This window comes from Miniopterus natalensis, chromosome 10, assembly GCF_054644295.1.
Source record: "Miniopterus natalensis isolate mMinNat1 chromosome 10, mMinNat1.hap1, whole genome shotgun sequence".
NCBI classification, from domain to species: Eukaryota; Metazoa; Chordata; class Mammalia; order Chiroptera; family Miniopteridae; genus Miniopterus; species Miniopterus natalensis.
The window spans coordinates 41948521-42236878 of record NC_142090.1 but is presented as its reverse complement, the minus strand read 5'-3'; the positions used below and the strand labels follow the sequence as shown (position 1 = coordinate 42236878).

Below are 288358 nucleotides of genomic sequence, written 5' to 3'. Positions count from 1 at the left end.
AATTTTCCTAATTTTTTATCACTAACAATTATGCAAGAAAAAGTTATTTTTAAAAAACTACCATATATGTCACCTCCTATTACAATTTCATTATCAGATCTAATACTGGTTCTTTACCTATCCAAAAGACTAAGACATGAAATAAAGGCTGATGTATTTCAAGGCACTTTACTACAGAAGCAGGATCCAGGATAATTGCCTGGAGAGAGTGAGGGGAAGGGAGACTGATGGAATAACATATATGTAATGACCTTCAGCTTCAGCAGTGATAATGGAAAAGAGAGATAGTCCATGCTGTAGCATCACCACCATCTTTGAACGGCCCTAAAGCTGGCTGAAAAGAGCATCTTCCATCTAAGAGGAAAATCCCAACTTGTAGCAATAAAAATTAAAAGCACTAAGAAGAGAGGGTACCTGAGGCTCTAGCTACAAACATTTTTTTTCCTGAATGAAACACACACACACACCAGAGCCACACAGCCATATTCATGCACCCACAACATGCATACACACAACACATACAAACATAAACATAAAATCAAATATACGTTTACAAACATTTATAAGTCAAAGGCAACCAGGTATTAAACATGTTTAATACTGCTTTTATGAGTAACTATAGTCTGAAGTACTTAAAATAATAAAAGTCAATGACAAATAAGAATTTCCCTCTGGAAAGTAGATTTGGGAAACTTTTTTTTTTTTTCTTCTTTATCCTCACCTGAGGATATTTTTTCCATTGCTTTTCAGAGAGAGTGGGAGAGAAAGAGAGAGAGAAACATCAATGTGAGAGAAACAGATCAATTGGTTGCCTCCGCATGCACCCCAACCAGGGCAGGGGATCGAGCCTGCAACCGAAGTATGTGCCCTTGGCCAGAATCAAACCTGGGACCCTTCAGTCTAAGGGCCAACATTTTAACCACTGAGCCAAACTGGCTAGGGTGGGCCATTATCTTTTAATTACTATATTTTATTTATTTTCTGAATAGGTAATATAAACACATGATTCAAAATTCAAAAGATAAAAAAGATAAAGTCACCCTCATAGCTCTATGTCCCAATTATGAACTTCCCCAAACAACCACCATTAACAGTTTCTTGCTTGTCTGACTGAATTTTTAGATGGACCATTTGGAAAGTAGAGTCCCTAGCAATCACTCCTCTGGGATTATAAATACATTATGAGGAGAAATACAGATCTTATTTTAGTCTATTCAGTTAGAATTGTCCACCAGAATTCCCCAGTACCTACCCAATAAAGGATATAGCCTCAAACATGAAATCTTTGAGCTTATTTCTAATGCTTTTACTTTTAACCATACTTAATCTATCACCAAGTCTTACTGACTACATTTCTGCTGCATAACACAAGTTATTTTATCTCTAATTCTACAAGCATCACCCTAATCCAAACGCTTATCACCTTCACCTTAATACTGTGGTCTCCTGGATAGTTTTCTGAAATCCATTCTGCCAGATTTATTGTCTTATAAACAGTTTTCAGCACTCCAGCCCCATTTTTAATAAACTTCACTGGCCTATTAAGTTGAATATTCTCAAAATAGCATTCAATAAAACCCTCAGTCAACAAGCCTTAGATAATCTATAGGGCATCACCTCTCACCATTTCCTAATATAGTTGCCTCCACTCCAATCAATTACTTTTCCTTCCTTATTTTTTATTTTAAAATTTATTATAAAATATAATACAGATATATTATTCAGCACTAAAAATAAATGAGCTGTCAAGCTATGAAAAGACACAGAGGAACTTTACATGCATATTACTAAGTGAAAGAAACCAATCTGAAAAGGCTACATACTATATGATTCTGACTACGTGACATTCTAGAAAAGCCAAAACTATGGAAACAGTAAAAAGGTCAGTGGTTGAGGGATGAATAAGCAGAAAACAGAGATTTTTAGAGCACTGAAAATACTCTGTATGATACTATGGATACATGTCATCATACATTTGTTCAAACCCATAGAATGTATACCAAAAGTGAACCCTAACGTAAACTATGGACTTTAAGTGATTCATCAATTGTAACAAAGGTACCACTCTAGTGGAGGATGGTGATTAAGGAGGAGGCTATGCATGTGTGGGTGCAGGGAGAATATGGGAATTCTCTGTATTTTCCTCTCAAGTTTGCTGTGAAACTAAAATTGGTTTAAAAAAAATAAAGTCTTTAAAAATATACAGATAGATAGATGTAAATACAATATAGAAAATCACATACAGAAATTATAGCTAAATGAACTTGGAACCACCACACAGATCAGGAGAAAGAACTATGTCAGCCACTATGATCAGGAGAAAGAAGCCCTCCATGTAACCCCGTGCCAATCACAAAACTCTCCATCCATCTCCTTCTACTTATCCCAACCAAAAGAAACCACTATTCTGGCTTGTGTGGTAATCACTTCCTTACTTGTATTTATGATTATATTACTGAAATGTATATACATAAATGCTATAAGTTAATTTTGCCCTTTTAAATGTATATAGATTCCCTAGCCATATTTCTCTCTCTTTTTTGTGTGTGCAATCCAATGAATATATTGGATCATCTGTCCTATACGATTCCCCCAGAATGGACATTCTTGATAGCATACCACAGTGTAGTTTAACATGTTCCACTGTCTTCTATACTTCCTATATGTTAGTAGTTGGATACAGGCAGTTTCATCAGACTCAGGTTTAATATTTTGGGCAAGATCATTCATTAGGTGGTAGAATACTTATAACACATACATGATTTCTCTCTTTTAGTGCTGTTAGCAACCACTGACACTGAATGTAAAAATCCAATAAAACGGTGATTGCAAAATGGTGATACTTCAATCTATCACTTTGTCTTTATTTGCTAGCATATAAATTTTCTCAATTAAAAAAACCTTTACTCCATCTACTATTCATTTAGGCAGTGGTACTGATCACACAGAAAAGTAAGAATAAATACTTGACCCTTTCGCATGGTTTATCAGTTTCCAAAATTAAAAACTGCTTTCCTAATATCCACCAAAGATAAACAATTAGTTGGTTTTGCTTTGGCTATCATTATGAACTCACAGATTTAAGCATGATAAAGGATGCCAATCCACTGTAGCTTTTATCCTTACAGATGTTCACATTGTCCCAACTTTTGGTGAATGGGAGCCTCTGAAAGTGATCAAATGTACACGTCTGTGGGAGACTGAGAGGTTCCCTGGGACACAGAACTTTCATTTCTAAAACTGGGAGAGTTGGTCACTCAACAGTCTCTTCAAATTGGGTTCTTTTATTTTTTAAATAGTTTACTGATTCTTAGAGAGAGAGAGAAAGAGGGAGAGAGAGACATCAATGTGAGAGCACAACATCAATGGGCTGCCTCCTGCATGTCCCCTACCAGGGATTGAGCCTGAAACCTGGGCATGTACCCTTGACCAGGAATCCAACTGACAGCCTACTGGTACACAGGAAGATGCCCAACCAATTGAGCCACACCAGCAGGGCGGCTGCTGAATCTTTTTATCATGGCCTCTAGTTAGTAGGTGTTGATGGTATAAAAATATTCCAGGATCACTGTATGTATTTCATGCCCCAGACCTGGAATGAAGGATTTATTTATCAGTGGAGCCCTGGATTCTTTTAGAAGTCAACAGCATGTCAAGACCACATTCTGCAAATAGGTTTGCTCACTCCTGGGACTTTTCAGTAGATAGATAGGAAATGTTAAAATTAAAATATCACATAAATATTCATTGGCTTTATTCCATAAAAAAGATAGAAATTCTCAGATTGACATTATACATATACATTTGTACAAAAATACATATTTAATGTACATACCATTTTAAGATAAAATTAAAATGAGTTCATACTGATACTTTTGATTAAAAATCAAGAACAGGGAAGAATCAAGATGCCAGCAGATTGAGTGGAAGCTACACTGACACTCTCCTAGGACCAAACTGGAATCAGAACTAAAATATAGAAAAACCATCCTGAATAATCAACTGACTACTATCTGAAGAGAACTCTTATAACCAATGATGTAAGGTGGAGACTGCATAGAGACTGGTAGGAAGCGTGGAGGTGCGAGAGCTGGTTGGGCTCCCACAGGCAGCAGCTGAGGTTCCAGAGGGATATCTCAACTGTGGAGGGTTCCCACTGAGAACTCTGGGTCTAAACCCAAAGCTGGGCTCCTCAGCCCAAAGTACCAGAACTGAGAAAGGTGCCCACATAATATCAGGATATGAAAAGCAGCCAGGTTTCTATCTGCCAGGGAGAGACAGCTGGAAACGCAGACACCCTGTTAAAGGGCCAACACAAAAAGTTTTGTGTGCAGCAACTCACATTGGGCTCTGGCAAAGAGAGAGGGCAGAGTGGACTAGAGCTGTGTGAGGAGAATCCAGGATTGCAGGCTCTGGAGATAGAGCTCAGAGGGTACCTGTCTGGACTCCTATGCTGAGTCAGCCCCCAGAAGGCAGAGGACATCATTCTCAGGCAGATATTTACCATCCAAGCAGCTTTTGCCTAGGGGAGAAGCAATTGCCCCACCTGTTGGAAAACCTCTTGCCCCACCTTGTGGAGTTTCTACAGCCTGAGACTCATTAAAAGACTGTGAAAAACAATCAGCCTCTGGGTGCTTTGAGTTATTTCCTGATCTGCTTCTGGATCCAGGACTTGGAAAGGCAGACCTTGGTGTGTATCCTGTTCCTTTCCAAACTCACCCAGCCACAGCAGAGGGAACTATAACCTGTGGTGGCAAAAAGCTTCAAACAGGGTATTTAAGTCCAGTAACAAACAGCATCTGACAGTGGCCTGCACCAGAGACCATCCAAATGACTGGGAGTCCTAGCAGATCTACATACACATAGAAATAAACCCAAACAGGCAGCCAAAATGGAGAGACAAAAAAAAACAAGCCCCAAATGAAAGAACAAGAGAAGTTTCCAGAAAAAGAGCTAAATGAAATAGAGATAAGCAATTTATCAGATACAGAGTTCAGAATACTAATCATAAGGATGCTCAACAGCATGAGAAAAAGATATAGAAACTATGAAGGAAATTAAGAATGACATAGTAGAAATAAAATTTAAAAAAACTACTGGAAGGAATAAACAGCATATTAGCAGAAGCACCCAGACATAACCCATGGACACAGACACTGGTCTGGAGAAGTCCTGGGGGTGGGGTGGATGCGGGATGGAGGGGATCAATGGGGGTAAAAAGGGGACATCTGTAATGTTTTCAACAATAAAGATAAAGAAACTTAAAAAAATAAAAAGATGGTGAAATAAAGAGCTTCCCAGATCAAAAAAAAAAAAAGGCTAAAGGAGTTTATTACCACCAAATGTTAAAGGGACTGCTACAATAATTAGTAAAGAGAGAGAGAGAAGCGTAGGCATAAAGAATTAAAATGGCAATAGATAAGTACCTATCGTTAATAACCTTAAATGTAAATGGATTAAATGTTCCAATCAAAAGACATAGGGTAGCTGAATGGATAAGAAAACATGACCCCAATATATGCTGTCTACAAGAAACCCACCTCAGAACAAAAGAATCACACAGGCCTAAAAAAAAACCTTCTGGAGGACTTTAAGGGAGAGATTGACAGCAATACAGTCATCGTAGGGGACTTTAACATACCACTGACTTTACTGGATATATCTTACAGACAAAAAATCAAAACGAAAACAGTGACTCTAGATGCCACACTAGATCAGATAAATTTAATTGACATTTACAGAACATTTCACCCCAAAGACGTAGAATGTATATTCTCCTCAAGTGTACATGGGACATTCTCAAAGATAGACCACATGTTAGGACACAAAACAAGTCTGTACAAGTTCAAGAAGATTGAAATTATAGCAAGCATCTTCTCGGACATTTATACTATGGAATACTATGCAGCTGTGAAAAAGAAGGATCCCTCACCGTTTAACACAGGACAGTGGGACCTGGAGAGTATTATCCTAAGCGAAATAAGCCAGTCAGATCAAGACAAGTATGACATGATCTTACTCATATGTGGAATCTAATGAACAAAATAAACTGATGAACAAAATAGATCCAGAGACACAGAAGCATGGAACAACTGATGAATCTCAGAGGAAAGGCAGGGTTGGGTGGTTGGGTTGGTGGGGAGAGATTAATCAAAGAACTTATATACATATATGCATAACCCATGGACACAGACAATAGTGTGATGAAGGTCTGACGGGGGTGCAAAGTGGACAGGATCAATGGGGAGTAAAAGGGGACATTTGCAATACTATGAACAATAAAGATAAATTAAAACATAAAAAATAAAAAATAACATGAAGGAAAGGATGTGTATTTAATCTTCTAACTTATTTCTTCCACACAGAAACTCCTGACTCTCAAGATAATAGGAAATAAGAGAATTAGAATAATTTAAAATTATTACTTAGCTTTGCTATACAATACACAGAAGACACTATCTTAATACAAAACCAACACTACAAAAATATAATTGCTGATGATAGTTTTAAAAAATTGTTTTGTGCCTGGCCCTGTAGCTCAGTTAGTTAGAGCGTCACCCCTGATATGCCAAGGTTTCCAGTTCAATCACTGGCCAAGGCACATACAATCAACCAAGGAATGCATAAATAAGTGGTACAACAAATTAATGTTTCTTTTTCTCTCTTTTCCTTTTTATCTTTCTCTCTCTCTCTAATCCTCTCTTTCTCTATTCCTCTCTTTCCCTTCCTTCCCTTTCTCTTCTCTCTCTAAAAGCAATAAATAAAAATTGTTTTCCACATTCTGTCCCATTCTTCTACAGTTAAATTTTATTTCTTTGCCAAAATATACAGCTAATCAAATGAAATAAGTCAGAGAAAGAAAAATACTATATGATTTCACTTATATGTGTAATCTAAAGAATATAAATGAACAAACAAAACAGAAACAGACACATAGATACAGAGAACAGACTGATAGTTGACAGAGGGGAGGTGGATTAGGGGACTGAGTGTAAAAGGCAAACAGAAATACAAATTGGTAGTTACAAAATAAAGTACAGCATAGAGAATATAGTCAATAATACTGTAATAACTACATATGGTGCCAGGTGGGTAGAGGGGAACACTTTATAAAGTAGATGTTTGTCTAACTACTATGCTGTACACCTGAAACTAATACAAAATAATACTGAATGTAAATTATAACTGAAAAATAAAATTTTAAAAAATACAGCTATTATACTATACTCTCCTATATATCAGTCATGTAATCCTAGTTCTAATGCACATCACTAGTGTTGCTCTGACATTTCTCTAGTCATTTTGGTTATCTCAAGTGCACTAACAGATTCTTAGGAAAGGTTCATGGGAACCACCCATATATAGGAACCTGCATTCATATATATGGATAGCAACTTCTATATTTGAAAATCAGTTTGGTTGGTGTATCAATTTCCATTGCTGCACAAGAAACCAGCCCAAAACTTAGTGGCTTAAAACTTAGTGGCTGTTATTTCTCACAATTCTGTGGGCCAGGAATTTAGGCAGGATTCAAATGCTCCATGTAGTATAACCTGAGTTTACTCACTCTGCTGCACTCAGCTAATAAGGCTCATCTGGATGGTACAAGAAGGCTTCACTCATATGTAAGGTACCTCAGTGCTTCTCTACCTGTCATCTCCATGTGGCTAGGTTGGGCTTCCTCACATCATGTTGGTGTCAAGATATTTACACTTCTTATACAGAAAGTGGCTTTTCCAAAGCATAAACAAAAGTTGCTGTGCTCCTTGAAGGGTAGGCCAAAAACTAGCACAGCATCACTTTCACCAGCTTCAGTTCCTTGTATTTGCAATCCTAGTTGCTATATAAGTTTTTATACTGTTGGGGGACAGTGGCATTTTATGCTGCTTTTGTCATGCTTCCTCTTCTTTCCTTCCTTCCTGGTACATTTATTCATTTGGTGGATAGTTATAAAGCCAGTATAATAAGTCATCATTCGATATAATAATATAGATAATTTTTTAAAATTTATCTTTATTGTTGAAAGTATTACTGGTATCCCATTTTTTCCCAATTGATCCCCTCCACTTTGCTCCCACCCCCTCCCCAGGCCTACACCCTGTTATTGACTGTGTCCATGGGTTATGCTTATATGCAAATAACTTCTTTGGTTAATCTCTTCCCACCCTCTACCCCCCTTCCCTCTTTCCTCTGAAATATAATTGTCTGTTGCATGCGTCAATGTCTCTGGATCTACTTAGTTCGTCAGATTGTTCTGTTCATTAGATTCTTCTTAAGAAAACCCTTCAACATTTCCTGTAGTGCTGGTCTGGTGGTGATGAACTCCTTTAGCTTCTTCTTATCTGTGAAGCTCTTTATCTGACCTTCAGTTCTAAATGATAGCTTTGCTCTGTAGAGCAATCTTGGTTGTAGATCCATGTTTTTCATCACTTTGAATATTTCTTGCCACTCCCTTCTGGCCTGCAAAGTTTCTGTTGAGAAATCAGCTGACAGTCATATGGGTGCTCCCTTGTAGGTAACCAATTGCTTTTCTCTTGCTGCTTTTAAGATTCTTTGTCTTTAACCTTCGGCATTTTAATTATGATGTGTCTTGCTGTGGGCCTCTTTGGGTTCCTCTTATTTGGGACTCTCTGTGCTTCCTGGACTTTCTTTCCCCAGGTAGGGGAAGTTTTCTGTAATTATTTTTTCAAATAGGTTTTCAATTTCTTGCTCTCTTCTCCTTCTGGAACCCTAATAATACGAATGTTGGGCCTCTTGAAGTTGTCCCAGAGGCTCCTTATACTATTATCATATTTCTGGATTATTTTTTTTTTGCTCTTCTGGTTGGGTGTTTTGTGTTTCCTCATGTTCCAAATTGCTGATTTGATTCTCAGCGTCCTTTACTCTATTGTTGATTCCCTGTAAGTTATTCTTCATTTCAGTTCGTGTAGCCTTCATTTGAAATTGGTACTTTATTATGTCATTGGTTTTCTCAGTTGTTTTTGTTAATACTCTTACTAATATGCTTGAGCATCCTTATAAACAAAATTCTGAACTATGTATCTGTTAGCTTGCTTGGATCTATTTCATTTAGTTCCTTTTCTAGAGATTTCTTCCGTTCTTTCCTTTGTGACATGTTTCTTTGTCTCCACATTTTGGCTGCTTCCAGGTGTTTGTTTCTATGTACTAGGTAGAGCTGCTATGTCTCCTGGAATCTGTAGAGTGGCTTTGTGTAGTAGGTGTCCTGTAGGGTCCAGTGGCTCAGCCTTCCCAGTCACCTGAGCCGAGCCTTCTAGGTGCTCCCCTGTGTGGGCTGTGTCCAGTGTCCTGTTGTAGTTGAGCCTTGGTTGCTGTTGGCGTCACTGTGAGGAATTGACCCCCAGGCCAATTGACTGTGAGGATCAGCTGCAACTACAGCCAAAGAGCTGCTGTGTTGCAGACACCCCTATGGAGCATGATTTACTTCAGTGGGGCTTTGTTGTTCACAGAGTGCACCCCTTGAGTGTGTCAGTCGTGGATGTGGTAGGGTTGCAATCCAGCATGGTGGAGTCTGACCACCAGGTGCACTGTCTCGGGGGCTTCCCGGGAAGTGCAAAGTCAACCTCTGCCAGTGCCTTGCCCAGGGCCACCCAGCATGAGCTACACAGCAAACCATAGTTGGCTGCTACTTGTGCTGGGCTTGGCGTTGTCCAGGAGAGGCCAAGCTATGAACCAATGCAGGCTGCCACTAGTGCCAGGCCTGGGGCAACTTATCAAGCCCTATGGGACACGCTGCTGCTTGTTTGAGAGATTTTAGGAAAGTCCCAAGCATGAGGCTCAAGAGGCCACTTGCACAGAAAAGCCACTGGAAATGGCCTGGATGACCTTGCAGGTAGGGAGGGGAAGGGCCTCTGGGAATCACTGGGGTGGGGCCAAAGGTGTGAGTCAGGTCCTGGAGATTCAAATATGGCGCCTGCCTGCCGGCTGTGTGGGGGGAGGGCTCCCCAAAGGAGCAATGTCCTCTTCCAGTTCTTCTGCCTGGGAGAAAGCTGCCCCTCGACTTCTCACCCCAATTTCAGGCAGGTTAGTTCCTCCCCAAGTGTCCCAGTTTCCTTTCAAGCTGCCGCCCGGCACTGAAGCTCAGAGGGAGTATGTCTGAGTGAGTCTGTGCGGGGCCCTTTAAGAGGAAACCCTGGGACTCCCACAGCCTCCGAGGCCCTCAGCCACAGTCCCTGCTGGTTTTCACAGCCCGAAGTTGTAAGGCTTTCTCTTCCCGGCCCTGGAGCCCTGGGGTGGGAGGCCCAATGTGGGGCTGGGGAACCTCACTTCTCCAGGAAACCCCTACCACCAAGATTCCCTCCCGGGTTTAAACCATAGCACCGGGTGTGGCCCTGTGGCGAGTCTCCACGATCCAGCTCAGATCCGCCTGAGTCTCCGCCCCTCCTACTGGTCTTGGTGCTGCTTCAGTTCCCCGGTTGTAAGGCTTCTGGTTCAGCCAGATTTCAGGAGGTTCTGAGTGATGGTGGTTCTGTATTTTAGTTGTAGTTTTGATGTGGTTGTGGAAGGCGGCGGGTACAGCTGTTACCTATGCCGTCATCTTGTTTCTCTGATAAAATTATATAATATCAACTGAAAACTAAAAAGGCTCCTACAAAAATATATAATGAAAACCATGTACATATAAAACGTAAACATATAAAAAAGTAAAAAGATTTTATGGATGATTTCCTCCTTCTTCATTCCAACATTTTCTCAAACGTTCTTACTTATATAATTTGAAAGTTAAAAAAGGAAATAAAAAACTTTTAATTGAAGAGCTAATGTATACTTATAACTTAAAATATTAAAAAGTGAAAAGATAAAAAGTTTTAAAAAATAAAATTATAAAAAACTTATATAATAGGTATGTGAATTGTATCTCAAAGCTGTTACATTTTTAAAAACATGATTAAAAGTATTTCAAAACTTACAAGATTTGAAAGTTAAATACTCATTTCCTTATATAATTTTAAGTTAAAAATTTTTAAATATCCTATGTAACGGATAATAGGCTATTCAAATTTTCTTTCTGAAAAACTCTGTGGCAGTTCAGAAGCAAATAATGTTACTAAAATGAGCTAAGACAGAGCTAAGATAGACATGACTCTTGGGGTGATAATTAAATTCACCTCATATATTATGTATGCAGATGAACTCAAAAGCTTCTGCTTGAAGAAAGAGTGAAATGGTAATAAAAAGCAAAAAGAATTAAGTGTAAATGTATTTTCTTCCAATTGAGGGTACAATCCTAGGCATTTTAAGTTCAAGGCAAAAACAACTTCATGGCTATTTCTTTTTTGCTTTCAAATACCACATGTATTTAAATGAAACAGAAGCTCATAGAATAAAAAGATTAAACAGGTACATTAAAGTTTCCCCAACATTTAAAATGAAAATGGTTAGACAAAGTGGACAGAATAAAAATGGTTAAAACATAAGCTTTCAAAGAGCCCGCAGACTTCAAAACTATTTGAAAGGAAACAAATTTCTAAGATAAACATCCTTTCTAGGGTAAGAGTGCACATGAGTCAATCCAGGAAAAATTAAATACTGGGTATAAAGATTCCAAAATATGCCTAGGCATATTTCTTTTTCTTTTTCCTCCTTTTTCTCTTTCTTCCTTTATAATAATTTGACCAAATTCAACTTGGTTGTCCACATACTGCAATATTTTTTACAGGAAGAGCACAGAAAATTAGGGCTAATAGATAATAAAAATAATAAAAAATAATAAGTGTTTATCTTAGTCACAAACATTCCTGACTTCTCATGCTTGCATCACCATAAAAAATAAAAACATCCATAAAAGAAACCATCACAGCCTCACAGAATCATAGCATTTTAGAGCTGGAAGAGAATTCACAAATCCAGTCCACACTTTCATTGTAAAAACATACTATACCACCACAACAAAAATGATAATTATGTGAGGTGAAGGATGTGTTAACTAACCTTATTGGGGTAATCATTTCAAAATATATACACATATCAAATCATCAAGTTATACAGCTTAAACTTATACAATGTTACATGTCAATTATATTTCAATAAAGCTGGGGGAAAAAGACACTAAAGTTTCTTCATCATCATGCAGCTATGATAAAGAATAGCAGTCAGGGAGCTTAACTCCTAGTCTGTACTTTTCATCAGTACTTTATGAACCTAGATTTGCTTTTTTTTTTTTTTTTATATTGATTTCAGAGAGAGGAAGGGACAGGGAGAGAGAGATAGAAACATCAATGATGAGAGAGAATCACTGATCCACTACCTCCTGCACACCCCCTGCGGGGGATCAAGCCCGTAACCTGGGCATGTGCCCTGATGGGGAATCAAACCTGGATCTCCTGGAGGATAGGTTGATGCTCAAGCACTGAGCCATGCCTACTGGGCTGTTTTTTATTTTTTTTTTTTACCTACAGAAAGCTTCTGAAAACCAGAAACTATATTTTCTACTTTTTTACATTTTCCACAGAATCAAAAGCAAAGGACACTAAATTTAGAGAAAGAAATCCTGTTTTACAGTCTTAATGCTGCTGCATACTCGTTATATGAACTTCAGAACCTTTGTTTATTCACCCATAAAATGATGAGATATGTAACCTCTAAACATAATTATTATAAAAACTGAATAATTTAGAATACTTGAAATTTTTCTTACATTATAAAGTCCTGAAAAAACATAATTTTTTTTATCACTAATATCTAGGTAGGTGGCAAAAATAAATAAGATTCTTAAAACTTACTGTCAAAAGATTGCACTGAATAAGGGAGAAAAAATGAAATGCATGATTCCAACATGTTTAAAGTCTGGCATTAAAAGCAGAGAAGTGAACTGAAATTAAAATTTTAATTTAACAAATTAAATTTTAATTCCTTGCCAAAAATTAAACAATAATCTATAATCAAAACAAAACTCTATGATGCACATAAGGACTAACAGTGCTGGATATTTCTGCCAATAAAAAGTACTCCTACACTCTTTATATGTAAAAATATCTTAAAGTTTACTAAATTAAAAGTTAATTTCCATCTATGCCCAAAATACCAGAACAGCATTTTACAAAATTTCATTTTATTAGGGGCAGGTTTCTAAACATACAAGCATAATTACTTTTTTTTAGTTAACAATACCATCCTTACATTAGTGTGTTTTTTCAGGAGAAAGAATTCCAATAAACTCAATCCTATGATTTTGAGTACAAAATGATAAAGTTATCTTAAAAAGCAATATGTAAATACCAATTTAACAATAGGGAGTATGGTTTTAATGTATACTTTAATATTAAAGTAAAACTTAGCTTCCTGGAGAGAACCCTTACAATGCTCAGAGCACTTTTGTTGACCACACCCCTTCTTCAGGAAAGTAGCTTAGGTAAGTCCTTAGTTATGGTTCACCGCATTTCAGGTCACATGACCTTGAGACCTTAGCCACACTGGTTAAATCAAGGAAAGGAGGATAGGTCAAAGGAAGCCATACAGTTTGGCTTAGCGGTTGAACATCGCACTATGATCCAGGAGATCGTTGTTCTATTCCTGGTCAGGGCACATGCCCCAGTTTGGGGCTTGGTCCCCAGCGGGTTGGGGCGTGCAGGAGGCCGCCGATCAATGACTTTCTCTCATCATTGATGTTTCTATCTCCTTCTCCCTCTCCCTTCCTCTCTCTGAAATCAATATAAATATATTTTTTTTAAAAAAAGGGAACCCATACAAAGTCTGTCACCTGTGGCCATCATTTTGCACAAGAACTGCCCAAAACTGTTACTGACAGTCACTGTTCTCTTTAGGGAAATGATGTACAGGAAAGGGCAGAAGCAGAGGTGGCAATATGCAGAAGCCTTGAGACAAAAGAAGCAAGTGAGGAGAAACAATGAGCAAGTAAAATGGAGAATGAGGGTTAATTCATAGTGGCAATAAGAAAAAGCAGCTGATAAAGAGAGGTGCAAAGATACAGTACTGAGCTATAGGAAAGGGTGATTATTAGGGTGCTGTTGTAGGCTGGGTGATGTTCCACTGTTCCATGATACCTTTTTGGATTGTTAAGATAGTTTCCGGTGCATCTTCACTGCCCCATGTACTCTTAAGTGACTATCCCTGAAATAATCTGAAAGTATCTCTTCTCTATCCGAAAAGACTGAGACATCCAAACTCCTCTAACATGCTATATTTCTCAAATTATTCCAGGAGACAAGAACAAGTACATTAAAAAGATTTTTTAATACCATGCATGTTTTCTTCAGTTACATGTTACATTTTAGAAAAAAATATTACAACTGGGGCACAGACAAGGAGCAAATCATTTTACTCATTTCTTAACCACTTAATAAGTTTAAATGCCTGGTACATAACACTATGCTAAGGCTAGAGATTCAAATATTAACACTATATTATCATATTGCTCAAGGAACTTGGTATTAAAGGAGCATATGAGCAAGGGGGAAGATTTGTAGAAAGTATTATACAGTAAAACCTCAATATAACAGACTAATTTTGGCGAGGGGGTGTCTGTTCAAGCTGAAAGTCCATTATATAGTAAAGTAGGTTTTCTAAATGCGTATATTAAAAAACTGACAATTCAGTTTACCTGTTTTTACTTAAATAGACATGTTTGTGTAATTAAAATTATGTATGAAAAGTTTAATTTCACAGAAAAGTTTTCTATATGTATTACTGTAATTTTAAATTTATACTGAATAGGTCTAATAAATGTGTGCATTCACCAGTCACTGAGAGTAAACAAATGCACAAGGCTGGGGCATGGCTTAGCACACTATCGGAAAATCAGCCAGCAAGTGTTACTGCTACAGAAAGTCACACCACACAACAGAACCAATTAAGTTGCTCCAGGCGGTGTGATCATGTGCTAATCATTCCCTGAACACTGTTTACCAGCAGTGGCTCCTGGATTTAAATATGTAGACTATAGTTGTAGATATGTGATATGTATTTATGTCAGTAAAATTACTAGTGTTTTTTCCAACATATGGCCTATTCACTAATATTTGTTAAAAATGACAGTGAATTAATAACAAAAAAAAAATAACCTATTGATTTAATTATAAGTAAACCTTGGTTAAAAGCATTTTAAAATTAACAGGGTACTAATTTTCACAATTGACATACAGACTGGAAATTTGTTCATTAAATCCGAAGTCTGTTAAATCAAATGTCTGTAAAGTCAAAGGTTTACTGTAATGTAAGTATCTACAGGAAATTAAAGAAACCAAAAAATGAAAAAGAAATATTCTGCTTTGCCAGAAGAAGGGCAGGAAAGGACTTCACAAAAGAGACGACACATCAATTAGAATATGTTGAGTGACATGAACATTTGGAGTAAGAGAAAAAAGAAAACGTGCAAGAAACAAATATGAGAATTTCTAGCACATTCAGGAATAGTAAGTGGTTCAGTGTGATTGGTACTCAGGGTAAATTTTTTTTTAATGACCAAAGGTGAAGTTGATAAAGGCAAGGAGAGTCCATATAATGAAGAGTCATATATGCCATATTAAGAACTTGAGACTTTGTTCTTTCTTGTTAAGGAAGTAATGAATAATTATAGCAGGAGAATAAAATACCTGATGTTTGTTTTATAAAGAACATGAAACATATAAGTTTCCTATTTTCAATTAACAGTAGACTAGATTATTACCTTACAACTAAAAATATTGTGTAAAATGTAAAAATGTCTCAAAAGCATCAAAGAAATGATAGTACAAGTAGGAATACCAAGCCAAAAATGAAGCCAAAGAGAACCTAGAGAAAAAGAAGCAAATCCACTTGTAAACTAAGAACACTTACTAATCCTAGAAAACTAGAACCTATATTTTGATAGCTTCTGAAGCAAAGTGAAGAGTTAAAGTTGACTAAATTACATTTAATGTTGTCCTTGGACTAGTAGTGATTTCTGATTCCATAAAGAAACATATCAAATCCCCTCAGAAGGATTCAAATACTCTAAAAAATAACTTTTCAAATAAAATGTCTAGGACCCAGGAAAAGATAACCAGACACCCAAGAAAACTGGACTCCTTTAGATAAAACCAGCACACACTACAAAATAAACATACCCACAAAGACTACAAATACTGTCCCTACCAGAGTAGGGAAACAGAACACCTCATCAGAACATATTCAAACAAATAAAAGTCAGGGAACAAGAAATAGGACAACCCTGGTCGGTGTGGCTGTTGGTTGAGCAATGTCCCATACACAGAGAGGCTGCAGGTTTGATTCCTAGTCAGGGCACATGCCCAGGTTGCGGGCTTGAACCCCAGAGTAAGGGACATGCAGGAGGCAGACTGAAGAATTTTTTTTTTTTTTTTTTATCCTCACCAGAGGATATTTTTTCCATTGCTTTTCAAGAGAGTAGAAGGGAGAGACGGGGGAGAGAGAGAAACATCGACGTGAGAGAGGCACATCAATTGGTTGCCTCAGGACTGCGCCCCAACCAGGGATCAAGCCTGCAACTGAGGTACGTGACCTTGGCCAGACTGAATGCAGGACCCTTTGGTTGGTGGGCTGATGCTCTGACCACTCTGATTTGGAAACCAATCAGATAAAAACTCCACAGAGAACAGCATAAGAACACAAAAATATGTAAAATAAGGAAGAGAGTAAATGATTTATATGATAAAGAAAGTTGAGCACACATTTAATCAAAATCTAACGACAAAGAGAGAATGATGCATATTCGAAGAAATCCTGGCTTAGAAATGATGAAAGAGATAAACTCACAGATGGAAGAAGAAAAATTAATTCCACGTGAAATGAATAAAAAGAAACCACATTCTGAAACTGAAGAGAATCAAAAGAAGATAAAATCCTAAAAGCCAGAGGATAATCGGGTATAAAAAACTCACATTTAATTAACTAACCAAGAATTAAAAATAAGAATATACTAACAATATTTATTGTCTAAAATATTTATAGTTTCATATATAAGCATGTTACTTTTCACCAGCCTTCACCACAGAAGTGTAGCAAATGCCAATGGCTGGCCAGGCCTGCAACATCCTGTCCCCAGACAACAAAACCCAGAGAGAGAAAAAATCAGATGCCGACAGAGAATATCAAAATCACCTGAGAGCTAGAATATGAAAGTGCACATTGCCAGAATTCCTTAGTTCCACTCTTCCCACAATGCCCCTAAAATAGTCCTTCACCTACCCTGAGATATTAGACGGTTATTAAGGAATGAGCCTGCCACCTTCTCAAGTTGTAAGCCCCGGAATAAATCACTTTCCCTCCATCAGTACCTGTGTCATGTGTTTGGCTTCATGGTGGCAGGCCAAAGAACCTGAGGGTATTGTGAGCTGGTTTCAAGAGTAAAACTATGGATTACCTTCAAAAGATCACCTCAGAATGACAGCTTCTCAACAACTAAATTGGAGGCCAGAACACAATGCAATGATATCTTCCAAGTGTAGAAAGTAACGGGGGGGGGGGGGGGGAGGGAGGGGGGGAGGGAGGATAACCCACCTTAAAAATGAACAAAAGATTTGAAGACATTTCTCCAGAGAAAATATACAAATGGCCAACAGTCACAATAAAAGATACTTAATATCTTTAGTCAACAGGAAAATTGAAATCAAAATGTCAAAATACTACTTCATACCCCAAAGGATCGCTATATATTTTTTAAAAGTATTGGCAAGAAATAAAGAAATTGAAACTTTTATATACACTGCTGTTGGGAAGACTGTCATTCCTCAAAATGTTTTTTTCCAGCTTTCTTGAGATATAATTGACATATAATAACACTGTGTAAGTTTAGGGCGTATGTGTACTGATTTGATACATCAATATGTTAAATACAGAGTTAGCATATATTGTCTCAGGTATATACTGTGAGGGTTCAGAACGAGCCACCCCAAGATGTGCCTCAGTGGTATGCAGATTACTTTTAGCTAAAGGCAATTTTAGCTTCAGCTCAAGAGAAACTTCTGCCCTCCTTTTTAACTACCTAGAAGAACTTGAATCAGGGGCTTTGCCTCTAATAAGAGACTACAAGAATAACCTCTTTTGACCTATCTGTAGGGCAGGGCAAACTTCTATTTACTAAACATCAACCTGCAATGACATTTTGAAGCCCCCAAAGTGCTTTACCTCATTCCTAGCTCAGGGTGTCTTGTACACCTCAATCCCCGTTTCTATCTCTGAATCTCTTATACATGTGAAGAAAGTAAGCAAGGGGTAGAGAATCTGTCTGAAAGAAATAATGGCAGAAAACTTCCTTAACCCGGTGAAGGAAAGAGTCACACAAGTTCAGGAGGCACAGAGAGTCCCAAGCAAGAAGAATCCAAAGAGGCCCATGCCTAGACACATCATAATTAAAATGTCAAAAATTCAAGGCAAAGAGAGAGAATCTTAAGGACAGCAAGAGAAAAGCAATTTGTTACCTACAAAGGAACTCCCATAAGGCTGTCAGGTGATTTCTCATCAGAAACTCTACAGGCCAGAAGGAAATGGCATGAAGTATTCAAGATCATGAAAAGCAAGGATTTGAAACCAAGACTACTTTATCCAGCAAGGCTATTATTCAAAACAGATGGTGAAATAAAGAGCTTCCCAGACAAAAAAAAAAAAAAAGGCTAAAGGAGTTTATTACCACCAAACCAGCATTGCAAGAAATGTTAAAGTGACTGCTGTATGCTTGGTAGAGCTCCCCTGTGAAGCCATCCAGACCAGGGCTTTTGTTTGCTGGGAGTTTTCTGATTGCTGCTTTGATTTCACTGGTGATTGTTGGCCTATTCAGGTTTTCTGATTCTTCCTGATTTAGTTTTACATGATCTTACTCATATGTGGAATCTAATGAACAAAATAGATCCAGAGACATAGAAGCATGGAACAGACTGACGAATCTCAGAGGGGGGTTGGGGGTGGGGGTGGGGAGAGATTAATCAAAGAACTTATATACATATATGCATAACCCATGAACACAGACAATAGTGTGGTGAAGGCCTGGGGGGTGTAGATGAGGGATGGAGGGGATCAATGGGGGGGGAAAGGGGGACATCTGTAATACTTTCAACAATAAAGAGAAATTAAAAAAAAAAAATTGCCTGGCATGCAAAGAAGTAAAAAAATGAAACCCATAACAAGAAGAAAGGTCAATCAACAGAAAATGGACCAAGAAATAATGAAGACTAAAATACTGAAATATCTATTATACATATGGTCTATATGTTCAAGAAGGTATATGAAAACATAAACTTCATAACAAAGGAAAGATATAAAAATTTAAAAATATCAGAAAATAAAAAACATTATGTAAAATAAAAAACACGAAGGCATAACAGGAGACTAGACACTTCAAAAAAACAGACCAGCAACCTTGGACAGTGTAGCTCAGTTGGTTGGAGCATCGTTCTACGTACCAAAGGGTTGCAGGTTCAATTTGGGGTCAGGTCACATGTTTGGGTTGCAGGTTGGATCCCTGGTCAAGTTGTGTGCAGGAGGCAACGGATTAATGTTTCAGTAGGCAACAGATGGATGTTTCTCTCTCCCCCTCACCTTTCCTCTCTCTGAAATCAATAAAGATATATTTAAAATAATAATAATAAACAAATAAATAAAACCAAATTTAGAAACAATTTTGGGTATATTATAGACCAAAACATATGACACAAAACAATACAGCTTTGGAAGACAATATAGAATATCTGCATGATCTCATGGTAAAGAAAGTTCTCTAAAACAAGACAGAAAAATACTAACCCTAAAAGAAAAATGGCAAATTTCACTCTATCCATCTAAATAAGAGAGAGAGAAAAAGAGAAGGAAGAACAAAGGGACACCTGAAACACACATAATAGAAAACTTCTCAGGTACTCAACCTCTTTAGTAATTAGTTCCCTAAAAAACAAAACCAGAAGATGCCACCACACACTGATAATGTGGGCAAAAATTAAGAAGTCTGACAACATTAAATCGTGGCAAAGATACAAACTAACAGAACTCTCATATAACGCTGGTATACTTGGCATAACTATCTGGGAAAACAATTTGGCATTATATAATAAAGTTAAAGATCAGAAATCCTGTAACTAGCAATTTCATTCCTAGAATGCACCTTATAGGAAGGAGTGTCTACGTGAGCCAGTACACCTACACAAAACTATTCACAGCAGTATTAACAATAGCCCTAAATAGCAAACAATTTAAAAGTTCATCAGCAGTAGAATATTCATATAATGGCAAATTCTACAGCAATGAAAATAAACCAACTAAACTGTAAGCAATATGGATTAATCTTAAAAAGCATAATACTCATTTCAAAAAGTAGAATATCATAACATAATTTAAATTACAAAAATCCTTTTGAATTAACAACCAAAACAATCTCGAAAAAGAACAACAAAGTTGGAGGCCTTGTACTTCTTGATTTTAAAATATATTACAAAGCAGTCCTGATATGCCAAGGTTATCAGTTCAACACCGTGGCAGGACACATATAAGAATCAACTAATGAATGCGTAAATAAATAAAAAAGCAAATCAGCCCGGCCAGGCGTGGCTTAGTGGTTGAGTGTCGACCTAGGATCCAGGCAATCAGGGTGCGATTCCCAGTGAGGGCACATGCCTGGGTTGCGGGCTGCAGCCGATCAATGACTCTCTCATCAAGATGTTTCTCTCTCTCTCTCTCCCTCTCCCTTCCTCTCTCTGAAATCAATAAAGATATATTAAAAAAAAAAAGCAAATCAGTGTTTCTCCCCTGCTCTCTCTCTATATGAAATCAATAAATAAAATATATAGAATCAATAAATAAAATTAAATAATAATTAAATAAAATATACTACAAATCAACTGTAATCAAAACAGTATGGTACTGGAATAAAGACAGATACACAGACCAATGGAATAGACCAGAGAGCCCAGAAAGAAATAAACCCTTGCATACAGGACCAAATGATTTTTCACAAGGGTGCCAAGACTACACAGTGGGGAAAAAAGTCTCTTCAACAAATGGTTGATGGAAAACTGGATACCCACAAGCAAAGTTATAAAACTGGACCCGTACCTTACACCATATACAAAAACTCAGAATGGCTTTAAGACCTAAATGTAAGACCGAAACTATAAAACTTCTAGAAAAAAAACATAGGGGAAAAGCTTCAATACATTAAATTTGGCAATAATTTTGTAAATATGACACCAAAAGCACAAGGCAAATATAACTACATCAAACTTAAAAACTTCTGTGCATCAAAGGAAATAATCAACAGAGTAAAAAGGCAACCTACACAATGGAAAAAAATACTTGCAAATCATATACCTGATAAGGGGTTAATATCCAGAATGTATAAGGAACTTCTACAACTCAACAAAAAACCAAATAAACCAATAAAAATGGAAAATATTTTGAATAGACAAGTCTCCAAAGAAGATATAAAAATGGTCCACAAAAGAATACAGATTGGTTCAACCACTATGGAAAACAGTGTGAAGTTTCCTCAAAAAATTTAAAATGAAAAGTGCCTTATGACTCAGCAATTCCACTTCTGGGAATATATTTGAAGAAACCCAAAACACTAATGCAAAAGAATATATGCACCCCTATGTTCATTGCAACGTTACTTACAATATTCAAGATCTGGAAGTAACCCAAGTGCCCATCAGCAGATGAGTGAATAAAAAAGCTGTGGCACATTAACACAATGGAATACAACTTGGTCGTAAAAAGAAGGAAATCTAACCCTTTGCGACAGCATAGATGAACCTGGAGAGTATTATGCTAAGTGATAAGCCAGTCAGAGAAAGACAAATACCATATAACTTCAATTATATGTGGAACCTAATGAACAAAATAAGCAAACAAAATAGAAACAGACTCATAGACAGCAAGAACAGACTGACAGCTGTCAGAGGGAAGGGGGTGTTGGGGACTGGGTGAAAAACGTGAAGGAATTGGTTGCTGCAGAATAGCCACAGAGATGCAAACTGCGGCATGTGGAATATAGTCAATAATGTCAAAATAACTGCGGATGGGGCAAGGTGGGTGCTTGGGGCAGCAGGGAAACCACTCTGAAGAGTGTGGGGTTTTCTGGCCACTTTGCTGTACATCTGAAACTGGTATGAAATGGTATTAAATGCAAATTGTGGTGGAAAATTAAAATAAATAAATAAACCACTAAAAATCAAAACAAAAAAGTGACCAGAAAACTAAAGGATCTGACAGAAACATTAATAAGAGACATGAAGAGGAAATTTGGCACAGCATTTTGAAGGAAGTGAAGGATAGAAAAACAAATTTGTATTTTTCCTACAACTAGCTCAAACTTAGTTAAAATTAGAGTAATAATAAAGATGATAGTTGTTTAAAAAAGACCCACAAGAATATGAAAAGATGCTTAACATCACTAATCATAACAGAAATGCAAATCCACTATGAGGTATCACCTCACACCTTTTAGGATTGCCAGCATAAAAAGAACAAAAATAGCCCAGCAGGGCGTGGCTAAGTGGTTGAGCATCAACCTAGGATCCAGGAGATCGAGGTTTGATTCCTGGTCAGGGCACATGCCCAGGTTTTGGGCTCGATCCCCAGCAGGGGGTGTGCAGGAGGCAGCCGACCAATGATAACTCTCTCATCATTGATGTTTCAACTCTCTCTCCTTCTCCCTTCCTCTCTCTGAGGTGAATACAGATATATTTAAAAAAAAACAAGGAACAGAAATAACAAGTGTGGGTGAGGATGCAGAGAAGCTGGAAGTCTTATGCACTGTTGGTTGGAATGTAAAATGGTACAGTCACTATTAAAAATTGTATGGAGGTTCCACAAAAATCAATAGAATTATCATACAATTTGGGTATATATCCAAAAGAATTCAAAGCAGGATCCACTGCAATATTACTCAAAATAGCCAAGAGGTACTCATCAATGTATTAATAGATGAAGAATATGTGGTACATACACAGAATGAAATAATCATACAGTCTTAAAGAAGGAGGAAATCCTGTCACATGCTAAAACATGGATGAAACCCAAGGACATTATGCTAAGTAAAATAAGTCAGTCACAAAAGGACAAATACTGTATGATTCCACTTATATGAAGCATAGAAAGTAGTCAGAATCATACAAGCAGAAAGTAGAAAGGTAGTTGCCCCAAAACAGGAAGGAGAATCAGTGTTTAGAGGGTAAGAGTTTCAGTTTTGCAAGGTGAAAAGTTATAGAAATTTCTTGCACAACAAAGTACATATAGTTAACAACACACTTTCAAATGATTAAGATGGTAAACTTAATGTTGTATTTTTACCACAATAAAAAAAAATCGATGTGAACTAAGAAGCAAAAAAATAAATTATTTCTGGTACATATGTCACAAAAAAGTTGCTAACAACAGCATCATATCTGCACATCATTAATTCTCATAAATTCCCCTATGCCCAAATTTTGGTTTATAACATTACTACTCACTAAGGAACCAGGATGCTTTACAGGTTACTTGATCCCATTTTTTCCAGCAGGAAGCATCAGTATGGGTCTAGAACACTCCACAGCACCCAGAAAACAAAGATACTTTCAAGATAGCAGAAGGTCATGGAAAAAAACAAAGAAGCCCAATTGAAAGGATTCCAATGATCAAACTCTGATAATCTGAGCATCAATAGATGTATAGCAATTAAAATTAAGTGAAAAAGGTTGAATCTATGAAACACCATAGCAATCAAAATGAACTGAAAGAGGTTGATTCTGTGATACTAAAAAATGATTTTTGTTGTTGTTTTGTTTATTAACCCTCACATGAAGATATTTTTTCCATTGCTCTTCAGAGAGAGTAGGAGGGAGGGAGGGGAGGAGGGAGAGAGAGAGAGAGATCCATGTGAGAGAGATACATTGACTGGTTGCCTCAAACTGCAACCCAGGTACATGAGCTTGACTTGGAATTGAACCCAAGACCCTTTGGTGCTAGGCTGACGCTCTAACCACTGAGCACACCAGCCAGGGCAGAAATGATTAATCTGAAGTAAACAAAAGATGATTATAAAAGATGAGTAACATAGTATAATTTTTCATTGATTTAATAAGTGTTAATACAGACATATCAATATTTCATTTCTTCTTCTGAATGCATATTGGTTTATAAAAATAAAGAAAAAAAATAAGCATAGAAAAATGAACAAAACTTATGTTCAACAAAATGATTCCAGAAAAGCAGTATTACTCAAAACAGAAATACCTGATTGGTATTGGTGGTTGTACATAACAACCAGAAAAATTGGCAGTCCAGTATCAATCAGCACCAGGAGGAATAAGAACACACTGGTAGTCACACACAATATACAATTAAGAAGGAAGTTCAACATTGCTTCAAAATTAATTAGCTGAATGTTCCAAAGAAATCAGATCTGCTCCCCTGTACAGAACAGGAGTTAACAACCAGCAGGCAAAACCAACCTGTCACCCAATTTTGTAAACAAAATTTTATTAAAATACTGGCAAGTACAACATAGTTGAATAGCTACAACAGCAATATGGTATATCATAGCACCTAAAATATTTCTACATGGCCCCTCACCAAAAAAATTTGCTAATTCCTATATAGATAATAACTCCTTTAGATGTCTCTACTAATAATAATGTCATAATGTTAAGACATATATTAAGTATTTGTTTTATCAACAAAGTTAATCTGTATAATAAGAAGACAAACAATGAGATACAACTAGGCATGCAAAATTTTAAAAATATTTCTAAGTATACCAAATTTCAAAAATGTACAATCTAAACAAAAGACAGAGAATAAAAGTCAAATGATGTAACAAGTGATAATTATAAAAAGGGCCATGGTCAAACAAGTAGTGACTCAGGCATAACTAATCACTATGAAACAAGATGCCATGTCATAACCATGAATAAATTAACTAAGAACTTTGCTGGTCTGAGATAAGATTCTTTTTGTTTGGATAATGTAAGACTGTTAAAACCCTAAAGGGAAAAATAATAATTAAAAAATTAAAATAAGAACTGGAATAAGATTAAAAAATAAATATTCTAAAAAAAAAATTAATTGATGGTATCTGCACTTTTGTTGTTACCAGATTTAGTCTAAATGTAATCATTACAGTATATTGTATGTTTTATAATCTGTTCTTGAATATGTTTAAAGTGCTTAGCAAAATACATTAAATTTATGATTTTATTTAAACATTCAAAAGAATTTTATTAAGTTTGTAATCAGTGTTTAAATGACTGAGGAAATTCAATTTCTTAAATTAATAAGTTTTTAATTATTATTTGCATAAATGATGTATAAGCATTTAGGAAATGAATACTTAATATTAAAGATACATTAATAAAAAAATCTAAAAGACAAACCAGAAAATTTTAAAATGTAGGTGGTAATGAGCATTCTCCATCCAAGAAAGCTCCTCAGATATTAGAAATTCTATCAAAAATATTCATACTAAAGTCAAAATATAAGTGAAATGTAAAACATAAACTGTCGTTACAGACCAAATTAACAACACCCTTCAACTCGGAGTGGCCTAACTTATATGTAGTAAGTTAAATATTTCTTTACTGTTAGATTATTAATGAGTTTTGTACTTATTTAATATTTAATATCTAAATATTAAATGTTCTTTTAACAGCTGAAAAGTCACACTACAAGAAAATACACATAAAGAATCAGAGAATGGTACAGTTAACTTTAGCTAAAGGTGATGAATATGATATAGATGTACATAAAAACATTTTCCTGTACAGTAGCTCTAACCCACAAAAATTAATGTTACAATTTCAGACCTAAATAAATAAATAACAAAACTACACTTTATATATAGCTAAATAAAAAGCTTGAAAAATGTTTAGATAGAAATAAGAATACCATTTTTTATGTAATATTAGGAAAGAAGACAAAGAAACGTAGTTATGGACTAAATTTGGAGAGCAGAGGGGGTTAGAAAGTTAAAGAAATTTAATCGTACACTTTAAATAGGTAAATTTTATGATTTGTGAATTATATCTCAATAAAGCTGTTTAAAAAAATAATAGGTATGGGGTAAGAATTTTATTGAGAGAGTAGAAAATGGAACATGAGAGGTTCACTGAAAAGATGACTTAACTCAGATCTGCCTTTAGTGAACAAGGCTTCCAGATATAATAAATAAGAAGGACAGGGAAAGAGCTTGAGTGGATCCTTTTAAGGCAGGCTTTCAGTGCCATTTTCTAGATATGGTCTGCAAGCTTCTACCTCATGCCTTTGTTAGTTTCTTCTTTCTAGCTATAATTCCCTATTCTCATCTCAGCCTATGCAAATCCTACCTATACTTTAAAACCTGTATCAAACCTCATTCATTCTTAAAGATTTACTTCCAATCTCTCAAAAGCCTCTTTATTTCTCTTAAGCCCACCTCAAATGCCATTTCCTAATTAAGCATTAAACATTTCATAAAACAATCCAACTGTATATAATTTCCTTCCCTTCTGAATACTTGTTGTTACTTTATTTATTTTGGCATTTATGTAATCGACAGTGTTTTATTTGGGCACTGTGTATAGTTATCATATTTCCTTTAACCATAACATAAACTTTCTGAAGACAAGGACTATCTCACCCATCTTTTTGCCTTTTGCCACAACTAACACTGTCTCTCACATGAGATGTTCCACTGGCTTACTAGAAGATCTAGAGCCCCTCAGCTATCATTTCCTCATTACCTTATCTACATTCTCTACATCAAACAATCCTAGGATTAAGTTAGACTATGTCTTCAAACAATATAAACAGACAAACTGACTTTTAAAAAACTCTTATAGGATCCTAGAAGATGGCGGCACTGTGGCAAGCAGCAGAGAACCCCTGCTCCTAGCCACGGACTCGATTTACCGCTAAAATACTGCGTAACCAGCTTGGAAAAACCAGAGAAACAGACCTGAGGGGACATATCTCAAATAGGGAGCACTAAAGAAACATCATAGACTCTGGTAAGAGAGGGGAGCTTAGAAAGGAGGAGTGTCCCCTGAACCCTGTGCTGGGCTCTGAGCCCCGAGGCTTGGAAGCTGCAAAGCTCCGTCCCCTCGGAAGTGCAGACTGGCTTCTAAAAGCGGGGATCTCACACCCGGAGCGGAGGAGAGAGGAAGGAGCACCCCGCGCAGAGGGCAGAGGGACCCTGGGGAGTGGTGTGCCTGCAAGGAGGGGACAGCGCCTTCCTAGAGAAACAAAGCTTCTAATGGTGGGCAGCACCTTCCTAGAGAAACAAAGATTCTAATGGCGGCAATGACAGGCATCTTTCACACCCGGTGCTGACCATAGGAAAAGTTGTCCCAAAGTGTGCGGTACCCCAGTAGAAAGGGACCAGAGGCCTGCACTGAGCAACCATATACAGGGACCGTCTCTCTTCCTATAAGGCATTGTATAGAACTCCAGAAAATATTTAATGTGTGGTGCAAAGAAGAGGAAGAGAGCCCTCCTGCCCCTAGAGAGGGACTGGAGCTGCCTGTGGGGTGGATGGGGGTCTCCAGGCACCTGAGCTCCCAGTGCGGCGAATCTAGGATTTTTGACCCACTCTGAGGGGAGCCGGGATAGCACGCAAAGAGCTACCCCAGCTTTACTGATATCAGCGGTGCAGGGAAGCTGTGGGGAGCTGACTTTGGGTCCCCTCCTGCTTGGTACGGAGGCACGAAGGTGGCAGAACATTGCAGGGCAAATTCTCTGCCTGTGTGTTGCTTTGTATGTTTTTCAGTTTTTTATAGCTAAAGGGGCGTCCACCTTCCTGGCTTGCATTGGGGAGACTGACGAGCAGAAGCTGGGATGTGTGTCTGCATTATGGAGAGTTTGAAACAAGCGCCCTGTGTGATCAGCCAACCAGATATGGGAAGGGAGGGGTGGAGCACACCTACCTCTCCTGCAGGCTGGGAGCACCACCCCAAAAAGGGGCTGGTTCAGCTCACTAAAGCCCCAGATATCCCCCAAAGTGTACAGGCCTGAGGGGAAAGGGAAAACAGCTCACAGGAGGACATTATAAGAATAAGACTCTCAGGGACTAATGTTTGGGAACTGGAGGAAAAGCTGGAAACTTCTGCTGGGGGCTGGGCAGGCAAAATATTCACAGAATTGTTCTTAATCAAATTCACTGAGCCTAGACTGCTGAATAGGCCCATACAAAAAAGGCAACAGATTGAAGTCAATCTGAAACTGCAACAGGCCATTGTATGGGGAACTAGAATTGGAAGATAGGGTAGAGACTGAGGAGCTTCCTTTGAAACAGAGACTAACTTACCCACAGTGAGTGCCTGACAGCGAAAACTCTAAGTAAGGGGAGCAATATCCCAAGCTACACTAGCTGGCCTGCACCCTAAAGACTCTTCAGAAGATGCTACCGTTAAGACCAGGGAACCACGAGGGAGAGGCAAAATAGGTGACAAGTGGAGGTGGTCCACAGAGAGCCTCAGATCAACCAACTACCCGAGGACACTAGAGCCAAACCTAGAAAACTCCTGACACTGGCTGATACACAAGTACCTCCCAGGAGACCTGAAATCAGCATACAAAACAGTGAGCCTCAGACAAATAAGCTGCACAGATAAAACTGACCAGATTTTCTTTTTCCTTAGAAAAAAGAGAGAAAAGGGAAAAAATTTTTTTTAAATTTTTAAAAAAATTTGTTTTGCTTTGTTGTTGTTCTTTGCATTGTTTTGTTTTGTCCTTTGTTCTATTATCAAGATTTTTTAATATATTTTTACTGATTTCAGAGAGAGGAAAGGAGAGGGAGAGAGAAAGATAGAAACATCAATGACAAGAGAGTCACTGATCGAGCCCACAAACTGGGCATGTGCCCTGACCAGGAATCGAACCCCGATCGTCTGGATCCTAGCTCGATGCTCAACCGCTGAGCCACGCCCAGCCAGGCTCAAGATTTTTTTGATGTTCTCTGCTTAATTGCGGGGACATTATCATTATAACCAATAAGTTTACTAGTTTCTCTATTGTTTCCCCCGTACCTCTTATTGGAGGCCCTCCCTACCCTTGCTTTCTCTCTCTCTCTTCTCATTCCACTTGAATAACTTTTTTTCTCTCTTTTCTTATTCTCCATTCTGTCTTCCTGTCTTTTTGTTTGCTTCTGTATCCTTATTGTATTTTTGTTTTTTATTTTTCAACTATTTTCCTATTCCTACACTCTACCCTTAACTTTTTGCTTGCCCTTCTTTCAGAATCTTTTCTCTGCCCCTTTTATCTCCAAGTAGCTTCTCTATTTTTCACTTTCTATTTAATTTACTATTATTTTTTATTTTTCATTACTATTGCCGGAAAAAGACCTTGATGAGATGGAATTAAACAAGTTATCAGAGACAGAGTTCAGAGTAATGGTTATAAAGATGCTCAAGGAAATTAATGAGAAGAAGACACTTAATGGAAAGGTCCAAGAATTTAGTGAAAACATGAAAAAAGGAGCTAGGTATCATAAATAAGAACCAGGCAGAAACAAAGAATACTATATCTGATATCAAGAATAAGCTGGAAGAATTAAAAGCAGGCTCAATGAAGCAGAGGATAGAATAAGTGACTTAGAAGGTAAGGTAGAAAAAAACAATCAGAGCAGCAAAAAGAAAAAACATTTAAAAAGCAAGAGGACAGTCTAAGGGAGCTTTGGGACAACATGAAGCAAAACAATATTTGCATCACAGGGGTGCCAGAGGAGGAGGAAAGAAAGGGATAGAAAACTTGGTGGAGAAAATAATGACAGAAAACTTCCCTACACTGGTGAGGGAGAAAGCCACAGAAGTTCAGGAAGCACAGAGTGTTCCAAACAAGAGGGACCCTTAGAGACCCACTCCAAGACACATCATAATAAAAATCGCAAATGTTAAGGACAAAGGGAGAATATTAAGAGCTGCAAGAGAGAGACAAGCAGTTACCTACAAAGGAACCCCCATAAGGCTGACAGCAGATTTCTCAACAGAAACACTTCAGGCCAGAAGGGAGTGGCATGAAGTTCTCAAAGTAACGGAAAGCAAGAACATGCACCCAAGACTGCTTTATCCAGCAAGGCTGTCATTTAAAATTGAAGGTGAAATAAAGAGCTTCCCAGACAATAAAAGGCTGAAGGAGTTCAGTTCCACCAAACCAGCATTGCAGGAAATGCTAAAAGGACCATTTTAAGAAGAAGGAATATTGAGAGAATATTCCTTCTCTCAATAAAGGGGGAAAATGGCATTAAATAAGTATATATCAATAGTAACCTTAAATGTAAATGGAATAAATTCTCCAATCAAAAGACATAAGGTAGCTGAATGGATAAGAAAACAGGATCCAAATATATGCTGGTAACAAGAGACCCACCTGAGAGCAAAAGATTCACACAAGCTAAAAGTGAAGGAATGGAAAAAAATATTCCATGGTAATAGAAATGAAAAACCAGCTGGACTAGCAATACTCATTTCTGACAAAACAGACTTCAAAATAAAGACCTTAACAAGAGACAAAGGTGGTAACTACATAATACTAAAGGGATCAATCCAACAGGAGGAAATAACCCTTATAAATGCATATGCACCCAATATAGGAACGCCTAAATATATAAAAAATTTCTTGGGGGACTTTAAGGGGGAGATCAACAGCAACACAATCATAGTGGGAAACTTTAGCATCCCACTGTCAGCACTGGACACATCAAGACAAAAAATCAACAGGGAAACACAGACATTAAATTACACACTAGATCTAATGGATTTAATTGACATTTACAGAACATTTCATCCCAAAGCAGCAGAATACACATTCTTCTCAAGTGCACATGGAACATTCTCAAGAATAGACCACATGTTAAGGCACAAGGCAAGTCTCTACCAATTCAAGAAGACTGAAATTATATCAAGCATCTTCTTGTATCCTGAAACACTAACCAGAAAGAATATATGCACCCCTATGTTCATACCAGCATTATTTACAGTAGCTAAGATCTAGAAACAGCCCAAATGCCCATCAGTGGATGAGTGGATAAAAAAGCTGTGGGACATTTACACCATGGAATACTATGCAGCTATAAAAAAGAAGGATCTTTTAGCCCTTGGCACAGAATGGAAGGAACTAGACAATATTATGCTAAGTGAAATAAGCCAGTCAAAGAAAGACAAGAACCACATGATCTCACTTATATGTGGAATATACTAAACAAACTGATGAACAAAGTAGATCCAGAGACATAGCAGCATAGAACAGACTGAGAGATATCAGAGGGAAGGAAGGGAGTGGGTGGGGAGAGATTAATCAAAGAACCTACGTGTTCATAAGCATAACCCATGGACACAGACATTGGTATGGCAAAAGCCTAGCGGTGGAATGGATGCAGGGTGGAGGGGATCAATGGGGATAAAAAGGACATCTGTAATATTCTCAACAATAAAAACAAAGAAACTTAAAAAAGAAATAAAATATAAAATAAAATAAAATAATAAAATAAAATAAAATAAAATAATAAAATAAAATAATAAAATAAAATAAAATATAAAATAAATAAAACAAAATAAAATAAAATAAAATAAAATAAAATAAAATAAAATAAAATAAATAAAATAAATAAAGGTCTGGGATGGATTAATCCATTTTGCATTACTTTCTTTGGGAAATCAAACCTCGGTTTTCAAATGTTTCAGAACTTGAACAGAATTCCGAAACAGATTACATTAGAAAACCGAGGTACCACTGTATCTAACTACAGGCAAATAGTTTTTTAATAATCTATGGAAAGTATGTGGAAAATAAAATGTTTTGAATATCTCTCTCTTGTAAACCTAGAAAACTACTAAATTTCGGTCAAAAACTGAATTTCCTGAATAAGCACTGCTATTAGAACTATAGGTTTGGGTTGCTTACACTTGATCACAGCAAACAGCAAGAATTGAATAAATGCTAGTTTTTTTTCTGTTCTCCATTAAAAGAAATAATTTTGAATTCTAAAAAAGTTAGTAAATTATTATACACTGCAATAAGAAGAGAATAATTCACTTGAACAGTAATTTAGATTTGTATTTTTTAATTGGCTATCTTATTTTAAAGCCCTTTAGTATTTTTCCCCTGTTCTCTCATATTCTCTTATTTTCTCAGAATTCATCCCCTTGAAATCTGTCCATTTATAAAAATAAAAGGAACAACAAAGTATAAAGAAATGAAAAGTGAGAACCTACCTGAAGTCTTGCTAGTTGTGCAGTACGGGCTACTATTTTATTATATGGCTCAAAAATTTTTGCTTTCATCCTAAAGGAAAAATAAAGAGAGGAGTGGTAATAAAATCATCTTCAAAATATCAACAGATAATAATCCTTCTATTCTATTTATTTACAAAATGAATAACAGTACCTATCAACAGCTCCCTGTAATGCCCCAATTCTTGTCTGCATCATCTGAAGAACACCTAGGAAAACATAACAGCTTATATTACTTTACAAAGTTATAAGGGCTCAAATTGGGTAGAAAATTAAGTTAAAAAGAAATACGTATACACATACATAAGCAATTGTAATCTAAGCAACCAATATATTTTACCTGCACTATTATAAAAGCCTCTATCTCGCCCTCTAATCCTTGTTCCACTGAAGAACTCTGACAAGAAATGGGAAGTGACTACTTAATGGGGATAGGGTTTCCACATTTGGAGTGATGAAAAACTTCTCCAACTCGACAGTGATGGTTGCCCAACACTGTAAATGTAATTAATGCCACTGAATTATATACTTTAAAATGGAGAGAATGGTAAATCTCATGTTAATGTGTTTTGCACTATAATTACAAAAAAGAAGCCTCAGTGTTCTTAAAAGTGCAAACTTGTACCATGACATTCCTCTGCTAAACCCCTTCCACAGTCTCCCCTTCACTCCTATGTTAGAACTAAAGTCCACAGCCTGGTCTTGTACAAGGCCCTGTATGATTTGAATATGGCATACTTTCCACCTGGTATAGTCTTTCCAACCCATTTGTTCAAGTCTTGTCTTAACATAAAAAATTACTAGCAGATCCCTCAACTAATTTAGATTCTCTTGTTATTTTCTTCTACAACATACATTTCCTTTATGGCACTAATTACATTAGGTAATTACATATCAACTTGTATATCTGTTTAATGTTTTATTCTCTTACTAGGTTATATATTCCTGGCATTTAGGAAAAGTCTCTTTTTCATTCGCTATTGTATGACAAGAACCTAACTCAAACTACTTCCCATGGCAAGTAGTCAATAAGTTTAAATTAATGAATTATATGCTAGATAAATAAACATAAACAGCAAGAATATTATTGCCTTTACTCTCTACACATACAACATGATAAAAAACTTTTTACAAAACTGTAAAAATATTTCCAGAAAGATATATTCAGAAAGATAGATCTTAAATTTTACTATTTATATATGCGTAAAAATAGGTTTTCCAATGTTACAGATGTAATTGTTTTGAACTCCAGTCTTTAAAACTCACTTTCTCTATTTAACTTGCATAGTTGTAGTTTTGGAACATAGCATTCTAAATAAATTTAAGCATAGAATGTTGTCACATATTAGATGAAGTAATATTAGAACTAATAAACACTCCTATCAGCATACAAATACAGGGTGAGGCAAATGTAGGCTTACAGTTGTGAGTACTTGAAGCACAGAGTTAATAAAGCTATTGTAATAATCATGACCTCCATGTCTTTTCCCATAGAACGACTGTAAACCTACTTTTGCCCCACTCCATATGCTTTCATTTGGCTCAGTCCAATAGAATCCTCTCTGGCCCCAAGGATTCCTGTTTTTCTGCTGGTTTTATGATTCATTGACCTTAAGCCTCCAAGAACGAACTGCCCTTACTTGCACATCGTTTTCTCTCCACAAGGCAATCTCAATTGGCTTTTCATACTCACTTGATCTTTATTAAGGTCATCAGAAATCTCTAAGATAACAAATTCCATTGTCAGTTCCATCTTTTTCTTGTTAGAACTCTCAGAAATTCATCACACAGTTAAACCACTCCCTGTCTAAAACATTTTTACCTCTGGGCTTCACACACCCTGGATTTCCCCTTATCTCATTATTTGATCCTAATCATCCTGTTAGATCTCTACATGCTGGAGTACTCAGATTTGACCCTCAGCCTCTTCTGTTCTCCATCTACAATCTCTCAGGGATTTCAGTCTATCCCAATGGTTAAAATGTTATCTGTTCAATAAAATACTGATTTTATACATATATACATCTGCTTATATACACATGTACATATATCTATATAGACTTTCTTTATATCTGCCTATGTACACATACACAGACGTGCACACAAGCACACACACATGTGCACACAAATCTTTAACCATGAACTCTTTTATTTCAAATTTAAGATGCCCAAGACAACTTCTGCTCCACCCTGGGCCCATCAAAATCTTAATTTTCTGCAGCCTAACCCACCTGTTACTCATACCATCATCCTTCCGATTTTCCAGACTAAAATCTTAGGAGTCATTCCTGATGACTTTTCCCCTCAACCTTCCTATCTTCCATCAACAAATCTTACCAGCTCTGGCCCCACTTTTATCCCATCCATTTTTCTCTCTCTGTCTCTCTTTCCATCCACTATTCTAATCAAGTTTTACTACTCTAATAACTTCTAAATTTGCACCAATGATTCTACTCTTGCCTTCCTATAGAACCGACAGATAAAACTTTAAAGAGTATTAATCCTATCACATAATCCTCCAATGGTTTACCATTACATTTAGAATGAAAATCAAAATTTCTTTCCAAGAACATTACCTACAATTTTTTCCTTCATTCACTAAACTCCATTCATACTGAACTTCTTTCTGCCCCTTGACTTGACAAGCTAATACTTACCTGCCTTCCCACTTATTGGTCCCTCATTTTCTCCCCAGATCTTCATGTGGTAGCTCTTTCTCATCATTCAGATCTCAACTCAATGTCATCTTCTCAAAATGGCCCTCCCTGACCATCCTAGCTAGTAAAGGAATACCCTTCCTCCACCCCATCATCCGTTTTATTTTTTTTGTAGGATTTACAAACATCTGAAGTTTCCTATTTGTACATATTTTTTGTCTACTTCCCCACCTAGAACATAAGTTCCATAGGAACAGTGACTTTTCTATTGCTCACAGGTGCCTGATACCTACTAAGTGCCCAATTACTATTTGACTGAATGAACAAATGAATGAATGAGGATATCTCTTTTTATAAAACAGGCTTAATTAAATAGCCCATAAAGACAAGGACTCCATATATTATCACAGCTGCCTGGAATCTAGCAAATTTTCAATTAATATTTAAACGAATAAATGAACAAAAATAAGTAGGGAGCAGATTTAATAAAATAGGCTTGATAAATATATCTCCAAACTACTTAGATGGCGAAATTTTAAGTATATAGGGATCAGAATATACGTCATGCTAAAATGAATACTAACCAATTCATACTTTGACTTTTTATGTTCAAATAATCTGGAGAATATTCTTAGGTTATCGTAGGAACTCTGAGAAGCCAGCCTTTGTACTCTATACAATCACCAAACAAACAGCTATTCTAACTCAGTCCAACAGTATATTTTAAATACTGTAATCAGTGAAAAGCATTCTGGGAAAAACAAGCACATTATAGAACTAAACACATACGAAAACCACAATGGGAAGTATTTCTGTTGTGATGATTCACATATACATATATACATTCTTATACACACTCAGAATCAACATACTACCATGCCATTCTCACAGGTTTTACAAATGAAAAAAATCACTTAACGTTTTAAAAAAATTACCATTAAAAAAGGATATTATTTACTTGCTTCCAGAAACACATAAAAAATATTTAGAGATTAAAAAAACATAATTAATTTCCAGTAGTAAGTCAGTACTTAGAGCCTCTTAATTTTGTCATGAACATGGTCTGATATACACATCCTAAATATTAAAATAGCAGTTGAACTATTATTTCTGAAAATACTAAGTTCTTTATCAAGATGTCTTAGAAACAGTGTACATACTGAGACCTTTGAATTCATAAGAAACACTGGGGGAAGCATTAAAGAATATTGCATCACAAAAATCAATATTCTTCTTCCTTAAGAATTTCATCAAAACAGAAAAAGATCACTTAGCTTTAATAATAGTAATCACAACACAAATAATATAAAACATGATATTAAAATTTCATATTTATAAGATATAGTTTAATCAAGGGGGAACAAAAAAATTCATAAATATTAGTCAAACAAAAATGAAAGGATTCATAAAAATTAAAATCCAATGTATTGCTATTCTATTAGACTTTCATCGAAAAGCCAAAAATAAGAAAAAATTCAAGCTTACTTCCTCTACTACCTACTTTGGTGTTGCTGATTTTAGTTGTTTGAATTAACTAACAGTTAGAGAAATACTAAATATGTGCCAGAAATTGTTCTAAGTATTTTGCTAACTCATTTAATCCTCAGAATAACACCATGTTAGTACATATTAATACTCCTTTCCTTTATAGATAAAACTGAGGCACAGAAACATTAAGTAACTTTAAAGTCACACATCTAGGAAGTAGCAAAGCAAAAATTTGAACCCAAATAATCTGGCTCAGGGTTCAGCAGTGTTATTAAAGATTTGTGGAGCACAGCCACACAAATTTATTTACATATTTTCTGACTTCTTTCACTCTGCAATGGCAGTTAAGTAGTTGCAAAAGAGATAGTATGGTCTGGAAAGTCTAAAATATTGACTATATGACCCTTAACAGAAAAAGGTTGCCAATCCCTGGTCTAGCTCTATATAATCTGTAATAGTTAATGGAAATATACCTTCCAAAGATTCAATTCCAGTTGCTTGTGCCAGTAAATCTTCATGTCTTGCAACAACCTGAGAATAAAACATAAACAATCAACATATGCTCTAAGTATAAGATATTTTTCTTTGCGACGACAATGTAACCATATAGGAAGAAGGAAATACTAACATGAAAAAGAAGACATACAGGTTACAAAGGAGTGTTTGAGATGAGTTATTACCAGGAACACAAAAACACTTGTAATTCGACATAGAGCCAAAAAAAATACAGCCTTTTCACCAGCTCCTTACTTTCCTAATGGGATGTGCAGGTGAAGTTGTGCCAAAAATAAAAAACAGCTAATTCTTGCCATGCTATTATATGGTTTCCCTTTAAAGAATGTTTTCAAACATCAGATTCTCTTAGTTCTTGAACTTAATTCAGCAGCATCAGGACCACATTCCTATCTGGAACAAGATAGCAGAGTTACTGCCCACCTCCCTCTCTGCTTCTAATTTCCCAAAGTCACAGCAAATTCTCTTCCCTGCAGGCTGATATTTTTGTGAAAATCAGGGCTACGTGAATGGCCATATTACAAAACTAAAAAGGTTAAGGGTTAAAGGCCACATGTAAGAAATTCCTAGAAACATCAAGAATTCATGCAAATCTTCAGAATGCAAAATCCCATATAATTTTGTACCCTTTATTCCAAGTTTCATGTCTAATCTGTAAACTGAAACTCCTAATCAACAAGGGTTTATTCACTGGAACCCCTGCATTCTCCACCTAGTCCTATTTCAGATATCCTGTCATTCTGTCAAGTCCCTTTCTATCATATCCATCTAAAATAAGCGTTACTTTTGGTCTCCTATCAATCTTTTGATATCCTTAAGAATTCCAGAAGATGTCTGAATTTTCCCCAGTCCATTGATATAGTCACCAATGTGTGCATTTTAACAAGACTAATTTTCTTTTAATTCTCTATTCCTCTTTGTTCCTTATGATAAATACTTTGGAAAAGTTGAAAAGTCTAACTGGATGAATTTCCAAGAGATCTGGAAGACAGAAGAGAGGGGAAAACTATTTTCCTGTTACTGTTTCAGCTAGTAAACAAGGTCCTAAGACCTGAGGATTTAGAAACAGTTGAGATAGCTGGTCATTCCAGAGTTTAGTTACCAGGTACCTAGAAACAGAATTTTAGCAGTGCCATGGGAGATAACATCAGAGAAGCAGAATTTTAGCAGTACCACGGGGTAATACCAGAGAAACAGAATTTTAGCAGTGCCATGGGAGGTAACATCAGAAGCTTTTGGGTCTCTGTGTTACATTTATTACAGATCCTTCGACTCAGTCCACTCACTGTCATCCAGCGATTACATAAGTATCCAATACTCTGTATTAAACATCTTCCTGTTTTAAATACCTAGAGTGGATCCTAATTCCTATACTAAACCACAAGTAATACATGCCTTGGTACATATTTTGTAATTTTAATCATCTACTATATTTTAAATCATGTTTATTATATCTTATTTATGGGTGTAGTTAACATTATCCCAATTTTTTTTCCTGCAGAAAACAATTATAGCAAGTACAGATTTCAAATAGGACTAAGAAACTTTTTCTACCTCATATCCGAAACTACTATAACTTGTTCCCTCTAAGAGATGTTAAATAAATTTTATTTGTAGCTCTGTTTTTACTTTTTATTTTTCAATTACAGTTTACATTCAGTATGATTCTGTATTAATTTTAGGTGTACAGCATAGTGGTTAGACAACCATATACTTGACAAAGGTGCCCCAATATTTCAAGACCCACAAGATATTAAATAAATTTTAAGTTTTTACTGATTCCTGCACAAAAGGTATTATTGCATGCAAGGAAAAAGGAAAATACCACCCATAAAAATGCAGAAAGAATTTCAGGTCGTTCTTGCAAAAAGCCACCCCCTGAGATCCCTAGGCAGAGTTAAGTGCATTCTCCCCTGCTTCCATAAACACTTGGTACCATTCTATTTAAAATAGGCATCACTTGGCTGTCATTATTTCTGTATGTATCTACCACTGGTCTGTAAGTCCCTGAGGAGCCAGAAAAATGTGTTCATTTTTCTATACCCACAGTCTGACAATTCAAAATATTTCATAAATGTTTGTCAATAAATATTGAACTCTGATACTATAATCAGAATTTTAGAGTAAAAGTGAACTTAGAAGTCATTCTAGTCCTAAACTGCTCTATTAATTGATAAAGAAAGTAAGACACAAAAACTTAAGCAAATACATCTCACAACAGATCTAGGTTTCCTGGTAAACCTAGAAATTTATTCATAAATTTCTTCATTTAAATATTTATTAAGTGCCTACTCAGACAAAAGGTAACACTAGGAAATATAGATAAAACCATGTGATAGGTCCTAGCAGGGGTTAGAGCATCCACCTGCAGACTGAAGGGTCCTGGGTTCAATTCCAGCCAAGGGCACATACCTCGGTTGCAGGCTCAATCCCCAGCCTCAGTCAGGGCATTTGCAGTAAGCAACCAATTGATATGTCTCTCTCACGTCAATATTTCTCCCCCCTACCCGCCTTCCACTCTCTCTGAAAAGCAATGAAAAAAATATCCTCAGTGGAAGATTAAAAATTAATTAATAATTTTTTTTTTTTTAAAAAAAAACACCTGATAGCCTGGCCAGCATGGCTCAGTGTTTGAGCATCGACCTATGAACCAGGAGGTTACGGTTAGATTCCTGGTCAGGGCACATGCCTGGGTTTCGGGTTTGATCCTCAGTGAGGGGGGTGCAGGAGGCAACCGATCAATGACTCTCATCTTTGATGTTTCTCTCTCTCTCCCGTTTCTTCCCCTCTCTGAAATCAATTTTTAAAAATTTTTAAAAAAACATGATAAAAATTATAGAATTGTATTACGAACAATTAATTATATGCCAACAAATTGGACAATCTGGAAGAAATAGATAAATTCCTAAAAACATACAATATTCCAAAACTGAATCAAGAAACAGAAAATCTGAACAAAGTGATTACAACTAACGAAATCAAAACAGTAATCAAAAGAATCCCAGCAAACAAAAGTCCTGGACCAGATGGCTTCCCAGGTGAATTTCACCAAACAGTCAAAGAATTAACACCTATCTTTCTCAACCTCTTCCAAAAAATTCAAGAGAAGGAAAGATTCCCAAGCTCTTTTTACAAGGTCAGCATTACTCTAATTCCAAAACCACATAAGGACATGACAAAGAAAGAAAATTATAGGCCAATATCCTTGATAAACATAGAAGCAAAAATCCTCAACAAAATATTCGCAAACAATCCAGCGATATATTAAAAAGATTATATACACCATGATCAAGTGGGACTTATTCTGGGGATGCAAGGTTGGTGTAATATCAGCAAATCAATTAACATGACTTACCACTTAAACAAAATGAACAATAAAAATTATATGCTCGTATCAAGAGATGCACAAAGAGACTTTGATAAAATCCAGCACCCATTTATGAGAAAAACTCTGAGCAAAGTTGGAATAGAGAGATCATACTTCAACATAATAAAGGCGATATTTGACAAACCCACAGCCAACTTCACACTTAAAAGGCAAAAACTAAAAATCTTTCCCTTAAGATTAGGAACAAGACAGGGATGTCCACTTTCATCACTCTTATTCAACATAGTACTGGAAGTCTAGGCCATCAGACAAGAGCAAGAAATGAAAGGCATCCAAACCGGAAAGGAAGAAGTAAAATTGTCATTAATTGAAGATGACATAGTCCTGTATATAGAGAACCCTAAAGATTCCACTAAAAAATTACTAGAATTGATAAATGAATTCAGTAAAGTAACAGGATACAAAATTAATATTCAGAAATCAGGACTTCCAGTCAAGATGGCCATAGGTAAATATACTGTTCTCGAATACTCCCACAGCCACATCAGAATTACAACTAAACTACAGAACAACCATCACTTAGAACCCTCTGAAATCTAGCTGAATGGAAGTCCTACAACTACAGATTTACAGGAAGAAGCCATATTCTCACTGGTAGGGAGGGCAGAGACATGAAATGGGCTGGTGTGCCAGATAAAAATCAGGACAGATATCTGGGCTGCAGAGGTTCCCCCTGAGGAGTGATGAGTCCCAGCTCCACGTCAGGCACCCCCAGACCAGGGTTCCAATGCCAGGAAGAAAAGTACCCATAATTTCGGGCTGTAAAAACAAGTAGGGATTGAGGCTAAGGGAGACGGAGGATGCTGGAATTCCAGGAAGTTTCTTTTAAAGGGTCTGTGCACGGACTTACTCAGACTCACTACCTCTGAGCTCCAGCACTGGGACAGCAGCTAGAAAGGCACCAGGGACATATGTGGAGGAACTGAATTGGCCAGCATTGGGTGAAAGCTGGAGGGGAAGCTTTCTGCCAGACAAAAGTGTAAGCAAAGGTCACAGTTCCTCTTCTGAGACTCCCAACCACCACAGAGCCAGCAGGTGGTTGCTATATCTACGTCTCCATTAACCTGGCTCACATTGTTCGCCAAACCCTGGTGAATCCCTGGGGCCCCATCCCACTCAACTTGCAGGCCCACCCAAGCCATTTCCAATGGTTTTTCCATACAAACTGCCTGTCTTGGCTACTGCTGTGGAATTTCCTAAAATCTCTGAAACGTTCAGAAATATCAAACAAGCAGCATCTGGCCTTGGCATGCTCCACACCTCTTGCTAAGCATTGGTGAGGATGTGGAGAAAAGGGAACCTTAGTGCACTGTTGGTGGGAATGCAGATTCGTGCAACGACTATGGAAAACAGTGTGAAGTTTCCTCAAAAAATTAAAAATGGAACTGCCTTATGACCCTGCAATTCCACTTCTGGGAATATATCCAAAGAAACCCAAAACACAAATTAAAGAGAATGTATGCACCCTTATGCTCACTGCAGTGTTACTATTTTTTTTTTTAATCCTCGCTCGAGGATATGTTTTTATTGATTTTAGAGAGAGAAAGGGAAAGAGAGAGAAAGAGAAAAACATTGATCAGTTGCCTCCCGTACACGCCACAAACGGGAATTGAACTCACAACCTACGTATGTGTCCTGACTGGGAATTCAACCCAAAACCACTGGTATGCAGTATGATGCTTCAACCAACTGAGCCACCTAGCAAAGGCACATTGTAGCATTATATACAATAGCCAAGACAGGGAAGCAACCCAAGGGCCCATCAGTAGATGAGTGGATAAAAAGACTATAGTACATTGACACAATGAAATACTACTGGCAAGAGTGACATCAGAGCAATGATGGCATGAGAGATACCCTTAGCCTCTCGCCCTGAAATTTCAACAAATTAACCAACCATAATTCAACAAAAAATTCCCTACTCAACACAGAGGCATGCCTGAGAGGCCTGTGAATAGAAACATCTAATGGTGGGGAACCAAGAATAAGCAGGGAGATGAGAAGGAAGGAGAACTCAAGGGCCCTCAGACAAAGCCCTGCAGCCAGGAGCTCGCAGCATGGCCAGAAGAGTGGAGGAAGCCTTCAGTAGTGGGGCCCTTCCTTCAGCCAGCCAGGAGGAACAGAGAGCTGGGGGGGGGGGGGGGGGGAGGATCCAGTAGGGAAAGCAGAGTGAGCAGTGACTGAGCCAGCAGACACCTGACAGAGTGCAGGGTTCTGCCCGGGAGCTCTCCACTGTCAGGCAGGGGTGTTTCTGACAAAGAAATGGAACCACAGAGCCCTGCTGCTCCTCGTTCCTTGGACTCCCAAAACTCACCTCCCATAGTCCTCGGTGTCTCTGTAAACCAAGGGATATTGCAGTGGAACCACTATTACCCTATGACTGGTCCCTGGGTTTAGGGCTTGGGGTAGGACCCCATGTAGGTCCAGCCCACTATTGAGGTGAGGGGAAAACAAACCCCACTGCCAATCAGTACAGCTGTACTGCCTTAAGGAACCCGCAGAGAACAAGTATGGGGAAAAACACACATAAAAATATCTTGCGATTCAGTGCCATCTACTGGAAAATAGTAGAAAGACCTCTTCAGAGAACACTGCTATAGAAAGGATATTTATGTATGGACAAAGGAGAGGAACAAATACTATGAAAAATCATAGTAACAAAGATGAACATAAAGAAAATTTAAAATCCCCAGAAAGCAAGCTGGAACACATGGAAATATGGGATATAAATCAAAGACATTTCAAGAATGAAGTTCTGAAAATACTCAACAAGAAGTGAGAAAATACAGACAATTCAGTGCTCTCAGAAAACAAATCAATAAACAAAACAAGTACTTTACCAAAGAGATTTAAACTTTAAACAGAACTAATGAGAAATCCTGGAAATGAGGCATGCATTTCAGATTAGAAATGAGATACTGAGCATAGAAAACCGACCTAACCAGATGGAGGAAAAAATTTGTGATATCGGAGATAAGAATCTAGAAATGACGCAGAGGGAAGAAGAAAGAGACCTGAGCATAAAGAAATATAAAAGAACTCTATGGGAACTATCTGACTCCATCAGAAAAAACAAATTAGAATAATAGGAATTCCAGAAGAAGATAAGAGGGAGAAGAGAACAGAGAGTCTATTTAAACAAATAGTGAATGAGAACTTCTCAAACCTATGGAAAGAACTAGATCCTAGAATCCAAAAAGCAAACCAAACACCTAGTTACCTCAATCCAAAGGGACCTCTCCTAGCCACATTGTATTAAAACTGTCAAAAATTAATGACAAAGAAAAAATTCTCAAAGCAGCCAGGGAAAAGAAAGAAGTGACCTACAAAGGAAAACACATCAGAATTTCATCAGACTTCTCAGCAGAAACTCCACAAGCCAGAAGACAATGGAACCAAATATTCAAACATCTGAAAGAGAGAAAATACCAGCCACAAATAGTTTATCCAGCAAAATTATCCTTTAAGTATGAAGGAGGAATAAAGACCTTCCCAGACATACAGAAAATGAGAGATTTTATCACCAGAAAACTTCCACTGCAGGAAATACTCAAGGAAGTTATTCTACCTGAAACAAAGAACATAAGGTCACAACACTACGAGTAACATCACCAAAAAAATTACAGCATAAACAGGGACAACAAAAACTTAAACGGGGAGGGGGTAAAGGTCTGAACTGGCAAAGGAGGATGAACATCAGGTGCACTCAAAAGAAAAAAGCTATTGTATATATGTAACTTTATTTTTTATAAACCTAATGGTAACTACACACAAAAATCTCCAAACCAGGACACACAGCTTAAAAAAAGAGAACAGAGAGGAAAGAAGTATGAAACATTACCAAATAAAAACAACATACAGAAGTACAAAGGAAAAGAACCAATAGAGGCACAGAGCTACCAGAAAACAAAAGATAAAATAGCTATAGGAAATCCTCATACATCAATAACTACCTCGAAGGTAAATGGTCTGAATTCACCGATAAAGAGGTACAGAGTAGCAGAGTGGGGGGAAAAACACAACCCAACCAACCATATGCTGCCTACGAGGGACACATCTAAGCTGCAAAGACAAACGTAGATTCAAAGTAAAAGGGTGGAAAATGATTCTCCAAGCAAATAATATCCACCGAAAAGCTGGTGCAGCCATACTTATATCTGACAAAATAGACTTCAAGGCAACAAAGATAACAAAAGACAAAGATGGACACTTGATAATGATAAAGGGGACACTACATCAAGAAAACATAACACTTCTTAATATATATGCACCCAACCAGGGAGCACCAAAAGATATAAAGCAACTACACATAGAACTAAAGGGAGAAACAGGTCAAAACACAATCAAACTTGGGGATCTTAATACTCCACAGACAGCTCTAGACAGATCAACCAAACAGCAAATCAATAAAGAAATATTGGCCTTAAATGAAACACTACACCAAATGGACATAATTGACATTTACAGAGCCTTTCATCCTAGAACATCAGATTACACATTCTTCTCCAGTGCACATGGAACATTCTCAAGGATAGACCATATACTGGGTCACAGAACTAGCATCAACAAATTCAAGATGAATGAAACTACATCAAGTATATTCTCTGACCACGATGCCTTGAAATTAGAAATCAACTGCAAGAAGGAAGTAAAGAAACCCACAAATACAAGGAGATTAAACAACATACTACTAATAAATGACTAGGTCAAAGAAGAAGTAAAAGATAAGATTAAAAGATATAGAGAGGCAAATGAGAATGACAATACAACATATCAAAACTTCTGGAATGCAGCAAATGCAGTAAAAAGAGGGAAGTTTATATCATTACAGGCCTCAAGAAACAAGAGAAATCCCACGTAAACAACCAAACATCACATCTTTTTTTTTTTTTAAATATTATTTTTGTTTAAAATATTACAGATGTCCCTTTTTCTCCCCAATGAACCGCTCCACCCCGTCCCTTCCCCTTCCCCCTCCACAGTCCCTCTCCCCACCATTGTCCGTGTCCTTGGGTTGTGCATATATGCATATAAATTCTTTGGTTATTCTCCTCCCCTCCACCCACCCACCCTCCTCCATCCCTCTGACATCTTAAAGAACTAGAAAAAGAATAATAAAAGGAACCCAAAGTCAGCAGAAGAAAGGAAATCATAAAAATTAGAGCAGAACTGAATGAAATAGAGAACAAAAAGACTATACAAAAAAGTAATAAAACAAAGAGCTAGTTCTTTGAAAGTATTAATAAAATTGACAAACCCCTGGCTAGAGGCTAGACTCATAAGGAAAAAAGGGAAAAGACACATATAAACAAAATCAGAAATGAGAGAGAAGTCACCGCAGACATCACAGATATACAAAGGTTCATATTAGAATATTATAAAACACTATATGCCACCAAATTCAATAACCTAGAAGAAATAAATAATTTCCTAGAAATATATAAACTTTCTAGACTAAATCATGAAGAACTGGAAAACCTAAATAGATTGATCAGCAGGGAAGAAATTGAAACCACCATCAAAAACTTTCTAAAAAATAAAAGTCTAGGACCAGATGGCTTTACCAGTGAATTCTACCAAATGTGCAAGGAAGATTTAAAACCTATCCTTCTGATACTCTTCCAAAACACTGAAGAAGAGGCAATACTTCCTAACACATTTTATTAGGCCAATATAACCCTGATACCAAAACCAGGCAAGGATAACACAAAAAAGAAAACTAAAGGCCAATATCTCTGATGAATACAGATGCAAAAATCCTAAATGAAATACTAGCAAATCGAATACAGCAGCAGTACATCAGAAAAATAATACATCATGATCAAGTGGGGTTCATTCCAGGGCCACATAGATGGTTCAACATATGTAAATCTATCAATGAAATATACCACGTTAACAAAAGAAAGGCTAAAAATCATATGATATTATCAATAGATGTGTTAGATAAGATACAATATCCACTTATGATTAAAACACTCAATAAAATAGAAATAGAAGAAAAGTACCTCAATATAACAAAGGCTATATATGATAAACCCTCAGCTAATATCATACTCAATGGTAAAAACCTGAAAACTTATCCTCTAGGACAGGAACAAGACAAGGATGTCCACACTCATCACTCTTATTCAACATATTTCTGGAAGTTCTAGCCAGAGAAGTAAGGCAAGAAAAAGAAATAAAAGGCATCCAAATAGGGAAGGAATAAGTAAAACTCACTTTTTGCAAATGACATGATTCTGTTTATTGTAAACCCTAAAGACTACACCAAAAAACTATTACAAAACAATAAACAAATACAGTAAAATTGCAGGATACAAAAATCAATGTACAAAAATCCATTGCCTTCCTGTATACTAACAACAAAACTTCAGGGAAAAAAATGAAAAAAATAATTCCTTTTGCAATTGCAACCAAAAGAATAAAATATCTAGGAATAAACTTAATAAAGAACATGAAAGATCTATATACTGAAAACTACAAAGCATTATTAAAAGAGATTGCAAAAAGACACAAAATGGAAAAATATCCCAACTTCATGGATTGGAAGAATCAAAATAGTTAAAATGGCCATATTATCCAAAGCAACATACAAATTTATGCAATCTCCATAAAAATACAATGTCATTTTTTAAAGAAATAGAAGAAGAATCATCAGATTTGTGTGGAACCACAAGAGACCCAGAATACCCAAAGCAACCCTGAGAAAAAAGAATGAAGCTGTAGGTATCACGCTACGTAACTTCAAATTATACTAAAGAGCTACAATAATCAAAACAGCATGGTATTCATCAACAAGTCAACAAATGACATGTGCTGGTGAGGATGTGGAGAAAGGGGAACCCTGGTACACTGCTGGTGGGAATGCAGGCTATTGCAGTCACTATGGAAAACATAGAATTTCCTCAAAAAATTAAAAATGGAACTGCCTTTTGACGCAGTGATCCCACTTCTAGGAATATATCCTAAGAATCCTGAAACACTAATCAGAAACAATATATGCACCCCTATGCTCATAGCAGCACAATTCACAATACCTAAGATCTGGAAACAGCCCAAGTGCCCATCAGTAGATGAGTGGATAAAAAAGCTGTGGGACATTTACACCATGGAATACTATGCAGCTGTAAACAAGGAGGATCTCGTACACTTTGGGACAGTAGGGATGGACCTGGATAATATTATGCTAAGTGAAATAAGCCAGGCAGAGAAAGACAAACATCATATGCTCTCACTTATATATGGAATCTAAAGAACTTAATAAACTGAAGAACAGAATAGATTCAATGACATGGAAACATGGATCAGATTGACAAATCTCAGAGGGAAGAAGGGGGGGTTGGGGAGTAGGGGAGGAGAGATTAACCTAAGAATGTGTATGCATATATGCATAACCCAAGGACATAGAAAATGGTGTAGTGAGGGCCTGGGGATGGGGATGGGGATGGGGGTGGGGGGTGAGGGTGGGGGTGGTAATAGTGGTGGGGGTAGGGGTGGGGGTGGGGGTGGGGGTGGGGCTGGGGAGGGGGGTGGGGTGGAAGGGGTGAATAGGGAGAAAAAGGGACATCTGTAATATTTTGAATAAAAAATTATATTCAAAAAACCACACAAAAAAACCACAGCATGGTATTGGCACAGAAACAGACACACAGAAACAGACACACAGATCAACAGAACAGAACAGAGAGGCCAGATATAAAACCACATGTATATGGGCAGATAATTTTTGACAAAGGAGCCAGAAACACACAATGGAGTAAAGATAGTCTGTTCAATAAATGATGCTGGGAAAACTGGAAAGCCACATGCAACAGAATGAAACTGGATTACAGTTTGTCCCCATGTACAAAAATGAACTCAAAATGGAGTAAATGCCTAAATGTGAGACCCGAAACAAGAAGTTACATAGAAGAAAACATAGGTACCAGACTTACGGAGCTTGGTCATAGAGAACATTTTATGAACTTGACCCCAAACGCAAGGGAAATAAAGGCAAAAATAAATGAATAGGATTATATCAAACTAAAAAGCTTCGGCACAGCAAAAGAAACTGACAACAAAACAGTGAGGCAGCCAACCAGACGGGAGATGATATTTGCAAACAGTAGCTCCAACAAAGGTTTACTTTCCAAATATATAAGAAACTCATAAAACTCAACACCAAACAAACAACCCAATCAAAAAGTGGGCAGAGGACCTGAACAGGCAGCTCTCCCAAGAAGACATATGAACGGCCAATAGACATATGAAAACATGTTCACCCTCATTAGCAGTTAGAGAAATGCAAATCAAAACTACAACAAGATACCACCACACACCTGTTAGAGTGGCAATTATCAAGAAGATAAGCAATAAAAAGTGTTGGAGAGGTTGTGGAGAAAAGGGAACCCTCATTCACTGCTGGTGGGAATGTAGACTGGTTCAACCACTATGGAAAGCAGTCTGGTGATTCCTCAAAAAATTAAGAATAGAGCTACCATACAACCCAGCAATCCCTCTCCTGGGTATATACCCTAAAAACTCAAAAACATGTATTCACAAAGATACGTGCACCGCTTTGTTCACTGCAGCATTATTCACAGTGACCAAGACATAGAAACAACCAAAGTGTCCTGCAGTAGAGACTTGACTGGATAAAGAAGAGGTACATGTGCCCAATGGAATACTACTGAGCCATAAGAAAGGGTGAAATACTACCATTTGCAACATGGATAGACCTTGAGAATATTATGCTAAGTGAAATAAGTCAGTCAGAAAAAGCTAAGAACCATATGATTTCACTCACATGTGGGATATAAAACTTAAACCTGTGGACACAAACAGCAGTGTGGTATTTGCCAGAGACAGGGGGTCTTAATGTATGGTGACGGGAGAAGATATGACTTTTGGTGGTGGGCACAAGGAGCAATATACAGATTTTGTAAAATAGAAACTCTCATATGAAACCTACATGTTCATATTCACCATTGTCACCCTAATAAACTTACTTTAAAGAAAAAAGAGGATCTACAAAAAAAGGAAAGAAATACTACTGGCCATAAAGAGAAGGAAATCTTCCCTTTGCCACAGCATGGACCTAGAAGGTATTATGCTAAGTGAAATAAGGCAGTCACAGAAAGACAGATTCCATATGATTTCACTTATATGTGGAATCTAATGAACAAAATTAACAAAATAGTAACACTCACAGATACAGAGAACAGACTGACAGCTGTCCAAGGGGAGGGGGTAATGGGGCTGAGTGAAAAAGGTGAAGGGATTAGCAGCAAAAATTGGTAGTTACAGAATACTCACAGTTAGGTAGATTATTGCATAGGAAATATAGTCAATATCAAGATAAATATATATGGGCCCTGGTGGGTACTTGAAGCAACAGATGGGGACCACTCTGTAAAGTACATGATTTTCTAACCATTTTGCTGTACATGTGAAACTAATACAGAATAATATTGAATGTAGACTGTAATTGAAAAATTAAAAAGTTAATTAAAGAGAGATACAAGATGGCGGCAGACTGAGTGGAAGCTACACTGACACTCTCCCGGGACTAATCTGGATTTACAACTAAAACATAGAAAATACATCCTGAATACTATCCTGAAAACCAACTGAAGAGCTGGAGAGCACCCTCATAACCAAAGAGGAAAAGTGGAGACTGCAAGGAGACTGGTAGGAAGTGCGGACTCGAGAGGGCTGGCTGGGCTCCCACAGGCGGCAACTGAAGATCCGGAGGCGATTTCAGCTGTGGGGGGTTCCCACTGAGGACTCTGGGGCCTAAACCCCAGGCTGGGCTTCCCAGCCAGGAGCACCAGAACTGAGAAAGGTGCCCACATAACATCTGGCTGTGAAAAGCAGCCCGGTTTCTGTCTGCCAGGGAGAGGCAGATGGAACTGCAGGCACGGTCTTAAAGGGCCATTGAGCAATGTTTCGTGTGCAGCCACTCATCTCGGGCTCCAGCGGAGGGGGAGTGGAGTGGACTGGAGCTGTGTGGGGAGAGTCTGGGGAGAGTCATTCCCCCAGACTGTGGGGTACATCTTTCTTGGAAGGCAAACTTTAGGCTTTTGCCTGAGGGGGGAAGCAATTTCCCCACCCTGCTGGGGAGCCTCTCCCCAAGCCCAGAGGAGTTCCTATAGCCTGAGGCTTGTTAGGAGACTGATAACTAGCCGCCCCACCCTGTGGAGCTTCTACAGCCTGAGGCGCATTAAGAGGATCACATTAACAAATCTGCAGGTTGAGGCAAACCTCAGGGTGCTTTGAGTTTTTGCCTGATGTTTTGGGACCCAGGCCTTAGAAAAGCAGACTTTGGTGTGCATCTCGGTCCTGTCCAAATGCATCCAGCCCCAGCAGTGGAGACCTCAAGCCTGGGGTTGTTGATAGCCCCAAACAGGGTACTCAGGGCCAGTCACAAACTACGTCTGACATTGGCGTGTAGCAGAGACCCTCCAAAAAGACTGAGAATCCTAGCAGATCTACCTAACATTTAGCCAAAATGGGAAGACCAAAAAACAAGCCCCAAATGAAAGCACAAGAGAAGTCTCCAGAATAAGAGCCAAATGAACCAGAGATAAGCAACTTCTCAGATATAGTTTAGAATACTGATTGTAAGGATGCTCAACAGCATGAAAAAAGATTTGGAAAATATGAAAAATGACCAGTCAGAAATGAAGAATGACATAGCAGAAATAAACACTACATTAGAAGGAATAAACAGGAGATTAGAAGAAGCTGAGGATCAGATCAGTGAATTAGAAGACAGGGTAGAAAAAATAACTCAATCAGAGACCCAAAAACAAAAAACAATTAAAAAACAGGAGGACAGTCTAAGAGAGCTGTGGGACAGCATAAAACGTAACAATATTTGTATTATAGGAGTGCCAGAGGAGGTTGAAAGCAAGCAGGGTTTAGAGAACCTGTTTGATGAAATAATGGCAGAAAACTTCCCTAATTTGGTCAAGGAAAAAGGCACACAGGTTCTGGAGGACCAGAGATTCCCAAGCAAGAAGAATCCAAAGAATCCCACGCCGAGACACCCCATAATTAAAATGTCAAAAATCCAAGACAAAGAGAGAATCTTAAAGGAAGCTAGAGAAAAGCAAACTGTTACCGACAAAGGAGCTCCCATAAGGCTGTAAGCTGACTTCTCATCAGAAACTCTACAGGCCAGAAGGGAATGGCATGAAGTATTTAAGGTAATGCAAAAGAAGGATCTGAAACCAAGACTACTCTATCCAGCAAGATTATCAATCAAGCTGGATGGTAAAATAAAGAGCTTCCGAGACAAAAAAGGTTAAAAGACTTTATCACTACAAAAGCTACAAAAGCAGCATTAGAGGAAATGTTAAAGGTACTGCTATAATTAGACGTAGCAATAAAGAGAATGAGAAACAGCCATGAAGAAACAAAATGTCAGTAGATAAGTATCTTTCAATAATAACCTTAAATGTAAATGGATTAAATGCCCCAATAAAGAGATCTAGGATGGCTGAATGGATAAGAAAACATGACCCGACTATATGCTGTTTACGAGAGACCCACCTCAGAACAAAAGACTCATACAGGATGAGAGTGAAGGGATGGAAAAAAATTTTCCATGCAAATGGAAATGAAAAAAAAGATGGGGTAGCAATACTCGTATCAGACAAAATAGACTTCAGAATGAAGACCATAACAAGAGATAAGAAAGGTCATTACATAATACTAAAGGGATCAATCCAGGAAGAGGATATAACCCTGATAAATATATATGCACCCAATATAGAAGCACCTAAATTTATAAAGAAACTTCTAGAGGATTTAAGGGAGAAATCAACAGGAACACAGTTATACTCGGGGACTTTAACAGCCCATTGACTGCACTGGATAGATCTTCCAGACAAAAAAATCAACAAGGAAACAGTGACCCTAAATCAGATGGATTTAATCAACATTTACAGAACATGCTACCCCAAAGCTGCAAAATATACATTATTTTCAAGTGCACACGGGACATTCTCAAAGATAGACCACATGTTAGGACACAAAACAAGTCTCTATAAGTTCAAGAAGATTGAAATCGTATCAAGCATCTTCTCGGATCACGATGGCATGAAACTAGAAATCAACTACAATAAAAACACTAAAAGACTTTTAAACACATGGAGACTGAAAAGCATGTTTTTAAACAATGAATGGGTTACCAAAGAGATCAAGAAAGAAATAAAAAACTTCCTGGAAGCAAATGAAAATAAACACACAACAACTCCAAATCCATGGGACACAATGAAAGCAGTCCCGAGAGGGAAGTTTATAGCACTACAAGCCTACCTCAAAAACACAAGAAAAACTTCGAATAGACTCTTTAATCCTACAACTCAAAAACTTAGAAAGGAAACAACAAGAAAAGCCCAGAGTAAGTAGAAGGAAAGAAATAATAAAGATTAGAGGAGAAATAAATGACATAAAGACTAAAAAAAATTACAAAAGATCAATGAAACCAAGAGCTGGTTCTTTGAAAAGATAAAAGATGATTGATGAACCTTTAGCCAGACTCATCAAGAAACAAAGAGAGAGGACCCAAATTAACAAAATCAGAAATGAAAAAGGTGAAATAACTGACCCAACAAAAATACAAAGGATTGTAAGAAAAAACTATAAACAACTATATGCGACCAAGCTAGACAACCTGGATGAAATGGATGAATTCCTAGAAAAATACAACCTTTCAAAACTCAATCACGAAGAGTCAGAAAGTCTAAATAGGCTGATAACTGCTGGTGAAGTTGAAGCAGTAATCCAAGGGCTCCCAGCACAAAAAAGCCCTGGCCCAGATGGCTTCACAGGGGAGTTTTACCAAACATTCAAAGAAGAATTAACACCTATCCTCCTCAAACTATTTCAAAAAATCCAAGAGGAAGGTATATTTCCAAACTCCTTTTACGAGGCCAGCATTAGCCTAATTCCAAAACCAGATAAAGATACTGCAAAGAAAGAAAATTACAGGCCAATATCCCTGATAGATGCAAAAATCCTCAACAAAATATTAGCAAATCAGATCCAGCAATATATTAAAAAGATCATACACCGTGACCAAGTGGGATTTATTCCAGGGACGCAAGGCTGGTACAATATTCGCAAATCAATTTGCCAATCAATTTAGATCACATAAACAAATGAAAGATGAAAATCACATGACCTTATCAATAGATGCAGAAAAAGCATTCGATAAAATCCAACACCCATTTTTGATAAAAACTCTCAGCAAAGTGGTAATAGAGGGATCATACCTCAACATAATAAAGGCCATATATGACAAACCTACAGCCAACATCATACTCAATGGGCAAAAACTAAAACCATTTCCCCTAAGAACAGGAACAAGACAGGGGTGTCTACTTTCACCACTCTTATTCAACATAGTACTGGAAGTCCTAGCCACAACAATTAGACAAGAAGAAAACATAAAATGCATAAAACATAAGAAACATAAAATTGGAAAGGAGGAAACAAAATTGTCATTATTTGCAGAGGACATGATATTGTACATAGAGAATCCTAAAGACTCCACCAGAAAACTACTAGATTTAATAAATAAATTCAGCAAGGTAGCAGGATATAAAATTAACACCCAGAAATCGATAGCATTTTTATACACCAATAATGAACTCTCAGAAACAGAAACTAAAAAAAAAAGAATCCCATTAACCATTGCAACTAAAAAAATAATATACTTAGGAAAAAACTTAACCAAAGATGTAAAAGACCTTTACTCAGAAAACTATAGGACACTGAAAAGAGAAATAGAGGAAGATATAAACAAATGAAAAAATATACCATGTTCATGGATTGGAAGACTTAACATCATTAAAATGTCCATATTACCCATAGCAATCTATAAATTCAGTGCAATACCTATTAAAATACCAACAGCATATTTCACAGATCTAGAAAAAACACTTCGAAAATTTATCTGGAACCAAAAAACACCCTGAATAGCCATGGCAATCCTGAGAAAGAAGGACAAAGTTTGAGGGCTCACAATACCAGATATCAAGTTATACTACAAAGCCACTGAAATCAAAACAGTCTGGTACTGGCACAAGAACAGACATATTGATCAGTGGAACAGAACAGAGAACCCAGAAATTCACCCATACCACTATGGTAAATTAATATTTGACAAAGGAGGCAAGAACATACAATGGAGAAAAGACAGTCTTTTCAATAAATGGTGTTGGAAAAATTGGACAGATCCATGCAAAAAAATGAAACTGGACCACCAACTTACACCATACACAAAAGTAAATTCAAAATGGATAAAAGACTTAAATGTAAGGATGAAACCATAAAAATCCTAGAGGAAAACATAGGCAGTAAAATCTCAGACATCTCTCATAGCAATATGTTTGCTGATACATCTCCTAGGGCAAGAGAAACTAAGAAGAAAATAAACAAATAGGACTGCGTCAAAATAAAAACCTTCTGCATAGCAAAGGAAACCATCAACAAAACGAAAAAGGAGCCCACTGTATGGGAGAACATACGTGCCAATGACACATTGGATAAAGGGTTAATATCCAAAATACATAAGGAACTTATACCACTTAATAAAAGGAAGACAAACAATTCAATTAAAAAATGGGCAATGGACCTAAATAGACACTTCTCCAAAGAGGACATACAGATGGCTAAGAGACATATGAAAAAATGCTCAATGTCGCTAATCATCAGAGAGATGCAGATTAAAACCACAATGAAGTATCACTTCACACCTGTCAGAATGGCTACCATCAACAAGTCAACGAACTACAAGTGCTGGCAAGGTTGTGGAGAAAAGGGCACCCTAGTACACTGCTGGTGGGAATGCAGACTGGTGCAGCCACTATGGAAAACAGTATGGAGTTTCCTCAAAAGATTAAAAATTGGCCTGCAATTTGACCAGTGATCCCACTTCTAGGAATATATCCTAAAGAACCCCAAACACCAATTGCAAAGAACTTATGCACCCGTATGTTCATAGCAGCACAATTCACAATAGCTAAGATTTGGAAACAGCCCAAGTGCCCATCAGTAGATGATGAGTGGATAAAAGTGCTGTGGCAGATTTACACCCTGGGGTACTATGCAGCTGTGAAAAGGAAGGACCTTTTGGCCTTTGGCATAGCAGGGAGGGAACTAGAGAGTATTATGCTAAGTGAAATGAGCCAGTAGGAAAAGGACAAGTACCAAATGACCTCACTTATATGTGGAATATAATAAACAAAATAAACTGATGAACAAAGTGGATCCAGTAACATACTGAACAAACTGAGGGATCTCAGAGGGAAGGCGGGGAGGGGTGTGTGGATGGGGAGAGATTAATCAGGGAACTTGTATGTTTATGGGCATGGACCATGGACGTGGACATTGGTGTGGGGAGGGCCTGGGGGTGGCATGGATGTGGGGTGGAGGGGATTAGTAGGGTTAAAAGGGGGACATCTGTAATGGTCTCAACAATAAAGATAAAGAAACATTAAAACACACACACACACAAAAAAAAAAAACTACCAGTAATAAAAAAAAAATTTAATTTAAAAAAATTATAGAATTGTAGTAGAGGAAGAAATCCTTCAAGATTTTCTACTATAATCTCATCTTCCTTATTCACTCTAACACACTTAATAAATTCTTTTTAAGGAAGATTCAAAGGCATTAAATGATATCAATGGCAACAGCACAGCTGCTATTAGAACCCAACTCCTAACACCCTATACTGTATTCTGTCTACCACAAATTTATCAGCTTTCACCAACTGTTACACTTTGTGCTCATAATGTATGAACTGCCAATGTGAGCATCCCAATTTTTTTTTATTCACAATGTTCTACTTTCTAAATTCCATTTTCTATTATCTTTATCAAAGTCATCTTATTCTTTGTTCACCTATATTCATTGTACATGAGTTAAGGTGGTGAAAGAAAGTATGAATAATATGTATTGAACATAACAGTATATTAGTTTTTCAACTAACAAAAAGTACTTTACAGAAAACTTTTCAAAAGTATACTTTGAAAAATAAGCCACACTAGTAAGTTATACATTTGTTTATATAAACATGCATTTAGATTAAATAATAAAAGGATTATAAAATGATAACATCACTTTAGGCTGAACAATCTGTATGATCCAGAAGATTGCAATTACCTGTAGGTGTAGTTCTTTATCCAACTGACTGATTCCTTGGGCGAGTTTTGCTAGTTGTTCAGCAATTACAGCTTGATGAATAGATTGGGACGTATAAGTCTTTACATCAAAGTCTTCATTTAAAAAATCACTGTAACACTCTGAGGAAAAAAGAAGGAAAAGTCTTTATTTATTAAGTATACTGTACTAAACCACAGATATTAAACAACAAAACAATTACAGTCATAGTTAACATATTTTGAGGTCTTTCATATTCTATAAACCAGAATCTGTTGTAAGTACTTTCAGTTGTAAATGAGGAGGCAACAGCAACTGAGAGCTTTGTGCCAGGCACTGACCTAAGCACTTTACAAGTATTAACTCATTCAATCCTCACACAATCCTGTTCAAACTATCATTTTTCCCCATTTCACAGATGAAGAGTCAGGTACAGGCATGACATGCAACTTGTCCAACCTGTCTGAGATTTGAACCCAGGCAGTCTAACTTCAGAGTCCACATTCTGAGCCACTATGCTACACTGCTACAAGCTAACTTTTATCAGTGAGTCAAAAAGAAAATTGAGTTAAAAGATTAAAAATTACTCACCATAGACTTTAATGCAATAAAACAAGGTCACTGATAATGACAACAGAAAAATGGACTACATTTGATATTTATGGTCTCTGATATCTCTAGATCAATGTACAAATACTGTTATAATACAGTGAATCTGGAATTTTAATAGAACTAGGCAAATACAAACTTATAGGTATTACTAAAATTTAGGATTTATGGGTGAAATAGTAAATGGAAAGAGAAACTGTTCAATATAGACTCTCAATAGACAGGGAAAAAATGATGTTAGATGTTAACATATTTTTCTGAACTGAAATCCCCAAACCTGTAAATGAAAGAAAAAATGGAGAGAATTACAAATTAAAACAGTTCTATAGCTCAAAAGAGAGGTAAGGACCATACATGCACGTATTTGTGTGCATAGATATTAATTTTGAAACCATGAAAAAATAGCAGATGACTTAGGAAGAAATTTTAGAAAGTACAAAAAGAGAAAAATGGGAAAGACAGAGTTCAGAAGCCAAGGAAACACCAAAAAATTGAACATAGAAGAAATGAAAGTAATCGAGACTACAGAGTGTTCCAAAAGAAAGAAAAACAGGAGATAACGGCAAAAACAAAAGGGATAGCTTAAATAAAGGAAGTGGTCAGTAATATAAAAAATCTTACAAAAATCAAACACAGGCTGGTCAGAGTGGCTGAGTTACTTGAGCGTCATCCTGTGCACCAAAAGGCTGCCAGTTCAATTCCTGGCCAGGGCACATACTTGGGTTGCAGGTTCAACCCCTGGTTCAATCCCCAGTCGGGACATGTATGGAAGGCAACTGACTGATGTTTCTCTCTCACATCAGTCTTCCTCTCTGTCTCTCTCTCCCCCTTCTTCTCTCTAAGCATGTACTCAGGTGAGTAGTAAAAAAGTCCAACACAATGAAGGATGAATACTGGTCATTAGATTTGGCATTTGAGGACTGACTGTCTTTAGAGAAAAGTCTTCTTTAAATATTTATAATGCTTCTTTTGTTGTTTTCTCATTCCTATAGGAGGCAAATCAGACACACCTCACAAAGTTTCAAACTATGCACCTGCACAACCACCCTATTAATCCTATCCTCTACCTTCATTAGCAGATCCCTGACACTGCATCACTGTTACTCATGGAAATGTTTAACTCTTTAGGAATACTGCAGGGGATGAGTGAGTGAACTAAACTGGGGCAAACAGAGGAACATAAGCATCTAAAAGAAAACGGAGAAGAGCACCTAAGAGAATTAGAGCACAGACGGACGTGGCCCAGCGGCTGAGCATCAATCTATGATCCAGGAAATCAAGGTTCAAATCCCAGTCAGGGCACATGCCCGGGTTGCGGGCTCAATTCCCAGCAGGGGGCGTGCAGGAGGCAGCCGATCAATGACTCGAGTCTCATCATTGATGTTTCTATCTCCCTCTCCCACTCTCCCTTCCTCTCTCTGAAATCAATAAAGATATATTTTTTTAAAAAAAGAGAATTAGAAATATTTTCTTTAAAGCATGGAACTCAATTAATTAGAAGAAAATATTTCAAACAAGAAGTCAAACCCTTTTAAAAGTTCAAGTAAGATAAGGACCAAAAAGTATCTAGCCTGGCCAGACTGGTTCAGTTGACTGAGCATTATCCTGTATACTGAAAAGCTGCCAGTTTGATTCACAGTCAGGGCATATACCTGGGTTGTGAGTTTGATCTCCAGTCAGGGCAGGTATGGGAAGGCCACCAATTGATATTCTCTCTCACATCAATGTTTCTCTCTTTCTCTCTCTCTTCCTCTAAGTATGTCCTCGGGTGAGGATTAAAAAAAAAAGTCCATTTCTTAAAAATTTTTTATTGAATCTATTGGGGTAACACTGGTCAATAAAACTATACAAGTTTCATATGTACAACTCTGTAACATATCACCTGCATACTGTGTTGTGCGTTCACCACCTAAAGTCAAGTCTCTTACTGCCACCATTTATCCCCTTTATTCTCTTCCACCTTCCCCTTCCCCCCATCCCCTTGTCCCTCTGGCAATCACCATACTGTTGCTAGTGTCTATGTGTTTGTTTTTTTCCTTCTTAATCTCTTCACCTTTTTCACCGAGCCCCCAAATCCCCCTCCCCTCTGACAGCTGCCAGTCTGTTCTATGTATCTATGATTCTGTTTCTATTTTGTTAGTTTATTTTGCCCATTAGATTCCACATGTAGGTGAAATCATATGGTGTTTGTCTTTCTCTGACTGGCTTATTTCACTTAGCATAATATTTTCTAAGTCCAACCATGCTGTTGCAAAAGGTAAGATTTCCCTATTTTTTTTTATAGCCGAGTAGTATTCCATTGCGTAAGTGAACCACAGCTTTTTTTTTAATTTTTAAAAAATACAATTTTATTGATTTTTAGAGAGAGAGGGAGAAGGAGGGAAAGAGAGAGAGAACAAAACATCGATGTGAGAGAGAAACATCGATGTGAGAAAGAAACATCGATCCATTGCCTCCCAAAACATCGATTGGTTGCTTCCCACATGAGCCCCAACCAGGGATTGATCCCACAACCTGGGCATGTCCCCTGACTGGGAATCAAACTGACAACCTTTGGTTGCATGGGACGATGCCCAACAAACAGAGCTATACCAGCCAGGGCTACCACAGCTTTTTTATCCACTCATCTACTGACGGACACTTTGGCTATTTCCACATCTTGGCTATTGTAAATAATGCTGTGTCCATTTGATTTATCCACAAAGAAACCATTGGAGACCTGGGCAAAGAGATTTCAAAGGCAGAGAATGAGGGTGACTAGGTCCTTGAGAAGACAAGAAAATCCAAAGCACAAGAGGAGGGACTATACTTAGGAAGGAGCAGAGGCTTCATTTCTGTTGTAATTGAAAATATGAAAGGAAAAGGGAAGAAAAGATGGTTGCAGGTTCAGGTTTAGTTTATATGTTTGATGGCAAGAAAGCTCACATCTAATAGATTCTCTCCCTTTTTTTAATCCTCACCTGAGGACATGTTTAGAGAGAGAGAGAAACATCAACATGACAGAGAAACACTGATCAGTTACTTCCTGTACTTGCCCCAGCCTAGATATGTGCCCTGACCAGGAATCAAACTCATACCTTTTGGTGTACGGGATGATGCTCCAGACAACCGAGCCAACCAGCCAGGGCTCTTTTTTTTTTTTTTTTTTTAAGGGAAGTTGAAAGTTATTTGTTCAGTTTGAGGGGAGAGGTTTGAAAAGAGTAGATTTAAATAACCACTGTGGAAGATTGGTAAGAGAACTAAACAGGAAAATACAGAAGACATTATTGAGGAATATTTACCCTCTAAAAACTGATTACAGTTCCTGGAATGCATCCTGAAATATATACCTATGTCTGACATGTGTTGTTTCTTCTACTTCTTCTGGGGAGTTCAAAACTAACTCCATCTAGACTTTCCTGACACTCCCCTAACCACTCCCAGTTATCATCCTCCTCTGTATATATTAATGTTTTACTTCGTACACAATTTTACTGCTACCCTTACAACCCTATATTACAGCGCCTGTCTTTATAGCTCTACAAGACTATTTCGCCTACTAAAATGGTGAGCTACTTGAGGGTGGGAATTGCACATATATCAGGAACTCAAAACTTGGTTCAACTTAATTTAAATTAAAATATAGAGATACACTAGACAAAATCTAACCTACAGAATCTAACAAAATCTAGTTCGGAAAACACCACCTTTAGCCCTGGCCAGTGTGGCTCAGTTGGTTGAGCACTGTCCTGTGCACCAAAGGGTCACCAGTTCGATTCCCGGTCAGGGCACATGCCCAGGTTGTGGGTTCAATCCCATTGGGGTGTGGGGCAGAGGCAACCGATCCATGGTTTTTCTCTTACATCAATGTTTCGCTCTCTTTCCCTTACTCTTCCTCTTTCTAAAATCAATAAAAACTTTTTTAAAAAAAAAAAAAAAAGGAAAACACCATTAGTTAAATTTTGACAAAAGTATATAAATTATAAGAAGACAAGTAATTAAGGGCAATAATAACATATACAACAGTCAGAGAAAACAATTTAAAACTGTCAGATATAAGAAACACCCAAACCTTTAAGAATTTTTATGAGTTTGAGCCAAACTGACAACTGCCAGGAAGCAAAATCTCAAAGGACTGAGAAAATGCTCCAGAGACGACATAAGGGGTTACATGAAATCCACTGGTGGTAGATTAGGGAGGCAGAAGAAAGCAAAGCCAGGAAATCTCTAAGATTGGATTAAGAGTAAAATGAAAATACAAATACTTCTTTTACATTGGTGGGTACAGGAAAGTTAACAACACTTACAGCACATAGAGATGGTATGTGGGAGAACAAGATAACAATGAGGGGTGGTCTGGTGCGCTGGTGGGAAATTGTGTCCTGAGGGGTATGGCAAAAGGGAATTACTCTGACACCCCAAAAGTATGTTATTGTAGATGCAAAAAGACAACAGACAGGCTAAGTTAAGATAAAGATCGACCTTTGTAAAGGAACACACCAGCCTAGGACATGACTACCCATCACAATTCTCTTTTAGTTAGGAAGTTTTAATTTCAGACCATCCTATGTGGTAACTTTAGATATGAGTTTACAAGGCTTACCACTCAGGCCTCCCCTAGATTGTCAGGCTTAGTATATGACCCCTTTTTCATCCACAGAACTTTATTTCATTCATTTATAACCTACTTTGGTATACAAATGTGTACATATGATTCTTACTGTGATGTTCAATTAAAAAACCCTTACTCTGCACATCTACTACATGCAAGGTGATGTTATTAACACTATGAAACATAAAAAGGGGTTTTACAGTGCAGTAGAAAAGATTAAATTATCAAATTATTTTAATACAAGGTAGAATGCGACAATTCGGGAAGAAAATTAAGAGCAGATAAGGGTCTTAGAAATTCGAACTTTATTCTGAAGAGTAAGAGATTTGGGGCATGTTAACTGGAGTAATACAATTTAACGTGCTTCTCAAATGTACTATACTTATCTTCTAATATCTAGCAATTTCTGTCCAAAATTGTCAATAAATTTCACAATTCATATGGTTAATATTCAATTCAATATGGTTAATCCCAGCCTGAACGAATACTCCAAATCCTATCCCATGTATGCTTGTGGATAAACGCCTTTAAAGAAACAAACGAACGGTGCCATCTGTACAGTCCAAGAATTTAACTGAGGGGATGTTCCTAACTGTATTTAAAAATAAGGCCCTCTTTCATTAAGCGTCTGTCATCTGCCCTCGGTCTCACACTTTTCATGGGATGGAACGTTTCAGCCTTTGGTCAAGAACTGCGGCGGCAGCCAGTGGCTGTCAACGTGAGTCACCCGTTGCGGGATCCCAGGACTTCAGGGAAGCCCCAGGCGCACGGAGGGTACAGTGGAAATGCGAGCAACCAGAAATCAGGTGTCCCAGGAAACAGATTGGCAAGGCGGGCGCTCAGACTCCCGGGGCCCGGCGGAGGGGAGTGGTCACGTCGAGACCGGAAAACTTTCCGCAAAGCGGCCAGTTGAATCCGCCACCGAGGCCCGGGTGCGGAGCAGGACAGCCCCTAGTCCCACGACTCGACCCTTCCCGACTTCTTACCGTCCTGCAGAAGCTCCCGGACTGTAGCTGCAGCCGCCCGAGAGCCCAGAGCCCCATGGCCAGCCACAGCGGCGACGCCGTCGTCAGCTTCCATGTTGTCAGGTACCTGGGTGATGACGTCAGAGGCGGGCCTGCCCCCTCAAGTGGTGACGCAAAATTCCGGCGCCACCCGCTCCGCCTGTCCCAAGGCTACCGGCTTGCGGGTGAGTGGGCTTAATAGACCGCAGCTGGACGTATCTTGGCCGGGAGCCGGGTGGTAGCTAGAGCAGGCGGGTGCCGTGGGCCCAGCGCAGCCGGGAAGCCGAAGCCCTCGGGCGGGCCGAAAGCGCCTTCTCTCCCCGGGCCGCTGGGACTGGTGTCGTTCCCGCGCTGCTGAGGAGGTGGGCGCAGGAGCGTGGCCGCAGCGCTTATCGCTAAAGCAAGTATTTAACCTAAGAACCGGGGCCTCTTGGAGGCAGAGCGGTGGTTTGTGGGAACTTTGCTTGCGTTCCATAGGCACAGCTGGCGGGAGTTAGTAGTTACCCAGCTTTCTCTGTCCCACGCCTTGATTCTCAGTCCAGGGGTAAAGGCAGGCGGGCAAAGCTTGGGAAGGAAAGCGGCCAGGGGTGAATAGTGAGAATTAGGGAACCGAGAGCCGGTGAGGAAGGAAGACTGAACCAGGAATGAACGAGTAGACTCAGTCTCTGTCCTCTGTCCCCTGCTTTTCTACTTCCTCTCAGTTTCAGCCATGTGCTATGAGTGATGCCAGACTTTTCCATATTACAAACTGATGGGCTTTCCATATCTCAACTAACAGCATTGAAGCTGTAAAATCTGGTTCTCGTCATCCTCTCCGCTGCTTCATCTGCATTCATTCACCTAGATTTCTTCCAAGAATAATGCTGATAAATTAACAGATCAATCATGTATGTAAGAAAGTTAATTTAAGCATTTCTTCATAAAAAGAAACTAATACAACTTTTCCTTTACGTACACACAGGGACACACCCCACCCCCACCCCACCCCATTCAGAGCTAGGTGGATCTCTTGATTCTGCCAGGAGTATTTCAAGAAGATGCAATAATAGTAGTTACCCTGTGCTAAACTCTTTTATACGTACTTTGTAAATCTCAATGCATTTAATACTTATAACGGCTCAGGTGCTCTTTTTAAAAATATATATATATATATGCTTTTATTGATTTTAGAGGGGAAGGGAGGCGTAAAAAGAAACAGTGATTGGCTGCCTCCTGCTCGCCCCCTACTGGGGGAACCCGAAACCCAGGCACCTGCCCAGACCTGAATCCAACCTGGGACATCTGGGTGCATGGGACTAGCGCAACCAACTGAGCTGCGCCGCCAGAGCATGCTTTCTCTGTCTCAGGTTTTTCCTAATATAATTTGTTTGATCTCAATCAGGGTGTGAATAGGCTTGATGGTTCTGAATGGAAGTCACAGGAATTGTCAAGGGCAGTGTGCTCAGACTCAGGTGTCATCTGTAATTCACAAAATTTTAAGTAATTCTTCAATAAGAATTATCTTTGAAATATGAAATTTGTTTTTCTTTGCTTGGTTTTTACAATGGAAGATTTTAGAAAAGTTGCATAATATTTATTCATTCAATAAAGAGTTTTGAGCCCCTACTATACATACTAGCATGAATTTACAAACATAAGATTCAATCCATATCTTATCCCAAAGGAGCTAATAGGTAAGGTAAAGACCCATCTAAATATGCAATTGTACCACCATACTTTGGAGTGTATGAATTTTTTAAAATATATTTTCATTTATTTCAGAGAGGAAGGAAGAGGGAGAAAGACATAGAAACATCAATGATGAGAGACATTGATCAGCTGCCTCCTGCACGCCCACCCTCAGCTGGGGATTGAGCCCACATCCCAGGTATGTGCCCTGACTGGAAATCAAACCTCTATCTCCTGGATCATAGGTCGATGCTCAACTGCTGAGCCTCACCAGCCGGGCTGGAGTTTATGAATTTATTTTCTCCCACACTTCGTTGCACATTGAAATCACCTGGAGAGCTTTAAAAATCACTGGTGCCAGCATCCTATGCCCAAAGACTCACATTTAATTGGTCTGAGATATGGTTCGGGTATCCTAGTTCTTTTTTTTTTTCTTTAATCCTTACCCAAGGATAGGGTTATTGATATTTTGTTCTGTTTTGTTTTGTTTTGTTTTGTTTTTAAGAGAGAGAAAGGGAGAGAGAGAGAGAGAGAGAGAAACACCTGTGTGAGAGAGAAACATCAATCTCAGAATCCAACCACAGCCTTTCAGTATAGGGGACAGTCTTCCAACCAACTGAGCTACACTGGCCAGGGCTGTGCTGCAAGAATTTTAAAAACATGCACTACCTGACTATTTAGTCTGGGGCAGTGACCTCTTTTCCCTTAGACTGTCAAATGAAAAAATGACAGCCGTCAACACAATAGCCGTCTGGTATGAATGAATCAAAATTATACCTGGTCTGGCCCGGTAGCTAAGTTGGTTACAGCGTTATTCCAATATGTCAAGGTTATGAATTCTATCTCTGGTCAAGGCACATACAAGAATTAACCTATGAATTCATAAATAAGTGGAACATCAAATCAATGTTTCTTTCTCTCTAAAGTCAATAAATAATTTTTTTTAAAAGTCAGCCTAGGCATGGCTCAGCAGTTGAGCGTCAACCTAGGATCCAGGAGATCACGGTTCGATTCCCCATCAGGGCACATGCCCGGATTGTGGATTCGATCCCCAGTTGAGGGCTTGCAGGAGGCAGCCAATCAGTGATTGCTCTCTCATCATTGATGTTTCAACTCTCTCTCCCCCTCTCCCTTCCTCTTTCTGAAATCATAAAGATATATTTAAAAAATAATAAGTCACAAAAGTCAACTTAAAAAAATTATACCTATTTTTTGTCTGATCGGCAAAAAATATATATTTTTTGGTGTGCCACAGAATTTTAGTAATTAGTTTATGTGTGCCATGAGATGAAAAAGGTTGAAAATCACTGCCCTACATTATAAAATCTAAAAAATCTTAACCTGGTATGTAAAGCCCATTACTATTTAGACCCTCTAACCCTCTAGTTCAGTTAGAACTCAAGCAACACTAAATTACTAATGGTTCACTGAAAACATCAAGCACTTTTAAGCATCTAGTTTTATATGTGTTGTCTGTAGCTAGACACTCCCCCCATCTCCCATGTAATGTCAGCTGAAGCTTTCCTTCCTCCATTGTTGATTCCTCCCACTTCTCTAGACAGTTATTTCCACAACAGTTAAATTGTATGTGTGTGTGTGTATCTGTGTGTGTGTGTTGGAGCTATTGTTTTGTGTACGTCTAATATGTTTTTAAGGACATAGGAAATGTATTTTCATGTGTATTTCCAACATGCAGGAGGAACTTAATATTTGTTGAATGAATAATACACGTCCATTCCTTCAAAAACTCATGAAGAGATAGATATGTTATTATACTATAGAAAAGTAATTGCGAATGCACATAACAGAGGAATGGGTATAGTGGGTAAATAAGATCAACTCTATCTGGGATTCAGAAAAGGCTGTCAGGATGGAGGATTATGAGTATGTACAAAGACTGGGGGCAATGAAGATGTGCTCAAGATTTAATTAAAGCTACCACTTGGTTGACACTCTTGTGGGAGATAGAGAAGTAGAGGGAACCCTAGGTTTCCAACTAGAGTGAGCAGGGGTGGGAGGTGATGGCATAACCAGGATATGAAATGCAAGACAGAAGTAATAGGTTTGACTCATGAAAAGAACTACTGTTTTTTTGCTTATACTTGTATATGTGGCTTTCATCATTCTAACGATTTTTTATTATAAAAAAGATAAGATGCTAATAACTTTGTCCAAATTTTCATTAAGTCAGGCTAATTTAACAGTGGTTAGTAAAACTCGTTTTTCATATTCCTACTGTACATTCTACTTAAGGAAGTTGAAGTAATTGGTTTATATTTAGGCTATATTAGTACTTTCAGGATTAGCCAAATAAAAAATTGCATGTTGAGCAAATCAGCCTTTCTAAAGTTGGCCGATATCTGTTTCTAAGTTACCAAGGCCAAAAATTAAAATATGGAAAGCAGCTAACAGTATGAAATTATAGGATTTTAAGTATAGCAACTATAAAATACTATGAACTACCTAATTTAATCACTTGTACCTCTTTGGGTATAAAAGTGATTTACTATGCAATTATATATTTATAATTGAAATTTTCACTAGATAATACCACATTAAAAGTTTTTAAAAAATAATAAAGGTTGGTGAGGGTTTTTTTTTGCCTTTTAATTCAGGTACAAAGAATAGGATTTGAGAATAAGAATAAATATTAACATACCAGTCTATCTTTTGAAATGCTAACTACTACTTAAAGTTGTTCAATTAATGCCATTTAACTTTCCTAGATAAAACTTTCAAAGTGCCAGTCATATGCTGATGATAAATGAAATGATTCCAATCAAATTTCCTGGTTTGTCATTGCCAAAAATTAAAATGAAAAAATAACATGAAAAATTATAACATGGTATACTATGAAAAAAAATCTTGTAGTTTTCAACATCTTGATCATTTATTAATTTGAGCAGAAAATGTTACTATAATGAGTTAAATATAGAATTTGAAACTGTTAGTGTTTTACATGAACAAGCATAATCTGTACAGAACATAAACATCATAATTTCCCAATGTGCTAAAACTATGACTTATAAATAGAGGCAGAATTTTGTAATATCCTATTTGATACTGTGAAAAGAATCTAAAAAGATTTCTGAGCCCACAAGCCTCATGAAAAATGTACGTTCTTGCCAATTGAAATTGTCAGAATGATAGGAATTCATCTAATGAAAGTAAGTTTTCTCTATGTAAACTGGTGTTTTTTTTCAGTTTTGAAACAAATCTGTGTTCATGAAGAATGACTGCATACAAACCGCAATATGTCAAGAAAGAAAAAAAGATCCAATAGAAATGTTTCATTCTGGGCAGCTGGTAAAAGTCTCTGCCCCAATGGTTCGATATTCAAAGTAAGTATTGTTAAATGGTGATTTCCTTTTTATGCTCTGACTTTTTAAAAGCAAGACCACCTCACCACATAGTATCTTCAAACACTTAGCTTTTGGATCATGATCAAGGCTTGAGTCCTGGCGTTACCACTTGCCTATTGTGTGTGGCCCTGAGTAAACAATTAACCTTTTCAAGCTCTAACTGGCCAGTGTGGTCCAGTTGGTTGAGCATCCTCCTATGCACCAAGAGGTTGATGATTCGGTTACCGGTCAGGCCACAAGCCTGGGTTTTGGGCTCAATCCCAGTAGGGGGTGGCGTGCAGGAGTCAGCCTATTGCTGTTTCTCTCTCATCCATGTTTCTCTCTTTGTCCCTTCCTTTCTCTCTAAAAATCAATAAAAACGTATTTTTAAACAATGGTAGTGTTTATAATTCCCACCTATAAAGATATAATGGATATTAAATAAATATAAACATTTATGCACAGGTATTTGTGTGAACACAAGTATTTATCTAAGACAGATCCTTGGGACTGCAGTTGCTGGGTCATATGGTAGTTATATGTTTAGATTTTTAAGAAACTGCCAAGCTTTTCTAGAGTGGCTGTACTGTTTGATGATCTTACCAGCAATGTATGAGGGATCTGTTTTCTCCTCCTCCTCCTCACCAACTTTTCATTATGTCCTGTTTTATATTTTAGCCATTCTCATAGGTTTACAGTGATATCTCATTCTGATTTTGATTAAACTGAAACTCTATACCCATTAAACAATAAATCCCATATTCCCTGTTCCCCCTAGCTTCTGGCAACCACCGTTCTTTCTCCCTTTATGAATTTGACTCGTCTATATACTTCATTTAAGTAGAATCGTACCAAATTTGTCTTCTTGAGACTAGCTTATTTCCACAATATCCTCAAGGTTTATCCATTTTGTAGCATGTATCAGAATTTCCTTTTTAAGGCTGAATGATGTTTCATTGTACAGTAGTACCTTGGTTTTCTAATGTAATCCATTCCAGAAGACCATTCGAGTTCTGAAACGTTCGAAAACCGAGGGATCAACAGCCGACAGGTAGGCCTCAGGATCTTGCACTCAGAGGCAGCCATGTGGCATGTTTGACTTCCCAGGTGTGTTCGAAAACCGAAGCATTTACTTCTGGGTTTACAGTGTTCATAAACCAAAATGTTCGACAATGGAAACATTTGAAAACCGAGGTACTGCTCGGTTATAAATGTATATACCACATTTTGCTCATTCATTTATTAACTGATGAACACTTGAGTTGCTGCCATCTTTTGGCTAATGCTCTTATCAACATGGATGTGTAAATATCTCTTTGAGACCCTGCATTCAGTTCTTTTGGGTATATGCCCAGAAGTAGAATTACTGGATTATATGACAATTCTAGTTTTAGTCTTTTGAGGAAACTCCATACTGTTTTCCATAGTGGCTATACCATTTGCAGTGCACAAGAATTCTGATTTCTCAACATCCTCACCAACACTTGTTTTTGTTCTGTTTTTTAGAATAGTTTGTTGAGTTTTAGAGGGAGAGAGAGAAACATCGATGTGAGAGTGCAACATCTATCACTGCCTCCTGCACACCCACTACTGGGGATAGAGCCAAAAATCCTGGCATGTGCCCTTCACCGGGAATCAAACTAGCAACCTCCTGGTGCAGGGGAGGACACCCAACAACTGAGCCACACTGGCCAGGCTTTTGTTTTTTATTATAGCCATCATAATGGATATGAAGTGGTATCTCACTGTGGTTTTGATTTGTATTTTGCTAGCAATGTTGAGCATCTTTTCATGTGCTTTTCACCGTTTGTATATCTTCTCTGGAGAAATGTCTATTCAAGTTCTTTCCTGTTTTTTGAATCAGGTTGTTTGTTCTTCTGTTGCTGAGTTTTTGTTTACTATTGAGTTTTGAGAGTTCTCTATATATTTTCAATACTAGTCTTGTCATATTAGTGGTTTGCAAATATTTTCTCCCAGTATGTAGCTTATCTTTTCATCCTCTTAATGAACTGTCCTTTGCAGAGCAAAAGATTTTTCTTTAGTGATTAAGTCTAATTTATCAATGTTTTCTTTTGTAAATTGTGCTTTTGGTGTGAAGTGTAAGAAATTTATGTGTAGCTGTAGATTCTAAAGATTTTCTCCTATTTTTTCTCTAAAAGTCTTACAGTTTTATGTTTTACATTTAAGTCCACAATCAATTTTGAGTTATTTTTTGTAAGTGTGAGGCTTAGGGGTTTTTTTGTTTTGTTTTGTTTTGTTTTTTTGCCTATGGATATCTAATTACTTCAGCTCCATTTATTAAAAAGGCTGTTTTCCACTATTGAATTGCTTTGGCATTTTTGTCAAAAATTAGTTGGGAGTGTTTGTAAGGCTCTTTATCTGGATTCTTTATTCTGTTCCATTAATCTATGTGTCTATTCCTCCATCAATACCACAGTCTTGATTACTACAGCTAGCTATATAATAAATCTTGAAATCAGGTAGACTGTCTTCCTCCTATTTTATTTTTATTTTCCAAAATTGTTTTAGCTATTCTAGTTCATTTGCTGTTCTAAATAAATTTGATAATGATCTTGTCTGTTTATACAAAATAACTTGCTGAATTTTCTTAAGAATTGTATTAAATATTCATATCAACTTGGAGAGAATTGAGTTCCTTACTATGTTGAGTCACCTAACTCCTGAACACAGTATGTCAAGATTTATACCTTATTTGATTTCTTTCATCACTGTTGTATAGTTTTCAGCATGTAAGTTCTGTATGTCTTCTTAGATTTACACCCAATTATTTCTCTCTTTTTTGAGTGATTGTAAGAAGTAGTATACTTTTAATTTCAGTGTCCATGTGTTAATTTCCTGTATATAGATATAAAATTGATTTTCGTATGCTAATCTTGTATCCTGCAACTTGAACTCACTTTTTGGTTCTAGGAGGGATTTTTGGTAAATTCCTTGGGATTATCTATGACAGTCATGTCATCTGCAAATAGGGACAGTTTTCTTTCTTCCTATCATATGCCTTTTTGTTCATGCCTTATTATACTGACTAGAAGTTCCAGCACTGTGTTGAAGAAGAATGATGAAAGCAGACATCTTTGCCTTGTTCTTAATCTAGGGGGAAACTGGTCTGTCTTTTACCTGTTAGTATAATGTCAGCTGTAGGACTTTTTGTGGGTGCTCTTTGTCAAGTTGAGAAAGATCCCCTCTATTCCTGTTTTTCTGAGTGTTTTTATCATGAATATTATTTTGTCAAATGCTTTCTCTTCATTGATTGATATAATCATGATTTTTTTCTTTAGTCTATTAATATGGTGGATTACATTGATTCTGAGTATTCAACCTTCTGTTTTAACTGTTGTTTTCCTAACACCACTACAGCAGGGGAAAGATGAGGTACCACCTCATTATGATCAGGTGGAAGTAGGGGTCCAGGTTCCCCACTTGGTCTCCTTTGACACTCTGAGGGCAGGGGGCTCCTCCTTACTGCTGAGCAAGGATGAGAGTTCCAGCTCCACATGGAGCGAGTGGCCTGGTAACTACTGGACAATGATGACAGTCCTGGTTCTTTTCTAAGCATGCTCTGATACTACTCCCAGTGGGGAGGGAGGAGGGTGCCTCACTACTCCTGAGTAGGTGTGGAAGTCCAGACTCTCCATGAGGGCTCCACTGATACCACTGAGGGGTGCCTTGTTACTTGCCAGCAAGGATTAAGTCCCAGCTACCTACCTGGCTTTTTCTGATACTACCTTGGAGGGGTAGTGGAGAACCTTGATATAGCCTTGGAAAAGTAGAAATCTAGGCTCCCCATTCAACCTTTGTGGCACTGGAACCACAGGGTTTTTTCTGTGTTTGGCTGGAGTGGGGTGCTGTTATTTAGTTTTCTGTCTTGCTAGGCTGTCCCTTTCCTGGCTGTTTGGTTAGGGAGAGCAGACTTTTGTTGAGGCTGTTTTGTTTGTACCCGTTGGTATTTCCAGTTTGCCAGCTTCACCAGCTCCAAGTCTGGGATATTTAAGGCAAAAAGAAAACCCAGAGAACTCACCATTGTCATTCCTCAGGTCCTGAGGTCAGAAGCATGTCTGCTCTCCTCTCTCCACCTTTCAGAGTTTTCTTATGTTTTCTTTACATATAACATCCAGGATTTTTAGTTATACTAAGCAGACGTACAGAGGAAAGAACATGTCCTCCATCTTCCCATAGACAGAACTTTCCTCTAATAAATATTTAATAATTAACTAAATTAAACTTGGAAGTACATATGATTTGGTGATTTCTAAATGCCTAATTAAAGTTTTATCCCTTTACAGGTTGGCTTTTAGAACACTAGTAAGAAAATACAGTTGTGATCTGTGCTATACACCAATGATAGTTGCTGCTGATTTTGTCAGATCTGTAAAAGCCAGAGACAGCGAATTTACCACAAACCAAGGTATGTGGAATTCAGAGTTTGTTGACTTGGTAAAACTTAAAAAGAAAAAACAAACTCAACTCTCTTGCCTAATCAGAGACAACACAACTCAGAGATTTTATTTTAAAATCTTTTAGTTTTTTATGTTTTTTATTTAAAAAAAAAAATCTTTATTGATTGCAGAGAGAGGAAAGGAGGGGGAGAGAGAGAGAGACAGAAACATCAATGATGAGAGAGTCATTGATCGGCCACCTAGCCCGCAACCTGGGCATGTGCCCTGACCGGGAATCGAACTCCAATCTCCTGGATCCTAGGTCAATGCTCAACTGCTGAGCCACGCCTGGCCGGGCTTAATTTGTCTTTTTAAAACATGTTTTTACTGAGTGTCTTCAAACTGGATTGTATACAAAGTATAAGGTTAGCCTTCCTTAGGGCCCCCTATTCTCTCACCTGGACTATTAGATTAGATTCCTATTTTACTGCCCCCAGTCTTGTCCCATTCCAGGCTATCCTCCAAACAGCCCAAAGTGACTTTTCTAAAATGTAAATTTGATCACATCTCTTAGACTTCTCATTGCCTAAAGCAGTGATTCTCAAAGTGTGATTCCCTAGACCAGCAGGATCAGTAGCATCTGGAAACTTGTTAGAACTGAAAATTCGCAACCTCCATTCCAGGCCTACTGAATCAGAAACTCTGGGTATGTGGTCCAGCCTTCTATTTTTAAAAGCCCTTCAGATGATTCTAAGCTTGCTAAAGATTGAGAACCACTGGCCTAAAGAGTAAAATTCAAGCACCTGTGAATAATACGTAACATTCTTTATGATCTAGCCTCTAAATACATCTGCAGCTTTATCTTCCATTAGTTTCTCTCCATAGCACACTGACTTTATTACTCACAAATACTAAGTTATTTTAAGGCCTGAATATGCTTTATTCTCTCACACTTCTCTACCTAGAATATCCTTCTCAGCCATGCCTAACCCCTATATCCCTATTTCTCTGGCAAACAACAGATTATGCTTCTTTTGTGGACAAGGTACTTTCCTAATCACCCTCCACTCATGTTGTCCTTAATCCTGTTATAATTTCCTCTTTGAATACCTGTCTCCTACTAGATTATGTGCACCCTGAGACCTGGAACTATTTACCAATTTTCATCCTCAGCTTCTAGTACTGTTGAAAATATATTACACCCATATGTAAATTTTAAACTGAAATTCTATAACTCTTTTGAGTTACAAATGGGAAAGCACCCTACATCCTCAGGAAAAGGCAAATTTTCCGATCCCAGGATAATACTGTAAATCAATGGAACTAGGGTAATACCCAGAAATCTGCATTTTTGGAAACATCCAGTAAATCTCACACTTTTTGAGATAGTCCTCAAAAAGTCTTTAGAAAAATTAAAATACATGTATGTATAACACTAACCCAAAGATGAAAAAAATTGTCCTTTAAAACCTAGGAAAGTTCTGATACATTTGGCTGTATATGTAAGAAAAGGGCACAAATATACTCAAAAACAAACTAAAACTGGGAAAATATAATGGTTTTGATATTTATGATAGAGCTAATTTCATTGTTTTGTAAAAAATTAATAATATTAACCAAAGAACTTATATGCATATATGCATAACCCATGGACACAGACAATAGTGTGGTGAAGGCCTGGGGGATGGCAGGTGTGGGATGGAGGAGTCAAAAAGAGAAGGATATCTGTAATACTTTCAACAAGAAAGATATATTTTAAAAATTAAGTAATAATAAAAAAGGAATAACTAAAAAAAAAAATTAGGCATTAAAAAAATGTACAAAGAATATGGAGAGCCCAGAAAGAAAAACATACGCTATTGGATATACAACATGGTAAGTTGCGAGAAAACAAGAACTTTAATCCATATTGGTATATATCTATGTTGGTAAATTATTTTGAAAGAAATTTTTGTAATATCTGTCAAATGTTAGATGCTTATCCAACAGTTACACACCTAGGAATTTACCCTGTGTATATACTCACAAAAGCATGTGAGAGTATCCTCATCACATGTTTGCAGGAGCCACAACTGAAAAACAATCTAGAAGTACACTGTGTGGTCCATCTATATATAGTGGAATATGCCACTGAAAAGAAGAAAAAAAGTCTTGAGTACAGCTCCCAAATACATCAGGTTAAAAAAAAAAAAGCAGTACACATAGCAATGTACACAGAATGTTCACATTTGTTTAAAATTTACAGGTACATGTAAAATTGTTCTGGAATACAATAACTCTCACCTTTGGAAAGGGGTCTGTTTGTAAACAGTGTTGTACTTTTCATTTTACTAAGTCTTATACTGTTGAATTTGTAGTAAATGTAAGTTGCTTTTTATTTAAAATGTTTAAAATTATTTTAATGATAACTTGTTTAAACAGATGCATCTTGGGCTAAAAATAGTTATTTCATATTGTATGAACATTAGAGTTTGGTATCTCCTGTGTGTGTGTGTTTCTGTGAATTTTAATGAGCTATTCATTTTATCAGGTGATTGCCCATTGATTGTTCAGTTTGCTGCTAATGATGCAAGACTTTTATCTGATGCTGCTCGTATAGTCTGTCCTTATGCGAATGGAATAGACATTAACTGTGGTTGCCCTCAGAGGTAAAGCTCAAAGAAGTTGGAAGAATTTTCAAAAAGATTAGAAAAAAACTATGTGAACATGGTAAACTATCTTCCTAGTTTTCCAAGAATTAAAAAGTAAGGAAAATACAGTTAAAACACTTGGGCTCTAAATAAGAACAACAAATAAGCAAAGGTTATTTAGAAACGTACATGCAAAGGTATTTTCTGATGGCTAAAATAATGCATAGACCTTTGACAGGTGTTTTGTCTTACCTCACCACTAGTATTTTTTATGTGTGGATCTGCCTTGAACCTCATCCATAAATAGTTATGTGAGATACTAATGTTTATAGCAATTTCTAAAATGTATTTTCACTGCCATGTCAGGCATACTTGCTCTAGAAACTATAATTCCGTGATTTGGGAGCTCACCACTTATTTTCTCCTAATTAATTTTCTTTGTAAGAATACCTTCTTATAATTACCTTTTTTTCCCCTATACCACAGTTATTTGGTTCATTCTAAATAACTGTGTATTGATAGGATGTACTTAATTTGACAATGGTATCCCTATGTTTCTGACATTATACTAAATTATCTGACAATAATTCAAAATGTGTCCAAATAATAAAATCAAGGTTTTAAATACAGTGTAATCCAAATCCGATTAGACATATTTGTATACTCATTAGGAGAGTTAAATAAGCTGTTTAGTGGTGTTGGAATGCTATAAGCCAAACTTACCTCTCTACTATTAAGACTAATAAAACCTCTTGTTATGTATAATAAACATCAAATTTGGAATTTAAAAAATCTGAAATAATTGCAAGTAATTACAAGTACTTAAATCCATTTTGGTTCAATGAATGTTAATTCAATTTCCTCACTTCCCAATGAAAACCATTTTCCCCTAAGTACTTCTTGATCTGGGAACCTATTTTCCTAATCTTAAATTGATCCACTGAGAAATGTTGGGTCTATGGATTGTAAAAATCTGATTCCAGTCCAGATTGCTAGATAGATAAATTGTTGATGCACTTATAGTGCCTTCAGAAATGTATCTTCTTTTTCAACTATTTATAGTTTATTTGTTGTTGTGTTTGCTTTATAAAGGTGGGCAATGGCTGACGGTTATGGAGCTTGCTTAATAAACAAGCCAGAGATTGTTCAAGATATGGTGAAACAAGTAAGAAATCAAGTGGAAAATCCCAGATTTTCAGTGTCTATTAAAATAAGGTAAAGACAGTATTTTAATCTATTGACAGATAGTTCTTTACTTAGGAAATAAAAGAATATTCCTTCTGTCTAGGGCTGCAAGGGCATCCTTATTTTATAGCTGGCGTATGGAAATATTGAAATGATATTTAGTAAAAGTATATATACCATAATTTTTATTTATAATCCAGAAAAACTTCCTCTTTATATTGTTTAACAGAAATTAAAACATCCCTTTATTATTAAAAACTCTCCCCGAAGCTGGGCCGGAATGGAATGGCTCAGTGGTTGAGTGGGGGACCCATGAACCAGGAGATCTTAGTTCCATTCCTGGTCAAGGGTCACATGCCGGGGGTTTCGGGCTCAATCCCCAATAGGGGGGATGTGCAGGAAGCAGCCAATCAATGACTCTCATCATTGATGTTTCTTTCTCTCCCTCTCCCTTATCTCTGAAATGGAAAAAATATATATATATTTAAAAACTTTCCCCAGCCCTGGCCGATGTTGCTCGGTGGTTAGAGCATCAGCCTGCACACCAAAGGGTTGTGGGTTTGATTTCCAGTCAAAGGCACGTACCTGGGTTGCGAGTTCAATCCCCAGCCCCATTGGGGCTCATGCAGGAGGCAACCAATCATTGTTTGTCTCACATCGATGTTTCTATCTCTCTTTCTTTCCCTCCCTCCCTTCCACACACACTCTAAAAAACAATGGAAAAAAAATATCCTTGGGTGAGGATTTAAATACATAAATAAATAAAATAATAATACTTTCCCCAAAAAGAAACCCTTAACTTTCTCTATGTACTACTTAATTAATGCTAAGATACATTCCTGGTACCAAGAATAGAAAATAGGAGTGGTATTTGCACTAAAATTGCACAATGAAAAGAAAATAAACCAGGAATCAGTTTTTTGATGACAGGTTAAAAACATTTCAAGATAAGGTATATTCTCCCAGTTGGGGAATGGGCATACACAGCAAATATTGGGATTGCATCTCTCAATTCATGTGTGACAGTATTTGGATAACTTTTTCAGTTACAAAAGCCAAAGGGAAGGAGCACTAGATAAGATAAAACTTGTCATCCTATTGTTGCCAATAGTGAAATAGCTACATTTGAAATCTTAAATTGGAACTGATCCCTGAGCAAAAAAACACCTTACTGATAGTGGCATGTAGTGATGATATAGCAAAACTAACTAATGTTTTATATGAAATATTATTTTGTTTAGTTTATTAATTTTAGCTTTGAAATGTGTGCTTTAAAAAGATGAATATAATTTTGAAATTATAGGATCCATGATGACCTTACAAGAACTGTAGATCTTTGTCGAAAGGCTGAAGCAACAGGAGTTTCTTGGATTACAGTCCATGGAAGAACTGTTGACGAAAGACATCAGCCAGTTCACTATGAAGCCATTAAAATAATTAAGGAAAATATGTCTATCCCTGTTATTGCGAATGGAGACATCAGAAGCTTAAAAGAGGCAGAAAATGTGTGGCATATTACAGGGACAGATGGTAAGAAATAAGTACTTGCACTGTTGTCTTTTAACTAGCAAAAAAAGTGGGGGTAGGAGAATAATGTTAATGTTTTCATTAGTTTCTTTAAATTGGAACTATATTTTTCTTTTGTGTTGGTTTAAGCTAAGCAATTTATAAAAATGATATTAGCTGTTCTACTTAGAAACAATAAATTAGTTGAGGTAAACTCATTTATTTTACTGCCACCATCATCCGGTGAAAGACTAGTTAAGAATCTTTCAGATAGCCTATTAGTAAAATAGAACACCTAGACTAGAATAGAGAGTGAGTGAACACAAGAGTAGTCATAGGAACCAAAAGAACCCCAGACTGCTGTGCAGTTCCATCATCCCCTTAAATTACTGGCATACCAAGCCCTGCGATACCTATTGCTCAGTGGGAGAATGCAGATAAAACTTAACTTAAAGCAAGCTCAATTTATGACAATTTGGATTTACCCTTAACAGAAGGCCTAAAGATTGTTTAATGTAGAAGTCTTAATAAAATGAAGAATACCTGTAACTACCTTTAAGCTTTCTGGGTTTATAAAAAGATCTATAGCCTGGCTGGCGTGGCTCAGTAGTTGAGTATTGACCTATGAGCCAGGAGGTCAAGGTTCAATTCCCGGGCAGCCACATGCCCAGGTTTCAGGCTTGATCCCCAGTAGGGGGCCTGCAGGAGGCAGCTGATCAATGATTCTCTTTCATCATTGATGTTTCTTTCTCTCCCTCTCCCTTCCTCTCTCTGAAATAAAAACATTTTAAAAATAAAATAAAAAGAACTATAAAAAATAAATTGTATTATAATTGAATTAAACAGACTAATATAAAAGCATTGTGAAACCTTATAATAATACTTTATTTTTTAATATTCTCAGTTTGAGTGTGACCTTGTAACTATGAGTTCTTAATGTGTGGATAAATGTGGTATGCTTTAATTTGTAGGTGTGATGGTTGCAAGAGGACTCTTAACAAACCCAGCGATGTTTGCTGGATATGAGGAAACCCCCCTGAAATGTATCTGGGATTGGGTTGACCTTGCTCTTGAACTTGGAACTCCTTATATGTGTTTCCATCAACATTTAATGTACATGATGGAAAAGATAACATCAAGGCAAGAAAAAAGAGTATTTAATGCTTTGTCAAGCACATCAGCAGTCTTAGATTACCTTAAAGACCACTATGGGATTTGACTGGACTTCGTAAGTTGTTTTAATATGTACTTTAAAGGAACTGTTTTTAGCATTTTTAAATAAATAAAACTTTTTAATAATAAAAGTATGACTCATAGTATCGGTTAGTTAGCATGAAGTATGTTTTTAATGAAAAAAGTGCAGAGAAGTGACAGAACAAATGCCAACTTCTGTAAAATGAAAACAAGTAAGACATTCTGTATAGAATCACATTCTGGGCTTAGATTAAAAGTTCAAATTGGAAAATCAAACTGGTACTTCCTAATTCATGAATTACACATCTCAAGGTATTTGTTTTAAATAGTATATAGCTGAATTTAATTAGATGGGTTTTCTATAATTTAAAACTAAGTTTTCATGAAACTTTTAAAATGACATTTGCCAAAAGAATTTAGATTATCAAATTAAAAACTGACAACAGCCAACAACAATAGTCGTTTGGTGTAAATGAGTCAAAATTATACCTTTTTTTTTTGGTCAGGTCGGCAAAAAGTGTATTTTTTCGTGTGCCGCAGAATTGTGCCATGAGATGAAAAAGGCTGAAAATCACTATTCTAGATCTTTAGAAGATTGAGAATTGGTAAATATACCTAAAATAATAAAATTAATTTCACTCCCCCACATTTTAAGTATAAAAAATTTGGTAGCTAATATGAGGATGATTATATATTTGAAATATTATTTCCTGAAGAACAGTAACCAGGTTTTATTTTTATTTTAAGAACCTAATTTTCGTACCCTGTTTTTAGTGATGTAATTTTTATGCCTCCCAGCAGTTGATAATAATTTTAACTTTAAATTTCCATGTTTTGGGAATGTTGCCAATAGAATTTTGTTACTGGTGGAGGTGCCACTGCAAGAATATCTCAAGTTAAAATAAAACATAATCAAGGTATTAGTCTATGTTACCAACATGAAAACTTATAAAAGGAGACAGTTCTCTAAAACTGCTTAATTTGAGACTTCTGGTCAAGATGGCAGGCAGCGTACATAAATGCAGTATTTGCTTCCTCCCACAACCACATCAAAATTACAACTAAACTACCAAACTACCATCATTCAGAACTGCCTGAAATCTAGCTGAACGGAAGTCCTACAACTATGAAATTAAAGGAGAAGCCACATCGAGACTGGTAGGAGAGGTGGAGATGCAGAATGGGCTGGTCCACATGCATGTGTTGTGGATGAAAAATCAGATCTTGGCCGCAGAGGTCTCCCCTGAGGAGCAGAGGGTCCCAGCCCCACACTCGGCCTCCCAACCCCCCATCAGGCTCCCCAGCCCAGGGTTCCAGTGCCAGGAAGAGAAGTCCCCAAAACTTCTGGCTGTAAAAACCAGTGAGGATTAAATCTGAGGGACACAGAGACTGCTGGAGTCCCAGTTTCTCTTTAAGGGCCTGCGCATGGACTTACCTGGACTCCCTTCCTCTGAGCTCCAGCACTGGGACAGCAGCTTAAAAGGCACCAGAGACATATGGGGAGAAACTGAATTGTCCAGCATCAGGGCAAGAACTGGGGGGACAGCTTTCTCCCAGGTAAAAATGCTGGCAGAGTCCATTGTTCCTTTGATGAGCCCCCTACCCCAGCCAACAGGTGGGTGCCATATCTGAGTCTCCATCAACCTGGTTCACACTGTTTGCCCCCACGCTGGTGATTCCCTGAGGCCCACCCCACCCAACTTTCTAGCCACCCAAGCTGTTTCCAGTGGCTTTTCCATATGAATGGCCAGTCTTGGCTCATGCTTCAGATTTTCCTAAAATCTCTCAAACACGCATCATCTGGCCTCAGTGAGCCCCTTATCTCTCATTAAGTGGCCCCAGGGCTGGCACTAGCAGCATTCGGCCTCAATTCTCAGCTTGGCCTCACCTGGTCACCTCCAAGAAGATTGCTTTGTATCTCATGATGGATGACCCCAGGCAAAACACAGGCAGTGGCTGACCTTGGCCTGCACCTCCCATGGATGCCCCAGAGCCAGAGCACCTAGTAGACAGCTTCAGACCATGTCAAAGCACCACCACCCAATTACCTCACAAGCAACACATTCAAGGGGCCAACTCAGCAGGCACCAGAGCCCTGCTGAAGTAAGCCCTGTTCTGTGGGGTGGGCCCCTGCACAGCTGATCCTCCATGGTGGGCAAAGGTCAGTGATCAGTGGTTGCAGCCAGTCCTTGCAGCTGATCAACCTGGGGGTAAATCCCTCCCATTGACATGCCAACAGCAATCAATGCTCAACTACAAGAAAAGGGTATATACACAGCACATATGGGGGGGGCACACCTTGAGTGATAGCAGAGGCTGTGTGCCACTACACACTACAGGACACCTACTACATTATGCCACTCTACCAAGCCTGGGAGATGTAGCAGCTCTACCTAATACATAGAAACAAACAGGGACAAAATGAGACAAGAAAACATCCCAAATGAAAGAACAGAAAAATACTCCAGAAAAAGAACTAGAAATGGAGACAATCTACTAGATGCAGAATTCAAAACACTGGTTATAAGGATGCTCAATGAACTTAGTGAGAACCTCAACAGCATAAAAAAGAACCAGTTAGAAAGGAAGGATAGACTAACTTAAAGAATAATTTACAAGGAATCAACAATAGAGCAGATGAAGCCAAGAATCAAATCAGCGATTTGGAATATAAGGAAGCAAAAAACACCCAACCAGAACAGCAAAAAGAAAAAAAGAATCCAAAAAAATGAAGATAGTGTAAGGAGCCTCTGTGACAACTTCAGGCATACTAACATTCACATCATGGGGATGCTGGAAGGAGAAGAGCAAGAAATTGAAAACCTAGTAGAAAAAATGACAGAAAACTTCCCTTACCTTGTGAAGGAAATAAACATACAAGTCCATGAAGCAGAGTCCCAATAAGGTGAATCCAAAGAGGCCCACACCAAGACACATCATAATTAAAATGCAAAAGGTTATAAGACAGAATCTTAAAAGCAGCAAGAGAAAAGCAGTTACGTTACCTACAAGGGAGCTCCCATAAGGTTGTCAACAGAAACTTTGCAGGCCAAAGTAATGAAAAGTAATGAAAAGCAAGGCTCACAACCAAGATTACACAGCAAAGGTATCATTTAGAATTGAAGATCAGATAAAGAGCTTCACAGACAAGAAAAAGCTAAAGGAGTTTACCACCACCAAACGAGTATTACATGAAATTTTAAAGGGTCTTCTTTAAGAAGAAGAAAAAATACAGGGTATCCCAAAAAACTGTATACACACTTTAACAGCTGATAGCTCTATTTTGAAAATGAAATGTATTTTAATAAACACTGCCTTTATAATTAGTCAAAGCATGTGTATACATTTTTGGGACACTATATATTATTCATATATATGAGTAATAAAATGGCAATAAATACATATCAACAATTGAATCTAAAAAGCAGAACAGAAACCGATTCAAAGTTACAGAGAACATTTTGGCGGTTGCTAGATGGGAGGGGGTGGGGGCATTGGTTACAAAGATAAAGGGATCCACAAGTACAAATTGGTTGTTACAGCAGTCATGGGGATGTAAAGTACAGCATAGGGAGTATAGTCAATAATAGTCTAATAACTATGTATAGTGTCAGATGAGTGTGAGATGTATCTGCATGACGACTTAGTAAGTTATGTAATGTCTCATTGCTGGGGTGTTCCCTGGAAACATGTCAACTGTAACTGAAAATTTTAAAATGATAAAAATAAATATATAAAATTTAAAATAGAAGTATAATGTAAAAGAACTGCTTAATTCAGGAGTTTTGGAATATTAAATGAATCAATTTCAACATAAGCAACTGCGTTGCCATATTTTTTTCATAGGCACATTCTTCTTTCTTTTTTTCAGTTACTGTATTTTTAAAGATAACTGGCTTTTTCATTTGATAGGAGTAGTGTACAGGCCAGCAGGGAGCCATCAGCAAAACTTAGACATCTTTATTTTTGTAAGTGAACTCTGAGGTGAATTATACTAGTGTTGTGACAACAGAATAACAATTAGGTGCACAGCCTTTCAAAGGGACCAGTGTGGAAGGGTGGAGTTCTAAACCCACTTGATTAAAAAACAAACAAAATCTTCCTTATGGTTAATTCATGTTGTCTTTTTCTTTTATATATGATCAAGTATATTTGTGTCAAGAAAAAGCACCGACTTAAGTGTTTTTATATTGTAATTATTCCATTTTTATCATTTAATGTTTCCAAAATAATTGTTTCCAGGAAGACACATTCATTTCCATTCCTGATATTGTCAATGTTGAAAATATATGTACTTAATAATTTGAGTGTATTCACACAATTTGAAAACCTGGGAAATGGTAACAGGAAGAAAATACACATACCTACATTGTTTCCCTTTCCCATCAGTCGCCAAACATCAACCTAAAGTCGATTGCCTCATCCCAGCCCACTGACAAGAGCTGAAAAACACAGTATGTTTTGACTCTACTATTCTACAGTCTCAGAACAAAATGCTGCACTACTACCGAATCCTTACCCTTCTAGTTATAGCTTATTTCTGGACAGTGAAACCAGTTCTATCATAAAACAGAACCGGAATAGAAAAGGAGTGGGTTTCTAACACGTTCAGGACATTTGCACCACCCAATCTAATCCTCAAGCCCCGGGGCCCTCCCTTCTCCGAGGCCCCACGAAGCTCATCAGAAAACGTGGATTAAGGGCCCCTCCCGGCCAAACCACACAGTATTACAAATTTCAAGTCGGTTTTCCTGAAGAAGTTGCATTTGGGAGCCCGAAGCATCGCGAAAAGTCTGCGTCATCCTCTAATTCCATCAACAATTAGAAAACAATTACAGCTAACCGTCGCATTCCCGCCGCCTGCGACGGCCGGTGGGACCCGCACGGGGACGCGAGCGCGGCCGGGCTGCGGGCGGGGCTGGGGCACGCTTCCCCCTCCCCCGCGCGGCGTCTGACGTCTCGGCGGCGTCGGCGGCGGGCGAGCAGCGCGCGGAGCAGGCGAGACGCAGGCTGGGTAAGGCCGGGCGAGAAGCTGGGGGCTGCGTCCTCCAGGCGCGGGCGGTGGTGGGGCTGGCGCAGGGCGGTTGTCGCCGCGGAGGTGGCGGGAAAGCCCGCCCTCGGCGCCGGGCGGCCGCGTCGCGCGCGGCTCGCTGGGGAGGTGGAGAGGCCGGCTTCCGGGCGCAGTCTTAACCCCTTCCCTGCCGCCCGGCTGTAACGCCGGCCGCCCTGGTTAGGGGAGGGTCGCACCCTCTACTCCTGAACAAAAACCTTGCGCCTCGCGTGCCATTAACACAATTTTCTTTGTAAGGCCGCAAAGTAAAGCAGGTGATTCTCTATTTAGGTGTCAAGAGGAAAAAATGACACTCCAGTGGACGGCAGTTGCAACCTTTCTTTATGCTGAAATAGGACTCATTTTAATCTTCTGTCTACCTTTTATTCCTCCTCAGAGGTAGGAAACCTCCAAATTATAATAAATATGAGTAGTTCCTTTAGGCTCTTTAGTATGATGCGGAAAAGTTTTAAGATTTAAGTTTTCAGTGCTGATTATATAAAAGGTGCACTTCAAAATAAGCTCGCTTACAAATTAGGTAATATATAATGACTATTAAAATATCACTATATGAAACTTTTTGTTAAATGTACAAATGAGTTAACTTTCCCACCTCCTAAAAGGAAAAGGGCAAGTCCTTTTGTTTCTGTTGATTACAGATATAATAAAGGGTACGCTCTTAGTACCTGTCATGTCGTCAGGTTTTACCTTTGTTTTGTTGCCCTGAATTGGAACAGTGAACGCAAATGCAGGTAGACACAGCACAGCGTGGGTGCAGAAATGTTTCACTGGGGCAATGAAATGACAATTTAGAAACCTAAGCCTGTAAATGATTCTTAGTTTTGACCTATGTAACTAAGAAATAGTTTCATTAATGTTTAATGGTAATTTACTACCTCTCCCCACCCCCCAATTGATGAATATATGTTAAAAGTGCTGATTATGAAAAGTATCAGAGTCATACATTAGCATTAGTTCCTTAGGAAAAGACCTTAGAAGGTCTTTAAGTACTGAGTATTTTAATTGAAGCATTGGCTCACTTTACCCCTGTGATAATCCACTTTTTGGGAGTTCAGTTTTAGATCCAGAAACTTGCTAGTATGAATGGTGTTCACCCTTGTAATAATGTTACAACACATTTGTTCATACTCATGTCATGAAAGAAAATCTTGCATAAATGAAACCCTAGAGATTACCCACTGAAGTTTAGTAAGATCCCATGACTGGAAGAGACTTACGAAAGTTTTGCCTTGGCTCAGGGTTAAGGTAGTCTTTCACAGTTCTTAACTTGCTTCTTACCAACCTGGATTTCTACTCACTTCTATGTCTGTCAGTGATACCATCACTTATTTCTTCCTTACTAAAGAAAAAGTTGAATCATACTGTTGGAAGAAGGCTTAGAGATAATTGTATCTAATTCATTCTATAGGGAAAGTGGTCTCACTAAGGTCACCGAGCTGATCCATGGAAGATTCCAGACAAGAATCTAGTTTTCAGTCTAGTGCCCTTCTACTCCATCATCCTACCTACCTGTCATCACCTTGATTTAGTTTCTAATCCTCAATAATAGCCTGTTTAGCTTTTTTGCTAATACTAGCTGCAAAAAAATTTTTTTGTCAGTTTCTTTTCTCATCAAAATGATCCAAAAATTATGGATCTTTTTCTTCCTGCTAAATATAATTTTTTTCCTGCCCTAATCAAGTAGCTATTTGATAGATGTGTGTATATATACGCACATTATATAAATATACCTTTTATATACAAGAAAATATGGTATATTTGTGCACATATCATTTATAATATATCCTTACTATATCCCCATCTTTTTATCTTTTATATGTGTATCACCATAATCTTTTTTTAAAAGATTTTTATTGATTTTTAGAGAGAGAGAGAGAAACATCAATGTGAGAGCAACACATCATTAGCTGCCTCCTGCATGTGCCCTGATGGGAAATCAAACCCACAACCACTCCGTGCCCTGGACGACGCCCAACCACCTGAGCCACACCGGCCAGGGCTCACCATAATCTTCAAAAAAAAGGCTTTAGTCTTTATTCCATTTGGCTCTCTATCCTTTTCTCAATAACCCGCTGGTTAGACACACACTCAAAGGTCAGACTGTGTATCCCAACTCTACAAGTTACTGTGTGACCTTGTGCAAGTTATTTACCCTCTCTGGTCAGTTTCCCATTTGTAAAATGGAGGTAATACTGGTATCCACCTCATATAGTGGTTGTGATGATAAAATTAGCTAAAACATGTAAAAATGCTTAGTACCATAGTATAGTAAGGACTCAATATATGGTAACTATTATTAACTCTTGAATTCAGTGTTAATATAAACTGCTAGTTGTTCTCTGTAGGGGTTTTTGTGTGTGTTTTGTTTTACATTGACCCTTGAAATACGAATTTAAATTTGGATCTTGGTCAAGGTATTGCCACTTACGTTCTTTTTCTAAAAATATAAAGTTTTTATAATGTGAAATTTAAATAGTGTCCTTGGAATTGGAAACTCAGAGACAAAAGAAACCACTTTACCTTACGTCAGCCTTCCTCACCCCACCAACTTCAAGTTATCACTGAGAGTTGTTTCCAAAACTTACTAATAATTTTCCCTAATCTTAAAACTTTCTAAAAGTTGTGTTTGAAGTTTATTTAAGTACTTATTATATGGGTGTGGGTGTGGGTGTGTATCTTTGGACTCAGTAAATGTGTTGTTCATTTTAAATGCCCTTGTGCAAAGTTTGTTACCTTTTCAATTGTGTGATGAGTTACTTTGTCACTCTTTGCCATTTAAAATCCATACATCCTTACCTCTGTGTCTCTGTTTATACCTTTTAATTCATCCATTCTAGACTATTGCCTCATTTTATTTCCTCTATGTTCAAATCTTGATCATGATAACTGCATGGGTATATACATATGTATGTATGTATAGATTCATCAAACTATATATTTAAGATTGTTGCACTTTGCTATGTGTAATACCTCAGTGGTTTTTAAAATTGGTAAAAGTAAAAAAAGTCTTCAAGTAAATGTTAAAATTTTACTATGTAAAAATAAATAATTTAGAGAGTTGGACCCCCTACTCCTCAAATGTTGTTGGACCAATATTTGTTATTTCTGAGTTACTGCCCTGATTAGGGAAGAGATACAAAGTGATAGCTTCTATCAACAATATAACATTTTACTATAAGAATTTCTTTTTAAGATTTTAATTATGTATCTTGCCTTTAAGTTATTTTCTCTGTACAATATTTAAGCTACCAGACAGAAGATAATCAAATGTCAGGTTATTATTAAATTTGAAAAAGTTGTTCTTTGTTTTATGAGATGTTCTTATGAATTAATAATTCTCTAATATGACATAAAAAATTAAATTTCTGTTATTCTTTTCACTTGCTACATAGTTACAAAAATGTCAATTCAGCGTTCAGAAAACATTTCAAAACACTCTATGATATTTTTATACCTAATGTAATTGTATTGCTTTACAGATGGCAGAAGATTTTTTCATTTAATGTCTGGGGTAAAATTGCAAGTTTTTGGAACAAGGCTTTTCTTTCTATTATAGTCCTATTGATTGTTCTGTTTCTAGGTAAGTACTAGATTTTTCCTTTAAATAAACTTACTCTAGTTTTTATTAATAAATTCATTGGTTTTTAATTAAGTCAGTGTTGCTATGAATATACAGTTGACTTTGTACAGTTTATTGATAATAGAGCAGATATTGATATTTATATATAGATAGTTAATAGATATTACTATTACATATGCAGAAGCATAAATTTCAACAGAGTACAGTGGTTCTTAACCTCTTTTAAGTTGTTTAAGATTTAAATATACCAATATGTAGTCCACTTTTCAGAGATACCAGTTATACAACCCTTGGTTACTGTGGTATCCTAGGCAATAGAGGCTTAGATGTCAGGGAGGCATAAAGGAATATAATCATTAGGCCCTCAAAAGGAGTCTTAGATGCCGGTTGTGAATTTTGATTGGATCCTGGTTAAAAATCAACTGCAACACAGACATTTGGGGACTACCTCAAAAATTTCAATATGGACTGGTTGTTAGATAATATTAGGGAATTTTTGTTAACCTTAGTTGTGATAACACTGTTGTTATATAGCATAAATCAATAACCTATAGCCTTTGGACCAAATACCAATTTTGGAAATTAAAGTTTTAGTAGAACATAACTATGCCCATTTGTTTATGTATTGTCTATGCTTGTTTCCATGGACAACTACAGAGTCTCCATTTGACAGCAGACACATTGTATGGCCAAAAACATTCACTATCTACAGAAAAAGTTTACCAACACCTGTTATAGGAATATGTCCTTATTCTTAGGAGCTGCAGGCTAAAATATTACAAGTGTCATATTTTCAACTTAGTTTTGAATGGGTAAAAATTAAAACAGGTAAAGCAAATATGGGAAAAAGTTAGCAATTATTGAATCTAGACGATGGAAATATGGGTATTTGTTATACCAGTTTTTCAGCATGTTTGAAATTTTCATGATAACAGTATCTTAGATATTAGACATAAACCCTTAAGATTCTTATCAAACTAGAAATTCCATGAGTCTAAATAATTATATTTTTTAGAAGAAGTAGCTGAGCTTAGAGAATTAAGTAACTTGTCTGATCACCCAGCTATTACTTGGCACTTCAGCTTTTTTTTTTTTTTTTTAATTTTTGTTTATTGATTTGAGAGAGAAAGAGAAACATCGATTTGTTGTTCCACTTATTTATCCATTCACTGATTGCTTCTTGTATGTGCCCTGACCGAGGATCAAAGCCACAACCATGACACATTGGGGTGACACTCTAACCAACTGAGCTACCTGGCCAGGGCTGGCACTTCAGCTTTTAATACACACTGCAGAGTATGTTTTCCCTCAGAATTCCTTCACCTATTGTGTTGTAGGTTAAGTTTTATAAGGGCCAGCCTGGAACAATAACCATGTATGCCAATATTTTGTGAGAAAATGTTTCCCACGTTCCATAACATCAACCTCTGAAATGGAATCCTCTTAATAAAACTGGGACCAGCTGGTATTAGAGGGTATGAGTAGCTAATTGTATCAGGGCGTGAATGGGTTTCTGCCTCACTCAAAAATGTCATTATCTGTCTCATGGTACATTATTGTTAATGTTACCGATTTAATCTCCAGCCATATAAGTAATAACACTGAATGAGTAAGGAATAAGGAAAACAGGTCCCACTTTGCCATCAGCTAGCTAAACAATCTTTAGAATGGCATTTTCTCTGAGTTTGGTTTATCTTTTTGCAAAGTAAAGGGAGAGAAGATCATCTTTGAAAACTGCCACATACCCATCTAAGGAAGGGGACCTTTAATGACAGTTCTTTTGGATGCTTATATCAGAAACCAACTTGAACTCACTTGAACAAGAAGGGGAAATTTATAATAAAATATGGGGTTGTTTCAGAGCAGCCCAGGAAAGGAAGGAAGCCAAATTCCAAGGAGGAACTAATAGGAGCTGCAGTGTCCTTTTGGTGTCCTTGCATTTCTCCCTGGGTCTACTTCATTTTTTCTCATCTCCATGCATTCTCACACTCTATTCCCAAAGCAGAAAGTGGCCACCACACAGCTGCCAAGTGTTATCACTCCAGCTATATGCAAAGATTAATTAGCCATTTCTGAATCCCAGTTCCAATTCTAAGGGGAAAAAATCAGATCAATTGGCACCAGATATTCAACCCTCGTTTAGTAAGCTGTCGCCAGAGGTTGGAGTCACAAAGCAGAATCATGACTGCTGGCTGTAGCTTACATCTGTAATTCCCAGAGCATAGGGAAACCATGGATGGTTAGTGCAGGAACTTTAGCATGGACGATGAAGGCAGGCAGATAGGAACTTACCCTTTAAGCCTCAGAATTTATGTCTCAGGATAGGGTAATAACATTCACTTCACTGAGGTATTGGAAGATTAAAATGCAATAACATATGTGAAGGCCATCGTTCTTGTTACTAGAATGACAGTGGGTTAGGTGATGCAAAACTATAACTAGTTTTAGTTAATGCAAAGCTATAACAAGCTTAACTCATATTTTACTTTAGAATTTATTTCATTTTCTTCTTGCTTGTCTCCAACAAGGTAATTGTTACAAGGTGTTTATGTTCCTAGAGCCAGTACCAACCCAAAAGTATATTTGCAGCCCTAGCCGGTTTGGCTCCATGGCTAGAGCACTGCCCTGGGACTGAAGGGTCTTGGGTTCAATTCCAGTCAGGGACACATACCTCAGTTGCCCTCCATTGTAGGCTCAATCCCCAGCCCCAGTCGGGGTGCATGTTGGAGGCAACTATTTGATGTGAGAGCAACACAAGACACATCGATGTTTCTTTCTTTCTCTCCCCTCCCCTTCCTCCCTTCTCCCTCTCTTCCTCTCTCTCTGAAAAGCAATGGGAAAAATATCCTTAGGTAAGGATTTAAAAAAAAAAGTATATGTGCATCTGTGTGTGTTTTTGTGAGAATAGACAGGAAGGAAGAAGGAAACGCAGGAATATGTTAAATGTCAGTAGATATGCATCCTGGGAATTTGAAAGTTTCCACAAGTGGCCCAAAAAAGACTTATCTCCACATGTTTTATAGAAAATTGACTATACGCCACACCCTCTCCTTATTGTTGCCCCCATTCCACTTTTTAGACATAGTCTCCTAGTTATCATACAGGTGATTCATTCTATGGGTGGTTCTGTATGACCATTTACATTTATAAAACTTCTTTGACATTATTGGTTAATCTTCAGCATGTCTACGTAAGGGACCACGAGTATTATTCCCATTGAATTTCTAAGAAAGCTGAATCACAATATCATGACCCTTGATAGTACTATTTGGTTCCTCTGGCCTGTTCAGAACAATTAATAAATGTTATTTTGTTTGTGTTTTTAATTACATTGTAGTGGTTGGAATGCTTTTACTATATTATTGAGGCAATCTGAGAAATGACAAAAGGGAAGTAACTATTAAAACCAAGGAAATTTTAAAAAGATAATTTAAAAACTACTTCATATACATCAATGCAAACAAATTGAAAACCTAATTGAAATGGGTAGTTTTGCAGAAAAATATAATCTACCAAATGAACCTAGAAAATTTAAGACCAGTTTTCATAGAATTATAGGAAGTTATCAAAAAGCTATCCCCTTCAGAGAATTATAAAACCAGATAATTTTGCAAGAAATTCTACCACTACCACTTTCAAAAAACAGATAGTACCAATGCTGCTTAAATGGTTCCAGAATTTAAGAAAGAAAACTCTAAATTTTATGAAGCTAGAAAAAAGCAAACTCTAGAATTGAAAATAAATGATAATATATAAACTGAATATTATATAGGATTGTAACATACAACAGAGAAAAGAATTGTTGTTTTAAGTAACTCTTGAGCATAATACTCTTAACTCTACCTCCTTGGTGGGATATATTCTTTTTTTGGGGGGAAGGGGGCGTTAAATATTCTAAAAACAAAAGTCCAAAGAAATATGAAACTTCACGTAGTTTCATTGTTAGTAATTTAAAAACTATTTTATGTATATTGCATCATAATGCAAATTAGTATATTGTTATTAGAAACTAAGAATTTCAGTAATAGAATACAAATATAAAGTCATAAAATTTTTTTTACATATTTTTTTTTTGGAGTGATTTATTTAGGTTTTATTTTGAGAAATGGTGGTTGCACAATATTGTGGGTATACTGAATGCCAGTGAATTTTTCACCTTAAAATAGTTAATTTTATGTTATGTGAATTCACCTCACTAAATTTTCTAAAATAATATTTTTTTTACTTATTTTTTTTAGTCCTCACCCAAGTATTTGTTTTCATTTAGAGAGGAAAGAAGGGAGAGGAAGGGAAAGGGGAAGAGAGAAACATCGCCATGAGAGGGAAGCGTTGATGGGTAGCCTCCTGTGCCCGCCCTGAGTGGGGCTTGAGCCCGTAGCCTTCGGGTGAACAAGACTACAGGGCGAGGACACTACAACCAACTGAGCACCCAGCCAGGGCTAAAGCAATAAATTTTTAAAAGACAAATGGCAAAATAGCTTATGTTAGATTAATCCTCCTGTGATAACAGTTACAATCCCTGGACAAAATAAGAAAAACAGTGTTTGAAGGCATAGAAGAGCAACCAAAAGTAGATGGAAGCTGGAGGGAATTCAAACCTTGAAAGGGAATCACACTGTGTGTGATTAAATTTGTATAGCTTTTCTCAGTCCATGTGGCAAGGTCAGATAGAACTCAGAGCAGAAAGCCAGTCTTACTGGCTAAAGGTGTCAAAGGTAAAAGAGGCTGGAAATTAAGGGGAAATATCCAAGAAAGGAGAAAGTCTCAGAAAATGAATCCCAAAATCTGCATATAAATTCCCCTCAAATCCTTGGAAGAGTCCAAGAGGCTCTCTGGAAAGCAGCAGCTAGAAAGCTGAAAGGGCTGAGCAGAAATTTTGGATGCTATCCACCAAGGAGAAACAGAATTTAGAGTTTCAAGTCCCATCTAGGTACAGGGCCGTGGTAAAGACCTTGGACCTTTCAGCTAAAATCACAGAAGGCTGCTCTTTAGGAATACAGAATTTATTGTGTCCCAGGAAGTAAGAATTTAACTAAAATTAAAACCAAAGCAGACTAGCCCTAAAAAGTGTAAAAATCAAGTCTCTCCCAACAGCTGTAGAATATAGGTACTCTTGGCAAGGGCACATGAAGACACTATACTCCATTCACCATGATACACTCTATTCTGGCCATAAAAATAAGTCTCAACAAATTACAAAAGAACTGAAATCATGCAGAGTGTGTAAAAAAAAAAGAACTCAATAACATGTATCTGGAAGAACCCCACATGTTTGGAAATTAGACAAGATACTTGTCAATAATGCATGGGTTAAAGAAGTACTCAAAGACAGAAGACAAAATATTTTAACTAAATAATGGAAATACAATGTATCAAAATTTGTAGGATAATTAAGCAATAAAGTGCTGTTTAGAGGAAATTTATAGCTTTGAATGTTTATTAGAAAAAAAGAAGGGGTTAAAATCAGTGATCTTAGTTTCTTCCTTAAAAATATTCATGATTTTTTTAAAAAAGGTAAGCAATAAAAATTATAGGATCAACTAAATAAATGCAGAAAAAGTATTTGAAAATATTCAACATCTATTTATGATAAAAACTCTAAACACAGTTGGTATAGAGGGAATGTACCTTAACATGGTAAAGGCCGTATATGACAAGCCCCCAGCTAACATCATACTCAACAATAAAAAGCTGAAAGCTTTTCCTCTAAGATCTGGAACCAGACAAGAATACCCCCTCTTACCATTTTTATTCAACATAGTATTGGAAGTCCTAGCTGAGCAATTAAGCAAGAAAAATAATTAAAAGGCACCAAAATTAGAAAGGAAGAAGTAAAACTCACTATTGCAAACGACATGATATAGAATCTATATATAGATATAAAAAACACTAACAACTTCACAAAAATATCGGTTGGAACTAATAAATGAATTCAGTAAAATTGCTGTATACAACATCAATATACAGAAATTTATATTTCTATGCACTAATAATGAACTATCAGAAAGAGAAATTTAAAAAATCTCATTTATAGCTGCATCAAAAAGAATAAAATACCTAGGAATAAACTTAACCAAAAAGATGATAGACCTGTACAATGAAAACTATAAGACATTGATGAAAAAAAAAATGAATAAATAAATGGAAAGATATTCCGTGCTCATAAATTGTAAAATTAATATTGTTAAAATGTTCATAATACCCAAGGTAACCGGCAAATTCAGTACAATCCCTATTAAAATCCCAATGACATTTTTTACAGAAATGGAACAAACAATCCTGAAATTTGTATGGAACCACAAAAGACCCCAAATAGCCAAAGCAATCTTGAGAAAGAACACAACTACAGCCATCAAAGCCCTGAATAGGTAGTTCAGTTGGTTAGAGCATCGTCCCAGTACGCCAAGGCTGCAGGTTTGGTCCCTGGTCAGGACACATACAAGAATACATAAATAAGTGGAACAACAAATCTGTGTTTCTCTCTCTGTCTCTCTCTTCCTCCCTCTCTCAAATAAATAAAAAGCTGGAGACATCATGCTCCCTGATTACAAAGCTGTAGTAATAATCAAAACAGTATGGCATTGGCATAAAAACAGACACATAGATCAATGGAACAGAATAGAGAGCCCAGAAATAAACCTACACATATATGTTCAACTAATTTATGACTAAAGAGCCAAAAATACGCAATGGGAAAAGGACAGTCTCTTAAATAAATGGTGTTGGGAAAACTGGACCACTATCTTACATCACACAAAAATTAATTTAATGTACACCTGAAATTTACTTAAAATAATATTAAATGTAAACTGTAATTGAAAAATGAAATTTAAAAAAATTAACTCAAAATGGATTAAAGACTTGAGTTTAGAACCAAAACCATAAAACTCCTAGAAGAAAGCATAGGTGATGAGCATCTTGGCAATGATTTTTTGTATTTGACACCAAGAGCAAAGGCAACAAAAGCAAAAATCAATAAGTGAGACTGCATGAAACTAAAAGGCTTCTGCACAGCAGAGGAAACCAACAAAAGGACAGATATAATAAAATGCTAGTAGAGTAAGAAAAGTAAGATAGTCTCTCAGAGTTGATTATAGTGGGATATCACCTATATATTATTGTCAATAGGTTAAAATTTAGTCCTATTAGGGATAGAAAGAGTAAAGGATAATAGTTTTCAGTATAGCTAGAGGTAAGTACAGTACAATGATGATGAGTCCTGAATGAATAGTAAAAACAAAAATGCTATTACATTCAAAGTTTACCACTAGTGTCCACGTACAGATATCTGTTTTGAGCATGGTACCCTCCCAAGTATGTAGAGGAAAAGACAAAACACCACCCCTACCTAAAGTCCATTATTTAAAAGTTAGGTCAGTTATTCTAAAACTGCTTCCCATTTTAATTATAATTTTATATTCCCTTATTTTAAAAATATGTTATTGATTTTTTTAGAGAGAGAAGAAGGGAGAGAGAGAGAGAGAAACATCAATCAGCTGCCTCCTGCACACCTCCTGCTGCGAATTGAGCCTGCAACTGCCCTGACTGGTGATCTCTTGGTGGTGGGACAACACTCAGCTGAGTGTTATCCCATGACAACAACTGAACCACCCTGGCAAGGGCTAATTTTATATTCTTAAAAACCAAAAGTAATGTTTTCTCTTTTTCTCTAATAGATGCTGTGAGAGAAGTAAGGAAATATTCCTCTACTACTGTCATTGAAAAAAGCTCAGCCAGCAGACCTGGTGCCCATGAACATACCCAGATGAAACTTTTTAGGTCTCAAAGAAATCTTTACATTTCTGGATTTTCATTATTTTTCTGGCTGTAAGTAAAACACATACACACAATTTAAAAACATAATTTATGCTTCTCGTTTTTTAATCTGTACTATAGATTTTTTCTATAATATTTAGTATACTAACATCTCCGTAAAAGAACTCAGGTTATATACCCAAAGAAATAACAAGCGATAATTGTTGCTTGTCAGTTTGAAAGGTTAATAAGCCCTGCATGATCTGGCCCTGCTTCTCTCTAGAGCCTTGTCTCCTACTGTTCTCTGACGTGTGCTCCACATTCCTCCCACACTGACCTTCACTGTTCATTCATTCATTCTTGCAATGAATATTTATTGAGTTACTAATAATGTACCTAGCTCCTTCCTACTTCAGGGTCTTCACTCCTGTTTTTCCTTCTGCCATAACACTATTCTCTTCCCTGTTTCCCTGACTAACTTTTCATCCTTTAGTCTCTTTCTAAGGAAAGCCTTCTGTGAACATCATTCCTCCCAAAGTAGGTAGGTCTCCTCTTCGCCACAATCCCATAGAAGGTGTATATACTTTTCTTTCAGGTATCATTCATGATTATAACTAAGTACTGTTTTAACTCTTGCCCCTCCAACTAGAACCTAAACTCTGAGAGCAGGTACTTTGTCCTGTTTCTTGCTGTCCCCAGGGCCTAAAATAGTGCTTAACATTTAGCAGCTCCTGAGGAAGTGTTTGTTGAGTGAATAATTGAAGGTATTAGTTACTACCTCTAACAGTGGAAGTTAACCATAAACATATATGAAAGAGCAGTTTTGGGGCATGACCAGCCTCATACAGTGCTCTTTATTTATTTATTTTTTTAACGAAATGCGTGGAGCTTTATTTATTCTCATTTGAAATGTTAGTCCTGGAATAGTAATTCTCTACCTGTTGTATGTAATACAGATTGTTATTATGACAGTGCTCTTTAAATAGCAAATTTTGAACTGGGAGGGGGAAAAAAGACTTCTCTTACTGGCCCTGCTACACTGTCTGAAGTTTTGTTTCTGCTCCTCCTGGCTAGAGGGCTCTACAGAGAAAATAATTAAATTAGTAAGTACCATTGAACCTATCTTTCAAATGCTAATCTAACAAAGATTCTAAATGAATGAGACACAGTCATGTTTTGACTAGAAGACTTGGAATTTTTAAAAAATGTGTCCTCTAACCATCATCTCTCTCCACCACACCCATACCTAAAGGAGAGTTGTTTGACAATGACTATTTTGAAATTTTAAATTTTATTTTCTTAGAGTGTTAAGGCGTCTGGTTACCCTTATTACTCAGCTGGCAAAAGAGCTGTCAAACAAAGGAATACTTAAAACTCAAGCAGAAAATACTGACGAGGCTGCCAGAAAATTCATGAAAGAGAATGAAAAACTAAAACAGGTATTTAAATTTTCTTTTTAAAAATTTCTGTAAAAGTTGATACTCCCAAGGGGTGGTATATTATTTTTCAGCATTGAAAGGAACATGTGCTTGTTCTGGCCCGAGTGGCTCAGTGGTTTGATTGTCGGCCCTCGCACCAAAGGATCACAGATTTGATTCCTAGTCAAGGGCACGTACCTGGGTTGCTGGTTTTGTCCTGGCCCCTATCACAGGGGAGGGGCGGGGCTTGGGAGGCAACCAGCCTATGTGTCTGTCTCACATCAAATCTAATGTTTCTCTTCTCTCTCTCCCCCCTCCAAACCTCCATTCCACTCTCTAAAAATCAATGGGAAAAAATATCTTCAGGTGAGGATTAACAACAACAACAAAAAAGGTATTTACTTAATTGATATGCAGAAAATGACCATAAATAGCAATATGGTTCTACAAATTGATTGTTTCAAAAGTATTTTATTATCCTTTAGATTTGTTTGTTCTCAGTTTTCCTCCATAGTAGATTAATGTCATTGGACCTACTTCCTAGATTCAAAGAGAAAAGCATTCTGGGAATGTGAATTTTAATTCATTCATTACCATTAATTTTACTTTATAACCTAAAGGAAGTATTTATAAGTCTATATTTACATTTCCTTTTCAAGTTAAATTATTTTTGTAAGCCCAGTTTTTTTGTTTAATTTTCTTTTCTTTTAAATGATGGTTATGTAGGAAGCAGAGGAAAGTAGTTGGTGTAAATTGATGACTATACATGATATTTAAAATCTATAATTTTGTGATACTGCTGATAATCCTTCTTTGAGAGCCCAATGCTGTCCTTCCCCTGCCATTCAGGGAGAATCCTTTTCCCATTAAATAAAAAAAAGAACAAATGGAAAAATGAAAGCTGAAAAATGGATGACTGGGAGTATTTTTTTTCTCTTAAGTTTAAAATTTAGGACTCGTATCCCATACTTGAGAGTTTTCAGTTCCTATTAAGCCCCATGTTTTGCTAATTCCGCTTTTTAATAAAAAGAATCAGCAGAACCATTCAGAAGCAAAAGAAATTTTCTTAAGAAAGCATTCCTAAAATAATGCAATAAGGTTATTTCCCTACTTTAAATTAATGAAATGCAAATAGTCAATTAGATGTTACACCAAGTTATATTTATGTAAAAAGTGTTAATTCCAACAGTAGAGAATTCAAATCCTTATTCAAGTCCTAAAGCTCAGCCTCTTATAGAAAGAACCATAAGCACCACCTTTCATCAATCCTATTTTTTTTCTTACTTTTTTTAAATTAAATTTTATTAGGGTGACAACAGTTAATATGAACATACAGATTTCAGATGAGGGCTTCTATGTTACAAGAGCTGTATATTGCTCGGTGTGCCCACCACCCAAAGTCATATCTTCTTCCATCTCCATATATTAAGACCCCCTTCACCGCCCACCCCCTTCCCCCCCTGGCAACCACCACACTGCTATTAGTGGCCACAAGTTTCAGTTTTATATCCCACATATGAGTGAGGTCATATGGTTCATAGCTTTTTCTGACTGACTTATTTCACTTAGCACAATATTCTCAAGGTCCATCCATGTTGCAAATGGTAGTATTTCATCCTTTCTTATGGCTGAGTAGTATTCCATTGGGCACATGTACCACATCATCTTTATCCAGTCCTCTATCACAGGAAGCTTTTGTTGTTTCCATGTCTTGGCCACCATGAATAATGCTGCAGTGAACATAGGGGTGCATATATCTTTATGAATACATGTTTTTGAGTTTTTTGGGTATATACCCAGGAGAGGGATTGCTGGATCATATGGTAGCCCTATTTTTCATTTTTTGAGGAACCGCCAGACTGCTTTTCATAGTAGTACAAGCAGTGTACTACATTCCCACCAGCAGTGAATGAGGGTTCCCTTTTCTCCACAACCTCTCCAACACTTTTTATTGCTTATCTTGTTGATAATTGCCACTCTAACAAGTGTGAGGTGGTATCTCATTGTAGTTTTGTGGGTTTTTTTAAAATATACCTTTATTGATTTCAGAGAAAGAAAGGGAGAGGGAGAGAGAGAGAGAGAAACATTAATGATTAGAGTCATTGATCGACTGACTGCCTCCTGCATGCCCCCACTGGGGATCAAGCCTGCAACCTGGGCATGTGCCCTGACTGGGAATGGAACTGCGATCTCCTGGATCATAGGTCGATGCTCAACCACTGAGCCATGCCGGCCAGGCTTGTTGTAGTTTTGATTTGCATTTCCCTAATTGCTGGTAAGGTTGAACATCTTTTCATATATCTATTGACTGTTTATATGTCTTCTTGGGAGAGCTGCCTGTTCAGGTCCTCTGCCCACTTTTTGATTGGGTTTGTTGTTTGGTGTTGAGTTTTTGAGTTCTTTATATATTTTGAAAAGTAAACCTTTGTCAGAGCTACTGTTTGCAAATATCATCTCCCATCTGTTTGGCTGCCTGATTGTTTTGTTGTCAGTTTCTTTTGCTGTGCAGAAGCTTTTTGGTTTGATATAGTCCCATTCATTTATTTTTGCCTTTACTTCCCTTGCGTTTGAGATCAAGTTCATAAAATGTTCTCTATGACCAAGGTCTATCAGTTTGGTACCTAAGCTTTCAGTTTTTCACCACTATGATATTAGCTGAGGGTTTATCATATATAGCCTTTATTATGTTAAGGTATGTTCCTTCTATTTCTATTTTATTGAATGTTTTAATCATAAATGGGTGTTGTATCTTATCAGATGCTTTTTCTGCATCTATTTATAATATATGATTTTTAGCCTTTCTTTTGTTAATGTGGTATATTACATTGATTGATTTACTGTTGTTGAACCACCCTTGTGCCCCTGGAATTAACCCCACCTGATCGTGATGTATTATTTTTCTCATGTACTGCTGTATTTGGTTTGCTTGTATTTTGTTTAGGATTTTTATATCTGTATTCATCACAGATATTGGTCTGTAGTTTTTTGTGTGTTTGTTATCTTTGCCAGGTTTTGGTATCAGGGTTATATTGGCCTCATAAAATGTGTTAGGAAGTATTGCCTCTTCTTCAATGTTTTGGAAGAGTTTCAGAAGGATAGGTTTTAAATCTTCCTTGCACATTTGGTAGAATTCACTGGTAAAGCCATCTGGTCCTGAACCTTTATTTTTTGGGAGGTTTTTGATGGTGGTTTCAATTTCCTCCCTGCTGATCGGTCTATTTAGGTTTTCCAGTTCTTCATGATTTAGTCTAGAAAGGTTATATATTCCTAGGAAATTGTTCATTTCTTCCAGGTTATTGAATTTGGTGGCATATAGCCTTTCCTAATATTCTAATATGATCCTTTGTATATCTGTGATGTCTGTGGTGACTTCTCTCTCATTTTTTGTTTTGTTTATAAAAGGGTGTTTTCCCTTTTTTCCTTAGTGAGTCTAGCCAGGGGTTTGTCAATTTTATTAATATTTTCAAAGAACCAGCTCTTTGTTTTATTACTTTTTTGTATAGTCTTTGTGTTCTCTATTTCATTCAATTCTGCTCTAATTTTTATGATTTCCTTTCTTCTGCTGACTTTGGGTTGCTTTTATTCTTCTTTTTCTAGTTAAGATCTGATGTTAGGCTGTTTACTTGGGATTTCTCTTGTTTCTTGAGATAGGCCTGTAATGATATAAACTTCCCTCTTTTTACTGCTTTTGCTGCATCCCAGAAATTTTGATATGTTGTATTGTCATTCTCATTTGCCTTTCTATATCTTTTAATCTTATCTTTTACTTCTACTTTGACCTAGTCATTTTTTAGTAGTATGTTGTTTAATTTCCTTGTATTTGTGGGTTTCTTTACTTCCTTCTTGCAGTTGATTTCTAATTTCAAGGCATCGTGGTCAGAGAATATACTGGTGTAATTTCATTCTTCTTGAATTTGTTGATGCTAGTTCTGTGACTCAACATATGGTCTATCCTTGAGAATATTCCATGTACACTGGAGAAGAATGTATAATCTGATGTTCTAAGATGAAAGCTGTGTAAATGTCAATTATGTCCATTTGGTGTAGTGTTTCATTTAAGGCCAATATTTCTTTATTGATTTTCTGTTTGGTTGATCTGCCTAGAGCTGTCCATGGAGTATTAAGATCCCCAAGTGTGATTGTGTTTTGATCTGTTTCTCCCTTTGTTTCTGTGAGTAGCTGCTTTATATATTTTGGTGTTCCATGGTTGGGTGCATCTATATTAAGAAGTGTTATGTTTTCTTGATGTAGTGTCCCTTTTATCAAGTGTCCGTCTTTGTTTCTTGTTATATTTATTATCTTGCAGTCTATTTTGTCAGATGTAAGCATGGCTACACCTGCTTTTCAGTGGCTGTTATTTGCTTGGAGAATCATTTTCCACCCTTTTACTTTGAATCTACCTTTGTCTTTGCAGCTTAGATGTGTCTCTCGTAGGCAGCATATGGTTGGTTTTGTTTTTTTGGTTTTTTTAATATATCCTTATTGATTTCAGAGAGAGGAAAGGAGAGGGAGAGAGAGATAGAAACATCAATGATGAGAGAGTCATTGATGGGCTGCCTCCTGCATGCCCTCAACTGGGGATCAAAACCCGCAACTCGGGCATGTCCCCTGACCGGGAATTGAACCCTGATCACCTGGATCCTAGGTCGACGCTCAACAGCTAAGCCATGCCTGGCCAGGCTGGGTTTTGTTTTTTGATCCACTCTGCTACTCTGTGTCTCTTTATTGGTGAATTCAGACCATTTACATTCAGGGTAGTTATTGATGAATGAGGATTTCCTGTAGCCATTTTATCTTTTGTTTTCTGGTAGCTCTGTGCCTCTATTGGTTCTTTTCCTTTGTACTTCTGTATGTTGTTTTTATTTGGTAGTGTTTCATACTTCTTTCCTCTCTGTTCTCTTTTTTAAGCTGTGTGTCCTGGTTTGGGGATTTTTGTGTGTAGTTACCATTAGGTTTATAAAAATTAAAGTTACATATATACAATAGCTCTTTTTCTTTTGAGTGCACCTGATGTTCATCCTCCTTTGCCAGTTCAGACCTTTACCCTCTCCCAACTTTAAGTTTTTGTTGCCCCTGTTTATGCTGTAATTTTTTTGGTGATTTTATTCGTAGTGTTGTGACCTTATGTTCTTTGTTTCAGGTAGAATAATTCCCTTGAGTATTTCCTGCAGTGGAAGTTTTCTGGTGATAAAATCTCTCAGCTTCTATATGTCTGGGAAGGTCTTTATTCCTCCTTCAGACTTAAAGGATAATTTTGCTGGATAAACTATTTGTGGCTGGTATTTTCTCTCTTTCAGATGTTTGAATATTTGGTTCCATTGTCTTCTGGCTTGTAGAGTTTCTGCTGAGAAGTCAGATGAAATTCTGATGTGTTTTCCTTTGTAGGTCACTTCTTCCTTTTCCCTGGCTGCTTTGAGAATTTTTTCTTTTTCATTAATTTTTGACAGTTTTAATACAATGTGCCTAGGAGAGGTCTCTTTGCTTTTTGGATTCTAGGATCTAGTTCTTTCCATAGGTTTGGGAAGTTCTCATTCGCTATTTGTTTAAATAGACTCTCTGTTCCCTTCTTCCTCTCATCTTCTTCTGGAATGCCTATTATTCTAATTTGTTTTTTCTGATGGAGTCAGTTAGTTTCGATAGAGCTCTTTCATTTTTCTTTATGCTCAGATCTCTCTCTTTTTCCCTCTGCGTCATTTCTAGATTCCTATCTTTGATATCACAGATTCTTTTCTCCATCTGGTTAGGTCTGTTTTCTATGCTCAGTAGCTCATTCCTAATCTTAATTGCATGCTTCATTTCCAGGATTTTTGATTTGTTCTTTTTAAAGTTTCAATCTCTTTGTTAAAGTACTTGTTTTGTTCATTGATTTGTTTTCTGAGTGCACTGAATTACCTGTCTATTTTCTCACATCTCATTGAGTATTTTCGGAACTGCATTCTTGTAATGTCTTTGATTTGTATCACATATTTCCATGTGTTCCAGATTGCTTTCTGCGAGTTTTTTTTCTTTCTGTTCATTCTCATTACTGTGGTTATTCATGGTATTTGCTCCTCTCCTTTGTCTATGCATAATTATCCCTTCTATAGCCGCATTCTCTGAAGAAGTCTTTCTTCTATTTTCCAATAGATGGCGCTGTATAGCAAATTTTTTTCTTACCTCTGTAATTTCCCAGACTTGACCTCCATGGCTTCCATAAGTTGGGAGTGGGGTTTGTTTTGCCCTCACCCCTAATGGCACCCCAGACCTCCATGTGGTTTCACCCCGAGCACCAAACCCATGGTTCAGTCAGAAGGAATCCGGGTCTACTGCAGTAGCTTTTGGTTTAAACATAAAATGTTTCTCAACCCAACACTGAGGGCAATTGGAGGTAAGTTTTCGGAGTCCAAGGAGGCAGCAGGACTCTGTGTTTCCACTTCTTTGTCAGAAACTCCACCACCGACAGTAGAGAGCTACCAGGCAGAACCCTATGCTCTGTCGGGTGTCTGCTGACTCAGTCACTGTTCGCACTGCTGGCCCTGCTAGACTGCCCCCTGGCAGCTCTCTATTCCTCCCGGTCAAAGGAAAGCCCTGCTGCTGCTGGCTTCCTCCCCTCTCCCTGACACACTAGGAGCTCCGGGCTACAGGGCAGTGCCTGAGAGCTGTCTGAACTCTCCTCCCTTCTCATCCCCACACTTATTCCTGGTTGCCAACCTTTAGATGTTTTGATATGCAGGCCTCTCAGGCATGCCTCTGTGTTGAGTAGGGAATTCTTTGTTGAATTATAGTTGGTTAATTTGTTGAAATTTCAGGAGGAGAGGCCAAGGGTATTTCTCATGCCACCATTGCTCTGATGTCACCAGATTCATCAGTTCTAAATGAGTTAGTATTGCAGAGTACTATATAAAGCTTTCTAAAACCTATTAAATAAGTCAAAACTTATTTCAAAAACTTCTGCTTGTTGCTACAGTATCATAGTCACCTACTCAAAACCCTGTTTTACTTTTTTATGTGTGCTTTATTTTCACTACATTAAAAAGGTATTTTGTTTAAGTTTTTTTTTTAATCGATCGTTTTAGAGAAAGAGGAAGAGAGAGAGGGAGATGTTGATGTGAGAGTAAAACATCAATTGGTTGCCTCCTACATGCATCCTGACTGGGGATGCAACCTGCAACCTAGGTGTGTGCCCTGACCGGGAATCAAACCCACAACCTTTTGGTGTACAGTAAGATGTTCTGAGTCACACTGGCCAGGGCCAAAAAGGTATTTATATAGAAACATAATTCAAAAATGTTTCTTAGATTGTACCCAGTATCTTTTAGAGACTAAGCATCAGTTTATTTTTTACTTTGTTTTGAAAGGCATTGATTCACAGTTGTCATATAAATTTCCCTTATAGTATTATATAGGTCTGGGAAATCAAGGAGTTGGTATTTCTGAATTTAAAAGCAAGCAATAAGTTATTTTTGCCCTTTTGAGGGGGAATGTTTTAGCAACAGAATCAGTCTCATTTTGTACCTTAATATTTTTTGCTTCATTTTCTATCCTTTGCTCTTATTTCCCAATGGTAACAAGAAAGCAAAGCCCTCAAAGGTTTTATTAGTATTATGGCTAACCTCAGAGCACACAGCTTGTCTTTGTAGTCTAACTGTGTCCGTATCTTGATTTAACATTATGCCCATCATGTCAGATTAATGAGTTGTAACTACTACTCTTATTCTTTACTTTCTTCTTACTCTTCAGCTCTAAGAAAATGGAAAGTGTTTTTGTAAAGTCTTGGTACTATTATTTTTCTCATATACATCATAATTAATGTATTTAAATTAGTCTTGTCCTTCAAAGAAAGCATCTTCCTCAAAACATTTTTAGAATTGTTTTCAGAACCAATTGCTGTTGCAAGGAAGTTTATTTCATGACTACTGATTCCTTGATCCCCACAATTTCTTCTCTTTTTTGTTTTTCTTCCCTTTGGTTCCCTGCCGTCCTGGTTCCCTGCTTCCTGTGTATCTCTGACCCAATCAGTGGTCCTAGATCATCAGAGGTACACAAGTATGCTGGGTTAAAATCAGTACACAGCGGGGAGAAAGTCTGTGAGCTGGACATAAATACTTTCAGTGCCCAAAGTGCAACTAATTGATCAATAAAGGCCATAGGTCAGAATGTCAAAGATGACTTTTATTTCAAGATTCTTCATTCATGTAGGTTTTAAAATACTAATTAAGGAAGGATAAAAATTAATAAAATACCTCTTCATTCTCTGTCAGAGACACATTATCTAAATGGAAAGTATATTACTCTGAGATCCAAGAGACTTAGGCACTAGTCCCAACTCTACCAATAATTAGCATTGGGACCTAGGGCAAGTCACCTCGTATGTTCTGGCCCTCAAGGTCATAAATAATAGCTAACATGGTGTCAGGTAGTCAGGTATCACTTCAAATGCTTCACAGTAAGTTATTAACTCTTACTTCTTGCAACAACCCCATAAGGTTGATGCTGTTATTTTCTGCATTTTATACATGAGGAAATGGAAGCACAAAAATGTTAAGTGACTTGCACAAAATCATTTAGCTAAGTGATAGAACTAAGATTTAATCCGAACAGCCTGATTCTAGACTTCACCCTTTTAACCACATTGGTTTTTTGTTTGTTTGTTTTTTATTTTTTTTTTAAATATATCTTTATTGATTTCGGAGAGAGGAAGGGAAAGGGAGAGAGAGATAGAAACATTAATGACGAGAGAGTCATTGATTGGCTGCCTCCTGCACACCCCCAACTGGGGATCAAGCCTGCAACCTAGGCATTTGCCCTGACCGAGAATTGAACCGCAATCTCCTGGATCCGAGGTTGATACTCAACCCCTGAGCCACACCAGGCCGGGCTAACCACATTGTTTTGTTCCCTTTGCTTGTATGATAGCCTATAAAATGACTTGCATATGGTGCCTGAGACCCTTTTGTGTTCTGATATTCAGTTAATTAAATGAAATAAATATGAAAGACCAATTAACTTTTAATTGCTTTAAGTAACAACAGTGATAGAGCTTTACTTCTTACTAATTTTTTCCCCAGCCACTTACCAAGATGGGACAAAGAAGGTAGGACAGTGAACACATGCATTATGGTAGCTGGTAGCTTTCATATTTTACTTTCTCCAGCATCAAGTTGCACATAATAAATTTGGACAAGTTTACAGGTGCAGTAATGAAAGCTAATTTATAAGGCCAGCACAAATCTAACTTTTCCAAGTAAATGGCATAATAATTCAAACAGTCAGTGTAATAAACATTCCTGCAACTCAGTGGTTCCAATTTGGATAATCACTGGAGACTTTGTGAACTAAACTCAGTGAAGCAACAACTAGATTGTTTTGAACTTCAAGTGGATAACAATTTCATAGAGACTTGAAGGAAATTTTTTGTTCTTGTTTTTGCTCTTTAAATTAAAAAAAAAAAATTTTTTTGTTGTTGTTGTTAACCCTCACCCAAGGATATTTTTTCCATTGATTCTTTAGAGAGAGTATAAGGGAGGAGGGAAGAGACACAGAGCCAGAAACATTGATGTGAGAGAGACACGTCGATTGGTTGTCTCCCACACGTGCCCCGACCTGGCCAGGGGTTGAGCCGGCAACCAAGGTACGTGTCCTTGACTAGAATCGGACCCGGGACCCATCAGTCCACAGGCTGAGGTTCTAACCACTGAGCCAATCAGCTAGGACTAAAACATTTTTAAATTTGAAAGTATAAGTCTTCTTCAGTTGTAGTATGTACTTCAGTCCTCTTATCTCCTAAAAAAAAAAATTTCTTGGGATTATATAATATATTCATTAGAGCTTTAATTCCTCCTGGGCTGTCTAATCTCTGGTATAACACAATAGTACTATATTTGATCTTGTGCTACAGTGTGTGTGCTCTTGTCTCATCCTTTTCACTAAATTGAAGTTACCTAAAAGCAGAGATCATATTTCTTTTACATTTTTATCCCTTATAACACCTAGTATTGTAAAATATTTGCATGTAGTCAGTGCTCAGTAAAACATTTTGTTTGTTGAATATACCAGCTTTTATTAGAAAAGGAACCATCTGCAATAGAAATTCTTTTCTTTCAGTCTGTTTAAAATTGTCCTGTGTTGCTTTTTCACCTATGGAAGCTGTCAGTATTGAGTTGCCACACTTTAGCCAAATAACCCATGCCAGTGAGTGCATATTTTATTTTTCAAACTGTGTACATATTTAATTTTTAAACATTAATTTGCCTTTCTTGGTAACTTCAGTTTTTTAAAATTTCTTTATGATGTCAACTTCTTTATTCTATTAACAATGATGGTTTCCATGCAGACATACAGATCACAAAATATTTACACTGTTATGTTTTTATTTATTTGTTTGTTTATTAGTTTGGTGTTTTTTTGTTTTTTATATTTATATTTTTGAGAGTATTACAGACGTCCCCCATTTTTCCCCCATTGCCACCCTCTACCCAGTTCCCACCCCACCCTAGGCCTTCACCACACTATTATGTTTTTATTTTAGTCAGATATTTTACTATTCAGATTTTAATTTTTCTTGCCTAGAAAAGATAAGCTAGAAACATAAAACATTTTAAAAGCCAAAATAGATTTTAAAATATGAAGAGCATTGTAGAGGATTAATTGAGTAAAATTAATTTGGTGACTGGTCAATGAAAATTAAATAGAACTTTCCAAGCATAGAGATGGTCCCTTCATTTTCTACTTACCCATGTCCACCCTGACAACATTACATCCTTCTCTTATGAATTCACCTTTATAAAAATAGTCTGAGTAGACAGCTCTGTAACTGAAACATAATGATCTTCCAGTTAATATCCTCAGAACTGACTTTGTTTTGTTTTTTACTTAGATTTTTGTTACACTTAATTGATGAAAAGATATGCACATTATTTACCTAAATATTTTTGAAAGTACAATTTTAATCATAGCCCCAAAAGAAACTCTTTCATTTCGGAGATTTCAACCCTTGTAAGGAGAAATTTATTTGTGTTTCTGTTAAGAAAATTACATTATAGGAAATGATAAAATACTAAAAAGACAAAGAATGAAATCAAGACCAATAATTTTAAATATATTACTCAGACCATTTCCCGGAAGAATATCTGGCTATTGCAATCTAAGCTCACTTCTATAACTCTCTTTTCTGATAGCTCTTGAAAGGCCATAACAAAGAAAAGGAACACATTTTGGAAGCAGAAAATAAAAAACTGGTAGAAGACCAGGAAAAACTGAAAACTGAATTAAAGAAGACTTCAGATGGTAACTTTGTGTGCATGTACCAAAGTAGAAAGGGCATGATATTTTATGCTGTTAAATTTCACTGTTTTCCCTAAAACAAATCTAATGGCTAAATAGTTCTTCTGACTAAAATTCCAGGAGGGACCTATTTATAAATTCCTACTCAAATATGAAGATAAAACATTGTTTCAGCCAAGAGAAACATGCTGTGTTATACAGAAAAACATGTAGGTGTTTCAGATCTGTGTTGTAAATACAGATGTTCTTACCTTAGCAAAAGAGCTATGTTCCTGAAAAGTTGCTTGTAAACACATTATTGGAAAATAAATCATGTTCGTCCATCACAGTATATTTCTCCTTTGAAAGAAGTGATTGCAGGGAACACTTTTGGTTATAAGAAAGTATATTGCTGCCCTCTCAGGGGGCTCAATTATTTGGAGCGCTGTCTTGTACACTGAAAGGTTGTAGGTTCAATTCCCAGTCAGGGCTCATACCCAGGTTGCAGGTTTGATCCCAGTTGGGGTTCATGCAAGAGGCAACTGATTAATGTTTCACATCAATATTTCTCTCTCTCTCTCTCTCTCTCTCTCTCCCCCTCCTTTCCTCTCTGTCTAAAAATCAATGAAAACATATTCTCAGGTGAGGATTTAAAAATAATTTTTAAAAAAAGAAAGTATAGCCCAGCCAGGCATGGCTCAGTGGTTGAGTGTCAACCTAGGATCCAGGCAATCGGGGTTTGAGTCCCAGTCAGGGCACATGCCCGGGTTGCGGGCTTGATCTCCAGTTGGGGGCATACAGGAGGCAGCCGATCAATGACTCTCTCATCATTGATGTTTCTTTCTCTCTCTCTCTCTCCCTCTCCTTTCCTCTCTCTGAAATCAATAAAGATATATTTTTAAAAATAATAAAAAATAAAAAAGAAAGTATATTGCTAATCTCAAGCCCTAATATTTCCTATCTGCCAGATATATGGAAAGCATTCCTTGAAAGAGATGGGTAGGCATAGAGTAAGAAAAATCTGGAGTCAACTGAAAATTTGAATGTTTTCATTCCAAAATACATTGCATTGAGGACTTGGGGAGAGCATCCTAACTTCATTTCCCTGAAGGCAGCTATTCTACATTTTTTTGCTTTTTGAAAAATAGTTCTGATAGTATTTTCTTCTTAGTCAAATTATTATTGCTTGCATCCACATAGCACAGAAAATTGTGTACTGCAAGTCCGATGTCATCCCAGGAAACTCTGTGTAAAAGTTTGTGGTTAGTCAAAATTTCTGCATAAAATAGACATTCCTTGATGTTGTCCAGACACTGGGAAACCTCTCAGCCAGTCAGACTTAAAATAATAATCAGTGCATAGGCCTTCTCCAGTTTTAAGTCTCTTTCATTTCTTTATGTTGGAGGTAAATTGGAGAATGTTCATGACTGGATCAATTACCTACTTTATGCCATTTGTAAATTTAGATTTTTTAAATAGATTATGCATTTACATTGTTTGGATAGAGTTTACTTTATCAAGATGTGTTTGAATTTGAGATGAAAAATCTGAAGATAAAAGCTAATTCTGTAAAAAAACAAAAATCAATAGGGTATTTCATGCAATATAAAATTTTTAGTCACTTTTCTGCTTATTTAAAGTGAAAGAAAGTAAATCTGAAAATTGTTTAGAGGCAGTAAATTAAAAAATAAGTTACTCTTCTAGACAAGGTGGTATATTATGTAGTAGGTAGTAGTATAGCCCAAAATTCAAAATCTTATCATAGTTTGTACTGTTGGCTCTTCTGCCACTCCAAAAGATTTGGAACATGATCAAGAAGTTTTAATATTTGTATAAAAATAAGTTTAGTAATCAGCTACCCCCTACATTAAACATTTCAGAAAAGAAACAGTGTTCTTTTTCTACCCAACACAAAATACTGCTGCTAATCTTCCTGAAGAATGAGAAGGACTATTTTCAAAATATCTTTTATTAGTTTAAAAAATTGTTTCAAAATCTTGCTTTTATTCACATCTGCCAATGATCCTTTTTCTTATGTTGTTAGCAGGGTGTTACAATAATAAAAGATAGATAAGAATAGATTATATACCCTGCTACACCGCTCAACCCTGAGCTTTAACTTCACAAGTCTGAGCTGTAACTCTCTAACTCAATATTATTTTAGATTAACATAAAGAAAGGCAATATTTCTTTAACAGACAGTTCAGATGTTTGGAGAAAATGAACTCTTTGATAGTATAGGCATTGTGTTTATAATCTGAGAACAAGAGGTGCCAGCTTCTGTGTTTGAAGTGTAGACTGCAAAGCTACTTTCAAAGTGAATCAGTGTTGAAGTAAAAGCAGATTTTACCTGTTTGAATATGTCCTGTTTGGTTCCTGGAAGGTGTGTAGTATCTTATGAATACACTTTATTTATCCAAAGTTATTATTTTAGATAACATCATTAATGACCTTGAGAAGATCAAAGTTTCATTTCTAAAGGAGGTATTTCCTTGGCTATGTTCTCTTGACCTACACCAGTCAAGTTTATTAAGGCAAGAACTAAGAAATTACATAAACAAATAGTACAAGATTCGGATGAATTTGGCAGCACCATGCTTTGAATGTAGTACCATTTAAAAATATTCACTGATTTCTAAAGATTGAGGGTATTAAGGCTGACGGTGCTTAAGAAATGTTTCAGAAAGTTCTTTTATACTTGAAAATTGAGTAGAAAAGCAATGTGGTGTATTTTTTAATAGGGGTAAATAGAGTGTTTTCCATGATTTGTATTACCCTTAGTGTTTCTTTAATCTAAGTGAAACATTTTCTCCAAAGTGTATTAGTAGAATTAAAGCATAAATATAAATGTTTATTTAAGCTGGTCATCACCAACTTGGAAAACTGGCATCCTGAAAACAGGAATTAAGAACACTCCATCAGTAGTACCAATTCAGATTTTGCCCAGAGTTAGTAAATTACTTGTGCTTCAGTGCAGTAATATGACCCTAGTGATCCAAAGAGTGTGCATGCCCCAAAACACCTAATTTACACTTAGGACTGTTAGTCAGGTATAAGGACCTGCCTCATCTTTTGGTTTTAATGATCTGTTTAACAGTGCAGCTGATGTCCCAGTGTGTAGCATAATTGGGAAAAGCCACTGCCATGCAAAATGAGAACTTAAGCTTTGAAGAATTTACAAAGTTCACAAGCTTTCATAATAAAAATAGATCTTGCATGTAATGGAAAACCTTCTGATGTTCAAGGAAATTGACTTCAAAGGAATCTTTTAGGATAGCTACTGTATTCTTATGAATAAATATCTCCTCAGTATTATTCTTATTACTGGAGGAAATATGTACCATTTAATCATTACATGTATCCAGGCGGTGGTAAAAGTAAATATGATTTTAAAAGTAATTGTGCTGCACATGGAAATGTCTCTTCCTCATCCGTTTAAGAGCAGGAATATATTTATAACATGCTACATTAATAGAGTTCTAGGGCTGCCTTTTTTTTTTTTTAAATAAGTTTTTATTGATTTCAGAGCGAGGAAGGGAGAGGTAGAGAGATAGAAACATCCCCAGTGGAGATTGAGCCCAAAACCCGGGCATGTGCCCTGACCAGAATCGAACCATGACCTCCTGGTTTGTAGATCGATGCTCAACCACTGAGCAACACCAGCCAGGCTAGAGTTGCCATTTTAGTAGAGGTTGAATAGTAGTATATTTCTCCTACAAAAAGGGAAAAGAAAAAGACGACAAAAAAGTGACTAGGGCAAATTCCTTGGCCCTACCTTTATTCTTTCTCTCTTTCTCCCTTCCTTCCACCACCCCCTTTCTTTCCTTCCTTTCCTTCCTTCCCTTTCTTTCTTCCCTCATCCCACCCTGCCTTCCTTCTTTCTTTTCTTCTTTCCTTTTTTTCTGTTTCTATCAACAGTCTTTTAAAGAACTTTACAAACGATTTATTTATTGCAAGATTTTTTAAAGATTTTTTTATTGACTTTTAGTGAGAGAGGAAGGGAGGAGAGAGAAAGAGAGAAACATCAATCTGCTGCCTCCTGCACACCCCCCACTAGGGATCAAGCCCACAACCTGGGCATGTACCCTGACCAGGAATTGATCTGGCAACCTCCTCGTGCGCTGGACGATGCCCAACCAACTAAGCCACACCAGACAGGGCTAGTTGTGATGTTTTTATTTACTGTGCACTTCTTACCCATTCCCAGGACCTGTACATGTAAAATAAACCATTTGAGTGTCATCCAGTGACCAGGAGAAATAGCTGTGGGGAAGACAGAAACTTAAGATAGAAATTCAGGGTTACCAGCAGTGTAACTGATGCTACCCTAAGAAAAGCTTTTATGATCTCTCTACAGAGGAGCATTAAAGCAAGAGAAAACAGTCTAGATGGGTGGATCCAACATATGTATATAAAATGACTGTGATTCATTTCCTTGCCTGTATGAGATCAATAAACATGGAGCGGAGAGTGCTAAATGTATACTAAATAAAGGAATGTTCCAGATGATGAGATTATAATCAAGCTCAATTCTCTTAGTACAGGGTGGGGCAAAAGTAGGTTTACAGTTGTGAGTATGATAAACAGAGTTTATTTTTGTATTATTATTTATTACTCATTGTATGTATTCTTTTCCATCCGAACAACTGTAAACCTACTTTTGCCCTGCCCTGTATGTGTAGACATGTAGATTGGCAGAAAAATTAGTGAAATGACTTTCTCTTGTGAGAAAAGCAAAGCATGTAGCAAACTGGTCTGTCAGAAGTTGATATGTCACCCTAGGATACAATCAAAGATAATGCTGTAAAGTTGAGAGACCGGTTGATAGAGCCTCTAAGAGATTGAGGAGATGATTAATTAGAATGCTTTGGTGTTCTTCTCTGCTGTCTTATTCCCTGTCTGGATATGTGTGGTCACTAAAGGCCTTCATGGTAAATACTTTTATACTGAGTATAATAGCTCGTATCAGGTTTATGTTTACCCCAAAGTGAGATAAAGAAATTAAGCTGGACAACTCTAGTCTAAAACACTTTCAACTGGGGAAAAAAAAAAAATCACCAAACAATTAATAGGGGTTATCTGGGTAGTCTTGATCAAGTCACTAAACCTTTCTAGGCCACAGTTTTCTCTTCTGTAAAATGAGGGGATGAACTAGTTAACCTTAAATTCTATTTCCATAGCCCCAAATAAAATAATTAAACAAAGTGACCATCAAGAACTAATTTTTTTTTAATTTTTAAATTTTATTTTTGTTTAAAATAGTACAGATGTCCCTTTTTCTCCCCATTGACCCGTTCCACCCCATCCCATCCCCCTCCCCAGTCCCTCTCCTCACCATTGTCTGTGTCCCTGGGTTGTGCATATATGCATATAAATTCTTTGGTTACTCTCTCCCCCTCCACCCACCCTCCTCAATCCCTCTGACATTCGTCAGTCTCATCTATGCTTACATGTCATTGAATCTATTCTGTTCGTTTATTAAGTTCTTTAGATTCCACATATAAGTGAGATCATGTGATACTTGTCTTTCTCTGACTGGCTTATTTCACTTAGCATAATATTCTCCACGTCCATCCATACTGTCCCAAAGGGTACGAGATTCTTCTTCTTTACAGCTGCATAGTATTCCATGGTGTAAATGTCCCACAGCTTTTTTATCCACTCATCTACTGATGGGCACTTGGGCTGTTTCCAGATCTTAGCTATTGTAAACTGTGCTGCTATGAACATCAGGGTACATATATCCTTTCTGATGAATGTTTCAGGATTCTTAGGATACATTCCTAGGAGTAGAATCACTGGGTCAAACAGCAGCTCCATTTTTAATTTTTTGAGGAACCTCCATACTGTTTTCCATAATGGTTGCACCAGTCTGCATTCCCACCAGCAGTGTACTAGGGTTCCCCTTTCTCCACACCCTCGCCAGCACATGTCGTTTGTTGATTTGTTGATGGCAGCCATTCTGACAGGCGTGAAGTGATACCTCATTGTGGTTTTAATTTGTATCTTTCTGATGATTAGCCACGTCGAGCATTTTCTCATGTGTCTCTTGGCCATCTGTATGTCCTCTTTGGAGAAGTGTCTATTTAAGTCCTTTGCCCATTTCTTAATTGGGTTGTTTGTCTTTCTCTTGCTGAGTGCTATGAGTTCTTTGTACACTTTGGAAATTAACCCCTTATCAAATTCAGCCTTGGCAAATATGTTTCCCAGACCGTGGGGTTCCTTTGTATTTTGAGGCTGTTTTCTTTTGCTGTACAGAAGCTTTTTAGTTTGATGTAGTCCCATATGTTTATTTTTTCCTTTGTTTCTCTTACCCTAGGAGATGTATCAGTAAAAAGTCCACTACGTGGGATGTCTGTGACTTGACTGCCTATGTTTTCTTCCAGGATTTTTATGGTTTCGTGACTTACATTTAAGTCTTTTATCCATTTTGAGTTTATTTTTGTGTATGGTGAAAGTTTCATTTCTTTGCATTGACCTGTCCAGTTTTCCCAGCACCACTTATTGAAAAGACTGTCTTTACTCCATTGGATACTCTTGCCTCCTCTTGTCAAATATTAACTGACCATAATGGCATGGGTCTATTTCTGGGGTCTCTGTTCTGTTTCATTGATCTATATGCCTGTTGTTGTACCAATACCAGGCCGTTTTGATTACAGTGGCTTTGTAATACAGTTTGAAGTCTGGTAATGTGATCCCTCCCACTCTGTTCTTTTTTCTCAAGATGGCTGCAACTATTCGGGGTCTTTTGTGGTTCCATATATATTTTCGAAATGTTTGTTCTAGATCTGTGAAATATGCTATTGGTATTTTAATAGGAATTGCATTGAGTTTATAAATTGCTTTCAGTAGTATGGACATTTTAATGATATAATTCTTCCAATCCATGAGCATGGTATATTCTTCCACTTGTTTAAATCTTCCTCTATTTCTTTTTTCAGTGTCACGTAGTTTTCCGAGTATAGGTCTTTTACATCCTTGGTTAAGTTTATTCCTAGGTATCTTATTTTTTTAGTTGCAGTGGTAAATGGTATTGCTTTTTTAGTTTCTCTCTCTGAAAGTTCATTGTTGGTATATAAGAATGCCATTGATTTCCGGATGTTGATTTTGTGTCCAGCTACCTTGCCAAATTCGTTTATCAAATCTAGTAGTACTTTGATAGAGTCTTTAGGGTTTTCTGTGTACAATATCATGTCATCTGCAAATAATGACAGTTTTACTTGCTCCTTTCCAATTTGGATACCTTTTATGTTTTCTTCCTGTCTGATGGCTATGGCGAGGACTTCCAGTACTATGTTCAATAAGAGTGGTGAAAGTGGACATCCCTGTCTTGTTCCGGTTTTAATGAAAATGGTTTTAGGTTTTGCCCATTGAGTATGATGTTGGCTGTAGGTCTGTCATATATGGCCTTTATTATGTTGAGGTATGATCCCTCTATTCCCACTTTGCTGAGAGTTTTTATCAGAAATGGGTGCTGGATTTTGTCGAATGCTTTTTCTGCGTCTATTGATATGATCATATGATGTTTGTCCTTCACTTTGTTTATGTGATGTATCACATTTATTGATTTGTGGATGTTGTACCAGCTTTGCATCCCCGGAATAAATCCCACCTGGTCATGGTGTGTGATCTTTTTAATGTATTGCTGGATCCGGTTTGCTAGTATTTTAGTGAGGATTTTAGATCTATGTTCATCAGGGATATTGGCCTGTAATTTTCTTTCTTTGTAGTGTCTTTATCTGGTTTTGGGATTAGGATGATGCTGGCCTCATAAAAAGAGTTTGGGAGTTTTCCCTCCTCTTGAATTTTCTGGAATAGTTTGAATAGAATAGGTGTTAATGCTTCTTTGAATGTTTGGTAAAACTCGCCTGTAAATCCATCTGGTCCAGGACTTTTGTTTGCTGGGAGTTTTTGTTATTACTGCTTCAGTTTCATTAGTTGTGATCGGCCTTTTCAGGTTTTCTGCCTCTTTTTGATTCAGCTTTGGAAGATTGTATGCTTCTAGGAATTTGTCCATTTCCTCCCTGCTGTCCAATTTGTTGGCCTATAGTTGCTCATAATATTTTCTTACAATCCTTTGTATTTCTGTTGGGTCAGTTGTTATAACTATTTTTATTGTTGGCTCTTTGAACCTTAAACTTACATTTACTTTTTATGAGAAAAAACTTTTTACTGTAACTTCCCTTCTCCTAGACTTATTTCAAACTGTATTCCTCACATTAGAAAAATGTTTCATCTATTGGAACCATTTACATGGAATGATAAAACTTTGCAGGAAAGGACTACTGACTTGAGTAGAGAAATTAGCATGTTCTTTTTAATATAAATATTATGTTAGAGAAATTAAAGATGAAACTAGATCTTGAGAGCTCTTCCCAGCTCTGAGAGCCTTTGCCTATGGGATTATAACACAAAGTAGTCACTTAATGTTTAAACAGAGTACCTAACTTTATTTCTTTTTAATTTTTATCAAAGTTTTACATATACATAATGTTAATAGTCAGATAGTACTACAAGACTTACAATGGAAAAACAGCAGTCCCCTGAGGCCCATCCCCAAAAGCAGCTGTTCAACACATTTAACTATTTTTTCTGATATTCAGTTCCAGATTTCTAAATACAGTGTTTAGGTAGCAATTTCTTGATCTTTCTGTGTCTGGGATATTATCTTTGACTGTCTTATGTGGAAAAGGACGACTTAGGACTCCGGGGACTGCTCTCTTATCTCACCTAACTCACCCACATTTCCCATCCCCCCATTCTTCCAATATAAGCATATCAGTTTTTATTTTATCAAATTATTATGACTATATATCTGTTATTCATCATCATCATGGGGACCCTTTTACCTCTTTCTAGTGCTACTACCCTCTTTACTGGATTCTATGTTTTCACTTTTTATGTACTCTCTCCTTTTGGTAGAGCATACCATCCAATAGTTTCCTGATAAATAGTACATGAAAGGTAAACAATTTGAAGACATGAATGTCTTTAAATCATTATTTTCTAAAAATCATTATTATTTTAGCCTCAGTGTTGGTTGAAAAATATTTAACCTCAGAAATTTGAAGGCAATGCTCTGTTATTTTCTGGCCTATATTGTTTTTATTGACGTGGCTAGAGTCATTCTAGTCCCTGATCTTTTTGTATATGACCTGTTATGTTTTGTTTTGCTTTCTGGAAAGATGTGGAATCTTCTATCTGTCCCCAGGGTTATGAAATTTCATGTAAAGAGAGATTTTAGGAGGCATGTAGAATCAATAGATTTGGGGAATGAAGGAAAATAGAAGTTTAAGATGACTACAGGTTTCTACTTGGTTGGCTAGGTAGGTGATACTTTCAACTAAGATCAGGATCAAAGGAGGAGTGGAGTGGTTTCTTTTATTTGGAGGAGAGGGGAAGCAAAAATAATGCATTTGGTTATAAATATACTGAATTTAATTCCTAGTGGAAAAGCCCAAAGAACAGTTGGAAATACAAGTTTGAAGCTTGAAAGAAAGGTAGTCTCAAGATAGAGTATAAACCATTGTATATATGTATCTGATGGTTAAATCAGGGCATCAGTGATTCCCAGTCAAGAAAGGCTGTACTGAGTGAGAGGGAAGGAGCCTCAACATACAACTCTGGCACATAACAACATTTGAGGATTAGCCTGAGAAGAATCATCAGAGGTTTTACCTGATAACTACTCACCTCTGGCCATTTAATTTTCAGTTATTTCACTAGTAAAGACTTTCTGGATTCAAGGTGATACCTCTACTTTTCAGTGTATATTAATATTAAGCCTACTGATGATTTGGAAAGTATTTACAGTAAAAAAAAAAAATGCCATATGTATGTATAAAATTTTCTACTAAAATTTTACCCTTTGAAAGATATTTTGAAATTGCAAGAAGGGACAGAGTGTATGAGAAGTATGTGGCAAATATGAGTTGGAGGAAGTCGGGATATATGAGGAAACAAACTTGGCAAGCAAATACTGTATTGCTCAGCTATGCTCCCTCCTCTGTCCCTGGACTACTTCACTGATTTCCACAACTTGATCTTTTCTTCAGAAAAATCCAACAGTATTTTCCTTCACTTCCTCCCTCCCCATCTGGTTTCACCTTAAATTTGCTGTCAAAGGTAAACTTTATTTACTCAACACTTCTAAAGGTTTGTATTTCATATATTTTATTTCAGTATGTCTTCACACAAAGTGACCTTTCTGGAAAGCATTTACCCCTTTGCCCACTACCCTGGATCAATAGCATATTCTTCTGCTTTATAGAATGTCCTGCAACCTTCACAAACCAAGTACTCCTCAACAGTTTTTAAAGAATCTGCACCTGGGATTTGGGGTTCTGCAGATAGCTGTGTGTTCCCGCAGGGTTTCATATTACAAGAGTTTTAGCAACATGGAGTGTCTGCTCAATTCTGTTTACAAAATTTTACTTGTATCTGTCATGTACAGAGTATTGTGCTGGATTCTGTGAGGGATACCAAGATTAATACATTGTCTTCCTAGTCTTCAAGAATGTCTAGTGAGAAAGGCGAACAGGTTTACTGACAACAAAAATGTAAGGCAAGGAATGATAAAAGCCAAAATAAAAGTCTGGTACAAAGGGCTATGGTAGCACAGAGAGAGGAGAGAGTGATTGTTATTACTGGCAGAGTTGAGGAAAAATTCACTCAAATATCATTTGAGCTGAGGCTCAGGGATGAGAGGGATTTCGGAAGCTGAAATGGGAGAGTCTTTCCTTAGCCTCAGGAATGCACGTGGACTGAAGGTGAAAGGCCATGGTGACTAATATTATGGTTTATGGCAGGATAGAGTGGGAAAGCTGAGACAAGATCTGGGGGCCCATGACTACCATGCTTAGAAGTCCAAAATTTATTCTTAAGTAAGTATAGAGGCAGCAGCAGATTTAGCAAGAAAAAATATAGAGCCATAAACAGTCTTTTGTCAAATAATTTGTGGACAGAGATTGAGATTAGAGAAGAAAGAATAAAATAACTGAAATGTTTCAATCTAAGAATTCTCTTTATTTGTTTAAAGATGCTGTGAAAGCATCTAACTAGCATTTGGGAATGTGAAATTTAAAGTTACTCAGACTTGGTTTAAGACTGGCTTTCACTTTAGGGAAGTTAAATTGTAGCTCTTCACAGAGTAGTTGCATATACAAATGGCCAAGTGCATTGTCTATGTTAAAACTTAATAAATTGCTAGATAGTATTATTATTATCATTATTTCTATTTAAAAACTTTGCAAGTTAAATAGGGAATGACTGAACAAGAATTTTTTTTTTCATTTAGATTTTAACTATCAACCTAAAAAACATTGTCAAAAGTAATTTAAAACATTTCTCTCAAGTTTAGGGATACTTTTTCTGACACTATCTTACCTTCCAAATCCATTCGTCTTTTTCGTATATCGTAATAAAAAGTTGTAAAATTTAAAGTGAAGTCTTTTACAGGCTTCTAAATTGAAAAAGATAAAAATACCTCTCAAAGCCTGATCAAGGGTAAAAGATACAGTAGTAGATGTTTGATATGATCATTTGTTAATTAAATCTGGGGTTGACTTATAAAAACAAAGTATAATAATAGCACTGCTCTTTTCTGTGGGTGTCTTGTAAATACATTGGTTGGGCCCCGGGTATTTTAATTGGCCAGTGTTTAAAAGTGATTAACACCAATGAGATGAATTAGTTTTGCTTTAGAAGCTGAAGCATGAATTTTTGCTTTAGAGGCGGCCTGATGGGGGGGGCATTTCCATGTGAAAATCCAACCAGTGTCAAGTAACTTATCCAAAATTGAATTTATCATCTTCTGTTCAAATTGTCCCCTCTTGGTTCCTGACTTAGTCAGTTTTGAAATGGATAGAAAGCAATCAGCTAGGAAAGTGAGCTTTAAAATTAAAGGAAGAAAAAACTTATTTTCTAAAACTAAATCTCATTGTAGCATCGTAAAGACTTTGTTCTTTCTATAAAGAAAATTTATAGAACTAAAATAGGAAACTTTTTAGGAGATTTCTTGAAATTTCCAGTATAATTTGGACCCTCTTCTCATGTTCTGATTCTTTATTTTTTAGTTATTTTCAGTAAGTGTATAACTGAAGAGAAACTGATACAACTTATAAGTGTTAGAACAGGGATCAGCAAAGTATGACCATGGGCCAAATCCATCCTGCTGCCTTGTTTTTATAAATTAAATTTTGTTGGAACAAAGCCACAATCATTCATTTACATGTTTTCTGTGGCTGCAGAGTTGAATAGACTGTACAGAGTCTGCATGGCACAGAAAGCTAAAAATATTTGCTATCTCGCCCTTTACAGAAATAGTTTAATGACCCTTATTTAGAGTCTTCAAATAAAAAAGAGTACCTTTTTCAGTATAAGTGAGGATGCTGAAAAGATTTGTTTCTGATATTAATGTTTAAAAATTTGCTGTGTACCTGAGTGCTTGTTGAGTGAATATTGATCAGATCATTTAAGAAATTATATAGTAAAACTAGTCCTTCGTTTATAGTCGATGTAAATTGACTCCTTCAGTTCTCACATATGATGGGTTGGTGATTCTTTTATATTCCACCTGTTGCTTTTGCTTACACATGAAATTGCTTTATAAAGCATACCCTTTTCAAAGCAGTTTGTTATAATCTATACTTACACAGTACTTTGCGTAAAACATACATCCTGTGTTTTAAGTGCAAAGCTAGCATATTAATATAATTTATATAATTATTCTTTGGTAGGTACAGAACCAAAATTGTTTTCTTAAATACATTATTTAGCATCCTAAATAAGATTAATGAAGGAAGTCTTTATTCATTTATTGATATTTCTTATGCAAGTAGCATACATAGTAGGGCTGATTTTATTAATTAAATTAGAAAGCCCATTTATCAGTTCCCTGGCCCCGAGTACCAGTAATCCTTTTAAGTCTAAGCACTCTTTAAGTCCATGTCTTTTCTAAACCCAAAAGCACTTTACCCATGAACCTCATTCATGTTCCCAGTACCCTAGAAGGTATGGGCAGGCACTAGTATACCTAGTGATGGGTAGAAAAATTGAGACACCCCCCCAAAAAAAATCACTAATTTCTCCTTTGTTCTTTGCATGTGAAAAATAGATCTATTTTTGGTTTGATTTATTAATGTTTATTCTGTATTATCATTACCTGTGCAACTTTATTTCCATTCCAAAAACTCTTGCTGTTCCTCTTGCATACCAAGCAGTCTTATAAAGCATGTCCCACTTTAGTCTCTCTGCCATCAGTTTGGCTTCTTCACATTGCAACAAAGCAGTTTTCAACACCACGTATCTGACTGCCTCTGCGCTGCTTCACACTTTTTATTGGTTTCTGTCACCTTTACAGCTCTTCAAGATGTCACACATGTTCTTCTGTTACCTGGTCCCCAGCGTCATCTCTGGCTTTTGTCTCTCACCCCTGTTCAATCCAAATTTTATACTCCTACTTTATTAAATATCATAGTTTATAATTCTAACAGTGGTGTTCCATTACTTTTTACCTTTGCCCAGGACTGCAGGTCTGGCTGCCTGTAGTGTCCTTTTTCCTTCACTCTATAGACTGTGCTCATCTTTCAGCTTCAATGTTGCCACCTCCAGGAAGCTTCCCTGAAACTGTTTCCCTTCATGCTGGCTTGAGTGGCCTCCTTCTGGGCCTCCATATTCCTGCATGGTCACTTATTTGATAGTGCACTTTTAATCTTTTTGCTTGCTTATCTTTCTTACTAGATTGTCAGCACTATGAAGGCAAGGGTAACATCTGAAGCCGCTCTGTGTCACCAGCACACACCTAGTGTTCCAGATAGATAATAATAAATCTCACCGCAAACACTGAATTTGGTGCTCTCTTACCTCCTTACCCAGTTTATATTTCATGGTTCATCATAATTATATTTTTGTAAACTACTTATCTCCTCCTTCTCCCTCTTCTGTCCCTTCCTCCTCTACTCCCCTCTTCTCTCAAACTCTTAGCCCTGATGATAGTCAAATATCCATCTATTTGGTACATACACCCAAACATCTCAGCGTTGCTGAAGGCACTTTTTGTTTTAAAGAAATGGTCACCAAATTCAAATGGCCCCTCAACACTGCATGACAGTCCTATTGCACGTCTCTAAAATTTTTACTTTTTCACGTTCCAAAACTATTTTAGATCTCCTTGTCTCACTTCTAAATTCTAAATCCACCCTGCTTTAGTGGACACACAGAATTAATTATATAAAAGTTTCATTTTCTCACCACCAAAGCTACCATCCTTTCCCAACTGGGCTCAAACTCTCTGCCTGTCCTTGGGATACAGTGGATTACATATCAGTTCTCTTCTAGTGCTGTGCATCCCATCCCCACTGTACTTTACAAGTACTTCGTTTCTGTAATTTCACTTCCTGTCATCCTGAAATATCCTCTGTGATCTCCTGTTCAAATATAAGAACAAAAACTTCCCTTTGTCTCGTATTCTTCTTGTTACTGCCCCATTTTTCTGCTCTATTTCATAACAAAATTTTTGTTTTCCTTTTTAACTTTTCTTTTTCGTGGTATTATAGTCTTTTAAATTTTTAATTTTTAAAAATTTAATTAATTTATCTTCCACCTCCACCCACCCCACTGCCCCCCACAATCACCACACTGTTGTCCTTGTCCATGAGTTCTTTCTCTTTTTTTTCTTTTTTGCTCAATCCCTACAAGCCCCCTGACTCCCCACCGCCCCACCCCTCCCCAGAGCTGTCAGCCTGCTCTCCATCTATGAGTCTGTCTCTATTTTGCTTGTTAGTTCAGTTCATTAGATTCCACATATGAGTGAAATCATATGGTATTTGTCTTTCTCTCACTGGCTCATTTCACGCAGCATAATGTCCTCCAGGTCCATCCATGTTGTCACAAATGGTAAAAATGAAATACTACTTGGCTGTAAAAAAGAAAATTTTAGCCCTGACCAGTGTGATTCACTTGGTTGGAGCAGCATCCCACACACCAAAAGGTCTTGGGTTTGATTCCCAGTCAGGGCACATATCCAGGTTGAGGGTTCGATCCCTGGTTCGGGCTCATAGGGGAGGCAACTGATCAGTGTTTCTCTCTCACATTGATATTTCTCTTTCTCTCCCTCTCCCTTTCTCTCTCTAAAATCATTAAACACTTATCCTCAGTGAGAATTTTTAAAAAAGAAAATTTTACACTTTTTCACTTTTTATATAGACTCACAGGAAAGCTGCAGAATAATACAAAATATTTCCCTGTACCCTTCACTCATGTCGCAAATGATCACATCTTACATTTGCCTTATCCTTCTCTCTCTCTTTATATTATTCTTTTACTTATTTTTTGCTACTTTTCAAATGGTAATTTTCTAATTTCCTATTTCTTCTACATTTTTTAGATGTGTAAGGAAGAGTTTTCCCCCCTCCTCTCCCCTCTGCACAGTCATTTATTTGTTTGCTTGTTTAATATATTCAGTGGGTTATAATCTATTATGAGCATTATATTTTATTGTTCAGTTGCCTCAGATTTGGCATTTTCAGCCTGGGTTATTTTGCCATTATCATTTTGCCATGCCCCCATTCTATAAGCACTTACTTTCTGGTGTAACAGGATATTCCAAGCTCATGTTGTACATTTCCTCCTCCAGCCTTTGAAGCAACCATTTCTCACTTGAGCCTTGGTTCCTTAAGTGGAGAATGGCATTTAGAAAAAAAAATCTGGACCCTGAATGTGCTCATTGCCACTGGAGTATCATTATTTGAGGCCCCCTTAGCAGACAGAACTAATAAAAGCTTAAATTTTACCTCTTTAGAGAAACTTCTGACTACTCAACCTCCTGAAGCTGCACAGTCGTTTGCTATCCCATCACCGTATTTTAACTTTCTGACACTTAGTACTCACCTTTGGTTGGTTGGGCTCTATTGTGTGTCTTTCACTCTCACTAGAAAATGAGTGTTATAAGAACAAAGACCCTGTCTATCTTTTCACTATATCCTCAACACTTAGAAAAATGCCAGTTGCCTAGTAGGCATTCCACAAGTTGTTGAATGGATATTGAGTAGATAACTCCCCTTTCTTAGGGCACTTTCATCTGTGTACCAACTTCATACTTTATGGTCATGAACAGTAGGAATCTTTGGAAGGGACTCATGTTTTCATGGACTCTCAGCAATTAGAGATTAGGAGAAACATTCCTTCCTCATATTCTTAATGAAAATACTAAAGGTTTCTCATTGCTGTTTAATTCTCACAGGCCTTCCATATTTGTTGTGCGTACTGACCCTAGTGTATGATTTCATAAAAACTTTTTATGAACCGTAATTTTAACTACTTTAAAGATATTTATAACCATATTGCCACTCAACCCTCCCCTTAAGTAACTTAAACCTTTTACACATGAAATGTATACATAAAGTTTAAATGTCTTTGATATTCTTGAAATGTATTAAGCCCATGCTTCTTTACTAGAGTATCTGCTTTCTTTTATCCACTTTCTTACTGCCCTCTTGTTGCCTTTTTAAAATATTACCACTTTGGTTCTTTTTAAAAAATATATATATATATACTATAATACCATAATCAATAATTTTAAAACATCAGAAGATTTTTAAATAAAATTTTAATTTTTGTTTATTTAAAACAAAGGAATTTGGGGGTCAGATTTGATAGGTTCTCGTAAATTTTTTTCCCCCAATTTTTATTTATTGATTTTTTTATTTTTTTATTTTTAGAGAAGGGGAGAGAGAGGGCGAGATTGATTTGTTGTTCTACTTATTTATGCATTCATTGATTGATTCTTGAATGTGCCCTGACCAGGGATTGAACCCACAACCTTGGAGTGTCAGGACAATGCTTTCACCAACTGAGCTACCTGGCCAGGGCTGGACTTACTGCTTTTTTATAATAAACTTTTTATGTTAGGACAATTTTAATTTACAGAAAAATAAGCAAGATCGTACAGAGAATTCCCATATGTCCTACACTCAGTTTCTTTTTTTATTAATGCCTTATATTAATTTGGTACATTTATACAATTGATTAAGCAATATGGATACATTATTATTGACTTAAGTTTATAGTTTACTCAGATTCCCTTAGTTTTCACCTGATATCTTTTTTCTGTTACAGGATCTCATTCAGCACACCACATTACATTTAGTATTCTTGTCTCCTTAGGTTCCTCTTGGCTATAATAATTTCTCAGACTTTCCTTATTTTTGATAAACTTGACAATTTTGAGAAGTACTGGTTAGGTATTTTGTGAAATGTTTCTCTATTGGAATTTATCTGATGATGTTTTTTTCAAAGTTAGACTGGGTTATGGATTTGAGAGGAAAGGCACAAAGGTAAAGTACCATTTTCATCACATAACATCAAAAGTATATGCCAACATGATTTATTACTGTTGATGTTGGGAGTCTTTCAGTTGGCTCCTGTGTCCCTTTGATGTATCCCCATCATTGTGGATTTTTTTGGTTTTATCTTTTTTTGAGTACTTTCCCATTTTCTGACACTACAAGGTGCTCCAGAATTGTCTTGCATATATCTGGCACCATTCCTAGAATGAGTGTTTTATGTGTGTGTTTTTAAATTGAACTGAATTTTATGATACTGTTTGTTTGGTTTTTGTTTGTAATTCTAAATTAGCATGAGATATTTGTAACATGATTATATTTTTATCAAAAATATCTCAAGAATGGCCTGTTTGCTTTGTGACTGTCCAGCTATCCTGAATATTTTGTTTCTTGATTAAAGATATAACTGTTTTTAGTTAGAACCAAGATTACTATCACATGACTAAAGTGACACCTCGTTGTTTACCTGACATTTATTATACGTTTAGGAAATGAACTAGTTTTACACAAGTGAATTTTTTAGATGCTTAAAGCTTAGACTTTTTATTCATTCTTTCCTTCCTTTAGGGAACAAATTTTAAGCACCTACCATGTGCTAGACATAGTGCTGGGTGCTCAAAGCAGATAAGACACAGCTCTGTTTCTTGAGTAATCCATAGTTTAGTGGGGACATGGTTATTCTTCAGCATGATAAGTGCTATAATAAAGGTAAGCTCAAGATAAAGTAGAAGCCAACAGCAGAGATCAAGGACAATTTGCTGACATTTTGAAGGATGAATCTTAATTAGCCAGATTAAATGGGAAAGAATGAGAAAAGCAGGGATGTTAAGGGAGACGGGCAAGGATGTTTTCACAAAATGAACATCATGTAAGTGAGAGTATGGCACTTTCAAAGTACCACAAGGAGCTCAATGTGACTGGGACATAAAGTGGAGGCAGTGGTGAGAGTTGAGCAGTAAGCCTAAAATCCATCATGAAGGGCCTCATATGCCATGTTTATATGTTAGCATTCTGGGGTCACTGTTAGGGAGTTTCTAGGCAGAAGAGCAATCACTTTGACAGTACTCTGGAAAATTATAGTAGCCAGGAAATTAGGTGAGGAATCCATTTCAATAATTTAATCTAGAGATGAGTACAGTAGTAAGAGATGTACTAGAGTAGAGTGATAGGTGAGATATAAAGGAATTATGGATGTGAGGTTAAAATATGATTGAAGTGATGACTAAAACAGACCTCATCTACTTGTACCTGGTAATATAGGCATGGGCAAAAATAACTAAAATTAAAACCTCTATTTATGTTCCTTACTTAACAAAAGTTTGTGAGCCTGCTTTCCAGGTATCTTGGAAGCAGTACTGTAAATTAACCGTCTAGTAACTGACCACTGGCTGAGGAATAGTACACGTAAGGATTAAGTACTGAATAGCTCCAGTATATCACACTCTCAAGTTCTCAAAAATAGAAGGAAATAAACTGAAAAGAAACCAACACTAGATGTATAGAAATTTATCAAATTAAACATGTTTCCTCTGGCACAATCCTTATAGCTCTTGTAACAGCCAACTTTAACTGTCATACCAGTGCCTGTGAAAACTTTCCTCTTCCACCTTAGCCAGTTTGGCTCAGTGGTCAGAGCATCCTCCTGCAGACTGAAGGTTCCCAGGTTGGATTCTGGCCGAGGGCACATACCTTGATTGCAGGCTTGATCCCCGGCCCCAATCAGGGTGTGTGGAGGAGGCAACCAGTCGATGTGTCTCTCTCACATTGATGTTTCTCTCTCTCTCTCTCTCTCTCTCTCTCTCTCTCTCTCTCTCTCTCCCCCCCCCCCTCCACTCTCTCTGAAAAGCAATGGAAAAAATATCCTCAGGTGAGGATTAAAAACTTTCCTCTTCCGTTTCCTGGCAAAGCTTAGCTGGTAGTGTCTGTTATCTCGGTGGAAATCATAGTGACACAATGCATTTACACAGTGCATTAGTTTCACCAGCTCCTCCCACTGTGCAGATAGCTCCATAAATGTAAGTTTGGCACTTTGAAAACCACAAATTTTTTTGGCCTGCTTTACTTGTAATTTTACACAAACATTTTGGCTTACTGTGTGTCACTATAACATTAGTTGGGGTTACTCTGTATATTAATAAATGATGCATGTGCTCCCAAAATTTCCTAGTGACTAGAACATAACCTCATTTCTATTTGAATCTGGCCAATATTGTCATGCAATATCTCAGCATTTCCATAAAGCTACTGTCTAGTGAAAGCAACTCATATTTGCAGATGAGAAAATTGAAAGTGAGATGTATCACCTCAGGCCTCTTTGTCTAATAATATCTTCCCTATATATGCAGTTTCCAAAATAATATGGTTCAAAATAAAACAAGTATATTAAAATGTCAGATAACAAGTTTATATAATCCCTAGTCACAAAGGCAGTTCCAGAAGGAGGAAAAAGGCATACAAAACAGAATATTGTAATTCTTGTAAAATGAGAGATAAAGGACTAGAAAACAATCCAAAAGCCTTTTAAGCAATAATAGCTGCTAGTTATTGGAGTACATTCAGTAAGATAGTAATCGCTAAATTTTTTAATATTCACTGAAATACAAAACAAAATAAACACAATTTATTCCTTGGCTTGATAAGTGCCAGAAAAACAGGATTATCCTATAGTTGTTTTGTTATAGCTTCATACTAGAGGTGATCTGAAGAAATTTCTGAATAAGCTGTAGAAGTGGTTCTCTAGCTTTTTAAAAAAATTAAATTTATTGGGGTGATATTGGTTATAAAATTATATAGGTTTCAAGTGTACATCATCTGTATATTGCATTGTGTTTACCACACGTTAAATCTCCTCTGTCACCATGTAGTTGGCCCCCTTTACCCTTTACTCCTCCTCTCCCACCCTCTTTCACTCTGGTAACCGCCATACTGTTGTCTGTGTCTGTGAGTTTTTGTTTGTCTTGTTTGTTTGTTTATTTTCAGTTTTATATTCCACATACGACTGAATATAATCATATGATTCTTGACTTTTTCTGTCTGACTTACTTCACTTAGCAAGATATTCTCAACATCCATCCTTGTCGCAAATGGCAGTATTTCATCTTTTCTTATGGCTGAGTAGTAGTCCATCTTATAATGTACTATATTTTTACCTAATCAACCATCAGAGAACACTTCCATTATCTCCATGTCTTAGCCACCATGAATAATGCTGCAATGAATATGTGGGTGCATATATCTTTGTGAATTAAAGTTTTCAAATTTGGGGGGGTTGATGGCCCAGGCCGGGTAGCTCGGTTAGAGCATCATCCTGATACGCCAAGGTTGCAGGTTCGATCCCCAGTCAGGCACATACAGGAAGCAACCAATGAATGCACAACTGAGTGAAACAACAAATTGATGTTTCTCTCTCAAATCAATAAATAACAAAGTTTTTTTTTTAATTTGGGGGGTTGATAACCAGGGAAAAGGTTGCTGGGTTATATGGTAACACTATTCTTAATTTTTTGAGGAACCTCCATACTGTTTTCCATAGTGGTTGAAACAGTCTGCATTCCCACCAGCAGTGAATGAGGGTTCTTTTGTCTCCACAACCTCTCCAACACTTGTTATTACTTGTCTTGTTGATAACAGCCATTCTAACAGGTATGAGGTGATATCTCATTGTAGTTTTGATTTACATTTCCCTAATAGCTAGTGAAGTTGAGCATCTTTTCATATATCTGTTGGCTACTTGTATGTCTTCTTAGGGGAAGTGTCTGTGTAAGTCTTCTGTCCAATTTTTAATTGGGTTGTTTGCTTTTCAGTTGTTGAGTTGTATGCATTATTTATATATTTTGGATATTAACCCCTTGAGAGAGGTGTTGTTGCAAATATCTTCTCCCATTTAGTTGGTTGTCTTTTTGTTTTGTTGACGGTTTCTTTTGTTGTGCAGAAGTCTTTTAGTTTGATACAGTCCCATTCATTTATTTTTGCTTTTACTTCCCTTGCCTTTGAGGTTAAATTCATAAAGTCCTCTTTAAGACCAAGGTCCATAAGTTTAGTACCTATGTTTTTAATTGTAATTAATTGTTTCAGGTCTTATATTTATGTCTTTGATACATTTTGAGTTAACTTTTGTATGTGGTGACAAACAGTAATCTAGTTTCATTCTTTTACCTGTGGCTTTCCGATTTACCCAGCACTATTTATTAATGATGCTTTCTTTTCTCTGTTGTATGTCTTTGGCTCCTTTAAAATTTTTTGCCCATAAACATGTGGGTTTATTTCTGGGCTCTCAATTCTGTTCCATTAATCTGTGTGTGATTTTATGCCAGTATCATGCTGTTTTGATTGTGGTTGTTTTGTAGTATAATTTGAAGTTGGGGAGTGTGATACCTCTGGCTTCTTTCTTTTTTCTCAGGACTGCATTTGCTATTTGGGGTCTTCTTTGGTTCCATACAAATCTGATGATATCTTGTTCTATTTCTTTGAAAAATGCCATTGGGATTTTTATGGGGATTGCATATGGCCATTTTAGCTATGTTGAATATCTTTCCATCTCTTTGTATCTTCTTCAGTCTCTTTTAATAATGTCTTATAATTTTCAGTATATAGTTCTTCACATCCTTTGTAAAGTTTATTCTTTGGTATTTTATTCTTTTGCAAAAGGAATTTTTTTTCTTTTTTAATTTCTTTTTCTGAAATTTCACTGTTAGGATATAGGAATGCAGTGGATTTTTGTACATTGATTTTATATCCTGGAACTTTACTGTGTTTATTGTTTCCAATAGGTTTTTGGTGGAGTCTTTAGGGTTCTCTATATAAAGAATCATGTTCGCCCTAGCCAGTTTACCTCAGTGGATAGAACATCGGCCCACAGACTGAAGGCTCTTGAATTTGATTCCTGTTAAGGGCACATACCACTGTTGGTCAGGGCTCAAGGGAGGCAACCAATTGATGTCTCTCTCTCTCCCTCTCCCTCCCTACCTCCCTTCCACTCTCTCTCTGAAAAGCAATAGAAAAAATATCCTTGGGTGAGGATTTAAAAAAAAAAAAGAATCATGTTGTCTGCAAAAAGTGACAGTTTTACTTCTTCATTCCCAATTTGGATGCCTTTTATTTCTTTCTCTTGCCTGATTGCTCTGGCTAGGACTTCCAGAAGTATGATGAATAACAGTGGTGAGAGTGGGCATCCTTGTCTTGTTCCTGATCTAAAAGGAAAAGCTTTCAGTTTTTCACCATTAAGTATGATATTAGCTGAGGGTTTATCATATATGGGCTTTATTATGTTGAGGTACTTTTCTTCTATACCCATTTATTGAGTGTTTTAATCATAAATAGATGCTAGCAAATTGAATACAATAATACATTAAAAAGATAATACATCATGATCAAGTGGAGTTCGTTCCAGGGGCACAACGATGGTTCAACATATGCAGATCAATCGTGTGAAACACCATATTAACAAAACAAAGGATAAAAATCATGATCATATTGTAGATGCAGAAAAGGCACTTGACAAGATACAACACCCATTTATGATTAAAACTCTTGCTGCTTTTACAGATTCATAAGACTACCCGACTCATTCTCTCCTAAAATTCATGGGGAAAATGTTTTCTTTTTATAAGGTACTAATGAATTGATATCTAAGATTTATGACATTTCCTAAGTAATTTATTCATGTCAATAATTTAAATATAAATCATTTTTAACATTAAGACCAACCTCTGTTTAATACAAGCTCCTGCCCGGCCGGTGTGGCTAAGTGGTTGAGCATCAACCTATGAACCAGGTCACTGTTCGATTCCCTGTCAGGGTGCATGCCCAGGCATGCAGGAGGCAGCCGATCAATGACTCTCTCTTGTCATTGATGTTTCTCTCCCTCTCTCTCCCTCCCCCTTCCTCTCTCTGAAATCAATAAAAACATATTTTTTTAAAAATTACAAACTCCTAACCAGTATTTTTAAAACTACCATTATAGGCTAGTCAGTCATTACTAGGTTGTAGAACCTTCTATGCTTTTTTATTATTATTATTGATTGATTTTAGAGAGAGGAAGGGAGAGAGAGAAACACCAATTTTGTTATTCTACTTATTTATGTATTCATTGGTTGCTTCCTGTATGTGCCCTGACTAGAATTGAACCCGCAACCTTGGCATATTGGGACAATGCTCTAACCAACTGAGCTACCCAGGCAGGGCTCTTCTTTGCTTTATATATACCAGGAATCTAGGCTCTTAAACATTTTTAGTAAGGTCCTGAAGATAACATCATGTCTCACATTTTTAGTAGCCTCTAGGAAATACACCGAAGAACCCAAATTGAAAATGAATATACAAATCTTTATGTTGTGGCTGTGGTCCCAGGGAAATCTAACCACTACCAAAAATTTCTCTTCCATGCTTAACCCATACCTCTACCAAGTGACACATTAAATTTGTCAAATTCAATCTTTAATACCTAATTTAGATTTATGGGTCTATAGAAGTAATGTGGAAGAAATTATAAAGCTGTGCTATCTATTTAAATCAAAATTTAAATTAATTAAAGTAAATAAAATTTAAAATTCAGTTCTTCAGTTGCATCAGCCACATTTAAAGTACACATTAGCCACATGTAGCTAGTGGCTACCATACTGGACAACACAGATGTAGAATATTATTGGACAATGCAGATATAGAACAGTACAGAAAGTTTAATTTGACAACATTGTTTAGAAAGTACTGATACAAAAGACATTTTAGTTGATAGTGATATATATTTATATATAAAAATGCCCATGTGATGGCTTCTCAACAGGAAAAGAAACCAGATTGTTTATAAAAAGAACCTATAATTTCATTTATTGTCCCAAAAAAGTGCCTTTTAAATTTATAAATTCCACTTTCTTTCCTCAAACTCTTACCCTAAAAGATTTACGAATGCTAAACTTCTAAAGGCTACATATGCAGAATTGTATGTAGAGCTAGTTCCGTATTCCCAGAATTTCTTCGATCCATCTTGTGCTCTCTTCCCTTCTACACATTTGCATATTAGCTTCTCCATAATGTGTTGACTTAAATGTTTAGCATATAGATAAAGAGTAGGGCAAAAGTAGGTTTACGGTTGTGAGTACACGAAGCACAGTTTATTCTTGTCTTATTATTTATTATTTTAGTATTTTCCATGCAGACAACTGTAAACCTACTTTTGCCCCACCTTGTATATGTATTTTTTAAACTTCTGTCTAATCTACTGACTATAGCTTCATGGTGAACAAAGGCTAATATATGGCCCTTTTTGTGTATCATCTTGAGGTAAAGCCTTTAAGTGCCACTTATACGCCCCCATATTTTTCAACTTTGTATAACAAAGTGGTTTTCTTTGTTCTTAAGGTAATATGGTGTTCTTTCTTCTTAAGGAAATATGGTTGCCCATCCCTTAGTAAGAATGATTAAATAATTTTTCTTCCCTCATATTTTTCAAAAGCAGACCCTTCTGATAAATTCTGTTCTATAATGCATGCCTCAGTGAAGGGTTAGGATGGGCCTGCAATGTCTTGTGCCAGAAGTAAAATACTCAAAAAATTGTGGGGACATTATATCAAAGAACATAGGAGCTAGCCTGAAGGGGGTTCCACTAGCCAAATCTGGGGGAAATTAAGTGTAGTAATGAATTATAAATCATTGAAAAAATAAGAACCTGTGAGTTTATATGGATGGATGGATGGATGGATGGATGGATGGATGGATGGATGGATGGATGGATGGACGGACGGACGGACAGACAGCTGGATGAATAGGTGGATAAGAAAGGAAGGCTGTTCTTTATAGTAGAGTGTTTACTGATAAATGTGGATGGATTGGGGAAGCTGGAAAATTACCATCTCACAATCATCATAATAAAGATTGGTTTAGGCAAAAATTATCAGTGGATGTTAAATATAAGGGCAGAGTTTATCAAGGAACAGTATGTTTACATAGTTTTAATTGTTTTCCCACATACTGCTTCTAAGTTACAAGGAGGAAAATAACTATAGAATGGAAAACTATAGAGAAGCAAATGGACCTCTGGATGTGATACCTTGAAAGACATTCAGCATCACTTATTTCATATTTGTATGTAAGTGGGATGCATAAGCAGAATTTAATCATGAGGAAACATCAGACAAAACCAAAATGAAAAACTTTATTATTTTTAAGTGGCCTGTATTTTTAAAAATTTCAGTGTCACAAAAAATGAGGGAGAGGAGGGCAGGCAAAACTGAAGAACTATTCCAGATTAAAGGAAACTTGAGATATGACAATTTAATGCAAATCTTTGATCTAGGGTGGGATCCTGGACTAGAGGTGAAAAAAATAATAAAAAGGACATAATTGGGACATTTGCCATAATTGGGATATGGCTAGTAGATTAGAAAAGGTATTGTATTGATGTTAAATTTCCCAAATTTGGTAACTATGGTTGTGTTAGAGAATACCTTTGTTCTTAGGAAATACACAATGAAGTATTATGACGTAAAGGAGCATGATGTCTATAACTTATTCAAGTCTGGCAAATTTTCTGTAAATTTGAAATTGTTTTAAAATAAAAATTTTTAATTCTATTCAATGTTTTCTAGCCCTGTCTAAGGCACAAAATGACATGAAGACAATGAAAATGCAGTCAGAGAGTCTTTCAAAAGAATATGACCGACTCCTAAAAGAACACTCAGAACTTCAGGTAGGTGACATCCATGTTGTAGGCCTAAATTTTTTGAAATTGTAATTACTTAAGTCAACTATTTGGGTTATTTGCCCTTCTCAAATCAAGGTTGTACTGAATCATGGCTTTGTTAAGTGATTAAGGAAGCCAGAATTTACCTAGATGGTGAAGATTAGGATATTGCATGAAAATACAAGATAATCATATTCACTTTCTGTATCCTACTTGAGAATCAAAAGATTCCTGTAGACCATCTTCAAAGAAGTTATATCAAATTGTCTTTTATGAATTTTACTTCTGTTGTCAAATCAACCTTAATAATTGCATTATATCCTAAAGTTCTTTAGGAAACTTAGCTTTCTTAATTTCACATAGTTGATTTACTTTAAATGAAATAATCAGAAAATAAGGGACTATAAAATATTAAGGAAACAAAGGTGGATGAGTGGGGAAAGTCCCACTTTGCAGCTTTTAAACCTGTTTGGATTTCCTCATCTGGTCTCCTTCCTGTTATAGGCACTAAATAAATATTAGAAAACAGTCCCTTCAAAACATCTAGCCTTTGCCTTTCCTTGTTTGCACTTGCTCTCTTCTAGAAAAGTAAAAATAGAGCTAACTAAGGGTCATTAACAGCACAAATGCATAAGCACCTGCCAGTTTTTAACTTTCATTTTGGAAAATCACCCTTCACTTAAGTAAGGGACTTGTCCAGAATAACAGCTCCATTAAAGCTGTGATTTTTATTTAACGTGGTAAGATATATATAAACTGCCACCTCTAATCCTGTCTTCTGATTTGGTTGTTTAAACTTAATGTTATAAAGCTATTCTAAAAGCATCAACAATCAGCTTGAACAAGATTTTGATGAACTTCCTGTGTACAAACAGTAACACTACAACTCCATTTTATGAGATTTTTTTACTCAGGGTAGACTTTTACCTTCTTAGTGCAAATGATCTCTTAAGATTAATTTCTACTCCATTTTCCTCTAGTTTTAAATGATGTATATAGTCATCTTTTAACATGATCAGTAAAGAGTATAATTTGATAAGCTAGTTCTATTGGCAAATATCAGGGGGGAAGAAAAAAAAGGCCTTCCCCATTTGTTCTTTTTGGTTCCCTTCATTCTTTCTCTGACGAAAAATCTTAATTGAGTTTGCAAAAGGAATTTTTGAAATTTTGTTTCCCTGATACAACTATGAAATAAAGCAAAATAGATTAAGGCGGGGTAAGAAAAACTTATCAAATTTATCAAGAGCGTTATTTTCCCCTCTAGACTTTTTTTTCTAGTAAAATCCACCAATTTTGTAGTTTTTAAAACTTGAGACCTTCTCAATCCATATTTCACTTTTCATTGCTCTTATTATTAATAACTATACACAGAAAAGAGAATTTTTTAAAGTCCTTGACGTATCTATGAATGTGTTTCTCACTCTTTACTGTAACCACTTAAGTCAGTTTTTCTTGCAGGATCGTTTACGGAAAGACAAGAAAAGCCTCTGAACTGTATGAAAGAAGATCGTGATACACCATGTCAAGATGATAAAATTGTTATCACGTTAGCCTCTAGAAAATTTAAAATTTAGTTCAGAAAAATGTATATGACTGGCCAATATTTTTTGAAATTCCATACGTAAGCTGTTATCATAATGGCATTATCACAGTATTTGATGATGTTTCACATATATTGTAAAGTCTATATTCTGGCTCTTAAGTAAAATATAAGCATGTTAAACGTTATTTAGATAGTCATAGTAACACTGCTGTATGGTGGCTGTTTACCAATAGAAAGAAAAATTCATTAGCCAGTTACTTCCAAAATTAGATTTTTAAGTTGCATGAAACCATATGCTTCTGCACCTGTTGGACTATTTTTGTTGACATTTGTGTTAATAACTAGTAAGCAATCAACCTTTTTAAAGGTCATCTAGCAGTGGAGTTTACATCTATTTGCACAACTGTCACAACACTGAACTAAAATTATCTTACGACAATTTGGAATTCTTGAATCAGAAAGTTAATGTATAACATATCCAAAAAGCAAGTATTTCCCATTGCTGTGAGAGTTACTGATTATTCAGATATTACCTCAAATATACATACACCGGTGTCAGAGTTTCTCTGACATGTTTTTGTATTCTGAAAGCTAAATATTAAATACTATTTTTCCATTCAAATATTCATTTAGAGTTTCCTTTAGAAGATGATAATGATTATAGCATTAATATGATTTAGGTTGTTCCAGTGTTTAGACATGGAAATTGTCTTCCTTGTCTCATAAAAACCTAAATATAAAAGAAAATGGAAAATAATTACTAGAGTTTTTATTTTCCTGATACTTGTTTTATCTTTTGTTGTTTATTTTCATTTTAGCACCAACTTCACACATAATTTTTTTCATTGTAAAATGGATGAAATGAGCAAGTACATAAGACTTTTATCTCAGATAAAAGCCAAGAGTTAACACTAGAAAACAACATGTAGGAGACATTTAACAGGAGTAAGAAATGGGAGTTAGACCATCTGGACTGACAGTACCATAAATAACAAGAAAAGGGAGTGCTGGAGCAGGACAGAACTAAACAAATGACAGCTCAAAGTGTCAACTTAGAAATATCAAAGTGAGAGCTACATGGGTATATACATAGCGAGTGAGTGTGATTCTGGCTTACTATACAGAAATCAAGTTTAATGACAGAATAACATACAGAAAGGAGAAGATATACACCTTTAGAATTGGCAGACCTAAAATCTAATCCCAGCCTCACAATAATTTAGCCGTGTGATTTGAACAAATTATTTAAACCTGCTAGACTTCCATTTCCTCAATTCCAGAATGGGAGTAATAACGTTTAGATCAGACTGCACAGCGAGGAGAAAGTCTGGGTGCTCTTTGAAGAGCATGAGGATTGAAAGATTTTCCCAGATCCCTTTAAAGTGTACATTTAAGTAATCTTAAACTTCAACTTTTAGTTTTACAGATGGGCAACCTGAGCCTCAAACGTTTGAGTCATTTTCCCAAGGTAACATGAATGGTTAGATTTGGGGCCCGATCTGAATCTAGAATTCAGGTGTCCTGGTTCCCCAGAAAATACTCCAGATTTTATAAACAAAAACTACCTATATAATTTACTAAACAAAATATTGCCATGATTTATCCCGGGTTTGAACCAGGGACTTTGGATTCAGAGAATCTGTGTACTTTACCACAATACCAAGCTGCCTCTCCAATATGCTTGTTAGTTCTTATTACTCTCCTTGCCAATGATGGTGTTTAGCAAAAAATAAACATGTATTCTCAATTTAGTAACTGTGCATTATGTTTCTTTCTGTTGTCAGTAATGACTTCTTTATGTCTCAGAAGGGCTAGGCTGTACTACGGGTTCAAACGCAGGAGTGCTGTTCTTGTCCTTTTCTATCAGTTACATAGAGTTTTGTCAGACTCGCTCCCTACTTACAAATCTACCTTGAGGTTCTGGGCTCCAGGAAGGAGCACTTCAGAAATTCTAGCCAAGTACTCTAGGATGTGGTAGGAGTCACCCTCATTGCTTATCTGACTATATCTTGTACCCCAGTACTGGTAACTAGAGTACCTTGAACCCCCCAATCTAGAGCCTGGAGCTTAACTCTGATACTGTCCTGATGCCACCAGTCTGCCAGGATCTCTACATAAATATCCATGCTTGTAGTTCTGGTGGTGGGTCTCTGCTTGTCTGTAGTGACATCCCTGCTTCCTCCTTGGGCCTCCCAACCACAGCCACTTGGATGTACCTGCTCCCGTTTTACTCTACCTCTATAGGTTAGCCTGGCCCTGCATTCCCATTCCGTTGTCCACTGCCTTCTCACTATCCTTCCCATCCTTGTCCCACCACAGCCCTACTGACGTGTGATATACCTTGTGTTTGAATGCCCACTAAACATACAATGTGTAAATATATTAGCCCTTTTAAGCATTGCCTTTATTATCAAGAATGGTATGTCTAAAGCCCATGAAGCCCTTCTGAATTTTTTGTCCTTCAGCCTACCTTTCTGAGAATTCTTGAAAACCCACTTAACAAACTCAGTTTTCTTTTTTTAACATTTCTTTCTCTATAATCAATTTACTAACCAGCATTAGTACCTTCACAGTGTTGCTTTCCACCTTGGTTTCTAAACAAACATAAAACTTTATCACTCTTTCCTTCTATAGCCAAAAGTGATTTCAACACTATAGAACTGAATAACAGTCCCCCAAAAGACACCCATATCCTCACCCTGGGAATATTCTCTTCTATGGCAAACAAGTGAATATTACTTTATATGGGAAACAACATGCCTAAGTTAAGGATCTTGATAATCTGGGTGGGCCCTAAATGCAATCACAAGTATCGTTATACGAGGCAAAGGAGGATGCTACTACACAGAAGAGGAGATGGCGCTGTGGCCACAGAGGCAGAGATTAGAGTGCTATAGCTGCCAGAGCTGGAAGAAGCAAGAACAGATTCCTCCCTAGTGCCTGCTGAGGGAGAATGACCTTGTAGGCACCAGTAAAACTGACTTTGGACTTCTGGACTTCAGAACCATGAGACAATACATTTGTTGTTTTCAGCCACCAAGTTTGTGATAATTTGTTAGCAACACTAGGAAACTAATGCAGGAACATACAGGTAATGGGTTGGATTGAATTTCTCAATGTGTGGAAACATACCCGTTAACACCAGTCCTATCTTAGTTCATTTTCTCCTTCAATTTTATTTCTCTCCATTCTCACTGCTACTACCAAACCAAGCCATTTCTCACCTGGACCACTATGACAACTTCCTACTACTCTCCTGCATACTCTCTTATTCCTCTCCTATGTACATACTGTCATAAGTCACATCATCCCCTGATTGAAGTCTTCCAACCATTTCCCATTGCACAATATCAAACTCCCCAAACCTCACCAGACTCCTCACCAGGCACCTACTCTGTAGCCTCATCTCAGTCAACTTTGCCTGCCAACCACACCTGCAGTCAGATTCTTCTTGGAACAAGCCAAGTTCTTTTCCCTCTCAGGGCTTTTGCATACACAGTACGTCCTGTATCCTATCTGTCTGGAGCAGTTGTCACTGTCTGAAATTATATCATGGTTTGGTTTTGTTTCCTGCCCAGTGACTATGTAGTTTCTGTACAGGGTTGAACAGTTTCTCAATAGGGAGTGGAGAACAAGGGACATTTAGCAATGTCGAGAGATGTTTTTGGTTGTCACTACTAAGAGGATGCTTTTGACGAGTAGAGGCCAGGGGTAGTGCTAACTCACTCTACAATGCATAAAATACCCCCCCTCAAAAGAATCATATGACCCTAAATGTCAATATTCCCAAGGTTGAGATACTCTGGAAAAGATGCTTGTGGTACAGGGTACTAGTTTGCCCCCAATATCCATTATTTCATCTGTGATAATAGATACCCTGATATTTTTATACCCAGCTGCCAAGCATAAAAACAATATTTTCCAATTTAATTGTAGGCAGAAATAGGAAGGAATGTAACCTGGGGATACTTATTTTTATTTCTCTTCATTCTGCTGCCTGAAACAGACAACACCATCGTAGATCATGAGATTGAGGCCATACATGCTAAACCAACAAGATAGAATGATGTTCATATCCCTGGCACTACAGAGCACAATACCTCTCCTGAATCGCTTCTCAATAAACAGTTGAATAAATGAATGACACCAGATGTCTTTAGTGCATTGTTTCTCTTAATGGCCTAGATGAATAAAAAGCCAAAAATATGTTTGTTCTATATAGCACGAAACTATCAATCTTCCCCACCTTTCCTACTTGTGGGGTTTCATCTCTCCTGCCTTTTCTGTTGTTGTTCATCCTCACCTGAGGATATTTTTTCCATTGATTTTTAGAGACAGTGGGAGGGGCAGAGGGGGAGAGAGAGAGAAACATCAATGTGAGAGAGACACATCGGCTGGTTGCCTCCCGAAGGAGCCCAGACCAGGCAGGGGATCGAATCTAAACCCAGCTACATGCCCTTGTCCAGGAATTGAAGCCTCGACCCTTCGGTGTGCGGGCCAATGCTTTAACCATGGAGCAACACCAGCCAGGGCCTTCCCTGCCTTTGATGTTAGGATCATGATTGTAAATTATATCCTCTACTTTTTCTGCCATTTCATCTTTTATATTTAATTCCATCTGCACCATGTAGTGTGCCCCCACTATGTCTGTGTACTTCACACCATTAGAGTTTGTAAGAGAAGACTCTTCTCCTCCTCCCTTCTCTTTACTGTGACTTTTGCCACAAGAACACTACACAAACAGAAAAGCATTCGTTTACATCATGTATACACACATAGTGCATAAGAGTTTGAGGTGTACTTGTGACAAAATTAGGAAAAACAAATTCTCACAGAGTTTGTTCTCATTGATCACCACTTTTCCTAAATTTGGGCAAAGAACATATTTGAAGTTTTGACTTGCTCCCACAAACCAGCTGCCTTCCCGGTTAGCCAGGTTTCTCCAGAAGTTGTATTGCTCCTTCAGAAATTTTTGTTCTCTCGGAAACATGAGCAATGGTAAAGAACTTCATTCTCATTCTCCCAAGGGCTGACAATTTCCCGAAACACAAACGACTTCTAGATCTCCACTTATCAGCAAAGAGCTTCCTGAAATAACCCTCCATGGGGGTTTACTTCCTGAAAAGTGGTTTGTTTGTTTTTTCCCTCTCTTGTCTTGAAACAAAATTGATATATGGCAAATAGAGACAATTTAGAAGTTACAGAAAAAAATTGAAATTTGCAGTTTGGGTAATACACATAGAAATACAAAAGTGGGATCATATAGTGCATACTATTTAGGGGCCTGCTTTTATTCTCCCCACATGAATAAATATTCTTCTATGACAGGATTCTCCAGAGAACTTGCCTCCCAACAGGTCACACACACACTGCCTGAGGGCGCAGGGTTTTCTCAAACTACACAGACTCATACTCATGCCCAGACCCTCACTTCCACCACTGAGAAATACTGACCTGCAGAACCAGTGTTAGTGATGAGACCATGCCATACCACCTGGTATGTGGGGGCAGAAAAGGGGGTGAAACCCACAGTCCTGTGACAGAGAATTTATCCCTGTTGTCAGGCATTTCATGGGGATCTTTATTGGCAGAAAGTGTTCTAGAAGGAGTAGAGCATTGTGATTACATGCATTGACTCCCTGGGATTAAATTTCATTTCCTTTATTTACTACCCACGTTGAGCCTCACTTTTTTCATCTTTAAAGTAACCATAAGCGCCTAGTTCCTGGACTTGCTGAGAGAATGAAATGAAGTAATAGGTATTGTTAACCTAAAAATAAAGGCCTTTCAAAGTGAGAGAGAGGTGGCAAACATTTGTTGAGGTCAATAAGAATTGCTATTCTGGAAGCACTGATTCAGGCAGAAGCCCAAATAATGTTCCAATGAGGAGACAAGGGCAAAGGGTATATATGAGAAGGGGAAGGGGAACAATTGCATCAGTAGAAGGGAGACATTTCAACTGGTGCAGATAACCCAGTGATGTCAACTCTAAACAATGTTTTTAATTTTCAATTCACTAGTCATCAGTCTGTTAGTCATAATAACTGCTTTCTTGTTATCTTTGCAAATAGTTCTTTTGCAAAGCACAAGGCACAAGGTTGTTTAGCCCTGTTCTAACATTCCCAGCATTTGAGACATAAGACATAAAAGGCAGTTCCTCAGTCGTGGCAGCTCCAGCTCCATTTTAAATTGGCTCTGTTTATATTATTGTTTACAACATAAAGAGCTTATTCTGGTGGTAAGTTACTTAAACATTATACAAAAACTGGTGCTGCCCTACCCCGTGTGGCTCAGTTGGAGTGTCGTCTTCCATGCACCAAAGGGTTTCAGATTCTACTCTCAGTCAGGGCACATGCCCGGGTTGTGGGCTCGATCCCCAGTCGAGGGCATGCAGGAGGCAGCTGATCAATGACTCTCATCATTGATGTTTCTGTCTCTCTCCCTCTCCCTTCCTCTCTCTGAAATCAATAAAGATATATTTTTTAAAAAGATAATCTGAAAGTAGATTTTATAAATACATTTTAAAAGTGGACCACCTATCCCTTGCCAGGTGATTCAGTTAGTTGGAGCATCGCCCTGTGCACCAAAAGGGTTTCAGGTCTGATTCTGGGTCAGAGCACATGCCTAGCCTAGGTTGCAGGTTGATCCCTCGACGGGGTGCGTATGGGAGGCAGCCAATTGATGTTTCTCTCTCTCTCTCTCCCCATTTCCTCTCTCTCTAAAATCAATAAACATATCCTTGAGTGAGGATTTAAAAAAAAAGTGGACCACCTAGTTCTATGTAATGAAAATGTACTGTGGGGCAGTTTAGGATGATTTTCCTAACAACTATGGGCAGCCCGTCCTCTGCCACCCCTCTTCTCCCCACCCCAGACAAAGAACAGTGCCTGATTTATTTAGGAATGCAATAAATGTTTGCTTATTTGGATTGATTTCAATTCAATTCTAATGCATCAGATTCTCTTCAAATGACTCTTCCCATTCCTTTCCTATAGAGTATATCCTGCTGTCTGAATATTATGACAGGATCGGCTACAATTTTGACCAACTTTCTTTAAAAATTAATTAATGTCTCCCTTCCTAGACATTAATGTATTTCCCTTCAAATTCCAGTGGCATATCTGATGTTGTGGCAGGGCCTGGGTCTGGGAATGTTTTAGAAGCCACTTGAACATTAACTGAAACTCTTTTCTTTTTCTTTTCCCAATGTGTGTGTGTGTGATGTTTAAAAAAGAAAAAGGGAGAGGCAGGGGCTGATGTAGGGTTATTTTCAGCATAGAGCAGATACAATTTGGAGAGTTCTCTGTAGGACAAAGAATATAATATTACCAAAGAAAAATTAGGTTTGAACATGAGAATTTATTTAGAATAAAAGCAGAAATTGCCTGAAGCTTGGAGATCCAAGCCCCTTTCTTCTAAGATCTCTTTGGGCAATTTATCAGGAATGCTTCCTGGTTGGAACCCTCTACAACCCCAGCACCCCAAGGGTACCTGAGTACATCATAGGCCCTTAGTTTAAATTTCATTAACTCCATAGAAATCTGCCTCTAGGTGTGAAATGAGAGGGCAAAGTGAATGTAATCAATGTGCTGAAAACTTCAAAATTTAAAGGACTATAAATCACAATCACTTTTTAAATTTGATAGTAAGTATATTATTTTCTTATTGCTAGTGTAACATATTTCCACACATTTGGTAGCTTACCACACCACAAACTTATCCTCTTACAATTCTGGAGGTTAGGAGTCTGAACTGAGTGTTGCAGGACTAAAATCAGAGTGTTAGAAGGGTTGGTTCCCTCTGAAGGCTCTAGAGGAGACTCTGCGTCCTTGCCTTGTCCAGCTTTGCACTCTTCTGCCTGCATTCCTTTGCAGTTGGCGCCATTCCCCCTCCAAGGCCAGCAATGGCCTGGCCAGTCTCTCTCACATCGCGTCCCTCTGACATTGCTCTTTTGCTTTCCTCCTGCATTTAAGGACGACTGTGATTATATTGGGTTCACCCACACAATCCAGAATAATCCCTTTATTTAAACGTCAATTGATTTGCTACCTTAATTCTATCTGCTACCTTAATTTTTCTTTGCCATGTAATTTAATAAATTTACAGTTCCTGAGGATTAGAATATGTTCATTTTAGGGAGGCCATTATTCTGTCCACCTCAGTGAGTAAACTATCTGAATACCAAGTACTTTTGAAAGTGCTTTTTGCAATCAGATTCCCATAACTTTGCATTGGTTCTGAATTTGGAGAGTTTTTAGTTAGGCAATCTGTGAGTGAAGCCAAAGCACCTCTGTACACTTCATAATTGAAAGGGGTCAGGTACCAAGCTCAGCATGCCCAGAGCCTGTTGCCTTTGGTTTTTTCTAACTGAAGGCAGCTGCAAAATTCTCCAAACACTAGAAAGTATCAGATGTAGAATTTTCACTTAAAGAAAACAGAGTTGTAAAATATAGCTGATTGAACACACACTTTTTACTCTCTCCTAAACTGCACTAAAAATTATAGTAAAGGAAGTTTTTAAAGGCATAAACCTATAAGGATAAAGTGTACATGAGGAAAAACAGCACCAACTTTTTGGAAGTTGTGAAATGGAAGAACAAGTGGTACTGACTTAGTAGAACTGGTGAAGAATGAATTCTATTTCCTCAGTGGGGAGAGCCAGGAGCAAAGTCAATTTAAATCACCAAATAATCATGGCTCAGGAATTAGTGGCACTAGCTCCTCTGGCAAAGGGAGGCAGGTATGTGCTCAAATAAGGAGGGTTGTTTGAAAGCTGTTTGAGAAGAAGTTAGGTCCCTAGATGTTCCTCTCTTTCTCCAGACTGCTGGGTAATGTCCTTCCTCACCCCAGCAGAAAAGTTTCCTCTTTGAAGAGGGTAAAGCAGAAGGTCCTTTAAATAAGCAGAAAACAGAGGAGTTAAGTAAATGATGTGTGCCTACTAATTGCAGAACTTCCTCAACCCAGCATAATGATAACAGCCAGTCCCTTACTTCCAGGCAGAAGACTAGACAAGTCTTTTTCTAGGCAGACTCAAAAGGAAAGGCCTAATGACACTGACATGGTGTTGAAATTGGAGATTCCCCAACAGATGTCCAAACAACTCACCCTACAGGTAGAATATCTCATCTACTCAGAGCTTCCAGGCAATTCTTGAGGCCCCCACTTTTAAATGAGCAGCCAAGCAAACATGAGTAGATCTGAGAACAGCCTCTAATATGAAAAAATAGAAACCAAAAAACAAAGGGGAAAAAATGTGATGAAAGTAGAAAGTATGCAAGAAGTAGAAAAGTACATTAAAAAAAATAACAGCAGCCAGACTAGCGTGGCTCAGTGGTTGAGTGTCAACCCATGAACCAAGAAGTCACTGGTTCGATTCTTGGTTAGGACACATGCGGGCTCAACCCCCAGTAGGGGGTGTGCAGGAGGCAGCTGATCAATGGCTTTCACCACTGATGTTTCTTTCTTTCTCTCCCTTTCCCTTCCTCTCTCTGAAATCAATAAAAAATATGTTTAAAAACCCCATCAACTAATCTCTTAATATCTTCAGAGACATCACAGATTCTTATTTTATTCAATAAACCCACAAAATCAGAAATCAAAGTAAAATTTTTTCCAGAAAATAAAAAGCTCTTAGGAAAAGTTGAAGGTGGGGCACCAAAAAGAAGGTTCTACAAGTTTCCAGTGAGAAAACACAGCATAAAAAGTTAAGAGATCCAAATGAATTCAGATTTCTCAAAAAGAAGTGGAAGGCAATGGGGAATACTTTCAAGTTTATGAGGGGAAAATGTTTGCAATCAAGAAATGTATACTCACTCAAGTGATAAGCCAAGTATGCCTGAAGAATAGACATCTTCAGGCTTGCAAGTTCTCAAAAATGCTACCTCCCACACACCCATCCTTACAGAGCTAGTAGATAGAGGATGTGCTCCACCTAAAGGATGAGTAAACCAGAAAGAGGAAGGACGGACCCAGGATAAAGGAGATTTGCAGAGTGGAGAGACAGGGAATCCACAGGATGACGGTAAAGGGAAACTTCCCTGTGAAGCAACTCAGACAACTCTGGGAGAGGTCTTTTCAAGAAGATGAAGTTAATCAAATGCCTGTGTAAATAAACATATTAAACAAAATGAAAATGTTGAAAGGAGACTTTGATTAAGCTGGAGGAGGGTTTGGGCTTAAATAGTGATAAATACCAGTGGTCATAGAAAACTAAGCAAATTGCACAAGATAAACAAACAGATGAAAAAAGACAAGACTCAAGAAAACCTCCCGCAAAAGCATAGGCAATAAAAAGTAATGGTGACTTACCACATAGCTACATTCTGAATAGAAAACAGAATTATAATAATCTGAATACTCATTTATCTAACCAAAATGATTACCCTGGGTCAGGAGATGGAGGAATGGAGAGTGTGTAGAGGTTTTGCAGTGATGGGAACACAGGAAAGAAACTAAATCTTCATCTCACATAGTAAGAAAACTGAAAAGATGAAACAGAACTGCATGAACATTATTTAGAGATATGGATATACATACATATCAGAGAACCAGCTAAAGCATTTGACAGTGGTTGCCCTTGGGACAGGGAAACCCAGGAAGGGGCTGAGGACTGCTATTTATTTTATTCACCCTTATGGAACTAATCAATTCTTTGAATTATAACAGTGATAAAATTAAAATTTTAAAGAAGAAAGCAATATTGCTGAGTTAAGAATTTTATTTTACTTTTCTGGGAATACTGTTCACATTAAAGAGTTGTTTATAATACATCATGAGCTCTTTAAACGGAAAAAAAAAAAAAAGCCATATTTAGATTTCTTTATATTGGCCCTCAGCTCATATTAGCATTCCAATTTGTTCCTAATGTAATTATGTTAACATTATGTTAGCATATGACTTTGCCTTTTCCAGAACTCTAATTAAGATTTTCAATAAGTATGCTGGTGGGAACCTCTCATTTACCCTTGTTAAATACTTTTCCTATTTGGTTATAATTCCACTTACTAATTCCTTCTGGCTTTTGTCTTCCAAACACTTTTTGATTTCTATTACATGCATGCAGTTTGCCTTGGTCCACCAAATGGTTTACAAGGTCCAGGTGTAAGATAAATTGGCAGACTAAATAGAAAAGAAGACAACCATTGGGTAGAAACAGTCATCAAGGTTACCTTAGCAGATCTGTTTATTAGAAGGACCATGTTATGATTTCTTCCAATTTATTTTAAGTATTTTTAGGCACCAATTCTATACTAAGCATTATGATAATAATAACAGCCAACAGTTGAGTACTCACTGTGTGCTAGGTTCTGTTTTACCAACTCCTCAGTTCATTATTGCAGGAACCCTATGAAGTAAATACTTATCCTCAATTTGCAGACAAGGAGAATGAGGCAGAGGGGGTGTTTCCTGAGTTCCTTGGGGAATGGAGGGGTAGGGAATGAAACCTATGGAGGAGATCACAAGTCAAAGAAAGAGAAGGAAATGAATTAACTATTGCGCACTTCGCTGTGGTCTAGAAAGTTCTATCATTGTATTTAGTTATCACAACAATGTAATGAATGGTTATTACTTCCTTTTACTTGTGAGAGAGGCTAGGAGACTTTTCCAGAGTCACAAAGATAAGATTAAGCCCTCAAGAAGCTTATTTCTCTTGGGAGTTAACATGAACAACAGGAACGAACACAACTACAGATGATGTCAGATGTGTGATATAAATAAAAGTATAGTAAGATCTCCAGGGAAGGGACACTGGCACTAGGGAGGTGCTGGTGAGACTTCGAGGCCTGACCTGTCCATTTGGATAGACAAAGAGGAGGGGTGACCCACACTGTTCCTGATTGTTGTTCTTTGCTGTACTTGCAATTTTCCTCTTTTTGTAAATACTTATTATTTTACAAAATATTGGCTTTCCTGTTCACAAAATGTCATTTCTAGATTCCCCTCCTTTTATAGAAATTTCAAAGCAGGGACAAATGTCTAAGCTTAGAAAATAATAAGACAGGTGGATGAAAGAGCAGAATATGGGAACTCAAGAGGAGGGAGGTTGTTCTTTCGAGGTTAGAACAAAAGGAAGGAGGGGTAAATGCTGGGAAATGAAGGGATGAAAGGAAAGAAAATGTAAAGTTTAAGAAAGTGAAGCTCTCTGATGGGAGTCTATTTTGAGAGGGCAAGGATTCACAGCCTCTGTGGCCCAGCCCAGTGACTGTATGCACTTGGAGAGGTTTTCATAAATAGGATGCTGCCCTCTTCTTTTAAACAATAATTTCAGAGGTGTAGGTGAGAAGAAAGGTCTCTCTCAGCCAAGACATTTTTTAATAGTAATTTTAAAAAGATATGTTTTTTATTGATTTTAGAGAGCGAGGAAGGGAGAGAAACATCAGCTGCTTCCTGCAGCCTCCTGCACGCCCTGTCCTGGGGATCAACCCTGCAACCGGGCATGTGCCCTGACAGGGAACTGAACCAGCGGCCTTTTCGTGATGCTCAGCCAGCCGAGCTGCACTGGTCAGGGCTCAGCCACGACTTCTGCAGCTCCTTCAGCTCAGTGGCGCATCGTCTCGGTCTCGGGAAGTATTGCTACTGCTTAGCACCTGCCATGAAGCCAGTGGTGATGATCAGCAATATGGGTTCAATCTACTTGAAAAGAATTGCCTCTGCCTCTTGTGACGTCTTCCATGGACTCTGTAATGAAAATCTGTTATAATCTTTTTTGGTGGGAGAAACTAAATTAGAAAGAAAAATGATTAGAAACAGAAGGCAGCTTGACACTGTGTTGCCAGATTTATTCAACATGTGATTCGAAAGCGTGAATAAGTTTTCCTGGCTGTTCTCCCAACTAACAACCTTTAGCTTACTTAAAAGCCAAAATCCATGACTCAGAAGAGCATGCTAGAAAGAAATTTTTACAGATAAAATTAGCTATTTCTGGCAACATCAAATAATATATATACATACACTCATGTACCATTTTTTAAAATGAAGCTCAAAATATAATAAGATCTAACTCAAACTGCTCCCCAACACTCCAAAACTCAATCATAATAGTTGGCTTTTTTTTTTAGCTAATATTTTTCTTTTCCTTTAAAAAAAAAATATCTTTATTGATTTCAGAGAGAGGAAAGAGAGAGACAGAAACATCAATGATGAGGGAGTCATTGATCCCCTGCCCCCCTCCCCCCTCATGCCCCTCACCGGGGATGGAGACTGCAACCTGGGCATGTGCTCTGACTGGGAATTGAACCGCGATCTCCTGGATCATAGGTTGATGCTCAACCACGAACCACACTGGGAGCCAGCCAACATTTTTCAAATGCTTACTATGTACCAGGCATTACATTGAAATCTAACACCAGTATTATGAGTTAGGTACTTATTATCACATAATCTTACTTTTTTTAACTATGAAATTAAATCAGATGGGTACTAAATAACTTCCCAAGGTAAAAAAGATAGAAAATGACGGAGCCAGGACTGAAACTCAGACAGTCTGCCTATTACACTCTTGATAAAGACCTTACCCTCCAGGAGTTTATAACCTAATAGTAGATTCAGACAAGTACCCTTCAGTTTGGTAAATATTCATAGTAAAAGTGCTAAGAACCTACAGAGGAAGACCATCTAACCTTGCTTTTGGCTATTAAGGACAATGAAAGGGACAGCTACACGAGATGGAAGCTAGGGGTGGTGAAAGGGGGAAAGAGTTTGAGAGATAAAAGGGAGCTCAGTCCCATGCTTGCATGGAAGGAGAGGGCTAATGCAATGGAGAGCCATTTTGAAAGATTTTAAGCTAAGGATGGACCTGATTTGCTGATTTGGAGAATGGCTTGTGAGTAAAGCAAAAAAAGAAGCCTGGAAATTTGTTAAGAGGCTGTTGCCTTGGGTGTAAACCAAGGCAGCAGCAGTGGAAATGGACAGAAGCAGAGGAACTGGAGAGTTATTCACGAAGCAGACCTGACAGAAGGGTGAAAGGCAACAAAGAAGACAAAAATCAAGGATGGATCCTAAATTTCTCCCTTGGGCAGCTGGATGGATGAGATGCCATTCACCAAGATGGGAAATCCAGGAAGAGGAACTAGTTCAAAAATGTAATTGAAAGAAGAGAATTCCAGCCCTGCCGGGCATGGCTCAGCAGTTGAGCGTCGACCTAGGATCCAGGCGATCAGGGTTTGATTCCCTGTCAGGGTACATGCCCAGGTTGTGGGCTCGATCAATGACTCTCTCGTTGTTGATGTTTCTGTCTCTCTCTCTCCCTCTCCTTTCCTCTCTCTGAAATCAATAAAGATGTATTTTAAAAAAGAAAGAAGAAAGAAGAAAGAAAGAAAGAAAGAAAGAGAGAGAGAGAGAGAGAGAGAGAGAGAGAGAGAGAGAGAGAGAGAGAGAGAGAGAGAGAAGAAAGAAAGAAAGAAAGAAAGAAAGAAAGAAAGAAAGAAAGAAAGAAAGAAAGAAAGAAAGAAAGAAAGAAAGAAAGAAAGAAGGGAAGGAAGAAAGAAAGGAAGGAAGAAAGAAAGAAAGGAAGGAAGAAAGAAAGAAAGAAGAAAGAATTCCATTTTGACTGTGTTGAGGTACTTATGCAACACATAAATACATAGAGGGATCATTCTTTACTTTATAAAAGAATAACTCGTGTGAGTTATTTTAATCACCCAGTAATCACCCAGTTTTCCTAATATGTTTTTAAAAGCTTGATTCATAAAATTTTTCCAATAGAACTTTTTTTTGGCTTCTAGTAAACCACACTATCAAGACATGCCTACACACATTTTTATCTTATCACGAGGACATTTCAAACATCATGTTATTACTTTTTAAATAATTGAAAAACTAACATATGGACATAGTAAAAAAATAAACTCAAACAGTACAAAATACTGTACAATGAAGTAAATCTCCTCATTAGTATGAACGTATGTTAACTTAATAGATATAAGATGGAGCCTGGCCAGAGTGGCTCAGTTGGTTGAGTATCATCCTGTGCACTGAAGGGTCGCCAGTTTGATTCCCAGTCAGGGCACATACCTGGGTTGCAGGTTTGGTCCCCTATTGGGGTATGTAATGAAGGCAACAGATTGATATTTCTTTCCCACATCAATGTTTCTCTCTCTTCCTATCTCTAAGCACGTCCTCAGGTGAGGATTTAAAAAAAAAAAATGATATAAGATGGTGGCATATAGAAATATTTTATCTGCCCTAGCCCGTTTGGTTCAGTGGTTAGAATATCGGCCTTGGAACTGAAAGGTCCCAGGTTCAATTCCAGCCAAAGGCACATACCTAGGTGGCAGGCTCAATCCCTGCCTGACCTGGGGGCAACCAATGGATGTGCCTCTCTCACATTGATGTTTCTCTCTCTCTCTCCCTTCCACTCTCTCTGAAAAGCAATTAAAAAAATATCCTCTGTGAGGATTTAAAAAAAGAAATATTATATCTATGTTTATGTACATATTTCATATTATATAAAATTTACATAATGTTATTTCATAATAAACACACATATTTCTTTGCTTTATCAGCTGGTAGGGCCTAGAAGCAATGGCATTCCAATAGCAAAGAGCACACCTATTGCCCACATCTTGATTTCTAGCAAAATTCTCCAATAAAAGAAACCAGGCTTCCTTGGAAAAATAGTTGATTCAAAGACTGGCACAGGCAATATACAAAATAAGCCTGGAGCATCTTGTAGTGCCAGAAAGTAAAGAAGTGGACCAAAAACAAGAGACAAAACCATACATTGATGAAGCCTTGTCAAAAAGGAGCAGGAACCAAATGAAAAAGCTTCCTAATGACCAAATTAGAACAATTTGATCAACAAAATAAAATAGTATTGGGCCATGATGCAAAATATAATATAAATACTCATGATTTCATATTGACATAAATAAATGATTGAACAAATAAATAAATGGGGAGCAAGGAAGACAAATATCTCTTACAGAATTGCAAGTAATTTATGTAGATATTCTTTCCTCAAGGAGGTGGAGTTTAACTCTCCACTTTTAAAGTATAGGCTGCATTGAGTGGCTTCCTTCCAAAGAAAAAGTACAGCATAGAAAAGGGGGTGGAGGTGGGGGAGAGTCACTTTACAGTGTAGAAACTACACTGTAAACATCAAAGGTCAACATCAAAGGTCAACATCAACAATGATAAGTCATGTTGATACTATGAGTATCCTTAGTATGAGGTGAAGAAAATGCCTCTGTGCTTTTTCTCCCCGAAACCCATAACACTAGTTTAGCTATGAGAAAAACCAGACAACTTCTAATAAAGGAAGATCTTACAAAATACATGGCCAGTACTTCTCAAAACTGACAAGATCATCAAAACAAAGGAAGTCTGAGAAATTGTCACAGCCAAGAGGAACCTAAGAAAGCATAACTAAATGTGATGCAGTATGCTAGAACAGAGAAGTGACATTAAGTTAAAAACTAAGGAGATCTGAACAAGCTATTGACTTTAGTTAATAATAATGTATCAACATTGTGTGCTTTTTAATTGTGGCAAATATATGATACACATTTAAGATGCTCATATCATAGTAGAGGAAACTGGGTATGGGGAATATGTGAGCTCTCTGCACTATCTTCTCAATTTTTCTATAACTCTAAAACTGTTCTAAAAATAAAAAGTGTTTTTTTTTGTCTCTTGCTTCCATCAGAACCTAGTGTCTTGTGAATCTTCCCAGAAATACTTTATTTGTGGAGATAGTCTCCATTCGCCTTTTCCTTTTCTCTCTCCATCTTTCTAGTCTCTGTGCCCTGAAGATGACTTTATGGGCAATCAATAAGCTCCTTCACTACCAGGCTTCTTCCTGTAGAATTTGGGCAATGGAGAAATGGACGAGTGGGGAAGCACCTACCAGCAGATCAGAGGTAGGAAGGGGAAAATAGGAGTGTTTCTTTTCCCAGCTCCTTCCTGGTTGGGCCTGGAATTAGCAGTGGTTCCATTCTTCTACTGAAAGCCACAGTTCCTGTTGGGCATCCCTCCCCATGAACACTCTGGGTTCTGGTAAGAGCTCCCTCCCTGAGCCTCAGGCTAGGTTTCTGACAGCTGTCTTCTTTGACAGTAGACAACTGAAAAGCTTGTAGTTAGCCCCGAGGTGCTTCACCATGCCTTGTTGGTTTTCTTTGGTCCTTTCCACACTTTTATAAAGAGTCCCTTCATTAACTTTATCTCACTGTGTTATCTCTTTCTTGCTAGGACTCTGATTAATATAATACACAAATGTACATTCCCTTTTATACAAATATGAGCATATTATACACATTTTTTGCACCTTACTGTTTTTTCATCTATAATAGACTTGGGGTTTCTTTCCATGTCCACATATGTCGATCCACTTTGTTAGAATGTCATTGTCTGTATATCATACTTTCATATATTATATCAAAAACTTACCAGAGGAACCGTGAGGCCTGGGATGGCGTAATAAGATGGACTATAAGTTCTGATATAGTGGTGAGGTGAACTGATGTTGCTAAAGCCCTGAATAGTTTTTTTGCAGAAGTTAAGAGAATGGGCTTTGGAATCAAACTGCTTGGGTTCATATTCCAGCTCAGCCTCACTGTGTAACCTTTGGCAAATTGCTTAACCTTTTCATGTGTATGTCCTCATTTGTAAAATGGGAATAACAATATTCATCCCAAGGTAGTACTTATGCTCAAAAGCAGTTTAGTTTTCAAGTCAACTTTCAAGTCAGATCATACTGGGCAATGTGGTGCATCCACTGGACATTATGCTGAGTCTCCATTGGGTCTCTCTCCCCTTCCTGATCCTGCGGTTCTTTTAGCCTCCCTCAGCTCCTTCCTTTCCCCTTCCTTTTCTGCTCATCACACCCATCTGTCCCATTATGCATAACAGGCTTTCTGTTGCTATTTAAATAATATTCTTCATTTTAAAATGAAGAATTAGACAGTAGATTATAGGGTTAATTGTGTTTCTACTAATGTATAGTTCAACAGAAGAGGTCTGGATGAATTTTAAAAGCATTTTTATAAAGCCAAATAACTGTTAGCGAGCCAAAAAGAGAAAGATAAACTGCCTCCTGTGGTATGCTATTGTGTTCCACCAAAAGTAGTTAGTTTTCTTGCCTGAATCAGCTTCTGCTCAGACCCACATAAGTTACCTTGACTGAGGAGAACTTTCTGAGTGTATGGCACCCTGAGTATCAGAAAAGTAAAGTTATTAAATATACATGCAATAGTTAGAATCAATTGAATAAATTATAAAGAATCTTTCCTTTACTTTACATGTGTCATTAAAAAGCATAGCTGCCAAAAATTTTAATTCAGAGAATAAAATTATTTTTCAAAAATCTTAAAGTATTTTTTATTTTTTCTCTTCAGATGGGTTCAAGGATTATCTGCATTTTACAGAAGAAAAGAAGTCCCTTATCGTCCTCCTGTGATCTCTCAGGGGCTAGTTGTTGGTCTCTTAAAGTCTATCTACTTCTGTTCCCTAATTGCTGGTTTTAATTGCGACATACCTAGTGAGGACTCCAGGTTTGTTATCTTCAGATCTGACTTAACTGGATTTCAATCACTCTGCTTTCCTATTTGTTTCTCAAGCCCAGCAAGCTCTGCCCTTACTCAGAATTTTTGCCTTTGCTGTTTCATTTTCTAGGAAGGTCTTCTCTTACTCATACTTCAAGTCTGTCTTCAAATGTCACCTCCTTGGAAAAAGAGAGTTTTTCCCTAACCACCTCACTGCAAGCAGCCCTCCCTCTACCCATGCTGTGCATTGTCCCCCTCAGTAATTCTACATACCATTCTGCTTATTTCTCTCATAGTTTTTATTTATAACAGAATATTATCTGATTTATTTATTTGCTTAGAGTCACTGTCCCCCCACTAGACTATAGTCCTTTGAGGGCAGAACTATGTCAAACTTGCTCATGCCTATATCCCCAACACTAAAGATGGTGTCTGACATAAGTGAAGGGCTCATGAATCCTCACTGAGTGAACAAATAAATTTATGGATGGATGGATGGATGGATGGATGGATGGATGGATGGATGGATGGATGGATGAAATACTTAAACATCCAATTCAGGGTAACACAGCACACCAGTATTTACTTCAAACATTCCTCAAGTGTCCCTCTTCTCCCTCGGTGGACAAACCATAGAGGTCATGGGATAAGGTGTGCAAGGATAACTTTAAAAGTTAAATATATTTAAATAATAAGAAACTTGGACAGACCCTCAAAGTTATTCTTTGCTTAGAAAACTATGCCATTATTTCATGCTAGGGAGTGACAAAGTCACTAAAGCAAATATCAAATTTGGATTAATATTAAAGAATATGGTATTTCCTCTACTATTTGAGAATTTTATTGAATTATAGTATACAAATTTTTTATATTGTCACTGTAATTTGTTTAAATTGGAATGGATTGCCACGTAGGTTTAGAAAGAATTCTCTTATTTAGTGGTGTGTTTTTGTTTGTGTTTTTTTAAAATATATCTTTATTGATTTCAGAGAGAGGAAAGGAGGGGTAGAGAGAGAGATAGAAACATCAATGATAAGAGAGTCATTGATCGAGCCCACAACCCCAGCATGTGCCCTGACCGGGAATCGAACCCCGATCACCTGGATCCCAGGTCGACGCTCAACTGCTGAGCCACACCCGGCCGGGCATGTTTGTTTGTTTTTTAAAGAATGAACTTTGTTTAAACTAGTTTCCTAAAAAAAAATAAATCAATTAATTCATAAAAATAAACTAGTTTCCTTTCTACTTAATGATTTCTTAAGATGTCATCATTTAATTATCAATCAATCATTAATTTAACAAGTATTTTCCCAGTACCTTATAACATTGTCATAATTTGCCAAGGTATTCTAGAAAGAAACAAAGAAAGACTTATAATTTTACTTACTTGAAATTCTTCTGATTAGAGAACTTTTAAAATTATATTTTTTAAAAAGGAAGAAAAGGAAAAAAAGAAAGTAAAAACCCGCCCACTAGACCAGAAAAAAGTAGCAAGGCTGACTGCTTGCTCTAAATTTAAATTAACACAGGACTCAATTAAATCATTCTTGTGACACACAAAGTCACTCAAAAACATAGGTAAACATGATTTTATACATATATATCCACATTTTAGCAATTCTAGTATGCCATTAATTGTAAAACTCACAATTATTTTATGAACCTCTAAGAAAGAAAAAATACTGCCAATTGAACTATATAGCACACCATCAATTGTAAGATGAGTCCTGATAAAATGCAAAAAATATGTATTTTAGAATCAGTGAAACAGTGTATAGATTTTGTGACCATTTGATGAATGTTTGTTGAACCCACAAATATGAGACCATAGTCTATGCTTCCTTTGTTCATTATTGTACCAAAACCAGCACTAATAAATTCTTAATAAATCCTTGAATGAATGAATGAATGAATGAATGAGTGTGTAGATCTAATAGTAAAGTTTGCCTTACTCTCAAAGTACCTAAATGATAAATAAGAAAATGCATTTTAAATCAGCATTAACTGCTAAATAAGTGCTGGAAAGCAACAAATTTATTATTATTATTATTATTATTATTATTATTATTATTATTATTTAATGGTGCCATTCTTCAGTGATTTTTAAAAATTATTATTTTTTACAGTGTTTTTATTGATTTCAGAGAAAGGAAGAGAGAGGGAGATGAGAGAGAGTCATTGATTGGCTGCCTCCTGCGCACCCCTTACTAGGGATCAAGGCCGCAACCAGGGCCTTCGATTGCCCTAACCAGGAATTGAACTGTGATCTCCTGGTTCCTGTGTGGATACTCAACCGCTGAGCCACGCTGGACATGCAGTGACTTTTTTTTGTAATTTATCTTTATTGTTGAAAGTATTAGAGCTGTCCCCATTTTCCCCCCATTGATCCCCTTCACCCTACATCCAGCCCACCCCCAGGTCTTCCCCATACCAATGTCTGTGTCCATAGGTTATGCGTATAAGCACATAAGTTCTTTGATTAATCTATCCCTACCCAGTCCCCCACCCCTGCCTTCCCACTGAGATCCCTCAGCCTGTTCCATGCTTCTATATCTCTGGATCTATTTTGTTCATCAGTTTATTTTATTTATTATATCCCACATATAAGTGAGATCATGTGATACTTGTCTTTCTCTGACTGGCTTAATTCGCTAAGCATAGTACTCTCCAGTTCCCTCCATGCTGTCCCAAAGGGGAAGAGAGTCTTCTTTTTTACAGCTGCGTAGTATTCCATGGTGTAAATGTCCCACAGCTTTTTTATCCACTCATCTACTGACGGGCACTTGGGCTGTTTCCAGATCTTAGCTATTGTAAATTGTGCTGCTGTGAACATAAGGGTGCATAAGTTCTTTCTGATTGATATTTTGGGTTTCTTAGGATATATTCCTAGAAGTGGGATCACTGGGTCAAATGGCAGGTCCATTTTTAATTTTTTGAGGAAACTGCATACTGTTTTCCATAGTGGCTGCACCAGTCTGCATTCCCACCAGCAGTGTACTAGGGTGTCCTTTTCTCCACATCCTTGTCAGCACTTGTAGTTTATTGATTTGTTGATTGTAGCCATTCTGACAGGTGTGAAGTGATACCTCATTGCGGTTTTAATTTGCATCTCAGATGATTAGTAACTTTGAGCATTTGTTCATGTATCTCTTGGCCATCTGTATGTCCCCTTTAAAGAAGTGTCTATTTAGATCCTTTGTTCATTTTTTAATTGGAGTGTTTGTCTTCCTTTTGTTAAGTTGTATGAGTTCCTTATATATTTTGGATATTAACCCTTTATCAGATGTATCACTGGCAAATATGTTCTCCCATACAGTGGACTCCCTTTTCGTTTTGTTGATGGTTTTTTTTTTTGCTGTACAGAAGCTTTTTATTTTGATGTAGTCCCATCTGTTTATTTTCTCCTTTGTTTCTCTTGCCCCGGGAAGTGAGTTTTTAAAAAAGTTTTTATTCATTTCAGAGAGAGGAAGGGAGAGGGAGAGGGGGAGAGAGAGAGACGGAAATATCAATGATGAGAGAGTCATTGATAGGCCGCCTCCTGCACGTCCCTCCATTGGGGATAGAGCCAGAAACCTGGGCATGTGCCCTGACCAGGACTCAAAACGTGACCTTCTGGCTCATAAGTTGACGCTCAACCACTGAGCCATGCTGGCTGGAGAACAATTTATTTTGAAGTGATATCTATCTCCTTGAAAAGAAGTCCTGAAGTGGTTAAATTATCATTAAAAAAAAAAAAAAGAACCGCCCACCTCCTTGGGAAACAGGTGAAACTTGATTTATAAAGCCTAAGTGAGTAATTTGAGATGTTCAATATAACTAGTAAATCGGGTGGGGAGAGCAAGCTGTTTTCACCTCCTACTCTGTTTTTAAAAGACAGCCAAATTTAGATCTGGGAGAAAAGCAGTTCTATACTTTTATAGAAACCTGTGAGGGAGATGCCATTCTGTCCATGCACCATTTATTTCTTCTGTGGAAAAAGCATTTAACAGAAGAAAGCAGTATCTTCATCTAGGTCCATGCAAGGCTTATTATAGTGTGGTAATTATTAAATGGAATTCTTATGTAGAACGATGCAGTTCAAAGAAGAATTCTGTCTATTCTCCAAGGGAAGTTACACACTTGACTCTTAGTGTTATTTGATAGTCTATTTTCTCCTCTGTCGACACCTCTACCACACTCTTAATTCCTTGGAATCATCATCACCACCACCAAATCATCACCAAGTTCTGATCCAAAGTGGTCCATAGAATTGACTGGACCAGATCAAAAGTGTCAAAATAGAAGTAACAGGGAGCAAAAATGGCTATCAGAATGGAATAAGGGTTATATTTTGCCCAGCTGGGCATGGCTCAGCGGTTGAGCATGGACCTAGGATCCAGGCAATCAGGGTTTGACTCCAGGTCAGGGCACATGCCCAGGTTGAGGGCTCTATCCGCAGTTGGGGGCATGCAGGGTGCAGTCAATCAATGACTCTCTCATCATTGATGTTTCTATCTCTCTCTCCCCCTCTCCTTTCCTCTCTCTGAAATCAATAAAGATATATATATATATTTTTAAAATTGTTATATTTATATTTGCACAGAATGCCTCCTATTAACTCAAGGAAGAATTGTGAGCCCTCTAGGTGAGTTACTGTGGAACTCCGTGTATGAATGAGTTGATAGTATTAGATCCTAGGCAGCTATTGACAAAGTCAACAAAAATTCATAGGTACTCACCTGGAAAGATATTTGTGACATAGCCTTTTTGAGGCTTGATCCCTGATGGGGGTGTGTAGGAGGCAGCTGATTGGTGTTTCGCTCTCACATGGATGTATCTGTTAGGAAACTTTATAGTAGATAATGACCGAAAGGAGTCAAAGTGTTTGTCCTCAAGAAGATTTTGTCTAGTGAAGGAGATAAAACTTAGATGTAAATAAAATTATGATACTAAGATGGATAGTAAAAAACATTTTAAGAGAGGATCAGATAAGGTACCAAGAGAATCCAGAAATGAAATTAGATTAATTCTGACAGAGTATCAAGGAATGTTCATAAAGGAGGCAGTGACTTCACGGAGCCTTGACGATGTGTGTGAGCCCTAGCCAGATTGGCTCAGTGCTTAGAGCATCGTCCCACGGACTGAAGGGTCCAGGGACCTATTCTGGCCAAGCAGCCACATCCCCAGCTGCATCGATGTTTCTCTCTCTCTCCCTTCCACTGTCTCTGAAAAGCAATGGAAAAAATATCCTCAGGTGAGGATTAAGAAAAACAGAAGAGATATGTGTGAGGGTTTACAGAGTGGGTACAATCAGAATCTACTTTAAAAAATCCTTTCCTCTATTCAGTGTAGTTGTTTCACATCCAACAATAATGTGCTTATAGAAGTGCATGTACACTATGTATAGGTGTGTACTATATATGTCTCTCTCTATATATGGAAAGATGCATGTTTAGTACACACAGCAATTTATTAATAAATGTACATTTTAAAAACATACAGAATCTTAAAGGGACTGCAAACTCCACTGTAGGATGTTAGTAGCATCCCTGGCCTCTATCCACTAGATCTCAGTAACATCCTCCCAGGCAATGACAACCAAAAATGTCTCTGAACATTGCCAAATGTCTCCTGGGGGACAAAACAGCCTTCATTTAAGGACCATTAGCTCTTAATTCTTATTCACTAAGAATTCTAAAGTTTAGGATTTGGATTTTCTTTTTAGGTCCCTTCTTCAAGACTTTATAACTTTATTGGGTCAAGAAAGCTTTTGAAGATCTATTGAAAGCCTTTGGCTCATTCATTCCTCAGAAAAAGCTCATACAATTTTAGGGATTTACACTTGGGTTCTCCTGAGAAGAGTTCTGTTTCTGGGAGCTTACAGAATTGTCAGGGTCTGCATTTTCCAGCGGGGTGGGTAACTGAAAGCTGGTGTCCAGAAGGTCCGTATTTTAGGGCCCTTTTTGTGTTTGCTTCAGAACACGGATAATCAGGGGAGAATCATCCTAGTAACTCGCCCTCCCTTCATTTTAACCTGCATTTGTCAGTTTTTATTTTTATTATTTTTTTAATCCTCACTCAAGGATATTTTTCCCCATTGCATTTCAGAGAGAGTGACAGGGAGGGGGTTGGGGGAGAGAGAGAGAGTGCAAACTGTATATTAAGTTTATGAATAAATTATGAACTCTCTATAGCCACCACTCACTGGGTACTTCTAAAGAAAGACTTTCTAGAAATCCAAAGCCTCATTGAATACAAAACGGGTCGCTCCTTTCCTCCTGCCCCCTGGCGGGAGAGCCGCGCGCCAGGCGCGGAGCTCCGGGATTCCCGCCGCAGCCTGGCCTCCGCCCCGCGCTTCTGCAGCGGGCGCCCCCGCGCCGTCGCGCCCCTGATTTCCGCCTCCGTTAGTAACTGGGGGCTGAGCGAGGGTCCGGATGGCCCCGTAAGAGACGGCCAGTAGGATTCTCAGCTTTCGCTGTTCGGGAAAAAAACAATGCGGGAGGGGTAGGATTTCTTTCCTGGTACGATAGGTGAGGAAAGACAGATGGGAAAAGATGTGTGTCCCTCTTTCGACTTAGGTGTCTCTATTGCTCCATAAATAAAACGTGTCCCTGCCTTCTGCGAGCGCTATAAAGGCAGCGAAACGGCCGTGCCCGGGGCATTCCGGGCGGGACACGAGCTGAGCCGCAACAGGTGAGATCACCACTGAAGGTGTCACCCGCCCGCGCCACCAGCCGGGAGACGTCGCCGGTTGGGGATGGGACTAGCTTGGGGACCCGAGCCGGGCGGGCAGGGGGCAGGACAGCCTTCTTTCTGAGAAGCTGAGAGTGAGAAGAAAACGAGGAAAACAGGCCTGGGGAAGAGATCTGCCCCACCCGCCCAAAGTTATGCCCGCAGGGGAGCTGCGAGCTGCGCCTGGAGCCTGACTGCGGGCGCACAGCCGCGGGACCCGGGAGCGCGGCCTGACCACTGGCCCGGCCGCGCTTCTCTCCCGCGCCCGAGGCCGCGAGCTAGGTCGGTGCGGGGCGGGAGGAGCGCTCACTAGGTCCGCTTCCAGCCCTGCCCTCGCCCCGGGGCGCAGCCCGGGTTTGAGGAGTTTCAGAACGCGGACAGCGCCCTGGCTGCCCCCTGCAGGGGACTGGCTGGGTCGAGCTCCCGAAGCTCCCGACTCGGGGCTCACTCCTTCCAGAGTTGAGGACCCCGGGAAGCGGGTGCGGGCTACCGGACCCGGAGGTCCTCAGGTGCGCGCCCTCGGGCGGGGGGCCCCGAGCGCCCAGGGTGGCTGCGTGGGGTCCGAGCTCTCCAGCATCCGCTGCAACAGGAGGGTCGGGAGGTCGCCTCTCCCTGTTCCTCCCTCTTCACAGTCTCTTCTCCTTCCTCGTCCTCCTGGTCCTCGAAGGTCATGGAAGCGCCGGACCGCAGGTCGGATCCGCCCGGGCTTCCTGAGTACTGCGGCAGCTACGTGGTGTCCAGGCCCGTCTACAGCGAGCTCGCCTTCCAGCAGCGCTACGAGCGGCGCCTGCAGGAGCGCAGGACGCTGCGGGAGCGACTGGCCCAGAGCTGCAGGTAGCGGCTGACGCCTGGGCTTCCGCCACCAGGGGCGGGACTCGGGCTCTCTGGTCCCCGACGCGCCCTTCCTGGTGGGAGGAAGGCTCCGGCGTTCTCCTTCCGAGGTTGACTCTAGTCTTAGAAACTTACCTCTGGGGAGAGTGTGTCCGGGAGTCTTGTCTCTCCTCCTCTTTTGGGGATACCTGGAGTGCTACTTGGGGGTCCAGCGGGCCCCAACTGCCTTCTGGTGAAGGCCAGGCTGAGGAGAACGGGGAAGAAAGGGGCTCCATTACAAAGAGACGCTGGGTAGACTCATCACCTGACCAGGAGGAGTCCTAGAAAGCGCGCGCTCCTCGGGGCAGGACGCCACCCGGACCCCGCGACGGCGGAGCACCCGAGAGCGCCGCGCTCCAGGGCCCCGGCTGCCCAGACGGCCCGCAGGAAAGCCTCCATCGGCCTCGAGACACAAACTGGCCGCCTGTTATCAGATGTCACACGCAAAAACAATTAGAGAACTGGCAACTGCTGCCGTTTTATTTCCTCTTAAAAACCTTTTGTTATAGAACATTTAAAACACACGTAAAAGTAGACATAGTAGTATAATGAACCCCCTCCATGTTTTTAACCGTCACCCAGCTTCAAGGATGATCTACTCAAAGTTATTCTTTCATCTAGTGCCAGCCACTTGCCCCTCCCTCTCTCTCTCTCCCTCTCTCTCTCTCCCTCTCTCTCTCCCCCTCCCTCTGAGCAAAAGTAGGTTTACAGTTGTAAGTACGAGAAAAACTGAATTTTTTATTCTTGTATTATTTATTAATTATTGTATTATTTTCCATACAAACAACTGTAAACCTAGTTTTTTAAAAAGATATTGCTTTTTATTTTATTTTGTTCTTTTAATCTTTATTGTTACAAGTATTACAGATGTCCCTTCTTTTTCCTCCATTGATCCCCTCCACCCCACATCTGCCCCACCCCCAGGCCTTCCCCATACTATTGTCTGTGTCCCTGGGTTACACATTTATGTATATAAGTTCTTGGATTAATCTCTTCCCACCCTCTCCCCTACCCCCAACTTCCCTCTGAGATTCCTCAGTCTGCATCTCTCTGGTGATACCGCATTGTGGTTTTAATTTGCATCTCTCTGATTAGTGATTTTGAGAATTTTTTCTTTTGTCTCTTGGTCATCTGTATGTCCTCTTTGGAGAAGTGTCTATTTAGGTCCTTTGCTCATTTTTAAAAAAAAATTATTTTTATTGTAGAAAGAATTACAGATGTCCATTTTTCCCCCCAATTGGCCCCTTCTACCCTGCACCCCACCCCACCCCCCAGGCCTTCATCACACTATTGTCTGTGTCCCTGGGTTATGCATTTATGCATATAAATTCTTTGGTTAATCTCTCCCCCACACCCTCTCCCCTCCTTCCCTCTGAGATTCTTCAGTCTCACGCTTTTATGTCACTGGATCTATTTTGTTCATCGGTTTATTTTGTTCATTAGATTTCACATATAAGTGAGATCGTGTGATATTTGTCTTTCTCTCTCTGGCTTATTTTGCTTAGCATAATATTCTCCAGGTTCATCCATACTGTCCCAAAGGATAAGAGGTCCTTCTTCTTTACAGCTGCATAGTATTCTATGGTGTAAATGTCCCACAGCTTTTTTACCCACTCATCTACTAAGGGGCACTTGGGCTGTTTCCAGATCTTAACTATTGTAAATTGCACTGACTGCTATGAACATAGAGGTGCATATATTCTTTCTGATTAGTGTTTCAGGATTCTTGGGATATATTCCTAGAAGTGGGATCACTGGGTCAAAAGGAAGTTCCATTTTTAGTTTTTTGAGGAACCCCCACACTGTTTTTCATAGTGGTTGCACCAGTCTGCATTCCCACCAGCAGTGTACTAGGGTTCCCCTTTCTCCACATCCTCACCAGCATTTGTCTTTTGTTGATTTGTTGATGGTGGCCATTCTGACAAGTGTGAAGTGATAATTCATTGTGGTTTTAATTTGCATCTCTCTGATGATTAGAAACGTTGAGCATTTTTTCATATGTATCTTGGCCATCTGTATGTCCTCTTTGGAGAAATGTCTATGCAGGTCCTTTGCCCATTTTTTTAATTGGATTGTCTTCCTCTTGTTGAGTTGTAGGAGTTCTTTGTATATTTTGGAAATTAGCCCCTTATCAGATGTATCCTTAGCAAATATGTTCCTCCATACTGTGGGGTTCCTTTGTATTTTGAGGATGATTTCTTTTGCTGTGCAGAAGCTTTTTAGTTTGATGTAATCCCATTTATTTTTTTCCTTTGTTTTTCTTGCCCTAGGACATGTATTGGTGAAAATTCCACTACCTGAGATGTCTGTTACTTTACTGCCTATGTTTTCTTCCAGGATTTTATGGTTTTGTGAATTACATTTAAGTCTTTTATCCATTTTAAAATTATTCTTGTGTATGGTGTAAGTTGGTGGTCCAGTTTCTTTCTTTTTTTTTTTTTTGCATATACCTGTCCAATTTTCCCAACACCACTTATTGAAGAGACTGTCTTTACTCTATAGTATGCTCTTGCCTCCTTCGTCAAATGTTAATTGACCACAATGGCGTGGGTCAATTTCTGGGGTCTCTGTTCTGTTCCACTGATCTATATGCCTGTTGTACCAATAGCAGACTATTTTGATTACAATGGCTTTGTAGTATAGTCTGATACCCGGTAAAGTGATCCACCCAACTCTGTTCTTTCTTAAGATTGAGGTGGCTATTTGGGGTCATTTTTGGTTCCATATGCATTTTTGGAATACAGTGGTTCCTTGGTTTCCTAATGCAATCCATTCCAGAAGATCGTTTGAGTTCTGAAATGTTCGAAAACCGAGGAATCAACAGCCGACAGTTAGGCCTCAGGATCTTGCACTCAGAGGAAGCCGTGTGGCATGTTGGACTTATCAGGTGTGTTCAAAAACTGAAGCATTTACTTCTGGGTTTACGGTATTCGTAAACCAAAATGTTCCTCAACAGAGATATTTGAAAACTGAGGTACCACTGTATTCGTTCTAATTCTGTGAAATATGCTGTTGGTACTTTAATAGGAATTGTGTTGAATCTATAGATTGCTTTGGGTAGTATGGACATTTTAATGATGTTAATTCGTCCAATCTATGACATGGCATATTTTTCCACTTGTTTATATCTTCCTTTATTTCTTTTTTCAGTGTCCTGTAGTTTTCTGAGTACAGGTCTTTTACATCTTTGGTTAAGTTTATTCCCAGGTATCTTATTTTTTTAGTTGCAATCATAAATGATATTGTTCTTTCAGTTTTTCTTTCTGAGAGTTCATTATTGGTGTATAAAGATGCCATTGATTTTCAGATGTTAATTTTATACACTGCTACCTTGCTGAATTCATTTATTAAATGTAGTAGCTTTTTGGTGGAGTCTTTAGGGTTTTCTATGCATAGTATCATGCCATCTGCAAATAATGACAGTTTTTCTTCCTCCTTTCCAATTTGGATGCCTTTTATCTTTTATTCTTGTCTGATCACTGTGGCTAGGACTTCCAATACTATGTTGAATAAGAATGGTGAAAGTGGACACACTTGTCTTGGTCCTGGTCTTAGGGGCAATGTTTTTAGTTTTTGCCCATTGAGGATGATGTTGGCTGTAGGTTTGTCATATATGGCCTTTATTAGGTTGAGGTATAATCTCTCTATTCCCACTTTGCTGAGAGATTTTATCAAAAATGGGTATTGGATTTTGTTGAATGCTTTTTCTGCACCTATTGATATGATAGTGTGATTTTTGTCTTTCAATTTGTTTATGTGATGTACCACATTTATTGATTAGCGAATATTGTACCAGCCTTGCATCCCTGGAATAAATCTCACTTGGTCATGGTGTATGATCTTTTTAATATATTGCTGGATCCGATTTACTAGTATTTTGTTGAGGATTTTAGCATCTATGTTCACCAGGGATATTGGCCTGTAATTCTTTCTTTGTAGTGCTTTTACCTGGTTTTGGAATTAGGCTAATGCTGGCCTCTTAAAAAGAGCTTGGAAGTGTTCCTTCCTCTTGGGTTCTTTGGAATAGTTTGAGGAGGATAGCTGTTAGTTCTTTGAATGTTTGGTAAAACTCCCCTGTGAAGCCATCTGAGCCAGGGCTTTTGTGTGCTGGGAGTTTTTTGATCACTGCTTCAACTTCATTAGTAGGTATTGGCCTATTCAGGTTTTCTGACTCTTCCTAAGTGAGGTTTGGCTGGTTATATTTTTCTAGGAATTTGTCCATTTCATCCAGGTTGTCCAGCTTGGTGGCATATAGTTGTTCATGGTATTTTCTTATAATCCTTTGTATTTTTGTTGGGTCAGTTGTTACTTCAACTCTTTTGTTTCTGATTTTGTTTATTTGGGTCCTCTCTCTTTGTTTCTTGATGAGTCTGGCTAAAGGTTCGTCAATCATGTTTTTCTTTTCAAAAAACCAGCTCTTGGTTTCATTGATCTTTCGTATGTTTTTTTCAGCCTCTATGTTATTTATGTTCACTCTGATCTTTACTATTTCCTTCCTTCTACTTACTCTGGGCTTTCCTGGTTGTTCTCTTTCTAAGTCTTTAAGTTGTAGGGTTAGATAATTTATTTGAAGTTTTTCTTGTTTTTTGAGACAGGCCTGTAGTGCTATGAACTTCCCTCTCAGGACTGCTTTCATTGTGTCCCATAGATTTTGGGTTGTTGTGTGTTCATTTTCATTTGTTTACAGGGCATTTTTGATTTCTTCCTTGATTTCTTTGGTAACCCATTCATCGTTTAAAAACATGCTTTTTAGCCTTCATGTGTTTGAATGTTTTTTAGTGTTGTATTGTAGTTAATTTTTACTTTCATGCCACTGTGATCCAAGAAGATGCTTGATATGATTTCAGTCTTCTTGAACTTGTAGAGGCTTGTTTTGTGTCCTCACATGTGGTCTATCTTTGAGAATGTCTCGTGTGCACTTGAGAAGAATGTATATTCTGCAGCTTTGGGGTGGAATGTTCTGTAAATGTCAATTAAATCCATCTGATCTAGTGTGTCATTTGGGGTCACTGTTTCCTTGTTGATTTTTTTTGGGTCTGGAAGACCTATCCAGAGAAGTCTGTGGGGTGTTAAATTCCTCTACTATGACAGTATTACTGTTGGTGCTGCTATACTGGGTGCATATATGTTTATCTTGTTGGATTGATCCCTTTAGTATTATGTAGTGACCTTTCTTGTGTCCCATTATGGTCTTCATTTTGAAGTCTATTTTGTCAGGTATGAGTATTGCTACCCCAGCTGTTTTTTTTGCAGGGAAATATTTTTTTTTATCCCTTCACTGTCATCTTGTGTGAGTCTTTTGTCCTGAGGTGGGTCTTTTGTAGACACCATATATTTGAGTCATGTTTTCTTATACACTCAGCTACCCTTTTGATTGGAGCATTTAATCATTTACACTTAAGATTATTATTGATAGGTACTTATCTATTGCCTTTTTAATTTTTTATGCCTAATTTTTTCTATTGGTACTTCTTATTACAACAGTCCTTTTAACATTTCTTTCAATGCTGGTTTGGTGGTGATAAATGCCTTTAGCCTTTTTTTTTCTTTTTCTTTTTTTGTCTGGAAAGCTATTTATTTCATCATCTATTTTGAATGATAGCCTTGCTGGATAGAGTAGTCTTGGTTTCACATCCTTGCTTTTCATGATTTTGAATACTTCATGCCATTCGTTTCTGGCCTGTAGAGTTTCTGATGAGAAATCAGCTGACAGCCTTATGGGAGCTCTTTGTAGGTAACAGATTACTTTTCTCTTGTTGCCTTTAAGATTCTCTGTTTGTGTTGAATTTCTGGCATTTTAATTATGATGTGTCTGGGCATGGGCCTCTTTGGGTTATTCTTGCTTGGGACTTTCTGTGCCTCCTGAACTTGTGTGACTTTTTCCTTCACTGGGTCAATTAAATCCATCTGATCTAGTGTGTCATTTAGGGTCACTGTTTCCTTGTTGATTTTTTTTTGGTCTGGAAGACCTATCCAGAGAAGTCTGTGGGGTGTTAAATTCCCCTACTATGATAGTATTACTGTCGGTGCTGCTATACTAGGGAAATTTTCTGTCATTTTTTCTTCAAACAGGTTCTCTAACCCTTGTTTACTTTCTACCTCTTCTGGCACTCCTATGATGTGAATAGTTACATTTCATGTTATCCCACAGCTCTCTTAAACTATCCTCTTGATTTTGAATTGTGTTTTCTTTTTGGATCTCTGATTGAGTGATTTTTGTCTACTCTGTCTTCTAATTTGCTGATCCCATCCTCAGCTTTCTCTAATCTGCTATTTATTCTTTCCAATGTATTCTTTATTTCTGCTATGTCATTCTTGATTTCCTTCATAGTTTCCATATCTTTTCTCAGCATCCTTACAATCAGTATTCTCAACTCTATATCTGATAGATTTTATCTTTATTTCATTTAGCTCTTCTTCTGGAGAACTCTCTTGTTCTTTCATGTGGGGCTTGTTTTATTGTATCCCCATTTTGTCTGACTATTTGGGTTTGTTTCTATGTATTAGCTAGATCTGCTAGGACTCTTAGTTTTTTTGGAGGATCTCTGGTGCAGGCCAATGTCAGATGCTGTTTGTGACTGGCCTTGAGTACCCTGTTTGGGACTATCAACAACCCATTGCTTGTGGTTCTCTCTGCTGGGTCTGGGTGCATTTGGACATGACCAAGATGCACACCAAAGCCTGCTTTCCCAAGGCCCACTGTAAACCTACTTTTGCTCCACTCTGCATACACACACACACACACACGCACACACATATGAATATATGCATATATGTATATGTATATATCATATGTCTCCAGGGATTCTTAAAAATATAATCACAATTCCATTATCAGGAGTCAAATAATGTTCACTTACTGTTAATATTTTTTTTCTTTTTACTGTTGGTTGTTGAGTTTAAAAAATACTAAGTAACAAGGTACAGAAAGGTGTGCATTTATATGCTAAGAGTTTTTAAAAACTGGTCCCAAGTTTATATTGCCAAAATATACAGAGCATGTTTATTTTTCTTAAAAGACAAAGAGAAGTAGAAGAAGGTTCCTGCTGGTAGAAATCTGAAAATTAATCTCTATTTAGAGACTCCACATTGATCAATTTATGGCTGGACCAGAAAATGGGTTCTTTTGTAGGGATATTTTCTCAGAGGATTAAGAAAGTGGGGACTGGGTGACTTAATCCTGTGTTTTCTAGCACAGTGTATTTTAAAGGGTAGATAGAGCTCTTGGCAAAAGCATGGAAAGTACTTTAGTGTTGATATTTGCAATTCTCACTCTTTTTTAAAAAGTTGTGAACATAGAAAACATGCAGAGTTCAGTTCAAAGGTTTGTGATTACTTGTGGCTGATATTAGAATGGAAACTCAGTTTTCTTGCTTTTTGGCAGTTGTTCAAGAAAGAGAGCCCTTGGTGTGCTGAAGAGTCTCTTGCCCATCTTGGACTGGCTTCCCAAATACCGAGTCAAGGAATGGCTGCTTAGTGACATCATTTCAGGAGTTAGCACTGGGCTAGTAGGTACACTGCAAGGTAAGGTGTTGGTGGACTGGCTCAGAGTGATTGTGAATGAGTCTCCAGAAGCAGTTCATAACTTCCCATGAGTCTGCACCACATGCTTGCTCACCCTTGAAAGCCTGATCTTTCTTCTAGAGTCTCTTAGTGGAAAAAGTTGCCTCTTTCCACCTCCTCTTCCTTAGAGTTCTCTTTCTTGGAAACTGTGCTGTTTCTCTAGCTGCATGGCTCCTAAGCAGTGGCTTCCCAACTTTTATTGACCATAATTCATAGTAAGAAATATGTATTACATCACAGTCTGTACACATATAGCTCATTTTGTTAAATAATATTTACCTCACTACAAGTGATACATTCCATTTTCTATTGTTTTATTTTATTATGCTTATATATTTTTTAAATGATAATTGCAGCCCATTAAGTTACTTTACATCTCACACATGATCTTGACCTGCCCTTTGAAACTAGCTTAAGGGAAAGTGGAGGAAGTATTTTAGCCTGAACTACACATAATTGTTTTTTCTGTTCCCCTCCCTCCTCCTTTTTAATCCATCCCCTTATTTTAATCTCTGGCAAAATGTTCCAACATAGGTGGTTATTACTTTTTTTAAAACTAGCTTGATATCACGTTTCCATTAGCATCTTGGTAATCTGTTGCCTAGTTGATTAACAACATTCTCCTTTGTCCCTCACCCTTATCACCTTGTTTCTGCCCTTCCCAACTCAAAAAAGCCCCTGGATCATGAAAACAGAAATCTCACTTATTTATTATAATTTTATGGAACATCTAGTATGTACCAGGCACTAGGTATGCTGACATGAATAAAATACACCACTTGCTTTCAAGGAGCTCATAGTTCAGTGGGGAAATAGATAACAGTTGGATATAAAGGCTGTGGTAGGGGTAACATTGCCTGCTAAGGGAGTGCACACAGGTGCACTCGACCCAGCCTTAGGGGATTGGGAATAGCTTTCTGTGGGTTGAGTTGTCAAAGCCGAGTTTCCCTAAAGTTTAAGTCTGAGTTTGCCAAGTAAGGGAAATAGGGTAGGGTGGGGATGTATGTAGAAAGATGGCTTGGTAATAGATTATTTCAGCAATTAGTAATAGCTATTAAACAATTCATGAGCCAAAATTTGCTTGTGGAGCTCTCAAGTTACTCAGTGCAGGACAGGTAGATTCCCACAGAGAAGGAGGATGTTTTGTGGTCTCAGTGTGACGTCTCAGCCTGGTCAACCATGTTTTTTTGTTCTTGTTTTTTTTAATTAACTTGAGAGAGAGTGAGAGTAAGAATAAGAGAGAGAGATTGAGGGAGAGAGAGCGATTGAGAGAGAGGGACCTCAATTTGTTGTTCCACTTATTTATGCATTCATTGGTTGATTCTTTTTTTAATTGATTTTTAGAGAGAGAAGAAGAGAGAGGGAGAGAGAAAGAGAAACATTGATGTGAGAGCGGAGCATTGATGGGCTGCCTCTTGCATGCCCCCTACCAGGAATCGAACCCACAACTCAGGCATGTGCTCTGACCAGGAATTGAACCGGCAACCTTTCAGAGCTCGGGATGATACCCAACCAACTAAGTTACACTGGCCAGGGTATTGGTTGATTCTCGTATGTGCCCTGACTGGGGATAGAATCCACAATCTTGGCTTATCAGGATAATGCTCTAGCCAACTGAGCTACCCAGTCAGGCCTGCTCCACCACGTTTTAAATCACAGAGGTGGATGGGAGCTTCTGATGGGGCTGTGCACTTCCTAAGTTAAACAAAGACAAGTCCTTGTGTGCACAGTGGAAGCTCATAGCTGTGATATGGCAACACCCTGTGACTCCTGGGGGATAGAAAGCATCAAATCCATGTTTGTTTAGTTAGTGCCTAGCACAGAGACTGGCACAAAATAGATGGTGCCAAAAACATTTAGTGAAGAGGATTGAATTGTATTCCTGATAATGAATCATCTTTATGTATGAAAAATGGTATTTCAAGTTTGGTTTCTCCCAAGTTTTCATAGACAACTACCTTATAAGAATTAATTTTAACTTTAGCTTTATCTATTAACTGTCAGACACTATGCTAAGGGCTTCGGGCAGTTATCTTATTCAGTCCTCACAACAATTATTATTAACTCCTTTTTTTTATTATTGATTTGAGAGAGAGAGAGAGAGAGAGAGAGAGAGAGAGAGAGAGAGAGAGAGAGAGAAGCATTAATGATGAGAAAGAGTCATTGATTGGCTGCCTCCCGCACAGCCCCCATTTTTTTTCATTAAAATATTTTTTTATTTTTAATAAAATTTTTATTTATTGATTTTAGAGATTAAGAGGAAAAGAGAGAGAAATATTGATTTGTTTTTCCACTTATTTATGCATTCATTGGTTGCATCTGTTTTTCAAGAATAGCTTATTGATTTTTAGAGAGAGGGAGAGGAAGAGAGAGGAAGAGAGAGAAAAACATCGATGTGAGAATGTAACATTTATTGGCTGCCTCCTACACGCCCCCTGCCAGGGATGGAGCCCAAAACCCGGGCATATGCCTTGTCTGGGAATTGAACCAGCCTCCTTTTGGTGCACCTGATTATGCCCAACCAACTGAGCAACATGGGCCAGGGCTTAACTTCTTTTTAATAGATGAGATCTCTATTAAATCTTCCCCAAGATCATGGAGCTGATAGGTGATAGAGTTCAGATTTGAACCTGGACTCTAATTGCTAAGATATTAATCTGTACACTGTACAGTTCCTTAATTTATAATAATTTGTTTTCCAGAAACATTATCTCTGTAAACTTATCTCTGTAAGGTGAATTTCTGAGAAGTTAACCTGATTAATTCATTTATCATTCATTTACTTAATAACCCTTATAGAACAATTCTGTATGCCAAATGTTCAGCCATAGGGATTCAGTGGTTTATTGACAGGCACAAGTACTGGCCCCCTGGAGCTCATTTCCAGTGGTAGGCAGGGGAAATAAATTAAAAAATAGATAAATATTACAGAGTGTGGTGGATTAAATATGCTATAATAGGGGAGAGAGTATATTTTAGAATGGTCAAGAAAGGCTTTACTGGAGGAGGGGGTGAAATTTAATCAGAGACTAGAGGATGAGAAGGAGTAACCATGTACTGACCAGAAAGGAGTGTATCAGGCAAAGGAGCAAATGCCTTGAGGCCAAAGGAGTTTAGTATTTTCAAGGGAGGAAAGGAAAGAATTCTGGTGCAGGTGGAGTTCAATGAGGGGAGAGTGGGTAACAGAATGAGATAAGGTTAGGCAGGACCGAGATCAGAATGAGGCAAGTGAAGCGTTCAGTCTCAGGGCCCTCCTTAAATATTGCGTCCCAAGCACCTCACTCTCATCTCATCCCTGAGGGTAAGTTTGGCAACTTAGATCAGATGGAGCAGGAGATGGAGAGAGCAGCACAAATCTGATATATGTTTTGGAAAAAGAATCACTGAAATACACTGATGGATTGCATGTAGATGACAATCACAGATGCTCCCAAGGTTGCTGGCTTGAACAAGTGGGTAGATGGTTATGTCATTTATTAAAATGGCAAACATAGGCTGAGGTTTTGGATGGAAAACCAAGTTTTCTTTTGGACATGCTAAGGTTCAAATGCATGTGAGACAACTAAGCAGAGATGCCAAATACAGAGTTGGAACTACAAGTATGAAGGGCAGAGGAGAGGGCTGGGTTAGGCATAAAAAACAGGAAAACATCACTCTAGGGGTGATATTTATAAGAGTGGGAGTGCCTTAGACTACCTAGGGAGAAAGAACAGATGGGAAGAAAAGACCTCTGAAGTACTTAGAGGTCAGGAAGGTGAGGAGGGAGTCATAAAGAAACATGAGGAGATTGGGCCCAGGAAGTTAGAGAAAAAGAACAATTGGAGGAATATGGGATCAGAAGCCAAGAGAATAGGTTTGTTTAAAAAAGGAGAGAGGGACTGATATTGTTGAATACTCTTGTGGGGAGAATGTGATGATGGAGTACGGACAATGCTTGTAAGGTTTTCTGTGAAGCAGAATAGAGAAATGGCTATCAGTGGAGGGAGGTAAAGGATGAAGGTAGAATGAAATGAGGATTAATTATGTTATTGACTATTATTTTTCTTTTAGTATAGAAGATACTAGAACATATTTGTGACTTTAGTGGGAATGACCTAGTAGAAAGAAAGAGATCTGTGGTCCAAGAAGTAGAGGAAAAACAACTAACAGTGGTGAGAAGGGCAAGTGTGGACAGGCTCAAGGACAGCAGTGAGAGGGTTGCTCCTTAAAGACAGGAGGGAGAGCTCCACCATTTTCAAAGGAAGAAAGACAAGCAGTGCAGAGGCAGAGACATTTGACATTTTGGTAAAAATCAAATTAGGGGCATCTCACAGATTCTATGTTTTGGATGAAGTTCAAGATTCATCTCTGACCTGCATCTGTGTGGAGAAGGGGGATGGGCAGTTTGAGGAAAGTAGGGAGGTCTGGACAGTTGTCTAAGAGAGGAGAAAAGCACACTTTTGGAGGAAATGTAATCGGATTGCCAGGCAGCAATGAGTGTCCACCTTGTCCACCTGGGGCTGTGATCACGACTCTTACATGAAACTGGTCGGCCCAAATGCAGATGTCTTTAGCCAGCTGCTCAAATGCTTGTCATGGAAAAAGTGAGTGTTTAGGTTTAGCCAGATTGGGGTTTTGCCAGGCAAAAAAAAGGGAAGAAGTGAAGCAAGGGAGTTTAGAGTATTTGTGAAATTCCACGGACAAGGAGACAAGGGAGGACAGGACACCAAGGTAGGGAGAAAGTGATCAGTTAATGGATTAGAAGCCTCATGAGGACAAAGAAATGTTGCAATAAGGATGCTGGGGTAGGTGAGTGGAAAGGCTAGGAGGCTGTAGTTAAAGAGAACAAGACTCAAAGTTGATATTTCAGAGGTGATACTGCAGTTTCCAGTTATTGCAGGTCCATGATATAACCATGTGTCTGGGCAACTGAGGAGTGGGGGAAAACTCATCAAAGAGGTCAAGCTCAAGTATTGAGAAGCCAGTTATTGCTAAGGATAATGGGATCTTTTTTGCTTTTGTTATTAAAAAAATTCCAACCAAGAATCAGATCAGTATAGCCCTTTTAGTGCTACCTTTATTTGCTGCTATGGGGAGCCTGCTCTCCCCTTTCTACATTTTGCTTCCAAATATTTGTTAGCACTCCCTTTATCAGTATATGCCACTATCCTACACATGAAGGATATCAACAACAAAGCCACATTTTAATCAATGGCCTAGATTTCTTTATAAATTGTATAATTTCAAAATTGTTATACCAAATCCTGTTTTAAAAAAACACGTTTTTATTGATTTGAGAGAGAGGAAGCAAGAGGGAGAGAGAGACATTGATGAGAGAGAAACATCAATCAGCTGTCTCCTGCACGCCCCCTACTGGGGATCGAGCCCACAATCCAGGCATGTGCCCTGACAGGGAATTGAATGGGTGACCTCTTGGTGCATGGGTTGATGTTCAACCACTGAGAAACACTGGCCAGGCATACCAAATCATTTTATAATAAAGATGATCACAGTATATTTAAGTAGCCGTTGTCCTTAAGTAGGATACTATATGAAAACTGAAAAAGTCCACGTTTTCAGGCCTGTAAGAATAGCAGAGCCAAGTCTAGGGAAATGAAAGTTTAAGAAGGACTTGAAATGACAAAGAAAATAAGTTGTTTTCATTCTATGCTTCTTCTTTTCTTGTCTTCCCTTTGTAGAGTAACTTTTCTAGTCCATGTTCTTGGGATGATTGGTTGTTGCAATTCCTCATTTTAATTTTATATATTAAAACAATTACATCAGATTTTTCTAGATTGTAAACTCTGTAAGGGCAAAGATTTTCTTTGGTCCACTCCTGCATTCCCTCAAATCTAGGACAGTACCTGGCATGTGATAGGTACATAATCAATAGTTGTTGAATGAATCAATGAATGCTTATTGTAGGAAACTAGAAAATACATGAAAAAATACCTCCTCAAAAAACTAGAAGTTTCCTTTGATCCTACCAAACAGACAACCCATTAGTATTTTAGTAAATGTCCTACTAGAGACATAAATGCATATCTATGTAAAGGTATAAAAAATGTCTGAGAATGATAAGCACCAAATTCAGCATCGTGGTTGTCTCCTTGGGGTGGGGGGAGGAAAGAGGATGTAGTTGAGGAAGAATATGCAGACAGTTTCAACTGCACTGGCAACCGCTTATTTCTTAAGCTAGATACATAGGTGTTTATTATATTACAGTCTTTTTGCATCTGTGAATTACTTTGTATTATATTGAAAAATCTTTCCAGATATATACATTTTTTTACCTTAAAAAAAAATCCTCACCAGAGGATATGTTTATTAATTTTTTTTAGAGCAAGAGAAAGAGAGAGAGAAGCATCTGTGTGAGAGAGAAGACAAAGAAACATTGATAGGTTGTCTCATGTAAGCATCCTGACTGGGGATAGAACGTGCAAACTAGGTATGTGCCCTGGTCGGGAATCGAACTCCCAACTTTTTGGTGTACAGAACAACACTCCAACCAATTGAGCCACCAGGCCAGGGCCAGGTTATTTTTATGTCACATGCATGCTTAATTTTACAAAAGTGGGAGCGTGCATACTTACTATTTCGAATTCTGCTTTTCCTCACTTTTTTAGTACTTTACATAACTCCATGTAAATGTATTTTTATACATCATATCAATTTTGTTTCATTGACTAATAGTATATAAAGTATAATTTATTTAACTACTTCTTTATTTTGAGGCATTCATTCAAAAAATAATTTTGAGCACCTGTGGGCCAGGATACTTAGGTTGCTGCCACACTTTTCTTTTACTGTTATAAAGGGCTTGATTTTTTTCTCACTTTAAGTAAATGGAATATAGGAAGGTAATATGTACTAAGTTGTGCTGACTATGTAAGAAGTATTTAACCAAGGAAAAGAACACATCTTTTTCATCTTCCAACCCTCATGTACATGGATAGGTTAAGATTTCTTCATACCAGATGACATTCATGCACCCAGAACTGCTTGGGTTAGCTTAGTGGGGAAGTTGATCTCCTAGTGGAGAGCCCAGGGGAGTTATCTTGCCTGCAACTTTATATAAATGTCCTTTTTTCTTAGTTTGAATCTAATTTCCATTCCCCAACAAGAAAGGAGAAAGGGCACTGCCAGCATAGCTCAACAGTTGAGCATGACCTATGATCCAGGAGATCGAGGTTCAATTCCTGGTCTGGGCACATACCTGGGTTGAGGGCTCGATTTCCCGCAGGGGTCGTGCAGGAGGCAGCGGATCAATGACTCTCTCTCATCATTGATGTTTCTCTCTCTCTCTCTCTCTCCCCCCCTTCCTCTCTCTGAAATCAATAAAGAAATATTAAAAAAAAAAAAGAAAGAAAGAAAGGAGAAAGGCAGAGCAACAATGACTGTGTCCTCAGAACACAGAGAAACACTGATTTCAGATGAAACTGCCTACTTGCAAAACTGGCAGTATAAGTCTTTGGACTGAGTTGATGAAGTTTTAATCAATTGACTTGATTTCTTTTTCCCAATCATGTAATCAGTGATTGATTGAATTACTGATCAGTTCAATCAATTCATTAAATCCGTTGATTTGTGTAGCTACAATTATTATCCCAGCAGATATGAATAATGTTCTGCATCTTAGCATAGCCACAGGCCCCATGCACAGTAAAGGAAAACTCAGGACAAACCGAAAATTGAGGATCTCTGTGAATAGGCCTTTCTTTGTACAGTAGAAATATACCATAACTTTTGTTTGTGAATTCAGTCACTTTGGATGTACTTTCAGGCATGGCGTATGCTTTACTAGCTGCAGTTCCTGTTGGATATGGTCTCTACTCTGCTTTTTTCCCTATCCTGACATACTTTATCTTCGGAACATCAAGACACATCTCAGTTGGTAATTATAAACATATACTACAATTTGTATTTTTCATGTGTAATGTTTTTGTGCCATAGTATGTGTATTTTGCTTCCATATCTTTGTTAATGTTTTCCAGGGAAATGGGGCTTAAGTGCTTTATTTGCTTTTTCTATTCAATGATGCAAATGATTCTTCTTAGCTTTCAAAAGACTATGCCTTTAGTTTGCTTTATACTTAACTATTTTTTCATGAAGAGGAGGAATTGAAAAATGATTAAAATTATAGCCTACATTCAAATTGTAGCATGGTTTGGTTTTTAAAAAAGTAGTAAGTTTGACTCCATATTTAGAAAGTATTCTCAGAGACTAAGAAAAAAAACCTTCCAGAGGTCTTTGAACCTACTGTTTTACCAGGTTAACTTAGCATTTACTAAATTATGTTCATCAAATATATATTCATTATTTCATTAAAGAGCATACTTATTTTAAGTCACTAAGATTGGAAGACTGGCAGAATCGTGCCAAAACAGTTTAGAAACTAAGCTTGGCTTTCCTTCTTGGCATGGCTCAAAATAGATTTATTTCCTGCAGTTCCTAAAATTTGAATTCTCTTTTGCTAGAATGTTCTAGTAAATAAATGTTTTAATGCTACTTTTTGACTTTGATGTTTACACTTGAGATAATTTTGTGCCTACATCCATCCACTGACTAAACATGTTTACCTGGACAATCCTCTCTAAAGAGAGAACTGTCCACTATATCCCAACCCATATCCTTGTCCTTAGTTGTATTTCCCCCAGTATCTGGCATATTACTTTGTCTGTGAAAGGAGGTCAGGAAGAGATTTTATTTATTGAAAGAACTTCCTCACCCGGGAAAATATCAATATCAATACGCTTGATGAGGTAAGGAACATAGAGGCTGATCTTCTCTTTGGTATTCTATCCATTTAGACACTCCAGGTTGCTGGATTTTGGTACTGAGCCCTCCCAGTTGTTAAAGCCTTCCATGATTAGAGGGTAGGATCATCATCATAATCAATAAACATGTCAGCAGTGAATGAAGCAGTTAGTTACTGGAAGAAAAGGAGTACTTTTTAAACATAAAATCTTACAGACTGGCATTTGATATAAAAAAAAAATTATCTTGGAAAGAGAAAAAGGCAAACTATATACTCCCTTTACTGTTTCTTTATTCTAATTTGAAGTCTGTGGTACTGATCAAGGCACTCAGCTCCACAGAGTAGGACATTGGATGCTCCAGGAAATGAGTTTCTATGGAATAAAAGTAAGATGGAACAAGTAAGGACTCAGCTTGTATGCTGCCTCTGTCAGGAAGCTTTTCCTGACAACTTGTCCCCCAGTTCCCGTGAAGATCATGCAAAGATAGGTTAGACACCCTTTCTGTATACTCAGAAAGCATCCTAAATGCTGTATTGTAATTACCTACCTACATGTCTCTCTTGCTCATTTCTGGATTCTGAATGCCTTGAAACATTTGCATTTTAGCTTCTTTTATGAACAAATAGTATATATTTTCCCAATCACAGCTAATTGCCTCACACATCTTTCTAATCTTATGTAGACATGACTTGTGGAACCTAACACTTGTGGTTAATAATTATTAATTGATAGAGACTTTTTCCCCCAGGACCTTTCCCAGTGGTCAGTTTAATGGTGGGATCTGTTGTTCTGAGCCTGGCCCCAGATGAAAACTTTCTCATACCCAGCAACAATGGGACTATATCAAATGCTACCATGATAGACAACTCGGCTAGAGATGCAGCAAGAATATTGATTGCAAGCACCCTTACTCTTTTGGTTGGAATCATACAGGTAATGGACTTACAAGTAAAATATAGATTGGCATGATTTTTATTTGAATTAACTAGCTGTTGCTGACCTAAAAATAAAAGGCCCTTCAAAGTGAGAGGCAACAGTCATTTACTGAAATCAATAGGAATAGCTGTTTCAAAAGCATTGATTCAGGCAGAAGCCCAAATAATGTTCCAATTAGGAGACAAAGGCAATGGGTATTTATGAGAAAGGGAAGGGGAACAATTATATCAATAGAAGAAAGGCATTTTCTATTGGTGCAGATAACATAACATAATGGTGTTAATTCTAAACAATGTTTTTAATTTTCAGTCCAGTAGTCAGAACAACTGATTTCTTGTTATCTTTGCAAAAGATCACAGAAATAAGCTGCATTATTTTTTTGCTTTTCTTAGCACATATTTAGAAATACTTCAAGATTAATATTACCCATGTTTTTCACATTTGGAGGGGAGAGGTGGGGCATTAAGAAATTCAGATTTGTTTCTTACAAGTATTTTTGTTATAGGCAGGTTACCAGAGTTTAAATTGGTGTTAAGTTTAATTTGTTAATAGTTTAAGAGAGTAGAGTCTTCTCCCAGGTAAACATTTAATTTGTCCTTCCTTTTCTTGTTCTAGTTGGTGTTTGGGGGTTTGCAGATTGGATTCATAGTGAGGTACTTAGCTGATCCTTTGATTGGTGGATTCACAACAGCTGCTGCCTTTCAAGTATTGGTCTCACAGCTAAAGATCATCCTCAATGTTTCAACCAAAAACTATAATGGAATTCTCTCCATTATCTATGTAAGTGTTTCTTGTTACTCTAGGGATAGCTCACTAAGAACAATGTGTTCTTTTCCTCTTTAACCTGAATCTGTAGAGCCTATGCTCCTCCATGCAGTACTTGGGAGTCACTGAAAGCATTCTTCTCTGAAAAAAGCAATAGAGTCAGGAGAAGTATTGAAGCAGGCAGATTTTGCAAATCATTATTCTCAATTGACCAAAATGGTTTTAGAAGTGTCACCGCATTTAACAACACTAATGAAAACAAAGTGGTATAGTGAAGCTAGGACTGCTCTGGGGAGCAACAGGCTTGAGTTCCAGTCTCAGCTCTGCCTCCAACAAGCTAAGTGACCTCTTACACATAATGTAGGACAATGGCTAAAAGCTCAGGTTTGGAGCAGGATGACTTGGATTCAAATTCTGACTCTACTATTTACTAGTCATATGAGCAAATCACCATGCTTCAGTTTCTTTCTCTACAAAATGGAGTTGGTAATAGTATCTACCAACTAAGTTAAATAAGGATAGGTCGGGAGCACTTTGGCCCAGATGCTGGCACAGAACAAGTACTCATAAAAGTAGTCATTTTGAAATTATTATTTTGCATCTTAAGGCTTCTTCTCTTTTTTATTTGTAAAATGAAACAATTGGACATGTATCTGTAAAGCCCTTTTTAACTCTGAGAGTCCACAAAATGTATAATGTAAATGTCTCAGCAATTATAGACGAAAACGAACATTAGATTCAGAGATGATTCAACATGCAAAAGAGATGCAAAAGAAGGATGTATATCACACTAATTATATTGAAAAGTTCTTGGATCTAAATATATATTTTATGTAAGACGTGTTATTGATGCTTGAAAAGTGATGATAATAGTAACATGATGTCAGCCTGGCTGGGGGGGGGGGGTGATACTTTTCAAAAATAATGTGTCAACATTAAGAATGGAGTCCTTTAATGATCCATGTATTAGCTTCTAAAAAAAAGTAAGGCCATGCATATATATCTAAAAAATAGTGAGGTGGTCAAGAACTTGCTCAATTTCACAACAGTACATAATCCCATATTACTCCATCCATTCAACAAATATTATCCAGTGCCTGTTACAGACCAGGCACTACATTATACTAAGCAGTGACCGAGGAGGCAGTATAACAGCAATGAACATAATGGACTTTGAACTTCAATAAGCCTGAGTTGTAGTCTTGGTTCCACCACTTATTACCCATGTGAGTTTGGGCACGTTATATTTCTCCAAGCCTCAGAGTCTTCAATTGTAAAATGAGGATAATAATAGTACCTCTTGGAGATGTGAAGATTAAAAAAGAAAAATTGCGTATAGCACTTAGCACAATATCTGCCACATGGTAAAAGTTCATAGTAATACTATTATTATTTTCATCATCATGAGGAACAGATGTTATTGAGTTTACTGTTCACTTCCCAGACACTCAATTAGAACACATTAGCACAGGCTGTTTTTTTTTACTCAGAATTATTTTTGTCATGGTTGCTTTTTTCCTACCAAGTCCTTGGTTCACTTTGAAACTTTTTGACTGCCTTTTCTCACAGACTCTCTCACTTTTGCAGTCCCTAACACAGCTTACTTTCACACTTTCCCCATAACTATTCATTCATTTATTCTTTCATTGTGATTAATTCAATTCACCTATTTAATAAGTATTTATTGACTACCTGCCATATGCCAGGCACTGTTCATTCCCTATGCAAATCCCCTGACCCTTGAACCACCAAGATACCCCTTACTGAGTGTATTCACCTCCTTGTGTGAACATTGCTAGGTCTGCATCTACACAGACCACAGGAGGCCCAGCCAATGGTTAACCTGGGTCCCTGGCCTTTGTTGGACCTCTGTAGAAAGGGAACTGAAATGTTTCTTCTGGTCTCCTAGGACTATGTTTAAGATGAAGCTTGCTGCCAATGATCTCGGCTATTAACAGGGACAAAAGTAACCAGGAAGCACTGGAACAAGGTCAAAAAAAAATTTAAACCAAACACAATCATTATGTGACTTGTTTTTTTGAACATTATTTTTGAAGTCTCAGGTTACAATCTGTCATAGAATTTTGCAAGAATTCCTCCCAGCTCAGCCAAGTTGGATGAAGATGTTTCAGTCATCCCTGTGTGATGGTGAATATAAGCTCCCTTTTTTGAGGAGCAAGAATGAGTAGGTTAGAAAATGATTGCATAAGGTTGAATGAGCTACTCAGTATGTGAACAGAGAATTTTGCTTATGACATTACCAATTACAATCATTCCTGAAAGAATCCTTCAACAAATGCAGAGTGGTAGTGGACTCCTCCAAGAAAGACAATAAGATTATAAGATTGTGGAAGATGCTTTCCTTAGAACATAGTTAACACTCCTTTTGTTATAAGGTTGTACTTTGGATTGACCTTTCCCCTCCAAGCCCCCCCCCCCCAAAACCCCAGGAAATAATGAATACAAAAAAAGTGTAGAATGAAATATTGGGAAAGAAAAAAACCAACACATTAATTCACAAATGCCAGAGATGCTGGGTATAGGATGCAGAAAGAATTCACAATTAGTAATATTCTTCATGCTACCATGTAGCTACTTAATTATCTAAGTAAATCACAGAGTCTATTTAAGAGTAATTGTTTCCTACCATTCACTTTGAATGGTTTGTCTCAATCTACAAAGAAAGACTTTCTTCATGCTTACTAAATTGATGCTATCTGCCCCATTTTTCCCTGACAAGGAGGAAGACCACATTGAAAGTTTTGCTTAGATGGTGAGGGTTTTAAAAGCCACCCTTAAGCTTGATCGGATTCATTACTTTGAATCTATTTAAGGAGGTAAAATTTAAGCCATTATAATAAAGCAAATAACACTTTACTGGTTGATCTATCTATATATACATATAAGTTCTGACAGCAGGAAATGCTTGACTTCAAGGTGTGATTATGAAGGGTCTGTTATATTTACAGAAATAAATTTGGTTCTAAAAGTTAACCGAAAAAGATTTCCTCGTACATAATATTAGGTATAATTTTAGAGTGAGTGAAAAGGAGGGAGGGGTGGGGAAACATTGATGTGTCTCATATTGACTGGTTGCCTTCTGCACACATCCTAACCGGGACAGGAATTGAACCTGCATCCCAAGAAGGTGCCCCTGACTGGGAATTGAACCTTCTACCCTTCGGTGTTTGGGTTGATGCTCTAACCACTGAGAACACTGGCCAGGGCTATTAGGTATAATTTTTTCCTTATGACTGCATCATATACCCAGCTAATGCTAGGTAAGAATGATGAAATTATCTAAATGAAATGGTCCTAAAATTCTCCAAGCATGTTAGAAAATGTAGTAAAATATTATCTATTATTGAAAAGCTCATTTTTCATTATTTGAATTATTTAGAACACTAGACTGGATATGGAATTATATGTGTATCCATATTTAAACATATTTTAGAAAGTATTTTAATAACTAAATTAGAGTTAATTTTCAGTGCTTTCTTTGAGTCTCATTTCTGTATCTTTGATCACAATTTGACTACTTTGGTTTATGTGAATGAATTTTATTTCCATGTAGGTTAAACTTTCTATTGCAGAACTTTTCATAAGAGATCCTGAATTAGTACTCAATATATACGCAACCAATATATTCATATGCCTTATTTGATGCAGTGTGTAATATAAACTGATTTGGTTTTTTGGAACTTGTATTACATTGTTAATACACCAGAGGTTAAATAAGAATCTTGTAGTGCTCACTTTTGTAAGGGGAAAATGTTTTTATGATTGGAATAATTATTCTGATTGGTTTTAAATCTGAATTTTTCCATCTTGAGTTGAAAATAAACCTTTATAGTATAGACAATTAATCAACATTCTGTCTAGCTCATGAATTAATGAGGGTCATTCATCATCAGAAAATTGCTTATGTAAAGGGCCAGAATGCAATACCTTCAGGACTTAGGGCTGTTTACTACTACGGTAGGTGCTCTAAGTTCTTGAGTTATTGTGTCTGCTTGTTGGTAGTTTCTCCATTTTTTCTTTTTCAATCTGCTATCACTTCCTTCATTTTGTTATTATCAGTGTATCTATTTCTAGAAATTTTTACCGACGCTGGAAAGCAAAGTAAACTTGTTAGCATTGAGTTTAAAGCAAGAGTAAAAATACTCTGAGTGAAAGTCCAGGAGGCTAGCTCCAAGTCAAATGCTTACACTCTAGTTCAGGCACTTAGTGGAATATATTTTGCTTGTACTATAACTTCTCCCCTTGCTCCTTTACTCTTTTTTTTTTTTTTTAACAGTTTACACAATTATTTAAAATCATTTTTTATTTTCAATTACAATTGACATACATCATTACATTAGTTTCCGGTGTACACCCCAGTGACCACACATTACATAACTCAATAGGTGATCACCCAAATAAATCGTGCACCCATCCAGCACCACACTTAGATATTAGAATATTATTGACTATATTCTCTATGCTGTACTTTACATCCCCATGACTATTCTGTAACAACCAAGTCCTTTACTCTTTTATCTGTTAATCCTCACCTGAGGATATTTTTTCCATTGATTTTTATTTTTTTTATTTTTTAGAGAGACTGGGAGGGAGGAAGAGAGGGGGAGAGAGAGAGAGATACATCAATGTGAGAAACACATTTATTGCTTGCCTCCCACACATGCCCTGACCAGGGCTAGGGATCGAACCTGCAACCCAGGTTCGTGCCCCTGACCATGAATTGAACCCTTTACTCTTTGGAGCTTGGGTTGATGCTCTAACCACTTAGAAACACTGCCCAGGGCACCTTTACTCTTGAATGTGTTCCAGAGAGTTGAGGTTGCTGGCAAAATGACTCCTAGCTTACTTAATGTTCATAATACATAATTCCTGTCAGATTGTCAGAATTCTTTTAAGTATAGTTCACCTATAAAAATAAATAAGATACATGTTATAAGCTGTAAGATGCTCCATTCCTTTATCTTCACATAAAAAATATATTTAAAAGGACTCATTTAAAGAAAACTAACCTCCACTGTGAGATTATTTGTCTCAGAGAATTGATGAATGCCTTCTTAAGTCATGCCTTCTTCAGGACTAAAGTTGCTATAACAAAGATATTAGTGTTCTTTCCTGGGATTCTCCCTTGCTAACATCCCTCTATTCCCAGAAACCTTCTGTTTACAACAAAAACTAGTTTTTCTTGAGTTGGCTTATCTCTCCACTTGAAAAGAGTTACTTTTATTTAAGTCATCTTAATTCAAGTTTCAACTAAGTACCAAATTAATTTCCAAAAATTTACACTTGACCTATATATATATCAGTTCAATAATTTTCTTTGCCTTAATGAACAGGTCAGTTCACATGCATCTACATATGAAGTATTTTAGGTATTTTATTGTCACCTGTATTATTCAGGTTTAGAAAAGAGCTTTACCTGAAATACTGGCTAATTGGAACTTTTTGGTTTATCAGTTATTAGTCTCAATACTACCATATCAACATGGTAAAAATTAGGTCAGTTAATAGCACCTGTGAAACCACCTTAAGATGCAAACTTTTGAAGTTTTCCTGTGAGTAAAAGATATTTTTTTTCTTTTAAGAGAACTAATTTTTATTGTAAAAATTACAGCTAGCAAAAGTAAGAAAGTAGAAATCACCCATAGTTTTATCACTCCAAGTAAATCATCATTAATAACTTGAGATTTTATATATATATATATATATATATAATCTGGATATATATATATATATATATATATATATACATATATATATGACTGGATATATTTAATGGTCTTTGTATTAGTCAACATACTTTTATAATTTTACATAAAGTTCGTAAGTGCTATTTGATGATATCATAATTTTTTCATAAGGAAAGTATATAAAATTATTTTTTTACAGACTCTGGTTGACACTTTTCAAAATATTGGTCACACCAATCTTGCTGATTTCATTGCTGGATTACTCACCATTATCATCTGCATGGCAGTTAAGGAATTAAATGATCGCTTTAAACACAAAATCCCAGTCCCTATTCCTATTGAAGTAATTGTGGTAAGTAGAATATGTAATTAGAAAATTCAGCATTAATTAGTTTGAAAATAAAGGAATTGCTAAAACAAATGGATTTTTTAAAAAAAAAAAAACAACCTCTTTTGTTTTATTTCAGACAATAATTGCTACTGCCATTTCATATGGAGCCAACCTGGAAAAAAATTACAATGCTGGTATTGTTAAATCCATCCCAAGGGGGTGAGTATGGCATTCCTCTTAAGCAATACTAATATATTAAGTAAGTACTTTCTATTTAAATGAAACCTTTTATTACAAGTTTCATTTCATTGGTGCTCCTTCAATAGTACTATTTGTGTATGATCTTAAAGAAACACCCATTTGTGCAAATTATCAGGTAAACAGTATATATGTAGGTAAAGTTCAATCCATTTGTTTAAAAACAGCCCGAATTATTCTCTCTCTTTGTCCTTCATTTTCTTAAAAAGTGGCAAGATATGTACAGTTACCACCAGTCTCCTGATTTAAACTCATAGGTATAATTACAATATAATATAAATAGAATCATGGATAGTAACTTTTTTTTTGCACTGAGAACAATCTGCTTAAGGAATTGGGGACACCTGATCTAAATTTACCATTTCCTTTAATCAATCTTAGGTAATGATTATGTCATTTGTTCCTCTAAATAAAATGCATAACCTGCAAAGGGAGTTTTATATATGCTTGGTAGTTCGGTGAATTAGAAAAGTAAAGAACTAAGGTCTTTTGTCCATCTCTGACACTATCTATTTCTGTGGCCCTGGGAGGGTTCTCCTATAAAACAAGGGTAATGACAACTGCTGAAACTTCAACTCGAGTTTGTTGTGAAACGCTAATGAGATCTCTCATAAAATTTGCAGAGTGGACCAAGTGCTTTACACTAAAATTTTATCATATGGCATTTAAAAAGAAGCCCAAATATTTATTAGATTTGTAACATTAACTTACAGCATTTGTGACTAGACTTGCTATTATATAACCACTAAGTACTAGTTCCCCTCCCCCATTAACACTAGCTGAGGGACCTTGTACCAATCTTTGTGTCTCCATGCTCTTAATAGAAACTGCTCGGGCTAGCTGAGTCCCAGTGCTTGTTCCATAGGGAACAAGTTGCCTTTTCATTTGCTCAATCTCATGATTTCTTCTAATATCTGTTCAAAAGATATCTGAAAAATTACAACTGGCTACATGTGGCTTAATTAACATACTATCCACTCTAATGTTTCTCCAAACTTACCTTTTTGTAAGAATCACAAGACTTGTTAACACAGATTCCTGGTTCCCACCCCAAACCTATTAAATCAGGCTTTCCAGAGGAGGGGCCTCAGAATTAATATTTTTCAAAGGTGCTTCAAGTGATTCTTATGACCAGGTATATTTGGGAAGCTCTATCTTAGAGTATCAACATTTTGATAGTAAATCCTCGTGCCGAAAGGAATTAAATAAAAGACACAATGTGGCTACTTCAATTACAGCATTTTCACCAGAACAATTAAGATTATTTGACTAGTTAAAAATAACTACATAAAAACATATTTTAGATCCCTTTTGGTGGACTTCCCAAGATGCAACACTTAGGGGGTGTCCACAAAAAATGCCTTGCCCCATAAATTCATGTTTCATTAATTGATATGGGGAACTCATTTCTGCTGCCCTAAATTATCCTTTCCTACCCTATCCAGAGCTTTCCTGGTTGTTCTCCTCCTGAAAATGAATCTCTAGTCTCTTGCGCTTGGGTTTAGTCAAGATGACTCCTCTGACAGACCACCTGGTGTGATTCGTTAGGTAACCTAACCTGCCTGGCCCCAGGACTACAAGCTCCTCCACAAGGCAGTGAGCCCATTTGTCTTAGTCAGCTGTGTCTTCCTAGCATAGTACCTATCTCATAATAGAATCCCAGAAAAGATGTGTTAAAGGAATAAAATACCCAAGCCTATACCATTATAAACAAGCCACAAGAAAGGACTTAGTTGCCTGATCTAATGTGATTGCACAGAAACAAGTCTAAAGACATTAACAAAACTGAAAAAGAAAGGGTGGAATGAAGAGATTGGAAAACAGCAAAAATGATAGAGTGTTAAAGTGAGTATGATGTGAAAACAAGAGGATCAAAGAGAAAAGTCAGGCTGGCCCACCTTTCCATGCAGGCCCCCTTCAATCCTCCAATAAGGGAGTAAAAGTGAGGTCACTGTTGACAATTTCCTTTCATCCTGTTGAGGCTTAATACCTTATGTTAGGATCACTTGGTCCCCAATAAATCCATATAAGAAACTTATGTCTATAAGAATCTTATTTCTACTTTACCACATCCCTCTAATTATAGTGGGGAAATGTAACTTCCTGTTAAAGGAACTTCAGGCATAATGAGATTGGTAGGTGAGATTTTTTTTCTAGGACCTCTGGAATTACACCACATGAGTAGTTATCAAGATCTAGGTCCATGAAGGTCATCAACCAAATTTTTATATTTGGAAACAACCACATGATTATAAACTTGTAGGTTTTTTCTTTATATGGTTTGTAGAATTGCTCTGGTTTTGTAAAACAGTAGTCGTTTGACCCCACCACGATCATTGGGATATGTTAGTCATTATAACCATGAAGCATTCTGATAATTACATAAATTGAATCTTTTTTGAACTCAAGAAGATTTTAAATATTATAGCTCTTAAGATATGGGTTTTCCACATTGTTCTTTTAGCATCTTATACTCTTTGTTTCTTCAGTAAACCTTACATCTCTTCATACAGGGTAAATCTCATTTTATGGCTAGTATATACCTTTTAAATTCAAAGATCTTTATGATGAAATCATATAAGGAGAGACACAAATGTGTGAAAGAGCATGGCATAAGATTGTATGATATTAAAGAACTAACAATGACAGGTTTATTCATGTTAGAGGTACAGATAAGGCAGCATTTGTAGACTCTCAATAGGGGACAAAGAAATCAGCCAATGAGATTACATCAACCTCTAACTAAAAATTATAAAAGAGGATGCTACCACTTATGCTCGTATACTTCTGCCCTCTTGGATCACATATTTTCTTGTCTAATTTGTTGGTAGTTTGATTAGCATTTGGTAAGGTGGGAAAAAAGAATTACAGTCAAGTATTCACAGCACTTTTCCACTAGGTTCTTGCCTCCTGCACTGCCACCTGTGAAGTTATTTTCTGAGATGCTGACTGCATCGTTTTCCATTGCTGTGGTGGCTTATGCTATTGCAGTGTCTGTAGGAAAAGTATACGCCATCAAATATGATTACACCATTGATGGGAACCAGGTATGGTCACCCTTTTGCTGAACTGGTTTTCTACGGCTGAAAGTAAGAAAAATAAATAAATGGGAAAGATTTTGTTGTCTGCTAAAGAAGAGATTGGGTTCATCCACTAGTCCTTATTGAGTTAATTTCCCTCTTATGTGTGCTAATTTGAAATTACTTAAAAATATACACACTGCATCACTTCAGTTGAAGTAATCAGAATGTTGAAAGAGTTAATTCTGTCAGGTCGTAAATATCATTCAAAGTTAACATATTAGGTCAGAATAAGAATTCTTCATGTAATCCCACATCTCCTGGTAATTTTTTTAAATGGTGGCTATAATATGGCAAATAATGCAACCAATACTTCTAGTAATAGTTGTGGCCACTTTAAATTGAGGTGGTTCACTGTTAATTAATGTACACAGGACAATTTTTATAGGCATCTGATACATTGCCAGGTGAGCTCACAAATCCTCAGTTATGGTATGTTTCTGAAAACACAGCATAGCAATTACAGCAGTTAAATGATTAGTAATCAAGCAGAAGAATAGCTCTCCTAGTCATAATATGCTTCATAGCAAATATTCATCCACAGAAATAACACTTTATGTGAGAGCAGAAAAATGTTTTATGTGAGAGTTATAGTAGATATGCCACTCACCAGGAAATGAAATAAGCATTTTAGCAAAACATCAATTATCATTCCTCATCAACCTTAAAAATGATTGAGAACAGTGAGGCCTCTTTTAGGCTCTAAGGACCCCAAACTCCTGATGTTTTTCAGGCCTCTAAGCACCCTTTATGGCAAAAATTAAATTGGGACTATGAGGCAGGGTGGATTTGGGAGTTGCTTTCTTAATGTTCTTCCTTAAACACTTGGCGAGGGCCTTGAAAAAATTATATTTGTAGCACCATTGTCATTCAATCTCTCCCTTAGGAATTCATTGCCTTTGGGATCAGCAACATCTTCTCCGGGTTTTTCTCTTGTTTTGTGGCTACCACCGCCCTGTCCCGCACTGCTGTCCAGGAGAGCACTGGGGGAAAAACACAGGTAGGGAACTACAGCGTGGTAATATCCATCCACTGCAAATAATGAGTTAGAACCGTAGCTCAAGAAGGCTTGCACAAGAACTGAGCAGAACAATTAGCCTTTGAGGAGAGAGAGATGTGCTTCCTGATCTGATTACACAGGCCGCCTTGTTCACCCCCTCACCAAAAACCTTTTAAACAACAGCAATTGTGGTTTTCTGAGGTAGTAATTCTCAAATCTCTTTGAGTCAGTGCTGGGCTGGCAGATAGTTACACTTACCTGCTTTTCAATAACAATTGACAAAGGACCAGTAAAGAAGAATGCTGATTCTTATCAATGTGTTATCTGGAGATAGAGAGGGCCTAGTAAAAGCACATTCATACTGAGTTATTATATTTTCAGAAAAATTAAAAGCACTTATTTACATTTCCTCTACAAGGATCTGGAACTTCCTCCAGAGGCCTTTGGTCCCACAGAACAACAGTTTGCTAGCGAAGAATATTTTTGTTGAAACATTTTGACATTTCTTCCTAAGATTTTTCCCCCTGAACTTCCTAGTGTAGGTTTAATCTTCCCTTTTTATGTGTTCTTAAGTTGTTGTCTGCACAAGGTCACCTCAAAACCTGCAGCCCAGTTCATCTCTAGACAGCCCCTCCTTTAATTGTCCAGAAAACCAAGGAGTCATTCTCAAAGGCCATCCTTTCCAGTTGAACATGGAGTCAGAGATGCCAAGTCTAGTGGTCGGGGCAAGGGCAGGCTCAGGAATTGTGTTTCTGTTATGCCTGGAGGGCTTTCTTCTGCCAGCGCTGAAAGAGCTATTATTTAAGAGTAAAGAGTACATTGAGACTATAAAGGAAAAACAAATCCAAAGTGCACACATGCACACTCTCACACACATGCACACTCTCTCTCTCTCACATACACATGCACAGTCTTCAAATAGGGTTTATTAAGGCAGAGACACTATAAATAAGTATAAAAGAATAGCTGAGAAAACTAATGATTCCAGTAGTGGCTTGCCCAGGGAGGGCTTTAATTGTGCATATGATGCTCCTTTCCCATTTATAATGGGTCTTTGTGACAGGATTGGAAGAATGGGCCTCTTCTAGTTTCTTGGCTTCTACTGAACAAAAATTGAAGGTTTATCATTTTTATTTGTAAAATTGAGCAAACATTTCTAGCTGTGAGGAAGTAAGTAAAACAAGACAGCCCATACCAGGGAGTATAACCAGAGACCTGCAGTCAAAGGGGAAGAGGTCAGAGGTGATTTCCAAAGCTACACCCCATGTTCAGTGGGCAGCTGTCAGCAGCAAGTTTCTGCTGCTTTCATTTGGGATGGGGCATTGACAAGCTCTCCAGGTCACATGACTGTAAGCAGGTACAGGCAGATCCCCAACTGTTGATGTTCAATGTCCTGCTGTTACCTCCAGATTCAAATGAGACACAGGCTGCCTGCCTAGTAAGAATGCCCATGTAAAATGATTCCTTGGCAGAAGGTTTGGGGATAATGGTGTTTTGGTAAGCTAATACCCCTCTGCCACACACTGGTGTGTGTTACATTTAGAAGTGAAGGATGCCAGGATTTCAGTATTGAAGAATGAAACAAGCATAGAAACGCCTTGATATTTAATTACTGAAATGTATATTAAGTCCTGGGGTTAAAAGTCTAAATGCCTGGACTGAAACCCAGGGACTCATGACCAAATAAACCGGTAAGTCTCATGTTTTCTTTAAAGTTGGAGCCTCAGTTTCAGCATCTATACAATGGGCATAATAATTGTATCCACCTCATAGGGATGTTGTGAGGATTAAATGACCAAATGCTTAAAAAGTCCTGGAACATATGTACTTGTAAATGCTCATGGTTCCAGTCATTAACTCCTCAAGATAAGAACAGTGTCTTAGTACCTATGATACATATTTTATACCTGCCACAGAAAAAGCACCCAGCATATATTTGCTGAATGAATGAACAGAAGAATGAGTGTTAGTGACATTAACTGTTTCAGCACATCTACAGATTGTAGAAGAGCTCAACATTGCAACCTGTTCTGTCCCCCTCATCTGAATTCCTACTGATTCATGAAAAAGGAATTCTAATTACAAACTGTTCTCTAGCTCTGATTACCCTCTCACTTAACAGAATAATGAATTTTCTAGTAATTGAATCTGCTCATAGATACAAAATCTACAGCATTTCCCACAAACCAGCCTCAATTAAATTAAGTACAGGTAATGGGCTCCCTCACAAATTTGAATATAGTAACCAAAATAAGTCTTGATCCCCATAATTAGAGGCTTATTGTTATATATACTTGGTGAGTAGGTGGCCACCCACCTGGCATGAGGGGCAGCTGGCTCCAGGCCCTGTCCCCTAATCTCCATATCTCTCACCAATTCACAGAGCCCTACATCCACAGTGAGATGCAAGTGGCTCATGATAGACAATAAATATTGGTTAAGTAACTGCATGAAAAAAAGGGAAAAAAATAAGGGAGGACGGGGGGTGGATATTAGCCTCTTTGTTTCGGAGGTAAGAAAGCTCACCAAGGTGCTGGCACTCTGGAGGTGTGGCGCTGGGCGGTAGCACGAGGCCTAGGAAAGGGATGTGGGTGCACAAAGGAAACTTTTTAGTGCGTCATACACACGAGACCGCCTCGGCTGACCTAGCCGTCCTCTGAACATGAGTGACCAGTTTGCTAGCTGAAGTGAATGAGTATGACGATGAAATTTACTTAAGTTTTGTACCTGTCTCCTTTAACTCAAACATCTTACACTCGGCAGTACTTGTGCCCAGTGCAGCCCTTCCTGTTGCTTCCTCTCTGATTGCTTTGCTTCTGGTTCCCTGTCTCCTTTTCTCCTTTGTTTCAGAGCTTCTAGTCTTCACCTCGGCCATGCCCCAGCTGAACAGAGAATTCATTGGTCATCTGATTAAACCAGAGAATAGTCCCCACCCCCTCAGCCTTTCTCCTAACTATTTATGGATCTTAGGAGAGATTTTTTTTGCCAGCAAAGGTAAAGTTTCTGAAGCTTTCTTTACCCTGCTACTGCCCATCATCACTTGGGCTACCAGGTTGCAAAGTTCTGAGCCTGCATCTGGGGAACTGTTAGAGGAAGCAGGAGACATGGCCCCACTTCTCAGTAGGCTCATGTGGCATGTTGAGTTTGCAATAAGACTGGCAAATTTATTTTGTCTGAGACTTTGGTAGCAAAGATGTGCTACAAGTACAAAGTGTTATCAGAATTGTTGTTACGGCTGCTAATTCAATAATGCAGGAGAATCAGTAAATTCCCTAAGAACTTACTTCCCTAAAACAGTACCATGATCTGTTGTTGGGGAGGAGGGATGATCCATGTTTCTTGGTAGGGCAAATAATTAATTAGAAGTTTGGCCTCCTGAATTGACATCCAAACTAGAGGTCTCATATATCCAGATGAAATCCAGATCAAACTAGCTTTCCTTTAGCAGACTTAGTCTCCACATTTTCTTTAATTTATCTGCTATAGCTACTACATATATGGTTTCCATTTTTCTTCATTTTTTTGTGTTTGTTTTTTTTAAGTTTTAGCAAGTAATTCTTATTTCTCTCAACAGTATCTAGCAGAAGGGGGGAGGTCAGGAAGCATCAAGTGCACCTGTGAATGGGCTCTCTGATGCACACACCCAGCACGCTGGGAGGCGTGAGGGAGAAGGAAGAACTCTGTTCATGGGAGCTGTGTGTCTCTTTCAGATTGCCGGCATCATCTCGGCTGGGGTTGTGATGATTGCCATAGTTGCCTTGGGGAAGCTGCTGGAGCCCCTGCAGAAGGTATAACTCTGCTTCTCAGCACATTGATTGCATACTTTCTCTGCCACCAGAGAAATAACAGGAGATTTATAAATCATCACATGGAGAACCATTCCTCTCAATAACACAGCCTTCCCTTTCTCTCTTGGCAGTCGGTCTTGGCAGCTGTTGTAATTGCCAACCTGAAAGGGATGTTTATGCAGGTGTGTGACGTTCCTCGTCTATGGAGGCAGAACAAGATTGACGCTGTAAGTCACCCATTTTTCTCTCAAATAAGATTGGGTTCTTAAATAAAAAATAGAAAAAGATTTGGTTCTTATTTGCTTCCTGCCATCATTATGTTCCCTTTTCTCCTAAATCTTGCATTTTGGGAGCCCAAGGGCAGAAATTAAACATGTGTAGATAAGCCAAAGTTTTGAAGTCTTCCACGTGAACTGTATTGATGAAGGTCTTGTATCTCTGGGAAGATCCATTTTCGGCAAGAATCCCATAGAGCTCATTCATATACTGTTTGCCTTCTAAGGCCCAAAGACAAACTAACAAACAAACAAACAACAAAAAAAACCACACATCTAATTTAGAAGGAAAAACAAAACACAAAGCAAAGCGAAAACAAAGTAAAAATACAAAAACCCATGCTGATTATAATTCTGACCAAAGTAACCTTTACAACTGTTCTGAGGAGTGATAAAAACTAGAAACTAAATCCTTTACAGTTATGTTCTAATTTAAACCAGAACAGATGAAAGGAATGAGAAAACGTCCTATATATTGATACAGAAAGATCTCCAAAACAAATTAAGTAAACAAATGACCAGTGCTGAATAGAAGTGTGTATAATACACTAAAAGATGAAAGAATGAAACATTCATTGTAGTCACATTTACTTGTATTTATAAAAAGACATGCTGGTGAAAAGTGTGCATGTGTATTGTTATGTTCACACACACACAGACACTCAGAGAGAGAAATAAGAAGATATAAATAAGGAGGGAAGATAGGAATGAGTGAAGAGGGGAGAGAGCTGCAAGCAAGGTTTATGTTGTACACCCTTTTTATATTAATTCCATTTTGAACATGTTAATATATTACCTATTCAAAAATTAAATAAAAAATATTTAAATAGGACAGTTGGTCTATATTGGGAATGCAAATTTCTGCTTCCACTTAAATATGAAATGAACTTAGAATATTTTTTAAAAGCTGTACAATTGACCCTTGAACAATGTGAGGGTTGGGCCACTGACCCCCTGCACAGTCAAAATTCCACATATAACTTTTGACTTGACAAAAACTTAACTACTAATAGCTTACTGTTGACCAGCATTACCAATAACATAAATAGTTGATTAATACATATTTTGTATGCTATATGTTTTATATATGCATCCTTACAATAAAGTAAGCTAGAGAAAAGAAAATGTTATGAATAAAATCATAAGGAAAATAAATTTACAGTTCTTACTGAAAAAATCCACATATAAGTGGACCCATGCAGTTCAACCTGTGTTGTTCAAAGGTCGACTGTAATTTGTTCATGGACAATTGATCTTATTATTTTTATAGGTAATCTCTCACCTGATGGTACATGATAAATTAATATAATTCTTTTTATTTCTATTTTTTCTAGGTTATCTGGGTGTTTACATGCATAGTGTCCATCATTCTGGGGCTGGACCTTGGTTTACTAGCTGGCCTTATATTTGGATTACTGACTGTGGTTCTGAGAGTTCAGTTGTGAGTAATATAAGACCCAGGCTACCTATAAACAGAACAACACACCCTGAGATTTCTTACACTATTTTTATAAATATAGTAAAACGACTCCCTTTCATAATAGTTACTATACATTATGTGCTTCTATGAGTTAAGCACATAGTGAGTGCTTTACACACATTATCATATTTAATTTTCAAAAAAATCCTGTGAAAAGTTATATTATTTTCATTCTATAGGTAAGAAAATTGAAGCTCAGCAAGGTTAAGAACCTTCCTTAAGATCACATAGCTAGTAAGAGGGAAAACCAGGATATGAACCCAGACATATCTCACCCCAAAATCTATGCACTTAGCCTCAAGCTCTAACACTGGTGCTCTCCTCCTAGCCATGGTAAGACCAAAAGATATATGATTCAGCAAAAGACTGAGATTGCTTTGCAGTTTCCTTTTAAAATGAGATGAAGTTTGTGAGGTACTAAGCCCAAGACTCAGGACAGAATAGTTATTACATATATTTTAACTCATTTCTTTTGAAGCTAGTAACCCAGAAGTTATGTAACCCAGAACAGGAGACTTTAAAAGCTAATTGCCACCAAAATTTATTCAAATCTATACCCAATAAGCCACACAATTATATGAAGAAAATATAATTAGATCATCGTCAGAGTGAAAGCAGCAAAGACACAGTTTAATGGAAAATCATTTGTGAGGCCACCTGAGGGATATGATTTTTAAAAAAAAATATGTCTTTACTGATTTTAAAGAGAGGAAGGGAGAGGGAGAGATAGAAACATCAGTGATGAGAGAGGCATTGATCGGCTGCCTCCTCCACACTTCGCACTGGGGATCAAGCCTGCAACCCGCGCATGTGCCCTGACAGGAAATCAAACTGTGATCTCCTGGATCCTAGGTCGATGCTCAACCACTGAGTTACACTGGCTGTGCTGAAAGGGTATGATTTTTGTTGGTTTTGTTTCGACTTTTGAGAGGCTTCTTGTTCTACGAAATTGTCTGAACAGAGAGGGAAACAGAGCTTCTCTCCTTCCTCCAATTTTATCTTTCTAGACTTTTGGCCCCTTCTCTGCCTGTGCTTGGGGAGTGAAGGAATAAAAAACCTGGAAAAGCATCACCACCAACGTCTTCAGTTTAGCATAAATCCACCTTTCCTGTTCCATCAACCAGTTCTCTCCCTTCTTTCCTCCCCTGGCATGTTGGAACCTACAAAAGGCTTGTGTTTACTTCCTTGGCACCCTTACCGGTGGCCAAGGGCCCCAAAGATTTCACAAGCTCCCAAAGTGCCCAGCTTGCTTCTGTGTAATAACTCAGGAGCTGCCCTTAAAAGAGGCTCCTCTCGTGCTCTGTATGCCTCAGCATTTACTTTCCTGTGTGGGTGTGGTTGGGAGAGAGAGTTTTGTGGAGAGAGACTATATAGTTTATGAGCTTTATGTTAAAAATCAGTACAGCACAGTAAGCCGAGGAGAAATTGGTGGCACATCTTAGCTGCTGAGATTAATTATTTAGGCTTTTAGCCAACAGAAAGCAGTATCCTCCACAGTATTTAATTTCTAGTAATTATAAGGCTGATCCAGAGAGCACATTGCTGAAAGAACCCCAAATAGAAACTCTTTCTTTAGGAATTGTATTTAGCATATGTCTCTAGTCACACTTGAAGATTCATGGAATTTATTTGATTGCAGCAGGAACAGGAAATGGGAAGGGCTTATTTCTGGTCCTCCCAGGCTCCTATTTCTATAAAATGAGACTAATTTGATCACTGCAGACTCTCCATACTTCATCAGAAAATTGCGATAACTCACAAGTAAGTTCCAAGCCCTGGCACTGTTCCAGGCACTGAAGACCAATGGGGTAGGTAAGGATAGGGGCTGGCTGCTCCTGAACCCTGGGCCTTTTCAAGCTTCTCTGATTCTCAGTTTGCTCAGCAAAGAAAATGAGAATAATACTGCTGACCTTTCAGGGTTATGGTGGGACTTCAGTAAGATGTAACAGGTGTGAATGCTCTTTGCTTGTCCTATAAAGTCGGATGCTCATTATTTCTCTCAGCCACCAGAAAAGAGCCACGGTTCCTCCTCGTCCGACTGCACACAAACACCAGCTGATCACTTCAGAGTTAGCTACAGGAGCAGGCCGTCTGCAATAGCGACAGTCCAAAAATATCAGAAGGATGGGCTCTTTAGTAGCTTTTATTTCTTCTAACTTTTTATTCCAAAACATGCCTGTTCTAAAAAATCCTGACCTTAATTTTTCTTTTAGTCCCTCCTGGAACGGTCTTGGAAGCATCCCTACCACAGACATCTACAAAAGTACCAAGAACTACAAAAATGTGAGTGCCTTTGTGAAACATTTGCTAGGCTTGGTTTGCTAGCCTGGATTTTCAGGGCTTGCATATTTCTCTTCTAGTATGCTAGGGACAAGGTGGGCAAAGATGGGGGGCTTCTGCCAGGAAATTCCAGAAGTCCACTGGGGTGTCATTAAAACTTTGGACTCTTTGTGCCCTGTGATATCCATGGTTCACATGAATGGTCTTGGAAGCTAGTTGAATGTCATTTTAATGTCAAACCATTGTAAGAATAATTTTTAAAAATAAGCAATTCAGTTATTTCCAGAAGTTGAATCAAATTCTATTTCTCTGGATAAAAGGGGTCAAAAGGTATAAATTTCTAGTTATAAAATCAATAAGTCCTGGGGCTGTAATGTGCAGCATGGTGACTGTAGTTAATAACACTGTATTACATATTAGAAAGTTGCTAAGAGAATAGGTCTTAAAAATTCTCATCACAAGGAAAACGTTGTAATTATGTATGGTGACAGATGCTAACTAGACTTACAGCGATGATCATTAACAATATATACAAATACCAAATTAGGGTGTATACCTGAAACTAATATAATGTTTTATGTGAATTATACCTCAACAAAAAAATGTGGACAGAGCCTCAGAAACCTCTAGAATAAAATAAAACAGATTGACATATATAATGAGATTCCCAAAAGAGGAGGAAAGAGAAAAAAGGCAGACACAATATTTGAATAAATATCAAAACTTCCCAAAAGTTGATGAAAAACATCACATACAAATCCAAAATGCCCACCAAACCCAATTTCTGTAAACACAAAGGTCCACACACCTCGGCACAGTACAGTGACACTGCTGAGGCATTAAAAAGTTTAAAGCATCAAGAGGAAGAGAAAAATTATATTTCTCTGCTATGTTTCCATATCTTCTATAAAATTGTTTAAAATCCCTGAAAGAATTTTTTCATTCATTTCTAGTAAGAGACTTTCATGTTCTCTGTCACCAAGAACCTATTTGACATTGTGCTCTATCCTTGGAATTGAAAGGAATAATATAAAATACAGGAAATAAAAAACAAAGAAAATAAACATCTTACCATTGGGCTTGTAGTTCCTGCAGATAAGAGTGCTTAGCTGCTGGCAGGGAAAACAAAGATGAAAAATCAGAGAAAGGAAATGAACACAACACTAATTTAGCAAAAAAAGTTTTTTTAAAAATTTAAAATTAAAAAATGTGAACCCTAGGAAGTTGTACTCTAATTTTTACCTTAACATTAAAAAAAAATTGGACACTGAATCTGGATTCCACAACCTACTTCAGTTTTGTTGAGCCAAGTGCCATTAAGAGTTAAAAATGATTCTAGAGAACCTCTTGGCTTTGGGTTCTGAGTTCTGAATCCTAGGCTCTGGCTTGCAGAGACCTTGCCCAAGTCACTTAACTCTCAGGGCTTCCGTTTTCGTGTCTGACGCCGCTGGACTAAAATTGTTAAGATTCCTAAAGACTGGACTAGCCTGTGATTCTGTGGGTTTTAGTTTTGGTCTGGCCACTCTATGTTGGGGTAAAAACAAGCAAATGATATCACAGCCCTAGCTGGGTGGCTCAGTTGGTTGGAGCATCATTCGGTGTGCTAAAAGATTGCGGGTTCGATTTCCAGTCAGGGCACATACCTGGGTTATAGGTTTGATCCCTGGTCGGGAAGCAACCGATCGATGTTTCTCTCTCACATCAATGTCTCTCTCTCTCTCTCTCTTCCTCTCATTAAAAGAAAAAAAATCAGTGAACATATCCTCAGGTGAGGATTTTTTTTTTTTTTTAAATGACATCATAAGCCTCAGCTCCTGCAGATTCCCTTGATTTTGCTACTTTTTATTTTATTTTAGAAGAATGTGGGGGAAAAGATGGGGCAGTAGTATGAACTTAAGGCAACTCATGTCATTGTCCTGAGCCCTTTTTTCATCTGGAAATCAGAGAGTTGAATAATTGCTTTTGAAGGCCCTTTCTATCATGACCTTCTGTAAGACTGTGGAGGTTCAGGAGTTCGGGTAAACTATTGCCTCCCAACTGGGATGAGGATCCTATTTAAGGAAAGTTGAGTGCTGCTACCCAGCTCCTCTGAGCAATTATAACTCAGCTTCTAGATGAATAGCCAGAAATTTAATTGATTATTTGAGGCCTGAAATTATTTAATCTCAGACAATTTTTTTTTTTTTTTAATGCTAGATTGAAGAACCTGAAGGAATGAAGATTCTTAGGTTTTCTAGTCCTATTTTTTATGGCAACGTCGATGGTTTTAAAAAATGTATCAAGTCTACAGTAAGTATTTTATCCCTAGAAATTTGGTTGCTAAGCTCCTTTAAAACTTCATTCATTCTACAGGTATTTATTGGACTCAAACTGGGCATAAGGCCCTATACCCTGTTCCCTTTGTACATGACATCAAAAATTATAACATAACATTCTTGCACTCAAATAACTTACACTCTATTGGGGATTGGAAAAAAACAGATAACACAGATGTTAAAATCCAGGTAGCAGTGACTATGCTGGACAAAAACACTAGAGTTGCCTCCAGGCAGAATTGGAGTAAGTTCCAAATGAATAATATAGACAGTACATGTTAAGAGTTCACAGAAGGGGGTGATCCATGTTAATTGGAACTCATTGGGCTTTGTGTGACTGAGGGCAGAAGGATGGAGATTGTATCAGGTGTTTGGGAACTTCGAGAACTGAGAGGAAAAGGTGGGAACATTGAGGGGAGGGTTGCCCAATAAAGGGTTAGAAAGTATAAGTGGAACATGGAAGCAGGAAATTCTGGTCTTGAATTCCATGCTACGCTTCAAAGTTAGGTTTTATCTCTAGATCAGTGTTTTACTATGTGAGTTCTAGGTGAACTGCTGGTTCAGGGGAACATTCATAGATTTTGCAATAACAAAAGGGTTCTTTAATGTCAAGGAAATTTGGAAAACACAGATTTAAAGCTAAAGAAGGTTTTTTTTGTGTGTGTTGTGTTTTGTTTGTTTTTTGGCTCTTTTGTTTTCTAGTGTCTTGGAGTCTTTGATATGCCATTGAGTCTCTGGGTGGGTGGTGTAGATGGCCAGTAGTGGAAACCTCAAGAATTTCTTATTTGGCAGAATGTCTCAAGTAATAATATCACTAGAGAAATAACCTTTCCAGATAACAATTGCCATTAATGAGCATTAGGAACCAGATGTTTTAAGTAACTTGACATTTATTTCCAAAGGTTGGATTTGATGCCATTAGAGTGTATAATAAGAGGCTGAAAGCACTGAGGAAAATACAGAAACTCATCAAAAAAGGGCAATTAAGAGCAACAAAGGTGAGGCAACATCTTACTTTCCCCTCTTAAATTCTTTGCTTTCTCAGATGAAAATGAAAGCAATTAGATTGCCTAAAATTAAATCTACCCCCTTTGGTACCCTGATGTGTGCAAGCAGATAACACACATGTGTCAGGGAACACCTGAGTTGTTCTTATAGGCAAGAAGAAATGGGAGGAAATAAAATGGAATCAGCAGAAAAAAACACAGGGTGTGAGTTCTTTTTCCATCATGAAATAAACCTTGTTTTTACTGAAAGGAACAAAATAATTCAATTCAATGCCATAAAATTATAATAGAAGGCAGTAAATTCATAAACTTTTAGAGTACTTAACTTTTTATTTTCCTGCCAATGTATCTCTTGGCCAATTCCACAATCTTCCAGAAGTGAAGTTTCCTGCCTCCTCTGCATTTCTATTTTTCTTCCTAGAGAACATCAAAATTTAGACTGAGGTGAATTTCATTCCTTATGAGTTCTTCCCCTCAATGTTCTGCTTACCAAGGAAGTTTGTAGGATTTTTGAATAATTTGAAATAAGTTGTTGAAAGACATCCCAAATCATTGGCAATTAAGTTGGCAGTATTTTCTTTGTTTAGAATGGCATTATAAGTGACGTTGGTTCATCAAATAATGCTTTCGAGCCTGATGAAGATATTGAAGATCCAGAAGAACTTGATATCCCAACCAAGGAAATAGAGATTCAAGTGGATTGGAATTCTGAGATTCCAGTGAAAGTGAATGTTCCAAAAGTGCCAATCCACAGCCTCGTGCTTGATTGTGGAGCTGTATCTTTCTTGGATGTTGTTGGAGTGAGGTCACTGAGAGTGGTAAGGTTCTAAGTGTTTGAATTATAGATTAGGAGCTTTGGCAATAGTAAAACCATACGGGTTGCCCAGTCTTACAAAAGGATGATTGATTGCATAGGCTCTGTACTTTTTCTAGGGGAATGCTTTTGCTATAGAGTAATATTTTAAATCATGAGCCATGCCATGGGGCCAGACTACCTGGGGTTGAATCCTAGCTCTACCATTTGCTGCAGTGTGATTATAGGCAAGTTGCTTAACCTGTCTGTACCTCAATTGTGAGGATAATGACAGTACCTATTTCCTATGGTTTTTGTGAAGATTAAATAAGCATATGTATGGTTATTTATGGTTTAGAACAGTATCTGGCACATAGCTACCTCTCAGCAAATATTAACATCTATTATGTTTCATTTTTCTGAAAATAGATAGGAAATGGGATATGAAAAGAAGGAAGTTTATGTTAAATATTATGTTTTTATTTGTTATGTGAACAGCAGCAGAATGGGGAATACCAGGTACATGTAGGACTGGAAAAGCCAGGCATTATTAAGAGGTTAGAGCAGGAAGCAGGTCAGGCATCTAGGAAGTCAAAACATTAATGAGCATGTAGGACAAGAACAGTCATGATATCAGACACCAGCTATGCAAGGTCGAGTTCATTCTTTCAAAAAATAGACCTGAAGTGCTTAATATGTGCCAAGCATTCAGTCAGGCACCAGAGAAAAATAGTGAAGCAGTCATAGTCCCTATCCTCATGGGACTAAGCAGTCTAGAGGCAAAGGCAAACGTTAAGTAACCTGTTAAATAACAACTGCACTAAGTATTCCAAAGCAGGCAAACTGGGTCTCAGCTTGATCAGGAGTGTCAAGTTCAGGTGAAGTTTCAGGTAGGTATCAAGCAAGTCAGGCAGAAAAGTGAGCAGGTTAAAGACACCAAGAACCAGATGTAATAATATGAAATGGACCCTCAACTAAGTTTTAACTTTGCTGAGGCTTCTTGGCTATCTATGCAAGGGTAGGAAATCATTCCAGGGTGCAGGCACTAGGTAGGTAAGGTGGAAAACTGATCATACTTGACAAAAGAATGTGAGAAAATGCTGCAGCTTCTCTCTCAGTTCTCTTAGCAGACCTGATTATTAGCTCACTTGGGAGCACACCCTGATTCTTCATTGTGCATCTCACGCTAGGCACTGGAGCAGGTGCATTGGAGATGGTGTTGGCCAGAGGGTTTAGTGAATTACTTTTGGGAAGAGTCTTTATTTAATGCCAGAATATTTTCTACTCCTAACAGAAAATTGCTTTCAAATGTTGTAATGACAATTATGAAAAATCCAAACTTGATACTTTCATAGAAGTCTTGATCTTCTCCCCAGAGATTTCAAGTTCTCTTTTATTATTGCCCATGGATCTTACACCTTGATTTTATAAATTAAGCTTTTCATTTTGAGATAATTGTAGATTCCCATAAAGTTGTAAGAAATTATATAGAGAGGTCCTCTGTACCCCTTACCCAATTTCTCCCAATGCTAACATCTTGCAAAACTATTGTCCAAAATCACAATCAAGATACTAAGATTGACACAGTCAAAATACAGAGCCTTTAGTTTTTAGGTCAGTTTTTACATTCACAATCTGGTGGCCACATATCTACATCCATATATCTTTCATTCAAAGATATAAACTCATACTCTTGTCTCTGATCTGCAGGGGCTGTATTAAGAAATCTCCTGTACTCCCTTTTCTTCCTTCCACAAATATTTATTAAGCACCTCTGTTGTTGAGCACTGTGCTCTTGAGCACTGGATGTTTCCACCTCTTGAGATTCAGTCTTATCATCCCTAATCATTTCATCACGGTAGGCTGAAAACCTCTGTGGTTTTCCAATAATGAACTTTCCTCAAAGTCCTGTTTAACCATGAAAGTATTGAAGTTTCTCCTGAGCAAGTAACTGAATGCTACTGAATACGGGCAGGTAAAGTTACTCAAGTTCTCCTTTTTAAATTTTTAGGTTGTCAAAGAATTCCAAAGAATTGATGTAAATGTGTACTTTGCATCGCTTCAAGGTAAATGCATATATGTACATATGTATCTATAAGACTTTCCCCTAAGCCCTTTCTCCCATCTTGGAATGTGGATACATCATGACCAAAAGCCTTAAAAATGACTTTTTATTGTGATAAAAAATGTATAACAAAATTTGCTATTTTAGTCACATTCAAGTTGCATTTAATTCAGTGGCATTAAGAACATTTACAATGTTTTGCAACCATCACAACCATCTATTTCCAAAATTTGTCATCACTATGAACAGAAACTCTACCCATTAAGCAATCAGGCTGAGGGCCAATTTGCACCATAGAGCTGGTGATGCAGTGCCAGATCAATGTGGAAACGTCCCAGGGAGAGCAGAGCTGCAGATAACTTAGATGCCTGAAAACTAGACGATCCTCCAGGATATTATTCTGTCCATGTCCGTATGAGAGTATGTGTGTAGGAAAATACTAAATGCTTTGGCTGAGTTCTCTAGAAACAAAGACTGAGATAAGGATATTTGCGCAAGTGATTTACTGAAATAGTACACTTTGGAAAAATTCATGAAAGAGTGAAGGGAGCAAGATAGGGAAGGGGAATAAGCTGGACAAAAGACTTGCAAAAGTCTGACTTACCTAATTTCCCAGGGAGTACACAGCAGGAAGAGCACCAGAGGGCTATTCCTCCTTGAGGCAAGGGAGCCAGCTTTTTAATCCCCATGTCAGTTTGTCAGTGGCTGTAGGCCACCCTAGGGTGGGAGTGTAACCTCCCAGGCCTTTTTCAGGCGAGACAGTTCCCATTGGCCCAGGGAAGTTCTCCAAAGAAGGCCACAGCTGTGAACCATTAGCAGCCAGAATCACAACTGGAGGATGGGGACCTGGTCAGGAAACAAGGCCATCTACTACAACCAGTTATGGTATAACCATGCCATGTGCTACTGGAAAATAAACTCGGTGTAGAACAGGGCCACGTTTTGAAAATGAGAAAAAAGAATTAAAAGGAGGACCTACCAAAACTTAGTATTGGTTGATGTTACAAAATATCCTTATTTAGAGACTAACTAAACATTCTTTCTTTCCTTTGAAGATCATGTAATAGAAAAGCTGGAGAAATGTGGTTTCTTTAATGATAACAGAAAGGACATATTCTTTTTGACTGTCCATGATGCTGTCCTCCATGTACAGAACCAGGTTAAATCCCGAGAAATTCAAGATTCCATTTTAGAAACGGTAAACATTTAACTTTTCTACATATGTATCTTTCTTGAACTATCATGATTTCTATTAATGGCAAAAATTCCACAAATTTAGGTTTGAATCCCAGCCTTGTGGGATGTTAAGCCATCTGGTTAATTTCTCAGAGCCTCAATTTTCTCACCAATAAAATGGCAGTAAAAACATTTTCTTTGCTAGGTAGATATGAAGACTAAGTATGATAGTTCATAGGAAAGCACCTAAGAACACCTAGTATATATTATTCTATAATGTGTAGGCTTACTAATAAGTAGGCTTTAGCTGTAGTGCCTTTTTAGAATATAGGCACTGAATCTCGGATCTTCTAGGACTTGTATATACAAATGCAGTTTAAATTTTCAGCAGTCTAGAAACTCTTAATGATAAATGTCTTTAAATAGGATCCATTAGATCATAAGTGATCGTTGAAAAATAAAAATAAAATAAAAGCCATGAATTATCCCAGAGTTAATTATCCCCCACAGAATAGAATAAATCCTGATTTCCTGTGGGATTCCTATTTTTCAGTCCTCTTGTCAGGCACCTGGGAGACTTGAGTGCTTCTGGTCTGGGTATGAGGCTGGGCCTACTGGTGGGCCTGGTACAAGAACCTCTTCTCTCATGGACCTTCCCACAGTAAATTTCTGAAACAAAAACAATACCTATAAAAATAATTATTATTATTCCAGGGACACAGTCTACTATATTTTACATTGCTTCTTTTTCCCTCTAAAATTAGGATAGATTCTTATCGGAAATTGGAAATTAATGTCTGAAGTAAAAAAATAATTTAGAAAACAATAGCACATTATTCTTTTAAGCCATTGTTAGAGAGATTGCTCTGCTTAATGCTGCTGGAGAAAATACTAGTCCTAAAACCAAGATCTGGATCTTAAATACAAAAAAGGGGGGGGGTATAGTAAAACCACAAATCTAAAAAAAAGCTACATGCAAAATGCTCATCTTTGAAAACTCATAAACCTTTTTCTATCTAACTTAAAATTTTCTAACCCATAGGTAACAATGACAAAGTAGGATCATGTAAAGTATCTTAAAAAAACCCTCATTAAAGGTAAAATAGACTTGCTCTGGCCGGGTGTCTTAGTTGGTTGGAGCATCATCCTATACACAAAAAGGTTGCAGGTTCAATCCCCGGTTGGGACTGTACTGATCAATGTTTCTCTTTCTCCCCCGTCCCTTCTAGAATCAATAAAAGCATATCCTTGGGTGAGGATTAATTTAAAAAAAAAAAAAAAAAGTAAAATAGAACCAAGGTGTCAAGTTCTTTCTCAGCATGAAAAGTTATTTTATTATTTGTTTACACCCTGTTCTGACCCAAGATCTTAGATCCCATGAATGTCATAGAAGCCACTAACCAGCAGTGCCTTTACCAGCATCAGACTCAACATTGTTTGTAATCAGAGAGGCATTGCGAGTGGCTGGGATGGATTTTTTGACCCTGAACAAGTGTCAGATTGAGTATAACTGAATGGTTGTATTATATACCTACTGGTTCACTGAATAGTGGGCTGAGCACTAGTGGTAGCCTCTCAGGTCAGGAAACTTATACTTCTGTGTACCCTCAGTATCTAGCACAAAGCCGTTTATATGGTAGATGTAGAGTAAATGATGATAAATCCTACCTGTGACACCTTCCTTTTCTTTGGGAAGGGTAACTTGTATATTACAGATATTGTGGATGCAGTGGTATGACCCTCTTCCTATCCCTTCATATGACCAACACAAGGACTATCCCAGGACAGTCCCAATTTGTAGTTACACCTATCCTCTCACTTTTCCATTGTGTCTGACCACCTGCACAGGGACTAAATTCTCTAATTCATTTCCACATTAGCAAAGAGAATTGGATTATTTGTGAGATGAAAAGTAGCTAAAAAGCTTTTTGAAATGCCACTCTTGATATACATCTGAACTTGCTTTGGGAATATCCTTCTTTACGCATGAGACAAAGCCCAAACTGTTATTGGTTTCCTCATTGCTTACTACTAAAAACCAGAACTTTCATGAACTACTAACTTGGTCCATGGATGCTGGTTTCCATCTCCAATGAAATTAATATCCATTAGGACTGTTTATTGTCGTCAGTCATGAGCCCATTCATTGCATGCTCCATGCTGTACTAAGTGCTCTTAGTTTAGCCCTTGAAATAAAGACACTATTGATGCTAAATCGTTCAGGCAGACGAGGTGACTCCTAAGAGGCATGTGCTTCAGAGGCTAGGGAAGAGAGTGGAAAAGGAGGTCGTCAATGGAGAACGATGCCAGTTCACACCTGAATGTGAAAAATGGTACAGGGAAAACGCTCAGTGAGAAATACGAAGGGACAAGAAAGCTGAAAAGATTCTGAAGGGCATAGATTATTATAAATGAGAGGCACCAGCAGTGCTTCAAGTTGTTTTCAGTGGAGTATCAGGTGGGTCGATGCTATTATATTTTCAATAAATATTCTCTGTGTTCTCTTTGTCAAGATCTCCCTCATCCAAGACCACAAAGATCCTCTTGAATTAATGGAAGCAGAGCTGATTGAAGAAGAACTTAATGTTGAGGATGAGGTATGAACATTATTTTCTTTCAAAGAAAATAATTTGGATTAAATCTTGAATAAATCGAATAATACATACAGTGACTATGTCTGATACAAATTATTCAGAGAAAACTTTAAAAAAAAATACCCAAAAGATGGCTTAATAGAAAGGGGAAAATGGAAAACAAGAATTCCCCCTTGAAGACATTAAGAACTTGGAACCTTCTGCCCCAGATCAGCAACTGGAAGCAGCCAACACACTGGTCCTGATTTTATACCTAAGCCTTCACATACTTTTTCTTCCACAGACCTAAGGAATAGAGGAAGGGTGATTAGAGTGAATTTCTAACCCAGGAGTTTCATAAGCTTCAGAATTAGTATGTGAGCACCAGGAGCCTCATGACCTTTCTTCATCTGACTGATAATGGCCTAGAAAGACTGATTCTATGTAATTTTTATGCTCTCGGGGACATCAGTCAATTCCTAGGAAACTTGACTGAAATTTGTAGTTATCAGAGTAAACTTTGTGGCTCCACCGCTGAGTAAAATGGGGCTAACAAAAGAAGATCATAGAAGTTGAAAGTTGAGCTGGGCCGGGCGTGGCTCAGCGGTTGAGCATCGACCTAGGATTTAGGCGATCGGGGTTCAATTCCCAGTCAGGGCACATGCCCTGGTTGAGGGCTCAATCAATGACTCTTTCATCATTGATGTTTCTATCTCTCTCTCCCTCTCCCCCTCTCCTTTCCTCTCTCTGAAATCAATAAAGATATATATTTGAAAAAAAAAAGTTGAAAGTTGAAAGATGTCTTAAAAATCAAGTAGTGCTCATGCAGAAATCCCCCCTACACTATGTCTAAGGATGTTCACTCAGCTTTTGCATGAACATTTCCAGACATTGGCAACTAGTAGCTTTTCCAGGGAGTTTGTTACATGGTTGGAGGTCTCCAAGTGTTAGTTGTGCTTACAAAACTAGATTTGGCCTTTCTCTAATAACTGGTGACTGAAATCTACCTTCTCTAGCAATACAAACCATTCCACTGAACAGCCATTAAATATTTGAGAGTATCTCTCAGGTCTCCACCATACTCTGCTCCAGGTGGGACTCCTCCAGTTCCCTTTAACATTCCTCATAGACACAAAATTTGTCAATGCTTCTCTGGCAAAGAAGGGGACACAAAACGCTAGACAGGGTCAGGCCAGCATGGAGATCATGCAACCATGACCTACCTTGATCTCATTAAGATATTTCTATTATTATGACTGGAAAATGTGTTTATTTTCATAATAGCTACATCAAAATCTTTGCTTCTGTTGAGCAGGGGTCAACTAAAGACTTGGGCATTTTCACAGAAGTCGTCATCCAGCTGGGCTCCCCATTTATATTTACGTAATTGGTTTTTGACCCCCCTAGTGCAGGACTATACATTTCTGATAGATTATATCGTTTGTTCCTGTTTATTGACATCCTTTTGAATTCTGAATTTATCATCCAGCACACTAATTATGCACCACCACTGGTGTCATATGCAAATCTGATATGCAAAAATGCCTTCTCTGCCTAATTACAGGTCCTGGTAAAATGTTGAAAAGCATAATATTCAAACCCTTATGGTAAAATCAGGCAGTGAGAATGACAGTCTTAGAAGACTTTTGTGGAGTAAATACGCTTCTAGGGTGAAAATCTGAGGTCTTGAGTCTTAGCGCATCAGCTTAGTGAGCCCAGGAACATCATCACTGAGCTGTGTAGTAGTTTATGACAATGGATATAGGGCCAGCTTAGTTGAGTACAAACTCATATATCAAAATTGGAACTTAAGAAATTGCCACAGTATATAGAAGTATTTTTAAAATTTTATCTGTATTGTTGAAAGTATTACGGATGTCACTTTTTTCCCCTCACTGACCTCCTCCACCCTACTCTTGCCACCCCCCCCACCCCCCGCTCACATCCTACTCCAGTCTTTCACTGCACTATTTTCTGTGTCCATGGGCTATGCATATAAATTCTTTGGTCAATCTCTTCCTGCCACACCCCCCACTCTACCCACAACCACCACTTCCCTCTGAGATTCCTCAGTCTGTTCCATGCTTAGAAATATTTTTGATTGCCACATAAAAAGGTCATTCAGGTAGAATTGCTGTAGATGGTGAGGTAGTATAGTAGAGTGGTTTTAAGGGCATGGACTTTAGAACCAGATAGATCTGAGTGCAAACCCTGATTCTGCTACTTACTGTCTGTGTAGCCCAGGACAAATTATTTACCCTGTCTTCATGTAAAATAGAAATAATAATACTTCAAAGAGTTGTGAAAATTAAAGGATGCATAGTAAGTGCTCAATAAATAGTAATTATTGCTTTTAAATAAATCTAATTAAAGTATAATGACTTACAAAATTAAGTTTTTACCCTGTTTTTATTTTTTTTAATTTATCTTTATTGTTGAAAATATTACAGATGTCCCCTTTTTTCCCCATTCACCCCTTCCACCCCACGCCCACTCCCCACCCCAGGCCTTTACCACACTACTGTCTGTGTCCATGGGTTATGCATATATGCATATAAATTCTTTGGTTAATCTCTCCCCACCCACCCACCCACCCCCACCTTCTCTCTGAGATTCATCAGTCTGTTCTATGCTTCTATGTCATTGAATCTATTTTGTTCATCAGTTTATTATGTTCTTTAGATACCACATATAAGTGAGATCATGTGATATTTGTCTTTCTCTGCCAGGCTTATTTCACTTAGCATAATATTCTCTAGGCCCATCCATATGTCCCAAAGGGTATGAGATCCTTCTTTACAGCTGAGTAGTATTCCATAGTGTAAATGTCCCTGCCCTACTTTTATTATGATGATATGCACCTAAGATGAGTAAATGCAAGCAGCCCACATTATCAAAACATATTTGTAAAAAGACTTAAGGAGAATTCAGTTGTATTGACACTTTGTTTCCCCTTTGTTTCCACAGGCTATGCGTAGACTTGCTTCCTGAAAGTGGAGTCAGAAGGTCACTATAAGCAAGTACTACAAGGCAAAATTTAACACCAATGTAATTCTATGCAAGCATTTTCTGCATTGACTACTTCTTTGGACTTGAAACACTCATTCTTTTTCCATTAGATTTAAAAAAAATCTTTGATCTTTTTTTTAACCTCTCGGCCATTAAAAGAGAGGCACTTAAGGTTGTTTCTAGGCTTTATTTATAAAATAAATAGCTCACCTCTAAAATGTGCAAAATGGCTTGGCCGGCGTGGCTCAGTGATTGAACATCGACCTATGATCCAGGAGATCGCGGTTCGATTCTTGATCAGGGCACATGCCTGGGTTGCAGGCTCCATCCCCAGTCAGGGGCGTGCAGGAGGCAGCTGATCAATGACTCTGCCATCATTGATGTTTCTATCTCTCTCTCTCCCTCTCCCTTCCTCGCTCTGAAATCAAGACTTTTCTTTTTTAATTTAATAAATAAATAAACAAAATGTGCAAAATGGTGAGGAGAATTATGCTGGCGATTTAGCAATGTCTAGGATCTGCTTATGTTATGCTGCTGTATCTCTGACATATTTGCTAACAATGTTCATGTGGGTACTGGGGTACCTCTGTTCAGTCGGGGTAAGTGTGACCCAATCGCCTCTGTAGGCAGTTGAGTCAGGAATGATTATCATTAAAAAAATCTGTTTCTGACTGGCCTTAGTGCCCATAAGCTGCACTGAATCACAGTGTAAGCGCACATTGAGTAAATGCTGAAATAGAATTGTTAATGCATTTATCAGTAAAGGCCTTCAAAAATGACTTTTGGTAAATACATCAAAAAAGTTTTAAAAATGCAAATTTGGTTAGTACTTAATGAGTGTTATATTGACCATATATGTAACCAGAATTCAGAATCAAGGAAATGATTCACTTCAAATCTACAGAACTGGGCTGATATATTTTTAAAACATTGATTTAGAGAGATGAAGCAATAAGATTATTGTGGTTTTTAAAAATCATTTTTTGATATGATAATCATGGATACAATTAAAATCAAATAAAATATATGAAATAGCTTAAAATGCAATTTTAACTTAGTTTATAGAAATAATCATTGTGGAAAGGTACATAGTGGTATGGTTTATTTAAAATCTAACATAAAAGTTGTGTTATTTTGAACAAAAAGCAATTTTGATATGTTTATAAGACTGTGGTGATTAAAATAAGATTATGTTTTTCTCTAAAATTTAGCAGTATGTAAAGTAAGTGATCTTTAACTGAATTCTGACCACCTCTCAAAAAAAATCTAAAAAATAAATAATCTGGATATAAATCTACATTTAAAATGAGTTTTTCAGGATGAAACATTCTACGTGAACTCAATAGCAAGAGAAAAAAATTGGTTTGGACTATATACATTGAAAATGTATAGGCTTTAAAAAACCATATTTTGATCCAAAAAATATTATTTTATATATTTTTAGTTTTGTTTAATCTTTTCTCACTGCCAATGATTTTTCTAAGTATTATATATAATACATGGGCTGTGGTCTTCTGGACTATTCCCATATACAGGGTGTCCCCCAAAAGGTATACACACTTTAACAGCTGATAGCTCAATTTTGAAAATGAAAAGTATTTTAATAAACACTGCCTTTATAATTAGTCAAAGTGTGTGTATGCATTTTTTGGTACACCCTATATTTCACACTAGAGTGAATGAAGTTGTACTTCATTTCTAGAAAAAATAAACACTCAGATCCCCAACAGAGACAATGTCTTGCATGGTTGAGAATTATATTATACCTTTGGCACAAATGTATGATATTCCCAAATACGTTTGGCTATCCAAGGAGAAACAAGGTATCTACTTCTGAAGGAGTATCATCAGTGATCATACCAAACTGGATAACTAAAAGAATCATCACTCCCACCCCCACCCGCATTCTGCACATTAGAATTTGAGTGAGTTGTAATGGATTGTGATGTTACAATATTCTTTCATGCTCATGGGTGACTCAGTCTTTAATTGACTTAGAATAGATTTCTCCCCATGCTGGGTACAGTATAACCAGGATTATAATATTATCTCACTTTCACAATAATACCTGCTTATAATGGCAACAAATCATCTCTCTAAAGAGCAAATATAAAAGTCTTGCAGAAAATGGAAGAATACCTCTGCTCAATAGAGGAAATATGCACTGCTTATTTTTTTATTAGTTGAAGGAAATACCAAAGTTACCCTTTATAATAAGGCTAAAGTTTTATGAAATCCTGGTTCCATTTGTGACTATATAAGACCAGTCTTTTTGACTAGTTTCCTAAGCACTAGAAATACTATCTCTTCTATGCATTTTTTGAATAATAAGCATATTTTAATTCTGTATTGCCAATGGAAATTTACTTGAAATTAAAATTGTCTTTTGTTTGTTTTTAACCTATATTATAAGCTCCTAGTGTTGTATATGAATTTCAATAAATAAAAATATCAAATCATACATTTAGAATAATCACACATTTTAAAAATTAAATGTAAAGTTACCTTTTAAACTACTTTACCGTGTCTTTTCTGAACAAAACTATTAAATATAATTAAAGATGCTACATTTTAAGTTTGCAGTTACTCTTATCACTTAGTTTGATGTATTCTTTACAGCTCGACTTCCATCTTTTGTGGGTGTGCAATTTCTTGTTGTAAAAAGTTATCAGTGCAATAAACAGAGTTACTCACAAATATCTCAGTTAAATATTGTAATTCTTCCTGGCTGAGTAGCTCAGTTGGTTAGAGCATCATCCTTATAAGCCAGGGATGGGCACCATCTGGCCCTCAAAATCACTTGTTTTGGCCTTACCACGGCCTCACCAAAGAGAAGCAGTTCCAGCCATCACATTAGAAGTGAGTTAATTAAATGTTTGACCAAATATAGCAGGCTAATTTTTAAATTAATAATTTTGTGTGGCCTGAGAATGATGTGATAAATATCCAAATGCCCTTGGCAGAAACAAGGTTCCCCACTCCTGCATAAGCCAAGGTTGTGGGTTCAATCCCCAGTCAGGACACAGGGAAGAGGCAACCAATGAATGAGTGGATTGGTGGAACAAGTCCAATGTTAGTCTCTCTCTCTCTTTCTCAAATCAATAAATAATTTTTTTTAAGTGTTAAAAAATTTAATTCTTACCCAGATATTTCCAGCTTATTTTGTGCAATGATTTTCATTATTTTAAACAAACTTTTCATGCTTGTACAACAGACACTATCAAAAGGATTCAAAGGATAGTTTACTGCTTGAAGAATTTTCACAAAACAAGCACATCAGTGCAATCAGCACCCAGATCAATAAGCAGAACATAACCAGCACCCCAGAAGCCCTCTCATGCTCCCTCCCAGTAATTGCCCTAAGGGATAATTACTGTCCTGACTTCTAACATTTTTTTTTTTTGAACTTCATATAAATGAAATCAAACAAGATTGTTTCTTTTTCCCCCTTCTCTTTTGTGTCTGTCTTTTTTTACTCATCACAATATTGAGATTCATCCATATTATTCCATTTAACAATCATTTGTTAATTTTCACTGCTCTATAGTATTCCATTGTCTGAGTTTACTACCACTTATTTATCCATACTATTGTTTGTGGACATCTGTGTTTTTTCTAGTTTTTGGCTTTCATGAATAGTGCTGCTATGAACATTCTTCTCCTTTTTTGTGTGTAAACATATGCACACAATCTGTAAAGTACATGCCTGGGAATGGAGTTGCTGGGGTCATATACATATGTTTTGCCTCAGTAGATACTTCAGTAGACATCTAGTATCCACAGCAGACTCTTTCCAAAGTGATCACATCAATTTATACTTCTTTTGGATGTGAGTTCGAGTTCCAGTTGCTGCACATTTTGCCAGTCCTGGGTCTGTGTGTCTGTTTCACTTAAGTTTTTCTTGTGGGTGTGCAGTAGTATCACACTGTGGTTTTAATTTGCATGTCACTGATGTCTAAAGAAGCCCAATACCTCCTGAGATGTTTAGTATCATTTAAATCCTTTTTTGTGAATCATCTGCCCATCATTTGTCTATTTTTCTTTTTGGTCTTCTGTCTTTTTCTAATTGCTTTGTAAGATTTTACATAGGATACAAATCCTTTGTTGAAAATACGTATTGTAAATATTCTATGGATTGTCTTTTCACTCTTAATCCTGTCTTTTGATGAGCAGTTCTTAATTTTAATGTAGTACAATTTATCATTTTTCCCTTAATGGTTACCTTTTGAGGGGGGAGTATCTCGTTTAAGAGATTGTTGCCTCCCTAAGATAATGAGGATATTTTCCCATTTTCTTTAAAAACTTTGCTTTACCTCTCCCATTTAGATATATAGTATATCTAGAGTCAATTTTTGTATATGGTGTGAGGAAAGGAGTGAAGATACATATTACTTTTTCAAAAAGAGATATCCCATCGCCCTGGCTGGTGTTGCCCAGTGGTTAGAGCATCATCCTGTGCACTGAAGGGCTGCTGGTTTGATTCCTGATTAGGACACATACCTATGTTGCAGGTTTGAAACTTGGTCCGGGTGCATGTGGGAGGCAACTGACGGATATTTCTCACATTGATGTTTCTCTCTCTCTCCCTCTCCTTCCTGTCTGTAGAATCAGTGAAAAACATATCCTCGGGTATTAAAAAAAAAGCCACCTTTCTCCTTCTTCAGTGCTGTGTGTCTGTTTCTGGACTCTTTACTTTGTTTCATTGGTCTATTTTTCTGTCCTTATACTGATATTTTAACTGTTTTGATTATGACAGGCTTTTAGTAGCTCTAGATTTTTGGAAGTGTAATTCCTCCAGTTTGTTCTTTTCCTACTATATTTGTGCTTAGCCGTCCTCATCTACATTTTAGAATAGCCTACCAATTTTTAATGAATATCATTCTTAATATATTTTCTAGAATTAGCAAAAATTTGCATCAGGGGCCAATGATCCTCAAAAAAATTAAATTATGCTTTACAGTAAATGAAATAATTTATGCTGAAAGTCACATAAATTAATCATGGTTATGTTTTATTAGATGATACAAAATACAAACGCAACCTGAATTTTGCATTTGTTTGTTTTAAGTTAGATAGAAATACAAATTTCAACTCATCTGATTCACATGGTAGACTCCTGGGTTGAGGTCAAGTGTCTAATTGGATTTGAGATATGTCCAGGCACTGCCACTGATGGGCAAGCCTAAAGAGAAGTCTGTTTAATGACTGAGGAGCCTCCTGTGAGAGAGAAAATTCATTCTAAAGCAAAAAAGATCAGGCTTAAAGAGCTGACCCAGTAGCAGGGCTTAGTTGTTGGTGGACAATGGTGATTGGGGGTAATATAGGGCCTGTCACTCTGGGGTATATTCTAGACCAGATTCATAAACTCATGCTTGGGTCGTATGAAGAAAGGAAGCTCCAAATATACAATCCAAAGGCACTGCTTTACTGAGATATCTATAAAAGTACGGGGCACATGTGGTGTTCTTGGCAACCACTGTAAGAATATAAGTCCAAAGGTAAAGGAAGGCATTCTTCCCTGGTCTCCAGGCACATCTACAGCTCTGAACACCTCGGGTCTTAACGATGATGCCCTGCAAGAGTACCTGGTGGAGAGCAATCCTTGGTAGAATGGCCTTGCTCATGAATACATGTGAGGCACTCTTTGGAACTTCCAGAAATATTTGAGGAGTCCTCTATCTGGGGTTTTTAGACCTATGTGAATAGATGAGATGAGAGTCTAGAAAGTATCCATCACACAAACAATATAACAGTGTAACAAAAGCCACATTGCCTTTAGTCATATAAACTTTATTTTTCATTAAAAAAAAAAAAAAGCCATATAATGACAAATAAAAACAGAGGAGAGAAGGAAAGGAGAGTCAATGGAGGAAAGGAGACAGACAAAAAAGTAAAAGTGAACAAATTACTGATGGCATTAGGGAAGGGAGAGAAATAAGAAAGGGGAATTAATTGAAGAAACAGAAAAAAGGAAGGCTAAAATAAAAGATGGAGAGAAGAAAGAGAAGAATCCAGGAAGAAATAGAATGGAGTAACAGAGAGAATTTGGTAGTGGGCAAAGAAAATTCAAATAGAGGACTAATTTCAGGTGTTCAGAGTTTCCTGGCCTTTCAGGCCTATTCAGCCCTCCCAGACTGTTCATTTTGAATCTGCTAAGACAGCTCACTTCATTCTTTTCTTCAGGAACATCTTTGGACCTGGACATAGAGAAACTGTTTTTGCACAGCATTGTCTAGCTTCAAGGCCATCTCCAATGCACTATTTTATATATTAGATCAAGTACTCCAATATTCTGAGTCCTTGCCCTTTAAAAAACTTTATATTTTGAAATACAGATTCATAGGAATCTGCAAAGAACTGTACAGCAAGATTCCCATGCATCCTTTACCCAGCCTCCCCCAGTGTTAAAATCTGGCATAACTACAGTGCAATGTAAAACTCAGGAAATTGGCATTGGTACACACCATAGGTCTTATGCATATTTCACCAGTTATACATACACTCATTTGTGTGTGTGTGTGTGTGTGTGTGTGCAGCTCTATGCAGTTTTATCCCAAGTAAATCTTCATGTAAACATCACCACAATCAAGATGTTTAACTGTACCATCAGCACAAGACTCCTGAGGGCACTTTTTATTTATTTTATTTTTATTTTTTTAAAAATATATCTTTATTGATTTCAGAGAGAGGAAGGGAGAGGGAGAGAGAGAGAGATAGAAACATCAATGATGAGAGAGTTGTAATTGATCAGCTGCCTCCTGCACGCCCCCTGACTGGGGATTGAGCCCTCAAGCCCAGCATGTTCCCTGATGGGGAATCAAACTGTGACCTCCTGGATCCTAGGTCTATTCTCAACCGCTGAGCCACATCTGGCTGGGCCTGAGGGCCCTTTTTAAAAATAACTGCAAGGGCAGATACACCTCTTCACATCTCAGCAACCCAGACTTGTGGCTGGCGTTGGAGGAGCACCTCTCATATACTTCCCATGGCCAGGATTGAGTTAATCACCAAATACTCTATTTTAGAATTTGTGATTTTTCTCCATTTTTAGTCATTGCTAGCCCAGTCATAGCAGAGGAGCACCTGAAGGTCACCCTTTAGAGTAAAAGAATGGCACAGATCCTTGACCAATCAGCCCTGCAAGTTGGTGGAGACTCTTCAGAAAGGAGACGAACTATGACTCTTGTCTTAGTTCAGGCTGCCATAGGCTGGAGGCTGAAACAACAAATGTTTATTTCTCAGTTCTGGAGGCTAGAAGTCTGAGATCAGTATGCCAGCACAATCAGGTTCATGGTGAGTGCCCTCCTCCTGGTTTAGATAGGGTGCATTCTTGCTATGTTCTCTGGCGTCTTCCTGTAAGAGCATTAATCCCATCATGAGGGCCCCTCGCTCCTGACCTAATTACCCAAAAGGCCCCCACCTCCAAATACCATCACTTTGGGATTATGATGTTGACATCTAAATTTGGGAGGGGGTACATTTGGTGCATTGTTGCTCTCTTCAAGACACCTGTAATCTAGATGGCACTGCCACACACTTGAGGACAGATTCTGATCTCTGAGAATTGATCAAAGTAGTCAACCTTATCCCTTCCAGGTGAATTCATTTCCCAGCTCATCAATTTGTGGTAAATCTAGCACATCAGGATCCTTTAACCCATTCCCCCAAGCCTGTACCATACATAAAAGGAGGCCTGGTTATCCTTCTATCCCCTAGCTCAGAAGTATTCAGGTGAATAGGAAAGGTCTGGACCATTTGAACACGCTTGTGAGCTCATGACCTTCTCTAGTAAGCTCCTAATTAAGGGAAGGAAGTGGTAAGAAATGAGGCTGGGAGGTGGGCTGGAGCCAGATCACGAGGGGCCTTGTAGACCACATTAGGCTCGTGAATCTTATCCTCTACTCTGGTAAGAGATAAGGGGAAATGGCTGGGTTACATTACTGAGCTAATCCAGTCAACTGACCTGGATACCTAGAAATAAATTCAGAAGGTGTAATTAAAGTAGAAATGAATGAAGCTTTTGTTGTTTAGTTTCCAAGGAGAGAGTAACAGATGAACACAGGCATATTAGTTTTTGTGATTTAGAAATAGCAAGCTTGTTCCATGGATGTGATTTTTATTTCCCTAGTTTACCCTTTTAAAGACAATTTTAATATTCTATTATCCATAATGATATGAGGCATTGCTTTTATAATTAGGAAAATATGTGCTATATTAAAGCACCTAGGGCAGAAACAGATACTGATTAGAGATTGTAGAGTTAGTATTTCCTTATAAACATGTTGCTGCTTCTATGTAAGAGTCATTGTCTTCTCTGGTTTTACTTGCTTGTAAACAAAAAGAATTTTAGTCCCTAAAACAAAGGAAGAAGTGATTGCTTAATATTTCTGTTTAAACCAGTTATTAAATGTCTGTGACAAAATACAAGGTTTGGCAAAGGAAATCTCTGTGCTTGCTGCCGCCTTCTCCCAAAGAATTCAAGGTCTTGAACCTTTGGGAGTGAACCAAGGTCTTGAACCTCCTCCTGTGTCCATTGAGTAGTTGTCCTAAGCAGACACTCAGTCAGCTGTGCCGCGTGAGGAAGCTCAGGATAAAAATCTGTACTCAAGGGAGAAACGATGTGAAGGCCAAATTGCCTGCTTAAATAGTTAAGGCTGGTTTCTCTTTTTAGTACCATCTACCCTGCCCTTTCCCCCCAGGACATTAGTTTTTTTTCTATCAGTTCCTTATTCATTCTTTAAGTGTTAACAGTGTACCTATTTTGTGATAGGCACAGAACTAGGAGCTGTGTATACAGTAAGTGGTAAACAAAAGCAATCTCTGTTCTCATGAAACATATGGGAGATGGCCAATAAACATCCCAATAAATATATGATGACTCCTTGTTGTAGGGGCCTCAAAGCAACAAATGGAGGGCCTTCTGTTACAGATAATAACGGATGGAAAGGCAGTGCACTCTATGAGGAGGTAATATTTAAGGAAAGAACTAGCAAGCACAGACCTGGGGGGAAATTGTCCAAGCAGAGGAACAGCATAGGTAAAAGCCCAAGACAGGAAAGATCTCAATTGTGAAGGGGGTTGTCTGGAACTAAAAGATCAACAGGACTGGGGAGGTTGCCAACACAGGGTCCTAAAATTCAAGTTAGTAATGGGAAGGTGTTGAAAGGCTTTAAACTGGGAAAAATATGGCCAGTTTTATGTTTTTGGAAGAGTACTCTGAGAGATGCCTAGATTTGTTTGTATCTGTGTGCGGAGTACCTCTGAAGGGATACATAAAGATCTGGTCATTTGGGCTGCCTACAGGAAGAGGAACTGGGTGGCTGGGGGATGGGCAGGAGGTAGAGTTTTACAGTAGACCCTTTATGAACTTGATTTTGAAGGTATTATATGTATTCCAAGATTGGAAGCAGGAACAAGAAGTCTATTGCAGATATCCAGGACAAATGTGAGATATACTCCAGAAAACTTGGTGATCAGATTGTGTGAGCAAGAGGGAGGAATTCAAATAATCCCTGTTTTTGGATTTGGGATTGAGCAACTAAGTGGATGGTGATGAGAAATGAAATTGGGGGGGACTTGAAGAGGGACTGTTTGGGGGCATTGGCAGCTCCAGCATTTCTATTTAGTTGAGACTTAGAGGTGGCTAGCTAGTTGGAAGCAGGAGCTGGAAGAGATTTGTCTTAAATATGCAGTTGCATAGCGTTTATGTCAGTCAGGACATGTTTGATTATACTGCAGTAACCTAAAATACACACATGTACACACACTTCAAAACTAAAAAAGCAAAGCCTCAGTGACTTATAAAACAAAGCTTTTTTTCTTCCATCTTTTTCTTGCTTGGTCAGTTTGCTGTAGGTCTAAATGAGCAGTTTTCCTCCACGTGATGGCTCAGAATTCCAGGCTGTTTTTATCTTAGATATCTACACCTCAAAAAAAAAAAACACCTGGAAATGGTTATTTTTAAGATAATATGGAGCCCGGCCAGCGTGGCTTACTGGTTGAGCATTGACCTATGATCCAGGAGATCCCTGTTCGTTTCTGTCAGGACACATACCCAGTTTCGGGCTTGATCCCCAGTAGGGGGCGTGCAGGAGGCAGCCGATCAGTGACTTTCTCACCACTGATGTTTCTATCTCTCTCCCTCTCCCCTCCTCTCTCTGAAATCAATAGACATATAAAAAAAAAAAAAAAAAAAGATAACAAGGAGAATTTTGTGCCTTCTCTTAAATATTTCCATCCAGAAGCAATATGTGTAATTTTCACTCACATTTCCGTGGCCAAAGTAAGTGCCATAGCCATGTCTAACTTCAAGGATGTGGGTAAATCCTCTCAAACGCCTAGGTCAAAAAGGAGAGCTAGAGGTATTGGTGAGCTCTAGTGATGTTTACAATGCTATTTTACATAAGAGTAAAAAACTTCAAATGTCTGTATCAAAGAATGGGACCGAAGTTATGAACAGAGGTGGAACTTGGGCCATCAATGAACAAACCCCTCTCCCCACCCTGTTCACATTCAGTGTTGTGTTTTGTATGTCGAGGTGGTCCAGAATCCCAATTTTGGACATGTTAAAATCAAGATACCTCTGTCCAAGCAGAGTGTCATATAAGAAGGTGAATCAGAAGGCCAGAGGACACGTCTGGGCTGGAGATATAATCTGGGAGACTAAAATACATATCTACAGTTGGATATGAGAGTGTAAAGTCCAAGGGAGTGGTCTAGCCTGGTGGTTAGGGATAAGAAAATGTAGGGAGGATAATTAGAAGGCAGTTGTGCACAAAACCCTGCTGACTATCAAAATTAAGGGGGGGCGGGGATCTGAAAAGGAGACTGAAGAGGAACAGAGAGGAAGGGGAAGAATGAAGAGAGAGTGCCATTGCTAAAACTAAGGGCAAAGAGCTTTAAAAGGTTTCTGCTTATAAAAGCAAACCCCTGTACTTGTGCTATGGATCCCAAACGTTCTGTGTCTCAGTTTCTCTCTCTCTCCACTGAATCATATCTATTAGCACTTAAACATATTCTAGTGACATATCCCATCTTATAGAACAAGGCCTACCAATTCCACCTGCCTTTCTAACCATTGTCATATTATAAAGCTTTAGGCACCTGGATCTCCTTCCAGTAACTCCAACATCCCAAGTTCTTCAGTGCCTTTGCACTTACTCCTCCTTCTGCCTGGCAGGCTTTCTCCCAAGTTTTTCTAAATATTAAATCCTTTTAAGTCTCAGCTTAAATGTCATCTTCCCAAAGAGGCCTTCTTTGATCGCACGCACTATGTAAAGCAGTTCTCCATCCCTCCCCTTGTGCAAGGGGTGCTTGTCAGTCCATTCAGGCTGCTATAACAAAAATGCCATAAATGCAGTGGCTTATAAACAACAAACATTTATTTCTCACAGCTGTGGAGGCTGGAAAGTCAAAGACTATGGCTCTGATAGATTGGGTGTCTGGTGAGGATCTACTTCCTGGTTCATAGAAGATGCGTTTTCACTGTGTCTTTACATGGTGAAAGGGGGCAAGGGATCTGTGTGGGGTCCCTTTTATAAGGGCACTAATACTATTCATGAGGGTTCCACCCTCAGACCTAATTATATGCCAAAGGCCCCATTTCCTAATACTATCCCCTTGGTGATCAGGAATCAATGTGTGAATCTGGGGGGAACAGAAATATTCAGACCATAGCAGTGCTTTATATCACAATGTCCTGCCCCATTTCCTTCAAAGCACTTAAAACTCTCTGAAATTACTGTTTAGTTGTTTACATGTACACTGTGAGTTGCTTCCCACTAGAAAGCAAGCTACAAGAAGATATAAAAGTTTACTTTGGGGAGAGGTAGGGTTTTGGAGCATAAGGAGTAGTAATTTCCTCCCAAAGTGTTACATTTTCAGCAATTTTAAGATAATATGTTGATAAGAGAGTTGTTAATATGATGTAAATAACATTTGAGCAAGCAGTCTGAAATTCAGATTGCAATGCAAGCAGAGAAGTTAATCAAAGGTTGGTATCTTTATAAGTGCTTGCTGTTCCACCAACCAAAGTTGTGGGGCTCAACATCCCCTTGCCCTGGCCCCAGGCCAGATAACTCTGATGTCATAACCTGACTACACCTTTGAGGCATGACCTCATCTATCTACACATCACAGTGCCTAGAACAATGTCAAACACATAGTCGGTGTTCAATAACTATTGAATAAACATTAACAGTTGCAAATGCTGCAGAGAGCTTAGATTCAGGCTGAAAATCACATGATTTTGACATGAAGAAGTTCACTGGTAACCTTACTGGGGCCATTTGCAGTTGGGTATTGGCAAAATGGCCAGGGTGCAGGGAGGGAATAGAAAGAGAAGAGAGGAAGTAAAGCCAGAAAGACTGCTCTTTCTAGAAGCTTGGTTGCAAAGGGAAGAAAGAACAGGACAGTAATTACAGGATGCAAATTAACCTGGCTGGTGTGGTTCAGTGGTTGAGTGTTGACCCATGAACTGATTCGATTTCCTGTCAGGGCCCATGCCTGGGTTTTGAGCTCAGTCCCCAGTACGGGGGCATGCAGGAGGCAGCGGGTTGCTGTTTCTATCTCTCTATCCCTCTTCCTTCCTCTCTCTGTAAAACCAATAAAAACATATATATATTTTTAAAAGATGCAAAATGACAAGAGAGAGTTTTGTTTTAAAAAGTAGAGACTTCAATTTTTTTTATATTTCAGGAGAACAGAACCAGTAATAGATAACTGATGGTGTGTAGACAAGAGTAGAGTTAGCATATATAGGACAAAGAATTCCCTTTCCTTTGGGATAGCAAAGAAATAAGGATAAGTTCGGGTGGGCATCAGGAAGCTGAAGGAGTGGGCTTGCCACTGGCCTTTGTTTTCTTTCTAAACAGAAAGTTCAGAAACCTGACCTCAGAAATAATTGTTCTTTTCAGTTTCTCCTCTTAACCAATTTAATTCTGCTCCACATTTGTTCACATCGCCTCTTCACTTTTGCCCTGTTATGCTTTGTCTGTCAATTCTTCCCTGTTCTGGGTCCACCTGCAGCCCCTAGACCTTCTGCTGGGTTAGTGTATTACCATGACCAGTCTTCTGGAATCACCCTGTTCTCTGATACCAAATGACAAAGCCTTCCATCCTATGAAATTGCAGGATTTCCAGGCTTTTATCTGATTTTTCTAAATATTAACAAGGATTCCCATGGAATCTTTTCACATTTCACACACTTCATCACTTTACTTCTGTAATTTGGTTCTAATTGGTGTAATAATCCAGCCAGAAGATGGATACAAATCTCTTCCTTAACTCCCTAAAATAAAACAAAGATATTTTAAACAAGATTTTATTTGAAGGTTTAGGGATAATAGAAAGGAATGACAAGAAAGAAAAGTAAAAAAGTGTTGTAACTCAATTGTCCGGCCCATTTTGCTTCTGCTCTATCTTGAGATCATTTTCTCAGATGTCAGAAAAGCATATCTAATAGGAAGCACACTATTGATTTTCCTTACCATATAGAAAAACTTGCTAAAATCCCTATCCGAACTCTTCTGCACTTCCAACCAAGTTTCTGTCCCTTTGTCAGCTTTCTGTTCCCTACTCCATCCTTGCAAAAGCTTCCTCCCACAGCATACAAAAATCTCTAGCCTTCCACAGGGCCCTTCTCCAAATCACACCCTTCTCATCAGAGCAAAGCTGGAGGAACACATTTCTGAAAAACAAAAGCCCCAGTTGCTAGTCAAACGTGACCAAGCATCACGCCACTACACCCCAGTGCAAAATAGGAGGGCTTCTCAAAGTCTCTGCTGGTTCCTGCAGAGAAGTCTCCTGAGGTCTGGGAATCAAACCAGAACACGTTTGACTTGTAATTGTTTTAGATACTGTTTTGGTAATCGTTATGGATCAAATGCTTAGTTTGTGGGCTACAATATATTTACATCTATATATGCACATTGCCTTATTACCACTGCAGTTCTATTTCTGCTCCTTCATCTGACTTCCAAACTTCTGGTGAAATACAGTGCAGAGTATACAGTATTATGTGTGAGGTTTTATTTTCCTGTAGCTGGTGCCACCTAGTGGACATCACCTCCTAAACAGCTTTGAGACCAGGATTTTTTCTCTGCCTGGAAAAAGTGGTGAAAGATGAACTTGACTGCCCTGGCCAGTTTGGCTCCCTTCCATCAAGGGCACGTACTATCTGGGTTGTAGGCTCGATCCCCGGGTCTTTCTCATGTTGATGTCTCTCTCTCTCTTCTCCTCTTCCTGCCCTTCCACTCTAAAAATCAATGGGGAAAAAAAAATCCTCAGGTGAGGATAAAAAAAAAAATCACTGGAAAAAAAAGATGAAGGTGACTAACATTCATTAAGTGCTTGTTTTTGTTAGGCATTGTGTTAAATGTCTCGTTAATCTATTTAAATTCATTGGCTAATTTAACCTCCAAAATAACACTAGGAGGTGGGAACAACTATCTCTACTTTACAGAATATGGAAACAGACAAGGAAAGCTTGAGTTGCCTAAGGTCACTCAGAAGTAAGTGGCAGAGCTTCAATTCCAGAGTTCACACCCTTAATTAATATAAAACACCCAGTCAATTCTATTGATGATTCAGTACAATGTGCTCATGTTTGGAGGTCAGTGGATGTTGATGACGTGGTTTAGCACCCCGGAGATGGTTTAAGAAGACTTAAGTACTAACAGGTTCCAAGGAAGCAGAAATGTGCTGCACTGGACACTGGGCAGACAAGATTCATTCTGAATTCCTCTACTGTCTTAGGCAAGGATGCAGGTGGAATGGGCCATTGTTTTTATTTTATTTAGTTGCAAGAAATAAGCAAATATTTGCAATAATTGGGATAACTAAAGTAGGGTTAAGATTGACAATCTCCACCCTGCTGGCGTGGTTCAGTGGTTAAATGTCGACACATGACCCAGGAGATTGAGGTTCAATCCCTGGTCAGGGCACATGCCTGGGTTGCAGGCTTGATCTCCAGCAGGGGGTGTGCAGAAGGCAACCAATGAATCTCATCATTGATGTTTCTCTCTCTCTCTCCCTCTCCCTTCCTCTTTCTGAAATCAATAACATATTTAAAAAAAACAAAGACTGACAATCTCCCCCATCCCCAAATTGAATTAGAAAGCGCAAACTCTCTGCTGACAATCTGAGGTAATTATTCCTAATAAAAGAAGTGTATATCATTTTCTAGCCTCTCAGTGAGAAGCTTGATGCACTCAGTGCCCATTTTCTTCTCTATCAAGTAAACCTTATAGCTATCTTCATGGTACTGTCAAGGATTTTTTGTATAACTCAGGAAAATTAAGTCATTTGACTGCCATAACAAAATACCATGGACTGGGTGGTTTAAACAACAGAAATTTACTTCCTTCACAGTTCTGAAAGCTGGAAGTCTGGGATTTGGGGGTCAGGTTCTCATGAGAACTTTCTACAAGAAGGCAGCCAGGAAGAGACCTCTCACCAGAAGTGTACCTGGGAGCATGTGCAGGAAGAGAGAGCACACAAGTTCTCTGGTGTCTCTTCTTGTAAGGGTACTGAACCTATCATGAGGACTCCACTTTCATGACTTCATCTAATCCTGATTACCTTCCAAAGGCTCTCTCTCCAAACACCATCACATTGAGGATTAGGACTTCAGGATATGGAGTTCAGGGAAACATTCAGTCCATAACACCAGATACTAATTTCTGTTGTTTACATTTATTTTTATTACAAAAGAGTCTGTCTAGAATTTTTCCAACTTTTTATTATATAGTATTTTGAACACCAGAAAAGTTATAAAAAGTACACCACCACCTGGATTCACTTATTGACATAGTTTCCTCATCTATATGTCTATTTAGCTATATATTTTTGTTCAAAGTACATTGCTGAAATCATGATATTCTTCCCCTATTTCAGCAGGCATCTCCTATCCAAAATACCATTATTACATGTAAGGAAACAATTCCATTATATCATCTTCTAGCTAATCCATATTAAAGTTTCCCCAATATCTTTAAGAGCTGTTTTCTTTTGAATTTGGGTCCAATGAAGCTTCAAGCATTGCATTGAGTTGTTATAGCTCTTTAGTCTCATTAATCTATAAAAGTCCTTTTACCTCCCCATCCATGACATTAATTTTTTTGAAGAGACTAAGGTGTGATAATGGCACTGTGGTTTTATTGTCTCTTAGAGATTTATACAGAAATATTTACCAAGGAAATGAGGAAAATGCTGTTACAAGAATACAATGCATTATTGTCCTCAGATTTCATTTAAACTTCTTACCTGAGTGGAATCAGAAAGCTTATGAATTGCAGAAGTTAACATATTGTTACATGCTGATAACAGAGAAAATCACTGTATGTTCACAATTCTAGAACTCTGCCTAAATTTATCATAGTTTTAAACTTATGTCCGTTAATGGTTCAGTTCATCAAAATATGTAGATAAGAAACTTTAAAAATCTAACTGAAACAATGCAGAAAAATACAAGGGTAAAGTTGCAAGAATCATCCAAAATCAGTCTATCCAGAAATAACTATTAAAACCAGGTGAACAGTGAGGTGAAGCAGAGTTTGCCACCTGAAAATATGCCTTTTGGGATATCATTTTAGCTAGTGATTTTTAAGAAAAGACTCAGGAAAAACTGTAGACCTTCCACCTAACTGCCTAAAAGAATTTAGGGGACTTGCTCCAGGAAAGGAGCTATCATCATAGACACCTGTAGTTTAATATGAACTAGTGTGTGATAGACATCTATAAGGCCCATTTGATCCCAGTCCTCTCTGTGTGCCATTGTTAAAGATGGCCCAGCCATGTGAATTGCCTTCCTTCCCATGAAGTCCAAAACTACAGACCCCTCCCCCCCTCCTTTGGTCAAGACGGCATATAAACCATCTCTCCCCAGGTCTCATATTCTTATGAAATCCCCCTATGTGTATCTATTAAGTTTGGTCATTTTCTCCTGTTAACCTGTCTCATGCTAATTTGATTAGTCCAGCTAGAACTTAGAAGGGTAGGAGGAAATTTACGTTTCCTACCCCACAACAGCATGTCCAACCATCTCTCTATACATCTGTATGGGTAGATATGTAGCAATACATTTATAAAAACAATACAGTACTTTTTATTCAATGCAAGGCCTATGTGCACATTCCTTGTCCTGCCTCTCCTCTATCAGTACTACAAGGGGGTTTGATCCCCATAGGCAGCATTACCTTGGCTCCAATGTCAGCTAACATTTGGCTGGGGTCTACTGATGGGCATGAGAAAGAGAGAATCCAGGGGTATATTCTTCACAGCAGTTTTTCTGGTCCCCTGCATTTCACGTAAGTAACACTGCTTTCTCCCTTTGTCCCTTCAGCCTAAGGACTCAATGACTTCTGGCCCTTACACTAATAACGGGGTTACCTCATTGTCACATTTGGTTTTATAGCTCTTCCATTACCTATATAACCAATTCCCTGCATTAAATTCACTCACTGAAAATATTTGAAGTAGTTTCTAGTTAGACCCTGACTGCTTTATGATAGATGCTATTTTAATTGAAATATTCTAATTTTAATTAATTTTACTTGAATTTGATACAACAAAAGAAAAAGAGGTAGACATTTTTTTATTACTTTGTAAGAGCTATTTCTAGGTTAAGAAGTTATGAAAACCGCTCAGAAGTTAGATTATTATTTTAAACTACTTTTCAATTTTAGACAGTAAAGTTAGACAATGCATGAAAAATTAGTACTCACATGCTGTCACCTTTCCATAAGTTTTCATTACATTGTATTTATTTTGTTCAGGTTTATAACATCCACATTTTTTTCTGTAACCATAATTTCCAAAATTGCTCAGTATTAGTAAAGTTACATATTTAAACCAGTTATATTTCACTTGAATGTAAGTTTCACAGAGGCTAGATTATTTGCTCTGTTCACTGATATATTAAAATGACTAGGAGAGTATCTGGCACTAATAAATACTTGTTGTTGAATAAATTATTTACCACAGTTATTCACTCTTAGTTTAGAATTTTAATTTCTCTCCTAATTGGCTAGATTTCATTGTTGTCTATATGCATATGCATAAAAAACACACAATAGGGTTTTTTTCCTCACTCAAGAAAAGCCCAGACATGCTATGCTGCTTGAGTTCCTTCATGTTTGAAGACATTGGCTGTTATCTTCTGACATTAGTCTTTTCTCGTTTTATTGAGTGAACTCTGAATATCGGTGTAATAAATTGTCACTATTATTTTTTAAATATTTTATTGATTTTAATTTTATTTTTTAAAAATGTTTTTATTGATTTCAGATAGAGGAAGGGAGAGGGAGAGAGAGATAGAAACATCAATGACGAGAAAGTCATTGATCGGCTGCCTCTTGCATGCCCCCTACTGGGGATCAAGCCCACAACTCAGGCATCAAATGGGCTGGGCAACTGTCACTAATTATTTACAATCCTAGTGGTCAGTGCCCTTCTAGCATAATTAGCTTTTTTTTTTAAAAAAAAATGATTTTAGAGAGAGGAAGGGGGAGAGAAACATTGATCAACTTCCTCCCACATGAACCCAAGTGGGGACTGAATCCACAACCTACGTATCTACCCTGACCAGGAATCAAACCCGCCACCTTTCGGTGTATAGGACGACACTCCAACCAATTGAGCCACACCAGCCAGGGCTAATTAGCTATTTTTTATTGTGAGCTTGTATCCATTTGTTTGCCACATTCATTTGTATGCAAAAGTTTAAAACTTTTAAAAAAAAATTTGACAGGGCCATATTATCTCTGATATTCTTCAGTAAGTCAACAAGTATTTTGTGAGTACCTTCTGCTAAAAACTATGTATTATATAAATATGGATGGCCAATGAACCCTATCTTCAAGGAGCCTGTCTTGTATGGCGAATAAAATAAGCATGTTGCTACAATATGAAGTAGAGTCCGATATTTTAAAAGAAACACAGTGCCTGGCTCTTCTGAAGGGGCAGTAATTACCAGAAAGAATGAAACAAACAAACATTTATTGAAAGCCTGTTATTTGGCAAGCAATAAAGAGCTTTCACAGACATTATCACCTTTGATCATCAGGATAACTCTATAAAGAAAATTATCATTATCCCCATTTTATTGATATAAAAATTAAGCTTACATAATTGATAAATTATCACACAGGAAAAGTTGACATTTGAACCCAGTTCTGCCTAATTCCAAAGCTCATGCTCTTTCTCTACAACATATATTACCTGTTGCGAGAATGAGTTAGAGAAGGCTTGATGGAGAAAGTGGCATATGAGCAAATGTCCTGATAGGTAGGTAGGTTTAAGGTGGGAATCACAAATCCATGTCCAGTATTTTCCTCAACTGAGGGACTGGTAGGTATTAAATCAACTGTCAAAAAATTGTTTCTGAGAGATTCCATGATGGCTGCAGAACAGATGGAAGCTATACCTACCTGCTCCAGCTCCAAACTGGCTTTACAGCTAAATTATAGAGCAATCAACGTGAATAACCAATTGAAGGCTAGCTGAACTGAATTATTATAAGGATTTACAGAAGAAGCCACATGGACACTGGTGGGAAGGATGGAGGTGTGTAAAGGGCTGCCCCAGCACCTACGTGTAGCAGGTGAGAAGCTGGAGAGATATCTCAGCTGCAAAACTCCCACCTTCCAGGAGCATGGGGTCTTAACTCCACGCAGAGATCCCCAATCCAGAGCAACAAAGGTGGGAAGAGGAGTGCACATAGCATCTGGTGGTGAAAATCAGTGGGGATTCAGTCTGCCTGGAAGAGATGGGAAACTGCCCAGATACCACCTTCCAAGGAGAAGCACTCCTATTGTTACAGCACCAGCCTGGGGAGTGCACTGCCTGCATCTCTGACTGCTCGCGAGGCCACTCTGTCATGCTTGGGTCCTGTGGAGGGGTCTGCTGGCTGCACCCAGCAGTGACGTTTGGGCACTCTTTTTCTAAGGAGGCTCTTGGTGGCGACCCAAACAGTGACTAAACTGAACTGTGTGGCTTTGGAAAGGGGGTGAGTCTTTCCCACCTTGAATGCACAGCCGACTCCCCACCTCTCCCCACTGAATCACTTGACTTGCCCTGTCCTGTATAGTTCAGTCATGCAGGGGGATCAGAGTGCCATATAGAGCTGGGACTTTTAGAGCATGTCTCCTGGGAAGACTTTTGTCTGGGAATCAGACAGGTGGGTGCTCGGTTGTGTGGCTACACCGGGGTGGGAGCACTCTTATCTTCCCTGAGAGCTCAGCTTGAGCTATCATGGGGAGGGAAAGTACCTGCAGACTTTAGGGCACTACTCCCAAAGGGAAACTATTTGGATCTGCCCTTCCAAGCCCTGGATACCCCACCATTCTGAGCTCAGTTCTGTGTCGGGAAGGGAGAACTGCTGGGAGCTGGGGCATTCAGTTTGTGTCCATTGGAGGCTATTGTCTGGGACTGGGACAAAGTGCTTGGCCCCCTCCTGTGGGCTTGGCTGATATTAGCCCCAATGGGAAACTCTTTTCACCCTACCTCCAGAGCCTGATGGCTTCACCTGGCTGAGCTTGCTCCTGCAGAGGGGATGGCTGGCTGTACCCAACATGAACTTGTGGCACACCCCTCCTGGGGGAACTAGAATTGGAGACTATAGCAGAGACTGAGTGGTTTAGCTCTGGAATAGGGGATATTTCTTCCATCAGTGACTGCCTGACTGCATGACACCCAAGTAGGGGACCCACTAGCCCCATCCTCCTGACCCATGTCAACCTGACCTGCCAAGACTGCAAACTGTGGAAGGGTTTATGGGTTGCCACCAGCCTAGACCCACTCTACAGTCTTTCTAAGGAAGGATCTGAAGGAAGACCAGGCAACCTCAGGGGAAGGTGGAGTATCTGACAAGTGGAGGCGAACCTCAGGGAGCCTCAGTTCTTTTACAGATCTGCCTGAGCTCTATGTTGGAGGAAGATGACCCTTATATACAGATTGGCCCCTCCCATGCACACCCAGGCCCAGCAGATGCAGCCACAAACAGTAAATAGCATGGTAGCTCCAGACAGGTAGCCTAAGGCCAGTACACAAAATGTCTGACATCAACTAGTACCTGAAAACGGCCCAAGAACCAATACAACCAGTGTTGGGCTTCAGACTACACCAGAGCTTCATCCAACTAGCCACACGAGCCACATACCCAAAGGAGGATTAATGCAGGCACCAGACCCTGTTGGGAACAACTCTGCCTCAAGGGCAACCCCTGCACAATGACTTGTACACAGAGATCAAGGTTTACCCTTATAGTAAGCCAGCCTGAAGTTTATTCCACCCATGAAAGGACCAACAGCATTCAAGACTCAACTACAGGAGTGTACACATAACCCACAAGAAACATTCCTGGAGCACAGAGCTAAGGTGATCTGGAAGATTGTGCCACTGAGCCCAATAAGACACCTTCATTATAAAGCCATCATAACAAGTTTGGGAGTTATAGCAGGTCTACCTAATACACAGAGACAAAATGAGTAGACAGAGAAATACGACCTAAATGAAAGAACAAGAGAAATCCCCAGAAAAGAAATTAAATGAAATGGAAGCAACCAAAATACCAGATGCAGATATTAAAACAATGGTTATAAGGATGCTTAAGGACCTTAGGGGAAGAATAGATGATCTCAGTGAGAACTTAAACAAAAAGATAGTAAGCATTAAAAAGGATATAGAAACCATAAAAAAGAACCAGTCAGAAATGAAGAATACAATATCTGAAATGAAGAATATAGTTGAAAGAATCAATAGCAGGAATGATGAAGCAGGGACGATGAATCAGTGATTTAGAGGACGAGATAACAGTAATCACCCAAGCAGAATATAAAAAAGGAAAAAGAATTTAAAAAAATGAGGAAAGTCTAAGGACAACATCGAGCATACCAACATCTGCATCACAGGGGTACCAGAAGAAGAGAGTAAACAAGGAATAGAGACATAATGGCTGAAAACTTCCCTAACCTGGTGAAGGAAAAAGGCACACAAGTTCAGAAAACACAGAGAGTCCCAATTAAGAAGAGGCTTACACCAAGACACATCATAATTAAAATGCTAAGCATGGCTGGCATGGCTCAGTGGTTGATCATTGACCTATGAACCAGGAGGTCATGATTTGATTCCTGGTCAGGGCACATACCTGGGTTGCAGGCTTGATCCCCAGTAGGGAGCATGCAGGAGGGAGGCTATTAATGTTTCTCTCTCATCGATGTTTCTATCGCTCTATCCTTCTCCATTCCTCTCTCTCTAAAATCAATAAAAATGTATTTTAAAAAAATATTTAAAAAAATAATTAAAATGTCAAAGGTTAAAGACAAAGAGAGAATCTTAAAAGCAGAAAAGAAAAGCAACTAGTCATCTACAAAGGAGCTCCTATAAGGCTGTCAGCTCATTTTCAACAGTCACAGTAGGGAATTTTAACACCCCACTGATATCAATGGAGAGATCTTTTAGACAAAAAAAAATCAAGAGGGAACAGCAAACCTTAAACACACTGGATGTGATGTATTTAATTGATATTTACAAAACATTTCATCCCAAAACAGCAAAATATATATTATTCTCAAGCACACATGGAGCATTCTCAAAGATAAACACATGTGTTAGGACACAATATAAGTCTTAAATTCCAGAAGATGGAAATCATATCAAGCATCTTCTCTGACCACAGTGGTATGAAATTAGAAATCAACTATAATTAAAAAACTGAAAAACACTCAAACACATGGAGGCTAAATAGCTTGTTATTAAACAATGAAAGGGCTAATAATGAGATCAATGAAGAAATAAAAAACTTCCTGGAAACAAATGAAAATGAACACACAACCACCCAAACTTGTTTGGACACAGTGAAAGCAGTCCTGACAGGGAAGTTCATAGCATTACAGGACTACCTCAAGAAACAAGAAAAAAATCAAATAAACAATCTAACCCTACAGCTAAAAGATTAGAAAGAGAACAGCAAGAAAAGCCCAAAGTAAGTAGGAGAAAAGGAAATAATAAAGATCAAAGTGGAAATAAATGACATAGAAACTAAAAGAACAATACAAAAAATTAATGAAACCAAGAGCTGGTTCTTTGAAAAGATAAACAAGACTGATGAACCTCTAACCACACTCATCAAGAAACAAAGAGAAAGGACCCAAATAAATAAAATCAGAAATGAAAGAGAAGAAAGAACTGATACCACAGAAATACAAAGAATTATAAGAAAATACTATGAACAACTATATACCAACAAATTGGACAACCTGGGCAAAGTGGATAAATTCCTAGAAATATGCAATCTTCCAAAACTGTATCAGGAGGAATCAGAAAACCTGAATAGACTGATTACAACTAACAAAATAGAAGCAGAAATCAAGACTCCCAGCAAACAAAAGTCCTGGACCGGATGGCTTCACTGGTGAGTTTTATCAAATATTCAAAGAAGAACTAACACCTATCCTTCTCAAACTATTCCAGAAAATTCAAGAGGAGGGGAGACTTCCAAGCTCTTCTAACAAGGCCAGCATTATCCTAAATCCAAAACCAGATAAAGGCATTACACAAAGAAAGAAAATTATAGGCCAATATCCCTGATGAACATAGATGCTAAAATCCTCTACTAAGTATTAGCAAATCAACCATACATTAAAAAGATCATACACCATGACCAAGTGGCATTTATTCTAGGGATGAAAGGCTGGTATAACATCTGCAAATTGATAAACTTGGTACATCACATAAACCAAATGAAGGATAAAAATCACATGATCATATCAATAGACACAAAAAAAGCATAAAAACCAAGCACCCATTTATGATAAAGATTCTCAGAAAAGTGGGAATAGAGGTATCATAGTTCAGCATAATAAAGGCCATATATGACAAACCTACAGCAAACGTCATTCTCAATGGGGAAAAACTAAAAGCATTTCCCTTAAGATTAGGAACAAAACAGGGATGTCTGCTTTCACCACTCTTTTTCAACATAGTACTGGAAGTCCTAGCCACAGTGATCAAAGAAAAAATAAAAGGCATCCAAACTGGAAAGGAGGAAGTAAAACTGTCATTATTTGCAGATGGCATGATACTGTACATAGAAAACCCTAAAGACTCCATGAAAAAACTGCTGGATTTAATAAATGAATTAAAAAATAAAGGAATTGATGGCATTTATATACACCAATAATGAACTTTCAGAAAGAGAAACTAAAAAAACAATCCCATTTACCATTGCAAACAAAGAAATGTGGTACGTAACAATAAATTTAATCAGGGAGGTAAAAGACTTATACATAGAAAATGATAGGACATTGAAAAAAAGAGGTAGAAAAAGACAGAAACAATTGGAAAAATACACTGTGTGCATGGATTAGAAGAATTAACATCATTAAAATGACCGAACTATCCAAAGCAATCTACAGATTCAATGCAATCCCTATTAAAATACCACAGGTAATTTCATAGATCTAGAACAAATGTTCCAAAAATTTATATGGAGCCAAAATACACGAATATCCTCAGCAATCTTGAGAAAGAAGAACAAAGTTGAAGGCATCACAATACCAGATATCAAAGTATACTATAAAGGCATTGTAATAAAAACAGCCTGGTACTGACACAAGAACAGGCATATAGACCATTGGAACAGAATAGAGACCCCAGAAGTCAACCAAGAGCATTATGGTTAATTAACATTTGACAAAGGATGCAAGAGCATAGAGTTGAGTAAAGACAGTCTCTTCAATAAATGGTGTCGGGAAAATTGGACAGGTACGTGCAAAAAAATGAAACTAGACCACCAACTTACACCATACACAACAATAAACTCAAAATGGATAAAAGACTTAAATGTGAAACCATAAAAATCCTAGAAGAAAACACAGGCAGTAAAAATCTCAGATATCTCACATAGCAGTATTTTCACTGATATATCTCCTAGGGCAAGAGAAACAAAGGAAAAAATAAACAAACGGGACTACATCAAACTAAAAAACTTCTGCACAGCAAAAGAAACCATCAACAAAATGAAAACGGAGCCCACTGTATGGGAGAATGTTGCCAATGATACATCTGATAAGGGGTTAATTTCCAAAATATATAAAGAACTCAACAACTCAAACCCAGGAAGACAAACAATCCAATTAAAAAATGGGCAAAGGACCTGAATAGACAATGCTTCTCGAGGACATACAGATGGCCAATAGACATATGAAAAATGCTGAACATTGTTAATCAGAGGTATGCTAATTAAAAGTACAATGAGGTATCACCTTATACCTGCCAGAATGGTTATCATCATTAAACCCAACAAGTGCTGGTGAGGATGTGGAGAAAAGGGAACCATAGGACACTACTGGTGGGAATGCAGACTGGTGCAACCACTGCAGAAAACAGTATGGAGTTTCCTCAGAAAATTAAAAATGTCAAAGTATACTACTGGCTTGGAATTTTAATTTGCAAACCACTGCTTTATCTCTCATGGTGTTTCAAAGAGGATGTGCTATTCTACAAATGTCTGTATGGAAGGATAAATCTTAGTATGGGGAAGACAATCTTTGTGTTGCTGGGCAAAGGGGTGATGAGAAAGAAGATAGCTAGATACCAAAGACCAAGAATGCCAGGAAATTCAAGAACAAAGCTACTTGGAGTTTCTTTCCTACACTATGTATTAGCTACCTCCTGAGAACTGGGTCTCCAAATGAACAAAAACGATTACTTTCTTTTTTAAATTGAATTTACTGGGGTAACTGGTTTGTAAAACCATACAGGTTTCAAGGGTACAACTCAATAAAAAATAATCTGCACACTTGTTAATGTGTATGAAAGCTATCCTGATCATGTCTTCTCATATTAACAGTTCATTTGTACTTGCGGTCATTTCTGCCATCATAGTGATCTCTGGCTTCTTAGTCAATCGTTCTTCTCTTACATGTGACAGTATTAATTCGCTCCTCCCTCCAGCCCCCTAAATTTAAGATTTGCTCATTGTTTTTTAATGTATCACTCTGAATTATGTTGTGTATGTATCATGCTAGGTTTTGTTGTATGTTCTTTCTTAACTGTTACTCTGAATCTTACTTTTCAAGGTTCTCTATAATTACACCTTATTTTTTCAGTACTTCAAAGCATGGATCAACAGTACAATTCAAGGTGGTCACTGTCCTATATAGAAGCTATAACAATTTTCACATCTGTGCTGTTACTCTTTCCTGTTTGATATGCCTCTTTCATTGCTCTTCTCTTCAAATCCTGTTAATCAAGGCTCAGCTTAAATCTTTCTATAAGCCTACCTAACTATTCTCAGTCTTACTGTTCATTATTTTCTCTGACTGTAGGTTGCACTGCATTCCCTCAAAACACACAGAATTATGTGTTTTTAATTATTCCTACAAATGCCGACCTGTACAGTACTTGAGTTAGGGACTATTATTTATACAGTTCTTACCTTCTGCAGTCTTAGGCACTACAGAGTGACTCAACTGAAAGAGCATTAAGGAGATGAAGGTTAATGTCCCGACCTTGTATTGAGGAGTTCAAACAAGTTCTTGGGAAAACAAGCTCTCTGACACCATTCTATTTTTCTCATAGCATCAACAGTGCTAGCTAGGTAAATGGAAAAATATCAGAACGTCTTGAAAAACACTGGCTTATAATTTATAGGCTAGCAGATGGTCTGTCACAAAGATGAAAATATGCACCTCAGTGCTTCAGATTGTCAATTATGATGATGTTTCATTTTTATAAAGCTTAGGATAGTACTATGCTATAAAATAAATGTGAATGTCAACTTTCAGTAAAGAAACTGTGACTAATTACAGCATACGGATCACCAACAATAGATACCAGAGCATAGTAATAAAATATGTCTGTGTCTAGTTTTACATACCAATTTAGGTAAAGAGAATAATTTGTCACATTGTTACTGCACTGGTAAAGTGAGGCAACTTGAGTTAAGGGAGAAATGATATAGAGCACAGATGCTAAAGCAATGCATGAAAACAACAGATGCCAAATCAAATAATTCAACAAATTTTTATCTAACATTTTATCAAGAGGAAGTCTAACATAAGTGAGTCTTCCTTCAGTAAATTTTCATAACCTGATGGACCATAAAACGCTGACAAAACTTCCGATTTACTGATTAAATTGCAGTTTGAAGGTTCTTTTTAAATTTTAATTCTTTAAGTATTAGCATCAGCAGACACTGATATTATTCAGAACCTGGATTTGCATCAATCTGAAGTATGGCCGATATACTAAATATGAGTAGAGCAAAAATAAAAAGAACTCTTTCTAGGTGAAAACTATCTTCTTTTATACCCCAAATTGGTGAAATGTCCTATCATATCAGTAGTGTATTTAGAGAAACAGGGAGGTATGGGAGAAAGGTTAAGCTTTCTCCAACCTCCAAAATAAAAAATAAGCCCAGCAACTGAAAGCATCTTGAAAACCACTTAGTAATTCAGAAATTTACATTTTAACAAAAGCAGGGGTAACTTTGATTCACAATTGTCCTTAGTTGTGAATGTACTTAATAACTTGTTTATAAAGCTGCAGATATAGTGGGAGTGTCTTTTAAAAGATCCCAGTAAAACTATCCATCAAAAACAGAACACTTATAGTACTGATCATATTATTATTCAAGGCTGTTACTGTATAACTAACTACACAGAGCACATTGCTACACTCACTTTATTCGGAATTCAGTACTACAACATTTCTTTAAGAGGTCAATATCATCTCTTATTTATCTAGGAACTCTGGCACTGAAAGCGTGAATAACCGACCCAGTAACGATGTCGTCACCAAGGGAGGACAAGAATAGAACCCAAATCCCTTGACTCCCTAGCTTGTGTTTTCCACTAATTGTGCTCCTTTCTACTCATTCAAGGGCACCAAGCGTAAAGAGTTGGAGAAGGGAGTGCACACAAATAAGCCACGTCCGAGAGGTGGAGGCTGCACGGAAGGTCCTCAGGAATCCCTCTTTGGCACTTTCTTTTGTTTTGGCTGAGGAAGATGAAAGCAGCAGCAACCATAAACCCCTGGGACCAAGAACTGGAACTAGGTACTACCAGTTGTGGTAACTCTCTCTCTTCCTCATTTTCAGGCCTTTCTTTTTTAATCTCCCCCTTGCCGCCAGCCCTAAACGCCTTCCCCACCTCACCCCGTCTGTCCGCCCCTTCAGTTTCACTCCGCACCGACTGCCGGGTGTCCCCGAGCAGAGCGCGGCTGCGCTGCACGCACTCTCCAGCTGAGCCCGCCGCCAAGCCCTAGGATCCGCGCTCTGGGAGTTCTAGCGGCACGAGCGTTTTCGCTGGAAATGAATGCTAGTCGAGTATTATAAATGTGTAGCTACGGTTAGATTCTTAAGAGGTGGGAACCGGGTCTACGTAGCTCCTCACGACAAAGCGACCTTTAGACAACAAGCATTGAGCCCTTCTCTCTAGGTGGGGCGTCCACACAGCTCAGCCACCCTCTGGGCAACCTCCCACCGGAGGACGCCTCGCAGAGCGCGCGTGTTTACACTTTTCCTAGACCTGGGGCAAGAGACAGTCGCTGAAGTACCCTGGGGGATTCCAAACCGTTACTCCGCCCGCGGGGAGGGGCCAGCCCAACGGCCGAGCCTGCGCAGTTGGCCGCCCGCGCCAGGGCGCCCGCATACTACAAGTTCCAGAAGGCAACGCACCGCGGGGTGGGCGTTCGCCTTACCGGCCGAGAGCTTATTCCAACGGTTACTACTGCTCTCCCCCTCCCCCATTCCCGTCGGTTTCCTTTCCACAGTTAAAGGCTACTTTCTCTCGAAGCACTTGAGGAGAAGCCGTAGCAACCTCGACCTCGAAGCTCTTCGCGTATTCGCTCTTTCTCCCTCGTCCGAAATATGCCCGACTCCCTCACCGGCGTTGGGTAGTGTAAGCGAGAGAACGAAGCCCTTGGAGGCCAAAGCCGGGGCAACCTGGTCGCACTTCCGCCTCCCAGGCTCCGGAAGGTAGCGCGCACGCGCTCCCTGCGACTCCGGCTCAGTTGACTTCCGCTCCCACTGTGCTCTGCGAGCCGAATCATGGATCACACTGGTAAGGAGGCGGAGGCAGTGGGGGGTCCCGGTACCAAGCCCCCTTGGCCGGCCTGGGACTGGTCGCCTAGCGGGCGTGGAGTGGTTGTGCTCGCCCTACGGCACTGGGGTGTGGCGGTGAGAACGAAATCTCACAGACTCCTTCCAGTGCCCGGCAAGCGCCTGCTGCTTCCCGGCCTACTCTCCGGTGTGGTACCCACAGTCTCGGTGCCGGCAATAGCCGCTTCTTACCTGGTTCTGCTGAGCTCCGAGCCCGAACGGCCGGCGCCGCGGGCTCTGTGGGGAGGAGAGAGCGCTGGGTGCTCTGCTGTACATTATGGGGGCTGGCGGGTAGATTCCAATCTCGGAGTCGAGGAAGCCTTATTATGCTGGGAGTCGATGCGCGAGAGTGGGTTGGAGACTTCCTGCTGTCTCAGTCAGCTTTGGGCGGGTGCTGCGGTGGTCACCGCCTCTGGTTATTGTATCTCCAGTCCTTCATGGACTAGAGGTGGGAGAAGGGAATCAGATGTGGTTTTCAGAATATTCGGAGCAGCTTTTCCACCTAAACCCAAAGCATGCTCCGTGCATCTGCTGTGGTCCTTACTTATCATTTGGGTACATTTACAAAGGAGAGCTTAAAATCAAGATATTCACATCCCTTTCTCCAAGTAATGGCTCCCCTCTTCGTTAGATTTTTTTTTTTTTTTTTTTGGCTTTTGCTTCCTGTGGTTTTTGGATATTGAATGAGTGTGTTTGGAGTTAGAAAGTGCTCCATACACTTTATGTCACGATATGTCAACCATATCGCAAGTAGGGGAAAAAACCCTGTATTAAGTGTTGTTTGGGATGTCCTCAGTGATCAAATATATATATATGCCAGATACCTGTAGCCCTGGAGATGGAATGATGGAATGGTAAACAAGACGGACTAAGTTATTGCTGTCTGGAGATTGACATTCTAATTGGGGAAGGCACAATAAAATTTTTAAAATCTCAAATTTTACAGACCATGATAAGTTCTTTGAAGACAATAAAGGGATGCTGTGGTAAAGACTAATTGGACGACTCTTCAGACAGGGTGGTGAGGAAAGTTCTTTCTGGAAGGGTTACATTTATAATTTGAGATCTAATGGATGAGAAGAAACCAGCCGTGAAATAAATCAGGAGGAAAGCAAGTGTAAAGACAAGTAGGAAAAAAAGAGAAGACCATTACCTGCAGCTTAGTTATTAGCAAGAGGGAAAGAGCTCAAAGATGGGAGTGGAAAGGAGGGTAACTGTCAGGCTGTGCAAGACTTTGAAGGCCATGACAAAGATTTGAATTTTATTTTAAGTGCAATGTGAATAGAAGTAGAGGAGGAACATAATCTCTTTTAAAAATATAATAGGTTCTATGGAGAATGGTGTAAGAGAGGGAGGCAAGAATAATGGAAAATGGACAATTTAGGAGGTAATTGCAGTAAATCAGAAGGGAGGCTTGGTTTAGGAAAGGTGCCTCCGTTTAGTGAAAATGGAAATGGACAGATTCAATAAATATTTCAGTGCTAGTACTTAAACACATACTGATGGGTTGGTTTAGAGATATGTGAGAGAAAGGAGAGATGCCTAGGTTTCTGGTTTGATCAGCTAGGTAGTGCCCATTACTGAGCTGGAGAAGACTTGGGAGAAAAACAAACTTTTTTTTAAGAGGTAGAGGTGACTTCGTGGGAATTTGGTAACACAATTTTGGACTGCTAAGTATGAGATATATATTGAGTTATGCAAGGGGAGATGTCAGGTGGCGATCAGAGGAAAGATTTGGGCTAAAAATCACATATTTGGGACTTAGTACTGCATAATTGATGTTTTAAGATATGAGGATGGACAAGATCACTTAAGGAAAGGGAATACAAAAAAGAAGAGGGCCTAGAGCCAGGCCCTAAAGAACTCTCTCACTAGTTTGGAAATATTTTAGAACTGAAAGTCTTGGATCTTGATGTTAGACTAGCAAACATTCAACGTTAGCAAAATATTTCTCGTTTGAGCCTGTTACTAGAAATGGAAGTCAGGGCCCCATCCACAGTTTAGAGAATATTATGTTAAGAAATTATAATATGGGTATGTGTGTACCTGAGTATTTGATATCCTAATTCTCCTAAGTTAAAAGGTTGCCTAAGAAAGTGAAAGTTATCCTAACATGAAAATATTCACTAATGAGCTGACCACTTAAAAAAATTAGTTTCTACTAAGATATCCCTGCTGGTTAACACTAACTAGCTAATTTTCTATTCTTTTAGTTAATATTGTTATATCCTTGATGTTTCATATCAGGCAACAGTATCAAATGCTGTATATAGATTGTGATTGCAAACCTTACAAAAGACTCAGGTTTTCATGAAATCCATAAACTGTTTGAATCACAAATAAAATCATTGGCAAGTGAGGAAATGCCTGTTAGCCAGTGAAGACATTATGACATGATAGGCATCTCAGAAAAATGATTTTAATATCAGGATTAAGAGATACCCTTTAGGAAATTGATGGAACCCTCCAATGTTACACAAAAATGACTGATATTATGATCATGCTGAAATAGTTAAACATACAGTGATGGCTACCCTGTGGTGTCCTAATAGAATTTTGTTGGAAAAATTACTCCAAGAAACTTCTAGTTAACACTTGAATTCATTCTAAGAATTAGCACCTACTTGTAACGGTAACCTAATTTTGTAAAATATTTCTTGGTTTCTCTAATTGAAGATAAAATTCTAAATACACCTTAAAAAAAACTATATAATACAAACGCATTATTTATTATTAAAGTGGATTTACCTTAAATGGCCAGTTATATCCTTAGTTCTCAATTTCTTTGTAATATCCAAAGACTTTTGATGTTACGGGCTTTATGTTTTTAGTTGGCATATTTAAAAGGAAATTGTGCTGTATGTTCTGATTCTTAATAAACCAAAAAACCTAAGACAGACCCAGAATGAGGCAGGCAGTGACTCAAGCTCTTGAAAGTATTGGTAGGCTAAGCAAGCAACAATAGTGACTTCAAGTGTTCCAGTGATATAAAAAGGACTTGTAATGGAATGTTGGTATTTTGATCATTCACCAAGGTAAAACCATTAAGAGTCCTTTCATTAATTTTTTTGTTAACCCTCACCCAAGGATATTCCCTCCCCCTTGATATTAGAGAGAGTGAAACAGAAGGGTGAAGAAAGAGAAACAGAAACAGAAACATCTGTTGGTTGCTTCCTATACTCACCCCAACCGGGGCAGGGGATCTATCCTGCAACCAAGGTACATGCCTCTGACTGGGAATCTAACCCTTGACCCTTTGGTGTGAGGGCCCATGCTCTAACCACTGAGCAACACCGGCCAGGGCAAGGGTCCTTTTAATATCTGAAGGGCAAACTTGAACTGTTAACTCTCTGTCTACAACAACTTGCTTTTTTAGTTATTGAAAAACCTTTGAGCTAAAAAAAATCATTCTGTCATATCTGTCTTTTGGCTATTACATTGCTTGTAGGTAGTTATACTTAAGCAACTAGAGTGAAAGCAGATGAAATACATTATTTAACTCATTAATACATTTAGCAAAGTTTTGAAAGTAGATCCAGTTGGGTTTATCTGAACTCAGGATTTTAGCTATCCATGTAATTCCTTTTCCATGAATTTTGTTTTGAGAGTTAGCTATTATAAAAGTAATAGTAGAAAGTAGACTGAAATATATTTAAATTATTTTTTTATTAATTTTTAAATTTTATTTTTGTTTAAAATATTACAGATGTTCCTTTTTCTCCCCAATGACCTGTTCCACCCCGTCCCATCCCCCTCCCCAGTCCCTCTCCCCACCATTGTCCGTGTTCTTGGGTTGTGTATATATGCATATAAATTCTTTGGTTACTCTCTCTCCCTCCACCCACCCGCCCTCCTCCATCCCTCTGACATTCATCAGTCTCTATTTAAAGCATTAAGGATCCCTTTGGAATTTTGTTCTATATATTGTTCAGGAGTGCAAATCATCATTGTGAATTTAATTTGTAGTCCTACTAGCCTTGGACGTCATTAGTTACTACTTTCAAGTTTGGCTTTACTGAATTTAATATGGACAGCTTGGGTATCAATCTCAATTGTACTATCTCCTACCGTGGCAGTTAAACGAACCTGTTCAGTAACTTGTCATGTTTTGCCCTCGCCGGGTTGCTCAGTGGTTAGAGCACCGGCCTGCGGGCTGAAGAGTCCCAGGTTTGATTCTAGCAAAGGGCACGTACCTCGGTTGCAGGCTGCAACCGCGGTCCCAGTTGAGGCACCTGCAGGAGGCAATCAATAGATGTCTCTCGCATCGATGTTTCTCTCTCTCTCCCCCTTCCACTGTCTCTGAAAATATCCTTGGGTGAGGATTAAAAAAAATAATAGCTTGTCATGTTTTAAAAACTATTTTATTTGCATTTCCTACTTTGTGGTATTTCCCTTTCTGTCTTTAGTAGGTAAAGTAAATATTTTCTGTACTGTAATATCATGTCATAGACTTGAAAAGGTGACTTTTAAGGAGTCAGTTCTATGAAGTAATGCTCCTGTTACTCATGGGATATGAGTTAATTTATTTCATAGTCAAGAACAAGTAGGGACTTAGAAAGTATCAGTTGTTTAGATCTAGTTGAAGTACAGAAACCTTGCATCTTCCTAAACTAATTTTCCATTTCAATACTAAGAGTCATATGTGTACATCTAGAAATATGGTGCAGATATGTTATTGCATCTTTCTATTATTAAATAGTGTGATAATTTTTACTATGTTTCCAAATGCTTTTTAGAAAAACTATTTTACACTTAAGGGAATAATCACTTTCCTTAAACCAAACTTCAATTCAGTGCATTGTTTATTTACTTTTACCATTGTCACTGTTAATTTTATTGAATGCCTACTTTGCATGCTTGATGGAGATAGGGATGCTTTTTTTTCTATTTCTTCTTCTCTCCCTTTTTTTCTTTTAAAATATATCTTATACTTACTTTAAGACAAGTTCTTATCTTGGGTTTATGAAGGGTTTTATGTTTCTATTAAACCCCTCTGGAATTAAATGAAAAATTTTATTGTCTACATTTTTAGGGAGAGTTCTATAACTTTTGTCAACTTTTTGAAAGGTTCCATGTCTCAAAAAGCATTTCTTTAAGGGTTTATCCAAAATAGAGACAATTAGCACTTAAACTTGTATAACACAGTATTTAAAATCAGAACCCAGATGCCCGGGTGGGCATGGCTCAGTGGTTGAGCATCAACCTAGGAACCAGGAGATTGCGGTTCGATTCCCGGTCAGGGCACATGCTCGGGTTGCGGGCTTGGTCCCCAGTAGAGGGGGCGCAGGAGGCAGCTGATCAATGATGACTCTCTCATCATTGATGTTTCTCTCTCTCTCTCTCTCTCCCTCTCCCTTCCTCTCTCTGAAATCAATAAAGATACATTAAAAGAAAAAAAAAATCAGAACCCAGATATTCAAACCTTGATAATGTTGGGTATGTCGCTTTAATACCTGTGGCAGAATAATCTTCAAAAAGAAAAACTAACAGAAATTACAACATTTTTTCCCTAACATAGACAATGAGTTACAAGGCACCAATAGTTCTGGATCATTGGGTGGTCTTGATGTTCGAAGAAGAATTCCTATAAAGCTCATCTCCAAACAAGGGAGCAAAGCCAAAGCTGCACCTCGCACACCAAGGACTATAAACAGAATGCCTGCAAAGCCTCCACCTGGTGATGAAGGTACTTTGGCTAAACTAACAGGTTTAGAAGTCTTTTTGTTGTATGTAATTCCACCAAATAATCCATGTGATTTTACTTGCTTATAGCTACCTTGTAAAAATCTTACATACTGTCTTCATTCTTCAGTCTTCCTGATGTCTCATTGTGGCATGTTGTACTTTTCTGTCCCTTTATAAATACAGGTGGGGCAAAAGTAGGTCTATGGTTGTTCATATGGAAAAAAAATACAATAATTAACAAATAATAATCAAGAATAAACTTTGATGTACTCACAACTGTAAACTTACTTTTGCCCCACCCTGCATTTGGGTTTAGTTTCTTTTGTTGTTGAAAGTAACACTGCCTATTGCTAAAATCTAAACTATTGCAGAAAACATAATATTAAATGTAAAATTGTCCCTTTCTCCTCCACAACTTTTCTCCCCCAAAATGATCCTTTATGAGTTTTTTTAGAGTTACTCTTTTCATCTATAACTGCCCTTTTTTTCATGTAAGGTGCTTTGAGAGTTTGCCTTCTCAGTACACACAGATATATCTCATTTAAGAAAATAGGTTTCGGTATTTCATTTATGGCTATACCATACTTATTTAACAGTTTTTCCAGTTTTCTGTTAAAAACAATGTTGCACTAAATATCCTTGTACTTATACCTTAGTATGTATACTTTGTAGAATTTAAACTTTGCGTGATTTGGGCATTTTAGATCTTAATGGATACTGTGCATTTTAGAACTTGACAAATATTGTCAAATGGTTCTTCAAAAATGGTACATCATTTTTATACTTCCACACACCAATATTAGTACATACTATTAATCTTTCAAAACTTTTGTTTTAATGTATTGTTTTTTAAATTATGAGTGGGTTTGTTTATCTCAGGTGTGGGGAACCTTTTTTCTCCCAGGGGCCATTTGGATATTTATAACATCATTCTCAGGCCATACAAAATTATCAACTTAAAAATTAGCTACGAAAAAAGCTCCTAAATTTATTGAATTTTGAGTCCCGCCTGCAGTTGCCTTGGCAAGGCCAGACAAAATGATTTCTCAGGCAGTACTGCAGGCCTGATGTTCCCCACGCCTGGTATATCTTTTCATATTATTGCTCATTTCTTTTGTTTAGGATTTACCTGTTTATATCCTTTTCCTTTTTATTTTCAGTTTAGTTTTCATTCTCTTGATTTTTACGAGTTCTTTGTAAATTAATAAAATTGGCCCGTTGTCATATATTATGTATATTCCCCATTTGTCTTGAATTTTATGTATAAAATTTTTGTTACTAGAGAAGTTTGAAGATTCTAGGTAGCAGATATCCAGTCTTTTCTGTTATGACTTCTAGGTTTTATTACCCGTCTTACCCTTATACAGGGTCAGCAAACTATGGCCTGTGGGCCAAATAGAGTTTTACTGGAACATAGCCATGCCCATTCATTTAAGTATTGTTTACAGCTGCTCTCACACTGTAATGGCATAGTTGAGTAATTGCATAAGTATTTACTTATCTGGAGTTTTACAGAAAATTTGCTGACCCCTGCTTTGGAACATTATGGATGATAGGCATTTTGTTATTTTTTTAAAAAAGTGGAGTCTGGCTTTGTTTATTTTTTCTGTAAAACAGTTAGCTATGTGTCCCAACCATTGAATAATCTGTCTTTTCCTTGTTGAGTAGGAATCCCACTATTATATGTTAAAGTTCTAAAATATCTGTATCTATTTCTAGATAGTCTATTCTATCTTAGCAATGTGTCTATATTCCTATTTTAGAATCAAATTGTTTTAATTGTACCTTATATTATGGTTCCCTTTATTATAGGATTTCTCTCCCCATTTAAACAAGTTGTAGAATTTAGGGCTGCTTCTATATTATCAGTAACTAGGGTCTCCTCCTTTGGCCTTTTTGTTTTCTAAATAATTTTTTAAAACTACACAGTAATGTACATATCTTGTAATAATCCAAACAATGCAAAAAAGCTAAAATCCCTCTTCTACCCATTTCCTCTCAGGTATCCCTTTATCTTCCGCCTCCTTCCCCCAAGCCCATATCCCTTTCTAGAGGGAACTACCATTACTAGTCTCTCTCTCAATAGAGTATACTGAGGCTGAAGATGATTTTTGGATACATTAGATTCACCTATTTGGGGTAAAAATTATTAATTGTCTTTTATTACCCCCTAGGCATTGTTCACAATATGGAGTTTTGGTTGCCGGTATGGTATCTATACAAATATATATGGTTTAATGATAGATGGCAGTGCCGGTTGAAGTACTCTGAAAAATGATAATGTGCTCCTGATTTCCTTGGCTGTTCTGCTTAATAATTTTTTGAGTGTTAGATAAATAAGAAAAATTGATTTTCTTATTTTTGAGTTTTAGATGACACCAGCTTTTACAAGGTATAAATGGGCCATAAAAGAGCCTAAGGTCATGGAGTTGTAACTTACAAGGACACTCTTTGAATTCTACATTTGATTGGAGATAATTAGATAGTACTCTGGAGTGTATATATTAGCTTTAAAAAAATTCTTGCATCACTGTGTGTTTCCTTGTGTGTGTATGTCTGTCCCTCTGTCTGTCCTGTCCTGGTTCATGCTTGTGTGTTTGTACACAAGTGCTGTAATTTACACACATGGGTAAAGTTAAAACTTGTGTGCTTCCCTACTCCGTTTACCAGTTATATGGCCAAAAGAGTTTTGAAAAGCCTGGCACTTTGGAGGGATAGATTTGTCTTCTTGGTTTTATTTTAGTTAATTGGATTCTACCTAGAATCCCTATCAGACTGTTCATTGGTTTTCGGTTCTTTTGTATGGGATGAGAGGATTACCATCAACCTTTTCATTAGATCAGAGAAATTGAGCTCATTCGATCTTCATATTGTTTTAAGTTTGCTGATATTGATATATGCAGTGTAAGGGAGGATACTTTTAAGTAGATATGATATGGCTCTTTCTATTTGGATGATTAACCAAGGAGTGGTTTTAATCGAAAGGATGAAGTATCAACATGTTGATATTTCTAAAATCAGGCTCAGTTTAAGGCTGAAGAAGTAGATACCTAATTAAGTCATAAGAAGAAAATGTGCAGAATTTTTTATGTTTCATTATATTCTTTTTTCCTCTTGCATCATGATACTACTTTTGTAGACAGAGTAAATGATATATATCTTAAAAATTTGTGTAATAAGCATGATAGTAATTAGTAAAGTTTTATACTAGAAATAGTTGGGTCAGTAATAAGAGCACTTGAATGGGAGTGAAGAGATCTGAGGTCTGTTCGTAGCTCTGCCACTCACCTTCTCTGTGTTGTTACGGTCTCCTTACTGCAATATTCTCATTTTTGAAGTAAGAGAGTTGGACTACATGATCACCAAGATAATTTCTAGCTGATGATTGAACTAATCTTGATTATCTTGTTCATAGAGCTCTGAAAAGCATCAGGGAATAAGCTTATTTTACCATGTACATATACTTCCAAAATGAAATTTGAGATATGAAAAGTTAATAGATAACCCTTTCTTTTCTCAGAAGGATTTGATTATAATGAAAAAGAACGGTATGACTGTAAAGGGGGCGAACTGTTTGGAAATCAGCGAAGATTTCCTGGACACCTTTTTTGGGACTTTCAGGTATAACTAAAATAAAAGCATTTATTAGAACAATAAAATATTTTAAATATTTTATTAGAACAAAGGATACATAAAGAATGGCATGAACTCTTATTATAGCTGTGTCTTTCAGCACACACAACTCATTTGTTTATTAATGCCCTATTTCCATTTCCAAAAATAATTTGAAGCAATTTTTAGTAAAGTAAAGTAAAATCAAAAACAACACTAAGAAAAAAGAAACAACAAAAAACTGGTAGCACAGACAATGGTGTAGAATATGTGCAGATACCAAGAAACTTTTATTTCTAATTGCTTTAACAATATTTATAAAGTGTAAATTCACTGTGTAAATTATAGGTATGATTTTTTAGAAATTCTTAAAAAGGAAATTGTAATTATATCATTTCCACAGATAAACATCCTGGGTGAAAAGGATGATACACCAGTTCATTTCTGTGACAAATGTGGATTGCCTATTAAGATCTATGGGCGAATGGTAAGTATAATTAAATTGAATTCTGTTTTTGTAAATGTAAACATTTTTGTAGAGATAGGATTCTGAAATTTAAGTAGATAGGTTTATCACTGTTCAATGACTTAGGTTTGTAACATTTAAAATAAATGTGAAGCCCTGGCCAGTAGCTCAGTTGGTTAGAGTGTTGTCCCAATACACCAAGGTTTACGGGCTCGATACCCGGTCTGGTCAGGGCACATTAGAAGAAACAACTAATGGATGCATAAATAAGGAGAATAACAAATCAATATGTCTCTCTCTCCCCTCTCTTCCTCCCTCCCCCTTCCTCTCCCACTACCCCTTCCATTCCCTCCTTTTCCCCTTCCTCCCTCTCCCTCTTCTTTCCTCACTCCCTAAGATCAATAAAATAAAATAAAATTTTTTTTTAAAAAGTGAAATAGCTAAGGGAAATTTTGGGACAATATGCATTTAATATAATTATCTTGACAAGCTCCTGAATTGCTTGTAAAATATTAATTAAGGGAACTAACTTCTGAAAACTAAATAATTTCTTTGGACTGTTTGATACCTGTTAGTTTATATTTATTCTGTTTATTAAGGAGAAATGTGTTTTTTCCTTGTTTAATAAAATAAAATCAGTTGTTATTCATTTCTAAAGGCCATAATTTTTATTATAAAACTGAATTGATTATATTTTTATTTCGGAGAATTTAATTCTAATAATTAAAATAAATTACAACCCTAACTGTAATTTTATAGTATTTTTTGACATCTTCCTTTTAAAAAAGGTAGTTTTACATTTGTGTTTGGGGAAAAATCGAATTCAATAATATATTCGTGATGGTAGAGGGCATTGATTGTGCACTGTTGCTTTACTGTATAACATAGCTAAATAACAGTAATGGGCTATGAGTTTTAAAATGGCGTAACATTATTTCTCTATGTCTTGATTTATTTTTAGATTTTTTTATGTTTATTACAGTAAGGCTACCAGGGAAAAATGCTACTTATGTTAAATGTAGGAGATATTTGTTATCTTACTGCTTTGTAAAAGTTTTAGGAGGAAAAGGATAAGATAAAACATGGTTACAGTATTATTTTTCAGGAGCTTTTAACCAGTAGGGACCATGATGAAATTCATAGGGTTTATACCTTCAGGAAGTATAAGCAAATGTGCATGTATACATTTATTGGGGAAAGGGCCAAAGTTTTCATCACATTCTCAAAGGACTTGTATCTGAAAAAGACTATTGCTTTTATAAAATTAGTACTTAATAAATGTTCGTTTTAACAAATAGTTCTCAAGTGTCTTCTGTGTCTAGGTTACTATTCTTACTGTTATTTTTTTGGAAATATTTTAATTTGTTCTAATATTCTTCACTGTAATAAATCTCTGTTTACAGATCCCATGCAAGCATGTTTTTTGCTATGACTGTGCAATTTTACATGAAAAAAAGGGAGATAAGATGTGTCCAGGGTAAGGTCATCATTAAATTTTTAAATAATAAAGTTTGTGCTGTAGATTTATAATCTTGATTAAAGGTCAAAGGTGATGTAAACCAGCGACAGGATATCACATGTGTAGGCATGGCTACTCTTTCTCTGTGAGCCCAGAGTTGGCCTTAGTCTTCTCCTTAGGATAGGGCTAGGTAGTTGTTATCAGTCAATTCAATTTGGCCAAAATGACAAAATATATTGTCATCACAAAATTTGTTTTAAGCCAAAAACAGTTATTTTCTTGTTTTGATGGGATACTAGTGAGGTAGTGATTGAGAGCAAAGACTTTGGATTAGAATTCCTGGGTTCAAATCCCTTTTCCACCATTTATTAGCTATGTGATATAGACTGTTTCTTTTTCTGTAAAATGGAGCTAATAGTAGCACCTACCTCCTTGGGTTATTATTAGAATTCAGTAAGTATACATATGGTACCTAGCATATAGTAAGTACATATGTAAGTATAAGCTCTTATTTATTACCTTCAAATCTGATTACGTCTTGAGTGTATCTTAATACCATCATGGTATAGACTCAGGTAAGTTAGGAAGATCTAGAGGTATTGGTTCATACTAATCTATATTGGAATGGTCTTGAAGTATCCACATTAAATTAGGAATTTTATATTAATGTGGAACCCCTGATAGAAGACTTGAGGAAAGCTTTGAGAAAAGCTTCCTTGTCCTAGATTTCTTCTAAATGTGTCAGAAGCTATCCCAAGAGTTGTACTTTTGGTTGATAGCAAAACCCTGGACACTTGTAAGGGATGATTTCCTTTTATGGTGTAGGAAGATTGGCATCACTGAGAGAAAAAGGATGATTCATTGACAAACTAGTAAAAACTGATGCTCTTTAAAGTCACAGATTGTAAAATCTATAGTATGAGTTTAAAGAATATTTCTTCCCTGCAGTTGTAATTTAGAAGAATTGTGAAATTTAAAGTGCATATTTGCTTGTTTGCCTAATTTTCTTTAATGCCTAACTTTCCAATATGGTATACATTCACTTTATATAGCAAATTTATTTGATAGCTTCATTGGGATAAAGATTTTAGACGTTGCAAAACACTATGTAGAGTACATTAAAAGCTTTTTTCTTTGTTATAAGTGTTCTAATGTTAATATTTAAAAGGGAATTTAATTTTCAAGGTATTAAACATAACCCCAGAAAGCACCTCACTGGTTGGCCCTTATAAGGCTACTTAGAACATAAGCCTATCTGGATTAACAGACCCAGATCTGAGAAGTGTGTCAAATGGCCATTAAAGGGAATCCTATTAGTATTAAGGAGGAGTGCCAGCCTTACAGCAAGAATGGAAATACAGACACAACTCAAAAATCAAGAATATAGAGCTATTTAATATAGGGTCAAATTACCTGGCATACATATGCAATGATAATAGCTAGCTCTGCATAAATAGTGTTTAGTGATTAAATTCAGTCATTTTCATTGTTACATTGATCTTAAGGATATTCTCTGGCAAAGTAAATATAAAAACATTGAATTAGGTAGAATAGATGTTTTAACCCATTTTATAGATGAAGAAACATTAAATGACTTCTCCAAGATTACATAGCCAGTGCCAGATCCCATTTCTTCTGATTCCTAGTTTAGCCCTCTCTCCACTGTTTCAGAAGACTAAAAGCTAGACCAGATTAAGTATAGAGAATGAAGAATAGTTATAATTTGGACCCTGAGTCATTAAAATATTGAGTTTAAATTAGTGCTTACAATTTAGAAAGTCAGGAGTATGGAATACTTTTTAGTAGTAAATTTGACTGACCATCCAGAAAGATCCCTTCCTTAAGAGACTCTTGATAGCCAGGGTTTGAATTTAAATTTTATGTTAATGTTAAGAACCCTGATAATTAGATTGATCTTACTTGTTTTTGTAGTCCTTGCAGCATCTTCCACTTAGTATCCTTCACTTAGTATTTCCTCAGCAAATTCTTGTTGTTCAGTAAATACCATTACAAGTTTGAATTCCGTAATTGTGACATTTGGTTTGTCACCACCCTGGTTTTTTTTTTTGCAAATGGTTGGAAAACATAGACTTGTTAGAGAAAATCAGATAAATTCTAAGTCTTGGGAAGAATAAGGTCTTTTTTTAAAACATACTGTATTTAATAGATTTTCAGTTTTTCTTGTATTGAGAGTTCTGAAGTTGATAGAAATGTTGATGCTTAATAGTGAACAAACAACAAAGTGAGAAAAATTAAAGGTTCACTTACGGTATAATTTTTAATTGTGAACTTTTGCAAATTTTCCATAACAAATTAAAAAATAAGCATATCTTTGAAATTAAGTGCATTATTTTTAAAGTCTGTTTTAGTAAATCAGTTTTTCTTCTTTTTCTAATTTAGCTGTAGTGATCCTGTGCAGCGAATTGAGCAGTGTACACGAGGTTCTCTCTTCATGTGTAGCATTGTTCAAGGGTGCAAGAGAACGTATTTGTCTCAGAGAGACTTACAGGCTCATATCAACCACCGCCATATGAGAGCTGGGAAACCTGTTACCCGTGCTGCACTTGAAAATGTTCATCCTCCTATTGCCCCACCACCAACTGAAATCCCTGATCGTTTTATAATGCCGCCAGACAAGCACCATAATATGAGCCATATTCCGCCAAAGCAGCACATCATGATGCCACCACCTCCTTTGCAACATGTTTCACATGAGCACTATAATCAGCCACATGAGGATATTCGTGCTCCTCCAGCAGAATTGTCCATGGCTCCACCTCCACCTCGTTCGGTCAGTCAGGAAACCTTTCGTATTTCAACAAGAAAACACAGCAATTTAATAACTGTCCCTATTCAGGATGACTCAAATTCAGGTGCTAGAGAACCACCACCTCCTGCCCCAGCACCTGCTCACCATCATCCTGAATATCAGGGTCAACCAGTGGTATCGCACCCTCATCATATTATGCCTCCACAGCAACATTATGCACCACCCCCACCTCCTCCACCACCAATAAGCCATCCAATGCCACATCCTCCCCAGGCTGCAGGTACTCCTCACTTGGTTTATAGCCAAGCTCCACCTCCACCAATGACCTCTGCTCCACCACCAATAACCCCTCCCCCTGGACATATTATTGCCCAGATGCCACCTTATATGAATCATCCTCCTCCAGGACCTCCCCCACCTCAACATGGTGGTCCACCTGTTACTGCACCCCCTCCTCACCATTATAATCCTAACTCTTTACCCCAGTTCACTGAAGATCAAGGAACTCTGAGCCCTCCATTTACACAACCAGGGGGAATGAGTCCTGGTATATGGCCTGCACCAAGAGGGCCACCACCTCCTCCACGAATGCAGGGTCCGCCTTCTCAAACCCCTCTTCCTGGACCACATCATCCAGATCAGACAAGATACAGACCATATTATCAATGATAATAGTATTTCGAACTGAAGATAAGATGGAAAAAAAACTTATGTATAGTCAATCTTTTAATTAAGCTTTGACTGTTCTGGGAAGGAAAAATACCTCTTACTGAGGTGGCTATAAAACACTTAGGGTCTTGTCTCAAAATGGTTTTAAATCTTCACCTTAGGATTGATTTCAAGTACTATACTGTAGTGTAGATAAGTGGCTCAGTAGAGCACAGCTATATTTTAACAACTTTGTTCCCCTAGTGTGGTAAATTGACCCAGAGGTGACCATTTGTAAAAAAATAGAAAATTTTTATTGTTCCACTTTCAAAAATATTGCTTTTGTTAAACCCAGTTTCATTTTTCTTGTGATACATTTTGTTAACCTGTGTAAAAGGATTAAATTTCAATATGGTTGTAAAAATGCTATTTTTATGTGAATTTAAGTGCAGCCACATACTGTTTTTTAAAACCATATGTTTTACCACTAATTTCCCAAAGTTACAATAAAATCCTAAAAGTAAAAATCTAGAATTTACTATAAGGCAGACTGTTAAATGGTAGAGAATTATTTCACATTTTAGGCACTGAAATTTTGAAGTATGTTAAGTATATAATGCTCTTCACTTGGATGCCTTTTCATTTTAGGCTGTTCAAGAGCACCAAAATACATGTAATATTAAAGGCATTACTAATTATTTGGAAAGATACGGCCAAAGTTATCAACTCTACAGGCTCCAAACTGTTGGGGGATGCTGTTACTCATTAACGCTTTTACTGAATGGTTAAAATCACATAATTCACCACACTTATTAATCTTAAGTAACATTATTTTATAGAACTGTTTAAATTGTTCATTAGATGAAGTGTATTCTACTCTGCTCATTGTCTTAAACTAAATATTTAGGGCTGAATAGGCTTTATGTAAATCCTCATTTCATGATAGAGTTTGATCCTGTGCTTAAGTGGGGTCTTGTTTATTGGGTTTTAAATCACAATTTGAATGCCATGGAGGAATTTGAATACTGTATTAATGAAGGACATTCTTGTAGTCACAGACTTGCATTGCTCAGGTTTCATTACTGTGTGATAAGGTTTCTTTCTCTAACTTGAAATTTTAAAACTTAATGATTTCCTTTTTTTTTTTTATTGGTTAAGCAGTCTAAAACTTGGGATGTTTTAGTGTGGAATCAACACTGAAGACTATCAGATGATTTTGTATTGGAGAAAAGTAATGACTAAATTGTGAATTTCAGTGCTTTATAAGGTGCCTTTAGAGTCAGCTTTTGCATTATAGGGGCTTGCTATAGTCCGCTAAGATAACCACTCAGTTTCTACAGAACTCATGTACAATTCATTATTCTTAGGATATTATTATATATCCTTTGAATAAACCCCTGTGAAGTATTTCCTCCCCCCTAAAATGGTGCATAATATACACATGAAATACGTAGTGTGCAGATATCATTATTGAATAGTTTGTAGTGTATAAATTTAGAACATTCTTTTTGACAAAGAGTGAACTGATTGCTGGTTTACCATTTAATTCTGTCAGGTACAGGCAAAGCAATTTCTCATCTTGGATAATCAGATGAAAGGTCATCTATGAACTTAGAGCTGAAGTTAGAAATAATACAGATGGCCATTTCAACCATGACCAGTCAAAAATAACTAATACACTTTTGTTTTAAGTGAAATGATTTTTCACACCTATCAATTTGAGAGTCCAGTGTTGATGTAATATTTTTAACGAGGAAATTTTATTAGCATGGGAGTGAAACAGTGTGAAAAGTTGGTGGTGAGTGTGTCTGTCATATTACTGTAGGTACTTGGACTGGTGCAAACTTGACTCCCTTTCATGCCCTTATTTAGGAGCCGTTAAAATATTACTGTTGAAAATCCAATACCATTCTTTGTTTCATGTAATAAGAGAATAGATTCATTTTAGAGCTTCTCAACTATTTATGAAGAACTCTTCTGTTTTTATTGAAATTCGCTGGAGTTGAATGTGGCTATGAAACCACTTAGCCTATGTACTGAACAAAAAAAAATTAGTATCATGATAAAATTCCATATATTAAGGCTAATTCTCATAGGCTTTTAAAACATGATTTATTTTCAGCTAGGTTTAAGAAATATAAGTTATGCAGGGAGGCGGATCAGATGAATGTCGAAGCAGACAAAAATTTTAAATGTGTTAGACTTGAATTTGTCCAGTTATTGTTTGAATGGGGGTGGGTGGGTAGTAGAAGGATAACAAAATTACTGTTAGTGTTTCTTTCCTTAAAGAAAAAAGATGTGAATTCCAGCTTTATTTCAGGGAAGCTTTTGAAACTATGATGGACATAGTCTAAATGTATGTATGTTTCATTATATTGCTCTTAAGACTACTGAGGTGGCAGTTTAATTCTTAAAAACAATAAAATGGAAGCATAAATACTATTTTGCCTAAATGAGTTTTTACCTAATGACATTTGGGAGAATGCAGATTTTTTTCATGTTTCTGTTGATAGAACTTTTACAGTAAAATTAGATTGTCACTTTCGGAGATTAAAACCAGCAAGTTGAATGTTAAATTTCTTCAGTGGCATTGTTTGTTCAGACAATATAGTATTGGGGAAAATAGTTTGCACAGGCCATAAAGAAAAGACTGTATATCCATTTTTCCCTGTAAAAACCACTGGCTCAATATTGTGTAAATACCAACTGGATACCACTGAAATATAAATGGAAAAGATATTTGAACATATTTTTAAACACATATAGTGAACTTACCGTGTGAAGTATACAGAGCTGCTTTAGGCTTTGTTCTAGCATACTGGAAGAGTATCTTTCATATACCTTTTTGGAAAAGCCCTGTAGCTCTATCTCATAAAAAATGTTTGTGAAAGTTCTAAAAGTACATGGGAAAAACTCGGAAATATCTAAAACAAAACTATACTTTCTAGTTATTAGATTAACCATCAAATTGGTATATAACGTTCATTGAAGTTTGGCATAATCATATTCAAACATTTTCTGAAGTGGATGAACTTTTCACTGGTTTGTAACTATAATCTCTTAAATTGTAGTCTTGAAGCCAAACAGAATTTACTTGTTGCAATTTATGCACAATCTAATAAAGCAATATTGGATATCTTAGACTTAAGGGGAGAGGGAGGTAAGCCAGTTAAAATACTTGGTAATGATACTAATAAAACATTTGGATTTTCAAACATTTTTTGTTTTGATTCATGCCCCTTTAATTTCCCATCATTGAGGGAAAAGGTGTTAAAGTAGAATCCTTAAAGGGAACATTTTAGTGTTAAAGTTTCATTGTCCCATCTTCCTATCTTCAAGAATTTTTAGGCATTACAGAATCACAGGATTGAAATGAACAATGATAGGTCATGGGTTTAGCTCTCACACTTGGACAGTACCGTGTCTTTTTAAAAATCTAGCATTTTCAAATATTAATCTATTACCCCAGAATATCCCATTTCTATTCTAAGTAGTTGTAGGCACCAGGTTTCATATTGCATTTAAACCAATCATTAATCTAAAAATTGTTATCCCTTTCCCTTCAGAATGAAAAATCCTGCTCTCTCTTCTTGCTGTGTTAACTTTCAAAACCTCTAATTTTTTGTTTTAAAATTTGTACTCATTTCAATTACACAAGTGATACATCTTTGGGGGAAAATGTAATATAACAAATAAAGCTAAAGATTCCCTTGACTACTGATGCAATGAACATTTCCCTTCCAGAGATAAGTAGTACTGTTATAACTTTGGTGTGTATATCTAATCACTTTAATTACAGAGCTGACATCTAAATAGACTCCATGCTCTGGTTACGCATCCTAATCCATGATAAATGTAGTATTTCATGATCTATACTCAATAAATATATACTGAGCACCTACTGTCTGTGATATAAAGATTTATTCATCATTCAGGTATTTATATGCTAGATACCATTCTACACTTGGGATGCACAAATCTCTAGAGACAGACAATTAACAAATATTAAATTATGTAAGTATAAAATCCTATGGAATAAAAGGGATAATCAGGTGGTGGTAGGTTTGCAACTTTATGTATTAGAATGGTTTGGGTGGAACTCATTGAAAAATTTGGGCAAAAATATAAGTAGGTGACAGTCATGTATATAACATGGGGCAGAACTTTCCAGAGGACACCCAATGTAAGGGCCTTAAAAGGGGGGTTGCACCTGGCATATTTGAGGAATAGTAGGGAGACTGGAGTGAGATGAGTGAGACAAGTGGTAGGAGGTCAGGAGGTAATAATAGAATGGGGAAATCACAGGCTTTCTAGCCGCCATAAGACAGACCTTCCTCTGACATGGGAAGGCATTGTGGGGTTCTGAGCGAAGAAGTGAAATATCTGGCTCTTTTAAAAGGATTATTTTGTCTTTGTGTTGAGAAAAGATAAAGGAGACAAAGACCAGTCAGAAGGTTGCTTTAATAATTCACACAAGACTAGTATTCTAAGTATCAAGAAGTAGGTGACTTGTGGAAAGATGTGTATGTATACATACACACATTATATAGGAAATATATAAATATATATATAATTTATATATAAATATATATAAATTAAGCACTATATGCTAGACACGGATATATAATGATGAACAAAATAAATATGGTTCCTGCTCTTTAGGAGCTTACATTCTAACTTATCCAGGAATTGTTTGTCGTAGTCATCCCTAAATTTCCTTAAAATTTTTCTTATATTCTTTTTCAAAGTATAGTAGACAGGGAAAAAATGTTTTTTAAAATGTATTACCAAAATACACACACCTATAATAACAAGAAAATACGTTTATTTAATTCTGGGCATTAATAGTATATTTCCTAATAGCTTTGGAACAAATCTTTAGAATGCACTTACATTGTTCCTGAGTTTAGTCCTGCCTTGCACTAGATTTTAGACACGTTTTAATTTCTTTTGGGAGATAATGTTTCCTAATGGTTAAGAGCCTGGGCTCTGGAGTCAGACTGTCTAGACTGAATTCTCACTCTAATACCTGCTACTATGTAACTTCACTATTTACTTATCCTCTTTGAGGCTTGATTTATTTTGCCTTTTCTAAAAAATGAGGATAAACATAGTACCCATCTCACAGGGCCTATTTTGACAATCAAGTGAATTGATCTTAGATATACTTTAAAGGTAGTGTCAGTAGAATTTCCTGACGGATTATTTAGCCTGAGCATCTGGAAGGATGGAGTTGGCATTGACTGGGGTGGAAAAGATACTGGTAGAGCAGATTAGGGGAGAAGATCACTTTTGACATGTAGATGTTCAGATGAAGATGGCAGAAAAATGAATTAAATATTCTACTTCTCCATCCTTGTTTATGCAGTGTAAAGTCAAGCTTACATTTAAAACTTCATTTACATCTCTAAGAGGGAAGTTAGTTACAGTGTTTAAACAAGATATCAAATGCTTAAATAATTATTAGAAAATATTATTTTTAAAGTGTTATTTTCCACTTTAATTCATTAGTTATTTTTTTATATGTTCAGCAAATATGCTTAAAATGCACATAAATTTGCGGTTAAAATAGAGAAAATGATTTTAAAGATAAATTGCTCAACATGTATTCGCTTCAAACTTAATTTCAGTAATGTATCTGTCTCTTCACAAGTTGTTCTGTCTCCTAGTTGCATCACTGGATCTCCTCTCCCTTTCCATCTTGCTCTGGTTTATGTAAGTTTTATTTTTATCTTCCAACATGATCTCTTGCCCTCTTCCTAAATCAGGGGTGAGATTTTTGTACTAGTCAATTTCCAATATTTGCTCCGAGCCAGGGAAGTAGAGGCCCAGTCCCATGTATTCCCATCACCCAATGCATATCCATCTTAGAGGTCTTGGAGAAAAAACATTTAAGGATAAGTATAAGTGAACCTCTAAGAGGTTAAGGTTGCGTGGACTGTGATGGGAGCATGATAATTGGAGTGCTTGTTCCTACTCTATGATATTTTATTTGGTAATAAGAGTATAGAGGACACCTTTGCTTGGGAAGATACAGGCATCAGTGACAATCCTATATAAGGCTTTTGCCCCGCTCCTAAGCCAAAAAATCAATTAAATAAGGCTCGTGTTTTTATTTCTATTCATGCCTTCTATAAAGGAATAACTCAGCCTGAGGTTCATAGGGCATCGTGTATAAATGTATATGTGTATGTGTTTCTTTTTTCCTAAAGCCCATAGGGTATACATGAGGCTCTATAAGAGGCCCATGACTCAAAAAATTTAAGGAACATTGTTATAAAAAGTGTTGATATTCTAGTTTTAATTAAGAGTAGCTATATAAATAAACCTTTGTTTTACCTTTATGTAATTGGTTTTAAAGTCCAATAGACAAGCCTACTCAGTAAAGACACTAATAAAGGATGGAAGGGGGTAGTTTGAGAATAAACATTTAAAGGTGAGATCTAAAACAACTGGGACAATATCTCCCATTGACAAAGTGGTTTGATGTTGAACAGAGGGCACTGAATCATCTTTCTGTTGGTGCTGATGTTTACTCTCTTAACTATTACATAAATATTGTTTGCACCAAGAGCAGTGCCAGTGACAGAGAGGTATGTGTGCTGAATCATTCAGGAGCTAAACTGAGCGTTAGAGCTGTGATCCGGCCCTGTGAGTTACAAATAAGGACCAGCAGTGAAGAGTAAGACTTCTGCTACCTTCTTTCCTCCCAGGAAGACCAGGAAGAAGTGGCTACCCAGCAAGTTTTCTTTTTACTTTTTACCTTGCTTTTTCAGTTTTTAGCTTACAGAATTAAGAAGTGGGGGAAAAATAAAGATTTGCTTCAAAAGCTAGTTATGGAAAGATTGTGTCTAAATCTGGATAGGAGGCTGGATGCTTTAAAAAGGTATAGTGAAAAATCATAAAAGCTAGATAAAGAAGTTTCATTGCAGGAGGTTTAGAAGATTCTCATGTAGCAAGCTTCCAGCCAGACCACTATAAAGGGGACTCACAGCAAACATATTTCAGAAAGCAAACAAGAAAATTAACAAAACAAGACACATCTACTGTACAAACTGATTTTTTAAAAAGTGGAGCTGTATTAATTACATTGTATGAGCAGTATAAATTACAAGATTCAAGGCAGTGGTGTGATGAAACATGCATGAAAGTAGTGACTTGAATAGAAATCTGTCAGCGCTACAAAAATACATATAAACAAAAAATTTTCTTCCTTTGATAAATCTACAAGCTATAAAATTAAGAGTATTTACATAATTTTATACTACATATGCAAAAAAATATACCAAGCTAGAACAATCTTGTTCCAAAGTTTGAAACATAATTCTGTCAAAAATATTCTTCATACAATGTATGAATTTATCAATAACTTTCTGGGTATAAAGTTGTTCTGTATGTGACAGTCAGATGAGTATCCCTCTGGATCATATTTTGATTAGAATTGAGTTTCAACCGGTACCTAGAAGACAGAAAGTTCTTGTTTTTAGAAAAAACTTGTTAAATTCTATCCCTTTCAATAATCATATCTTATATTTAAAATGTAGTCAATCTGATTAAAATTAGGAGCTGGAATTTGCCAGAGTCATCAACACATTTTTTTGTCTTGAATTTTCATAATCAAGTACCTTTCATTGCTTCTTGGTTAACATAAAACCATGTGATACCAGGTTGTATCATAAGTATCTTTCGAAGGACTAATTTAACTTAAGGTAACAATAGAACTTATAACAATGTATTTCTTCACATGTTTCAGGAGGCACACAAGTTCCAAGGGGCCATGTGTATTTGTTGACCAAGCACACTCAGCTTTTACATAAATCACCACTGGCAGCCTACCCCTGACTGCTGATTTATCTTTCTCTAAGTAATGCAAGGAGTGACATTGTGTTTCTTTTTTTAAATACAGAGAAACAGGTATAAAATGGTGCTGACTACATTCCGTTGGTTCTAAAGCTTTGATCAAGTATCAGGTTTAAATTCTGTTCCTATACTTTAGCCTCTAAAACTTGGTGACGATTCTGAATCCAGCTACTGGGCAGAGGATTGCTGGTGAGGTTCTTTATAGGGAGGGGGAGGGGGATGTCAAGCAAGGTGCTAGATTTGGGTTTCTCTGAAATCCCCCCTTGGGAACAAATCATGGTGCATTTCTCGGCTCTCTCACTTCAGGCCTATCTGACTTTCTGGAATAGTTTTTTCACCTAATCTTTTTCTATTTAATACAACTTAACATTTCTTCTTTATTTCTAATCTAAATTCCTTTTGCTATTTTTCTTACACCTTTCTTCAAGTAAGAGAAATACCACCAACCACCTCCCATACTTGAAGACAATCATTAGATTCTTTCTCCAGACACTCACTTCCTTTAGTCTTTCACCAAAGGATAGAGCCAGCATAGTAGAATGAACAGAGCACAGGTCTTGGCATCAAATCCTGTCGCTGTCACTTTGGTATGTGATCTTATTCAAATTGGTTATGTTCTTTAAGCCCTCCTAATTTCCTCATTTGTGAAATGAAGATATCTTCCTTGCATGTTGTTGTAACGATTGAGATAATGAATGTAATCCACCTATCATGCACCTGGCCTACAGCAGATACCCGTTTGATGGGTCTGCTTTTCCCTTAAAGGACCGAATATTCTAAAAATGAATGTTCTAGAATGAAATGAGACTGACTATCCAGTTAAATGATGATTTGGCAACTCTTTCTAGTAAGGAAGGAAGGAAGGAGCTTAACTTTCAATGCTGGGCTAGGAACTGTGCTAGGGACTTACCATGCACCTGGGAGTCGAGAGTTGTATATTAGCTTCACAACTCCATCACTAATTCATCTATAAATGGAAAGAGCAATACTTTCCCTACCTCATAGATTATTACAAGGCCAGAATAAGATGTTGGTTGCAAGTACTTTGAAAACAAGTTTTCTCTCTGTGTGCTCAATATTGCATTAATACAGATCTAGTATCAATATGTCCCATCCTGTTTGTCCTGGTCCAAGTTATTTCCCCCAAAGTCTCTATGAAAGAGACATTACTTCAAATTTCTAGGGATGAGGCACAGAGGCTCAGACAAGTGCTGGACTTTCCGCAGCATGTGGAAGAGGCCTCACTATTTTATGGGGTTTTTGTTGTGATGTCTAGATAAAGATAAACCTGTTGAAGAACCAATCTTACCTTACATTCCCAATTATGTAATCCTCCATTTGTATTTATGGTAAAAGCAAATTTTACTCCTAATCCAGATTCTGGATTAGGAACAATATTTTTAAATAATGAAAAATAAAGGGAAATTTAAGAAGCAAAGATGATTTGTTATACAAATGTGAAAGTTACCAAAAAGCAGGTACCTGACTGAAATTAAACTTTGAAGTACTGTAATCCTTTTTCATCAAAATATGCAAAACCGCATCATGGATTGTTAAGAAAAATATTGAGTCCTTGACTTCATCATCAAAAAATTCACACCGTATAAGCTTCTCAATAAAATCATCTGAAGAGGGAAAAGGAAGAAGAGTAGTAAGGAAGACGAGACTGTTTGGCCATAGGTCTCTCCTTGAGGCTGGGGATTTTCATTTTCATTTACAAATGTACATTTCACTAGTGTTTGGTTAAGAGTTTGGGGTTTGCAATGGTCCAATACCAGGGTGCCATTAGTACAGTGTCTTCTAGAACTAAAGGATGCCTTTCTAATAAAAGTATATATCTAATGCTCTAAGGTAAGAAGACTGAGGAAAAAGGTTCAAATGAGAAAAACTTTTAGTAGTTCTTAGAAGAAAATCAGTCCACTTTCCTTCAGGCAGGAGCCTAGTGAGTTAATCTCCACAGTAAATGATTGACGCATCAAGTATGGCTTATTTGTTAAAATTGGGATTCTGCCCAAATAGAACATATGCTCCTGGGCCAGTGACATGCTGTAGTTCGAGGTGGCCAGACCTATTATTTACCAGTTACTTACTGTAGCCCATTTTCTAGAAGCTGCTGGGTTCCATCAGAAAACATCTTTTCTGACCACCCCACACCACCTCTCCAGGCATCTGTAAGGAATTCCATTCTTGCAGGCACTAACCAGCACTTGTTTGCACAGATCACTCAATCAAATATTACCTCAAAGCTCTGGCTGGGTAACATGAAGGTAAATTACAGATGAATCTTGCCTTCAAGGATATAAGAACATTTATGTATACCCATAGTAGTGGAAGGAAAAGTACTGTAGAATAATAAAGGCAGGAAGCAATCTGATTTTTTTTCTTGGCTGTTTTCTTCATTTTCAAAATAATGACCAGGACATAGTAGGTCTTCATTTTTTTTTTTTTTTTTTTTTTTTTTAAATATATCTTTACTGATTTCAGAGAGAGGAAAGGAGAGGGAGAGAGAGAGAGATAGAAACATCAATGATGAGAGAGTCATTGATCGAGCCCACAACCCAGGCATGTGCCCTGACCGGGAATCGAACCCCGATCGCCTGGATCCTAAGTCGAGGCTCAACCCCTGAGCCACGCCTGGCCGGGCAAGGTCTTCATATTTTTGTTGAATAAATAAGGGAGACACAGATAATGTGCTATGGAAATTCATAGGAAGTAGGGTAAAGATTGTTTCCTCTTGATGGGTGCCTGGGAAAACTTGACCAAGTAGATACCATTTAAAAGAATGACTAGAATTTGGAGAGAGACGGAGGAAGAGAGATACGAAAGCATGGGGGTGGGAAGTCTGCCCACAGGCAAGCTTTCAGCATTGACAGGACCTGGCGGTGACTGAGGGAGAGGGAGAGAGGCCACCGCAGTCGCCAGAGCCCAGGATGGAGGTGGGTGCCTGCACTGGCAAGGAAGGTGAAGATTTTTGTTAAGAACGGAGAGGGGGAGATACTTTCAAAACGATGTGGGATGATGGAGGAAGAGTAAAATTGTTGAATAGATTAAAGGATTACTGAGATCAAGAGAATATTTTTAAGTATAAGGAGACATTGAAACCAGACTAGGTCTGTAGATTTTAGGGACAGGAGCCAGTAGAGAGGGAAAATGAAAGATGCCAATTTCATGCCTCCTTCAGGACCTGTGCTTTCCCCCGACACTGCCAAGGTTCACCTCGCTTCACTCGTCTCTGCTCAGATGTCACCTTATTCGACATGCTTGAAGGCCTGTCTAAAACACAACCATCCCTGGACTCTGTCTCCTAACCAGCTTTTTTCTTCACTGCATTTATTACCTGAAATATGTGTTCATTTACTTTCCCACTAGCCTGAGATCCATGAGGGCAGGGGTTCGTCTCACTCACAGCCGTCTCCCCAGCACCCAGGACGAGGCTGGAACCCAGCAGGAACACAAGCACCGGGCTGCAGAATAGCCTGACGCGTGTTCCGCAGACGCAAAGTCTGAAGATCACAGTGTTCTGTCTGGAGGAGCAAGGATGCTCTTCCAGATGCTGAGGAATACACCCTTGAAGGAGTTTTCTAGTCAGAAAATGGGATAGGAGAACATTCTAGAGACAAGGACACTAGTTAGAAACGTCCTCCCTGGGGCCTGGATGAGAAATGATAAAGGTCTGGACTGAGGTTGTGGAGTGGAGAGCAGGACTGACTCAAGAGGAGCTATCTGCAGGGACTCGCTGAGGGAAGGGGAGAGGGAGAAATTAAAGAGGGCCCCAGGGTTTTTACTGTGGCAGCTGGTGAGTGGCCGCGGAGTGACTGTTAGGAAAGGAGGAGTGGTTTGGGAGGGAGGATAATATATTTAGTTTTGAACGTGTATCTGAGGTGCCTGGAAGACATCCGACAATTGAATATGTGGATCTGCAGCTCAGAAGAAAGGTTTGGACTGGAGGCATAGTGTGGGAATTCATTAACTAGACACACTGGCAGTCGTAAGTGTGTAGATTGACTAGAAAGAGTTCATAGAGTTAGAGCTACATGACTTAAGGGGGAAGCCTGGGAAAGACTGGCTGTCAAAGAATGGGAGAGGAGCCGATGTCAGACACCGAGGAGCTATGAGAGTAGTGGGAGGTGAATCCCAAGAATGGTCTTCAGAAGCCATGGAGAAAGAGTTTCAAAGACAAATGCTAAAGAAAGGGCCAAATGCTGAAGTAGGCTCCGTGAGAATGAGGCTGGGATGGAGGCAGCTGATCCTGATAATCTGGATCACTGATGATGTCATCAGCAGGGTGAAGCAGAAACCAGGTTATTATGGGTTGAGGGATCAAGGGAGGCAAGGAAAAGAGGAAATAAGCCTACTTTTTCAGGAAGAGGAGAGTAAAAAGTGGTTACATATTCACTTTTTTTTTTTTCTGCCTATTAAACTAGGATTCAAATTGTAAAGTCAATTTAATTTCATATCAACAGAACTAAAATATAAAGATGCTAGTTCCAGAGGGATTTCTATAGGCTCAGCTAAAAATTAGATTTCCTTCTTGGTAATCATAAAAAAAAATAACTGTTCTTGGAAGGGCTGTCTAGATTGAGAGTTGGCAATGAACCTAAAGTGATTGTCAGGATATAAAAATAAAACAACTTACCATCAGCTCCAACAATATAAACATCTACCTTGATCCTGATAAATTCTTGCAAAATCTGTTAAAAAGAAAGTATATCTTCCTTGGGGAACAGTTTCACTTGTCAGAAATGTAAATAAAACCGTCATAATTATGATTTATGGGCAACATATTGCTTTCAGAACCTATTACATTTTGAAAAGAGATAATAGTATAAAGAGACACTAAAGTTTAAAACAAGGCTCTGTGACAGAAAGAAACAAATCCAAAGGAAAGAACTGTCCTCGTAAGGAGGAAGTTAAAAGTGATCATTCTTTGGGGAAGTAGGATAGGAAAATGTTCTCCTTAACTCACAAAGTAAACTCTGATTTAATTTTAAATTTAGGAGTAAACAAAGGAGTCTTTTTAATATGCCATGATGCTGACATCACTCCCTAATTTAAAAATTTTTTCTATGAGATGATCTCAGGTAGAGCTTTCTATATACATGAGCGTAAGAAAACCTTAGGACTCATAAGTTGTTCATTGTTCCTGTCCACAGTGACTAGATGTGTCTAGCACCAACAAAACTTTATCCAATTTCTTAGTCTCTAGGCTAAGAGCAACTATCAGTAGAGATATCATTAAGGTCATATAAGGTGAGAAAAGTAGCTTATACTGTTGATCTATGAGATGCTGAGCTAAACACTAGGACTTTAATGAAACATAAGGTGGGGTCCCTGTCCTCTGTGCTATCCTGCTAGGATAAAAAAAATCAATATTATGTGCGTGTGTATTTTTTCCTCCAAAGCTGGCACAAACAAATAAACAAACATGCAAAAAAAGGAAAAGAAAAAGCAAGCAGTCTTCAGAATTATGTGATGTTAAGATATTTTTTAAAGAGAAGTTTGAACAAAATGAAATTATTCTGTTTTCTAAATACAATTTTTCACCTTTAGTCACTGATTGGTTATTTCCATTAAGAAAAAAAGAAATTACCGTTTTGAGACCCCTCATTGAAGAAACATCAAGAAATGACACTGCTGAAAAGTCCAGGATAAGGCTATGTAGTTCAATTTTAGGAACTGCAATGTTGAGAGGAAGATTGGCATTCCAGTCTATCTGGAAGGGCAGGTCTGCGGTATTGACTGGCTGATTCAGTTCTTCTATTTGATTGTTGTCGAGCTCTTCATCGGAATCTTTCAAGCCATCAACAGTGCATAAAAATCCTTTCTGCAAAAGAGCATAGTAATATGCATGGTAATTCCGACCAAGAAATATATTCCGTGTGTCAAAGATAGCCAGTGGCTTTCTGAAGCACAGATTCAAAGTTAGGTTGAGCAAATGAGATTGTAAACCCTTTTCTCTGGAGGATAGAAAAGTTCCCAGGAGAATCACATTTTAAGGAGATCCTCAAAGATACTATTTAAAAATAACACATTAATTGACAATGAAATACCTTGTTTATCTGGCATTTTATATAAAAAAATGGAACCAACATCCTGAGCTACACATTTTACTAAGCTTTTAGCTGTAATACACAGAAATGTGATCAAGAAACTTACTGGTGTCACCTGCAGCAGTCCTTGCTTCTGCAGTTTTCGGATTTTCTTCACAGCTTTGTTGCGCTTGCGTAGAATTCGAAGTGGACTAAAGCCAACCTGAGAAACCCATTGTTGTGTTACAAGGGTACTGAATATTCTGCTACTCATATAACTGGGATAGATTGAGAAATTGAGACATATATTTGTAATAAAATGTAAGTGGTTCAAACATCAGTGAGAGCATTGTGTCAGGCCTATGGTCTACTCAGCCTGTATGCAGTTATTAGCATTTTAAAACCTCTGCACCATAGGATTTATCCATAAATTATCCATGAATGGGTCTAAATTCTGATTTGAATCTGTTTGTGTTTTTGGTCTACACAAAACCACAATATGAGTGGCATCTAATTAGTATTGTTCTTCTATATAATTTTATTCTATTAAAATTTATATGATTATATTTTATAACATCTATTATTATGTGATTTTTATTTTATAATTTTAGAATTTATTTATTTTTATAATTTTATTATTTTATAATAACCTGAGGATAACCTTCATTTTCCCCTTTTCAAAACAAATGTGTTTTATTGTGGCAATATATAGCCCTACAGTAATAGCTAAGGGGAATCAAATTACATAATTAAAAAAAAAAACCTTTGGGAAAAAAATGTTCTTAGATAGAAAGATACTAGATTAAGTGATAAGGGCAATATATAAAGCCATATACACAATATGATCCATCATTGTAAAAAAGCTGGGTAGAAAAATATTTGATGCATACCTATCTAATAATAATAGGGCTAAGGCACAAACTCTATGCAAGGTACAGAGTAGACCAAAAGGCAGGCTCAAATATAAGTGCTGTACTTTTGTTTCTTAACCTTAAGACTGCTTCTTTGTCGTCTTCTCTCCAGGCCACCAGGGACACTCAGTTATTTCATGTTAAATATTCATTTATATTATATTTATTAATTTCATTTATATTATTAATATTTGTTTGCTATTCCTAATTTCTTCAATGTTGCAGCGAAATATTAAAATAGTACTCTCTTTTTGAAGTTGATTCCTCAGGAAAATCTGTAGGATAATATCTATTAAAAACCAGTAGCCCAAATCTTGTGGTAGTCTTTTTACTCTACAGCAGAATTTAATGAAAGATGCCTGTATATCGGACATTGTCCAAAGAGTCTTATTTTCCAACGTACTAATGGACCCTTTATAAGGTAATTTTTCACCTACTCCGGGACATGGTGAAACACTAACACAACCCAGCTTCAACATATGTGAAGTCAATGGCCCTCTCTTGTTACAAAACAGATATTTCATTTCTACATATTCAGTGGAATTACAAAAAATAATAATAATAACCCCTAAACTTACAGCATCAATAAGTTTCTGCTTAAAGAAATTAATGTTTGCAAAGTAAATAGGAGATGGACATCTGAAAATTTTCACTCCTTCCAGTTCATGTATCTGTAAGGCAGAGAAGCATATTAGATGGTGCCCAGTGGACTCATATTAATATCATTTAGCAAATCAAAGTAAAAAATGAATCTTCCTTACATCAGAGTAATCTTTTTTATTCTTGTAGATGTTGCTCCTTCCAACATTAGCCAGTGTGCTGCATTTCGGACTGTAGGGAAAGTCGACACCATGTGAATCATTCATGCACATTTGGGAGGTCTATAAGGCTAACATTCCAAGGCAGATTCATTTTCAAAACATAGAAGAATCATTATGCAATTAGAGACCCTGGAGGGCAAACACCTTGTTTTCCTTATTTCTCCACAGCTCCTAAGACAGTGCAGCCCATCTACCATATTCCAGCTTACAAAAAAGAGCTTCTCTATGTGTTTGCCATTTGGATTCTGAATATCTGTTATTTGGTGAAGAAAGCAGATATGATTACCCAGTTGTATAGATGCGGACATAGAGAAGTATAATGGCTTGCCTATGGCCACTCAGTTTGTCTCTATGTTTGATGAGTCCCCAGGAAATGAATGCAAATATAAATGAGTCAATGAATGCAGGAACATTGCAACATAAGAATTAATTTTAATTATGACAACACTATGTTCTAGAATTCCTTAATTCCTAAGAAGCCTTATTTCTCTGGCACATACATAATCCAATTTAGGCTGAGTGACCACGTGGTGGTAACATATGTCAGAAATTTAAGAATCAAAAAGATGTTTGGACTGGATGACAAGAATCAAGCATTCTAAGTGGTTTTTGTGGAATTCTAGGATGAGAGGTGCCTTTCAGAAATTTTCTTAGTTCAGCTCCATGTTTTTTAGGTGGGAGTAAAATCTAACAACCTATAAAGACACTAGACATGGAGAATCTCACAGTCTTCTCAGTAACACATTCCCCTGTTTAAATAGTCTAAGGCAAAGAGATTTACATGATTTCTTTGGGTGCAAACAGGGAGCAGACCAACAGCTGGAGTGACCTGGGCTAATGCTCTAAGTTCAGGACATTTTATTCCCCTTTGGAGTGAGCAACCCGAGGAAGAACAGGCTGGCCAATCTTGATAGATTTGCATGCCTATCAACTAAACTACTTTCCCCTTAACCAGGGACAAGTTTTTTTTCTTCTGACACTGGTAGGCCAAAGTCTGCAAGAATACAGAGTGCGACACTCACAATTGGGTCCTGAACACGATGGTCAGGAGCTGAAACGCCACGCTAGCTGCCAGGCCTAAAGCAAGTCCCAGGACAGTGACAAAGATGAAGGTCATGATCCAAATTAGCTGCAAAAGGAAGGCAACATGTACACCATACACTACAATCGGCTCTGATTCAAGTACAATGTCTTAGGCCCATTGGTATGAGAAAGCGTGAACTTCTTGGGACAACAGCAGAGGTTGGAAGTGTACAGGAGATGGTGCTTGCCTCCAGGGGTCATTTCTGCCAGCTCAGGTTCTGAACCACAGAAACACAAGCAGATATTTGAAAAATCCAAAGAGAGTGTATCCATTGCTAATCCCATCCTTGAACCAGTTAAGGAAATGGCTGAGCCTATCTGTCACAGCTAAAACTCCAGAACCAGCTGCTGTTCCTTAAAATTAGCAAATTAGTTGGTATATAATATACTAATCTCTTACTTTTCATCTGCTAATTTCATTTATAGCAATGATCTCTACAAGAATCTCAGTATGCCAAAGGGCTGTGAAAATCTCCACCAATTATCTAGCAGGAACAAAAGTAAACGAAGTGTAGTTTATTACTTAATGCTTGTAAAGTACCGTAGGATATGTTAAGCATTTTTACGCCACAGACTTTGAACCTGATATAATTATGGACTCTGCTTCTCACAGCAAGGTATGTTGAGAGCAAGGGGAGCCTTTATAGAGTATTTCCAAAAAGAATGTTCAGAATTTAAGTTTTTCACAGATTCTCTGGTAACTAATATATGATGTAATGATGAACAGAAGCAGTGCATACCCTGAACTTCAGAGAGTTTCTGTGGCATTAGGGATGACTGCAAGGATTTTTAGGACAGATCTAAGGAGGATGTCTATTTGTGTTTTCTGGAGCATTTCCTACTTGCAAGAAGCTCATCTTTTTAAATTAAAATCCCAGAGAATGATCATTAGAGTATGCAGTTTAAAGATAATAAATAAAGCAAATTAAGGTCATTTAAATAGATATATAGAAACAAAATTTCTCATAGTTTACAATATAAATATGCATTTTACATAAGCATTAAATGCAATCCTGATTTTTCTCTCAAATATTGTTGCCTCTACTTACACAATCGTACTTATCCTTTCGCCACAATCTTCGTATTTCCGTGAACTGCATCAGCATTCCCTTTAAATTTCCAAGTGCTAAAGCTGCCAGGACAGACTGTGAAAAACATAACTGCAGATGTACTTTCAGATAACTAAATAAGCCATACAGAAGCAAAGGTGAAGGCTGTAGATAAGTGAGTCCTTTAAAGGGCCTCAAAGCAAAGTGTATGCCCTTTTCTGGTGTGCAATGCCATGCAAGACACACCAGACCTTCCCCACCATGGTGACAGTGACATGCCATGAATGACCTGACAGCACTTACTAGCCTGTACTTTGGGACAGAGAAAGGCAGATCTTACAACTTATGACGGAAATAAATTCTTCTCAGTCAGAGATAGTCTGATGTGTGCCTCTTTATTGAAGATGGGAGAGGGGGTTGCTCTTTGTTTAAAAAGAAGTTTGGGGAGCTTGGGGTCCTGGAATAAGAATTCAAAACTCTGATGATACTCAGCACTCATGGCATTTTGAAACAGGAAGCTGAAAACCACAGAGGGTGGCAAAGATTTGAGGTAGACTCTCTAGGACAGCGTGTACCATATCTGTCATGTTCCCTGTTATATCCCCAGAACCGACCATATTGAATATACCCAGGAGGGGCTTAACAATTATTCAATGAATAAGCAGATGAGCTAATGAATTAATATTTCCAAAGCCAGTACTAACCACCCAGTAACACGACCTCTTTTATTTTTTATTTTTTTATTTTTTTAAAATATATCTTTATTGACCTCAGAGAGAGGAAGGGAGAGGGAGAGAGAGAGACAGAAACATCAATGATGAGAGAGTCATTGATCGAGCCTGCAGCCCGGGCATGTGTCCTGACCAGGAATCCGAACCCCGATCGCCTGGATCCCAGGTCAACGCTCAACCGCTGAGCCATGCCCGGCCGGGCAACACGACCTCTTTTAAAAAGCCCTGATTTTGATACCACTGAATAGTAGATTCACTAAGTTTCTTGGTAGAAAACTCAGCTCTGCCACAGTAGCACTTCAGGCTCCTGATTCTTCACATGCCCAAATGAGATCACTTGTCTTACAGAAATGATGGTAGTTAAGGTGAAAATGCTCACTAGCCAGCTATGATCCCTTTCTTATTTAGATTTTAACACAGTGGTGGATACACACCCTTCCCTCCCCCCCAGTTCAAGCTGTTCCCCATTCTGAATGGACTATGTAATTTGTATGCTGATTACTTTCATACCATAAAACCACAGTGTACAAAGAAAAACTGAACAAGTTTTTATTTTCATACCTCAAAGATTATTTAACTGATCTGGACATTTTTTATTTTCACAAGTAACATTTATAATTTAATATCTAACCAGTTATTTTTACTCTCTGAGAGTATAACTCATTGTTTAGAAGACTAAATATGGTCTTAAGTAATGTTAAAAAAGAAATTGTACACAAATACCAGTTAGAAATAGTGAAAACTGCAAAAAGTCTGTAATCTAGTTAACAGTACTCTATAAATGTCAATGTACTGGTTTTGATATTGTACTATAGCTATATAAGATGTCATCACCATGGTAGCTGGAGGAGGGTTCCATAAGACTCTCTGCAATAAACCTCCTGCTTTGGGGAAATTTTAATATTAAGAATATCTAGTGCCATCTGCAGAAGAGACATAGTTTTCTTTTCATTAGGCATTATTCTCACCTGGTCAGTAGTCCATGAAAAAACAATTTGAAAAATTTAAAATGACGTACATACACAATAGCGCTCTTAAAGAATGAAGGCAGCAGAGCATTGAAAAGCCAAAGGGAGAAATTTACCTGGTATCCACACTGCAATTGATAAAAATAATTAAATACATGGAAAATGAATAAAACTCTGCTGAGGCTTAGTAAGCGCCCAAGAAACAGTCTATTAGCTGTCATTATGGGCTTTTTGTCCACCTGTGATAAAAAGAAGCAAAGCAGCTACTCAGGTGAAATAAGGACATTACAGACACAATGGTCTAAGAAGAACCTGTTATAGAAGGGTTTTGATTAACATCCTGGGCAATGTCCATGGGTATTGTTTGTTCACAGGAGAGTGAGGATTTTATATGGCAATTGTTTCTTTAGTTCTCCAGGTTGCTGTGGGTGAGAGAGAGCACACACATACGCTGGGAAGAAGCACAATAGGGCAGAATTCTCTACGCAGGGGGGCTGTGTGTGCATTTATTTACGCATTTATTTTTGTTAATCCTCACATAAGGATATTTTTTCCATTGCTTTTTAAAGAGAGTGGAAGGGAGGGAGGGGGAAAGAGAGGAAGAAAGAGAGAAAGAGAGAAAGATGGATGTGAGAGAGACACATGGATTGGTTGCCTCCCACATGTGCCCTGACCAGGCCAGGATCGAACCTGCAACCCAAGTACATACCCTTGACTGGAAATTGAACTTGAGACCCCTTGGTGCACGGGCCAAAGCTCTAACCACTGAGCTGCCCTGGCCAGGGCTTATTTTTATTGACATATACATTCTTCTATTTCTTTTGGGGTGATTCTTGACTCCTTCTATTCCATTCCTTTGGAAATCAGGAGGTTAGTGTATGGAAAATGCATACTTTTGGCAAACACTACTCTGCACTGCTTGCAGACAGATTGGGCCAGAGACACTCTTTGGGGTGACTGCACTGGGAATCCAGAAACTCAGGACCAAGTTCACATTCCTGCTACCAACCAATAAGGGAAAAGATCTAGCTATCAACCAATAAACATTGTCCGGCATGTCATATCTCTATGCCCTTTGTAGTTGGAAGTGTAATAGAATGTTCACAGAATAATAATAATAATATTAGCAATAACTTATTAAGTGTTTATCATGTGCCATAACATGAGCTAAGTACTTCACCTATGTATTTAAGTTTTGCAGCAACTCTGTGAGGTGGGTGCTATTTCCCTCCCTATTTTACAAATGGGGAACTTCAGGTTGAGAGAAGTTAAGTAATTTGCCCCAAAGCACACAGATAATAGTGGTTGAGCCAGGATTAGAAGCAGGTCTACAGGACTCTAGAGTCAGTGCTCCATACACTCCCTCACAATCATATAAACACCACAAAGAACAGTGCATTTACCATTGTCTTGTTTCCTAGAGAGCCTATGCTTTCCAGAGTCTCTGTCATGTTTTCCATCTGGGAGCTGCAGCAGTTTACAAAGCATTCACCAAAAGCCTCAAAAATTACAGTTCAGGAAAACCGGACAGAGGATTGTGAGGACACAGCAAGTCTGTTTGGCTATTTGCTCCCATCCTGCAATCTGACAGCTTTGGTCTTGGAGTCAAACCAAACTCTGGGAGCTACAGGGCGGATTCCTAAGAACAGGTTATATGACTGGTAGCACCATTCTCTGACTTAGAGAGACGCCCTGATTACCTCAACCTTTAAGAAAACCTCCACTTCAGTCAATTCATATTGAAGCTGCGGTGCCAGCGTGTCTTTCTGTCTAAACATTAATTATATTCTGGACTACGAACATGGGAAGAGTACAGTAGATAAGGTCTTATGGGCATGTGCATTCCTAACATTCATAAAATGCTACTGGGGAAAAATAAATATTTTTGGCCCATAGAGTACTAGCTGAAAAGAGTACTTGAGAGTTTGCAGTTGACCTCATTTTCCTGTTTGGTTTATATTTCCAGAGTTTAAGAATCAGGGTGCTTGATTCAACACCCAAAGGAGAGAGATAGCATCCAAAGGGGGAGGGATGTTACCTTTTGTAGTGGCTCCAGAAGATATCCCACGGCTTCAATGACAACCAGCACGATGACAGCAGAGAGAATCCCAGCAACCTGTTTAGATGAAAACATTCTCAACACAGAATCAACATTTCCCGGGTCTTGCACTCCCCAGGGACTAAGCTATGATGGCCTTCACAGCAAAGATAATGAAATACCTGTGTTTTGCCTCCAGTACTTTCCTGAATCGCAGATCTGGAGAGGGCAGTACTTGAGGCAAATCCTTTGAATGTTCCTGTGAATATGTTACCCAGTCCCAATGCTATTAACTCCTGACAAGAGAACAAGGAGGAATCTTTCTTAGGAGCAGCACCATTGATATTGTATACACGGAACATTGTTTAAAGTTGCTGAATTAGACCCAGCATAGGTGGTAAACTTACCTGATTGCCATCGATAGGATAATCATGTTTAAGGGAATAAACACTGGCAACCGAGAAGGCCACCATGAAGCCGACGATTGCAATGCTGAAGCTGTCTCCAATGGTTCCTTCGATAATTTCCAAGTCAGGTGTGATAGGTGGCTGAAATCTAAAATTGAAATAAACAAGACTGAATGTCATAAATCTGCTTATAAACCTTCAGTGGCATCCATTTGCTCTCAGAAAAAGTCTGAATTCCTTAGCAAAGCTCTGGTCTACCCCCTCCATTCCTGCTTAATCACTACCATTGCCCAGAATTTATGCTCCAGCCATACCCAGCTTGTTTGTTTGTTTGTTTTTCAAAGGCGTTACCCATTCTCTCACCTTGGAAGCTTCTAACTTGCTGTTCCCTGTGCCTGCACCGTTTCCCTCACCCTCATTCTTCCTTCTAGAAAGTCTTCCCTCACCACCAAGTGTTAGGAGAGAGTCTCTGTGTTTCCCTAGCTCTTGATACCTCCCCACCCCACCCCCAGTGCCAACCAGCTCTCTGAGCAGAGACCATGACTTGTTCACTATTCTGTGACCAGAACTGAACACTCTTCATAGCATATATCACATGGTCCATAATTTTGGGGCAAATCAATGAAAAAAATGCATTGATTTATTAGGATGAATGGTGTCTCACTTTGGAGCATAACTAGCAAGAGTTTAGTGCCACTGCAAACTTTGGAATCTATTATATCATTGTTGAAAAGCAATGCTGCTTGAATTTGATGCAAGATTGTAAATACAGTCCAATGACAGTGGCACATCTGATATGATTTTGCTAGTATACCCATATTGTAATGGATAATTATACCCCATCAGCTTCATGCAAAATACCTTAGGTCCCACTTGTATTTTACAAAGGGTGGCAAAGCATAGCTCACAGTGCTTTCCACTAGTTATCCATGGACAAACGCTTTTGAGGAAACAGTTCTGAGGTAAGGCAAGCAAGAAAGTCTTCTCTCTGTTGCTAGCATAACCTTTCATGGAAAACCCTTAGCAAACAGGTGGGCCTTGGACTCTGTCCCATGCTCCACAGAACTGCTAGAGCCAACTGTGGCCCTGATGGAGAGAGGGTTTCCATTTAAAGTGATGTTGTGTCAGGGGAAAGTTCAACTCACAGAGGACACTTTTGCACTTATGCCTCATGAGTTTAGAGCAGTGAAATGACAGATACTAATTGTATTATAAACACTACGAATATCTCAAACTCAACAGCAACTTATTCAAATGCTCCTAAAAGCATCTAAAACTTATTGGCAGTGAGTTAGGCTCCACTCAACTCTTTCTTCATGTTTTGTGAATATCTATGTTAAAAAATTTTCAGCTCTAATTTGAAGAAGTACTTTTATCTCATATTCTGCAGCTACCATAAATCAGAAAGTTAGCTTGGAATACTGCTTATTTATTAAATAAATATAAAATTGGTGATACAATTAAAATTTGTATTTTATATCAAAATAACCAGAAGTCAGCTATTACTCTTTTGTTCTAGCCTCTAAACACCATAGACAGTGTGGCCTGAAAACTTAAGTTCATTTCTTGGCTCTGTTATTTACCTAACTCCCTGAACCCAAGGTCACAGGAAGGGAGTCAGAAGTAAATTCCAAGCACTCTGCCTCTAGAGCATGTGAACTTGCCCACCAGGCTACATTGCCTCTCTGTAGAATGTAACGATTAATAAATGTGAATTCCTCCCACCCCCACACTGTGGAGAAATGTCCATTGACATTTAAAATATAGTAACAAAATAAAGTCTCTAAGATTGTAACTCAGTGATGTAAAGTTTATCTTTTATTTCCAAAACGCTTCTGACAAGATCTCCTTTAATTTACTAAAGTTTAATTACTTGAAAACTGCAGAGTGGAGAGAAACCCTAGAAATTGTCTTTCAGCTTCATTCCAATTCTTACTTAAAAATATGTTAAATTACAAGTGATGTTTGAGATTCACTAAGTGTTACACATGAATATCTGATGGTAAAAATATGTTTTTGTTTAAATATATATATTTGCTTTTAAAATAAGTTGGCTATTTTTAAGTTAACAATGCACATAAATGCGGATTCCTCGACTTCTCAAGTACACCTTAAGCATGGGAATGGAGGTAAGTCTTTTTTTTTTTTTTTTAAACAGGAACACAAGCTATCATTGCAAGCAAGTTGGAAGAAATTGCTGTTCTGGTCAGAGGGCAGCGAGAGGAAAGAGAGCACAAATCTGGATCTTCCTTCTCAATCCAATAAATGCAATGAAATACATTTTCAAATTCCTCGTATGAGCTGGACCTGCCATCCTTTAGCAGTGGTAAGAGTTGCTCTGGCCTTGTTTTGAATTTGATCACGAGAAGGGACAGAGTGTACCTAACCGGATTGCTCAAGCAGTGTGCCAGGTATTCCTTCAGTGTCTCTTTTGAACTGTCGGATCTTGGCTCCAGTAACCACAAACAAAACACTACATATTGTTTGTAGTAATTTATGGACAAGGAAATCTGGTTTCATTTGGTTTTCTTTTCTTCCTTTTTTTAAATTAGGAGAAGCAGGTACAATTGCATATTTTTCTACTTTTACTATTTCATTTTTACTTGTGTTTGAGTCCCTGATCATCTGGTTTGGGAGTCCTTCCACAAGGAGAAACTTTCTGATATTCATAACTGCAGACCCTCATGTTCTTTGTGGCTCCTTCCTAGAAAGGGAGTAGCAAGCCTTCCTCATAAATGCCAGATGCAGAGAGGCTTCTGACCTGGATTAATGCATTTCAGCCGGTTGTCTTTACTAGCTCCTGCTTACTCTCCAGTTAGTGCTTGGAGATGCTGTCATAAAAAACACACTTACCCACTTTGCATCTTCCCAACCACAGCCACATTAAACCTGTTTTTGAAGTCAAAGCCGTAGGATACACCTGTTGCTATCACAGTCTGCAAAGTTGCAAATTGCCCAAGTTAGAAATGTGAGATATACCTAAGAGTCTTGCTTTATAAAAAATACCATTTCCCGAAACCACCCCTTGACCTATTAGATAAGAATCTCAAGCCCAGGCTTTGCTACTTTTTAAAAAGTCCTGAGGCACATCTAATATTTCCACCAGAGTTGAGACATTAAGTCAAATGGATCTATCAACTTCTCAGAGATTTGCGCCCTAATCAGCCTTGTCTTAAATGGACAGAATAAACCCAAAATCATAAAAGAAAATTCTTAATTCTGAATAAAGATAAAACTGTACTAAATATTCGACCCAGAAACTGCAGAGATGGCATCTGCCCCACTCAAACTTCCTGATCTGCAGATGGTGAAGGGCTTTCAACATACAAATGTGAGAGTCATGAATTATGAAAGAAAGTCTTAAGATGATCAGTTACCATGATGAGCTCAATTGGGATGGGCACTGGAAGTTTGGCTTTGTAGCACTGATTTATTTCTTTAACCACAAATAAAATGAGGAGGATAATCAAGGACGTCACAAGGTCTGCAATATTAGTCTTCTCTATTTGTGTGAAGATGGAATTTAGTACCTAAAATAAAAACAAAGAACACCCAAGTGCTATATTAATGCATAATTTGATTAAACACTCAGTTATTTCCAAGTAGATAAAAATAAACACTGAAGCAAAAGAACTGACATAGATTGATAGCGATTCTCTGTTCTGCTCACCAGAAGGGCAGCATAGCATCAGCACCACACTGAGTTACGGATGCTTCTGACATTTTTGCTGGCAATCTTGGACACTTTTCACATGTTTAAAACTGGCCTCTTCTGCTTTTAGGTCTCTTTGACCCTGTTCTTTATTTCACAATCATCACTATTGCTCTGTCCAGGGGATAACCTCTGATCCCTGATACGTTTTCTTAGGCATTAGGCATTTACTCCTTAATTCCTGGGCTTTTTCAGGTTAAGAACCCTCACATTTCTTAGTTTACTCTCTGTGTCACTTTTAGAAATGAGTTTTCTGGCTAAATGCACTGTGCAATTTTAATTCTCGAAGCCAGTTGGATTCAATATTCATGGGATTCGGAAAGCTCAAGCAGACCCAAACTAGACCTCAAATTGCTCCTAGAACAATCCACTTTTGGAACAGTTCTGGATGGAAGTGAGAGAGTGTTCATTCCAATCTGGAGCAAGTTCTGTCTCAGACTCCCAAAGACTGTCTTGATAGAAGCACCAATAAGTCCAAAGTTAGCAAAAGGAAGGAAATAACAAAGATCAGAGATGAATCAAAGAAGTAGAGAGTAAAAAGACAATAGAAGAGATTAATGAAACTAAGAATTTTTATTTTATTTTATATATATATCTTTATTGATTTCAGAGAGAGGAAGGGAGAGAGAGGGAAACATCAATGATGAGAGTCATTGACTGGCTGCCTCCTGCACACCCCTGACTGGGGATGGAGCCTGCAACCCAGATATGTGCCCTGACCAGGAATCAAACCACGATCTCCTGGATCCTAGGTCAATGCTCAACAGCTGAACCACACCCAGCCAGGCAAGAACTGTTTTTTTTAAAAAGATGAAGATAAGAACACTGTCTGTATGCCTGTTTTTATGCCAGCACCATGCTATGTTTTTTTTAATTCTCACCCAAGGATATTTTTTCATTGATTTTAGATAGAGTGGAAGTGAGGGAGGGAGAGAGAGAGAGAGAGAAACACGGATGTGAGAGAGACACATCGATTGATTGCTTCCTGCATGCACCCCAACTGGGGCTGGAGATGGAATCTGCAACCCAGGTAGATGTCCTTGACCAAGAATCGAATCTGAGACCCTTCAGTGCATGGGCTGACACTCTAACTACTGAGCCACACTGGTCAGGGCAGTACAATGCTGTTTTTATTAGTATGGCCTTGTAATATAGTTTGATATCAGGTAGGATCATTCCTTCAACTTTGTTCTTCTTTCTCAAGATCACTGCTGCTATTCAGGGTCTTTTGTGGTTCTATATAAATTTTTGGAATATTTGTTCTAGCTCTGTGAAATATGCCATTGGTATCTTGATAAGAATTGCACTGAATCTGTAGATTGCTTTGGGTAGTTTGGCATTTTAATTTTGTTAATTCTTTCAATCCATGAACATGGTATACACTTCCACTTATTTGTATTTTTTTCAATTTTTTTCATTGTCTTGTAGTTTTCCTAGTACAAGTCTTTTACATCCTTGGTTAAATTTAGTCCTAGTTACTTCATTCTTTTTGAAGCAATTGTGAATGGGATTTTTATTTTTATTTTTATTTTTTATTTTCCCTTTCTGATAGTTCAATCTTGGTGTATAAAAATGCAACTGATTTCTGGATATTTATTTTGTATCCTGCTACTTTACTGAATTCATTTATCAATTGTAATAGTTATTTGGTGGAATCTTTAGGGTTCTCTATGTGAATAGAATAGAGAGCCTGGAAATAAACCCATGACTTTATAGTCAACTAATATTTGACAAATGAGTCAAAAACATAATGGACTAAAGATAGTCTATTCAATAAATAGTGCTGGGAAATTGGACAGATACGTGCAAAAAAGTGAAACTAGACCGTGATCTTACACCACACACAAGAATAAACTCAAAATGGATTAAAGACTTAAATGTTAGACTCAAAACCATAAAAATCCTAGAAAAAACATAGGCAGTAAAATCTCAGGCATTTCTTGTAACAATATTTTTTCTGATATGTCTCCTTGGACAAGGGAAACAAAAGAAAAAATAAATGGGACTCTATCAAACTAAAAAGTTTTTGCACAGCAAAGGAAACTATCAACAAAGTGAAAAGACAATCCACTGAATGGGAGAACATATTTACCAGTACATCTGATAAGGGGTTAATGTCCAAAATTTATAAAAAACTTATACAACTCAGCCCCCCCAAAACCCAAACAACCCAATTAAAAAATGAGCAAAAGACCTGAATAGACACTTCTCAAAACAGGCCAATAGGCATATGAAAAGATGCTCAATATAACTAATTATCACAGAAATGCAAATTAAAATCACAATTAGATATAACCTCACAGCTGTCAGAATAGAATAGCTTTTATCAATAAATCAACAAACAGGTGTTGGCTGGGATGTGGAGAAAGGGGAAACCTTGTGCACTGTTGGTGGGAATGCAGATTGGTGCAGCCACTGTGGAAAGTAGTATGGAGTTACCTCAAAAAATTAAAAATGGAACTACCTTATGACCCAGAAATTCCACTTCTGGGAATTTATCCTAAAAAATCAAAAACACTAATTCAAAATAATATATGAACCCCTATGCTCATTGCAGCATTATTTACAATAGCCAAGATTTGGAAACAAACAGCCCAAGTGCCCATCAATAGATAAGTGGGTAAAAAAGCTGTCACACATTTACACAACGGAATACTACTCTGCTGTAAAAAGAAAGAAAATTTTATCCTTTGTGACTGCATGGATGGACCTGTAGAACACTATGCTAAATGAAATAAGCCAGTGAAAGACAAATACCATATGATTTCACTCATATGTGGAATGTAATGAACAAACTGAACTAACAAGCAAAATAGAGACAGACTCAGAGAGCAGACAGAGAGCTGTGTTGGTGGGGGAGGGGGTGGACGTGGGGGGATGATGGAGGGATTGAGCAAAAAAGAAAAAATAAGAGAATAAGAGAAGGAACAACAGTGTGGTGATTGTGGGGGAGGGGGTAGAAGTGGAAAAGGGTATGGGGGATAAATGGTGATGAAAGGAAAAAAAGAACACTGTCTGTTCTACAGTACATCCTCTATAGGAGGAAGAACCACTGTCCTATTTACATATTGGCCAATTTGCTTTTGCTTTATAAACAGAGATGCATAAAAGAGTAAGAAAAACTTCAATTCTAAAAGAATGAGACTTGTTTTTTAGAAATAGGGAAGCATTTTCACTCAATTAGGACATTTCTTTCAAAATAAAATTTTGAGAAATTTTTAAAAACTTGGGACAAAATATTAAAGCTTTTAATAATGTATGTAGATTTAAAAAAATAATACTTAAGAATCAAATATAAGACAAGTGGTACTTTATCTCTGCTGTTCACATTGGCTGTACAGTAGATGTGGTTGATTTTTAATGTTATTATCTTTGTTACTAACTTTTTCTTAATGTGAATAAATTACACAACCCATTTGTTTCTTGGACATCGTAGGCAAGTCCCACGGCAAATGCATTAAAGGGAAGTTCTCCCAGAAACATGATAGTAAATTACATGTATTTAAATATTTTTTAAGCAAAAGTAATACTTACTTTGAAAAGTGAAAAAGGATCAGTGTGTGATGGGACAGTCAGCTGAAGAATAAATTTGAGCTGGGAAACCAAAACGTGAAGAGCAGCAGCTGTGGTGAAGCCACTGATTAGGGATTCAGATAGATATATCACCATGAATCCAATCTGCAGAACCCCCATAAGCAACTGGAAAGAGAAGGGCAAAGGCCTTTGTTAGTGTAGATTAGGAGTACACCTCAGCAACCTGAAGGATCAGCAACTGAGATGATCAATATGTAAAGGTTCAGCCTGTACTTATAAATCTTAAAGTAGCATGAGTACCTGCTTCCTGGAACACCTCCCCTTCCCCACCCTACTCCCCAAGCTGAAATGTTACATGCTGTTCAAATAGCAAGCGAATCTAGCTCACTCCAAAAAGTAACAGGCTTACCTACGCCACTTTTTTAAAAAGGTGTAAGTATCTTTAGAAGACTCACCTATAAACCTTTCATAGCAGAATCTTATCTAGCATCAGCCCTCATCAATTTTCCTAAGGAATTTTAAGTTATACTTTCTAGCTGCTAAGTATCCATTCATATTCCCTCAAACAAGTTGCTTGACTTTTGTAAGAAATAAATAACTGTGTACTGGACATCTGAAGTGCTCAGTTTTAACTGGGGGCACAAATGGTTAATTGCCCCAAAGCATCAGTATTTTCCTTCCTTTGGATACCTGGCCTGCCTTTCCATTCACATCCCCGGAATGCAGTCGGAGCTGTGGACACCCAGAGGCAGTAGGTTCAGAAATGTCTTAGAAAGACCTGACCACGCTGTTTGTCAGCAGGACACACCAGTTATGTTTTGTATAAATTGACTCTTTCTTTAAGGAAAGGTCTTAATCGATAATATCACTATTCATAAACTTAAGCAACGTCTTGAGGAGTCCCATGACATTTTCACTATCAGCAGGAGTGTGGCTTGGGAGAGAAGCTTTAGGCCCTCCATACACCTCTTCAGTTTTCCCCAAATCTTTGATATGGACAGTTCAAAGTCCAAAACCCCAGTCCCTTCCAACTAGATTACAGTCCCTGAAAAATCAGAAAGAAAAAAGTTCCAAAGCTTCCAGTTTTACTATTACTTGCATATAATTAAGTTTGGTGACTATATTGATTCCCAGGTATTTTACTGAATTCAGCATTTCACTCCTTACCACATGTGCCTTTCTGTTCCCATTTTTCCTTCTCTCTAGACCCACAGCCACTCATCTTTGCAATGTGAATCTGCCTCTCCATTACTGGCTGTGGTGAGTGACCCATTTTTATTTATTTTTTAAATATGTCTTTATTGATTTCAGAGAGAGGAAGGAAGAAGGAGAGAGAGATAGAAACATCAATGATGAGGGAGTCATTAATCAACTGTCTCCTGCACACCCCCCACTGGGGATGGAGCCCGAAACCCAGGCATGTGCCCTGACTGGGAATTAAACCCCGATCTCCTGGATCATAGGTCAGTGCTCAGCCCCTGAGCCACAAAGACCAGGTGGTGAGTGACCCTTTTTAAATGATTTCCTGTGGGCTATGGAAGGAGGGCTACAAATCAAATGGAAATGTGGGGAGGGGTGGCCAGAAGGAGGAAAATCAGAAAAATGTATACCAGTCAGGACAGGCAGATTGGGGAAGGTAGATTACATGAGAAAGTGCACACCTGGATGATTCCAGAAAGTACTGTGACCGTGGCAGCCACCATCACCTTATGATCATTTAATGACGAATCATTACTCATTGAACTATTAGAAGAATCCATAGCACCTGGGTTGGCTGTTGGGATCAGTCTCATAACTGTTGCTCCCACCATGACACTCAGAACTGGAAATGGACCTAATTAACAGAGGGTGAATTGTGGTCAATAAATGTCTCCCTAAAGCACGATTGTCTTTTAGTCCTAATTCTTACAAGAAACTATGACTCTTTTCCTGGATTATGAACAATTTGAAATTGATACAGTGCTTGTCTAATGGAATTCATAAAGGAAAGACAGTGTGAGCATTAATTAGCCCAGAAATTCACTTACCCACAGATATATGTCTAGAAGTGCCCAAGAAAAAGTAGATTATGATTGGGAAAAAGGCTGCATATAACCCATAGCTTGGAGGGATGTTGACCAGCAGAGCATATGCTAAACCTGTAAATACACAAACATCAAGGTCTATATTTCATGCAAGGGGAATCACAGAAGTTCTCATTAGATTCTTTAAGAATTTAAATTTGGACCCTAAATATGTTACTTTATTAACTCAATTGTATCAAAGTTGTAAATATAAGAGCTAAAACTATGAAACTCAGAATAAAACATAGGTGTAAATCTTAGTGAGCTGGGATTAAGCAATGGTTTCTTAGAAATGACACCTACAGCATAAGCAATCAAATTAAAAACAGATAAAATGGGCTTCATCAAAAATTTTAAATGTGTGCTTCAAAGGATACTATAAAGAAAATGAAATGACAACCCATAAAGTGGGATAAATTATTTGCAAATCGTATCTTGAATAACGGCCTAGTACAGAATATATAAATAACCCTTGCAACTCAACAATAAAAAAACAACCTAATTTCAAAATGTGCAAAAGATTTAAATAGACATCTCACAAAAGATATACAAATCGCCAGTAAGCACATGAAAAGATGTTCAACATCATTAGTCACTCAGGAAATACAAATCAAAACCACAATGAGATACCATTTTATAATCATTATGACAGTTAAAATAAAAAAGGCAGGCAATAACCAGTGTTCACAAGAATATGAAGAAATCTGAACCCTCATATGTTGCTAGTGGGTTACCATATGACACAGCAATTACACTCTTAAGAGAATTGTTCCTACAAAAACTTATACACAATGTTCACTTCTAATAGCCACAAAGTAGAAACAAAAACAACCCAAATGTCCATCAACTCATGAATGCAGAAACAAAATGTGGTTATATCCATACAATAGAATATTATTCATCCATTAAAAGGAATAAAATACCCATAATGCTGAAACATGGATGAACCTTGAGAACATTATGCTAAGTGAAAGAAACCAGGCACAAAAGACCACATATTCTGTGAATCTATTTATATGAAATGCCCAGAATAGGTAAATCCATAGACAGAAAGTTGTTGCAAAGGGGATGGATGGATGGAGGGGGAAATGGGAAGTAATTGCTAATGAGCAAGGGATTTGGGGGGTGGTGGTGGTGGTGAAAATATTCTGGAAGTGATATGGTTGTTGCATGACCTTGTGAATTTACCAAGAAGCACGACAGATTAATTACATCTCAAAAAAATTTACCTTGCAGTACACACACCAGCCCTGTGCTGATTCCAGAAACAATGTCACTGAGTAGCCATTCCTTTATCCGGTATGCTGGTAACCAAGATGCTATGGGGAGCAAAGAGAGGGCAATTCTCTTGGCCTTTTGTGTAGAACAGCTGAAAACATTGAAAGCCATTGGTCAGTTGATATCAAATTTTAAGTTTAGTACCTCATTGTAGGTGGAAAATTGGTAAAGATTGTAATATATTAAAGAACAAACTAGTACTTTCACTAACTTTCCCACAGACACCTCCTTACCCATATCACCTGCCCCTTGGCTACCACCAAAGGATTTTTATAAAGAAAAATGCTGCTTTTCTTTAGCGGTAATAGAGCTTCTCGTCCTCAGCTTGAATTGTTCAGCATTTCAATTGAGAATGTTCCTCTGTCCTCATCTATTAGTCCTCTGATATGGGAAGACTGTGTTGAGAGCTGAGATGGTGTTCATTTCAGAGTCGAACTTTCCAGCTCTGGCAGGGGAGTTTGGAAACCAAAGATAAGAAGGCTCTGAAAGCTATGGACTAGAGCCAGAAAGGAGAGCATAAAAGTTTGAAAATTTAGGAGGAAGTGTTTCATTTCTTTTTACTTCCAGTATCTTTAAAAAATATCTTACCTACAACATACTTTGAGATGATCCAGAAAGGTCTTATGATGTCTCTGTTTCTTCTTATGTTCTTCCCCAAAGGCATTTGCAGAATATACTGGCCTGGCCACAACATACTGATTCCCAATGTGTTCGATCATTTTCCTTCCTCTGAAGGCTGTGGTAAGTGGAAGACCTTTGGAACAATGTGGTAAACCCTCTTCTTGCCTTTAACAGGTTAAAATGCCAGAAACCAAACGGAGCTTGCTTCTTAAATAACTCAGAGATAATGTGATGCAATTTACAGATGAGTGAGCTCTGGACTGAATGTTACCACCTTTTGAGATCAAAAGAAGCAGGATTAAGGGACCTGGATTGTGTTTTGCGACAGTGATATTCCAATGAGCTGGACACGACTCCTTTGGGTAAGTAAACAAGATCTTTTATTTATTTATTTTTAAAAGACCACCAAAAAGCAATAGAAATTGACTCAGTTTCCTAATCAGTGAGTGCATTTTTTACTTGTAAAGTAAGATCTCCTCATGAAAAGGAATTTTAATTTTTTTCCTTGAAACATTTCCAAAGTTATGGCACTGGAGTACTGGGACAGATTCAATTTAAAGTCTACTTGTCACCTCTAACTCCAGTCAAGGATGTTCCATTTCACCATTCAGAATTTTTGTAATACCGTAGAAAATGCTTTTAATTTGTGAAATTCAACAATATTGCCCATTCAAGTTACTTTTCTATTGTTCCTGGGAGTTAGAGTTTTATAAGTTATAGTAGAGGGAACTGGCACAAAGTATTACTTAGTTACTTAGTTCACCAGTGATGAGATCTTTTAAAGGAAAGATCTTGGGCAATTTATAAAACCTCTCCAAGTCTCAGCTATGTAACTGGGATAATAAAACTCAAGTTTCAGGGTGATTTTGAATATTAAATGAGAATGTTTTCAAAGCATCTAGCTTGTGCCTAACACACAATAGGAATTTTCTAAATGATAGGAATTATTCTATTTGCATTTTCTGCACAAGATGTTTAAATTTTTTGTTCTTACCTCAATCTATTTAATTTAAAAGATCAATTTTGCAAAAGCTTTTAATGCACATTACCTAAGTAGCCCTCACACTTCTTTGAAGCACTTACAATTATTGTCATTGCTCTCTTCCTAAAAAATGATAGAGTAATAGCACAGTCCCCCCCACAAAAATCTTAGTACTTTTTCTCAGGCCATACAGCAAGTAGAGTGTCAAAATGAGACTTCTTGTTTTCAGACGTCTT

At 37.6% G+C, this 288358-nt stretch overlaps 6 protein-coding genes and 1 non-coding gene across 10 annotated transcripts in view; 5 read left to right on the top strand and 2 right to left on the bottom strand.

Annotated features, from left to right (window-relative positions):
* The window catches only part of COG5 (component of oligomeric golgi complex 5), a 324959-nt gene extending 262310 nt beyond the window's left edge, over nt 1-62649 (bottom strand). Inside the window, exons 1-5 of the mRNA XM_087821091.1 lie at nt 62529-62649; nt 56346-56485; nt 36760-36817; nt 32296-32350; nt 32124-32193 (exon numbers count right to left, since the gene is read on the bottom strand). Coding sequence (XP_087677217.1) covers nt 32124-32193; nt 32296-32350; nt 36760-36817; nt 56346-56485; nt 62529-62622 — 417 coding nt within the window. The 5' untranslated portion in view covers nt 62623-62649. The remainder of the gene's footprint in view (nt 1-32123; nt 32194-32295; nt 32351-36759; nt 36818-56345; nt 56486-62528) is intronic.
* A 200-nt stretch (nt 62650-62849) lies between these two features.
* On the top strand, nt 62850-79502 carry DUS4L (dihydrouridine synthase 4 like). Of its 3 annotated transcripts, XM_087821089.1 has the most exons (8): nt 64321-64413; nt 67419-67555; nt 71860-71981; nt 74483-74600; nt 75675-75797; nt 77071-77297; nt 78245-78501; nt 78974-79502. In XM_087821089.1, exons 2-7 carry the CDS (start codon nt 67440-67442, stop codon nt 78490-78492), a joined length of 954 nt encoding a protein of 317 aa, XP_087677215.1. In that variant the 5' UTR covers nt 64321-64413; nt 67419-67439; the 3' UTR covers nt 78493-78501; nt 78974-79502. The 3 variants fall into 3 exon arrangements, with proteins under 3 accessions (XP_016054606.2, XP_087677215.1, XP_016054607.2); XM_016199120.2 differs by lacking the exons at nt 64321-64413; nt 78974-79502 and adding an exon at nt 62850-62946 and having other exon boundaries at nt 78245-78577; XM_016199121.2 differs by lacking the exon at nt 78974-79502 and having other exon boundaries at nt 78245-78577.
* Nucleotides 79503-83639: 4137 nt separating this feature from the next.
* Nucleotides 83640-135381, top strand: LOC107526615 (B cell receptor associated protein 29). Its single transcript, XM_016199122.2, has 7 exons — nt 83640-83916; nt 87018-87118; nt 94795-94945; nt 96177-96312; nt 107448-107556; nt 133457-133557; nt 135010-135381. The coding sequence occupies exons 1-7, from the start codon at nt 83825-83827 to the stop codon at nt 135040-135042; spliced, it is 723 nt and encodes a 240-aa protein (XP_016054608.2). The 5' UTR covers nt 83640-83824; the 3' UTR covers nt 135043-135381.
* LOC148092239 (small nucleolar RNA U109) lies at nt 110937-111041 on the top strand. The gene has a single exon (XR_015715263.1). It is a non-coding gene; the product is annotated as a small nucleolar RNA U109 (small nucleolar RNA).
* Nucleotides 135382-160954: 25573 nt separating the features above from the next.
* Nucleotides 160955-210276, top strand: SLC26A4 (solute carrier family 26 member 4). The gene is made up of 20 exons (XM_016199123.2): nt 160955-161118; nt 168539-168678; nt 176480-176590; nt 178204-178388; nt 179007-179171; nt 185064-185216; nt 185332-185414; nt 188353-188500; nt 189420-189533; nt 193244-193321; nt 193453-193548; nt 194931-195037; nt 197290-197359; nt 199553-199645; nt 200574-200669; nt 201266-201496; nt 203483-203537; nt 204592-204734; nt 207226-207309; nt 210253-210276. Exons 1-20 carry the CDS (start codon nt 160955-160957, stop codon nt 210274-210276), a joined length of 2340 nt encoding a protein of 779 aa, XP_016054609.1.
* A 28771-nt stretch (nt 210277-239047) lies between these two features.
* On the top strand, nt 239048-257936 carry CBLL1 (Cbl proto-oncogene like 1). Of its 2 annotated transcripts, none has more exons than XM_016199127.2 (6): nt 239048-239357; nt 244914-245081; nt 248604-248701; nt 249096-249179; nt 250562-250635; nt 253018-257936. In XM_016199127.2, exons 1-6 carry the CDS (start codon nt 239345-239347, stop codon nt 254054-254056), a joined length of 1476 nt encoding a protein of 491 aa, XP_016054613.1. In that variant the 5' UTR covers nt 239048-239344; the 3' UTR covers nt 254057-257936. The 2 variants fall into 2 exon arrangements, with proteins under 2 accessions (XP_016054613.1, XP_016054612.1); XM_016199126.2 differs by having other exon boundaries at nt 248601-248701.
* A 3534-nt stretch (nt 257937-261470) lies between these two features.
* Nucleotides 261471-287238, bottom strand: SLC26A3 (solute carrier family 26 member 3). Its single transcript, XM_016199155.2, has 20 exons — nt 287108-287238; nt 286471-286610; nt 285206-285316; nt 284840-285012; nt 283179-283343; nt 279310-279462; nt 278786-278868; nt 275933-276080; nt 275708-275821; nt 275526-275603; nt 271789-271884; nt 270679-270785; nt 269597-269666; nt 269414-269506; nt 268052-268147; nt 267486-267719; nt 266532-266586; nt 263383-263520; nt 263205-263275; nt 261471-261494 (listed from the first exon to the last, which is right to left on the bottom strand). Exons 1-20 carry the CDS (start codon nt 287236-287238, stop codon nt 261471-261473), a joined length of 2280 nt encoding a protein of 759 aa, XP_016054641.2.
* Nucleotides 287239-288358: the final 1120 nt, after the last annotated feature.

Excerpts from the sequence above, each read along its gene's own strand:
- DUS4L (XM_087821089.1), top strand. The coding sequence starts at position 67,440 with ATGAAGAATGACTGCATACAAACCGCAATATGTCAAGAAAGAAAAAAA. Across the intron at positions 75,798-77,070 it reads TCAGTGTCTATTAAAATAAG|GATCCATGATGACCTTACAA; the intron begins GTAAAGACAGTA and ends TTGAAATTATAG. Across the intron at positions 77,298-78,244 it reads GCATATTACAGGGACAGATG|GTGTGATGGTTGCAAGAGGA; the intron begins GTAAGAAATAAG and ends TTTAATTTGTAG.
- LOC107526615 (XM_016199122.2), top strand. The coding sequence starts at position 83,825 with ATGACACTCCAGTGGACGGCAGTTGCAACCTTTCTTTATGCTGAAATA. Across the intron at positions 96,313-107,447 it reads AGAATGAAAAACTAAAACAG|CTCTTGAAAGGCCATAACAA; the intron begins GTATTTAAATTT and ends CTTTTCTGATAG. Across the intron at positions 133,558-135,009 it reads AAGAACACTCAGAACTTCAG|GATCGTTTACGGAAAGACAA; the intron begins GTAGGTGACATC and ends TTTTTCTTGCAG.
- SLC26A4 (XM_016199123.2), top strand. The coding sequence starts at position 160,955 with ATGGAAGCGCCGGACCGCAGGTCGGATCCGCCCGGGCTTCCTGAGTAC. Across the intron at positions 195,038-197,289 it reads GTGGTTCTGAGAGTTCAGTT|TCCCTCCTGGAACGGTCTTG; the intron begins GTGAGTAATATA and ends TTTTTCTTTTAG. Across the intron at positions 200,670-201,265 it reads GGCAATTAAGAGCAACAAAG|AATGGCATTATAAGTGACGT; the intron begins GTGAGGCAACAT and ends TTCTTTGTTTAG.
- CBLL1 (XM_016199126.2), top strand. Across the intron at positions 245,082-248,600 it reads GCCTCCACCTGGTGATGAAG|AAGGATTTGATTATAATGAA; the intron begins GTACTTTGGCTA and ends TTCTTTTCTCAG. Across the intron at positions 248,702-249,095 it reads ACCTTTTTTGGGACTTTCAG|ATAAACATCCTGGGTGAAAA; the intron begins GTATAACTAAAA and ends TCATTTCCACAG.
- SLC26A3 (XM_016199155.2), bottom strand. The coding sequence starts at position 287,238 with ATGATCGAACACATTGGGAATCAGTATGTTGTGGCCAGGCCAGTATAT. Across the intron at positions 276,081-278,785 it reads GTTGGGAAGATGCAAAGTGG|ATTTCAGCCACCTATCACAC; the intron begins GTAAGTGTGTTT and ends TTTCAATTTTAG. Across the intron at positions 269,507-269,596 it reads ATAAAAAAGATTACTCTGAT|ATACATGAACTGGAAGGAGT; the intron begins GTAAGGAAGATT and ends TCTGCCTTACAG.